Below are 288,358 nucleotides of genomic sequence, written 5' to 3' on the forward strand. Positions count from 1 at the left end.
ACAGTCTCCCACCTCAGCTGTAGATCTCTGCAGTTCATCCAGAGTGATCATGGGCCTCTTGGCTGCATCTCTGATCAGTCTTTTCCTTGTATGAGCTGAAAGTTTAGAGGGACGGCCAGGTCTTGGTAGATTTGCAGTGGTCTGATACTCCTTCTATTTCAATATTATCGCTTGCACAGTGCTCCTTGGGATGTTTAAAGCTTGGGAAATCTTTTGTATCCAAATCCGGCTTTAAACTTCTTCACAACAGTATCTCGGACCTGCCTGGTGTGTTCCTTGTTCTTCATGATGCTCTCTGCGCTTTTAACGGACCTCTGAGACTATCACAGTGCAGGTGCATTTATACGGAGACTTGATTACACACAGGTGGATTGTATTTATCATCATTAGTCATTTAGGTCAAAATGAATGTATCATTCAGAGATCCTCACTGAACTTCTGGAGAGAGTTTGCTGCACTGAAAGTAAAGGGGCTGAATAATTTTGCACACCCAATTTTTCAGTTTTTGATTTGTTAAAAAAGTTTGAAATATCCAATAAATGTCGTTCCACTTCATGATTGTGTCCCACTTGTTGTTGATTCTTCACAAAAAAATACAGTTTTATATCTTTATGTTTGAAGCCTGAAATGTGGAAAAAAGTTGCAAAGTTCAAGGGGGCCGAATACTTTCGCAAGGCACTGTATCTGGGAGATCTACAGACATATGCCTCATCACCATTATATCTGGGAGATCTACAGACATATGCCTCATCACAATTATATCTGGGAGATATACAGACAGTTACTTGGACTTCATGGTATAGTTTCTGCTCTGACATGCACTGTCAACTGTGGGACCTTGTATAGACCAATATTTATTTCTAAATCATGTCCAAACATTTGAATTGGCCACAGGATGACTCAAATCAAGTTGTTGTGACATTGCAAGAAAATTGGATGCACCTGAGCTCAATTTGGAATGTCATTGCAAAGGTGTGTGAACCTTTGCAAGCCATTTCTGTATTGCATTTTCAATAAATTTGCAACAATGTCTAAAAACATGTTTTCACTTTGTCATTATGGGGTATTGTGTGTAGAAAAAAAATCTATTTAATCTATTTTGTATTCTGGCTGTAACACAATAAAATGTGGAATACGTCAAGGGGTATGAATACATTCTAAAGGCACTACATCAGAAGTCTCATGGCAAAATTATCACTGTTTGGTTTTATACATAATGATGATTTTCTCTGAATAAAAATATATAAAATCATGAAATGAAATGTGTTTCTAGTCTTCTCTTTCTGTCAAATGTTAGTTTTTGTCGTGAGCTTGTGATATCATGTTAATGAAATAAACCAATACAAATATTACATTTCAAAGGTAACTAACCTACAGTAGCAAGGACTTTGGTGTAGTACAAATGTCCAATACACATTTTGATTTGACTGTTTTCTGTGCTATATGACACTTAGCAGAAGTATTTATCCAAAATGACTTACAGTACAGTATACCCATGGTATACAGAATGTAGTGAGGATTTCAAGAAGATGACTGTAGAATTAATAAATACTGAATATGAGAGGTAGTGGAAATGTGGTCATAATGTGTGCTCAAGGGTACTCCTACAGATTCCCATCTTTCAATGAGAAGTTCATTTGAATTAGATCAGTAAGGGGTCTTGTAACTGTTGCCAAATAATGACATGAACATATACAGTATTTCTAAGAATGTGAGAGTAGTGTGACTCTCCCACCTGGTCTCGAACCCAGGTCACCAGCACCAATGATGAACACCCTAATCATTGTCCCAATAAGGGATATCCTTAGGACATGTGCTTATTGGGCCAGTATAGTTACTCCCGGTCCAGAAGCAAACCTTAAGGGACAGATCACAATTTACTGGGGGGAATGGTGGTCCAAAATAGGGGAGGGGTTTCAAACTTTTTGCTTACTTTTGTGAGGGTTGATAGATTTTTTTTATTGGGCACAGTGGAGATTCGTGAATTTTTTTTCCCCCTGGTTTATTATGTCATTTCTTCCATCCTAGCATGCGCCTGACCTACTGTATATTGAAGGTGTTTTGGTACTTCTCTGTGTGCTAATATTTACTTTTGTCATCTTCATTGGCTAAATTTAAATCTGATCTGTCTTTTTAATTGGGGGCTCCATATTTAGTTTAAGGTCTTTTGTCAAATATATAACATTAAAACCTATACAACCTACTGTAATGTGTTGGGTATGGTAGGCATATGGTATTACCCTAATAACGTTTAGAAACGTTTGTGAAGGTTTGATATGGCTATTATTAAACTCTAGCTACTGAAAGCGTATGATATGAAGGTAGTGTGCACCGGTGCACCAACTGACTCAGACAGTTGAACTTGAGGTGAGGAAGAATTTCAGGCCGACCAGAGTTACTCCTATAATGTAACAATATAAATCTGCATCAAAATCCAACCCTGATGAGCCATACATTAGAAACGTTTTATGAGCCCAGAAAGACCAAACGATTACGTCGTTATCCAATATGCCTATGATATAGGCTACCGCACCTTACGCACAACAGAAAAATAATTTAAAAACTCAGATGTAGCCATGTTAAATAAGGTGACCCCCGAAAGCCAGACAGATGTGTAAATTAGCTATGCATTCAGTCCTTATACTGTAGTAAGTGCCACAATGGAAATAAGTCTGTAAGCCCAGTCACTTTTTCAAATGACAAATAAAAATGAATCCAAACAGTGCAGAGGCAATTTGATGAATGGAGAGAGACGTTACACAACATTAAAAAGTTCAATAGCATTGAGATTGTCAGGGTAAGCCTACAAGGTATGGCGATGTGTTTTATTTAGTCAAGATTGACAGTTATTGTGTTGAAAACACAAACCGTGATGGTATGTTTTGTTTATTGGTTGTGGGGTTCATTGGCACAGACACCCTCAACCTTCTGGTCCGTAGCCCTGCGTGGCATCAACTGTCCCAAAAAGGCAAAAGGTCACTACAGTTATGTGGTCAAACCTTATTGAGTTAATTCTATGAGGGAGGAAGGTGTTCAATTTATTTTACAGTACAAGAGGGTCATGTGAAAATATGTTTTATGTTGGGGACCAGAGTATTGACACCATGAGTTGGAACAGGTGTGATAACCATTGAAAATTAATATCTTATATTCTGAGAACATAGCAACCATGTTCTTGTTACGCTCGCCTCTAGGAAGAGGGAAAGCAACACCATGCAACAACTCAACGTAGTGTGAAAGAGGTATGGGACTCTAGGTGCGAGTAAGGATGACAAAAGGCAGAGAATTTACCATTTACTAGGAATTTATTTCTTCACACGGCAATATGGGGACAAGGGGCTGGACGGAACCAAAGCAAAGAAAGAAAATGTCAAAGCCCACTCTCCCATCTTACCTGCCTACCCACTACTAATCTAACTTAGCACCACCTGGTGCGCTAACCAAAATACAGGGGGTGGTCCACCAGGTCTTACCTAGTGTGCCTAGACAGTGAATACTACGGGTTATGTGTGCCCGCAGGCCTCTTGCCTAAACACTCCCTAGGTGCCTTCCCTCCCAACCTGCGAACAAATTAAACAACATTTTATAAACAATTTCACAAACAAACTGAGAAACATAGGACAGCAAATAAGCTCTATCTGACTGAGCAACAACTCACACAGACCATACCAAAGCTGCTCCTAGCAACAACTGCCTGTCTCACTCTCAGCAACAACCAAACTATGATATAGCCATCAGCCTCCTCCCTCAGCAATCATCTCCCTTCTGAGCAACAGAACACTGGTTTATATACAGCTGTAAAAGGTGTTGGTAATTGACAACAGCTGCATTCTCTGACGAGAGGGCGGGGTCAGCTCTCCAATCATCAATGGGGATGACCAATCAGCTGCTTGGGGAGAATTTCAGGAAGCCATTTCCTGAACTACACACATGCAAATGCCCAAACCACAACACAGAAACTGGGGAACGTAACAGTTCTTTATATGTTAGGAGAGACGTTGGATGAATAATGTCCTAACCCTCAGAAAACTGGATACAGGAATGTTCTTGCGTTCCAATGAAATATTTTATATTCTGAGAAAGATGGCAACCACATTCTGGGTAAGTTGTGTTTGACATTAGGGAATGTTCTCCTAAATTTAACACCAAAACATGCTAAAACAGTTCTCAGGAGGTTTTTGCAAACATACACAGAATGTTTCCCTAACTAATGGAAAACTGGACAGTCAAAAAACTAGGGAATATTACAGGTAACATTACAAAAACGTTGTCGCTCTCCATAATTGTTAGTTGGGTTGAGTTGTCAACTAATGTGAATTAAATGTGAAATCAACTAAATATTTAACCATGTCATTTTGATTAAGGTTACAAACAATCCCCAAATTCCTTTACATTAATTCTTTTTTGTAAATGCAATCCCTTTTCCACGTTGATTCATCATCACATTGAATGTTTTGTTTTTTAAAGGACATGGAAACAACCTTGATTCAACCAGTTTGTGCCCAGTGGAAGGTGATCCCGTAGGTAATTGAACCCATAACATTGGCGTTGCCAGCATCATGCTCTCAACAACTGACCCACAGAGGACTGATCCAATATATCTTGCTTGTTTGAAAATGAACACAATTTTCTGCATTAAAGCTACAATTCTCGATTCTTAATTTTTTTTTGCCGAACGGCAACCCCGCCACTTGACTTTTGTCTGTCTGCCTTATTAGTGTTACCAAAATATGTCATGTTTTATCATCTCACGCCACTCCATTGTCAGTGCTCAGTGAGGAGGGCATCCATAGAATATTGCACTGTAAATAGCCAAATGGAGAGATGATCCAAATGGGAAAAAGACTGATGCGAGATATGAGATTTTCCATTTCTGTTTTTTTGTCTTTCTCCCATTGCCTTGAGGCGTGTCAGAAGATGAATTGCCACTAAGTACCATCTCAAACATATTAGAGTCCATAGATTATAGCCATTATAGGTAAAGCTCCTGGCTAAAAGATTAGTCGTCTAATTATAACTTTGCTCATCTTTGGTTGTACATTATTTGTGATGCATTGCCTCTTTGATGCTTGAGTAGCAAGCGGAATGCCACTTTAATAGTGTTTTCCATCTCCCAATCTGTTTACTCTCATTGCCATAATGGTTGCTGAAATGCTTAAATGGCTCTTGCCACACGTTATGAATGATGTCCTCCTGCTAAATATTTGTTTTGCACCCAAATGAGAATGGTATAGGCGACGGAACATTGAAGAAAGAAGTCAAGCTCACATGCTGACATTGACACCCTCAACTTTGAGGACATCTTCCATCACTCACTTCGAGTTTTTCCCCCCAAAGATTGATTCCATGCTTCCCATCTCTCACTGCTAAAATAAGCCTAGACGGATGCATGACAAATGTTTCGATATATATCGGAGGCCCATTACCTAGCCTTGTTTTTTGTCTGTGAATCCGCTGCCGATCCATCAGCGCGTTTAATCCCAACTGTCCCCACTGTCTGCTAAATGTCACATAAGTTTCCAGACAGCCTGGCTGTCACAGTGGAGTGTGTGTGTGAGTGTGCATGTGTGTTTGTGTCTGTGTGTCAGAGTAAGGAGGGAGCCTTATCCAGAGCAGGGTAAATCCAATCGGTTAACTGGCGAGGCTCAGAGCAGCTCGATCGATGACATTTTCCGTTGTTGCTGATGAACTTCCCTCTCTGAAAAGGTGTATCAATCAGACCTGTCGTCAACCAGGACTCTGTCTTGCATTTAAAATACATATCCAGCATATGGGACCAGACAGTGTCTTTTCCAATCCTGGTCCTATGGAGTAGGGACGTACAGAATGTTCAGGGTTTTGTTCCAGCCTAGTACCAACACATGACAGCTCACTTAATGTACATAATCAAGTGCTTGATGATTAGTTGACGTGCGTCAGTACTGGACTGGAACAAAATATGGTACATCCACAGGGTTGAAGAACACTACACTCTTAGAAAAAAAGGTGCTCTCTAGAACTGAAAAAGGGTTCATCAGCTGTCCCCATAGGATAGCCCTTTGAAGCACACTTTTGGTTCCAGGTAGAACTATTTTGGGTTCTACCTGGAACCACAAAGGGTTCTCCTATAGACGGTTTGGTTGTTTAGCAACAAAACCAACGTGTGCGTAACTATGGGGCAAAACAGACTGGGTTGGCTTAGATCAGGGTTTCCCAAACTCGGTCCCGGGGCCCCCCGGGTGCACATTTTGGTTTTTGCCCTAGCACTACACAGCTGATTCAAATAATCAAAGCTTGATGATGAGTTGGTTACTTGAATCAGCTGTGTAGTGCTAGGGCAAAAACCAAAACGTGCACACAGGGGGGCCCCAGGACCGAGTTTGGGAAACCCTGGCTTAGATTGTTGACAACATGTAAACTATATTTCGTCTCCAAATGTTTATTGAAAACATAACTACATTTGCACAATGACCACTTGTCTCTCATACATCGTTACAGTTGTTGGTTAGCTAGCAAGCCATTTTTTTTGCCATGGTAGCATAGACACGACATGAGTCAAATCACCTCGAAACATGACATGGTATCAATAAAAAGATACAACAAGCTGACGAGCCACATACAATGAGCCACCTACGAATCCCCACATGGCAGCTTCTTGTCATTGTTGCTAGCCAGTGTTGGGGAGTAGTGAACTACATGTACCGTAAAACTTAACTGGGCAAGGGCACACATTTCAGCAAATAAATGCCTGATTCAAATAAACGGTGTGTCTAAATTAATTGTTTATGAGGTTACCATGATTTACAATGAATTGTTTGAGGTTTAATGTTTGATTTGTTACATTAAATAATTTGGGTTATGAATCAAAAAAATGATGGCAATCATCCGTTTTTATTGGCAGTAAGAAACTGCTAGCTATTGACTGCTAACAGCGGAGAGCTGCTAGCTAACTGACATGCACAAAAATGGTCAACAACATTGGGAGTACAGACTAAAGGTCTTCACGGATCCACCTGTACCTGAATACCCGAGACCCGATCTGGGATCCGAGCGTGTCTGGATCCAGAATTCTAAATTATGTCATGGGTCTAGGTCGGATCTGATAAGATTGTCACAGGTTTCGGGTATGTGTAATTTTAACTGACTTGTCCATAAGGGCCTGTAGAGATCTGTATGTGATTGCTGCTCTTGCTTTTCACGAGAGTAGAGAGTGTAGCTTGTTGTTGTTGGCCAATCAGAAGTCAAAGTGGCAATAGGCTACAGTCAGAGACTGTTTGTGGCAAAAGTTAGAAGCTATGTAATCAATGGAAGATGGAATTAACATGTCAGAATTCAAAGTTAAAGGAGAAGGACTGGCTACAACGATGAAGAGCCACCAGGTAGGCTGCTACATAATATTCTGAATGGAGTTGCTGTTATTTTTTTAACTGTAGGATAAGACGCCTACACACTCCAAAAAGCAAGGTCTGCAGCCTCTAGTTTTGTCTAATCTTGATTATTGTCCAGTCGTGTGCTCCAGTGCTGCAAGGAATGACCAAGTTAAGCTGCAGCTGGCCCAGAACAGAGCGGCACATTTTGCTCTTAATTGCAATCAGAGGGCTGATATAAATACTATGAATGCCAGTCTCTCTTGGCTAAGAGCTGAGGAGAGACTGACTACATCACTTCTTCTTTTTATAAGAAAAAATTATGTGTTGAAAATCCCAAATTGTTTGCATAGTCAACTTACACACAGCTGACACACACACACATATCCACCAGACATGCCACCAGGGGTCTTTTTACAGTCTCCAAATCCAGAACAAATTCAAGAAAGCTTACAGTATTATATAGATACCTTATTGCATGGAACTTCATTCCATCTCGTATTGCTCAAATAAACAGCAAACCTGGTTTCAAAAAACAGATAAAACAACACCTTACGGCACAATGCCTCTCCCCTATTTGACTTAGATAGTTTGTGTATGCATTGATATGTAGGCTACGTGTGCCTTTTTAAAAATGTTTGTAGTTCTTTCTTGAGCTGTTCTTGTCTATGGATGTTCTGTATTATGTTTCATGTTTTGTGTGGACCACAGGAAGAGTAGCTGCTCCTTTTGCAGCATTTAATGGGGATCCTAATAAAATACCACTGCAGCCTCAATTAGCCTAGCTAGCTAACGTTAGCTAGCTTAACTAGTTTCTCCCAGTTTGATGCAGTCAAGGCAGGTACTACGTAATCATATTTGATTTTATATATCTAGGTACGACAGCTAATAGTCCCTTCACAGAACAGCACAAACTCGCTCTAACCAGAATAGAAAGAGGAGTGGGAGGCCCCGGTGCACAACTGAGCAAGAGGACAAGTACATTAGTGTCTAGTTTGAGAAACAGACACCTCACAAGTCCTCAACTGGCAGCTTCATTAAATAGTACCCATAAACCATCAGTACCAACGTCAACAGTGAAGAGGCGACTCCGGGATGCTGGCCTTCTAGGCAGAGTTGCAAAGAAAGACATCTCAGACTGGCCAATAAAAAGAAAAGATTAAGATGGGCAAAAGAACACAGACATTGGACAGAGGAACTCTGCCTAGAAGGCCAGCATCCCGGAGTCACCTCTTCACTGTTGACGTTGCGATCCACTCCTCTTTCTATTCTGGTTAGAGCCAGTTTGCGCTGTTCTGCGAAGGGAGTAGTACATAGCATTGTATGAGATCTTCAGTTTCTTGGCAATTTCTCGCATGGAATAGCCTTAATTTCTCAGAACAAGAATAGACTGACGAGTTTCAGAAGAAAAATGTATTTATGTATATCTGGCCCGGGTGTGAAAGCCCCAGGTCAATTTCAGAACAGGTCCAACTTTTTGGACCCGTGAATACGTCTAGTACAGACTCCCAGAAATTGGCCGATCACCCTCTAGTGGCGAATGTAAGAATAGTCAAAGAGGAGAATAATTATTCTGTCAAGGAAGTGTTTTTCCCCCCAAAATAGACATACTAAGACAAAAGAAGCATGACACGGTGTGTAAAGGATAACACATTCGAGCAGGAAATTAATAAATGTATTTATATGCTGTAAATGAAGGCTGGAATTAAACAATTAACTATGCAAATGAGTGTGCATGAAGGAAATAGACACATGGCTCAAATAGAAACCTGTTTCTAATAAGCATCTCTTGTGTTCAGTGAATTCAGCAAATAAATGCCAAGGCTATTAATTGAAGTTTTACAGTAGTTCAACTACTAATTAATCTAAATTCAGTGTTTTCAGTAGTTAATTACTTTGTTTGCCATGTAGTGGTGTAGCTAACAACGAATTACACAACTCTTTTCTTCTTTTATTTTTTAATTTAAAAAAATGGGTGAGGTAGGCAATAATTTTCTTTCTTTTTCGGCATAGTTCTCACTTGAAACATTGTTTTTGTGTTTAATAGGCTAAATTACACATTCTATTAACGTGTATGATGCCAAAGTGATCCATTTTTTCAATTTGTTGTCTATGGCATTTCAGAGGATAATTTTTCACTAAGTAGTTTGGGTGAAGTATTTTTTTCAAAGTAACTTTAGTTCAGTAAACTATACTTTTCTTAAGGGTGGCCTTACTGTAGCTGAACTTCTTTCAGTGTGAAGTAATTGGTAGCTTGGTAACCTCGTAGATTCCCTAACACTGTTGCTTGCTGGCTAGCTGACCGTTCAGAATCATAACACCACATTGTCTTCTGACTAATCCATGATTGCACATAATTTTCATGACGTTGTCAGCCAATCAGTCTATGGGGACAGCTAAAGGACCCTTTAGGAACACTTTATTTTAGAGTGTAGGTGGAGAGGTTTTTGATGATGTCTGTAAGTTGGTGATGCCACATGCACATATTGTCCTCGTAATACCCTAAAGCAAGCACCGGTAACAAATGTGTTGCCATTATTCTTTTGCATAGAACAAAAGTGAGGGAAGAAGGGTCATTGAAGCTTGATGATTTTCAGTGTAGCGGACACACTGCAACATGTTCACGTTATTTCTCATAAACAGATTACTCATTGACTTTGTACAATCAGTTAATGCATGTATTAATCACAATAACTTGTTAGAGCAGCAAATGTATGTGCTGGTCAAAACATGTTAGCTGCCATTTCAACTCAAAGAGAGATTGGAAGATAGAAGGATAGGATCGGATGGAGAGTCAGCCTGTGTGAAGGAAGAGATCAGGCGTCAGAGCAGTTATGATATGGGTGTCTGATGCCTTTTCAGACGTGCTGTTTTGGCCGCTGCACCAGTCAATCACAATTACAATAGCGATGGGAGTCGAGAGCAGCGACGCAGAAGGAGCAGGAGCGATAATTACAATGCAAGGGACAAGATAATGGGAACGCGTCTTGCTCTCCCAACCATTTCCTGTATTAACTGCTGACTGACATCCGACAACCGGCAATCACAGGTAATATTTGTGAAGACCAAAATGAATGAATATGACAGTGGTGTGTGTGTGTGTGAGATAGAGAGAGGGTGTTTGTTCATTTATGTGTGTGTTTGCGTGTATCGGCACACGTGTGATTGTGAGTGCATGTGTGAGAACATGTGTCCACACAAGCTTATGTGTATTATGTACAGAAAGTATTCAGACCCCTTGACTTTTTTCACATTTTGTTATGTTACATTCTTATTCTAAAATTGGTTAAATAAAACATTTTCCTAAACAAGCGACACAATACCCCATCATAACAAAGCAAAAACAAGTTTTTAGAAATGGTTGTAAATGTCAAAAAAATACATTCAAAACGTATTTACATAAGTATTCAGAGCCTTTTGATATGAGACTCGAAATTGAGCTCAGGCACATCGTGTTTCCATTGATCATCCTTCAGATGTTTCTACAACTTGATTATAGTCCACCTGTGGTAAATTCAATATATTGGACCTGATTTAGAAAGGTGTCTAGAAAGGTGTCTATATAAAGTCCCACAGTTGACAGTGCATGTTAGAGAAAAAAACTTAGCCATGAGGTTGAAGGAGTTGTCCGTAGAGCTCTGAGACAGGATTGTGTCGAGGCACAGATCTGGGGAAGGGTACCAAAAAAAAAAAATGTGCAGCATTGAAGGTCCTTAAGAACACAGTGGCCTCCATCATTCTAAAGTGGAATAAGTTTGAACCACATCTTCCTAGAGCTCGTCACCCGGCAAAATGGAGGGAGAAAGGGAGAAGGGCCTTGGTCAGGGAGGTGACCAAGAACCCGATGGTCACTCTGACAGAACTCCAGCATTTCTCTATGGTGATGGGAGAACCTTTCAGAAGGACAACCATCTCTGCAGCACTCCACCAATCAGGCCTTTATGGTAGAGTGGCCAGAGAGAAGCGACTCCTCAGTTAAAGGTCCGACAGCCCTCTTGGAGTTTGCCAAAGGGAACATTAAGAACTCTCAGATTATGAGAAACAAGATTCTCTGGTCTGATGAAAACAAGATTGTACTCTATGATCTGAATGCCAAGCGTCACATCTAGAGGAAACCTGGCACCATCCCTATGGTGAAGCATAGTGGTGGAAGCATCATGCTGTGGGGATGTTTGTCAGGGACAGGGACTGGGAGACTAGTCCGGATTGAGGGAAAGACGAACGGAGCAAAGTACAAAGATATCCTTGATGAAAACCTGCTCCAGAGCGCTCTGGACCTCAAACTGGGGTGAATGTTCACCTTCCAACAGGACAACGACACTAAGCACTTAGCCAAGACAACACAGGAGTGGCTTCAGGACATTACATTATCTGGCAGCAGCTCTGGTGGACATTCCTGCAGTCAGCAGGCCTATTGCACGCTCCCTCAAAACTTCTGTGGCATTGTGTTGTGTGACAAAATGGCACATTTTCGAGTGGCCTTTTATTGTCCCCAGCACAAGGTGCACCTGTGTAATGATCATGCTGTTTAATCAGCTTCTTGATATGCCACTTCTGTCAGGTGGATGGATTATTTTAGCAAAGGAGAAATGCTCATGAACAGGTACGTAAACAAATTTGTGCACAACATTTGAGAAAAATAAGCTTTTTGTGCGTATTGAACATTTCTGGGATCTTTTATTTCAGCTCATGAAACATGGGACCAACACTTTACATGTTGTGTTTATATTTTTGTTCAGTATAGTAGACATTAAACATCTATAACCAAACTGGCTAATACTCTGTTGTTGACCGATGGTAGCTATAGCATGCCAGATCTGAGTGCTACTACTAGCAGCAGTAAATCCAAACAATGGCTAACACAAACATTGGCCACCATGATTACCACCACCACCAAGCCGTTCCTCTCTTGGCGTCAATGCTGCAATGTATTGTTGGTATAGGAGTTTTTGATGAATGTAATTCCAATTGCGAAAGTACAAGTGTATATTTGTTTGTTTACACTTTTGCATACAGACTGTTTAGATGGAATATCAGCAATCTACGTTGTTAGAGTTGTGGAAATATAAAGTGCAACCTGTCCTTTTTAATAATAAGAAAAAACATTATCCCCAGCATCCCTCTCAAGTGTAGTAAGCTGTGGGCATTTATCTGTGTAGTCTAATGAAAATGTGTCGTTATTGGGCTTAATGAAAATTAAGTTGTTTATGAAGTGCTTGATTACGAGGGTTTCATGTTTAATGTACATACTTGAGATGAGCAATGGGGTACACACATAATCGTACACACCGCAGATGCCCAAACAGCACTCAAGCAATATTATGCATATTGATTTTGATCAGGATGAAACATATTCCCTGATGATAAATAGATACAGTATATACACTACCGTTCAAAAGATTGGGGTCACTTAGAAATGTCCTTTTTGTCCATTAAAATAACATCAAATTGATCAGAAATAGTGTAGACATTGTTCATGCTGTAAATGACTATTGTAGCTGGAAACTGGAATATCTACATAGGTGTGCAGAAGCCCAATATCAGCAACTATCACTCCTGTGTTCCAATGGCACGTTGTGTTAGCTAATCCAAGTTTATCATTTTAAAAGGCTAATTGATCATTAGAAAACCCTTTTGCAATTATGTTAGCACGGCTAAAAACTGTTGTCCTGATTAAATAAGTAATAAAACTGGCCTTCTTTAGACTAGTTGAGTATCTGGAGCATCAGCATTTGTGGGTTTGATTACAGACTCAAAATGGCCAGAAACAAAAAACTTTCTTCTGAATCTCGTCAGTCTATTCTTATTCTGAGAAATGAAGGCTATTCCATGCGAGAAATTGCCAAGAAACTGAAGATCTTATAGAACACTGTGTACTACTCCCTTCACAGAGCAGTGCAAACTGGCTCAAACCAGAAAAGAAAGAGGAGTGGGTGGCACCGGTGCAAGACTGACACTGGACAGAGGAACTCTGCCTAGAAGGCCAGCATCCCAGAGTCGCCTCTTCACTAAAGACATTGAGACTGGTGGTTTGCAGGTACTATTTAATGAAGCTGCCAGTTGAAGACTTGTGAGGCGTTTGTTTCTCAAACTGGACACTCTAATGTACTTGTCCTCAGTTGTGCACCGGGGCCTCCCACTCCTCTTTCTATTCTGGTTAGAGACAATTTGTGCTGTTCTGTGAAGGGAGACTCTTCTATGCTGTAATGTTAAGATTTCACTTCACTGGAACTAAGGAGCCCGGACCATGAAAAACAGCCCCAGTCCATTATTCCTCCTCCACCAAACTTTACAGTTGGCACAGTCCAATGGCGGCGAGCTTTACACCACTCCAGCCGACGCTTTGCATTGCGCATGGTGATCTTTGGCATGTGTGCAGCTGCTTGGCCATGGAAACCCATTTCACACTAACCAAGTTTGCCAGCTCATTGAGCGTGGTTTTAGTGCCCGCATCGGTCTGTGGTGGTATGTTGACAGCTACAAAAAATACAGATAAACTCTCTAGGTAGATAGTGTGGTCTACAGCTTATCATGAGATACTCTACCTCAGGCGAGCAAAACCTTGAGACTTCCTTAGATATTGTGCATCAGCTGTTGTTCACATACATGCATAGGCCCCCGCCCCATGTCTTACCAGAGCCTGCTGTTCTGTCTTGCCGATGGAGTGTATATCCCGCCAGCTGTATGTTCTTAATGTTGTTGTTCAGCAACGACTCGGTGAAACATAAGATATTGTTTTTATATATTGCTTTTAATGTCCCATTGGTAGGATATATGTGCTTCCAGCTAGTCCCATTTATTTTCCAGAGATTGAACATTAGCTAGCAGGACGGAAAGCAAGGTCAGATTAGCCACTCGTCACCTGATCCTCGCAAAAATCCTCGCAGTTCTAGCTGGGCAGAAATTTGTTGGAAAGGTGTCATTGTCACGGTTGTTGAAAAGGTCGGCCCAAGGCTTTTATTTAAGTGAAACTTTCAAACAAAAACAATAAACAAGCAACAAACCGTGACTTACATGGTACAAACAATATCCCACAACCCAGGTGGGAACAATGAAGAACTTAAGTATGATCCCCAATTAGAGACAACAATAATCAGCTGCCTCTAATTGAGAACCATACCAAGTACACCAACATAGAAATATGAAAACTAGAACACCCCCCCTAGTCACGCCCTGACCTACAACACCATAGAGAGCCCTTGGTTCTCTATGGTCAGGGCGTGGCAGTACCCAATCCCACTGTGATTGTCTCCACCCCCCTCCAGGTGTCTCCTGTTTTCTCCATTAGTCTCTGGTGTATTTATCCCTGTGTTTCCTGTCTCTCTGTGCCAGTTCATCTTGTTTTGCCAAGTCAACTAGCATTTCACCTTGCTCCTATTTTTCCCAGTTTCTGTTTTTTTTCCTAGCCCTCCTGGTTTTGACCCTTGCCTATCCTGACGCCGAATCCGCCTGCCTGACCACTCTGTCTGGTCTGACCTCGAGCCTGCCTATCCCCTTGTACTGTTTGGAGTCGGACCTGTTTCTCGCGTGGAATAGCCTTAATTTCTCAGAACAAGAATAGACTGACAAGTTTCAGAAGAAAGGTCTTTGTGTATGGCCATTTTGAGCCTGTAATCGAACCCACAAATGCTGATGCTCCAGATACACAACTAGTCTAAAGAAGGCCAGTTTAATCAGAACAAAGGTTTTCAGCTGTGCTAACATTTTTGCAAAAGGGTTTTCTAATGATTAATTCGCCTTTTAAAATGATAAACTTGGATTAGCGAAAACAACGGAACACAGGAGTGATAGTTGCTGATAATGAGCCTCTGCACGCCTATGTAGACATTCCATTAGAAATCAGCCGTTTCCAGCTACAATAGTCATTTACAACAATGTCTACACTGTATATCTGATCAACTTGATGTTATTTTAATGGACACAAATGTGACCCCAAACTTTTGAACGGTAGTGTAAGGTCCCTCAGTCAAGTATTGAATTTCAAGCACAGATTTAACTACAAAGACCAAGGAGCTTTTCGAAAGGCTCATAAAGGAGGGCAGTGATTGGTTGATGGGTAACAATAACAAATCAGACATTGAATATCTCTTTAAGCATGGTCAAGTTAATAATGATGCTGTGGAGTAAATATAAAACCACTCAGACACATCAAAGATTCAGCCGTCCTTCTGAACCATTGGGGATTTTAAAACAGCTAACAGTTCAATGTCTGTGATGGTCGAAATTTTAGGATGAATCAACAACATTGTAGTTACTCCACAATAATGACTTAAATGACAGAGTGAAAAGAAGAATACAAACTAAAAGAACTTGCATCTTGGATGCAACAAGGCACTAAAGTAGTACTGCAAACAAAACACAGTAAAGGAATATACTTTTTGGCCTAAATGCAAAGCCTTGTGTTTGGGGCAAACACGTCACTGCCTCTCACTGAGTGACTCTCTTTATTTTCAAGCATGATGGTGGCTGCATCATGGTATGGGTATGCTTGACATTGGCAAATTATGTGGTTTTCAGGATGAAAAGAAACGGGATGGAGCTAAGCACAGTCAAAATCCTAGAGGAGAACCTGCATTAGTGTGCTTTACACCAGGGACTGTAAGAGGAATTCACCTTTCAGCAGGACAATAACCTACAATAGAAGGCCAAATCTACGCTGGAGTTGCTTACCAAGAAGACAGTGAATGTTCCTGAGTGGCCAAGTTAGTTGTGACTTAAATTAGCTTGAAAATCTATGGCAAGAGCTTGAAGAATTCTGAAAAGATAAATGGGCAAATATTGCACAATCTAGGTGTGGAAAACTCTTACAGACATACCCAAGAAGACGCACAGCAGTAATCGATGCCAAAGGTGTTTCTAACATGTATTGACTCGGGAGCTGAATATACTTATATTTTAGTTATTCAATTTCTATTAATAAAAAAATTTAAAAAGAATGTTTTGCATATTGTTCACAAAAAAAATCACAATTAAATCAATTTTAATCCCACTTTGTGGCTAGTATATTAGACATTTTTTAAAGACTATCACAATGTCTGAAAGACACTGTTTGGAAAGATTAGTGTGATGTAAGCCTGATCAATTGACTAAGAAACAAGTCATGGCTACTCGTAATCAAATGTAAAATACTCACAAAAGTTATTCATTCTTGTTGTTACCATTCCAGAGGAGAATACAATAACCTACATTTTGGAGGGAAACAGTAGAATACTCACAACAATCCCGTTAAGAAGCCTCCTTGCCTCTCTACTGCTCACAACACATCACTCAACAATCATCTAGCGAAGAAATGGAGGAAGCTGCTAAAAGCTGTTTACACGCATGCAGGCAGTGTGTGGGGGGGATTACGCCAGCCCCTAACATACAAGCTCACTGCCATGGTATTTTTATACAAGTGTCAAAGATAAGGTTACATTCTTTGCATGCGTATCAAATGTCACCGCTGGAAAAAGTTGAGCCCACTCGAGGATGATTGAAGGGTAGATTATTAGAGTGATGATTGTGCATGTTCCAGAATATAATCTCCTTTTGTTGTGGTGCTGCTGCAAATTATGCAAATTAATGTTGAATGAAGGAGGACACAGAAGGAGAGCTGTGTGTCATTGCGCTTTTCCCTCATAGTCACTTGCTCATGCTTAAAACAAACACACACAAACACACTCACAGACCACACACAAAGCAAAGTTACTTGAGGGGGAAGACTGGAAATGTTCACCCCTGGTTACTAAGTCTTTAAAGCTTGCAGCCTTCAGAGCCATTTGCAAAAACTCATTCTTTATTTTTTCTCTATATGTTACTTTTCACTCATGTACTCCTGTGTTTCACCTACAACCGTGACAGAGTGGCTGCAAGTGGCAGCAGCTGGGGAATGGTTTCCTAGGAGATGGTGAAAGCAGCACTTGTGGATGTACTAGTGGTTCAATGAGTTATGCCCCATTTCTACACCGAAGTGTCAGCCACCGACTTCTCAGCTCGGCTCTATGTCGACTGCATGATGGCAGTGTAACACACTGTAATGATTTAAATGGCATTCTAGCATGGTAATGTAAAGAGTTTGATGTACAATGTAGACTTGTGCATTGAAAGGTTTTACCAAACTGGACCTGCGGAGTGCGTACAGTCTCATCCGGGAGGGGGATGAGTGGAATACAGCATTTAGCACTATGTCTAGTCACTACGAGTACTTGGTGATGCCAAGTAATGGGGCGGCAGGTAGCCTTGTGTTTAGAGCGTTGGGCCAGTAACCGAAAGGTTGCTAGATCGAACCCCCGAGCTGACAAGGTAAAAATCTGCCGTTCTGCCCCTGAACAAGGCAGTTAACCCTAGGCCGTCATTGTAAATAAGAATTTGTTATTAAATGACTTGCCTAGTTAAATACATAAAAATTGCCATTTGGCTTAGCCAATGCTCCGTCAGTGTTCCAGGCGTTCAGGGAGGTGTTCAGGGACATACTCGGATGCCAGGTGGTCGTGTATGTTGATGACATCCTAATCTACTCAGCTACCCTGGAGGATCACATCACTCACGTTCGTGCAGTCCTGGAATGCCTCCTGACTAACCACCTGTTTGTCAAAGCTGAGAAGTGCCAATTTCACCAGAGGGCTGTTAGCTTAGGTTACCAAATCTGCCCTCAGGGTGTGAGGATGGATGATTATGGATGATTAAAAGGTAAAAGGTAGATGCAGTCAGGTCATGGCCAGTCCCAACCACCATAAAGGGGTTAAAACGGTTTTTGGGGTTTGCCAAATTCTACCTCCACTTCATCAGGAACTTCAGCTCTGTCTCCGCTCCTCTCACCTCTCTCCTCAAGGGTGGGCCCCGTAGGTTGGTATGGAGCCCAAAAGCCGATGAGGCCTTCTATCTCCTTAATGCAACCGCTGTGTCAGATTTCAAAAAACCTTTACTGAAAAAGCACACCATGCAATAATCTGAGTACAGCGCTCAGACAACAAAACAAGCCATACAGATACCCGCCATGTTGTGGAGTCAACAGAAGTCAGAAATAGCATTATAAATATTCAGTTACTTTTGATCTTCATCGAAATGCACTCCCAGGAATCCCAGTTCCACAATAAATGTTTGATTTTATGTCCAAATACCTCCTTTTGTTAGCGTGTTTGGTAAACAAATCCAAACTCACGAAGCGCGGGCAGGTCCAGGCGAAAGTTCAGATGAAAAGTCATATTACAGCTCGTAGGAAATCTCAAACGAAGTATAGAATCAATCTTTAGGATGTTTTTACATAAATCTTCAATAATGTTTCAACCGGAGAATTCCTTTGTCTGTAGAAATGCGATGGAACGCAGGTTGCTCTCACATGAGCGTGCGTGATCAGCTCATCCCCCTCTGGCAGACCTCTGACTCATTCAGCTCCCATTCCCCCCTCCTTCACAGTAGAAGCATCAAACAAGTTTCTAAAGACTGTTGACATCTAGTGGAAGCCTTAGGAAGTGCAATATGACCACATAGACACTGTATATTCGATAGGCAATGACTTCAAAAACTACAAACCTCAGATTTCCCACTTCCTGGTTGGATTTTTTTCTCAGGTTTTTGCCTGCCATATGTTATACTGACAGACATGCAAACAGTTTTAGAAACTTCAGAGTGTTTTCTATCCAAATCTACTAATTATATGCATATTCTAGCTTTTAGAAGCAGGGACGTTTCACCTCCGCCCCATCGCTCAAACATCCAGATCCCACAACATACTTTGTGGTGGAGGTGGACGCTTCAGAGGTAGGCGTGGGGGCAGTTTGGCTCAATGACAGGGTAATCCGCAGAAATTGTACCCCTGTGCTTTTACTCTAAAACTTCAGAGAGGAAATATGACGTCGGGGATCGTAAGCTCCTGGCGGTGAAGCTGGCATTAGAGCAGCGGAGACACTGGCTGGAGGGCGCCAAGGAGCCATTCATCATTCTCACCGACCATCGGAACCTGGAGTACATACGGACAGCGAGGAGGCTAAATCCGCACCAAGCGAGGTGGTCCCTTTTCTTCACAAGGTTTGACTTCACACTGCCCTATCGCCCAGGTTCAAAGAACACCAAGGCCAATGTCCCGTCTCTAAGATTCGGGAGAAGGTCCTGTCCAGAATGCGCCTATAATCCCATCCTGCTGAGCTGTAGCTGCTGTGGTCAGGAACGTAGATGCGGACATCTGCCAGGCTCTAGAGAGGGAGCCAGCACCCACTGTCCTCCCAAGCCCATTTACGTTCCCACAGGGATAAGGGACCAGCTGCTGACCTTGTTGCACTGGTCGTCGCTGAACATCCAGGTATTTCTCGCACTACCCAATCCATCTCTGGGAAATACTGGTGGCCTACCTTAGCGCAGGATGTCACTCGCTATGTCAACTCCTGTTTTGTATATGCCCAAACTAAATCCCCAGAATGCTCCAGCATTCTGTGGTGGTCAGCTCCAGTACCTGGTGGACTGGGAGGGGTATGGCAGTGTTGGGTTCCGGTGGAGGACATTCTGGATCCCAACATCATCTGTGATTTCCACCTTTGAGGACCGGCCCGCTCCTCGTCCTTGGGGTTGTCCCTTTCGTTGGTGTCATCATGCGGCGGGAGCCGCACGTCCGATGGGGGTTACCTTCAAGTGTAGTCCCCTCCGGTGTTCGATGTTGCCAGTACACTAACCACCTGTCCTGGGACTCATCATTACGCACACCTGCAGGGTCATTAGGATACTCACCTGTACTCCATTACCATCCTGATTACCTCCCCTTTACCTGTCACTCCCTTCGGTACCTTCCTCAGTTGGTATTGTCCATGCCTTATTGCCACCGTTATACTGTCTCGTTTCAGGTTTGTTGTTTTATGAAATGTTTCACCTGCACCTGCTTCTCTTTTACAGTCAGATAAACGAGGAAGCAAGTAAATAGAAATTCAACTCTTGACTACAAGGACAGGGTAGATGGTAAGCACAATTAAAGCTGAAGCCACACCAAATTCGATAGAACCTTGGAATAGCACAACACAGAATGTACTTTAAGGACAACCTGTGGTACAGTGGCAGGAATATAATCCGTGCAATATCCAGCGAATCTGACACTTTGCATCTAGAAATATATTTTAAATATGTTCCTCTCTTTCTTTTTTAGATGACTGGTGGATACGGGTGGGGCAGTCAATGTCCCTTCCATTGGGACTCAAAGATACAGAGCTATGTAGGTTAAAGCGAGAATGTGCTGGGCTGAGCAATGTCAACAGAGCTCAGTCGTGAACATTTTTGCAAGTGGTTTGTCAAAAGACTGTCTACCAGGGTCAAAGTGCTAATACGCAAACACTGTCTGACCTCTTTGAGAGAAAAGGGGGGGAAATGATTAACGGTCGAGAGAGAATCAAACATTGCTTCACCAGTCCCAGAGAGAAAAATTTAAAGGAAAGATTCACCCATTTTGAGTGTTATATTGTTGTTTTTTTGTGTCTCTGAGCGATGTTCTATCGATTCCTGGGTTTAATGTTGTCTATCTGAGCCATTGTTGTCAAGCAGGCAGAAATTCATAGAATTTAGAAGTTAATAGGAATACAACGTTTTGCACGCAAAAATGTCTATCATACATGTCAGATTTGAATACTGTCCGATATCATAAAGTCAGAGGTTGCCTTCTCTCGAATGAACTATGGATCCTATTTTTGCAATATTTCTACCTCAAGAAATGTGTAATTTAACAGAGGGTCCAACAAATTTCTCCTATTTGTCTGCCTCTTCAGTCCAGGGTGCATTGCTTGGCCGTTGCGCATGTCAGAGTCCACTCTGCGAGGCACATTGATCTGCAGGTTAAACATGCTGAGATTGAAGACCCCTAAATTTATAGTGTTTAGGCGATTTTTAAAGCTAAATAGGTACTTAACATGCTGATATTGAATTTGGTATTATGGTGTGTAGCTTTGTTTGCTTGCTAGCCAGCCAGCCCATAGAGGGAGCATTACATTGGGTTTTGTAGTCGATTTCTACTGCAACCGATTTCCACGACATTCATGTTGTTACCAACCGTACTATAAAGACAAAATGAAACATTGGTTCACAAAAAATAACAGTGTAAATTATAGGAATTTGTGGTTTTGGGTGGAATATTCCTTTAAAAGCAAGTTTTGCTTGTTTGGTCTTCTATCTTGCTTCCTTCCTTTCTCTCTCTAATCTGCTTATTTTCCTTAAAGGTCCGCTAGCGTCTGAGCTTTGAACTTCTTTTGCCCTGCAAAATGTCAATTAACCTGCCAATGGAAATCGGGGTGGCCTGACCGGAGGTTTGCCATCACCTTCAGGAAGCTTCACTGTAAGGCATTAGTGTTTTACTGCGACTAATCTGAAAGTGGACCTGGCAGCTTGGCTTTATGGGAAAAGCCAACATGTTGCCACCATGATTGTAATTTTCTTCTCTCTCCCTCGGAGACACTTTTACTTGCCAATGTGTCTGTGTCACATAGTCATTACATTGGTCTCGTTTCATGCAGCAAGTGGGAGAGGTACTAGTGTCTTCTCTGCCAGATAGCCTTAGGATAGAAGGGACATGTGAAATCTCACTGCCCCCTAGTGTTGAACTACAGCAAGGACTTTGTCTTGACATGCCCTAACATGTCCTAACATAACATTCCTCTTTATTATGAGACTTGAAAGTGATTTCCTAAGGTAAAATAAATACTGATCTTATTACATATCGTAATATGGCACGATATCAGCCAACTCAAATTTCAGAGGGCAAGTAACAAGATAAAGATCTGACTCAAGTCAGATATAAACAACAAATAAAACAAGCATGTATCAGAATCTACAGCATCTCATCATACAACCTGGGGAAGGTTGCTGGCGAGAGCTTCTTCAGTGTGGTATCATATATTTAGCCTCCAGTCTGCTCTCTCTTGGTACTTCATTAAGCCACCCTGTCAAATCTCAACATTTGGCAAATACCCAGAACGAACTACACCCATACCGTTTTACTTCTCCAGCCAGCTCATATTTAGGTTTCCACACAACTCTCAGGCTCCCAATTTTTTTAAATCTTCCAAAGCAATCAGATTTCACACTTTCTACTGACCCAAATTAGTGGCTTCTTCCTATAATGTACTAGCCCAAGTTAGAGACCTTTTCTTATAATCCGGTTCCTACAACTCGTCAGGATGAAGGTGAACAGAGGCCTGGGGCCTTGAGTGTGCATGTGTCTCCACACAAGTTCACATGGGGGAGGGTGGTCTAACCAGGGGAGAACGACTTCCCCCTCGCATTGAGGATTTCAAATTGAAAGCTGTCGACGCTACTGCAGATATTGTTTCCAGAAAACAGAATCCCCCATTATAGTGAATGGGGAAATGGCCATCTTCGTGTTCAATATTCTTGGATAACAAAAGCATTTCCCAACACAATCATGGTACCAGTAATTGCTTTTATTTCACCAGATGAATGTCATTGAACCGATACTTTAAAATCCCACACAGGCAAAGTTATCCCGATAATTTCGTTGCTAGTGGCAACTTGAGATACTCAATGAGAGTGGGCAGAACTCTGCTAGCCTGCAACTTCACTTCGTAGAATAGCTCAAACTGCGCATGCAATGTTTCCAAAAACTCCTACATGTAAAAAAAGATGGCAACACGCTGAAATGACACTTTCGGATCATCAAACGCACCACTGAGCATTCTCATAGGAAATAACGGGTTGACGTCGTCGACGACTTCGTCCATCTTTTTTTTTATACAGTCTATGGGTCTAACAGATTAAGAAAAAGACAAAAAAAATCTGAGAGAAATACAGAAAGGGAGGGAATGGAAAGGATATAGACAGAAACGGATATGGTTCAGAAAGAGAGTTCTGGAGGGGAAGAGAAATTGAGACACAGAAAGAGGAGGAATAACACCAGGAGAAACAACAAGGTTGGAAAGGAAAGGAAAAAAATAAATAAAGATGATCTAGAGGAGGAGGATGTGATGGGAGGGTGAGGACAGGAGGGAGTAGGGGGCAGAGTGAGGGAAGGGGTAAATTTAGCAAAGGGGAAAGAGATTGAGGGAGGTTGACAGAGTAAAAAATTACATGGAGATGGAGTGTAGCGAGAGAGAAGTGAGAGAGAGGGGGAAAGGAAAAAGCAGAAGCCTGCCTCTGACAGTGTTCTCAGCCTGGCTGATGGCTCCTAATGAAGTAAGTCAGCTGCAGAGGAGGAGCCGCCTGACAGGCAGCGAGTCAGAAGAGGAAACACACACATACACAACTCTCTGAGTCAGCCAAGACTCAAACACCCAAACTCTGTCTTTGACAGACAACCCATGCAATCAGGAGGAGACTTCTACCCAAATGGCAGGAAAGATAGAGATGGACACCTTACTTCCTTTTAGTTTTCTACGTTACGTCTCATCAATAGGGGTTTTGTGATCATCTAGGGGAGTTTACTCACCCTTGGAGTTAAAGAAAATAGTAACCCCCTCAATTAATCACAAGCCTGACACCTAATCAATGAATTGTGGCGTCTAGTACACTCGTCTACCTGGATTGCAACCATACCGTTGACAGACTTGATATAATTGATGACAACGAATCACTAGTCTCATAGGAACTTTACAAAGGCATCATCACATCTCTATCAGTCTTTCATTATTTCCTTCCCCTCTTCTCCTTCTCAAATAGTCAGCTGGCACGTCAGTTTGTTTTTAGTCAAAACACGGTCGACTGCCTCGCAACGCCAACCTGAAAATAGGAACTTAGATTGGAGAAGACGTGAGCCGTGCAATTTCCATTCAGCCTGGTTCTCTCCTAGACGCGAATGGAGACAGTCCTGAGATCAATACACTATTTGTGCATAGAAATTGTGCAGGGAGGGTAGGCCAATTAGCTATGATTAGCAAAATGGGCTGCGGTCGAGACATCGCAATTACTACAGCAAATAACAAACTATAAATACAATTCTAGGCTGATTGCACGCAGGGATTATTGAGATTAGGGGTCCTTATTTTGTAGATTAAATGTATTTTTGTGAGAAATATCTTTAACCTGCTTATTATGGATTCTGTTATAATTTCAGAGAGACAGGTGACTGCTTAAGAGATGTGGAAGGGCGTTAGTTTTCGTTGTCCTCTACTGCCCTCTAAGGGACGAGGAGGTGAATAAAGTAGTTTCTTCTAAATCAAATCAAATTTTATTTGTCACACACGTGTTTAGCAGATGTTATTGCGGGTGTAGCGAAATGCTTGTGTTTCTAGCTCCAACAGTGTGGTAATATCTAACAAGTAATATCTAAAAATACACACAATCTAAAGTAATGGAATGAAATTAAGAATTTAGAAATATTTGGATGAGCAATGTCAGAGCAGCATAGACTAAGATACAGTAGAATAGGATAGAATACAGTATATATGTACGAGATGAGAAATGCAAAATGTGTAAACATTATTAAAGTGACTAGTGTTCCATTATTAAAATGGCCAGTGATTTCAAGCCTATGCACACTACTGTTCAAACGTTTGGGGGCACTTAGAAATGTCCTGGTTTTTGAAAGAAAAGCAAAAAAAATTGTCCATTAAAATAACATAAAATTCATCGGAAATACAGTGTAGACATTGTTAATGTTGTAAATTACTATTGTCATATTGTAGATTGTTAATGGAATAGCTACATAGGCGTGCAGAGGCCCATTATCAGCAACCATCACTCCTGTATTCCAATGGCACATTGTGTTAGCTAATCCAACTTTATCATTTTAAAAGGTTAATACAATAGTCATTTAAAACATTAGCAATGTCTACACTGTATTTCTGATAAATTTGATGTTATTTTAATGGCCAAAAAATGAGCTTTTCTTTCAAAAACAAGGACATTTCTAAGTGACCCCAAACTTTTGAACTGTAGTGTACTGTATATAAGGCAGCAGCCTCTAATGTGCTAGTGATGGCTATTTAGCAGTCTGATGGCCTTGAGATTGAAGCTGTTTTTCAGTCTCTCTGTCCCAGCTTTGATGCACATGTACTGACCTCGCCTTCTGGATGATAGCGGGTTGAACAGGCAGTGGCTCGGGTGGTTGTTGTCCTTGATTATCTTCCCTGATGTAGGATGTAGAGATGGATGGAGGGATGGAAGATAGAAAGAAAGAAATACAAGAGTGAAGACAAAGCAAAGAATGCTAGATTGGCTTCGAGAAAGGATGTGATACATTTCGGCTGGAACAGTTCAAAAGCATGCTTGTGAAACACAATAACTACACCTCCCAATCTGATAACCCGGACAATATTTAATAATAAGCAGTACCCTTAAAGGAATAATTCACTCAAAAAACATATTTTGGTATTTTTTTCATTAGTCCACTGTTGATACAGTCCCAAAATGTTTTGTATGTCAGTAATCAAGTTTTCAAGATTTAGGACGTTGAAAAAACAAATTGTAACTTGCCCCATCATCACGATGATGCAAAATGCATCATATGTAACTAAATGTATCATCATGTGGCAAATTACAATTTGCCTTTTGAGAGTCTAAATCTTGAAAACATGATTGTTGACATGCAAAACATTTTGGGACTGTATCAACTGTGGACTAATGGAACAAAAATAAGAAAAGATAGTTTTTGAGTGGATTATTCCTTTAATCTGGATTTTGTTCCATGGTGCCAATAACATTACATATGGTCTTAAACTGCCCCAGAATCACATTAAGGCAATCGCGGCTTAGCATGGGTTTATCTAGCTTGGCTAGAAAGCAGTTCAAATGCTTTCACCATTCGTTTCCAGGTGTTCAATATTCCAGGGGCCTTTGAGGTGAAAAGGTGATGCTTATCTGTGACAGAGCGTCAAGAGCTGCGCAGTTCCTGTGACATCTCGGCCTCCGCTGCCTTTTAGTTAGTCAATAAGACAGACTGGGGATATGCCACACAGTGTTGGCTGTCTCTATGCAATGTTGTTGGTCAAAAAGGGTTTTATTTTTAAGGTTATGTGTTGGGAACCTAGGGCAGGATTCAATCCGTAATGCAGAAGTAGGGTGGAAGATCCGCGTTATAGCTCAATTGAAATTGAAAAGTAATGTTCCCATGTTCGCAGAGAATGCGTTCACTGTAAATGCTGCATGTCTGCTCAATCGGAAATTACATTTAAATTTGAACTCAAATCTTCGGCAATATGGTTTGAATCCAGCCCCTAGGCTATAGATAGACCACAATATACGCTGTACTGTGTGCATTTTTTTTATGTCAGAGCCCAAAAAATATGGGTATTTTTCATCAAGAAACTATAACACAATGGTATATAGCACAAGACATTGTGAAGTACAGTATCAGATAGTTTGTATCAGACATCTTGAATTAAAAGATTCATATTCACCAATTTGTGCCAATAATGTCAGTCTTGTCTGATTTTAATGCTATTGATGTCTGTAAGCAGGAAGTTGCCCTGGGAAACTTTGTGTACGATGATGTCATCTTGCTAGGTCTACCTTGATGATAATGATGTCATCTTACTGGGCCTACCTTTAAGCAGGAAACTTTAAAATATCTGAAGTGAGACACTATTCAGTCAACTCTCTTTGGGGATGCCAAACGTCAAGTTAGTGTAACCCCGCGGGTCGGGGGAGCTGTCATACCTGCTAAACGAGTGGTGGCCCTCTTGCTCTCCAGACCACGTTCCGTCTCGGTAGCGCACCGTCTGGGGACTCCATCTCTTCCCATAAATGAACAAAGCCTTGAGTGAGCTCTTCATCAGTGTGGACCTTCCTTTGTCAAGTGTTTAGTCAGTTAATTACCTGAGGGACCAGTCCATCTGGTGACCAATAAGCATATCATTTGCCTGCCTGTTTCCCTGCAGGGGTTTGGGGCCAACACAGTGACTTTTAGATAGGGTAATTGGTGAGCATGACACTAGCACCGGTGTTGGAACATGCAACATCTTCCAAGAGAATCATGAGTATTATGAAAAACCAACCTTTATGTAGGACTCTAGAAATATGGGTATTAATCAAATGTTATAGTTGCTTTGTAGTCAGCTGTCAAGGTCATGCTAAAAACCACAAAGCTGGTTGAATAGTGTATGCAATTGAGGTATAGACAAAAACAACCCTTAATTCCTTTACATGTTTGATGATCCCTCATCCATCTGAAAGAGTTGGATGGAATTAGTAATATGGTACAGGAGGTTACAATGTTACAGTAGGATCAGCCAAACAAAGAATCTCAGTACATGGATCTTTAATCCTGACACGATTCCTCCAAGTAGTGCGTAGTTGTGAGTCATGAACCTAATAACAGTGGCTTGATGGGCAGGTTTCATTGGAAAACGTGCAGCTGCAGTTAACAGTTTAGATAAATTCTGACTGCTGAACTCAGAAAACACTGTCAGCCCCAGTAAGACCACAAGATGGTGGAATGTCAGTAGAAGTCGAGAGTGCACACTGGCAACATTTGCTGTACTGTACATGTCACCACGACGGTCTAAACAAAGTTGTTGTGTGAATTAATCATTTTTCATCTCTCATGGGCCCTGTGATGTATAACACGTGCTAAAACAGTTTGTATCCACATAAATAATAGCACAAGTATGTAGAAGACACAGCTAAATGGTTGTGTTAACATTTGTGTGTGGACCAACTCTCCATTGTATCACAAAAATAGCAGTTGCATCACAACCCTTGAGTCAAATATGGAAGTCCAAACAGGACATACAGTTGAAGTCGGAAGTTTACATAAACTCGTTTTTCAACCACTCCACAAATTTCTTGTTAACTATAGTTTTGGCAAGTCGGTTAGAACATCTACTTTGTGCATGACACAAGTAATTTTTCCAGCAATTGTTTGCAAACAGATTATTTCACTTATAATTCACTGTATCACAATTCCAGTGGGTCAGAAGTTTACGTACACCAAGTTGACTGTGCCTTTAAACAGCTTGGAAAATTCCAGAAAATGATGTCATGGCTTTAGAAGCTTCTGATAGGATAGTTGACATAATTTGATCTCTGGATGTATTTCAAGGCCTACCTTCAAACTCAGTGCCTCTTTGTTTGACACCATGGAAGAATCAAAAGAAATCAGCCAAGATTCCAGAAAAAAACTTGTAGACCTCCACAACTCTGGCTCATCCTTGGGAGCAATTTCCAAATGGCTGAAGGTACCATGTTCATCTGTACAAACAATAGTACGCAAGTATAAACACCATGGGACCACGCAGCTGTCATACCGCTCAGGTAGGAGACGCGTTCTGTTTCCTAGAGGTGTACGTACTTTGGTGCAAAAAAAAAGTGCAAATCAATCCAAGAACAACAGCAAAGATGCTGGAGGAAACAGGTACAAACATATCTATATCCACAGTAAAATGAGTCCTATATCGACATAACCTGAAAGGCCGCTCAGCCAGGAAGAAGCCACTGCTCCAAAACTGTCATAAAAAACAGACTACGGTTTGCAACTGCACATGGGGACAAAGATCGTACTTTTTGGAGAAATGTCTTCTGGTCTGATGAAACAAAAATAGAACTGTTTGGCCATAATGACCATCATTATGTTTGTAGGAAACCATGAAGCAAGGGGTTTGCAGAATCATGTTGTAGGGGTGCTTTGCTGCAGGATAGACTGGTGCACTTCACAGAATAGATGGCATCATGAGGAGGTAAAATTATGTGGATATATTGAAGCAACATCTCAAGAGATCAGTCAGGAGGTTAAAGCTTGGTCGCAAATGGGTCTTCCAAATGGACATTGACAGCAAGCATACTTCCAAAGTTGTGGCAAAATGGCCTGAGGACCGCAAAGCTCTGACCTCAATCCTATAGAAAATTTGTGGGCATAACTGAAAAAGAGTGTGTGAGCAAGGAGGCCTACAAATCTGACTCAGTTACACCAGCTCTGTCAAGAGGAATGGGCCAAAATTCACCCAACTTATTTGGGAAGCTTGTGGAAGGCTACCCGAAACATTTGACCCAAGTTAAACAATTTAAAGGCAATGCTACCAAATACGAATTGAGTGTATGTCAACTTCTGACCCACTGGGAATGTGATGAAAGAAATAAAAGCTGAAATAAATCATTCTCTCTACTATTCTGACATTTCACATTCTTAAAATAAAGTGGTGATCCTAACTGACCTAAGACAGGGAATTTTTACTAGGATTAAATGTCCTTAAAGTTGATATGTATTTGGCTAAGGTGTATGTAAACTTCCGACTTCAACTGTATGAATAAAAAAAAATATTCTCATAATTTTGAGATCACAACTCATGTATCTCATGATCATTACATAACAAAAGTTGTTTCGTCGAGATCACAAGATAATAGTCTTGTGATCGCGACATAACAAAAGTTGTTTTGATGCAATGCACTTGTGGGGCATTTAATCCCTGAACGATGCCTGACTGGCAGTTCTGTCTCCCAGGCTGCCACAACCTGCAAGGAACGACGCAGCTAACTTGGTTAGTCTTGTGAGATAGCTAGCTATGCTGGTTGTTAGCTTGCATAACGGATGTGTATAATTATAGAGAACACTTCATGTTTTGTGGATATTTTAATTTGCAGTGGGTGAGGTCCATTCCTGACAGGCTGATCAGATTCAATTTTAGCCTCAGAGGTTGATAAGTCAAGATGCTGCCTTGTAGGCTGTTTCATGTGTACTGCTCCTTGCAGACAGCCTACAAGGCAGGATCCGGACTTATCAGCCTCTGAGGCTGCTACTGAATCTGATCAGCCTGTCAGGAATGGAGCTCATCCACTCTGTAAATGTAAAACATGAAGCATCCCTTACAATTATACACATTAGTTCTGCAAGCTAACAACCAGCATTGATAACAGAACTAATTAGCTAGATAGCTCGCTCACAAGACTAGCCTAGTTAGGGGTGTTGTTTCTTGCATGCCCTTGGCTGTGGTTTTGGGGGTGGAAGACAGCCTGGGAGACAGGGCTGCCTGTCAGACATCATTCAGGGCTTAAATGCCCCAGGAGGGCTTAGCTTCCCCCACAAGCTCTTAGCTCAAGGTTAGGGACATTTAGCTTGCTAAGATTCTAATATATAAACTGATAATGAGCTCCAAATACAAATGAAAGCATGATGTTAGCATATAATGTACCATCCTTTAGTGTAGCAATTAATCAATAAAGTACGCACTGATCCACAGTGGGCTCTCATGCCTCAGCCATACTATCAATACGTGCACTCTTATAGAGTTTATTTTGTGATCTTGACAAAACAATTTTTTTATATAGTGATCATGAAATAGTAAGTCGTGATCGACATAAGGAAATTATTTATTTTATTCATACAGTATTCAGATCCCTTCCCTTTTCTCACATTTTGTTACGTTAGACTTACTCTAAAATTAATTAAATTAAAACAAATCCTCATCAATCTACACACAATACCCCATAATGACGAAGCGCAAACAGGTTTTTCATGTTTTTTTTGCAAATGTATACAAATATAAAAAAACTTAAATATGTTATTTACATAAGTATTCAGACCGTTGCTATGATACTCGAAATTGAGCTCAGGTGCATCCTGTTTCCATTGATCATCTTTGAGATGTTTCTACAACTTGGAGTCCACCTGTGGTAAATTCAATTGATTGGACATGATTTGGAATAGCACACACCTGTCTATTTAAGGTCCCACAGTTGACAGTGCATGTCAGAGAAAAAAACAAGTCTTGAGGTCAAAGGAATTGTCTGTAGAGCTCCTAGACAGGATTGTGTCGAGGCACAGATCTGGGGAAGGGTACCAAACATTTCTGCAGCATTGAAAGTCCCCAAGAACACAGTGGCCTCCATCATTCTTAAATGGAAGAAGTTTAGAACCACCAAGACTCTTCCTAGAGCTGGCTGCCCGGACAAATTCCGCAATCGAGAGAGAAGGGCCTTGGTCAGGGAGGTGACCAAGAACCCGATGGTCACTCTGACAGAGCTCCAGAGTTCTGTTGAGATGGGAGAACCTTCCAGCAGGACAACCATCTCTGCAGCACCCCAACAATCAGGACTTTATGGTAGAGTGGCCAGACGGAAGCCACTCCTCAAGCCAGCTTGGAGTTTTCCAAAAGGCACCTAAAGACTCAAGACCATGAGAACCTAGATTCTCTGGTCTGATGAAACCAAGATTGAACTCTTTGGCCTGAATGCCTTCATGTCTGGAGGAAACATGGCACAATCCCTATGGTGAAGCATAGCATGGGGATGTTTTTCAGCAGCAGGGACTGGGAGAGTAGTCAGGATAGAGGGAAAGATATTCTGAGCAAAGTACAGAGAGCTCCTTGATGAAAACCTGCTCCAGAGACCTCAGACTGGGGGTGAAGGTTCACCTTCCAACAGGACAACAACCCTAAGCACACAGTCAAGACAACGCAGGAGTGGCTTCGGGACAAGTCTCAATGTCCTTGAGTTGCCCAGCCAGAACAAGGACTTGAACCCGATCGAACATCTCTGAAGAGACCTGAAAATAGCTGTGCAGTGACACACCCCACTCAAGCTGACAGAGCTTTAGAGGACCTGCAGAGAACGGGAGAATCTTCCCAAATACAGGTGGGCCAAGCTTGTAGCGTCATACCCAAGATTTGAGGCTGTAAATCGCTGCCTAAGGTGCTTCAACAATGTACTGAGGAAAGGGTCTGAATACTTATGTAAATGTAATATTTCAGTTTTGTTTTATATACATTTGCAAAAATGTATAAAAAAAATGTGTTCATTGAAGGGGATGGGGAACTATTTAATCAATTTTAGAACAAGGCTGTAACGTAACAAAATGTGGAAAAAGTCAAGGGGTCTGAATACTTTTCGAATGTACTATGTCCTCTCTGGACTGCCGTAGTAGCCTGCTGAATTTGGAAATGAACTTTTCTTTCATTTTCATTTCAACACAAATGAAAATGTGGCACTGACTTGCCCATTGATTGATGCTTCATCATCTCAATAAAGAGTTTGGCGTTCAACTAGCCACGTGCGACATGCATGCGCATTTACAAGCCTGCTGGAGTTAGTGGAAGGCAGACAAGCAATATCCACCATCGTAGTGGATGAAGCCTGAGCTGGAAGGGAAGCTAGCTGGCTAGCTTTAGAAAATCCTGAATAGATTAACTTCATATAGGGTGTTCAATTGCATTTACCCTACTCTCTCATGGACAGATGTATCTAAAAAATACAATAGTTTACGTAAGATTTTGTTTTTCAGAGATCACATTTACCCCAAGTAGGCTTTTTATTTACATTAATGATGTAATGAGAATAACTTAAAATAGTGGGAATTTCATGGTTTAAAATAAAACATGTAGACAATGCTATGGTTAAATAAAATGGTTTATTAAACTATTTTTAATCAAAAAATGAAATCAAATGTTATAAAAGCAGTTTTGTACAAATAATGGCTCCTATTTCAACTCTTCTCGACATAGAAAAATAGAAAAGGCACTGTGCAGTGAAGTCTGCCGAGCAATATATAAAACATATTTGACAACAGAAATAATCATAAACATAACTTTTTACAGCATCACTAGCTAATGTGATCATCTCTGGGGATCAAGCTAGAACAATACCTGTGGAAAAGCAGGCCTTTTCTACCTCATTAAGACACTCTTAAAATCCATTACTCAATCCATCCTTGAGGTTTAGGTTTAAGATTAGATAAACCAACAGACCTCGGTCAAATTCATATGTCAAATACTTACCAGTTTGAGGTGGGCTTGATTTAGCTTGGAGTTTGAACTTTTGGAACAAATTCTATTGGTTCAAATGTATGGGGAAAAAAAAACAAAAAAACACCTAAAGTATTTGACACATGTATTTGACCCAGGAGTAGAAGACAAATATATAGAAGCATGGTTTGACCTAACATACCTTTAACATACTACCCAGTATGGACAGGAGCAACATTAAAAAGAGCAGACAAAGAAGCTTATATCTAGAAAGGAGTGTGAGAGAGAATGTATTGCGATCCGAACTAGGGATAGAAAACGTATAAAAACATAGCAGCGAATGTTTATGAAAATTAGCGATTCTTATTGGACAAGTCTGGTTAGTCCCTCCCACTTCGGCAATTTGCTTCCTAGGGAATACACAGTTGAAAGGCAGATAACATACTGTGCCAATGCCAATGAATTGAGACGTTTCTCTCCTAACAATCACTAAACTCGCATTCAACCTCGGACTAGAACAGATTCTGTGGCCACATAAGGGGACCCTTGGGATCCATTTTAAAGTAGTGCTCCTACGAACCGTGACTATTGGACTTTATTGGGGTTAAAACATCTCCCCCTCCCCCCCAAAAAGTTAACATTTACACTAGCTCTAATGCAAGAGTAGCAATGTTTTTTGATGACATCATTAATGAATCAAACCGACCTGAGCCACGCATCAGACTGTCACGGAATAATGCGACCAACAACAACAGTTTAAACAATCTGTGGTAGCCTAACACCATCACTGTCAGCAATAGCCTAGCGATAAGTGACACATCAAACGGTGTCAGAAGCCCCCAATCATAACCATTAAATGTACAACTATTACTTCCTATTGCAAACATTTTATCACGTTAAGCACACAAAGTAACCAGTGATCTAATGTTTAAATGCATCAATGTTTCACACGCATATTTTCAAAGTGATAGCCAACAACACGCGTGCTGCAAAAACAGTGACACTCACCAAACTATGAAAATGTGAAACTTAACATCTTGTTAAAAAGTTCATATTGAAGGGTGATGTTAAAAAATTAGAAAAAACATCCTCCTCGATAACAGTTGTGGCTGCAGCCGCTGCACACGGCAACAAAAGCTAGCTAGACCGTGGGAGAACTAGGCTACTGCTCATACTATCAGGAGTGAAGTGTCTAGGCCTTTGAAAAAGCAGAAGTTTAAAACAATACTGTAAAAACGGTCCTACCCAGTCAAAATGTGATTAGTTGTCTTCCCTGTCACTGTTGAATGGCAGATGTCTAGTTTCTGAGGGCCTAACCATGGCTGGATTAGCTAGCAAAATATTTCTCCTCAGAGACCACCACAACAACAAAAATCCACATATAGCATTTTTTTCTCTTCATTGTTAAACGTTCCCTTTCAAACACAAACTGAAGAGATGAAATCAGAATATCATTTAAATTATAGAAAATATAATTTATAATCATTTTTAAAATACAAAATAATAAATCATTTGATAAATCTTCAGGAATCCTTAGGGCTTCTCGTCTTCCCCAACTGGCTCTTACGAAAACAATGGATGATTGTACACTAGGGCTGTGACGATCATGGAATTTTCGATGAATTGGCCAGCCAAATGACCGCAGTCTCTGTAATAACATTAGAACAGCAAAAAAATCATAATCCTATATTTTTTAGATGCACATTTTCTCCGCTCCTGACTGCATGTGCTGCCATATACATAGAATGCATAGAACAGGTGTCTCCATTCAAGTCAATTATCGCATAATGGGTGGACTGGAGGCGAGTGTACACATAGCAGAGAAGGAAGATGAAGTGAGAAATCCCACTTTCACATTTTTTGTTTTAAATGGAAGTCAATGAACTAAGTAGACCAGACCCAGATGCTATTGCATTGGTGTCTATGGGAGAGCCACCCCCTTAAGTAGACAGGAACTGAGAAAAAAAATCTATGGTAAATGGCCTGAGTGAACGATCTTCATTCATCCACAATCTTTGCGCAAAGTAGGAAGTAAAGATATGTATTATATATCATCTTCAACCTAGAGTACCCATCAATATGTGTTGTGATTTGTTGATTCAACTCACATTACAAAAAATACATTTCATTGCATGAGTCACATTTGAATGAACAATCTACATAACCATTGAAAATATTGCATCACAATACCAGGCAGCCATTGAGTTTACCAGTCAAATTGCCAGGATTAGAGGTTCCAAGCCTGGTCTATTCATTCCATTTCTATGTGTGCTGCTGCATTGTGGGGTGCGTTGCATAGGCACCACCTTGCTTGTTTCAGCAAGGAACAACCAAGTTTCATCACGTTGTTAAGAGTCCATATTACCACAGAAAGGGACTCAACTGCACGAATGCCCAGCCGTCCCATCTTCAGTCATCTGTTCGTTTGCAAATGTATATATTTTTTTTACAGTTATGACAGTTATTTTATTTTTCATGACAGTCTTAATCCATAATCGTTGGTCACATAGTTAAACGGTAATTGTGCCAGCCCTAGTGTCCACAAACTGAAAAAATCTTATTCCATGAATGAATGAATCCACACTGAAGACTAAAACTAAAAACCTGCTCAAGGCTTATCTACCTCACCCTGCATTGTCACATAGGCAGAAGTAGCACAGTAACCGTATAACACTGAAATTAGCATAATTCCAGAAAGAAATACAAGCATTCCATCAATTATCTGCGTAAATTGTAAATGGGTTAGAGATGGGTTATTGTCATTGTTAAGGGTATTTTATTTGATAATCTCTTAAGGGGAAAAAGTGGCTTCGTGGGAGACATTCTGTGATTCAACTCAGTGGATGACCTTGGAAGTAAGTTCGAGGAGGTCCCTGCGTTGACCAATAACCATCCCAGGTTTAGATCCTCTTTCGGTAGTTTTGGGGGCTTTCTACTGTGCAAATCCACAATTACTGCTGTTGCCATCTAGTGGCCACAATCACAATGGTACTAAGATTGTTCTGCAGAAAGACTGTTCTGCGGGGTGGCGCAAGACTCCTGTGACTACTGCTGAACTGAAAAGTACTCTTCAGACTAGTTGTTACTGCCTTTGGGAGTTACCAATCTCTTTGGCGTTCCAGATTCATGTTGGACTTCTGATATGAGATCTGTACAAATAAGCATCACCATAAGAAGGTTTCAAAACTTGTAGGAGATGATTGTTTTAACTGTGGCTTTCGTACCAGGCCCTTCAACAGGAGTTTCTATCATAGAAACCCATGTTCATCAAGTCCTTTGGTTGTTACAGGATTCCATTTTGCAGTATGTTTACTGGTGGAGTAACCTGCAAAAGACCAGAGACATAGATTAGAACACACAAAGAAAACAGTATCCACCACACAAATAGACTTTAATGAAAGTTCTGGTCCTTTTGGTAACATTTATTGATGACAAAACAAATCTATAGCAGGAACATGCTTTTACTTTGGACATAATAAACAAATGGTGAAGTGGATATGACCACAAACAATTAGGGCTCCAAGTGTTTTCCACGTCCTGTGGCAAATTATCTACAGACAATTCCATTTACCTGATTCAGGCCGGTTCTTGGGGAGCTCTGCAGGTTGGGCCTCAGGGATGGGGAGCCACCCATCTCCCAGGTCGCTCTCACCAGACGTCGCATGTTGTTCCCCACCTTTAGTGTCCGTGTATAGGGTGGACCTCTGGTGGTACTTGGCCCGGTATGTGTCCGTCATACAGTTGTCCACAGAGAAGTATGTGGTGGGGAGGACCATGGGGAGAACCATCCCCTGTGTGATCTGGGAGTCTAGGTCATCTATGTCATCCCCTGGCCTTGGGCTGGGAAACCTCTCCTCTCCACTCTCACTGGCCGACAGATCGTTCCGGTCCTGGTCCGACGAGCCTGACTTGGAGCTTGCATCAGACGAGAGCTTGTGCTCGGAGGGCGCCTCGATCCACCTGTGGAGGGTGGTGTGGGAGAGGGAAGGGATCGTACCATTTTTGCTCTCGTTCCGGGGGCTCGTCCGGGAGGGCTCTTGGAGCTGGTAAGAGCGGAAGCCTGACTGGTCTGTCGATCGGTGGGCATAAGTCTTTGGGGGGAGAGGCGGGGCTAGGTTTTGGTAATGGAGTTGGGGGGGGGGTTCTCTGGGGACCAGTGGCCTGGTCTCTTCCTGTTCGGAGAAGGGCCGGGTGAGGTTGTCGGAGCTGTTCCACTCTGAGCTGGTCTTGGCCAGGTATGGGGGAAAGGGGCTGACCAGGCTGGGGCTGCCATCGACATTATCCTCCTGCTCGTCATCCATAACGTCCCTCCTCTCCAGAATTCCAGGCGTATATCGGAAGGCTCGTCTTCTGTTGCAGGGAGAAGTCAAAAAAACATACATCAATGAAACAGTCTATCCAGAATAAGATTGCATACTTTGTCACTAGCATCAGTACCTGTACTTCAAAATGGGTGAATAGCAGAGACCAATCTTCGGAATCTTTACTCTATATCCAGTTTACAGATCAAATAATCAAAAGAAACAACCCTTTAACTCAACTGTAAGTAATACAATAACCATGCTTTACCTTTGTAATCTTGGACTCGATTTGAGGAGATGTGCATCTTGCAGGTCCGGAGACTTTGTTGGGTGTTCACCTGGAAGATAATAATAAGTTCATTTGATTTTGTAGATTGCTACAGCTACACAAACAAGACTGCCCTATTCCAAATCAAGTACTCAAAATGACTTTTCAAAATACATTTTTAACCCTTAACCTCACTGACACAACCCCAAACAAATTATGTGACTCTGCTCTGATCCCATGTTTGAACAGACTCACAGTATTTTCCTGCCTGTCTCTAGCACAGACATGTTATCTAACTTGGTTGTGGGCCTAGCCCGGTGCTGGGGGAGGACACATCAAAGTAGAGAGGCAGTCTGGTAGAGTGCCTTCGGGCCCCATGTACCACTGTCTGATCCGGCATGACCGAGGCCAAGGCCCCTCAGAGAAAGCTAAAGTCCAAAGCCCAGGCCAATCTGCTAGCCTTTAGGATAATGATGCTAATCCTTGCTAATGCAAAGTGAGGACTTCAACCCAGTGGGGAGAGGGGGACAGGGGGAAAGGGTCGTACCCTGAACCGAGGGGGGTGGGGGTGTGACAGGCAGAGGGTGTCCAGCATCTGGACTTTCTGCACCTTGCAGATTTAGGCCCCAGTGGCAGAGCCTGACCCAGTGAGCTATGTCAACAAAGCAAGTGACAAGCAGATTAAATAGGAAGCCATCAGTGGTAGTCAGACAGTTGCAGAGAAGGGCATGACCACGAATAAAATAAACTAGGGCAAGAAAGTCGGGACATGTCATTTTTACCTTTCATGTCAATGCAAAGAGACGTGCGTCAATATAACCCCTAAGGCCCTTGGACTCTCATAGGAAGTGTGGCTAAAAGTTTATGGTTGAAAAATGTGCATCATTTTATTTTTAGACTGTCTGTGATGTGTAAACATACTCGGCTTTCACCCTCTCAACTTTACCTTTATTTTGTGCTCTCCGCAGGAGCATTGCTGGCTAAAACCCTTCAGCTGGCATGCATTTATTACGCTGGGATCTGACCTTTTTTCTCTCCCTCTCAACACTGCGTGCTTTTATGTCGCCAAGTCCGTCATTTGAAATTTTGGCAAGCAACCATAACAATATCAATACGAAAACAAAGTGGGTTGCAGTTTACAGCCCTCCACTACATTGCTTCTTACTGTAGCAAATCCTCTCTTCTTTACAGTCGTGTCGGCTGTTGCAGAGAGAACCAGAGGGACTGGGGAGCATAGCTGTTGTGTAACAAAGAGCAAGGCAGCTGCGGCTCTCCGGTTAGAGAAATGCCTCTAACCAGATCCCAAAATGGTTCAGACACCGGCAATTCGATTACCATCAAATCAATGGTTGAATAATCTCTTAAGTGGTTAACGGCAGAGTTGGGGTCACTCTGATAGTTGTAAAACTATAAGCATTAGAGACCAACAACTTAGGTGATGCATACCTCCGTAATACGGTGCATTAATAAAGTAATGTGGTATTGTTCCATCTCTTCGCACTTACGGGCACAACAAGTTCAACAGTATAGTTCAGAAACGGTGTGGCTAACGCTGCCATAAGAAACAACATTTTACATTGGTTCAACACTGTAAAAATAAATGTGTTTTACTGGATGAATCCAAAAGAGCACCCACTTTGAAACCCAGTAATGCCAGGTGTACACTACTTTCAAAATCCTAACATCGCTGAGCCGCTCACATTTAACGACCGTCTTTCCTGTAGTTTTTTTTTGGTCTTGCCAACGCAGTGGTGCCCACACTAAACGATCTGGTACAAATGGGTGTCACACACTCCAAGATTCTTCACTTGGTCGTGAGGATTCTCCATACCATGCTCTCTTGCGAAAACAATGTGATGATGTCATTAGATTGTTAACGTAGCTAGAACGAGCTGTGGCCCTAGTGAACGATAACAAGAATAACATCTTCCTGAATCATTATAATTCATTTTTTCCCCAGAGTGAATACAATTGCACTAAAATGGTTTATTTTTTGTATTATTTTATTGATATTTTTTGTATGTTTGAGTATTTTCTTGTCAATACCTGTGATTTGTTTTGTTGGACATGTTTGATGTAGCAATGTAAGTTGATTTTTGTATTATGAATACTATATATTTTTTTAATTGTAATTATTATTATTTTTTATTAAAACAGGCTGTGGCTCAAAAGCAGCCTCAAATGTTTTCAGTCAGACATTCACGCTTGCCATACAGAGTTTAAATATCTAGCCAACATTTTGAACTGAATAACATTGCTTGTGAACGCATACTAGTAGTCGTCGTCGCTCTTGCTCGAGAGTAGGCAACGACATCGTCTCCGATCTCAAAAATCTGTTTGGGACAGCCAAATCAGGGCCAAAATCATGTAGTGTACACCCAGCTTTACTGTCTTTGATAGAATATGGCCTCTGGTGTTTGTGTACATAATATTTAGTGTTCCAGTGGTGATTTTTATACGAAGATACTGTTTCTGTGGACCAAAATCACTGATGCCACTGATCCCATTTCAGTGAATGGGACTATCCTGAGCAGTCGAAAGGACACCTGTGAATCAAATCAACATCTTACTAATCACATTGTTTCAGAACTCTATGATCATAGCTCAGCATCTATATAGGAGCTTCAGGTTACTTACCAAATATCTCACGTGGTGTCACAAACTCCAACCTCTCCCAGTTATGAAAAATGATGAAACCAGAATTTAAGAGCTTTTTGAACGTCTTAAATAGCTGTGTTGAAGCAACTAAATGAAACAACTTCAGATGTTTCAATTTCAAGATTGCCGAGTCAAGATTTGTAGAGCTCGGGGTTTTCTGCTGATCTGCAGTCCTTCAAATTCCTTGACATCAATCATACTTGCATTCACACTACCTATTCAGTTTTCGTGCAAATCAATTATGGGGAGGAGAAAAAGAGAACCATGGCAACAAAATGTAAAGCCTTTTGACAAGTTTAAACTCGATCTGATGGTACATCTGAGTAATCAAAGGACCCAAAAGCTGTCGAGAGTATTTATTGACACCTAAAGATAGTTCCTTTTCCAGCTTGAAACTAGATAAGACACTGATCAGAGGGATGTAACTCAAGCTGGTGTGGATGGCAAGGATCCAAAGATATCAGATCTCACAAGCGACTGACCTTTCACGTTGCTCAAATTCACACTTTTAAATTAATCGATCAGTCTGTACATTAATCGATCAGTTCTCTGGGGTGTCAACTCCACATTTACTTAGGCAGACATTTTTTTTAAATGCTGACAATTTAACCAATTATTCATTTCAAAGTCATTACGAATTTCATAAATACAATAGTTATTAACTCCAATGCCTGTTCATATTGTTGAATATTGAAAATATTGACACTTTTTAATAAATCGTCTCATCACTCAACATAATCCACCCACTCGGTATGGCTTATGGGAGTGCTGATAGGACCCCAGTCTGAGAACATCAAGCAGAAAGGTGCAATATAAATTTGGACTCTATCCCAGGGCATTAACACGAAGTTTAACACATCAGTCACAGGCTTGTTAAGTGGTGTCAATGGGCTTTCTAAGCCTGGGAGCATTACAACCCAGCTCCCAACTTGCTGAGTCATAGGTTTCGTCCCAAATGCCACCCTATTACCTAAATATTCCACTATATTTGAACGGGGCCCATAGAGCTCTGGTCAAAGGTAGTGCACAGTATAGGGAACAGGGTGTCATTTTGGATGCGCGATAGACCAAAGCACAGTAACACAACAAAGGACTGAGAAAGAAATCCTTCTTGGAAACTGCTTCATGTTAATAATTTCCATGAATTTAATATAGATTTATCTATTTACTATCTTCATTAAAATGTGAGTATTAAAAAAGAGCGAGATTTGGTAGCTTACATGACTGGATAATTGTTTGAAATTAATATGCAGAAGTCCTATTAAGTTTTTGTTGAACATGGAAATGCTTTGGTTGTGCTTGGTTACCCATTGGGAGCCAAAGGCACTCTTTTCATCTAAACAGGCTGAGGGAGCAGAGCCAAGGTGTGCTCTCAAAAGCAGTGGGCGCGCATACACAAAGGCATGCCTTAAGTCTTAGACACACTAATACACGCCACCACAAATGCCTGAACACAACGACGTTAACTTCACTCAGAGGGGTTGGGTTAAACACGGGAGACACATTTCAGCTGAAGGCATTCAGTTGTACAACTGACCAGGTATCCCCCTTTAATATTTTAAAATTGTTGTTTGCTCAAAACATTGTCTTTCACAGACAAATTAACACCTACATAGAAATAATTTCTCAGCCTTGCTAAATAGAGACAGTTTGTGTCTTGGTGACAGAGGTTGGTGCATGTAGGTGTTCAGTTGGGGTAGTTTGACACTGCACAATATGGCTTTCATTGTGAATGAAACAGGTCGATATTCTGAGGAAGGAGAAGGGGGGCCATATTCAGTAAGTGTTAGCGATGTTGTGCTAACACGATAGCAAAACAAGAAATGAGCACAACAGGGTGTGTGTCTATGCCTCCAGATGAGTGTCTGGGGAACCACAGGAGCCAATCGGAGTAAATCAAGCGAGGGTATGATTTACTGCTTGGATACAACCGTTTGAAGACGCTGGACTTTCCACCCATCTCCCAGCAGCCTTGACCTTTCGAAGCCCTCACACAGACAGAATGCCTTCTCTAAAGGCATTCTATCCATTTTAGCACCCTGTGGTTAGGCTGGCATCTCGGCAACAAAAACACAATGTAACGCTGTCATTTAGGTAGGCAAAGTCTGGACGGCTGTTCCAGAAGTGATCTAGACATAACATCCATATTCTCTACTTTTATGACTACTCTACTTTTGTAGACGTAACATAATATCCAGACAAAACAAAGGTTTGTTGTTTATAAAAATGGTGTTTACTATTTACGTCTGTACTGAATCCTGGCCAGCTTTGATCTTAAAAAGTATTTTAGCCTCTAATGGACCTCTGGAAACTGCAGCGCAGCCCGGGCTCACAGCTGAACTCCTGCCAAATTTAATTCAAAAACATTTGCTGGAGCTTGTCAATACAATTTGCAAATGGCGGGGAGTAGAGGCAACAGCCCTGGCTCAAGCAGGGTGACTCAAATATCGAACACTCAGGTTATCAACAAGTCAGCCTTCCTAAAATGTTGGCATATAAATAGTTGGAAAATTGGAAAGATCTGACATTTTGTTACAGATTATATATCACCAGAAGCCAAGAACACAGCAATCAAAGTGGTGCCCGAACAATGAAATAAATGGATTCTCTTGTAGGCCTACTGTGTGTGCAATAAGCTAATACAATTGTGAAGGCATTAAAATATGATTTAATTGATCCCCACTGTTTTAAATCAAACTGCTAAAAAATTACAGATCCAGAAGAAAAAAAGACCTAAGGGGGATCAGAAATCGCAGCGGTGATAAATACATCAAGGCTTCAAAAGTGTTTGTTTCCTTGCCAGGGAGTGTTTCCACATGGATTGCTCTGCTCTGCACACACAGACGCTCACAGGCCAGACATAAAACACAACCCTTTTCCGCTTCGATTAGTCAGCTCACCAGACTTACGTAAAACCAACCCACCATCCCGCTGTTCTAAACACTGATGTTTGAGACCTCGCATTCACCCCATTTGTTGTTATTGAGAAGAAAGGACAAAATAAAAGGAGGGGAGGGGGAAAAGTGTGGTGCCACAGAAAATTGCATTTTATTTATGTGTGTGTGAATGCCACCTTCTGACAGGCCGGGTCATGGCATTTTCTGCCTGGCTGGGCACAGCTGGGAGGCCCCCGTGAGCTCGCTCATCATTCCTGCTCTGTAAGGACAAACTCCACGGACAATTCTGAGAATTGGTGACGGGTGTTTAAAAGGGCTGCCGTAGATTGGAGCATTACAAAACAGTCTATTTCTCTCTTGGAATGGATGGTTCAGACAGTGGGAACGTGATGAAAAACAGATACAGTATGTGAGAGGTGGCCGAGCAGTGAGCCCCCCCTGCTGTTATTCATATCAACTAATCTCCCTCCATCTCTTCTGGTGGCTAAAATAGCTATTATAACTAGTCTAACCTGACTTGTATTTACTCGTTTTTTGTACTAAAAGCTTGTTGCCTTCAATCAGACACAGGAGTTATTGATTAGTTTGTAAGATTTGTTGCACTTATCTTTGAAACTGGGTGCCTAGGTGTTAAGTGTTAAAAATGACATTGCAAATGAAGGGTTAAGTGTTAAAATACCAGATACATTGATATTCACCCATCTCCTTACCACTTTTCAGGCTCATACATGCATTGTTCAGGGCAGAACACATCATATTACTCTCTGTGCACTGCAAAGCACACATGAACTTTGCTCTGGAAAAGGACCGGTCCAGCAAATGAGAAACCAATCCCATGTGTACTTGCATAAGAAATCGCCACCATTGGGCTCTAACCTTAGCACAACTGATGGGACTATAAATCAAGGAAATTACAGAGTGGTGTTTCTTAATATCTCTAGACTTTATACTGCACAATAAACATCTCGGGGGCAAAAAAATTTAACTTCTGAAGCAAGTAATGACAAAGATTATCATTCTCTGATAATGACCGCACCAGAGTCTATTTTACCTCTATATCAGACACATTGGGTTAAGCGACTGACAGAAAAGTAGATTTCCTACCATCGGAAAGTTTCAGCTGCTCATCCCCCCCCCCCCAATCGTCTACACAATAATACATTTAGTCTAGATGAGATCTCATCCAGGTAGCCAAAATATTGACTCAAAATTAGCACGGCTGCCTCATTTCATATTTTTTGAGTGTTTATGCTTTGGGCAAAGGACAATACGACAAGGTGGGGTGTAACATGAGGATTTTGCCAGATGCTTTGGCTTTTCTGAGAACTTACAAACAAGCAAAACAAATAAGGAGTGAGGGCCGAAAGGTAACTGGCACAAAACATCATGGGAGGCAGGACAACTAACAGCGAATTTCCACAAAGGATTAACCCCAATGTTTAACACAATTACCCTAGTATAACATCAGTGTGTATACACCAGTCTAACATCGGTGTTACTTACCACCATGGAGTGGGATGAAGTTGCCCCTAGATAATGATGTTGGGAGTGTGTTGCATTTGCTCCACTAATGGTTAAGGTTTGGATTGGGGGGAGGTGAAGCTGATCCTAGATCTGTACCTAGGGGAAACTTTACCCTGTAATACTTACCATAGGAGAAGGAGGAGTGCAAGATGTGGGCCTTGGAGTCGTCTCCTCTCCGGTGAGAGAAAGGGTCCCTGAAATACACAAATTGAGTAGGGTCAAACGCTGACGCCACATGACAAAGGCCTTTCTATGCATGTCCCTTTGTATGGTGTCTCTCCGCATGCAGGTTTTCCCCCCAACTGACCTTTTAAAGAGATTAAGTTGTATCTAAACTGCTAGCGTAAACACGGAAATCCACTTTACTCCACACTACTTTGTTCTGTATCTGATTTATTGTGGAGTAATACGATACTAATCCACAAAAACAGCTTTTTTCTTTTGGTAAATGTATGGCTCACATCCATTGCTCTTCTCGGCTGGTGCATTGATGAATTCGGGAGACTGAGAAAAGTCTATACTTATTGTGCCCCAACAGCAGTGGAGCACTGATTCGTAGGATGCCAATACAATAGCTACTGTGTTTAGATACCGTTTCACGATCGCCTCTGAGATGATCTATATTAAAGCCTTAGTGAGATTTCACTTACAGATTTGTACATGGATTTATATATAGTATTTACCAAATCAAAGTTTATTGCTGGTGTACACAGATTTGCATTTGTTATAGCAAGTGCAGGAAAATGCTTATGTTACTAGCTCCAAGAGTGCAATAGAATGTCTAATTTAATACTAGTCATTTCAAGACTCATATAGTCTTAACACTGACTCATCAAAAAACAGATTATTCACTCCAACATATTGAGCAATATATTTATATTGTATACTAATGTTTGTTATATACATCGGGATGAATTAACATATTTAACTATGTTGTTATAATGGAAACACCACTGTGGGATCATCGCCAAACAAGACACCCTGCCGAGACAAATGACGACCCTAGTACAATAACGTTGGTAGATTCTGCTCCATGTGCACTTACGTAAAAAATGTATTACTCTATTTTTAGAATGAGTTGTTTTTACCATTTAATTATTCAGAAATGGCAGCGATTTTGACTCTCATTCGAATCATAACACGAGTGACAAAGAGATTATAGCTGGAGGAAGGCAGCAACAGCGTTTGACTTGGAACTGTTTGAGTGAGTGAATACAAGGTGTGTCTATCAACAAACTAGTACTGAATGAAGTTGGATATATGATCTTAGAGAAACAACAACATGAGGCAAAAAAATAACACTCCTGTTTACCTTGTCAGGTGAACCTCAGGTATGGGCCTCAGCTCTTTGGACATAAAGTTCTCCACCACGGGTGAGTCCAGGTTGGCCGAGCCGTTGCTAAGCCGGTCGCTGCTCTCGTATCCTGACTCTGTGAGCTGGATCCTCCAGTCGCTGCGCACCTTTAGTGTGTTCGCCATCACAGTGGTGCCCTTTGACCTGTCCTTTCCCTCCGACTCCACCGAACTGCGGCTGCCGCCCGTTTCAGGACGCTGCTCATCCTCATAGATGGTCATCAGGCTCTTGGGCTTGTGCTCTTCACACCCACCCCATGTGAAGTCCCTGTCCATGTCTTTTTTGTTGGGGGGTGGCGTCCTCTCCTGGCTGGAAGGTCTCCGGTGGGGGCTGTGCTGCCGGTGCTCGTGACCCCCTCCACCACCACTACCACCGCTAATCACACTATCCACATTTAGCACCTCACGCATGGGCTTCCATGGCCGACTGGGCCTGCTGCTACTACTGCTGCTGCTGGAGCTGGAGTTGTCATTACGGCTGCCCTCCCGGCTGCTGTCTGTGTCATAGCCATTGGAGAGCTGCTCCAGTCTCCGGCTGTAATGGCCGCCACCGAAGCCCCTACTGCTGGGAGGGGCTGGATGTACATGGACCCTGGAGTGGGAGCGAGGAGGCCCCTCGTGTGAGGAGGACCTGCCACCAAAGTGGGGGGTCCTCTCTGTCTTGGTGGGCCCTTTGCCCTGGCTGGCGTACAGGTGCGTATCCAGGTACTGCTTGCAGCCATTCTCCGGTGGGGAGGTGGAGCGTGAGTACCTCTCTGGGATTGGATCTGAATGAAAGGATTTTATGTTCAAGTGGTTTATGAGGATAGGTGCAGTGTGTGGGTACATGTTTTGTAAGGACATTGTCCTAGAGGTGTGTCTGCTACTTAAAAGGATGTGGAAAATATTTTTCTACAGGTTTTGCTGTACATGAAGGAATAAATATGAAGGAAAAAACGATCAAGATAAAAAAATAAACATGTTTGGCGACATTACGCCAAGGCTTGACTGAAAAGATGCAAACAAAACCCCATCAATTAATCTGAGGCCAAAGTAGGGTGGTAGGAGAGAAGTGGGTGGTTTAATGGTCCAAGGTTGCTAGGAAAAAGTCACTTTTTTAGCAGGGCTAATTCTGATTCCAACATTGCAGTCGAGCTGGCATAGTATCCAAACTGCCGCCTGTAATGCCAAATGCCAGTAGATTGTGACACGTTGCCAAGTGCAGCAACTGACTTTCAATGCCATTCCAACCCAAGACACAGGGTTTGCCAAGGAAGACAGCAGGGGCGTAGTGTGGGATGTGAACAATGGGGTCGTGGTGAAGTTTACTGTAGGGACATAGAGTACCAGTCAAAAGTTTGGACACACTTACTCATTCAATGGGTTTTCTTTATTTGTACTATTTTCTACATTGTAGAATAGTGAACACATCAAAAAAGAAAAAAATGTTTTTTTAAAAGTGTTAAACAAATCCAAATCTATTTTATATTTGAGATTCTTCAAAGTAGCCACCCTTTGCCATGATGATAGCTTTGCACACTCTTGGCATTCTCTCAAACAGCTTCATGAGGTAGTCACCTGGAATGAATTTCAATTAACAGGAGTACGTTGTAAAAAAAAATAAAAAATGAGCCAATCAGTTGTGTTGTGACATGGTAGGGGTAGAATACAGCCCTATTTGGTAAAAGGCCAAGTCCATATTTTGGCAATAACAGCTCAAACAAGTAAAGAGAAATGACAGTCCATTATTACTTTGAGACATGAAAGTCAGTCAATGTGAAAATGTCAAGAACTATAAAAAAGTTTCTTCAAGTGCAGTCGCAAAAACCATCAAGCGCTTTGATGAAACTGGCTCTAATTAGGACCGCATCAGGAAAGGAAGACCCTGAGTTACCTCTGCTGCAGAGGACAAGTTCATTAGAGTTGCCAGCCTCAGATTGCAGCCCAAGTAAATGCTTCACAGTTCAAGTAACAGACACAACATCAACTGTTCAGAGGAGACTGCGTGAATCAGGCCTTCATGATGGAATTGCTGAAAAGAAACCACTAAGAACACCAACAAGAAGAAGAGACTAGCTTGGGCCAAAAAACATGAGCAATGGACATTAGAACGCTAGCAATCTGTCCTTTGGTCTGATGAGTCCAAATTTGAGATTTTTGGTTTCAACCGCCGTGACTTTGTGAGACGTAGAGTAGATGAACAGATGATCTCCGAGAGGGCACGACAGGCACGACAACACCTTTTCCCCCCCAGGAGACAGAAAAGATTTTGCATGGTTCCCCAGATCCTCAACACATTATACAGCTACACCATCGAGAGCATCCTGATCGGTTGCATCACTGCCTGGTATGGCAAGTGCTCGGAGTGAAGGAAAAGCAGCCGACAAGTCCTCAACATATTTGGAAACTCGGTCAAGACTGTTGGAAAACCATTCCAGGTGAAGCTGGTTGAGAGAATGCCAAGAGTGTGCAAAGCTGTCATCAAGGCAAAGGATGGCTACTTTGAAGAATCTCAAATATAAAATAGATTTAGATTTGTTTAAAACTTTTTGGGTTAATACATGATTCCATGTTTTATTTTATAGTTTTGATGTCTTTACTATTATTCTACAATGTAGAAAATATTAAAAATAAAGAAAAACCCTTGAATGAGTAGGTGTGTCCAAACTTTTGACTGGTACTGTACATCTGTAGACAAGAGGAAGGTGTAAATAATGGACGCCGGGAGGCCGTATGTGTCTCTGTGGTGTAGCAGTAGGGGAAGTGACCTGACGTTGTGACGTCTGTGAAGATATTATTGATGAATGGTGCGTGTGTGTGTGTATTCCCTGCTGGCTGTCCATGACTCCTTGAACTGATGAGTCTGTGGCCTGGAGATGTGCATGATTGAGAGGACAAAGTGTTTGTATGCGTGTGTGGTTGTCTTTCAAGGACACCGAGTCATGCCCGCCACTTTCAAAAGATATGACCAGGGGGCACACGCACACACAAGCTCGATATTTCTATACTGGATGACACTTGTACCCTCGCTGTACCCACCACTAGCAGAGCATGAAGCTACTATACATACAGTACTACCTCTATCAAATGTTCTTTCGCTTAGGAATATAAAAATAAAATCTAAATAGAAACAATTGACTAGCACATTTAATGGAAGAGGATGAAACATTTTTAAGCCCTAAAACCATTACAGGGGACAAAAAGTGTTTGTACCACAAAACAAGGTGTGCAGTATGCAATAGCCCGTGGTATAATTGGTGTAATCGTGGACCAGCTGGGTCCATGTAACACATTGTGGGCCACATATGTCAAATGAGAAAAAGAGACACTGTTAAAGCTTTACTTGTCAAAAATATGCTCTTCTAATTACCGTCCAACTCTATTAACTGATGGAGCGCTTGAACAAGGAGTAGCAGGAGATGCACTAAGGGACCAGTATTTAACATTTGGGTGATTTTGACTAACAACTGGCCTTCTCATGATTCCAATGGCTCTGTTGGATGGAGCATTGTTCTTTCAAAATCAGGATTGTGGGTTTGATACCCACCCCCCCCCCCCCATACACACACACACGCGCGCACGTCTGGGTGTATGTTTTTTAACTGGAAATCCCTTTGGGTAAAAGTGTCTCCTAACTCATCATATTAATATTCATTAATAACATGACAGGGTGTGTGATCTAGGATTCAGGCCTGCACTGAGTCTCAGGTGTACAGAGAAAGTTATGAGAGGTTATATTCCACAGCGCTTTAGATGTAACCTCTCCTGAGAGATAGAGTCGCTACAGAGGGATTCTGCTGAAGGGGCGTGCGAGAGTTAAATCACCTCGAACATAACTGTTCACATGGCGTGTGTGTGAGACTTGTGTGTGTGTGTGCGCCTGTTAGTGGATCTGTGTAAGAGTTTCTGTTAGCTGTGTGTGTGTCTGTGTGTGTCGACAGATGGTTTAACTATGGCTGTGATGAAAACACAGCACATTTGTCTTTTAGGGTTGGAAGCTAAAAATCAACACAGTTACACTATGCTAGAGGAAAACTGGGTAATGTGTTCTGGTAACACTAACTCCTATATTTCCTACATAGTGCACTACATTTGACCAAAAACCTGTGTTCATAAATATTGCACTATATCGAGAACAGGGTGCCCTTTATGATGAAGCCAATGTCTCCCATTGACATCAACACTTCCTATCTGACCCGAATGCTAACTTTCTGATGCTTCTCTTTTTCCAAGTATGTCCAGTAGCTTTGAGGTCAACTTTTTAGTGGAGTGCTAGCCTGTTCACGAGCAGCACTAGAGATGGATTTATTTCACTTACATCAACTATAGTGTCACTTCCAGTCTCGCCATTCATCACGGGCATGACGCTAGCGTCTGTTAGCTTGGTGCATTCAATCACAAAGGGACGTGAGCCTGGTGCTAACAGGGACACTTGTGGTTGCATGGTGGATTTGGGGGCTAGTTCATTTTCAGTTCCTAGCACCTTGCCCCTAGTTTCTACCCCTTTGGTGTTCAGAGAAATTAAATGACAGGATAGGTGAGAGAAATATGACAGAGGGTTAGAGATTAAATTTTTTTTTGGGGGGGTGAGGAGGGCAGGCTTGAACAGATGTCAGAATTCTAATCCTTATCCTGACACAATGCTCCCAAACCACCCTGTCTGGTTGATTATGTAAGGGCCAGTACAGTGAAATGCTAGTCGTTGGTGTTGGTCAGGTGATTTGATGTTATGTATGTTGATAATGGTGGGTTGCGTGTGCATTGTGTACACCGTTGTGTCAAGGGTTATCATATCTTAATTTTATTTATCTCTTTATGTGTGTGTGCATGTAAATCTGTGTGTGTGTATATGTGTGTGAGAGAGTGTGCCTGTGTGTAGTTCAACACCTCTGTAGTGGGCATCCTGTCTCCTCCTCTCCATCTTGTCCTGGTCTCTCCTGGAGGGGTGCATCCCCCGGACTTCCACTGCCTTCTGGGCCACTTCTCTGGATATGTCCTTCAGACGGCTCTTAGGATCACTGGTGCCCAGTGTCACTGCAAGACGGGGAGAAAGAAACATTATGTAACACATTCCATTTCAGTAATTTTGAGAAACTGATACAGAGTGACTTAAATTCCAATAGACAATACAAGGGGCAGAAACACAGCAAAAAGAATGTGTAGCAAGTCAAAAACGCAAGTGGGAACTTTCTCCTTCTAAAGCCAAATACAAGAAGAGAGACAAAACTACAGTAACTTAGGCCACCCCAACTCCCTCTCCATCGTCCACACCCTCAATCCCTCCTCTTCCCCACTCCCCTCTATACCGACTAGACCCCTGGACGCATTGAACAGTGCGGAGTGTGTAAAGGAGGGAGAGTGGGGGGAACTTTAGGGCCGACCAATGTGCTAATGTATACGGCGGGCTTGTCTGCTGGGTGAGGGGAAATGCACCGAGGTGGAACCCGTGGAGCTGCAGAAACCATTTCCTTATCCTTCCGAGTGTTATCTCTCGCCATGTAGGAGAAAGTCAGAGACGACGGAGAGAACTAGAACTATGCACTGCGGTCATTTCAGACCCACCCTCTGTAGCACAAAGAATGTGCTAGAACAGGTTCTCCGTGAATATGATCACTCCCAGCTCTCCAAGATATAGGCCTCCAATTGAATTCATGATAAGAGAATTTGGTCTTACCAAATTCTCTTATCATGAATTCAATTGCACATTGCAGTCACTCCATTGCCTGAATTAAGTGTTGTGAGGACAATTCATCGCTTTTCCCACAAGGTACTTGACTGCTATTGTTGTCAGTCATTCAGAGTGGATTTGCTGTTCTCAAAAGCCCTGAGCTACTGGTAACATTTTCCATTGCTGGGGGATAGAAAACAGTCAAAACACATTGTACAGTTGAGCTGCTGGCTTTAAGCAGGGAGTAACAACAAAGGGGGACCAAAACAAGGGCAGACATAACGCCATGCTCCACAATAACAAAGGAATGTGCAATAATAACTAAGGCTGAATCGCAAATGGCACCCTATTTCCTATATTGTGCGCTACTTTCGACCAGAGCCTGTATGTAAAAATACCTCTCTCTCTCCCACCCCCCAACCGTCGTACCTGGTCCTCGGCCCCCGCTAGTCTGGCCGCTGCCCCTGGTAAAGGTGGAACTATGGATAGAGGGGTTCTGGCTCTTCTGTTTCAAGCCGCCAAGGCCCAGCAGGGCATTCAGGTTCTCCCTGGTCAGGTCCAGCTTCTTGGGGCCTGGAACTGTAGACTCAGGCGCTGGGTGGTCGGAAAGGAGAAGAGGATGAGAAAAATCAGGGTTGGGATCAATTTTATCAATCCCAAAAAGCAATTCTTAGGTATTTTGTAATGCAATGCCATTAGCTTTTCAGTAAATTCCCGAAAATATCCCCAAAAATGTAAAATAAATACAAAAAAGTGGAGCGCTACCCAGTTAACAAAATGTGTGATAACATTTAAATGGTCGCTCTTTCTTCTTAAGCTCGTCTGTTGCCTCTGAAGGCAACATGGCAACGTGACGACCTGAGGCGAGGCCAGCTCAGCGAGTTAGAGGGAGGATCATTAAGGGGGATAAATCCCACCCCACCCCAAACATATCCAAATGTTTTTAATCCCCACAAAGAAATGTTCAGCTTTTGTCATCAACAACTTCCTGCCATTGCCAACAGCAATGAGTATTATGGTTGAGGTTGACGTCAGAAATAAATAAATCATACGAAAAAAGAAGTGGGCACCCGAGTGGCGCAGCGATCTAAGGCACTGCATCTCAGTGCTAGAGGCGTCACTACAGACACCCTGGTTCGAATCCAGGCTGTAACACAACCGGCCGTGATTGGGAGTCCCATAGGGCGGCGCACAATTGGCCCGGGTTTTGCGGATGTAGGCCGTCATTGTAAATAAGAATTTGTTCTTAACTGACTTGCCTAGTTAAATAAAAAAGCCTAGTGGTTAGAGCGTTGGACTAGTAACCAGAAGGTTGCAATACACTTAAACATCCAACTAGAATTGCTCAATTCCGACAGCTATCCCAAGATTCACAGCTTTTCCAGAAATCCCAGTGGAATATTCCTGTAATCAGGAGGCAATTAAGCAGGACATTTTGGAAGTGATGACACACAAACTTGTTTTAAAGTGCAGCACGTATTTGTAGAGTTATAGTCACTTTGGTTAATAGGGGCGGCAGTGTAGCCTAGTGGTTAGAGCGTTGGACTAGTAACCGGAAGGTTGCAAGTTCAAACCCCCGCGCTGACAAGGTACAAAAAACTGTTCCTAGGCTGTCATTGAAAATAAGAATTTGTTCTTAACTGACTTGCCTAGTTAAATAAAATAAATAGCACGTCTTTTCTGGTTATCCACAGTCTAGACACTTGACATGAATGTCTTCAAAAGACACCAAAATTCCATCCCAAACAGACCCAATTGACCCCATCACTTTTATGTACACACTGCAACGTGTACTGTACAACGTATTTTTTTTTACGATTCTCACTCAGACTGAATGTGGTGGGGCTGACACTTAATAAAAAGCTATTCATGGTCATCTGGCAGGGGGCTCACAGTTTGACCAAAATATTTCAAGGATGTTCTGGTCAAAACTTTTAAGAACCACTGCTCTGTGGCAGTGGCAATCATTTGGTTAAGTGTGCATTTCAACACACGCCATCCAAAAAAAAAAAGTTAACCACAGTCACACCATTGGCAACACTTGCTGACATTACTTCCAAATGGCTGGTGCTGCAGAACTCTACTCTTAGAAGAACGTATTGGCTGAGAATTTACTGCATGACTTAAATATAGCACCCCCTTGTTAAGCATGAATTAAAAGAAACTATGTTTTATAAACGTGGTATGTGGTTCCTTGGAATTGGTACAGATGAAGCTGAGGAACGGTGGTTTAACCAATTTGGAAAGGGGGACCGTTTTAATCTGGTCTCCAAAAGACCTAGACCAAGAACAAATTTTGGTCTCAAGTTGTCTCAAGTCAAAGATCATTAGATAGACTGCATCTGCATCGCAAAAGCACATCTTGGTTTTGACTTGGCATTCTGAAAAAAAACATTTTCTGCATGATTTTGAATTGTAAATTGAAAGCAGTTATTCCCCTCAATGTGCTGGAACGTTCCCATGACTCTAGGGTTAGTTGTGTAGTTCTTCCCATAAAAGGAACGAAAAGAGAATGTTCCTTTGTCCGATGTCTTGTATACCTTGGACGTCTCCGTTGACGGGGGTCTTGTAGCGGGAATGATCGCAGTTCTGGCGCGAGGCGTCATCTACGGAGATGGCGCTGCCGTCTGGTTTGGAGTAGAATAGGAGGAGGGGCTGGAAGTGGCCTTTGATGCATTTGGTGGCAACGTCTTTCCACCGGGTCCCAATCTAGTTTAGAGGAGATGAGATATAGAGGTCAATATTGTGTGTGTGTGTGTGTGCGCGCACACACACACACGTCTGGAAGGCTGTTTGTCTGTGTACCACACACACACACACACACACACAAACTGGCATTTTCCCAATGTGACAAGAAGTCACCTTTGTCTTACTGGCAGCAACCAGTTTCCTCATCTCATTACCCTGAGAGGTCTTTTCAGAAGATGTGTTCTTTAGTGACAATATACATTACTACTTTTGAAGCTCCTGTATTTGAGCACCAGTTGAGCACCAGTTGCCAAAATCTACATTTAAAGAAGGTCCCCAAACCCTAGCTCTGTTCTGTGTACACCTTTCAGAAAACACTGATTCGTTCAAAATGGTTGACACAATACTCCGCTGCAAGTAATGTCGAATGCATTGTTAAAAATGAGACGCATGGATAGTGCACAAACAAAAACCTTGGAGGGATGATTTTGACACAATGCTTTCTGTGACGTTCTTTGTACCGCTACCCCAAAACATGCGCTGACCATAAACCAGAAGAAGCGCAATTGGATCCAAGCTTATTGCAAACTGTTCAGAGATTAATTTTACTTTTCTAATTCCACACAAAACTCTGATTGGCCAAGGAGGCATTGTTGTACACTGCATTTTCCCTTTGTCCTGGATCTTAAGTGAAAAATATGCACTGAAGCGGAGTCTCACAATCACATTAGCTGAGCTGGGCTAGGTGTGTGCCTCGCTAGAAAATGCCACAGAGGCAGACTGGAGGCTAACAGATGCTAGTGTGCTCCCTAATTAACCAAATGAACGAAGGGGGAGAGAGAAGCAGAAGGTAATACACAGTGAAAGAGGAAGAGAGAGAACAAAGAGTGAAGAGAAAGAACAAGAAAGGAAAGCAAAATGAGGGAAAAGAAAAAAGGATGGAGAAACAAAAGCTGGAAGAGGTTGCTTTGAGTTGGCATTTTGATGGTGAACACTTTTCTTTGCCCGGGACAAAACACAAAAAAGATATATATAGGAGAAACACTGAACCACTACTGCAACAATACAGCAAAAAAAATAATGAATGACAAGAATGATAGTCAACAAAACACAACCTGTAAAATATAAATATAGTGGAAGTTTTAAAAGCTATCCATAAACTGTAGGGCATGTCTGCTCGTTACTTGGTGTGAGGCAGTGAGAGAATGAGGAGCAATACAGCAGGTATATGGAGTGTTATTTAGCTGGCTAAGAGTGCTGTACTGTAGCCGTCCGTCCCAGTAGGGCCGAAGTGCACACACTGCATAAGCTGCTGATGGATTGACTAGGAGCCAGCCAGCCCCTGCACCGCAGTCCAGTCAAATGCACTGGACACACACACACCGTGCCGTTTATTAGCACACTCACTTATGCATGCGCACACACACAGTCATGCGCACGTAAAAGTCCAATTTCAACCACGAGTCATTTCAATATATTCAAAAAGTCCACTAAACAGTATATCTCAACTGTGGATGACTGATGACGCAATTAACTGCTTTAATAGTTTCCATTGGGAAACCCTAGTACACTACTACTGTACAGGTGCTGCTGCTGTGTGTGTGCGTACACTTTTGTGTGTGTACTTGTGAAAGCGTGTGTGTACGTCTCTCCCCCACACAAAAATAGTTATTAAAAGTAACACCCTTGCCTTTCTTGAACTAACACTTTTCCTTTCTTACTAGCTCTGACTGTGTTCATAGCTACTTTGAGGAAAAATGTACTAACTACGACTGTGATGCATGGTTGTCTCACCTAGCGATCTTAAGATGAATGCACTATTTGTAAGTCACTCTGGACAAGTGTCTGCTAAATGACTAAAATGGGGAAAAAAGGTGTCCCACTGGGCACAGACGTCAGTTCAATGTCTAGTTTTGATTTACACTGAACAAAAACAAACACAAAAATATAAATGTATGTAAAGTGTTGGTCCCATGTTTCATGAACTGAAATAAAAAGAACCCAGAAATGGTCCATATGCACAAAAATATTATTTTTCTAAAATTTTGTGCACAAATTTGTTTACATCCCTGATGGTGAGCATTTCTCCTTTGCCAAGATAATCCATCCACCTGACAGGTGTGGCATATCAAGAAGCTGATTAAACAGCATGATCATTACACAGGTGCATCTTGTGCTGTGGACAATTAAAGGCCACTACTTTTGTGACACAACACAATGCAGATAATTTAATGTTAATTTCTCTACCATAAGCCGCTTCCAACGTCGTCTTTGAGAATTTGGCAGTACGTCCAACCGGCCTCACAACCGCAGACAACATGTATGGCGTTGTGTGGGCAAGCGGTTTGCTGAAATCAACGTTGTGAACAGAGTGCCCCATGGTGGTGATGGGGTTATGGTATGGGCAGGCATAAGCTACGGACAACGAACAATTGATGGCAATTTGAATGCACAAAAATACCGTAATGAGATCCTAAGGCCCATTGTGAGGCCCATTTTTTTTAAGGTATCTGTGACCAACAGATGTATATTGGCGTCGGCTAATGGGATACTAATAAATACAAAAATCTGTATTCCCAGTCATGTGAAATCCATAGATTAGGGCCTAATCAATTTATTTCAATTGACTGATTTCCTCATACTGTAAACAGTAAAATCAATGAAATTGTGCATGTTGGGTTAATATTTTTGTTCAGTATACATTTGGTTGAGTTTGATGAAAGCAAAGAAGAAATACCCTTACGTTGATTACTTTTTCCAACACCAATTAGTTTTCCATGTTGATTCAACGTTATCGCCTTGATTTTTGGGGGGTTGATTCAACCAGATTTTGCCCAGTGGGTGTGTGTGTGAGCGAGCCTCCTTGTGTACGTGTCTGTGTGGGTGGTAGTGATTATAGCAGACTTTTCAACCCCGGGGGTGGTGAAGGGCGGTCGATGGGGCTCTTAGACGATAAAGACGGTGGTGATGGAGATAAGAGGTGGAGCGGGGCGCTCCTTGCTCTCTCTTAAAACTGCCTGCTTTTATCGGTTCAGACAAGTACATTTATGCACTGCGCTTTGAGTTGCTGCCTGGGGACAGTTTAGCTCCCTGTAGACTGCAGGTAGCCTATTGTATCTAAATCAGTTCATGGAAACCGTTCCATTGATATCAGATTGTGTTTCTATATTATTTAAATCGTCAAAGAACTATTCAAGCCAGTTACCAACGTAACATTACTTTAGTTAGTCTTGTTATAAAATGTATGTGCACGCTAGTGCATGTGTGTGTGTGGTCCGAGCTTCATATTGCACCACAGCAAAAGACTCAGGGGCTATGAGGGCATTGGGTGAGGTATGTGTGTGTGTTTGCTTACTTGCTTGGTGAGTGTGTATTTTGGTGTTCAAGACGCATCAGCGAGCTCTCACCTCTTTGACGGTGGCGTCGTCGAAGAAGACCCATTTGGCGGATTTGGTGTGGAAGGCAAAGGCACAGTAGTGGCGGCTGGAGTAACAAATCATCCCCACCAAGAGCAACTCTCCCTTTTTGGCGTGCTCGTCTGTCACCCGGTAGAAGAGCTGCGGACACATACACACGTTTCAATTACTTTATTTGGATCAAATGAGATAGAAATGACCAAAATACACAAAAACAATCCCATGCTGCCCACGAGTAACCTTGCCTGATGACTTACGTTAGCTGCCCGAACTAATGCCTAGGTTTTAGTTCAATGGACCAACACAGTCTTGCATTATGCAGCAGACCCGGGTTCGAACATTCTTAGTCACATATACAGCCCTTTGGCCAAAACTATCATGCTAGCATTTGGACAGCATAATTGCCCTTCAACTTGGACTGTTGGACTCGTTTGCATTGTACATTTCCACAAATCGAGCAGTTTCCATCAAGCTAATTCAGGCAATTATCAGTGTAACCAAAGCCTCCCACCAGTTTGAAAAGACCACTGGATGAAGAGTTTGTGAAATAACCTGTTTTTCCCAACCCGTATTTCCTGAATGGCCAGTTCTCTTTGGCTATGGGAGACAATGGATTCCTAGGAAAGGGGAGGTTTTCTCCAACACCCAGCACAGTCACATGAACAGTACAAGTATGAATCAAGACCTTTGTGGTACTTGGTGGGGCTTCTGCTAGACTAATCCAGTTCTGGAATGCACTCAAAACAAGGAGAGGGGCAAAGAAGAATCTGTGCCTGTAGTCTAAGGGGGCTGTTGTGTAATACGTTGGGCCTGTTCTGTGAGAGTTTGGCCTAGGTTTGACACAGGTCTCACAGAAGCTCATTCTGTGCCTGTAGTCTTCAAGAGGTAGAATTGCGCAATATGTTGGACCTGGCCTACAAGAGTTTGTTCTAAATTTGTAGTAGGTTTAACCGAAGCTCATTCCGTTTCTGAAAAAACAAACATCTTGAAGGAACAGGAAGTGTCAGCCAGAGTAGAGTGTTACAAATTAAACCTACTGCATGCCCACGCCAAGGACACTCTGTACTCAAACACAGTCCCAAACTCACACATGTACAGAAAACACACACCACATCTTCCACACACGCTATGTTCTCTTACACATACCACACACACAACCTTTCTCTGACTCGCTCTCTCACACACAAACACTGTGCCGTTCCATCGTGGCACGAAGGAAGCATTGACACGAGCTGGCCTGTGCAGCAGAGGCTTTTTGATCTGCGACATGGGCCAACTGGGCATCACACCGCATGCTGCTTACGCAACTCTCCGACTTACAGAGGGATAAAGACCCACTTTATTTCTCACATATGCTCCACGGCACCAAAATAAACAGACCCCAACAAAATCAGGGCAAAGAATGGCAGCTGTGGAGGCTCCAAAAAACAAACATACACACAAAAACACAAGACAGAAAAACAAATTGAGTAAAACCAGAATGAAGTGATTCCATTCATATTCCAAAACAAATTCACAACAGTGTATTGTTTTTGTTGTTTTTCCCTATTCACGTAATTTTGGAGTGGAGGCAGACATTTTGTTTTGATGCAATCAGTGCCTTGGCCAATTTAATCAGACTACTTGACTAATCTGTTTTAGTACGGGCTGACAGTCGAAGATTATTGTGATTCTTGGAATAAGACGTTTTTAAATCTCATGTGAAGGTTTTTGGCCATCTCAAACTTTCTTCACAGGTATTTGGCTTGTCCTCCATCAGAGATCCAACTTTGGATCTCCATCTTTTTGTGAGAAATTGCACTGGTCACTCGAAACATTAAAAAAAGTATTTATAAAGTATAAATCGCCCACACTTTAGATGAGGCCATATAAAAAGACGTAACTAATGACTATATTTATATTTACACTAGAACAACCAACGCATAATTTCAAAAACTTAATTTCAATAAAAACCTTGAACCAACCTGTCCCTGACTTTTCCTAAATGTGTGCTTTACACTCTAGCAGTACTTTCAGAAAGATATCATAGAAGGTCAAAATGAGCATATGCATATTTAACAGTACAATAGCCGGACCTCGAGGAGTACCAATAGCCACCAGTCTAATAAATCACTCAGTCTATGAAGAAAATATGTGAAAATATCAGTAGCCTAAACATCGGTATAAGCGCCAAGCGTGGTTGTGAATAGAGAAAATCTGCACAAAAAATGGAATTATAATGAATATACAGTTGAAGTCGGAAGATGACATTCACATAGGTCGGAGTCATTAAAACTTGTTTTTCAACCACTTCATACATTTCTTGTTAACAAACTATAGTTTTGGCAATTTGGTTGAGACATCTACTTTGTGCAATTTTTCCAACAATTGTTTACAGACAGTTTATTTCACTAATCACAATTCCAGTGGGTCAGAAGTTTACATACACTAAGTTGACTGTGCCTTTAAACAGCTTGGAAAATACCAGAAAATTATGTCATGGCTTTAGAAGCTTCTTCATTTGAGTCAATTGGAGGGGTACATGTGGATGTATTTCAAGGCCTACCTTCAAAATCTGTGCCTCTTTGCTTGACATCATGGGAAAATCAAAAGAAATCAACCAAGACCCCAGAAAAAAAACCTCCACAAGTCTGGTTCATCCTTGGGAGCAATTTCCAAACGCCTGAAGGTACCACGTTCATCTGTACAAACAATAGTACGCAAGTATAAACACCATGGGACCACACAGCCATCATACCGCTCAAGAAGGAGACGCGTTCTGTCTCCTAGAGATGGACGTACTTTGGTGCGAAAAGTGCAAATCAATCCCAGAACAACAGCAAAGGACCTTGTGAAGATGCTGGAGGAAACAAGTACAAAAGTATCTATATGCACAGTAAAATTATTCCTATATCGACATAACCTGAAAGGCCGCTCAGCAAGGAAGAAGCCACTGCTCCAAAACCGCCATTAAAAACAGCATATGGGGACAAAGATCATACTTTTTGGAGAAATGTCCTCTGGTCTGATGAAACATAAATAAAACTGTTTGGCCATAATGACCATCGTTATGTTTGGAGGAAAAAGGGGAACGCTTGCAAGCCGAAGAACACCATCCCAACCATGAAGCACGGAGGTGGCAGCATCATGTTGTGGGGGTGCTTTGCTGCAGGAGGGACTGGTGCACTTCACAAAATAGATGGCATCATGAGGCAGGAAAATTATGTGGATATATTGAAGCAACATCTCAAGACATCAGTTAAAGCTTGGTCACAAATGGGTCTTCCAAATGGACAATGACCCCAAGCATACTTCCAAAGGTGTGGCAAAATGGCTTAAGGAAAACTAAATAAAAGGTATTGGAGTGGCCATCATAAAGCCCTGACCTCAATCCTATAGAACATTTGTTGGCAGAACTGAAAAAGCGTGTGCGAGCAAGGAGACCTACAAACCTGACTCAGTTACACCAGCTCTGTCAGGAGGAATGGGCCAAACTTCACCCAACTTATTGTGGGAAGCTTGTGGAAGGCTACCCGAAAGATTTGACCCAAGTTAAACAATGTGAAGGCAATACTACCAAATGCTAATTGAGTGCATGTAACCTTCTGACCCACTGGGAAGAAATAAAAGCTGAAATAAATTATTCTCTCTCCTATTATTCTGACATTTCACATTCATAAAATTAATTGGTGATCCTAACTGACCTAAGACAGGGAATTTCTACTAGGATTAAATGTCAGGAATTGTGAAAAACTGAGTTTAAATGTATTTGGCTAAGGTGTATGTAAACTTCAACTGTAAGTGTTGATATGACAGGGGTCAAAAATAGTCTATTGTCAGTTATTGGGACAAATTATTTGTGGCCACGCTCGTGCTTACAGTATGGTCTTCATGCAACCATTGGATCTCATTTAGCTGTTATCCCTTGTCCTACAGTGCCTTGCAAAAGTATTCATCCCCCTTAACGTGTTTCCTATTTTGTTGCATTACAACCTGTAATTTAAATAGATTTTTATTTGGATTTCATGTAATGGACATACACAAAATAGTCCAAATTGGTGAAGTGAAATCAAAAAAAGAAATTGTTTCAAAAATTTCTAAAAAATAAAGTGTAAAAGTTGCGCTTTTATATTCACGCCCTTTGCTATGAAGTCCCTAAATAAGATCTGGTGCAAACATTTACCTTCAGAAGTCACATAATTAGTTAAATAAAGTCCACCTGTGTGCAATCTAAGTGTCACATGATCTCAGTATATATATACATACATATATACACACTCACACACACACACACACACACTGCGCAAAAAAATAAAGGGAACACTAAAACAACACAATGTAACTCCAAGTCAATCACACTTCTGTGAAATCAAACTGTCCACTTAGGAAGCAACACTGATTGACAATAATTTTCACATGCTGTTGTGCAAATGGAATAGACAACAGGTGAAAATTATAGGCAATTAGCAAGACACCCCCAATAAAGGAGTGGTTCTGCAGGTGGTGACCACAGACCACTTCTCAGTTCCTATGCTTCCTAGCTGATGTTTTGGTCACTTTTGAATGCTGGCGGTGCTTTCACTCTAGTGGTAGCATGAGACGGAGTCTACAACCCACACAAGTGGCTCAGGTAGTGCAGCTCATCCAGGATGGCACATCAATGCGAGCTGTGGCAAGAAGGTTTGCTGTGTCAGTCAGTGTAGTGTCCAGAGCATGGAGGCGCTACCAGGAGACAGGCCAGTACATCAGGAGACGTGGAGGAGACTAACAACTCAGCAGCAGGACCGCTACCTCCGCCTTTGTGCAAGGAGGAACAGGAGGAGCACTGCCAGAGCCCTGCAAAATGACCTCCAGCAGGCCACAAATGTGCATGTGTTTACTCAAACGGTCAGAAATACCACCCTCATGGAGTCTGAGGGCCCGACGTCCACAGGTGGGGGTTGTGCTTACAGCCCAACACTGTGCAGGACGTTTGGCATTTGCCAGAGAACACCAAGATTGGCAAATTCGCCACTGGCGCCCTGTGCTCTTCACAGATGAAAGCAGGTTCACACTGAGCACATGTGACAGACGTGACAGAGTCTGGAGACGCCGTGGAGAACGTTCTGCTGCCTGCAACATCCTCCAGCATGACCGGTTTGGCGGTGGGTCAGTCATGGTGTGGGGTGGCATTTCTTTGGGGTGCCGCACAGCCCTCCATGTGCCCGCCAGAGGTAGCCTGACTGCCATTAGGTACCGAGATGAGATCCTCAGACCCCTTGTGAGACCTGCTGGTGCGGTTGGCCCTGGGTTCCTCCTAATGCAAGACAATGCTAGACCTCATGTGGCTGGAGTGTTTCAGCAGTTCCTGCAAGAGGAAGGCATTGATGCTATGGACTGGCCCGCCCATTCCCCAGACCTGAATCCAATTGAGCACATCTGGGACATCATGTCTTGCTCCATCCACCAACGCCACGTTGCACCACAGACTGTCCAGGAGTTGGCGGCTGCTTTAGTCCAGGTCTGGGAGGAGATCCCTCAGGAGACCATCTGCCCCCTCATCAGGAGCATGCCCAGGCGTTGTAGGGAGGTCATACAGGCACGTGGAGGCCACACACACTACTGAGCCTCATTTGGACTTGTTTTAAGGACATTACATCAAAGTTAGATCCGCCTGTAGTGTGGTTTTCCACTTTCATTTTGAGTGTGACTCCAAATCCATACCTCCATGGGTTGCTAAATTTGATTTCCATTGATAATTTTTGTGTGATTTTGTTGTCAGCACATTCAACTATGTAAAGAAAAAAGTATTTAATAAGAATATTTAATTCATTCAGATCTAGGATGTGTTATTTTAGTGTTCCCACACACACACACCTGTTCTGAAATGCCAGAGTCTGCAACACCACTAAGCAAGGGGCACCACCAAGCAAGCAGCACCATGAAGACCAAGGAGCTCTCCAAACAGGCCAAGGACAATGTTGTTGAGAAGTACAGTTCAGGGTTGGGCCATAAAAAAAAATCAGAATCTTTGAACATCCCACGATGTACCATTAAAACCATTAAAAGATTGAAAGAATATGGCACCACAACAAACCTGCCAACAGAGGGCCGCCCACCAAAACTAACAGACCAGGCAAGGAGGGTATTAATCAGAGGCAACAAAGAGGCCAAAGATAACCCTGAAGGAGCTGCAAAGCTCCACAGCGGAGATTGGAGTATCTGTTCATGGGACCACTTTAAGCCGTACACTCCACAGAGCTGGGCTTTACGGAAGAGTGGTACATGGGTCAGATGAGACTAAAATTGGGCTTTTTGGCCATCAAGGGAAATGCTAATTCTGCCACAAACCCAACACCTCTCATCACCCCAAGAACACTATCCACACAGTAAAGCATGGTGGTGGCAGCATCATGCTGTGGGGATGTTTTTCCCAACGGCAGGGACTGAGAAACTGATCAGAATTGAAGGAATGATGGATGGCACTAAATACAGGGAAATTCTTAAGGGAAACCGGTTTCAGCCTTCCAGAGATTTGAGACTGGGACGGAGGTTCACCTTCCAGCAGGACAATGACACCAATCATACTACTAAAGCAACACCGAGTGGTTTAAGGGGAAATATTTAAATGTCTTCTAATGGCCTTGTCAAAGCCCAGACCTCAATCCAATTGAGAATCTGTGGTACGACTTAAAGATTGGAGTTGGAACCCATCCAACTTGAAGGAGCTGGAGCAGATTTGCCTTGAAGAATCCCAGTGGCTAGACATGCCAAGTTTATAAAGAGACTTCCAGCTGTAATTGCTGCAAAAGGTGTCTCTACAAAGTATTGACTTTGGGTGGGTGAATAGTTATGCACGCTCATGTTCTGTTTTTTTGTCTGATTTCTTGTTTGTTTCATAATAAAAAATATTTTACATCTTCAAAGTGGTAGGCATGTTGTGCAAATCAAAATGATACAACACCCCCCCCAAATATCCATTTGCCAACAAATACTTTCACAAGCCATTGTAACAGTCAGCGCAAATCTTCCTCACTTTCACTTGATTGCAACACTTCCCACAAATAAGTTGCTTGCAGGAGCTGCAGTTGAAACAGGTGTTGTGGGTTCTGTTCCGAGTGCATCTGCCCACCATGCAATTTCTCCTCCCCGGGAGCTGTGCGCAATTTGGCTCGGGCAATGGCTCCCGTTGAATCTTTGCTGCTAACTTGGCCCGAAATGTCGCTCACGTAGCACGTGTGCCAGACTGCTGATGAAGTCTTTCCTGCTCATGGTGTTCATGCACAGCTTGAGCAACACGTGTGATGATAACAGCTAAGTCAAGCATGTTGTAGAACACCGCAACAGGCCAGCGGCGAGTTCCTCCTTTCACCTAGCACAGCTGTGCAATCTAACCCGAAACATTATCCGGAACTCACTCACCTGCTGCCCGATATGGATCCTTTCTCAGATATGGAAATCTATTCAGCATGAATCAAAATAATAATCATCAGAATGTCATCACTGCCATCAGTCGTTTTCATTCAGATCTTGTAGCAACACTAACGCAGCATGTGCCTCCATTCATCTTGGTCTTACTATTGTAATTGAGGCACACTCTCACTGTGTAGCCTACTCCAAGTAGGAGTAGAGTAAATTGATAAAACCACTTGAATGCCAGTGGATTGATATAGGGTACACCGTTTTCAGATTATAATTACAATACATCAATACAATAGGATGGCCCGCCTCATTCTTCATTCACAATTGGTGATTAGGCCTACACAATTATGCATAGTTGTTTCTCCTCGCTCATCAACTCACCCATTTTTCCCAATCATACTATACTTCATTTATTTAATCTGCTGTTATGTGTGTGAAACTAGTTTCGGTAAAGGCTAGGTTCAGTTGAGGCAATTATCGGGATTATTATTAACTGAGCACGGCACATCAGCAATCAGAGAAGGAGCAGGAACCGGCTGATGGAAAACCAATCCAAAAATTACATTCCTTCCTAAAAACAGGTTATAACTACACCTTATGGAATAACAGGGACTGTGAAGACACACACACAGGCACGCATACACACAATAACATACGCACTATACACACATGGACTGTGTTGTAGATATGTGGTATTAGAGTAGTGGCCTAAGGGCACACACTTAATGTGTTGTGAAATCTGTTATGAAATGTAATGTAAATGTTTTTAATTGTATATAACTGCTTTAATTTTGCTGGACCAATGCTGCATTTTTTAATAGGGATCAATAATAAATACAAATACAGTGTGTTATATAGACTTATTTAGGAAAAGACAAGGACGAGGGGGACATGACTTTAAAAATGGCAGAGTATATAAACATTTACATTTATTTTGAGTCATTCTGATGCTCTCTGCCTTGCTAGTTTTCAATGTACACTGAGAATATCAAACATTAGGAACACCTTCCTAATATTGAGTTGCACCGTCCCCTTTTCCCTCAGAACAGCCTCAATTCGTCGGGGCATGGACAAGGTGTCATAAGCGTTCCACAGGAATGCTGGCCCATGTTGACGCCAATGCTTTCCACAGTTGTGTCAAGTTGGCTGGATGTCCTTTGGGTGGTGGACCATTCTTGATACTGTTGAGCGTGAAAAAGCCAGCAGCGTTGCAGTTCTTGACACAAACCTGGCACCTACTACCATGCCCTGTTCAAAGGTACTTTCACCATTGGAATGGCACACATCCACAATCCATGTCTCAACTGTCTCAAGGCTTAAAAATCCATCTTTAACCTGCCTCCTCCCCTTCATCTACCCTGATTGAAGTGGATTTAACAAGTGACATCAATAAGGGATCATAGCTTTCACCTGGATTCATCTGGTCAGTCTGTCATGGAAAGAGCTGGTGTTGTTAATGTTTTCTATACTCAGTGTACATAATCACAAAGAAATCCATTCATATTCCACTTAGGAAGGTCATGAAAAATATGACACAAAGCAATTTATAATTTAAAATAACAGAATAGCATGCTTTGAGTTTTATTATCCGTGCTTAGAAGCCAAGGCTATGGCTGTGCCATGCCAATCTATGGCTGTGCCATGCCAATCTATGGCTGTGCCATGCCAATGAAATCAACTTGTTCATTTAGCAGACCTGCCCTACCATAGTCAACAAACATTTTACAGTAAAAATATGGAATATATATATAATAATGGAATATAACAGAAGAAAATAAAGGATTGTTTTCCAAATGGCTATTGCTGATTGTCACCAGTAACCTACTCACATGAGGAATGCACGGCACCACGGTTATTCTTGGGAAAAGTTATATTTTGAAACGGAGACCATCCGCGGAATTTGTAGAGTTGTTTGGCATGAAGAGGTTCATTAGAAACCTTGGAATCTGCTCTTTCTGTTAGGGTATAGCAATCATAATGTCTGGCCTGCATGGACTCTATAGGATGATATGGAAGAAGTGCTATTTGGTACTCTCAAGTGCAGGTCATCAGTCCCTTCATTCTCGATTTGACAATTGATAATATTGTCACCCATCAGACTATTGTCAATTTAATCTTGTCTTTAGGCAAAAATGTATTATTTTGAATGCTAAATTATTTGAAATGTAGTTAGATGTAGAGTGGAAGGGCCAGCTTGGTAGGCAAGACTATCGCTTCTGGATCAATCAATACATTTGACTGATTATATTTGAACACAATGCATTCATTTGTCAAATTATTATGGATTATTTATACAATTGAAATATCATCGTCAGAAAGGCCATCAGGGCCATTCTAGTAGTTATGGAATTCCAGTGCTCTGAGTGTTAAATGGAGCAATGAATGGAGTAATGAATAATACATGAATAAACTATTTACTAATCCATTATAAATGCTTGGTTACATGGTGTTATTATAAAGCGCTACCCAACTTTACATACACTGAGAGTCCAAAACATTAAGGACACCTGCTCTTTCCATGACCTAGACTGACAAGGTGAATCCAGGTGAAAGCTATGATCATTTTTTGATGCCACCTGTTAAATCCACTTCAATCAGCGTAGATGAAGGGGAGGAGATAGGTTAAAGAAGGATATTTAAGCCTTGAGACAATTGAAGAGCCTTTGAATGGGGTATGGTAGTAGGTGTACTTTCATTGAACGAAACAAGAGTAGACCGACTGACATAGCGCTATCCTAATGAACTGAGCTTCGTAGTAATGTGCTTTTTGTCCCTGCTGGCTTGCTGTCCTTACCCCAGAAAGGTTGAGGTGTGGCCCCAGCGAGCGAATGACGTCCTCTGTGAGGTCTGACTGGTCCGAGTCCCACACGAAACCGATGGTGACGATCTCTGGAGAGTTCATTAGGACGCGGCGGATCTTGATCCTCTGGCCACAATTACTCTGATGACAGAGAGAGGGAAGAGACTTAACTAGGGGAGCAGAGCTAACTAACCAGCTTAACAAACTAAACTAAGCAACGTAACTAGCCAACTAAGTAACAAGAACCATAAATACAATTTCACAGTTGATCTTCTGTTGTCTTGCTAGTGATTTTCCGAATTTCCCCTTCTTAGTAGTTGTTTAGTGTGATGGAGATGAAGGTGCATCCTGACATGAATTTTCCATTGACATGCATGACTTTCTTAATGCTTGATGGGGCAGCCACTTACCGGACAGTTACGGGAATCCCCGATGGTACTGGCCGCTTGCAGCAGCTCTCCAAATGACTCCTCCCGCCTCTGATACACCTGTTGACTGAGAATGAAAGAGAGTGTGAGACAAGGAAATAAAGGTAGAGAGAGACAAAGCTAGAAAGCACAAAAGTCACTCAGTAACCCTACGAGGAACATAGAGAAATGTGTTCTGTGTGACGTCAGTTTCAAAACAATAAGCATGGCTTACCAGAGTGCAGTGGTGGAGACATAATGCACTAGCTCAGTGAAGGGCAGGGGGTCAGAGGATGCCCCACAGCTACGGCAGACAGACTTCAGAGGAGAGGGGAACAGGAACATAATACAGACACATGGCCGTTAGCTAGGCGCCGCTTAGCCACTGCCAAGCACTAATTATCAAGTCAGCGTGTCATTTCGCGAGGGGTAGTAGTTTGGGGATGGTTATGGGGAAATTACTACTGTGGGCTGTTTGTGAAAACTGTGATGGGAGAGAATGGAGTGTTTGTCAGAGTTGAGAGGAAAAGTGGCGGGTGTGTTGTGGTTTGTGTCCGGTCTTCAGACTTAATCTACTGCCCCCTTAACTTCGGGCCTTGAAGTCCAAAGCATTGCTGGTTTTCAGCTTCGGGGAGAAGTTTCCACTAGTTACAAATCAATTAATAAACTACCAAGAAGAAAACAAAACCTGCAGTACATGTGACCTCAAGGGTCAGATATGAGTTCCTCTGATCTATCATGTATTGCAGACCATGTTGTTTTTTACCCATCAAAGCAACCTTCCAGCTAGAGACCTGCCAAATGTGGTTTTCTCTAACCTGTTCATAGAGTGTCATGGCAAACTTCTGGTGTGTGATGCAGGACTTGGAGGTGCAGGCATCTGTCTCCTCAGGCACAATATTCAGGTGGATCCTCTCCAGAATGTTCTCCTGTGGGAATATAGTATGCCGATAAGAAATGAGAATACACACACTGAGTATACCAAACATTAGGAACACCTACCTTGTATTGAGTTGCACCCCCTCCCCTCAGAACAGCCTCAATTAGTCGGGGCATGGATTCATGAAGTCAAAAGCGTTCAACCGGGATGCTCGTCCAAGTTGACTTCAATGCTTCCCACAGTTGTGTTAAGTTGGCTGGATGTCCTTTTGGTGGTGGACCATCGTTGATACACACAGGAAATTGTTGAGTACGAAAAACCCAGCAGCATTGTAGTTCTTGAAACAAACCGGTACGCCTGGTATGTAGAACCATACCTTGTTCAAAGGCACTTAAATCATTTATCTTGCTTAATCATCCTCTGAATGGCACACATACACAATCCATGTCTCAATTGTCTCAAGGATTAAACATCCTTCTTAACCTGTCTCCTGCCCTTCATCTACACTAACAAGTGACATTAATAAGGGATCATAGCTTCAACCTGGTCAGTCTATGTTCTTAATGTTTTGTATACTCCGTGTATAGGGAATAGTAATCTCGGTTAACCCAGAACTAAAATATTGCATAATTGGATCAGATGCTTGATTAGGTTATGGGTTAACCCTAACCCCCATAACCTAATCAAGCATATGACCAAATTACGCAATATTTTAGTTCTGGGTTAACCGAGATTACTATTCCCTATACACGGAGTATACAAAACATTAAGCATGTTAGAAATTAAGATTTCTGGTTTGCAAAGTCCCCCACCCTCGCAAAAGGAAAATCTTAGCTGAAGCCACCCCTTACGATAATTTCACTTGTGTTCATCATTCGTGTGGGCACACCAGTTTTAGCACCGCCCTCGCCCAATCCTTATACATCTAAATAAAAACCCAAGATCCGGAACTAATGCTGCTTGTTATCTTACGTATCCCATAGGACAGTGGTCCTCAATTCTGGCCCAGTGGGCCCAAGTGGGTGCTAATTTTGTTTTTTTGCCTGAGCACTACACACCTGATTCAAATAATCAAAGCTTGATGATGAGTTGATCATTTGAATCAGCTGTGTAGTGCTAAGGCAAAAACGAAAATGGCAGAACCACTGCCATAGGATGGTGACAGTACCAGTTAGGTTTACGTAGGTCTTTCCATGAGAGATTGAGACAATAGTGGTCAACAAATCACAATATATTCCATTAGCAAAGTTTGCTCGATCTTATCCATGGGAACATTCTAATTTCCAAATTGAAACTAGTAATCATCCCCCTCGATTACAATATTACGAATCACCAGCTTATTCTTTATCCCCAGCATGTATTACCCTCAACTTACCCTCAGCTATCAGCTTCTCTCCCCAATGTACCAGTATAGAGAATAAATACTTTCCCCCCCTGATACATCGGTATGAGCCTGTATTGTTTTGTGACATTTAACAGCTAGGGAGTTATGCTGTGCCTCACTACTGTAGTTAAGGAACCAGTCCGTGTGCAAGCACTTGAAACTCGCTCCTGTTGCTATGGAATCCCCCTAGGTTTATGAAACATTCAGGCTGCTTTTAGACCTCCATAACCACACAGCCCATTTGTTCTGACACTGGCTAATTCTGCTCATAAATAAATCCAGGTCGTACTGCTAAAGCATTTCATTACAGAGCGTCGGTCTTTACTTTACGCATGTAAACCCAAGATTCCCATGGGAAAATCTAGATGAAGAGAAAGTCGCTGTATAACCTTGCCAAATCCTAACATACACACAGCAGAAGGTTCATGCAACTTCACGCCCGCGGAGAAATAAACACAGAATGAAGTCAGTTGTTACAATGTTAGAATGGTTAAGGTGACATGCCTGACAAAGGACTATCTGATCAAACTGCACATAAGAATAAAGGGGAGAGGGGGAAAAAAGTTGTACACAGTATGCAGAAGCTCCTTTAACCATTCTACCTGATATCACGTCACCTCAGGTGTTCGAACATTTTTATTCTAGCTATGTAACTGAAACAGCATTGTTGCCACTCTGAAAAAGGGGCATTGTTTACAGAACAAGAATTCAAACAGCAAGTTTTTTGTTTTCTTTGGCACCTGACCTTTCAACCACCACTTTGGATTTCATTGGATTGTGGTTCTTTGAAAATCATTGCTTATTCATAACAGACTTGGGTAGGGAATCTGAGGTAAATTTGACGTAAACGGCTCGTGTGACTGGTTCCCTGTGTTGCCGGAAAGCTCGTAGAGTGGGCATATTGGTTTATCGGTTTGGCTGACCGCTCATTTTCTCATCACCTCCTGTTCTTGAGAGAAAGAGACTTCATTTTCTCTGCTGTTTATCCTCCACTGTATAATGAGCTCTCCTGAGTGAATGTCCTCCCCACTCAAGACCTGCTGCGCTAAACAGGAAATGATTATATGTCTGTGCTGACTCGGTTTAGAGCAATTACGCTACAGTGACAAACCTGATGCAGGCAGACAGAGAACATAATATACTGTGGTGTAGCCTCACCTAAGCCCTATAGCTAAAGGGCTAAAGATGAACTAATTCATTAGCCAAGATGAAGTCTAAAACTAGACGTAATGTACAGTAAAATTCCTAAAATCCTGGATGTTTCTTAGTTGGTGTTGAAGCGTCTGAACATCGTGCTCTCAGATGGTAATGACCTTTTCTCTGTTGGGTCTAGAATAAGTGTTAGAAAGAACAGGGTAACAAAGCATTACTATTACATAGTGGTGTAAAGTAAGTTAAAATACTTTAAAGTACTACTTAAGTCATTTTTTGGGTATCTGTACTATTTATAATTTTTGACAACTTTTACTTCACTACAATCCTGAAGAAAATTATGTACTTTTTACTCCATACATTTTCCCTGACACCCAAAAGTACTTGTTCCATTTTGAATGCTTAGCAGGACAGGAAAATGGTCCAATTCACACACTTATCTAGAGAACATCCCTGGTCCTCCCTACTGCCTCTGATCTGCCAGACTCACTAAACACACGGGCTTCGTTTGTAAATGAGGTCTGAGTTTTGTTGTATGCCCCGGTTATCCTAAAAAATATATATATAAAAAAAATAATAATGGTGCTGTCTGATTTGCTTAATATATAAAGGAATTTGAAAAGATTTATACTTTTGATATTTAAGTATATTTTAACAATTACATTTACTTTTGATACTTAAGTATATTTAAAACCAAATACTTTTATACTTTTACTCAAGTAGTATTTTACTGGGTGACTTTTACATTTACTTGAGTCATTTTCTATTAAGGTATCTTTACTTTTACTCAAGTATGACAATTGGGTACTTTGTCCACCACTGTTATTATAGTAGGATAAATGTTTGGAAGTTAGCAAACTAAACACAAGTGTACTGAATAGCTATGCTCAAAGACCACTTTAAACCACTCAGTGGTGTTGCATAATACAGTGAGGAAACAGTGAAGGCCCAAAGATTGTGTTTTGTCTTACATAACCCACCACCATGATATATTAGAGGCTGTGTCGAGGGGATTGATGGGAGAAGGGACATACCTCTTTCAGACGATGACCTCGCTTAAATGTTTGTTACAGCCCCCCCCCCCCCAAAAAAAAAAACTCACACAAACAAACATACACACATTCCACTCTATTCGCCTCTGCTCAAAGGCCCCCTGCCACCTGCCAGAAAGTCTGGTCAGTCACCAAAGGAACTTACGAAGCACTCGGCAGCATCGTCCATGAAGCCCAGCTGAAAGCGGTGCTCATCCTTAAAAGTCTCGGCCAGGGCGTGACGCAGGTTGTCTGAGGGCAGGGCGCGCTCCCGACTGTGCTGGAACTGGGAGAAGATGCCCTGCAGAACAGGAAAGGGGGATACCTAGTCAGTTGTACAACTGAATGCCTTCAACTGAAATGTGTCTTCCGCATTTAACCCAACCCCGCTGAATCAGAGGTGCGGGGGGCTGCCTTAATCGAAAGAAGTTCATTCATTAAATTCTGCAAATGAAAACATTTACAAATAATTATTTATAGCAGTTCAAGGGACAACTAACTACTCCCTCAAAGCTCAATATCCCCTGTCTGAATGTGTTTTATCAACAAAATGTCAAATCAAATTATTGGTAATGCTATCAAAGCACCGATAAAGCCCTACAAATGTCATTTTTTTTACATTTGGGATTACTTGCAACAACAAAGACTTGTTGAAGGGCGCATACCTTCAACGCACAGAAGATACATGAGTCTCCGAGACAGCAGTGTCCAGGAAGCTGCCTCAGACTGCGTCTGAAGATGTCCAGATGCCACAGTACCTGAACAGGGGATTGAAGAAAACATATTATTGTGAAAGTATTGTCATGAGGACAACATGGCCTGGGGCGGCAGGTAGCCTAGTGGTTAGAGCGTTGGACTAGTAGGTTTCAAGATCGAATCCCCGAGCTGACAAGGTAAAAATATTTTGTTCTGCCCCTGAACAAGGCAGTTAACCCACTGTTCCTAGGACGTCATTGAAAATAATAATTTGTTCTTAACTGACTTGCCTAGTTAAATTAAAGGGGGGAAAAAAATAAAAAGAGGAGAGAGGGAGAGGAAAGAAAGAGGGGTGGGGGGTTCTGTTCCTTGGAAACAAAGCCCTGGGTGGCGGACGTCTTCATCCAGCTCAGCCATGTCTCGCCCTCTGAGTCACGGCCTGGAAGAGTCCGCCAAATGCCTTCCCACGAGGCAAAAACAACCTTCCAGTAACTTGCCGGGAAGTACTGAAGCATTTAGAGAGTGACTAAGCTATTGGCTTTGAGGTTATAAAGTAATGTTGGTGGTGGTAAATATTTTTTTGTCTAGAGGGAGATGCTGTCTAGTCCTTTAATAAGCCTCCTGGAAGCCTCCTGGAAATGAGATCATGTTTTGTATTGGTTTACCAGGTATTTCAAATCAAGGGATTGGGCATTGTTACAATTTGCATTAATGCACATGTCCCTTATCAGATATTAACAGTGTCTCTACTTCCATCCTATTGTTCTGGATATATAGTCATTGAAAAACAAAGCATTTATTGCAATTATCTGAAAGCATGCAGTAATCATTTACTATTCATTGTTTAGATATGACTCACCTGCACCGCACTGTTGAGAAAGCAGCTGTTCTGCCCCGGCTCGTTCAGCAGGCCTTTGGTGGGGGCTAGAGACAGCATGCTCCCCGGCTGGTAGGACTTGGCGAGATTGCCCCCCGGCTTCCTGAAGAACTTGACCCATGCCATTGGATAGAGGGTCTGCCTTTTGACGTGAGTGGAGTCACTCGGTGAGGCAGACTGAGGCTTGGTGGTAGCGGTGGGATCCCTCGTCCCGTCGAGAGGAACCCCAGACAGTCTGAGGCTACGTTATTCCGCTAGCAGCAGTTACTGTCCTGCTACACATGGGCGACTACTCCCACCTCTCCGCAGCTTGAGAGAAAGGTGATTTTACCTTGTCCACAACTTGGAAAGGTCTTAAATGTCACAGAAACCGGGAGAAATGTTTCAGAAAGTCCCTAGCTAGGAAGTCTGGAATCCAGACAAAATTATTTGGTCACCGATCGCTAGTCCGATTGTTCTTATGCGTAGCTGTTTAACTCCTGAAGTAGCGGTGTTAGACATTCTCCAGCCTGGATCATTCTGCACTGGGGATTCAGTGCCTCTGGGGGCTCTCCACATTGCCAGGATGTTATAGGGCAGTCAAATGAAATTGATCGGCCTTTCCAAGCTTCATCCATAGCGAAGATCTATCCAGCCAGCGCTTGCCATTGTATGTCAATGGGGTCTGATCTGCAAAAGAAAGAGTGAAAAAGACTTGACACCATAAAATAATAAATTTCACTGAAAACAAATGAACAGTCTGGACAAGGATTGATTCTTGGATCTTCCCACTTAGTAAATTATTTTTTCGGGCAATAGTAAACAGCAGGCTTCACCTATTTCAAAGTCAGTAGTTGACCCCACCCTCTTTACAATATATATATATATCAACAAAGTATATCCATTAACTTTTATGACTGTCCTCTGTACCCAATGCTTCTAAATAAAACATTTGAAAGATTATATACATTTAATCTATCCCCTCTTTCTAAACACATTTAATGGAGAATGGGAAACAAAGTAATTATTGATAATTTACAGATTGCCAAATATCACATTGTTTAGGTCTTGGAAAAATCAGGTCACAAATTCAAAAGTCCACCAAACTAAGACATTACAGTCGACTGTGCATATTACGTGATTTAAAGTCTAAGCCGTTCGTCATCGTGTCACTTATAATAGTCGTGCCCCAGCTACCGAGTTGAAGGCTAAACAAGAAAGGGAGCTATGCCAAGTTACACAGTAATATCATCAGCCCAGTGAACAATGTACTGCAAATTATCTACTTGCAGCACGCCTTCCTTCAGGTCCAACGGCTTGCCAAAGGCCAGTCTTTCAGTCATGTAGTAGTTCTCATAGCCTTTCAACTTATGAGTGTTAGCCTGGAGCGGACTTAGCATTAGGCTAACATGGCAGGCAATGCATGACACGGCCTGGCCTGACCTGCTGCTTGCAATAGCCTTTCGAAAACATAACCAGGACACCTGTGTGTTGTTAAACATGTGAGATTCCTGGAACCAGTGCAGCCCTAATGCTCCAGGTCATACCGACACACTGAACTTCAAATGCAACAAATCGATCCACGACAGAGAGAAGAGATTTTTCCCAGAATGCTGCCAGTGCTGTCTGCAATGTGTCATCTGTTCCCTTGGACATGCTGGTGTAGAGTTGTTTTAGTAAATTGAATGTGCATACTGATGGTAAAGAGTTATGAGCTTCATAAACCAAGTGTTTCTTTGCTGTTCATGTCGGTCTGTTTGTATCTTCTAAAAATGTTGGCTGAGGAACAAAGGACTGATATACCTTGTCTTTTGCACATAAAATGGCGGAACCCCTCTGTATTACTATTAGTGCTACCATATTGCAAAGAATGTGGTTAAGGGAAGTTATCAGATCATTTCCTGTGAGCATCCCACTTATCTAGAAGCTATACATGTTAGAATGAGACACTGAGCAGCAGTTTCCACTGTCAGCTCACATCCAATTCAGACTTCTGCTTTAAGTTAGGCACCACCGAGTACATGATGACGCAAATATTTTATTCCATAGCTCAAAAGCTCCCATTTAGAACATTGAAGTGCAACCCATAACTTGACAAATCAACAAATAGATCCACTCCATGTACTGTGCCTGGTTGACGTAGCAAATCATGCAGTCAGATACTGACTGGCTACAGGGCAGTTCTGGCAAATACCAGATGGGCTGGTCCATTTTTTGCCCGGTGGGCCTATCTAAATTGTATATATTTTTTGCAAGAATTGTAATTATTTGTCCAATACTGAGGACCTTAAAGAAAAAAAAGTTTGGGCTAGAGTTGGTGCCTTGAGGGGGGGGGGGGGGGGGGGGGGGGGGAATTGGGGGAGAAGACGGGTTACAGAAGGATTTTTAAGCCTTGAGAAAAGTGAGACATGGATTGTGTATGTGTGCCATTCCAAGGGTGAATGGGCAAGACAAAATATTGAAGTGCTGGGTTTTTCAAGCTGTTCATGTTTTGTACACAGTGTCTATTTACTATCAATAATCAATAGAGTGGAAGGTACACTGTGACTTGGTTCCCTCTGGTGGTGAACCTTTCCACATACAGTATGATGAATGGGCATCTGCTCCAATAGCATTAGCTATAATAAAGGGGTAAAGTTGTAAGACTGGAGACCTCTCTATACCTCTCTATAAGGGGTGGCAGGGTAGCCTAGTGGTTAGAGCATTGGACTAGTAACCAAAAGGTTGCAAGTTCATATCCCCGAGCTGACATCTGTCGTTCTGCCCCTGAACAGCCAGTTAACCCACTTAACCCACAGTTCCTAGGCAGTCATTGAAAATAAGAATTTGTTCTTAACTGACTTGCCTAGTTAAATAAAAGGTTAAAAAATAAATAAATGAGAAGATGGTATGCAGAACTGAAATTGTTATAGCTAGGAAGTTGGGAACCACACTGTTTTCTTGACTAGGCGATAGCGAAGGTTTATAGATTCTGTTTTTCAAAATATTATCTCCTTCAGTTTATAATTTGGTTGTTTTCACAGCTTTTTCAGCTGGAGCTTAAACTCTTGAGAATATAGCAGAGCAGACTGTGGGAGGGCACAAAGTGTCAGCCAAAACCAGTCGAGCAATATTTCTTCTCTGGTATTCAAACTATTTAACATGTCCTGAAATGTGACCACACAGCTACAGTAGAGTATGTTTATGCTGGAACCAGAATTTGACCATTCATTCACAATAGTTTCTGATTGACTAAATTCTTTAAAAAAGTTTATCTACAGAAAACAACAGGCTCAGGCCCTGTGGCTCTCATTTGCAACTACCCTCCATAGCAACAGCATTCCAAAGGAATCACTTAAGCCTGGCGTTGCTAAAGAGCTCGTGTCTTTGTGATTAGATGCAACGCTGTAGGGGCAAGTGGAAAGCTGTACTCTACTTAACCTTCTAGAGTGACTCCATTCAACCATGCATGTTTGTCATGTCTGTCTATACCGGGACAAAAGCTTCCTGCAGACACCAATATATCACATCATCCATCCATTTAGAGCCTATTTTCTCAATGCACATTTGACCAAATGTGCCCATCCATTTAAGAAAGTGAGTTGCAAAAACTAAATTATTACTCACCATGTCCAATACGCCCGGCGAATGATTGAGAACGATTGATCAAGTCAGCTGTAAGGGGCCACGATTAATTTCCTTAATTTTTAATACCGCCTTCTCACAAACATTACCCTGATGTATCCATCCCTGCAGGTCAAATCAAGGAGGCTGGCATCACAATTCAATCACACATTTGGCCCTGAAACGATACTCAAGACCAAGATAAATCCTTGATTTCCACCATTAGAGAAAGTGATTCCCTGGAATCTTACATATACAGTGCCTTGCGAAAGTATTCGGCCCCCTTGAATTTTGCGACCTTTTGCCACATTTCAGGCTTCAAACATAAAGATATAAAACTGTATTTTTTTGTGAAGAATCAACAACAAGTGGGACACAATCATGAAGTGGAACGACATTTATTGGATATTTCAAACTTTTTTAACAAATCAAAAACTGAAAAATTGGGCGTGCAAAATTATTCAGCCCCTTTACTTTCAGTGCAGCAAACTCTCTCCAGAAGTTCAGTGAGGATCTCTGAATGATCCAATGTTGACCTAAATGACTAATGATGATAAATACAATCCACCTGTGTGTAATCAAGTCTCCGTATAAATGCACCTGCACTGTGATAGTCTCAGAGGTCCGTTAAAAGCGCAGAGAGCATCATGAAGAACAAGGAACACACCAGGCAGGTCCGAGATACTGTTGTGAAGAAGTTTAAAGTCGGATTTGGATACAAAAAGATTTCCCAAGCTTTAAACATCCCAAGGAGCACTGTGCAAGCGATAATATTGAAATGGAAGGAGTATCAGACCACTGCAAATCTACCAAGACCTGGCCGTCCCTCTAAACCTTCAGCTCATACAAGGAGAAGACTGATCAGAGATGCAGCCAAGAGGCCCATGATCACTCTGGATGACCTGCAGCGATCTACAGCTGAGGTGGGAGACTCTGTCCATAGGACAATAATCAGTCGTATATTGCACAAATCTGGCCTTTATGGAAGAGTGGCAAGAAGAAAGCCATTTCTTAAAGATATCCATAAAAAGTGTCGTTTAAAGTTTGCCACAAGCCACCTGGGAGACACACCAAACATGTGGAAGAAGGTGCTCTGGTCAGATGAAACCAAAATTGAACTTTTTGGCAACAATGCAAACCGTTATGTTTGGCGTAAAAGCAACACAGCTGAACACACCATCCCCACTGTCAAACATGGTGGTGGCAGCATCAGGGTTTGGGCCTGCTTTTCTTCAGCAGGGACAAGGAAGATGGTTAAAATTGATGGGAAGATGGATGGAGCCAAATTCAGGACCATTCTGGAAGAAAACCTGGAGTCTGCAAAAGACCTGAGACTGGGATGGAGATTTGTCTTCCAACAAGACAATGATCCAAAACATAAAGCAAAATCTACAATGGAATGGTTCAAAAATAAACATATCCAGGTGTTAGAATGGCCAAGTCAAAGTCCAGACCTGAATCCAATCGAGAATCTGTGGAAAGAACTGAAAACTGCTGTTCACAAATGCTCTCCATCCAACCTCACTGAGCTCGAGCTGTTTTGCAAGGAGGAATGGGAAAAATGTTCAGTCTCTCGATGTGCAAAACTGATAGAGACATACCCCAAGCGACTTACAGCTGTAATCGCAGCAAAAGGTGGCGCTACAATGTATTAACTTAAGGGGGCTGAATAATTTTGCACGCCCAATTTTTCAGTTTTTGATTTGTTAAAAAAGTTTTAAATATCCAATAAATGTCGTTCCACTTCATGATTGTGTCCCACTTGTTGTTGATTCTTCACAAAAAAATACAGTTTTATATCTTTATGTTTGAAGCCTGAAATGTGGCAAAAGGTCGCAAAGTTCAAGGGGGCCGAATACTTTCGCAAGGCACTGTAGCATAAACCTCAACATAAATTAACTGAATCTCTTCCATATTGTTGGCCCTTCAAGCCCAGCCAGTATGCATCCATAGATGACCATGAACAAAATAATCCCTATGAATAAAATGGCCCACAGTCAAGTGCTTGTAAAATAAGTCCATGTCATCATGACTACATATTTAGAGGTCAACTACCAACTCTGACAAAAAATAAAATAATAATTAAGGTTTCAGTTCAGTGCATAAGACATACTCCCCTTCCATAAGAAGTACATCCACAGCAACAACAGTAAAGATGACTAATGTATGCTTACCTTATCACAGCACAGATAATACATTACTGTACTCAATCTGCCAACCTCGCTTATCTTCTAGTATCTCAAAGTCTGAGGTAAATTGGCACTGGTGTGACAGTCTGCAACTGGAGCACAATATAGAACCTATGTACGTGTGTCTCAACAACCTTATAGAATGACAAAGGTCTCTCTCTATGCTACCCTTGTTCAACATTGAAGACAATCCTGTGCTCAGCGGTGCCTTCAAACAATGCTATCACGTGTAGCCATCTCTGGTTTCTAAAACCAAACTGCTGATTTATTACCATTAACAATCATCACGTTATTACCAGTGTCATCTAATTTTCTTAGTCATTACAGTCTGGCAGTCACTACATTCTCACTGGTTTCGAAAAGAAACCAATTAACATTTCTGTGTGACCTACGGTCAATGTGCTTACTATATGGCACATGTGATCAGGGCAGGTGACAGCATTCCATAAGGACATGACAATGCAACAAGTGAGTGACAGACATTGTTGTGACCTGGATTGGCTGAATACTATCACACCAGGGAGACAGGCATGGTCTTTCATTCCATACCTAACCTGCTAGGTGAGAACTGGGACAGAGATGCAAGGGTGGAATAATACAGAGTGACTGTGCAGGGTCAGGGTTACAGGTAGCTAAGGTAAAACCGCAGAACATGTCAATAGCCACTGTGCTTTTAAGGTCAAATATTATATTAATCAGACAAATGGATGTTGGTGCTTTAAATACCCTGTGATTTGAGTGTGAGTAGAGTGCAGTTGTGTTGAAATATCTCGGCTTCCTACTTTCAGTCCTGTCTGGAGAAAGCCTGCTCTCCAATTTGCCACTCTTCTGCAACCGAGCCGAGTGATGTCATGGGTCCTTGCGTAACCCGAGACACACCCTTCCTTTAGAGTTCTGAGGCATGGGTGACATTTCCTCATGCTGTGTTTATTATGAAATCTGATCGGTTTAGACTAGAGGATGGAATTCCATGTCGCAAAGTCACAGGCTTGCACAGACAAACAGAAATTAGCTAATTTAAAAGAGACTCGTTATGGTCAAGTGTTAATGATGGTGTTAATGATTGTTTGTGAAGCCCATGTCCTTGTGTCTAACAGAAAGTGTATCAATATACAGATGTGAAATCCACCAACTTATCACAAACATGGGCATCACCTGATCTCACTTCAAAAGCACATTCACCTGAGTGGGCAGGCCTTTCAAGGGGCCTATGAATCACTTTTCATGTCTATTTATTGAGTTCCTTTTCCATATCTTTGTTCAACAACGTCTCAGTCATTTGTATCCCAGACACTCAACAAAAATAGGCCTTTCTGAAAACGTGGCCATGCCCTCAACACTTATTACCGTATGGAATTATTAATGAGAAAAACAAAACAAAAATGACAAGCCACCCTTTCCAGGTGTGTTTGTAAATCTGGTAAGGATAAACTACACTATTGAGGAGTAGCCAAGCAAAGGCATTTCACTGGTCTGGATTTTGAGAATAGACCAAAGCACAGGAAGGAGTTATGAGACTCTCTTTGTAAAGAGAGAGGCTTGCTTAGACGGTGTCTTGCAAATTCCAAGCACAAACTCATGTTTTCTTGACAGCGAAAATGCTAAGGCTAGCACCTTTGAGTAATCAGCTAGAGTGTCTGTTGTAAATCAGCATCTTTGACAGGACAAGGCTGTCCGTTAGACTTGAACACAGCAAAACGTGACCTGGGATACAGTGTGGGATAGAAGTAATGGATGGCCTCATTAAGAGGAGTTTAACTTTTATATGGTAATGGCAAGATCCTTCGAATAAATTAAATACAATTTTATTTCACACATACACATGGTTAGCAGATGTTAATGCGAGTGTAGCGAAATGCTTGTGCTTCTAGTTCCGACAATGCAGTAATAACCAAACGAGTAATCTAACCTAACAATTCCACAACTACTACCTTATACACACACAAGTGTAAAGGGATAAAGAATATGTACATAAAGATATATGAATGAGTGATGGTACAGAACGGCATAGGCAAGATGCAGTAGATGGTATCGAGTACAGTATAAACATATGAGATGAGTAATGTAAGGTATGTAAACATAAACGTGGCATAGTTTAAAGTGGCTAGTGATACATGTATTACATAAAGATGGCAGGATGCAGTAGATGATAGAGTACAGTATATACATATATGATGAGTAATGTAGAGTATGTAAACATTATATTAAGTGGCATTGTTTAAAGTGGCTAGTGATATATTTTTTACATCAATTTCCATTATTAAAGTGAGCTGGAGTTAAGTCAGTATTTTGGCAGCAGCCACTCAATGTTAGTGTCGGCTGTTTAACAGTTTGATGGCATTGAGACAGAAGCTGTTTTTCAGTCTCGGTCCCTGCTTTGATGCACCTGTACTGACATTGCCTTCTGGATGATAGCGGGGTGAACAGGCAGTGGCTCGGGTGGTTGTTGTCCTTGATGGTCTTTATGGCCTTCCTGTGACACCGGGAGGTGTAGGTGTCCTGAGGGCAGGTAGTTTGCCCCCGGCAACCCGCCAACTCTGACTCAACCTTGATGGATGACTTTCCCAAAAGGAGACAACATTCAGTGTGGAATAAGGCTGGGAATTGCCAGGGACCTTGGTGTCGACACGATATGTCTTGCGATTCGATACTGTGATTTTATTGGTTGTCCTTAGCTTATGCCTGCCCATACCATAATCCCACCATGGGGCACAATGTTGACATCAGCAAACTGCTCTCCCAGTATGGTCGAAACCACATTTCATTCTCGAAAAGCATACTTCTCCAGGGTGCCAGCACTTCACCAGCGTGCCAGTGGCCATCGAAAATGAGCAATTGGCCACTGAAGTCAGTTACGACGCTGAACCACAGTCAGGTTTGGAGATGGTTTCTGACAGTTTGTGCAGAAATTATTTGGTTGTGCAAACCCTCAGTTTCATCAGCTGTCCGGTCTCATATGATCCCGCAGGTGAAGAAGCTAGATGTGGAGGTCCTGGGCTGGCGTGGTTATACATGATTTTTGAATGACAACCTCATCTCTGTACCCCACACATACAGATAATTGTAATGTCCCTCAGTCGAGCATTGAATTTCGAACGCAGATTCAACCACAAAGACCGGGGAGGTGTTCCAATGCCTCGCAAAGGGCACCTATTGGTAAAATAACAGACATTGAACATACCTTTGAGCATGGATAAGTTATTCATTACATTTTGAATGGTGTATCAATACACCCAGTCACTACAATGATACAGGCGTCCTTCCTAACTCAGTTGCCAGAGAGGAAGAAAACCGCTCAGGGATTTCTCCATGAGGCCAATGGCGACTTTAAAAAAGTTTAAGTTTAACAGCTGTGATAGGAGAAAACTGAGGATGTATCAACAACATTGTAGTTACTCCACAATACTAACCAAAATGAAAAGGAAGCCTGTACAGAATTTGTTTAAATCACAAACATGCAATAAGGCACTAAAATAATACTTTTTAAAAAGTGTAAAAGAAATTAAACTAAAAGTAATTTTACTTAACATATGAGTAAGCTACACCACAACATTCATATATACGTTATATATACTTTATTGCTGCAATGAATGGTTTAACTTTTGATCACATTTGTTTGTAGTTTGTAAAAGTACATTAGCTTCAGTATTACAGCTGTCAGACCACCTTGGATTACTGTAGGTAGCTAAGTGAGTACGACTCCTACACTTGTTTGCCATTTGTTAAATTACACACCTGAAATTCATTGTGGCTAAACAATTATGTATGATGTTATGTATGTATGTATGTATGTATGTATGTATGTATGTATGATTTAAAATCAAAACGGTTTTAAAAAGAGTCTTTAGTTTAGTTGTCATATCACAGATAAGCTTTAGCTTTAGCTTTTTTTTTTTTGCTATAGTTTGCAATTATGAAATCCTGTGAAACTCATTCAATGGTTGTAGAAACATAACTATTGGTCTATCCTGTTTAATCATACACAAATATTCCATTTAGAAAAGATGACTGCTTGTAAGAGAGACAATTGAATTACGCTTAAAAGTATGAATACAATTCAGATTACAAAAAACATTATCACCTGGTCATGTTTATGACATCAATAAAGTTGTTGCATTGTCTCTGTTATGAAAATCTATAAAATCATATTAACAGTGCCAGCATTAATTTAGTATTTTAGTGATATTAAATTAGTAGTTTTTTTGCAGAATGTATGGGCAGCTACTGCTAAAGCTCCCACTTCAAACTGTAATCCATACAAATTTTTATGGGTGAGTAACATGGATCTGAATTTGGTAAAAGCCATCTCGTCTTTGGCAATTCAGTAAGCTGTGTTAAATTTCATCTTTAGCACTGCCTGTTGACCAGCTTGGGCTGCCACCTGTTGCCTGTCAAATACAATCGTCACCAGTGACCACAGCCACAAAGTCATAAAACCTGCCTATTTCTTCTATTTCTCTTCTTAAAAAATGTGATTTTAAACCTAAAAATGTAACCACACTGCTAACCTTATATCTAACCCAAACCTTAAAATTAAGATCAAAAGGCACATTTTGGTCTTCATGCATTTTTACGATATAGCCACGGCTATGGTTACTAGTGGAAACCGTCAATTACGGCTGGTAGCTAGTAGACGTAGTGATGTTGCTTCCACACCTGCCCCGATGCACTTTTTGATTAATTTGTGTGTTAGAAAAGACTAGTGCTTTAAGTTGCTCGACCCAGGTGCAAAATAAGTCCTTCCCTACTGCTATTACTCCAGACATTCAACAGTAACGTTACTCACAGAATATTGTGCTGATAGTTTTGTCCCTACTTAGCCACCTGAATTCACAAAGCCACCCCTTTTTGTCTGATGTTCGGTAGCAGCATCATCATCATCATCTTCTGGTTGATCATTTTCATCATTTGTTTTTTTTGTCAAAGAATGCGTAAATTCCACCGCATTTCATTGTTTTTGTTCTTGCTAGTTAGCTTGCTAGCTAATGACATTACTTAGCTGACAGTTCTGAGGGAAATTTTTTTGCAAAAAGGGGTTAGTTGTGTGCATGGCGTGTGTTATATAAATATTCATACACATAGCTCATATAAACAAAGACATTCCGTAGTAAGAACACATACACCCAGCCATAAGACTGACCCCCTCTTCCTTATATAAACACACATCTCATCTCCCTCTAACTGGCCTGTCCCAAGAGCAAAGAACTTTTGCTGTGCACCAATGGGGCCCGCTCTGGCTAGAGCAAGGCCCGCCTCCAACCCTCCGACCAGTCAAGAAGACCGAAACGACAAGACTCCACCTACTTTATTCTATGTATAAAAATGTATGTAACCATTGTATAGGCCTCTTTTTCACCTGGCTCCTTGCCGAGTTATGTGAACTAGGTCCGTGCACGTAAAACTGCGGGACAAGATATCTCTGACTCATTAAAACTGTCTTTTGTTACAACTGAAATCCACTCTGTCCAGCGTCAGTGATTTGGTCTCAACTCTCCAGTATTTGAACACTAACAGAATTGGTAGCAGAGTTTGGTTGTTCTTGAATTCGATCTATTATAAGTTAGTGTGAGAGGACGAGACTGATCACGGCTAAAAAATCAGACGGAAGAGTGACTTCCCCAGCCATTCATCTTGCCTCAGGAAATCTGATCGGAGCGCTCTATATAAAGGTGAGCAGAGCCCGTTATATCGAAATCTGCATATTGTATTATAGCCTAAACCAAATTTTGATCAGAAAGTACTGGGCGTGAGTATGAATCGGTGCCCAAATTTTTACATAAGAACCTAAGACATTGATCGGGGAGATCTTGTTTTGCTCGTTTTTATTTTTTATTTGTATTTTTATTTTTTATCAATTGGCCTATTATTAGAAGTGTAGTATGCATGTAAAAGTTCCTATTAAATAAGTGCTTACTGTTTAATTGGTTGTGGCTTAGAAGTGTAGTATGCACGTAAAAGTTCCTATTGAATAAGTTCTAAACTGTTTAATTGGTTGTGTTTAGAGATTTAGTTAATTAATAGATCGACTGAATCTGCATGTAAAAGATCCTATTGAATAAGTTGTAAACTGTTTAATTGGTTATGTTAGAGGTGTAGTCGAATAGATATAGGATATGTAAGTTTGGCCTTCCACAAGACAGAGATCGGGAATGATGTGGCTATTGCACATCAAACAATAAACATAATATGAACCAGAGTTGACATTCCATGATTTGGAGATGGGGGAAATTAAATTGAAAGAAACGTTTGTCGCGGAGTAGGTTGGGATACGTAACTGGGCTATTATGCACACGTGCTGGTAGACAAAGCCACCTTAGTATCGAATGGAATACTGATTTTTGTTTTTTTCATTCCTGTTGATATTGCCTAAAGTTTAAAATTATTCTGACAATTGCTATAGAATCGCTGGAATTTACTGATATAAGTTCATAAAGGAACTTACTGAATTGTTTCTAGAAAGTATTTAAATAAGCCGCCGAGCTTAGTACAGACTGTTTGACAGACGCTAAAAGCTACACACTGATTTTTGGGTTTTTCTATTCTATCCATATTTCCTAAAGAGCTAGAATTACTCTGAAAATTGTTATAGAGCCGCATATATTCACTGATATATTGTTCCAAAAGGAAATCGCAGAATCATTTATAGAAAATACCTAAACGAATCGCTGAACAAATTCAAATAAAATACCGGTGAAATACACACGTGGCGGGCGTCACATACTGATAACCCCCTTTGTATGCGAGGGTGGGGGTAGAAGAGATAAGCCATTGCCAGTACAGCAGTATATCTAAGCATACAACGATAGAAATAAACACCACATAGTAAGGATTGAATATACCTAAATAACGCATTATACACATTATCAGACGACTTAGATAAAATGTCTGCAGCCATCACGCCCAAACAAATGATTGCAGTAGAAACTCAAGACCAAGGGGAGCAGCCAGATAACACTCAAATAGTGGCCCAGACTATCTCCCAGATGATTCAACAGCAGGCCGGTCCTCAACCAGCCAACCCGGGGCCTTGGTATCCCCCGCAACCACAATTTGCATACCAGCCGCAATGGATACCAGGCCATCCAAAAAGAGGGGTTTGTTTCAACTGTAGAACTCCAGGGCACTACTCACCATACCCACTCACACCACAACAACGCCAGTGGAACTCTACGAGAGGTCCATATGGGAAGGAAAGGGGTGGAAATAGACCTCAACAGTACGAACATCAGCAACCAGGACCCACACCCATGCATCAGCAACCCGCATACAACCAACCGCAGTTCCAGGGAATGACTGGGAGCACCATCCCCTGGTCATAAAAATGCCCACCACCCACGGCAGAAGATGGAAACAGCAACTCCCAGACGGTTCACATGTCACCCTTCAATCAGCCATCAACCCTCAACCAGCATCGGCCAAATTAGCTGAAATCATCGGATTGACGCAGGTCCTCATCAGAGGAAAAGGAAAGACTGAATATCTATACAGACTCAGCCCATGCCCATGAAGCAGGCCACACTGATGGACCCAGAACTTTTATGAGAAACACATGGCCCCACACACGAAGGCAAACTAAAGACCCTCCAAAAAGGCCTCGCACATCTGGTGGCACCCTCACATAAAAAATATGACTGACTTATTTTATGACGATGATTTATTTTGTGACGAATGCAATGGTTGTGACAGACACAACCCAAAGAAACCATATCAAACACCAATGGGCTCATACGTAATACCTAATGCATGGTTTCAGGATATTAGTATAGACTACACCGACATGGGCCCCGAAAATTTATCTAAAGGCAAACTCTATCTCCTAGTCATAGTAGATAGGTTCTCCAAATGGGTAGAGGCAATACTAACAAAAGGGGAGGATGCTAGGTCAGTCTTTAAGTGGCTACAAACCAAACTAATACCCAGGTATGGCATCCCAAGACAAATCAAATTTGACAAATGGCTTACATTTAACAAACACCTGAGACAGGTGGAAGAAAGATTTGGCATAACCCACAGATTTGGATCTGTGTACAGGCCCCAATCCCAAAATCTGGTGGAACGTCAAACCAAAAGCAAAAGCTAAGATAGCTAAAGTATGTGCCTCATGGGATAATGACTGGTAGAGTCATGCATGGTCCACCAAGGGAGGGAGGTCATATGCCCGCCCTTGATGTACAACAAATTGTAATGTCTAATTATGTGAAAAAACTGACGGTTCTCGCTGCAGCACTCTCTACCCAGGTTCACAAGGTCCAGGAGGGGGAGCTGCCGGGGGACACGCCACTACTGAAGGTAAAGGTTGGTGACGGGGTGAGGGTTACAGGCCACAAGAGAAAGTGGCTGGAACCCAGGTGGACTGGACCGTACGAAGTGAAGGAGGTTACTTCACACTCAGTCCAGGTCAAAGGTAAATCAGGCACACCTTGGCACCGCCTTACACATTGCACCCCAGCCCCAATTCCTTCTAGAACATTGACTGAAGTCAGAGCTGATTTGAGCGGCCTAAATTCGATTCCAAATGAAGACACTCCTTCCTCAGGTGATGCGGCATCAAACTCCGCCTCCCCTGAGAAGGGAACCTCGCCCAGTTAGAGGGAAATTTCTCCCTCTCTGGGTGAGGCTGGGGATATCTGGTCCCTTATTTGTGATATTCATACTGATATTTGGAGTAACCCTAGGACTTTCACATGGTTAATTGAACAACTACTTCACCCTGCCACATCACATACACCAACCCCTACACATGTCCCTAACTCCTTTCCTGATATCACTCCCTCCAATCACTCCCGTCCCAAACGTAGCACTACACCTACAGACCCACCATGCAAACCAGACAAGGTTAGGAGCACCACCTTATGTATACCCACGATTGCAACCGCCACCTTTCTGCTATAGTTTTCACGTCTAATAGACGTGAAGAGGGGGATTTGTTATATAAATATTCATACACATAGCTCATATAAACAAAGACATTCCGTAGTAAGAGCACATACACCCAGCCATAAGACTGACCCCCTCTTCCTTATATAAACACACATCTCATCTCCCTCTAACTGGCCTGTCCCAAGAGCAAAGAACTTTTGCTGTGCACCAATGGGGCCCGCTCTGGCTAGAGCAAGGCCCGCCTCCAACCCTCCGACCAGTCAAGAAGACCGAAACGACAAGACTCCACCTACTTTATTCTATGTATAAAAATGTATGTAACCATTGTATAGGCCTCTTTTTCACCTGGCTCCTTGCCGAGTTATGTGAACTAGGTCCGTGCACGTAAAACTGCGGGACAAGATATCTCTGACTCATTAAAACTGTCTTTTGTTACAACTGAAATCCACTCTGTCCAGCGTCAGTGATTTGGTCTCAACTCTCCAGTATTTGAACACTAACACGTGTGACTGGTTTCATGGTGTGCTGTTTTCAAATCCCACTAATCCAAAAGCTTAGCAATGCTAACAAATACATGTAAAATCTCAGAGAATACTAACTAAATGTTATACAGTATGACCTAAACTATACAAGTAACAACAACAAAAAAAATTATACTTACAGTTTGCTGCACACGCAAAACAAATATTAAACAGCAAGGCTCTTGATCCAGGAGGGTATTCTCTGTTACCAAGCAAAGCTTGATTTTGGAAGAAGCTAACCACTTAGCGAACTAGCTACTAAATTAGAAAACCAAATGCACAACTGCAGAGCATTTAGCACATTTTAGACAGTTCTCTTAAATAGTTAAGAGATCTAGCTGGCAAACATTTAGTTGTGAATTCCATAGTGTATTCCATAGATCACCTGGCGCGTGTGCTGCACCATAGTGAGTGACTCACAAGGCTTCGGTCTCATCGTTGTGTGCATGTAAACAAACACCACGTGACTGGGAACTACTGGTAAGCTTCATAATGACAAATTATGTGTCAGGTGTACGGCAGAACGTAATCTTCTTTATCTCCTAAAGTATTGCACAAGTTGACTCCAGGTATTTACTTAAAAAGTAGCTACAGGGCTCCCGAGTGGCGCAGCAGTCTAAGGCACTTGTCGTGTTTGGAGGATAAAGAATGCTGAGTCTCATCCAAGGAACACCATACCTCCTGTGAAGCATGGGGGTGGAAACATCATGCTTTGGGGCTGTTTTTCTGCAAAGGGACAGGACGACTGAATGAATGAACGAACGAATGAATGGGGCCATGTATAGTGAGATTTTGAGTGAAAACCTCCTTCCATCAGCAAGGGCATTGAAGATGAAACATGGCTGGGTCTTTCAGCATGACAATGATCCCAAACACACCGCCCGGGCAACGAAGGAGTGGCTTCGTAAGAAGCATTTCAAGGTCCTGGAGTGGCCTAGCCAGTCTCCAGATCTCAACCCCATAGAAAATCTTTGGAGGGAGTTGAAAGTCTGTGTTGCCCAGCAACAGCCTCAAAACATCACTGCTCTAGAGGAGATCTGCATGGAGGAATGAGCCAAAATACCAGCAACAGTGTGTGAAAACCTTGTGAAGACTTACAGAAAACGTTTGACCTCTGTCATTGCCAACAAAGGGTATATAACAAAGTATTGAGATAAACTTTTGTTATTGACCAAATACTTATTTTCCACCAAAATTTGAAAAATACATTTGATTAAAACTCCTACAATGTGATTTCCTGGATTTTTTTCTCATTTTGTCTGTCACAGTTGAAGTGTACCTACGATGAAAATTACAGGCCTCTCATCTTTTTAAGTGGGAGAACTTGCACAATTGGTGGATGACTAAATACTTTTTTGCCTCACTGTATGTGCCTCGATCTAGGTTGGGCAAAACTAAACATGGTGGTGTTCGCCATTGCAATCTCACTGGAATAAAGACCTCCTCCATTCCTGTCATTATTGAAAGAGATTGTGATATCTCCCATCTCAAAATAGGGCTACTTAATGTTAGATCCCTCACTTCCAAGGCAGTTATAGTCAATTAACTAATCACTGATCACAATATTGATATGATTGACCGGACTGAAACATAGCTTAAGCCTGATGAATTTACTGTGTTAAATGAGGCCTCACCTGGTTACACTAGTGACCATATCCCCCACGCATCCCGCAAATGCGGAGGTGTTGCTAACATTTACGATAGCAAATTTCAATTTACATCTTTTGAGCTTCTAGTCATGAAATCTATGCAGCCTACTCAATCACTTTTTATAGCTACTGTTTACAGGCCTCCTGGGCCACATACAGCGTTCCTCACGGAGTTCCTTGAATTCTTATCGGATCTTGTAGTCATAGCAGATAATATTCTAATTTTTGGTGACTTTAATATTCACATGGAAAAGTCCACAGACCCACACCAAAAGGCTTTCGGAGCCATCATCGACTCAGTGGCTTTTGTCCAACATGTCTCCGGACCTACTCAATGCCACAGTCATACTCTGGACCTATTTTTGTCCGGTGGAGTAAATGTTGTGGATCTTAATGTTTTTCCTCATAATCCTGGACTTTCGGACCACCATTTTATTACGTTTGCAAACACAACAAATAATCTGCTCAGACCCCAACCAAGCTATAAATTCTCGGATAACCCAATGATTCCTATATGCCCTTACAGACTCCCTCCACCTACCCAACGACGTCAGAATACAATAATCAGTTAACCACCAAACTGGGGAACTCAATTTAACCTTGCGTAATACCCTAGATGCAGTTGCACCCCTAAAAACATTTGTCATAAGAAACTAGCTCCCTGGTATACAGAAAATACCTGAGCCCTGAAGCAAGCTTCCAGAAAATTGGAACGAAAATGGAGCTATACCAAACTGGAAGTCTTCTGACTAGCTTGGAAGGACAGTATCGTGCCATATCGAAGAGCCCTCACTGCTGCTCGATCATCCTACTTTTCCAACTTGAGGAAAATAAGAACAATCCTAAATGTATTTTTGATACTATGGCAAAGCTAACTAAAAAGCAGCATTCCCCAAGAGAGGATGGCTTTCACTTCAGCAATGATAAATTCATGAACTTCTTTGATGAAAAGATCATGATTAGAAAGCAAATTACAGACTCCTCTTTAAATCTGCGTATTCCTCCAAAGCTCAGTTGTCCTGAGTCTGCACAACACTGCCAGGACCTAGGATCAAGGGAGACAAGTTTTTGAATACTATATCTCTAGACACATTAATGAAAATAGTCATGGCCTCTAAACCTTCAAGCTGCATACGGGACCTAATTACAACTAAACTACTGAAAGAACTACTTCCTGTGCTTGGCCCTCCTATATTGAACATAATAAACATCTCCGCATCCACCAGATGTGTACGAAACTCACAAAATGGGCAGTAATAAAGCCTCTCTTGAAAAAGCTTAACCACCGTGCTTCTACACCTGCATTGCTTGCCGTTTGGGGTTTTAGGCTGGATTTCTGTACAGCACTTTGACATCAGCTGAAAATAATAAGGGCTTTATAAATAAATTTGATTGATTGATTGGTGTGGCTGGCTTCCGGATTAAGCAGACGGGTGTAAAGAAGAGCATTTTGACGGGTCATGTTTCGGAGGAAGCGTGACTCAACCGTCGCCTCCTGAGCCCGTTGGAGACTTGAAGCGATGAGACAAGATTGAAATTGGGGAGAAAATGGGAGTAAAATACAATCTTCAAATAAAATAGTTTTGACGGTATTGAAAAATACATCTTTGCGTGGTGTTCTCCAAATACCCCAGTATGCGGTAAGCCACCCAAGCCTACAGACAATAGCGTCGGTTTTTCTAAGGTTGACAAGAGAGATTTCTCCCACGTGTGGCTGACAGTTGCACATTGTCATCACGGTTTGTTTGTGTCGTCTTCATCAATGGAAAAATGGATTGATATTCCCAAATGGAGTGACATAGGTCTACGTTTAGCATGAAAGCACTTAGTAAGAGACTTGTCTCAGCAACTTGACACCGGTCAGTCAAGCTGACCTTCTCTGTGCTGACCATTTCCAACGTGCACTCAATACTTCACTAAATAATTCATTTAAAGCTGCCACAAGGCGTAACTGTGGTGCTAAAAAGCAGCGAGGTCAGAAAGTGAAGAGAAAACCAACATTTATTGACATTGTCCCTCACACTCAGTCAGCATCTGCCTCATTTTGCTTCATACACAAATGTTGGTTTCCATTGGTTTCAGTCGAAAACGCTTGTGTATCACAATCCCTAGATGTTGCTGATGAAACAAATAAAATCCTCAAACATTTTAGACCATGTAATAATGAAAGCTGACTACTAGGAAACCTTGCTCAGCTATGGGGAAATAAAACAATTTTCTGTTGAAAATCATGAAAAAACAGAACGAAACAAAAACAACAAAAAAAATCCCTGGGGACTGGAGACGGGGGAAACAATGCAAGCGGACGTTTCTCGAGTGGCCTTCCTGCCAAAAGCTTGCTGCATTCCAGCACACGGTCGCCACTTTGAACCCTGTGAAACTGAACAGGTCACCCTCACCTCGCTGAGTCACTCAATGAACGACCCCCTTCTGTCACAGCGACAATGGAAAAGGGAGAGAACAAAAGCACATGTTCCCAAAACCGGACCCTGCATTTTTTTTTAAGGCTCTGATTGAAATATAACATCCTCCCTTGGACTGTTCAGACTACTTCCTAAATGTCTCACTGCTTCCCATGACTTGCCAATAAATGTCAGCGCGACAGCGCTGGCCAAAAACTTTCTTTCCCTTTTTAAAACAGATGAATGAGTTTATTCTGTTCCAGCAGCTAAATGAAATGCTGCATGCGGAGGTCAGGTGGTTTAAGTGCACTCTGGCACAGCCCTTGTTTAATGCCACAGTCTAAGATTTCAGTCATTTATAAGCAAAATATGTATAGCTTCAAAACATGTTTTAAAAAGTAATGTTGCTCTCATGGAATGGCATTTTTTAGCACTACAGTGAAAAAGTGAATGGATTTTCAGTTTAGTTGGTGGTCCTACATCCTACAGAGTGAGGCCTTAATGAATGGATGATGCAGCTGCTGACATAGGCCAACAAATGGGACACAAGTTCATCCATGCCAGGTACCCTTCAATCAAACCTCCAATAGCGCTGATTATCTATGGGAACTCGCTAGTGAACTGCACTCCATTGAGAGTTAGCACTTTCTCTCGTCCGATTGGTACTCGATTTGACTATCCCAGTGATAGTACGTAAATAAATATCACACCAGCAAACTTCCATAGACAACAACAGTGAACTGACATAGTCCTCTGAAACAACTCTGGGAAATGAATTATGTAACATGGGCCATGCTGCTACAAACATTAGCTGTTTTTTCAGCATGCCATTATCTTCTAATCTACTGGTTCCAATGAAAATATCCCACAGTAAAGTTTGGTATGATGAAAATACATTGTGGGCTAAAAACAGCACAGCATTATCTAGCGGTATACAATACAGGTAATTATGTCACAGCAGGATAATATAAAATGTTGATGTGTTATCTTGAGGAGTGTGTGTATATGTGATGTAAAATAGAGAATGAGTAATCCATCACTTCTGAATGAAGTCTTCTTTCCAATATATTCATTGTGATGGAAAGACATTTGCTACCTTGTCCTGAAACAAAGTATCTTTCCTATCAATTAAACTGAAATTGGAGCATCGTAAAATGTGAAAATCCAACCCTGCCACCCTCTAGGCTTATTTTTGTCCCACAATAGATAAGTAGGCTAATCGTAACACCTTCCAATTGAGTTTATTCTTAACGTGAACACCACCCTTTCTCACGTCTAAATCATTCAAACAATCAGACAAACCCACAATGTATATTAAGTACAATTTAATATACTCAATTCTAAACCATTAGTTTCTGATAAGATGATTTTCATTCGGTTTGTAATACCTTACACACAACTCAAGGTTTGAATGAGCTTAATGCCTGTGAGGAATATAACAAAGACAGCTATCTAATAATGGCAAAAATCACACAATCAAGGGAATATTATAGAGGTGTCTGATGTTTGATGACAGGATGAGGTGTTCATTTGCTAGCAAGGCTTCCGGGGGAAAAGAAGGTGTCGTAGAACAATGCATATCACTGAAACTCACTGGGGACTCGGGAGTTGAGTACAAATTGTACTCACTGGTCATACAAAAGATACAGTATTTCAAAAGCAAGGCGCTATGTGGTAAAATGACTAATTGACTGTCTGCTTATCACTCAGATGTTTGCTGAATGTTCTGTAAAAGTGAATCATGCTATAATCATGTTAAAACAACTTTGTTATTGGCAGTGTTGAGAAACTAGTGCTGGTCCACATGACAAATATAAAAAGGTATGCTAAAGTAACTGTCTTGTGTTTCCAGATTTCTACATGACCTATAATTCATTAATTATATGAGTGAAATTGTTATCCTTCCAAAAAAAATGGTCATTAAGAAGGCCTGTGTTGTTTCTGGGTTGGAATAGTGTGAGCGTTTACCCAACCACAGAATGGTATGGGAGTATACCGGTCATTAAAAATATGAATGTAAGTAGACCGCTGCTTGGGCCGCTTATCCTTCTCAGGAGTATGACATCATACTCTATGAGGAAATAGCAACCATTTTTGAAAGTCTGTTTGAGATGAGTGTTTTTTTCTCCAATTTATGCTTTGGCCACATACGAGTATAGGACGAGTCGACAACATTTTTAGGTATGAGTTATCATAATATGAACTTTAAAGAGTGAGATTTTCACTGGACAGTTACTTTAATTGAGTACAGTCAAATCAGTTTGGAAGTAGGAAATTCTTCTTCAATTCATTCCGGATTATTACAAGCACATTTCTCTATCAGATAATGGCACAAATCTATAATTAAATGGTTGATACCTAACAGTGTTTCGCAAATCCAGTCCTTGAGTGCCCCCAACATATGCAATAGTTTCAACAAAATTAAACTATTGGATTTGACAGGTTACTTAGTCAATGTTGCTGGATCCTGCATTAAAATAATCATGCAGATCTACGCTCAAGCATTTCCATTCATTTGCACAGGCTGCATCAGGCTATGTCAATTCAAGTAGGCTTGCAGTGTTAACCCAAATCCAGTCCTCGAGTACCCATCACTAGCACACCTGATTCAACTTGTCAACTAATTATCAAGCCCTCAGTTGAATCAGGTGAGTTTATCTAGGCTACAACAAAACATGTGTGCTGTTGGTGGGTACTCGGACTGGAGTTGGGAAACACTGCGGGCCTACTTGAACTGACAGTCTGATGCAACCTGTGCAAATTAATGGAAATGCTTGAGCGTAGATCTGCATGATTATTTTTAATAACCTGTCACATGTATTAGTTTAAATTACAACAGTATTTTGGCCTACTTGTAGCGGATTTTAAAACTTTACACGATTGACTAGGCTCACAAAATATCGCATAGCCTGAGGGACTTAAGTTTGTAACTTTGCGGAATTGTTGTCAGTGTAAACCGGTAAGGGACAAGCTAGACTAGTCTTTGTTCATATGTTATGTTGCTACAAAGTCCCAAGCGCAATAATGAAATATTGTTGCCAAGCCGGGCACTTTCACAATATTTAGGATAGGTTCTTATAGAAATAAGATGTAGGCTTTTATTTAACGCAGTTATAGAAGCACTACTGATACCGCACTAATCCAGATTGTTGACGTTTTTGTTTTGAATAACGTCGGAAGTTAATCGGCGATATCATACGTTTCAGATGAGTGTACCTGTAATTCAGGTACATTTCCGCCTCATGCGCGTTGTGCCACAGTCAAAACAACTAGGAACTCGGAGATCCGACCTCAAGACCATTGACGTCATTATTTGACATCGTTTTTTCCGGGTTCCCAGTTGTTTTGAAAACACAATTGATACAGAAAAATGACCAGGGAAAAGTTTGAAGAACAACCCAACCTAAACCAAAAGAACACTAACACTCACCTTTTTAAAGAATGACCAATATCTCCAGCAGTAGGTAAATCCAAGGTAGGAAATCGGCAGGATCTTCCAAATGTATTTTTTGTTAGTTCTTGAACTGGGAACGGCTGGAGTTTCAGTGAAACCAGAGTGGAAATTGACGTAGCCTAGTGTCCCAATTCCAGCAGTCGTTGCGCGTGGTTAAAATTATTAGATGTCGCGTTATAAATTAAACCAAATAACTAAGAGAATAGCACGTGTAACAATTTAGCTGTAATCGTCTTTACGGTTACGGACTCTTTCTTCAATCAGAATTCCAGTTTTTGTCACAAGCCCTCCCATTCACTTGCAGTATACCGGTTTTAAGAGTCGTGTGTGTTTCTGTTGCAGTTTGAGCAATGGTCGGCTTCCGCACCTGAAATATTGGATTAGTGATGTTTTCAGAGCTGCGAGGTCAAACCCCGCCTCTGGAGCACTGTATTTACTGCAACCGTCTGTACTGTGCTGTACTCTACTGAGACACGTTTACATAGGAAGCAATCCCAACTGCCTGCGAGCGAAGGGAGGAGTTTCACGGTAGTTTTCACCGTCAATCAAGCAGGTAATACCCAGTAGGCAACACTGGTTCAGAATATGTTAGTTTAACGTGTTTTTAATAGGTCTTGTTCTGGTCGCAAACTGGTTGAAAATAAATACAAAATGTAATGTGACTTTTTTTCTGACCAACATATGACCTACTGGTCATAATTTTTACCACTATATTATGTGCTATATTATTCACTGGTCATAGTTAAGACCTCATCATGACCTGGTAACAGTTTATTACGTACTGTAAAAAGTATTGCAGAGGACAAAGTTTGATATTGAAAACATTGATAATTACATTTCTATTTGTTATCATAGGCATCAATTCAAGTTTAAATCTGCAACATATTCTTACATTTAGATATAGATAAAGCAATGGCAAAAACAAATCTACATCCCCATTCTGCATGCAGTAATTGTTTCATAATTCACCCAAAGACATTACATGCCTAGAGAGACTGGGACAGAATATATATCATCAAATAAAATCGAAATGTTTCTGTCACATGCGCTGAATACAACATGTGTAGACCTTACTGTGAAATGCTTACTTACTTACAAGCCCTTAACCAACAATGCAGTTTTAAGAAAATATTTACTAAATACAGTCAAGTAATATCACAATAAAATAACAATAACGAGACTATATAAAGCCAATTGTTTTGTTGTATTAATTCGAATGGTGTGATTGAGTAGATCCTCATCCTGGACCTCAGAGCACAGAAGGCGATCTGGAGCATAGTGGACGTCTTGAAGAGTGGTGTGATGGGTCAGATCTGCAGTGAAGCGAATCAGCGCATTACAACTTCATCAATTTGAGATTGTAAAATAACTAGAAAATGACATTCCTGACAACTTTGGACTTAGCTGGCTAAAAGTATTTCCATGGTACTAGTTAAAGAAGTTTGTGGCAGTTATAGCTTAGAGATGTCTTCAAAAAAGAGCAACTTGATCATATACATACTTTGTATTCTCCTCCACCAACAAATCAACCAATCAATGACACTTACAGTAAGCAATACGTAAACAACTGGCATAATGTGGGCATGCAGGACATGACAGAACAGTAACGCACAATCAAATATTTGTAACAGATTCTACTAAAAATGTCTCACTGTTCATGTCAATGGTCGCAACCCCACATTAACTTACCAACTTCAATGGAATGGAGGAATGGTAGGTAGCAACGGCATGTTTTGTCCTCTGTGCCTTTATATTGAAGTGGGACATTAATTAATTTATCATCAATCTGAAACAAGAAAGAGGATATCAAAATTAGCCTAGTTGGATAATGATCATTTTTATGTTTAAAATAAAATATAGATACCATAAAATATTATATTTTTCACAAGTTGTCTTTCATATCATTGCGCCAACAAACATTGTTAGAAAGGGGTGTAATTGTCAAATCTCTTTCTGTTCTCTGTAACTGTGCATGTGTGTGTGTGAGTTTTAGTGAGCGACAGGGAGAATGAATAAGAGAGAAATGGGAGAAAATGTACATGACCCACCAGGGGAGGTGTCTGTTGAATCAGGACAGAAGAAAAAAAAATGTTTCCCTTTACAAACGTATATTAGAATAGGAATAGAATAGGTCACTAATAACTGAGAGGGTGTCCAAGAACTGCTGTAGAGGCCATGCATCAGGTCATTGACATGTTTTAGGAACTGTAAAGATGGAGATGGATCATGATTAGCCATTACCTAAAGTTTTCACGTAGTCTAGCAAGTACATTGACTATGTTGCCCCTCAGCAATCTGGCAGACAGACAGAGACAGGCAGACAGATAGAAAGAGAGCCTATGTTTTGCTGTCTATTTACATTACTTTGTCAGCAGGTTGAACAACTTCTGTACTTCTTCCCTTTGTTTCATCCTTCCATCCACGATAGAAGATTCCTGCAACAAAAGAGAATCATGAATGAAAAAAGGCAGTTGAGAGGTGTGAAGTTAGAATGAGTGTTGAGGGGGAGCAGGCATAGTATCTGAAAATGTATCGTATTGTCAAATACAAAATACACAAAAATACAAGAGACCCTGATGAATCAAGAAAATCTTCACATCCAAATTGGGGTACACACACACACACACACACACAAAAAATCAAAAACCATCCCTCTCTCTCACACACACACAATGTTGACATAACAATGTTTTCTAAAGTTATTGTGATCATCTCTCTTTCTTCCTACCTCTCCCACACACACACACACACACACACACACACACACACACACACACACACACAGATAGAATACACACATTTACGGTCATTAACTAAACCTATAGGTTAGTTAGGATCACTACTTTATTTAAAAAATTTGAAATGTCAGAATAATAGGAGAGAGAATGATTTATTTCAGCTTTTATTTCTTTCATCACATTCCCAGTGGGTCAGAAGTTTACATACACTCAATTAGTATTTGTTAGCATTGCCTTTACATTGTTTAACTTGGTTCAAACGTTTCGGGTAGCCTTCCACAAGCTTCCCACAATAAGTTGGGTGAATTTTGGCCCATTCCTCCTGACAGAGCTGATATAACTGAGTCAGGTTTGTAAGCCTCCTTGCTCGCACACGCTTTTTCAGTTCTGCCAACAAATGTTCTATATGATTGAGGTCAGGGCTTTGTGATGGCCACTCCAATACATTGACTTTGTTGTCCTTAAGTCACTTTGCCACAACTTTGGAAGTATGCTTGGGGTCATTTGCGACCAAGCTTTAACTTTCTGACTGATGTCTTGAGATGTTGCTTCAATATATCCACATAATTTTACTTCCTCATGATGCCATCTATTCTGTGAAGTGCACTAGTCCCTCCTGCAGCAAAGCACCCCCACAACATGATGCTGCTCTTTGGTGTTCTTTGGCTTGCTAGCCTGACCCTTTCCCTCCAAACATAACGATGGTCATTATGGCCAAACAGTTCTATTTTTGTTTCATCAGACCAGAGGACATTTCTCCAACAAGTACGATCTTTGTCCCCATGTGCAGTTGCAAACTGTAGTCTGGCTTTTTTATGGCGGTTTTGGAGCAGTGGCTTCTTCCTTTCTGAGCAGCCTTTCAGGTTATGTCGATATATAGGACTCGTTTTACTGTGGATATAGATACTTTTGTACCTGTTTCCTCCAGCTTCTTCACAAGGTCCTTTTCTGGTATTGCACCAAAGTACGTTCATCTCTAGGAGACAGAACGTGTCTCCTTCCTGAGCGGTATGACGGCTGTGTGGTCCCATGGTGTTTATACTTGCGTACTATTGTTTGTACAGATGAATGTGGTACCTTCAGGTGTTTGGAAATTGCTCCCATAGATGAACCAGGATTGTGGGGGTCTAAAACCTTTTTTTCTGAGGTCGAGTTTTAATGACTCCAACCTAAGTGTATGTAAACTTCTGATTTCAACTGTATATATATGTTTTTCCTTTCGTGAATTAACTCACACTTTTCCCCCCTTACTAGCCCTGACTTTGTTGATAGCTACTTTATTGAGGAAAAATGTGACTGTGATATGGTGTTGTCCCACCTAGCTATCGTAAGATGAATGGATAAGAGTGTCTGCTAAATGACTCAAATGTAGTGCCGAGTCTCAAACGGAATAGGCCTGAGCACACCGTGTTCATTGGGTACCATATGCCTTGAGACCCTTACCCACTTTGGTGCACTCTGCCAGCTGTTGTTTGCCAACTGTGCTAAACTGAGTCATGCAAACCCTGCTGAAAAAAAACACTCACATTTTAATCATTATAATGGTTCTAGTGTCTTACATCCACTGGGTGCATGGCCCACAAACACTATGCACATGTTTTATGTAGGCTGGTGTCTATTAATTGGTGTCATGAAAAATATGTCTTAATCTGGTTGTGATCTGGTTATAAGGCGTCTCGACCAAATTCTAACCAGAAAAATATGTCTTCATTACATTGTATGCCCACTGGGATATGCCTTTACTAATGTGGTTTCAAATCGGTTACCATACTGGTTTCAGGTGTGGAAAATAGTCATATGCATTTTTATATTATTTATACAGGCTGATAGCCTACTGCGTATAAGTTACTCACAGCCTACGGACGCCAGCAATGTGGCAACTATTAGGCCTACAACACTGCTTGATGATTATGAAGAACTGAAATCAGTTCAACAATGTGATATAGGACTCCTGTTACCCAAACACCATCTGCCCAATCCTGTTATATAAAGGAAGCAATGGAATACAATTAAAGCATTTTTTTTGAGTGCAAGTATTGTGCATTCTATTATTGTATTATATTATTTTGTATAGGTTACTTTGCCACACTTCTGTATTTTACTAGTAGCCTTTAACAGTGCTTGTTCACACTATGCAGATGTGTCTGTGTCACGTCCTGACCTTAGTTCCTTTTTTATGTCTCTATTTTAGTTTGGTCAGGGTGTGAGTTGGGGTGGGCATTCTACGTTTTTGTTCTATGTGTTATAGTTCTATGTTTGGCCGGCCTGGTATGGTTCCCAATCAGATGCTGCTGTCAATCGTTGTCTCTGATTGAGAACCATACTTAGGCAGCTTGTTTTCCCACTATGGTTTGTGGGTAGTTGTTTTCTGTGTCTGTGTTTTCACCATACAGAACTGTTTCCATTTTCATTGTTTCACTTTGGTTATTTTGTATTCAGTGTTCAGTTATATTTCATTAAAATGGACACTTACCACGCTGCATTTTGGCCCGATCTTTCATACTCCTCATCAGATGAAGAAGATCGTTACAGTCTGTCTGTGTGTCTCTATTTTGTGTGTGAGAGGGCATGTGTGCACGTCTGTTAGAAGTTCCTCTGTGTTGATGCCATTCTCATTTCCTTCATGGAAATAGAAAATGTAACTCCTTAACCCATAGCGCTTGGAGAAAGAGAGGTTAAACAAGGTCACATCCATCCCAGAGACAAACCGTGAGGTCATTTAAAGCTCTCGTAATTAAAATCAAATACAACTTTTACGCTTCATTCTTTGAATTGTTGACCAAACACGAGTACTACATGATTGTCACTCAGAAACACAATTTGGCTGTGGCTTTATTATGTCATGACACAGGAAAAATACATTTAGGCACTCTTTTTATAAATGGCCACAGACTTACAAAGTTAATCTAACCACAGCTTCCCACCATCTGTTTCTTCTTAATTCCCAGATTCGGAAGCTCTTTGAATGGCTTCCATATACTGCTTAACAGTTTGTTTTAGGGTGCAATTAATTTTTGTTGATAGAAGTGAACAAGAAGTGTTATGAGTGTTATCAGCTACCTGAATTTGGGACAGTTTAAAGAGATGCAATGTCATTTTTGCTGCTTTGGGCTCCGGTTCTATTAATCCACTTTAATGCAGTGAAGATCCCACTCTAGATACAATTGGTTGTACAATCCAATATGGGCTAATTATTTTCAGATGGGCCAAAGGTCTCACAAGCTCGTGCTTGATAGACATTGTCTTTCAAACAAAGCTGTCCAATGGCAAAGAGTGGTCAAGGAAATCGGACGTGGCGATCAATTGATTTGTTTTGGCTGTGCGATTAAAGGGGGCCACAGTGTATCTGAGTGGCCCAGGCTTTCCCCAGGAAATACTTGTGAGCCATAGATGAGATATCTTGTCCCTCAGCCAACATTTCCCTGGGGGACACATAGTGCTTCCTCTCAGACCAGGGAACAAGTTTAGCAGTGTGTTAATCGTTTTAAGCGATGTGAGCTAAGAGCCCACGCCACTGAGCCCTTATCTACAATCACCAATTCAAAACCATGCAAAGGACACTGGCCTTTTACATCGTGGGAGTGGACGTTACTCCCTCACTGGGTGGGAGGAATTCTTCAAAGGGATGATCACTATCAATGCTTTCATTTGATACAATACACCTGAAGAAGTCCATAGGAAAACAGAGTTAGAAATACAGTTGGTGCATTTCAACAACAAACACGGAAGTGCATTCACACTAGAAACATGTTTGATTTGACAATAACTTGATACCAGTCACTCAATAGGCTAGGAATGTTTCTGTGCTTACAGGAAAAGATGAACAAAAAAGTGTTTTTGGTATCAGTGGGGTGCATTGCATACATACTGAGCCTATTTTCTTTTTGACGCTCTCTTCCCAACGTTGGACATTCTCACCTTGGGCGTAAGCTAGTCCTTGATTTGAAGCGATGCTACTGAATATCTATACATAAAGATGGCTCAACTTCTTTCAAAGTTTAGAAGCAACTTCCAAAAGTAGTTTTTTGACCTTGTGGACAGCTTGCATATCAGCAGTTGAATCTACAGATTTGGGACGCATCAGCATCGCTCTGTAACACTGAGTCTGCCTGAATATTACTGTATAGTTGCAGCGTGCATTGATGGGTCATTGTCCGATTTATACCTAACGTAAATGACTCCCGGGAATCAACGGCCTCTCATTTCCAGCTCTGGGTCATTGGCATTGCAGACAGTCAGGCATGTGCACATATAGAGGCCTACCTGTGCAGAGCACCTTTGCTCCATTGCACTCCCATTAACAGCACCGTTACTCTTATCCAGGTGGGATAGGGCAGTGTGCAGAGCCATGGCGATTGTGTCGTCTGTTGGGGCAGTATGCAAATTGTAGTGGGTCTAGGGTGTCAGGTAAGGTCGAGGTGATATGATCCTTAACTAGCTTCTAACAGACTGGGATAGGGAGAGATTGAATATGTCAGTAAACCAGCTGGTCTGCACATGCTCTGAGGATGTGACTTGGAATGCCGTCTGGTCCGGGCAGGCTTGCGAGGGTTAACATACTTGAATGTTTTACTCACGTGGGCCACAGAGATCGGGTCGTCATGAGCGGCTGGGCTCCACGTGTTGTTTTTCTTGAAGGAGAACAAGTGTTTTAGCTTGTCCGGGAGCGAGGCATCAGTGTTCGCGACATGGCTGGCTTTCCCTTTACAATCCATGATTATGTGGAGTCCCTGCCACATGCGTCTCGTGTCTGAGCCATTGAATTGCGACTCCACTTTGTCCCTGTACTGATGTTTTGCCTCTTTGATTGCCTTATGGAGGTCATAGCTGGTCTGTTTGTACATGTCCATATTCCCAGTCACCTTGCTGTGGTTAAATTCAGTTTTTGCGCAAATGCTGCCATCTATCCACAGTTTTTGGTTTGCATAAGTTCTAATCGTCACGGGAGGAACAACATCTTCTATGCACTTCCTGATAAACCCAGTCACCGAGTATGTGTATACATTGATACTATTCTCAGAGGTGACCCGGGAACATTTCCCAGTCCACGTGATCAAAACAGTCTTGAAGCATAGATTCCTATTGGTCAGACCAACATTGAACAGTCCTTACCACGGTTGCTTCATGCATAAGTATCTGCCTATAGGCGGGGAGGAGCAGATGGAGGTGTGGCCTGATTTGCTGAAGTGAGGGCCTTATAGCCATCCCGGAAGGGAGAGTAACAATGCGTGGTCTCTATGTGTAGCACAGTAGATGTGTTGATAGAATTTCAGGAGCCTTTTCATTAGATCTATGCCATATTTCATAACAATGAGGATAGGCATTAAACTGCCTTGAAAGCAGCCAATTTTATTTGCATTTACATACTTTTCAAGTTTGTTAAGCTCCAAATGAGTGAGTTTTTCTACCCACACACACAACCCACCCATGCAAAGTATAGCTTTCCGAATTAGAGACCAAACAGTTATTGACTGCAAATTCAACAGCAAACCAAGCCACTGATAGTCAACACTACCCTGTTTTGGCTGGGTTGTGAATAGCATTTTAATAGAAAATAAATTACTTAGACTTTGCCAGCTCTGCAAGGAGACACTGACTGTACAGTACATAGTAAATGGCCCGCTGAGAATTTCTGCCTCTGCTAGCCCTGACTTCTCACCTTGAGAAAATCCCCCAGTCAACAGCTAGTGATTTGCTGAACACAGTGCCTTGCCCAGAGGCTCAAATGACAAACCCATCTCCTCTGGCACCCACCAACCCAAGCCATTTTCCCACAATTCCCAACACTGTAGATAAAAGCAATAAGCTGTATTCAATCATTTGGAGTTATTAGGAAAATGACATCTGACACCTCTCAGATCCAAATGCTATGTTTTCATTCACTTAGTTTGAACTGTTGATGTTTCTCTCACAGCTAGCCATTTAGGTTAGCATGACCCAATGTGCCTAACAAACATATTGACCAATCCCCTTGGTGGAGAGAAATCAGCTCATGTTTATTTTTGGATTAGTTGGGCTGGTCACCATGTGGCTAAATGCTGTTTCACCCCAAATACAGCCATTTGATGGACAGCTGGGATATTTTCAGCATCACTGTCTGGCTTTTCAATCCCATACTTGTTTCTATTATTGGTAATGGGTAGACTTTGTTTGGAAAAGGGGACAACCGCTAGCGTTAAAAAACAGGGCCACGTTATTGGGCTTGCTCTTTTCAGAACTGTTAAAACGTACATGAAAAGACGTAAAACAGGCTGTTGATGCTGTGGCATATAAACCAGATGTTGTGGCCTACTAAACCTATTGACTGGAGAATGCATTTTGCTTTTCAAATGATATTACTTGACTCTCCTATCTACTGTACATGTGATTATAGGTACAAAGTATAACAGCTACAATAAAATATACATCTCCATAAGTTACTGTCAGGTTTTAGGAAAATAGCCATCACATTAAGGTGCACTCCTTCTCCAACCTCTGCCTAGTTAGCAAACACAGAAGTGCCCCTTTGTGGGATTGCCGGTACTCACAGAAAATGCAGATGCTGCAAATGAGACATGTACTGTACTAATGTGTGTACAGTACATCTGTGTGTGAGGGTGTGTCTGTATCAACCCGGTTAACCAGCTCTGCCCATTCACCAAGGAACCATCCAGAGACCATTGGCTGTTTGTAATCATGATTGACATAGACCAAACTAATTCATGACAGGACTCCGAACGTATTCTCCAAAACGCCCTTCTTATTCACAATGTACCCACCAATGTCAAAACCAAAGCATCAGAACATGTTATTTCCTCTAAAACACTATGGGTAGTGCCATTATTGAATTACCACTAACTAGCAGCTACATGCAATGTGAATACCCCTAGTTACATAAGAGAGAGATTAGAGATGGTTCATTACCACAATCGAGGCCATGGGAGGTAATGCGGCTATTGACTGGGAAACTGCTAGGCCTATATTTATAGAGGAATTATAATCTGGTAATGATGATGGTTTTGAAACAAAACCACGTGTCAGCTTTCTCATAGAAAATAATAATAGATACATTTTTTTGGGGGGGGCGGGGAATTGTGCGTTCTATTCACTGGTTTTGTCCCTGGAACACATTGATACATCAACTAACATAATTTGGATGTATGAATTAGAGGTCGACCGATTAATCGGAATGGCCGATTTTATTAGGGCCGATTTCAAGTTTTCATAACATTCGGTAATCGGCATTTTTGGACACCGATCATGGCCGATTACATTGCATTCCACGAGGAGACTAGCATTAAACGTATCTTATGAAAACAATCAATCTTAACATTTCCTTCTCAGGAGAGGGATCTTTCGGTCCCTTCTGTCCAGGCCCACATTCGTCGTTGCCACCGGACCTGGCATCGGGCCAGGAAGGTCCTCCTTAGAGTTTCTGACCGGTATCAGATCCAGGCGAATCGTCGCCGTATTCCTGCTCCCGCTTATACCATCGGAGATAAGGTGTGGTTGGCTACACGGGATCTTCCTCTACGGACTGAGTCGAGGAAACTGTCACCAAAGTTCATTGGTCCGTTCGTGGTGGAGAGAATCATTAACCCTGTTGTGGTCCGACTCAAATTGCCGGCAACGCTTCGAGTACACCCCACCTTTCATGTCTCCTGCCTCAAGCCGGTTCACCTCAGTCCTCTGTTACCCCCTCCTCCTCGTCCTCCTCCTCCTCGGCTGATCGGAGGTGGTACTGTCTACACGGTGCGCCGCATCATGGACTCCAGACGGCGGGGTCGAGGGTTCCAGTATTTAGTGGATTGACGATGACCTGCTTCGTGACTTTTACCGCCTCCACGCTGGCGTTCCGGGTAGTCCGCCCGGTGGCGTTCGTCGGAGGGGGGGGTACTGTCACGAATCCCGTTTCCTGAGTCTGTTTTTTGCCTATGTTCTGTCCTGGAGTGTTTTTTCCGGCGTCCTGGAACGCACCCTGTCTGGTTGCCGGGCAATGTAGCCAGTTGGGGTTTCTGATTACCCGCACCTGTATCCCATCAGCTATCTGCACACCTGGTCCTGATCATCATCTCTCCTCTTCATAAGCCCGGACCTGACATCCATTCCCTGCCGGATCGTTAGCCATGAACATTACTCACCCGGATCATTTACCCCATTCCCGCCTGGTCGTCGGAGGATTCCGCTTCCCCATTGGATCCACCTATTTACTCCCATCAACTCACCACCGCTGCCCGCTACGCCACCTGGATATATCTACCCATTCACTTGTAAATAAATACTCACCTTCTTCCTACTCTCCTTGTCCTGGTCTGCTTCTGGGTTCGATTTTGAAGAAACGTGACATGTCCTGCGTTTGAGTATAATCAATGCGGGGGCTTGTTAATTTATCATTGAATCAATCGTTGCACGAATGTACCTAACCATAAACATCAATGCCTTTCTTAAAATCAATACACAGAAGTAAATATTTGTTAAACCTGCATATTTCATTGAAAGAAATCCAGGTTAGCAGGCAATATTAAACTAGGGAAATTGTGTCACTTCTTTTGCGTTCATTACACGCAGATTCAGGGTATATGCAACAGTTTGGGCCGCCTGGCTCGTTGCGAACTAATTTGCCAGAATTTTACGTAATTATGACATAACATTGAAGGTTGTGCAATGTAACAGGAATATTTAGACTTAAGGATGCCACCCGTTAGATAAAATACGGAACGGTTCCGTATTTCACTGAAAGAATAAACGTTTTGTTTTCAAACTTATAGTTTCTGGATACCATATTAATGACCTAAGGCTCATATTTCTTAATTATGTTATAATTAAGTCTATGATTTGATATTTGATAGAGCAGTCTGACTGAGCGGTGGTAGGCAGCAGCAGGCTCATAAGCATTCATTCAAATTGCACTTTCGTGCATTTGCCAGCAGCTCTTCGCTGTGCTTCAAGCATTGCGCTGTTTATGACTTCAAGCCTATCAACTCCCAGATTAGGCTGGTTTAACCTATGTGAAATGGCTAGCTAGTTAGCTGGGCGTGCGCTAATAGCATTTCAATCGGTGACGTCACTCACTCTTAGACCTTGAAGTATAGCTTCCGTCCCTCTCCTCGCCCCAGGAACACATAGACAACAGTCACCCTCGGCCCTTGAGGGCCGCGGCTTTTGTGGAGCGATGGGTAACGATGCTTCAAATGTGACTGTTGTCGATGTGTTCCTGGGGCGAGGAGAGGGACGGAAACTATTCTTTCAAACTGCACTTTCGTGCGTTTTGCCAGCAGCTCTTCGCAAGCACAGCGCTGTTTATGACTTCAAGCCTATCAGCCTAATGGCTGGTGTAACCGATGTGAAATGGCTAGCTAGTTAGCGGGGTGCACGCTAATAGCGTTTCAAACGTCACTCGCTCTGAGACTTGGAGTAGTTATTCCCCTTGCCCTGCAAGGGCCGCGGCTTTTGTGGAGCGATGGGTAACGCTGCTTCGAGGGTGGCTGTTGTCGATGTGTCCCTGGTTCGAGCCCAGGTAGGGGCGAGGAGAGGGACGGAAGCTATACTGTTACACCGGCAATAGTATAGTGCCTATAAGAACATCCAATAGTCAAAGGTATATGAAATACAAATGGTATAGAGATAAATAGTCTATAACCTAAACTACAACCTAAAACTTCCTACCAGGGAATATTGAAGACTTATGTTAAAAGAAAGCACCAGCTTTCATATATTCTCATGTTCTGAGCAAGGAACTTAAACGTTAGCTTTTTTACATGGCACATATTGCACTTTTAGTTTCTTCTCCAGCACTTTGTTTTTGCATTATTTAAACCAAACTGAACCTGTTTCATTATTTATTTGAGGCTAAATTGATTTTATTGATTTATTATATTAAGTTAAAATAAAAGTGTTCATTCAGTCTTGTTGTAATTGTCATTATTACAAATAAATACATTTAAAAAATCGGCCGATTAATCAGTATCAGCTTTTTTTGGTCCTCCAATAATCTGTATCGGCGTTGAAAAATCATAATCGGTCGACCTCTAGTATGAATGTATCATATCATGCACAGGACAAGTAGTCCAAGTGTGTTGAGGATCTTGAAGAGGCACTCAAACTTTTGTCTAATTTGAGCCAGTAGTTTTGAAAGGGCGGGCTCATGAGCCGAAACGAGTCCTGTTGTTTGTGTACTATGTTATCCAATTGTGTACCATGTCATCCATTTCATGTGATATACGAATTAGTTGTGCTTAAGATCCCGTAGTGTATCTTTAATAAGCAAGAACAAGGTAGGCATAGATATTACTTAACATAGTGGAATGTATATCAGTTCAACATGCATCACCATGAATTTGCATGTAGCATGACAGCAGTATGAAATCAAAGAAATGAGTACAAAGAAACTGCTGGTGCAGGTGAAGTATCTTGATAACAAGTGTTAGGTCATCAGGGACAACTGCGAACAGTGTAGACATACAGTAGCTATATGCATTTACTTGAATCATTCATCTCCAACATCTTTATCTGCCTTTTTAGAAAAAGCACAGGTTCACATTATTCGCCTACTCTCTCACCGTTGAGTCGACTTGCACCGCTGCCGTTAGCTGTTAACTGCTGCAGGGAGGGGAGTAAAGGGGATGACGTGAGCAATAAAAATGGGCAATTGACCATGTTAACTTTGGCTCGCAGCCAAGGGGTGACTGTGATATATTTTGCTGCTGTGTTTGCTGTATCCGTGGCAGCCCGGGCTCCGGCACTAGTCGTGGAAGTGATGCCGTCTCCTCAGTACTGTCTGAAACGAATGGCCTCCGCCATCATGGATAAGAGACATTTATTATTCTTTCCACTGAGACGTCTTCAGAAATCGGGGGGCGGTTTCTCATTCCCATTCATGTTGCTTTGTATGGACAAAAGCTCCTGGAATTCCACAGGATTTGTTTAATCCTCAGATTTCTGCTCTTGAACCAGGAAAGGGTGTTCGATTGTCCAAGGGAAAAGCTGTTGTCTTAATTCCAAGCCATACGTTTGTTTACCTAGAAATCATGTCGGTCGCTAGTAAGTCCATCACTATTTGCAGGCCATTAACCAATGAGAAATTAATATACAGTGGGGTCTGAAATTATTGACACCCTTGATAAAAATGAGCAAAAATGACTGTATAAAATAAATAATTCAAACATTGAGCTATAATGTATGATCAAAAAAAATGTGTATGTTATATTATGTTATACTAATACAATTGCTCAGAGAAAGAGATTTTGTTAACAAGTAATAAAAACAAATCTCAGCCTTTTTCAAAACTATTTGGAGAACACATTGGGAGGGATCTTAGACCATTTCTCCGTACAGAAACCTTCCAGATCCTTGATTTCCTTCGTCTGTGCTTATGGACTGCCCTCTTCAATTCAAACCACACATTTTCAATGGAGACTAAGATTTTTTGGGTCAATTTTGATGTGTGCTTGGGGCTAAGGTCTTGCCAAAGCCATTTTTTTTTCATCCATATGTTTTGTTTTTCCTTACCGACTAAGCTTCCTCTTCTTCCTACTTCCGCTCCTACCAGTTTTGGATTTGTTTTCTCTTTTATTCCCCCTCCCTCCCTCATCTATCTTTGTGTTTATTTTGTTTGTAGTAAGCTAATCATTAATGATGGGGGACTGAAGCTTTGATACGTGTCATCCTGTCGATCACTGTTTGACCCCATGACATCTCTCCCAAAAAAAACGACTACTATGATTGGTCAAAAACGTATTGACAGTCAAATATAGGTCTGCCTTTTATGACATTTTGAGTTATACCACCCGTGAAGCCTATTCCCTCTCACCCTTTCACCCCACCTCATTAGTAACCCTATACCAACCCATTGACCTCGGGATATTTTCTTCACTTGTATTTTTGAGCGTCACGTTGGGCTTAGCACCCGCTACGAGATAGACCACCCGCTGTGTCAATTTACAAGCACCGGGCCGAAGTCTATAGTACAGTAAATTTACAGTACACTATATTATCTACATATCGGCAGTATTGTTAATAAGAATAATAATAACAATAATAATGTAGACTATATACTGAAGAAAGGACCTGTTTCCCAGGCAGATTAGGCCTGCTCCTGTACCAAAAATCTCTCAATGGAGATTCTCTTTTTGTTAAAGTACAACTTATGCTTTCTCTGGGCCAGGGAACCCAACCCATAGAGTATGAAAACACATGGTCACCACACAATCCCAATGGTTGGATATCAATTATTTAAGAACATGTGTGGAGGTCAAATATCACTGACTATTTATCCCAAATCCAACGTTATATGTTCGAGATCATTGTCTGTATAGTTAGGAAAAGGGTATAAAATATTCCCAGTCAAACCCAAATATGTCCCTTGGTCGTCTGATGAAACAAATTCTCAGACAGAAACAGGTGCCTATGAGAGCAAATGTAAAGCGTTCGCTTTCAAAACACCTCCCTCTAGCTGTGCTTGTGATACCTTGCAGTTTAGCCTATACAATATCCTACCAGTAGCCTGGAATCCACACTGATATTGCTGTGTTTCAGGCTAGCTCTTTCCATGAGACATTGAAATGCTAGAGGAAACCATTTTGGAGATAAGTCTCACCCTTTTTGAGCCTGTCTGTGTGTCCGACTCTGCCTCAAACATTGGCTTTTGTTGCTGTGTGTGCAGAAGGATTCTCTGGGGACTGAGGCACTTTTCCATGACACAAACCGTCTAGCTGCAGTAGCAACAGCACCAAATGTCAGTAGCTTCGCAAGACATTTACAGTGCTATATACATTCAAATGGCAGGGTAACATGATATGAAACACATTTGAAGTACAGCAACACCAAGAAAAACACCTTTGTCATGTTTATGTAGTAGTTATGAAGTTACAAAAACCAACAAGAATTATGATTGTTGTGTATGCTTGTCCTGCATTCTACAATCACAGGCAATCACATGATTGAAAGGCAAAAGTGCTCTCGTCTTATCTGCAATGCCCCAGAGAACATGTGTAATAGTCCCTAGATGTCTATCGGTCGGGTGTTTGTTAGATTTTACAGTACACCCAGAAACGTGGCGGTTTTGACAATGAAATAGTTATTTTTGAACTTCCCTTGCCTTGCCAAGAGTTGCTGAATATCTTCTCAGCTACAGTACTCCTAGAGCACAGTGTGTACAGTGATTGGGAAGGGCTCGTCTAGGACCTGCTCGTGCAGCAGACCAATACGTTCCTTGGACGTCTTGGTCTACCAACCAAAGCCCCTCGATTTACTCAGCCCACCTCCCACTGTGCCATCCCGCGCCAAATAATACACTCCTGGGGGAAACTGGTGGAGATTAAAGACTGAATGACCCCCCCCCCCCCCAACCCCACCACCAGCCAATAATATTTCCTTTCCGAGTTTTGATACTGTGCACAATCAAAGTTCAAAGAGAGTCCAGGCCGTTCTTGATAAACAGGCTGGATATAGCGTAACGGTCTTGGCAATGCTGACGTGCTGGGATGCTGGGTGTACACCGAGCGCGAAGGAGACTGATGGAGAGAAAATCAATAAGACAGCTAAAGGCGGGGTTCATGTGTTCCAGTGCATTCCGAAGAGTGCAAAACAGAGGAATGCATGCAGCCACTGGGCCCAAATCGTTATGGAGCAATAGGGAGTGGGTTTGCAGCGTCTGTCTAGTATTCAAATTCATAAAGCTTTATTGTCCATCCGATTTACATGATGGACCTTTTGTCTTTGGCATGTGGCTCATAAAACACAACACATTCCAAAGTTCTCTCTTTGTGGTAGCTGATGTGCATTGTTCCTTTCATCTTAAGAAATGAAGTACGGCTGAAATAATTCATCTGTTATTCATCCAGGTGTTCATCCAGTATTTATGTTCTGACTATATTCTCAGCTGTTCAGTAGATTTTATAGCCAAATGTAAGGAGAGAACAAGGACCAAAAACAGTCTCCGAAAGCTGGCGCTTGCTGAGGCCCCATTTTTCATATCCACCAGTGACAAGACAGTAAATTTACACCACATGGTCTCTGACCTACCACACACTGTTCTTGTGATGATGGGCAGCTAAAGCAAAAGCTGTCTTTTACATATGGGGTGTTCTTTTTTTCCAGTACATCGCCATATCATGTGTGCTATACTTTCCTTGCTTTCATGGAGTGCTTGATAGGCAATGGAGAAAAAAAGTAAAAAAAATAATGACTCCACATGGTAATTATTATTCATGAAACTGAAAGAATCTCACTTTGAATTTGATTGAAGTTGTTTGTGAAATTTTGTAGATAAGAAGGATTTTTTTTAAGTACCTGGAAAAATATGTCACAGTGAATGTGTAATTTTTATCACTGAGTTTGAATCGGTGTTGGTATACATCCAGTGATAGCTATATGTACTAGAAACAACTTAAGCGAAAAAATGCAACTATGTAATATTTTGTATTTATGTAGTATACTTTCCAAAGTGCTCAACACGCTTTCCAACATAAAAGTGGCGGGAAGACTCACCACACTTCTAAGTCACTTCCAGTGTTGGGGAAAGTTACTTTTTAAAGTAACTCGTTGCAACGTTACTTCCATTGAATGTTAGTTGTTACTGTGGAAAGTAACTTGTTACATTACTTTTGCATTACCAAAAACAGAAATCCCTCTGAAGATGCCTTGTGCGTGTTGCTCATTCTTATGCCCGATAGAGGGTGCACATTATCCTTTGAATGGCTCGCATAGCCTAATCTATAACTCAAGTGATATTAACTCAAGTAATGACAGATGCAATAGCTTGGATTTTTACTTTACCTTCTATAACTGTGTTTTAATGTTTGATTTGTTTCATTAAATCATTCAGTAAGGACTTTAAATTATGGCAATCATCTGTTTTTATCACCAGTATAAACTGCTAACAGCTGGGAACTGCTAGATAACTTGTAAGCACGTCAGCAACTTGGGGAGTATAGACCCCCAAGAAATCAACTACCCTAGTGGCGAAAGTAAGAACTGCAGTTGAAGCTTAGTATGCACAGTTAGTTTTTTACAATCGCTTACAAACTAAAAGTTGTACTTCAAATCAAATGTTATTAGTCACATGCGCCGAATACAGCAGGTGTAAACGTAACAGTGACATGCTTACTTATGAGCCCCTATCCAAAAAATATGGATTAGAATAAGAAATAAAAGCAACAAGTAATTAAAGAGCAGCAGTAAATTTACAATAGTGAAACTATATACAGGGGGGTACCGATACAGAGTCAATGTGTGGGGGCACCGGTTAGTTGAAGTAATATCTATATGTAGGTAGAGTTATTAAAGTGACTATGTATAGATGATAACAACAGAGATTAGCAGCGGCGTAAAAGGGGGAGGGCAATGCAAATAGTCTGGGTAGATATTTGATTAGGTGTTCAGGAGTCTTATGGCTTGGGGTTAGAAGCTGTTTAGAAGCCTCTTGGACCTAGACTTGGCACCCTGTTACCGCTTGCCGTGCGGTAGCAGAAAGAATAGTCTATGACTAGGGTGGCTGGAGTCTTTGACACTTTTTAGGGCCTTCCTCTGACCAGGTACAGAGGTCCTGGATGGCAGGAAGCTTGGCCCCAGTGATGTACTGGGTCGTTCGCACTACCCTCTGTAGTGCCTTGCGGTAGAAGGCCGAGTAGTTGCCAAACCAAGCAGTTATGCAACCAGTCAGGATTTTAAAAATAATTTTTACATTTTATTTGACCTTTTATTTAACTAGTCAAGTCAGTTAAGAACAAATTCTTATTTTAAATGACAGCCTAGGAACAGTGGGTTAACTGCCTCGATGGTGCAGCTGTAGAACCTTTTGAGGATCTGGGGACCCATGCTAAATCTTTTCAGTCTCCTGAGGGGGAATAGGTTTTGTCGTACCCTCTTCCCGACAGTCTTGGTGTGCTTGGACCATGTTAGTTTGTTGGTGATGTGGACACCAAGGAACTTGAAGCTCTCAACCTGCTCCACTGCAGCCCCGTCGATGAGAATGGGGGCATGCTCGGTCCTCTTTTTCCTGTAGTCCACAATCATCTCCTTTGTCTTGATCACGTTGATGGAGAGGTTGTTGTCCTGGCACCACACGACTAGGTCTCTGACCTCCTCCCTATAGGATGTCTGTCATGTCGTTGTTAGTGATCAGGTCTACCACTGTTGTGTCATCGTCAAACTTAATGATGGTGTTGGAGTCGTGCCTGGCCATGCAGTCATGAGTGAACAAGGAGTACAGGAGGGGACTGCGCATGCACCCTTGAGGGGCCCCTGTGTTGAGGATCAGTGTGGCGGATGTGTTGTTACCTACCCTTACCACCTGGGGGTGGCCCCTCAGGAAGTCCAGGATCCAGTTGCAGAGGGAGGTGTTTAGTCCCAGGGTCCTTAGCTTATTGATGATCTTTGAGGGCACTATGGTGTTGAACGCTGAGCTGTAGTCAATGAATAGCATTCATTCATTTTCCAGGTGGGAAAGGGCAGTGTGGAGTGCAATAGAGATTGCATCATCTCTGGATCTGTTGGGGCGGTACGCAAATTGGAGTGGGTCTAGGGTTTCTGGGATAATGGTGCTGATGTGAGCCATGACCAGCCTTTCGAAGCACTTCATGGCTACAGACGTCAGTGCTACGGGTCGGTAGTCATTTAGGCAGGTTACCTTAGTGTTCTTGGACACAGGCACCATGGTGGTCTGCTTAAAAATGTTGATATTACAGTACTTGAGGCACACTCAGTGAAACCATAAACTCATGTGCCTAATCTTCAGACCAAGTCTGCAAAACTGCAAGCACATTATCTGCTTTACACTGAGTTTGCAATTTGCTAAACACAGTTCTCTACATTCAACACATCATTCAAAACTAACAGGTCTTGTGTTTCGTTTGGAAAACACTCCCATTCAAAATGCCACACTCCTTTACCGATTACCTACACCCAGTGCTCACGTGTGAAAACACTTATAGCTCATTTCTTCACTTAGTAATCAGAGCTTGAGCACTACAAATTGGCTTTCTTGGTTTGGACAACTATCCTGTCATTGGTACTGTATTCCAGTGTATTGTGCTACATGTTGACTGCTCTATGTCTATTCATACTGATATACAATAATGTTTTGTCTTGTCTGTTTCAGAGAGTTATGGAACTAGATGCTGCTGCACAGCATCATGATTTTCCCTATGTTGATGAGGTCAGCTTTAAACTAGCCAAAACAAATCGCAGGGGAAGAAACCTCATAGGACACCGCGCCATCGTCAATGTCCCTGGACAGTGTGGTGGCAACATATTTTTTTTTTATTTCACCTTTATTTAACCAAGTAGGCTAGTTGAGAACAAGTTCTCATTTACAACTGCGACCTGGCCAAGATAAAGCAAAGCAGTGCGACACAAACAACAACACAGAGTTACCCATAGAATAAACAAACACAGTCAATAACACAATATAAAAAGTCTATATACAGTGTTTGCAAATGAGGTAAGATAAAGGGAGGAAAGGCAATAAATAGGCCATTAGCGGCAAAATAATTACAATTTAGCAATTAAACACTGGAGTGATAGATGTGCAGAAGATGAATGTGCAAGTAGAGATACTGGGGTGCAAAGGAGCAAAAACAATAATTAAATAACAGTATGGGGATGAGGTAGTTGGATGGGCTATGTACAGGTGCAGTGATCTGTGAGCTGCTCTGATAGCTGGTGCTTAAAGTTAGTGACGGAGATATGAGTCTCCAGCTTCAATGATTTTTGCAATTTGTTCCAGTCATTGGCAGCAGTAAACTAGAAGAAAAGGCGGCCAAAGAAGGAATTGTCTTTGGGGCGTGACCAGTGAAATATACCTCCTGGAGCGCTTGCTATGGGTGGCTGCTGCCATGGTTACCAATGAGCTGAGATAAGACAGGGCTTTACCTAGCAATGACTTATAGATGTGCTGGAGACAGTGGGTTTGGCGACGAATATGAAGCGAGGGCCAGCCAACAAGAGTAAACAGGTCGCAGTGGTGGGTAGTATATGGGGCTTTGGTGACAAAACAGATGGCACTGTGATAGACTGCATCCAATTTGCTGAGTAGTGTTGGAGGCTATTTTGTAAATGACATCGCCGAAGTCAAGGATCGGCAGGATAGTCAGTTTTACGAGGTTTGTTTGGTAGCATGAGTGAAGGATGCTTTGTTGCGAAATAGGAAGCCTGATTCTAGATTTAATTTTGGATTGGAGATGCTTAATGTGAGTCTGGAAGGAGAGTTTACAGTCTAACCAGAGACCTAGGTATTTGTAGTTGTCCACATATTCTAAGTCAGAACCTTCCAGAGTAGTGATGCTGGACGGGCGGGAAGTTGTGGGCAGCGATCGGTTGAATAGCATGCATTTAGTTTTACCTGCATTTAAGAGCAGTTGAAGGCCACGGAAGGAGAGTTGTATGACATTGAAGCTCATCTGGAGGTTAGTTAACAGTGTCCAAAGGAGTGCCAGAAGTATACAGAATGGTGTCGTCTGCGTAGAGGTGGATCAGAGAATCACCAGCAGCAAGAGCGACATCATTGATGTATACAGAAAAAAGAGTCAGCCCAAGAATTGAACCCTGTTGCACCCCCATAGAGACTGCCAGAGGTCCGGACAACAGGCCCTCCGATTTGACACACTGAACTCTGTCTGAGAAGTAGTTGGTGAACCAGGCGAGGCAATCATTTGAGAAACCAAGGCTGTTGAGTCTGCCGATTAGAATGTGTTGATTGACAGAGTCAAAAGCCTTGGCCAGATTGATGAATACAGCTGCACAGTATTGTCTCTTATCGATGGCGGTTATGATATCATTTAGGTCCTTGAGCGTGGCTGAGGTGCACCCATGACCAGCTCGGAAACCAGATTGCATTGTGGAGAAGGTAGGGTGGTGTCATGACTGTCCTGATCGGGTCAGGTTACAGGAGACCACAACCCTACACATTATCTCCCAACCCGAACAGAGGAGGAGAGATCTAGGGGTCTGAAGATGTGGGGGTTTTATGACCCCTCACGCCCCTGGTAAATCTTAGGCCACACAACATTCCTGTATCCCCTCTATATGGAGAACCAGACTCAGAACATTAAACATGCAACAAAGGGACTTTGGAACAATGGTTTCCGTCAGCCACAATGGTGGTCATGACAATAGATGGAAAATGAAAATGTATGTCATTTTTGTTTTGTTATTAAAGGTTAATAGATGACGTTATTACGAAAACATTGTAACGTTAAGAGTTTTCCTAGTATATGTTTGATGTTTATACATTGTACGTTGTGTGGAAAATGTCCAAATGAAAGAGAATGTTTTGGTAAAGATGAAATGTGAAGTTGTCTAAAATTGGATTTGAGTAAAATCTAGACCTTGCCCTTAACTTGGTACGCCCAGAGAATTGCCCTAAAGGCAGTTACGCCCACTTCTGACCCTAGGGTATAAAACCTGTGAGTTAAAGAATTAACAGATCAGACTAAGTGACCCAAGCTGCAGCCGAGGTCTAATAAAGTCAACAAACCCAAAACGCAACACAAGTTTGAAGACAAATAAATATTTTTCTACTCAAGCTACGGATGAGTAGCTGTTTCTAAGCGGGTGAATTCAAGTCAAACCACCTAGCCTCCACTCCTCATCGAATCGTGGTATCTACACTGTTTCATTCCTACGCTCGCTGTGAGTTCTGAGCTACAGAGCTGTCTGTCCTCAGAATAGCCCTTCCAGAGCAAGGGCGAGGGAACAGACTCCTAAGCCAAAAGGACACTGACATCGTGAGGACAACCAGAGAGTTGCGCCGGAGAAATGCGTCATTGAGCAGCCTGAACGGTCTGAGCGGAGAATCCACAGAGACCTTCCCCACGTAATTACATCATTATATTCTGACCCATAAGAGCGGCAGTTTGGGGCAAGGCTAGGGTTAGAATAAGCATAGCTGCCAAATTCACCAAAATGTATATTTCTCTAGTGTACTTTCTCTTTTTCTCTCTCTTTTAAAGAGAAGCTAAAAATTTTGGAGCACAGACCTGGATAGTAAGACAGAACTCTGCAGTCTATCTCTGCAGTAGATTGCAACTCCGCCCGCTTTGGCAATTCTCTCTTGTCGGAAAATGTTTTAGTTAGGGATGGAAATTTCAGGGTTTTTGTTTGCCTTCCTAAGCCATGATTCAGACACTGTTAGGACATCCGGGTTGGTAGAGTGTGCTAAAGCAGTGAATAAAACAAACTTAGGAGGAGGAGGCTTCTAATGTTAACATGCATGAAACCAAGGCTTTTACGGTTACAGAAATCAATATACTAGGGTATGGTAGGATGCGAATACGGTGGAGGTAAACCTAGGCATTGAGTGACGATGAGAGAGTTATTGTCTCTAGAGACACCATTTAAACCAGGTGAAGTCACCGCATGTGTAAGAGGTGGAACAAAAGGGTTAGCTAAGGCATATTGAGCAGGGCTGGAGGCTCTACAGTGAAATATGACAATAATCACTAACCAAAACAGCAATGGACATTTCATATTGACATTAGGGAGAGGCATGCGTAGCCGAGTGATCATAGGGTCCAGTGAGTAGCTAGGCGGGCTGGAGACACGGCGGGCCGGGGCTAGCAGGCTAGCAGAAGGGCTTTAGAGGGACGTCGCGACGGAAGAAGTCTGTTGTAGCCCCATCGTGCGGCTACGTTGGCAGATCAGTCGTGACGGATCAGCAGGGCTCAGTGTAGTAAAAGGGTCCAGGCCAATTGACAAAATAGATATAGTACCCAAAGAAATTGGCTGATGGACCTCTTCAGCTAACAGTCCGATATGCTCTAGACAGCTAGCGGGCCACAGCTAGCAGAACGGCATTCAGGGCACATCGCGATGGAGGAGCCTGTTGATAAACCGCCTCGAGCAGATTACGTCGGTAGTCCAGTCGTAAAGTATCGGCGGGGCTCCATATCGGCAGTAAAAGGGGTCCAGGCCAATTTGCAAAATAGGTATTGTAGCCCAAGGAGTGGCTGATGGACCTCTTCAGCTAGCATAGGCTAGCTCCAGGCTAATTGGTGCTTGCTTCGAGACAGAGACGTTAGCCAGGAGTAGCCACTCAGATAGCAGCTAGCTACCTGCGATGATCCAGGTGAAAAGGTTTGCAGGAGTTATCCGGGCTAAAGGTTAGCTGATGACCGCTAGCAGTGGCTAGCTGACTACTAGCTCGTTAGCTGGCTAGCCTCTGTTGGGGGTTCCGGTTCTAAAGTAAAGAAAACAGTAGATCCATACCACATTGGGTGAAACAGGTTGCAGGAGAGTATGTTGAAGTTGAGGTTAAGAAAAAATATTTTTTAAATATATGCGAAGAAAAAATATATAAAAAGATATATACTCAGGACACGACAAGACGAAGACGAAGACAAAGTCGCCTTACTGCTAATCCATCTACGCCATCTTGGATTTATCACAATGTGTGCAGCCATTAGTCAGAACGGTGTCCTTCATCATGCCACTCTACGTCCTTACAATTCTGCCCACATTATCACCTTTCTTGACACCCTGCATAATATCCTCATTCCCAATGACCAGAGGAATGGGCCAGAGCAGTCCAAACGCAAGTTTTGATGCTCAACCTGACAACATATTCTCCATTTCTAAACCCAATAGAAGAGTTATTTTCGGCGTGCCGTTGGAAAGTACACGATCGCCAACCCCACCAACGCATACCCCTTCTCCAGGCGATGGAGGAGGCCTGTGTTGACATAGACGAGTGGGCATGCCAGGGCAGGATACGCCACTCCAGACTCCCCCCCCCCCCCCCTGTTTAGCCAAAGAGAACATCGCTTGTGATGTTGAGGAGACAGGATGCATGCACCCTAATTGTTTTTATCTTTACAGTAACAAGCTTATTTGTTTATTTTCCACTGTATTTGTCCTGTCTGTTACTGTTCATCCTGAAATCTGGATGAAAATACAATGTTTTGAGAAAGAAATACATTTTATTTTCACCCCCTTGCATTTCTGTTTATAGTGTAAATATATATTGAATATGCATACATACTGTATATATTTGTGCACACACATGTACGTGCGAGTGCTATGATAAACTGCCGTAGACTCCACTGCACACTGAACATGCAAAAGACACAAGATAGTAGTAGTCTTTTACATTTGTCACATCCGTGTGTAGTTGACGTGTATAAGAGCTAATCATGTGATGGTTTGTGTGTAGAGTTTTGATGCAAAAACACCATTTTGAAAAGAGTTAAAATAGTTTTGAATTAACTGTTTGGTTTTGCAAGCGATGTGTGACGTTTTGCATGTTGTGCGTGTATTTTGGGGTTTTGTGTGTAGAGTCTAGAGAAAAGGAGCCCTAGTTTCATAAATCATGTGTAAGCAATTGTCAAAAACTGTAAATAGAATAATACTTGTTCGTGCAGAAACAGGAAGAAACAGAAACTGCGGCGAACGTACAGTGAGGGACTTTTATTTTTTATTTGCGCCAACAAAAAAAAGAAATTAATTTTGTAAAAATAACGACTTGCTTATTTGAAAAAGTAATTAAGTAACTGATAACCTAAATTAAAAAACGTACCCGCTAAGTTTCTCGTTATCACAAAAAAAGTAATCTGAGTACTCCCAACAATGGTCACATCCTGTTCACGAATACCCTATATTATTTTGAGTGGGATAACTGAAAGACGCAGCGACAGAGAGGAGTGAGTAGGAGACTGGCTGATATGATGCGAGTGGCCGCATTGTCGCAAAAAGGTGAGGCGCGTCATCTCGCTCGCCTCGGGGAAGCAGATTTGATATGTCAGCTCGGGCAGTGTAACCTTGAGGTGTGTTATAGAACTGTAACTTAGACTGACATAGGATGTGAGTGGTGATGGAAGGCTACATAGAAGAGAACACAGGTGCAATGTCATGCGGCAATGGATCCTTCACTATAGATCAAGTGCAGACACTCACTGCTGAACAGTTATTGAAGCGTTTCTCTGTGAATATGTTAAAGCAATTTGTGTCACTCAATCACAAGGAAAGGGACTAATTCGGCAGGAAAATAAGCAATGCAAGCATAAAATCATTAAAGGAAAACTGAAATAACAGCATTATGCTTTACATCATTTTATTTACCTCAAAAAACAACTAATACCAATAATCAAATGTCATCAGGCAAATACAATTTCACTCATACATATCAATGTATGTACAGCTCTTATACTGTATTTAGTAACTCTGGCAAGTGTGGTTGACTTATTTTAAGTGCAGTTTGAAGATGGGCAGAATACCTTGGGCATGGGCCAACCAGTAAATCAGAGAAACGTGTGTTTTCGCCACAAAGACGTAGCTAACTTGCCCTAAGCGGAAAACCAAAAGACCTCCTTCCCTCACTCTGACCCAATTCTGACCCTAACCCACCAAAAAGGACTTGTGGGTAGCAAACCAGGAAACGTCTTGGGAGACACAGCAGCAGCCAGAGTTTCAAAGGTCATCGGACTCTGGGATAAGCATGGGAACCAGCGGCACTGTGGGAAGGATGAGTGGGGCGCTGTTCCCCGCCCAGCCACAGGCCACCCTGTTGAATGTGGGCCTCTGCACTGCCGGCTCCGCCTGGAGCTCGGGGTACAGCTCCGGCATGGGGTTGTGTTCCACCTCGGGGGCCTTGGACATTGGGGCCGGTCTGGTGGACTTGCCTCCGAAGCCTCTGAACGGAGTAGCCACCCTGGAGATAGATAGAGGATTGACAATGTTAATGTTAACCTTGCACCACTAACAATGCAGAGGGAAGTGACAGATTGGCTCATCCCATCAAAGGTATGAGCCACTGTCTGGAGGACATGTTCTGTTGAAATGATAATGCATGGTGTGTCTGTTGACTATGTTGTGACCCAGATAAAGGAAAGCATGTCAGTGGATTCCCTTCATCTACTACAAATGGTAAAATCAAGTTGACATTTTAGTACACTTCAACATAGAGTATGTTATGCTCATTACAAAATCACATGTTGACATATGTTTTCCGAAGTCAGGGGTGTTACACGATGCGCAAGTACTATTTCAACCAAGGTGTGGTCCGGGTCCATCATCGGCTATACCTGTTGAAGCTCTTGTACCCTGGTCCTTCTGGCTTGGCCTCGGGCTCTTGCAGGCAGGTGACGAGGCTATCGGCCAGGGAGGGGTCGTGGTGGTAGATGGCCTGGTCCCAGGGGGAGTGGTAGGACTTCGGGAGGCATGTTCTGTTGAACTTCTCTGGTTCCATTTCTTTCAGAGGGCCACCATAACCTGGGCGAAAGAGGGGTTAGAGAGAATTTGGTGAAAGGGCCCTGGGATTCCACATAACCTTTCTTTGGTACAGCTTGTGGTTCAAGAAGTAGAGTGAGTGAAAAAGAGGGGTTGAGGGAGAGAATGACGGAGAGAGAGAATTAGTGAGAAACTGCTTAACAGCAAAATAATGTAATAGACTATTAGAAATGATTCACAATGACCTTTGAGGCATCCATCAGGCCAGATATATTATACTACCAACCTGATTTTTCCTAACACAAAGCTCAATATAAACCCCATGAAGCACTGCATGGGTCCTCCCTGTGTTGCATCCAGAGAAAAATATGGTCAAGTTCCACAGTGAACCAACATGAAGGACTTCTTACTGTGTGGTGTAAGGGTGACAGGGAAGGCCTATCCAAAGAACTATCCTTCAAAACGGGTGTTCTTCGCCAGGGGCAGCTTGCAAGCAGGTGTTACATAACGTGGGGTGTTGCGCTGTCATGTCCAACCCTCTTACAACAAACAATCCCTCTTCCTGAAATGATGGTTGCTCGAGAAGGAAATGGGAAAGACCAAACATTGGCCCCTCTGGGGAGTTCTGCTGTTTTTCACAAAACGCACACCACAAGAGATTTACACCGGCCACATACAGTGCTCACGTGCATGGTTGCTCATTTAGTTGCTCCAATGTGTTGTGGGAAATGTACTGTGACTGCTGCACTTCAGGAAACACTGGGGGTTGGGGGAGATAAGAGGAGGATTTGTGTATAAGTGACATGGTTGCCCCAAAGCTTGGTTAGTAACAGAATTACGCTTTGACTCAGGTAAAACAACAAAAAAAATTACATTAAAATATATGCCAAACAGAAACCATTGATTTAAAAGTTTAACAAACCATACAACTCCATGCACAAGGACTACTTTTAAAAATGTCCACTGAAAAATGTACAAAAACGAATGTAGTGGAAGAACTGTACAGATGCAAACCAAAAAAAAACTCTTAAATATCTGCTCCGAATGAATATATAAAAAATATCTACAAAAAGAATGGGGTGTCTGTTATGACATGGCACCTTGACTTTGAACTACATTTTTTTTATTGAACTACAGTTAAGTTGATTTACACCCAGTAACGGAATTACATCATGGGTCCCTGATCTGTACTACACAGAAATGCATAATTATGGATATGAATATCATTCTCTCATGTTTCACAATTTTTAACATCACAGCGCAACACAGCAAAACACAGTGAAGTACTGTGTAGTACAATACAGCAGAGCATAGTAGAGTTCAGTACTGTATTGAGCTCCATTCACTGTACTGTGCTATCCAAACTCTATGATAGGTTCAAATTTGACTGTTATGATTTTTTACATTATTGGTCAATTGCACACAAGGTCCAACCAAAATGTTCCATGCTGTATCCACTGACTTTTCCTCCGACTCCCTATCAAGGTGGTAGCGTAGTCGTTCCCGAAATAGCAACACGTACTGTCTCCATGTGCTCATCGGCTAAACTGGTGCCCATATTATGTTGACGGTGCTGGATCGGGAGTGCGAGCAATATCTGAGAGCCTGTCTCTCCCTGATGGTATCAGGGGACAGCGAGCAGTGGACACAGGAAATACTCTATACATTTCCTGTGGGGAATCTGGACTGTTATCAAACTATGCCCATGGTCGCCAGTAAAAAGAGAGGGGGGGAAAGAGAGAGGGAGAATGAGGGATAGATACAGAAAGTTAGGGGGGATCCATTGAAAGAGAATAAGAGGGAGAGGGAGAAGAAGAAAGATGGCTCATGCCCTTGAGCCAGAAGATTCCATACAAGGATAAAATGCTTTCCCCTATGAAGCCTTAGCAAAGCATTAATTTTTTGTTATATCCAGCTGGACCATACATATACAGCACCATGTGTGAAGAATGGAGAAAGCGCTCCTAGTAAACAAAGTCCTACCTAGCCTATCAGAGGGCAAGGTTGAGCTATGACTATATAACTTAATACAAGTAAAATCCTGTCTAGGCAGTAAGGGGCTAGGGTTAGTTTCTTGACTGGATATAAGTCTCAGTCTAAATTAGGCTTGCTATCAGGCCAGGCCAGGCTGCACTACTTTTAATTTGGACCAAGGCTTTTTATTCTGTGCACGATTCAGGTGATACAACACACATTTTCAACTGATCAAGGCTGACTCCAATGTCACTGGCACAACCGGAGATAGCCCAGGCTTATATATCATGCTAATGACTCCACTGACCTCCAGGCTACTGAGTCATAAGGGTCATGGGGTCATGAGTTTAGAGCAGAGGTTATTTCACAGTTGCAGCACCCACCTGGTGCGATGTTGTCTGGGTTAGGGACTGTGCTCAGGTCAGGCATGTTCTGGGGCGTTTTAGACAACTGCTCCACTCTTAAGCTGTTTTCTTTGGTTTCTTGACTCTCCGTTTGAAGAGTTACACCATTCTAAGGGGAGAGGGAGGGAAGAAGATGGAGAAATACAGTTTAGAGCAGGGGTCAAAGAGATGGAGAGAAAGAGTGAGGGAGAGCGAGAGGGACAGAAAGAGGAGAGGGGGTGGGGGCGGAATTGAAAGGTCAGTGAGTGTCTTATGCAGAGCCAGTAATATAAAGAGCATTGTTTTCTCATGCTTGAATATCCTGTGCTGTGGTCCACAGTGTGTAACTTTCATCATCCCAATGATATTTGGAATGATTTACGCCAGGACTTCCTCAGGGAATGTCGACACTTGAAATAGCAGTTCCCCTTTGCCCCCAAAGGTAAACAAACTGGGGGGAGATATATTTTTTTTAAAGAATTTCATCATATTCAAATATATTGTAAATATATTCCAAACAACCTGTCAAACTATGACGCCCTCTGGTGGCATTTTCTAAGCTTCATTAGATACATTTAAAAACGATTTAAAAAATCTAAATGTCCTACGAACACATGCTTAGTACTGATAGAAACGTAATAACCGTGGCATTCTATTACAGGTGTACAGCAACAATGTGACTATTACAGAGCCAGAGAAACAGCAGGCAAAGAAAAGCTAAACAAAATAAATATTTTTGGCGGGGGGGGTTTTGGTTCCAAATTGTCCCCATGTTGGGGAATAAGAGAATTTAAAGTCTAGATTTTAAGTAAAATATGTCACCAATTACCGTTCAGAAAAACATTGTCATATCTTTTACCTGATGGTGGCACTCTACACATTTGCAAATTCCCATAGGAACACAGCCATTTTTTTTTTAAAACAGTTGAAACCAGATGCATCTCGTTTGATCTGGTTTGGGTAATACCTCAAGCCTGACATCGGGTGATCGGGACTTTTGAGTTATTATTTTTTGTTGTTGTAAATAACAGACAGACAGGCCCTCAAACCTATTTTCCCAGTCATTTTTGTCATAGGAAACGATGGATCAACGGATGCATTTGAGGTAACGTCATATTAAATGTGGATCAAAAAAGAAATGCATTGCATTACGATGACAACCAGGGTGTACCCTTTCCACACATACAACATTTTTGCAGTTTTGGTGACTTGACCTAAATTGCATACTCTATGAATATGACCATAGCTCATGGGGGGGCATTCTCATGACATCACCAGCAGTAAGATTTGAGCTCAATTTTCAAAAAGACAAGTGCTTTAGCTTTCAAATGATATGTCACTTTCTTAAGCTCCGGAGGCCCGGTACCGGGCCCAAAACAACACTCAAAGTTTAACAGGTATGACTGTGTGTGTACATTCCAAAGGCTCAAGCAACTACCAGAGGAAGCGTACTGCATAACATTACTGTTGTGTATGGTACGTCGTACTGTACGTTATGGTTTACAACAGTGTGCTGCTTTACATATGAATGGGTTGTCAGAATGAGTGGCACATGTTATAAAACATCATTGTGATGTACAATGTGAAACCGTGCAGATGTGCGTTCTTCTCCAGCTAAGCTAGATACAACAATTACTAAATGCAAAGTAACAGATTATTAGACCCTTGGCATTTGGACTTTCTGTTTTAAAAGCTATATGGGAAATGTGCCTATGTGGCCTAAGTAGTCTAGTAGCTTACTAGGGCCTGTGTAGCCTATATTGCTGCGAAGACGATGACTTCGTACACTGCCCATCCAAACACAAAGCATGTAAACAGGACTTTGACGTATGCCCGTTGGAAGAATATCATACCTATTATGCAAGTCCAGGGCCTTGTCCAGAAACAACCCCTATGTCCTGCCCCCTATCCTCTATGACCTCATTATAAATCTTCATGTAGCAATATACGATAGCAAATCCGCCTAGACTATCAAAGGGCAGAGCTACTATAGATCTACTGTACTCTCTACAGATACCTCCTAGGCACTTGTATAGAGTACAGTAGATCTATAGGGGTTGTTTCTGGAACGGGTTCAAGTCTTGAGCAGCAGTAGGGCTGCAGTCTGCAATGCATTTCAAGTGCCTATGCATTTTATTAGGAAATTAGGTATTGTGTTCCTCAATTTCTTTTCTTTAGGACCATAGGCTGTAATAAATCACTAGATGTACTAGCCGTGCAGAACAGTCTCCTACAGTTCAACAGCTGATAAGTTACTGATAATGTAGAAAATGCTTATTTAATGGAAACTCTGATGAGCCTTATTTGCGTCTCTCATCACAATCACATAAAGTACCAAAACAAATGGTAACGGTAATGGTAACTGTCATCACCCTCATCGCTCAGTTTCCCTTAAATGTTCTTGTTGAAACAGCAACTTTGTTCCAGTGTTTTGATTGTCCTTGTAGTACACTATAGTAGTTAGTGTTCACATTCAAGGGTGCACATACAAGTGGTTTGTGTTGCTTACATTGATCTGTGTGTTGGTTACATTCTGGATGTTCTCGAAGGTGTATTTCTCGGAGCGCCTCTTGCGCTTTTCGAAGAGGAGGGAGCCCCTGTTGGAGGCCAGAGACAGCTCCTCCAGCATCACATCCTTAGGGACACTCATCTTCTTCCCCAGGTCCATCTCTGCATCTGGAAGAGACACAACAGCTCTGAGAAAGTGTGTGTGTGTATGTGTGTGGGGGGGGGTTCTGGTGTGTGTGTGTATTGTGTCATACTGTACCTCCACCTGTATATGCCCATATTATGTGTAGTTGTCGGTTTATCTGCGTTTGGCTGAGCTAGTGTCCCATACTCCCTTACTTTTAAATGACCCTATTATGCATATTCTGTCAAAGCAGTTTCTCATTATACTGACAATATGCACATTTTGCTAATTCCATTCTACTGATTACCTTTCAATGTAAAACACATTTTACACATTCCCAATACCCACCTCACTGACTTAGTATACACTGAGTATACAAAACATTACATTGAGCAAGCTATGATCCCTTATTGATGACCCTTGTTAAATCCACTTCTAACAGTGTAGATGAAGGGGAGGAGACAGGTTAAAGAAGGATGTTTAAGTATTGAGACAATTGAGACATGGACTGTGTATGTGTGCCATTCAGAGGGTGAATGGGCAAGACCAAAGATTGAAGTGCTTTTGAACGGGTTATGGTAGTACAGTAGGTACCAGGCGCACCGGTTTGTGTCAAGAACTGCAAAGCTGCTGGGTTTTTCACACTCAACAGTGTCCTGTGTGTATCAACTATGGTCCACCACCCAAAAGACATCCAGCCAACTTGACACAACTGTGGGAAGTATTGGAGTCAACATGGGCCAGCATCCCAGTGGAAGACTTTCGAACACCTTATAGTGTCTATAACCCGACAAATTGAGGTGTTCCTAATGTTTGATATACTTTGATATAGTGTATACTGTCAATATGAGTAATGATGAATCATTTTCTCGTGTCAGCCAGCCTCTCATGTTGGCCCCCTTGTTTGCGATTAATACCTAAAGCATGCTGATCATGGAGGTGTCATAGGCCTATCAAATCAGCCAAAAGCAATCTAGCCTGCCAGAATATGCTTCAGCTGTCAGTGACCCTCAGGCCCCCCCCATCCCTCCCTCCCTACCGCGACAAGCCATGCAGTTGTCCACGCCCAGAAATAGCTTGTTCAAAGGACAACGACAAAGAGATTAGTTACTTTGAGCAAATAAAATTCTTATTTATATACAGGGCCTTAGATGGTGGCGAACTAGATGATACACCGCTACAAAGTGAGAGTGTTAAGTGTGTGTGTCAGAGGAGGCTGGTGGTGGGAGCTCTGGAGTTAATGTAATAGCATATGTGGTTTCCATATGTTTGATACCGTTCTATTCATTGTATTCCAGCCATTACAATGAGCCTGTCCTCCTATAGCGCCTCCCAGCAGCCTCCTTTGGTGTGTGTGTGTGTACATACGCGTTTGTGTTTGTTTACAGGCACTCACGTGAGTGTATTTATGTCTGTGCAGTATGTACACTATGACTGCAGTTACATTTATTCAGAGAGTGAGAGGGGTACCTTCAGGACCCTGTATCTCCCTACAGATGGCTGCTGCTTGTAGCTTCCTCTCATTGGTTGTCATGGTAGAGAACTGTGACATTGCTGCCGCTGGGGAAACACAATATCACAAGGGACAGCATGTTACGGCACACCTTGTTCAATGACAGCTAGCTTAACATCACCTCAAAGGAGGCAACACTGTGCAGCATGCTATTGATCGCTAACACTCCCTGTTAAGAACTCTTTTTATTTATTTTTTTATTTTTTTATATATATTGACTTTCAATGTTTGACTCCCACTGCCACGCACAAACACGCGCCGGGGCCGGTTGCATTTATTGGAGGCGCTAAAAGGGCAAAGTTAGCACATCCCTTTAAATAACCTTGGCATCACTTTAAATAACCTTGGCATCCCTTTAAATAACCTTGGGCCGTTAAAAGCTGAGCACATCAGACATGGCAGGAGCGAACCACGGTAGAACAAGAATCGATATGCTTGGAATTACCCATGTTGGTCGAAAATGGACAGGGGTACAGGACAGGACACAACAAACAGATGTGACAGTTGAGAAGATGGGGCGAGCAACAGTCCACAGCAAAATACACATTTTGCCCAAGTCAAGCTATAGCCTACTGCAATTTCCCAATTCTGGTCCTCGAGTACCCCAAACAGTACATATTTTTTGTTGTGGCCCCAGACAAGCAAACCTGATTCTACTTGTCAGCTAATCAGTCATTTTATGTCCGGGGCTACAACAGAAATGTGTGCTGTTGGGGGTACTCGATGACCAGAGTTGGGAAACACTGTATGCACCATCTTGTTTTTATTCAAATCTGAATGAATATATATACTTGCATGTCCAGTATTTTATGAATAGGTACTCATAAGTAAAGTAAAAACTCAAACTCAACTCAAAACTGATCTTGTCCACTAATTTGGCCTTAGAGCCATTCATAGCTATCTGACCAGCTGATTAAAGCATGCTCACATGTTCATTCATAGCTTTAGTGTCAGCTCCAAGAAGTAAATCCACTTCCAAAGAATTCTCAATGTTCGTTCATACTCTGTTGTAAATGTAAAAATGTTAAGGGAATAGCACCAACAAAAGATGTATGGAGAACTAAGAAATCATGTGAAATTGCTGCACATTGTCATACATAATTAAATTAATCAACATAGAGTAAGTCATTCCAGCCTGGTCTCATAGACTCAATGTCTAGCAACCCAAAGGTTGAGTGTTCGAATCTCATCACGGACAAATTTTATTAGCAACTTTACAACTACTTACTACTTTTTAGCTACTTTGCAACTACAGTACTTAGCAGGTTAGCTAACCCTAACCCTTTAACCTAACCGTAACCCTATGTTAGCCACCTAGCTAATGTTAGCCACCTAGCTAATGTTAGAGTTGACCACCTAACTAATGTTAGCCACAACTAATTCGAAACATAGCATACGCATTGCAAGTTAGCAACATATTGTACAAATTGCAATTGGGGAACATATCACACGAATTGTAATTCGTAACATATCGATATCATATGAAATAGATGATGGCCATCCACAAATGAATACATATGTAACATATACTAAATGGTGGGAGACAGAGTTACATTTACTATGTTACGTCTACCCCTGAGTCCAGGTTGGTCATTGACATAATGCCAGGCTCTATTAAATCTTAGGGGGATCAGATGGACCTTACATATTAGCAAGACATTGGGATGCAAAGAACTTGTTAAATTGACAATAGTGCGGAGGGCAGCTCTGTCGCAATGGTCTATTGAGTGTCCCCAACAAGCTTGACTTGAAACATCAATGTCACCCTGTACAATCACACAGCAAAACATATAGGCACAACACCTAAGAAGTGGCCCTATGGTTATGACACCTTACCTGTGTGTAGGTCCCTTTAGGGGGATCTCAAGATATGTCTATATCCTTACGGAAGCTAGGAAGGCGTGGGGCGAGGAGGTCAGACTGGGTAGTGCGGCCTAGACGGGTCCTTGCGCTCCCCAGCTCTGAAGATGTTGCGGGTGTGGGTGGGAAAGAGGGGGAGGGGGTGGGGATCGGTGGCTGGCTGAGATGGGTGAGTGACTGGGTGGGTGTCAGTGTCTGTTGTCATTGGTATGTGGTTTGGCCAGCGTGGGAGGTGGCTAAATATAGCAGGCCTTGGCTACCACTTCACTTCCCGCTCTCTCGTGGACCGGTGTCTGTACAGTAGCTTAGATGGAGGTCACTACCAGACTAGCTCAGTCTTAGCCACTACTTCCCCCTACCCCTTTTTGATTCCATACCATCTCCCCCCTCCCCGTTTGACAAGCAAGGACCTGTGGGAATGTTGTAAATCTCCCTCCCCCCAGCTGAACCAAGTTTCCAAACCCTTATATTACTGATCCTTCTCATATGTATTTATAGTGTAGATCTCAATGGTCTGCCCAGGGAGCTGAAACGATTGGATATGTATGAACTCTACCTAAGCCGCTGATTGGAGCTGTTTTGGTATTGGGCCCTAGGTGGCAGGAGAGGTCATTGAGAGGAGTTTTATATTTCCGGTGCACCAAATGCATCAATGACTATGGGACTACCAGTACGCTATGAAAATGTTAAAAATATGCCATATGAGCTTAGAACCAAAAATATAAGCTTGTTTTACTCTGTTTGTAGACATTTTAAATGTAACCAAATACTGTTTAGCCTCATAACATGCTTAAAAATATTATTTAAATATATTCTGTCTGTCTGTCAAATCAAATCAAATTTATTTATATAGCCCTTCCTACATCAGCTGATATCTCAAAGTGCTGTACAGAAACCCAGCCTAAAACCCCAAACAGCAAGCAATGCAGGTGTAGAAGCACGGTGGCTAGGAAAAACTCCCTAGAAAGGCCAAAACCTAGGAAGAAACCTAGAGAGGAACCAGGCTATGTGGGGTGGCCAGTCTTCTTCTGGCTGTGCCGGTTGGAGATTATAACAGAACATGGCCAAGATGTTCAAATGTTCATAAATGACCAGCATGGTCCAATAATAATAAGGCAGAACAGTTGAAACTGGAGCAGCAGCACGGCCAGGTGGACTGGGGACAGCAAGGAGTCATCATGTCAGGTAGTCCTGAGGCATGGTCCTAGGGCTCAGGTCCTATGAGAGAGAGAAAGAAAGAGAGAAAGAGAGAATTAGAGAGAGCACACTTAAATCCACACAGGACACCGAATAGGTGTCCATGACACAAGGAATTTTTCCCACAATTGTTTACAGACAGATTATTTCACTTATAATTCACTGTATCACAATTCCAGTGGGTCAGAAGTTTACATACACTAAGTTGACTGTGCCTTTAAACAGCTTGGAAAATACCAGAAAATGATGTCATTGCTTTAGAAGCTTCTGATAGGCTAATTGACATCATTTGAGTCAATTGGAGGTGTACCTGTGGATGTATTTCAAGGCCTACCTTCAAACTCAGTGCCTCTTTGCTTGACATCATGGGAAAACCAAAAGAAATCAGCCAAAACCAAATTGTAGACCTCCACAAGTTCATCCTTTGGAGCAATTTCCAAACACATGAAGGTACCACGTTCATCTGTACAAACAATAGTACGCAAGTATAAACAACATGGGACCTCGCAGCTCTCATAGCGCTCAGGAAGGAGACACGTTCTGTCTCCTAGAGATGGATGTACTTTGGTGCGAAAAGTGCGAATCAATCCCAGAACAGCAAAGGATGGAGGAAACCGGTAAAAAACGATCTACTGTATATCCACAGTAAAAGAGTCCTATATCGACATAACCTGAAAGGCCGCACAGCAAGGAAGAAGCCACTGCTCCAAAACTGTCATAAAAAAAGCCAAACTATGGTTTTTAACTCCACATGGGGACAAAGATCGTACATTTAGGAGAATTGTTCTCTGGTCTGATGAAACAAAAATAGAACTCTTTGGCCATAATGACCATTGTTATATTTGGAGGAGAAAGGCAGATGCTTGCAAGCCGAAGAACACCATCTCAACCGTGAAGCACGGGGGTGGCAGCATCATGTTGTGGGGGTGCTTTGCTGCAGGAGGGACTGGTGCACTTCACAAAATAGATGGCATCATGAGGGAGGAAAATCATGTGGATATCTTGAAGCAACATCTCAAGACATCATTCAGGAAGTTAAAGCTTGGTTGCAAATGGGTCTTCCAAATGGACAATGACCCCAAGCATACTTCCAAAGTTGTGGCAAAATGGCTTAAGGACAACAAAATAAAGGTATTGGAGTGGCCATCACAAAGCCCTGACCTCAATCCTATAGAACATTTGTGTGCAGAACTGAAAAAGTGTGTGCGAGAAAGGAGGCCTACAAACCTGATTCAGTTACACCAGCTCTGCCAGGAGAAATGTGCCAAAATTCACCCAACTTATTGTGGGAAGCTTGTGGAAGGCTATCTGAAACGTTTGACCCAAGTTAAGCAATTTAAATGCAATGCTACCAAATTCGAATTGAGTGTATGTAAACTTCTGACCCACTGGGAATGTGATGAAAGAAATAAAAACTGAAATAAATAATTCTCTCTCCTATTATTCTGACATTTCACATCCTTAAAATAAAGTGGTGATCCTAACTGACCTAAGACTGGGAATTTGTACTCTGATTAAATGTCAGGAATTGTGAAAAACTGAGAAAATGTATTTGGCTAAGGTGTATGTAAATTTCCGACTTCAACTGTACTTCACTTGCTTTGGCTATGTTCACGTGTTTCCCATGCCAAGAAAGCCCTTATTGAAATGGTTCCAATTTTTACACCATCATTTTTTTCCATACATGACTTTAGAAACACTTCAAATAAGGGCTGTGTTTCATGTAGGCTTACCGTAACATTTTGATTAAAAGATGCCGAAAAAATGAAATGTTAATTAGCTGCTAATTTGGCCATCATACAGAACTAGAAATGTCTGTCTCAAACTTCACGTCACTCACCAAGGCCATGATTATCTGGACCTGACTACCGAATCGAGGCAATTAAAAATCTCTCGATTAACTATCTAATGGTAGCTACATTTAGTAAATAATAAATTGGCTAAATGTGTTTAAATGGACAATTATGTGAACTGTCTTGGGAAAGTTTAACATTTACATAATACCTGTTATCTAGCTAGCTAGCTCATGATTAGCTATCTAGTTAGCAACATTAGCCTGGCTAGATGGCTACATGAGCTGTGTATTTGTCTATCCATTTAAATGCATGACAAATTCATAAAAACGAGTTTCTTTCTTTGTCTTTTCTAAACCAACTATCTAGCTTGCTAGTTAACTAGCTAGCTGACTTAGATGGTGAAGCTAGGCATTCTTGATGTTTGTTTGTGTCTGTGGCTGAGGGGTGGGTAGCCTACTTCAATTAGACTCCTCCGGTACTTGACATGAAACTAACCTAGCTAACTGCATTATTTTGGTCTGGCTTTTTGAGAGGTTTCAGAAATGGCCTGATTTAGTATCTCTTCAGTCAACAGTGTACTTACTTTACTGCAGGAAGACATTGATCTGCTTGCTGTTAGCCTCTGGACAGCAAATCATTAGTATAGCCACTAAGCAAGGTTATGTAACTGTATTTATTCCTACTTGCTATGGTGGGTTTTTAATTGAATTGGTATTCACACATTTGTTTTTCCAGGTCGAATTACTGTCATGTTATTGATGCCAAATTGCAAACCTTATTTCTACCTTATCTACTCCAGAAGCAATGGGTGTGCCTGAGTCTTATCACCTCTCAACTAGGTATGCTGTTTCAACCTTCAACAATACTCCTGCTTTGGTCTGTTTCAGTCATTGCAGGAAGTCCTGAAGAGCAGGAGTGTGTGAAGGGCTCAGCCCAGCTCTAACATCCAACTTAAATAATCAACATAACGAATCACGGCGATAGGCTATGATTTGTAATCAGGTAGGAGCTGGGCTGGAATAAAAGCTTATACACACTCCTGCCATTCAGATCTGTAGATGTCCACCATTGTAACTCATTATTCTGTACTATGGGTATAATTGCTGAGGGGGGGGGGGGGGGGGGGTTCAATTATATGGTATTGATATAATGCATGCTTCACTCTTTAGTTGAAGTTTAATTTGTTGACTGATGCCAAGGCAGCGGCTGCTTAGAAGGGGGCAGCTGCAGACCAGAAGACTGCAGCCAAGGCAGCCGCGGTCCACACCTGCCCTGTCTGTCGGGTGAGTAGTGTTGGTTGGTAATGAATTTGTAGGATATTGTACTGGCCTGTGTGATAGTCTTCCATATGTGTAGTAGGTTGTTGCATCGTATTGCTTAGCTTATCATTTGCGTCAACTTTGAATTCAATATATGCCACAGATGAACTTCCTCCATTTTGTAATTGATCTTTACAGACGCAAACCCAAAAACATTCAAGCAGCATTTTGAAAGCAAGCATCCCAAGTCTCCAATGGTCCCAGTACTGGTTGATGTGCAGGCCTAAGTGACCAAACAAACTCAAATGGACCTACAGCTGGGGTAAGACTATTCCATCATTCACACACAGTGTGAACCACCATGTTGTCAACAAAATACTGTTGTCATTGCTTAAATTCTAAAGTGTATGACTCAATTTATGGAAATGCTGTGATCACTTTTTGTCTTTAAAGTTGTGATTCACAGACACACGATGACCACGATTTTAATGCTGCAACTGATAGGGAAAGAATGCAGGAACACACGCTGAGACCCCGAGTATGACTGGACATGGAATTGATATTTGAGACAATAACCTAAAAGGGGTGCAGAAGTACACCAGCACACCATTTTATGTTTAATCCATGGCCAACCATCCCTCTAGCTACTACTTATTCCACACTATATTTTATGCCCCATGGTCCCTCAACTTTGGACATTTTGGAACCTACACTTATTTTCCCTATGCTGCTTCCTTCACTTGTTCTTCTCCTGATTTGATCACTTCTAGACAGAGTAAAACATTTCAAAGTATTGTGGTCTACTGTTTTTGCCACCTTTTTATCACCTGTGTAATGATGTCCTCCTGCTGCATATTCTGGGGGTTCAGTTCAGACTGAATGCAGTGTTAAATGTGCTGCTCACAATTGACAGCAGCAACATGGGATATTTGAATTGACAAGAAGGATGTTGATATACAGTGCCTTGAGAAAGTAATTACACCCCTTGACCTTTTCCATATGTTGTGTTACAGCCTGAATTAAAATGGATTTAATTTAGATTTTGTTTTGGTCACTGGCCTACACACAATACCCCATAACATCAAAGTGGAATTATGTTTATCAAAATTGTATTAATAAAAAATAAAAAGCTGAAATGTCTTGAGTCAATAAGTATTCAACCCCTTTGTTAAGGCAAGCCTAAATCGGTTCAGTTATAGAAATTTGCTTAAGTCACATAAGAAGTTGAATGACTATCTCATCTACAGTGGGGCAAAAAAGTATTTAGTCAGCCACCAATTGTGCAAGTTCTCCCACTTAAAAAGAACAGAGTGTGAAAACCTTGTGAATACTTACAGAAAACGTTTGACCTCTGTCATTGCCAATAAAGGGTATATAACAAAGTACTGAGATAAACTTTTGTTATTGACCAAATACTTATTTTCCATCATCATTTCCAAATAAATTCATAAAAAATCCTACAATGTGATTTTCTGGATTTTTTTTCTCATTTTGTCTGTCATAGTTGAAGTGTACCTATGATGACAATTACAGGCCTCTCTCATCTTTTTAAGTGGGAGAACTTGCACAATTGGTGGCTGACCATATACTTTTTTGCCCCACTGTAAGTACCCCACACATACAATTAATTATCTGTAATGTCCCTCAGTTGAGCTTTGAATTTCAACCACAGATTCAACCACAAAGACCAGGGAGGTTTTCTATCCCTTTGAGTATGGTGAAGTTATTAGTTACACTTTGAATGGTGAATCAATACACCCAGTCACTATAAAGATACGAGCGTCCTTCCTAACTCAGTTGCCGGAGTTTAGTTTAGTTTATTAGGATCCCCATTAGGTACTTCACATGCAGCAACTACTCTTCCTGGGGTCCACATAAAGAGTACAAATACATGGCAAAGTACCCAACATCAATAGAAAATTGATGTTGGCCGCCAAACTATATATGCATGCTATGATTTTCTCACATCTGAGGTACAACACAACAATACAAATACTTAGTCAGTAGGCCAATGCTTTTTTATTTTCCAAAATGCCTCATACAGCTCAGAATAGTAGCCTACTGAAATCCAATGAAGAAATCAAAATCAACGAAAAGAACACTTTGAACTTCGGAATTATACAGTTCAAACAAACATTAGCTAATTGTTTGGACAGAAAGTGTTTGTGTAAAATAAACAAAAAAGAAAAACCATGAATACATCACTATCACTCAAACATATCATTGCTGATGCCACAAATACAGTGGGCATCTAAAATCACATGATAGAGAGATATTAGTGTTCACTCTGTGAGACAAGAATTTCAAATCTTGCAATAATAAGAGATGATACATGAACATTCAGAATTTGATCCATCGCATTCACACATACAGTTGGTAGGCCTGCTATGAAAAGGGATGAAAGAAATAAGTAACACAGACAAACGCATGTGATGTATCTCACAATTTCAACTTCATACACATCCATGACCAAATAATTAACATACAATCATTCATTTTCTACTTTATTATCTATTTGCTCGAAGCCTATTTCTCACCAGCCACGGACAACAGCAAATATCAAAGTCCAAGAACATAATTTCCATCCCTCACTCTATTCTCTCTAATGTGCCTGGTGTTAACACTGTTACATACCTGGAGATGATTTTTTCCAGGTGCCCACAGTGTAATCACTTGGATAAATATCTTGCAGGAGAAAGAATGTCATGTTAGATAAATTAGAGAGCATGATGCTCTCCCCTTCATTTCCTATATAGTTCACTACTTTTAACCAGAGCCCCCGATCTACCCTGGTCAAATGTAGTGCACTATATAGGGAATATGGTGCCATTTGGGACACAACCCTTGTTCTCTGCCACATGTTCATGTAGTACATAAAAGGCAGCCAGAGAAAATAATGAATTGATCTCTCTAAGTGGAGAGCTTACTTAATAACCTGTCTTCCCAACTTGCTGAGTTATAGATTTATCAATTTCCCAAGTTTTAAGCCTGGTTTAGACCCATAATGCATCAGCAGTATTTCTTCTCACTATGCAGTAAGTGTTGAAATCTTGGCCTTGATATATTTATGTAAAGTCTTCTAAAGGACTTACCTAAATATTTATGATTTATGCGGATGTTTGAGATGTGATTTATATCCCAGATCAGTATTCAGCCCTGTGTCCATAGCTCCTTGCTCTGGATGTAAAATGGTTTTCTTGGCTTTAATTGACTCCCTAAGCATTTCCCAGCATCATATTGACACATTTCGTTTGACAAGACATGCGAGTACACAAACACCACAAAAATCAGGATGCATTGTAAATACATCCACAGTTGAAGTTCAACATCATAAAACCATCAAACCTGACCCTTTTGTGTCTAACGCCACCAACCACTATCGTAGCACCTGTGTTTTGCTGTGTGTTTCTCACAGCTTTAGTGTCCTATCAACTAACGCTATCGTACTAGGTTTTAGCTTGTCGACGCACATTATTGTACTGCACCGCAATTTCACACTTGCCTTGTGTTGTGTTCATTGGTGAGAGTTGGTGATCTGTATGATGCACAGCAAACATAGCAGGTATACTTCCCACAGCATTCAAGGTCTTTGACACAAATATATACTTTTCAAAAATACAAACGCAACATGCAACAATTTCAAAGATTTTTTTATATTTTTTAAATAAATTCATTAGGCCCTAATCTATTGATTTCACATGACTGGGAATACAAATATTCATATTTTGGCCACTGACACAGTACCTTAAAAAAAGGTAGGGGCGTGGATCAGAAAACCAGTCACTATCTGGCGTGACCACCATTTGCCTTATGCAGTGCGACACATCTCCTTCGCATCAAGTTGATCAGGCTGTTGATTGTGGCCTGTGGAATATTGTACCACTCCACTTCAATGGCTGTGCTAAATTGTTGGATATCGGCAGGAACTGGAACACATCGATCCAGAGCATCCCAAACATGCTCAATGGGTGACATGTCTGGTGAGTATGCAGGCCATGGAAGAACTCAAATTTTCAGCTTCCAGGAATCATGTACCAATCCTTGTGACAAGAGGCCATGCATTATCATGCTGAAACTTAAGGTGATGGCGGCGGATGAATGGCACAGCAATGAGCCTCAGAATCTCGTCACGGTATCTCTGCATTTACATTGCCATCGATAAAATGCAATTGTGTTCGTTGTCTGCCCATGCCTGTCCATAACATAACCCCACCTCCACCATACGCCACTCTGTTCACAACGTTGACATCGGCAAACCACTCGCCTCCACAACGCCATACACGTAGTCTGCGGTTGTGAAGCCGGTTGGAAGTACTGACAAACTCTCTAAAATAATCTTGGAGGTGGCTTATGGTAGAGAGATTAACATCATATTATCTGGCAAAAACTCAGCATGCCAATTGCATGCTACATCAAACCTTGAGCCATCTGTGGCATTGTGTTGTGTGACAAAACTGCACATTTTCGAGTGGCCTTTTATTGTCCCCAGCACAAGATGCACCTGTGTAATAATCATGCTGTTTAATCAGCTTCTTGATATGCCACACCTGTCAGGTGGATGGATTATCTTGGCAAAGGAGAAATGCTCACTAAAATTTGAGATAAATAATATTTTTGTGCATATGAAACATTTCTGGGTTATTTTATTTCAGCTCATTAAACATGGAACCAACACTTCACATGTTGCGTTTATATTTTGTTCAGTGTACCTGTCCATTCATTACTCCTATCCTTTCATTTTTATACATGCCAATTACACATTCTGCCTTACAACATACTTTATGCCCATTACGTCCTCTTAAGAAATACTATTGGTTTCACTTACTTTGAATGCCACTATCGCCTCACAGTGTTGGACGAAATGAAAGCCTCTGAAGCAAAAAGAAGGGTGGAATTGCACCGTCAATCACTCATTGATTTTTGTCCAATGAAAACTTGATAAAGTTAAACTCAATAGTGGCCCATTTGCTAAAATAGAACCATCATTGACAGTGTCCCCAATACCAAAACATTTACTGGCTTAATCTGTCTGGCATTTATGCGTACTTGAATGCAATGCAACAGTCTGTCTCTCTCAACTAAATTCTGGTGCGGGAATGTCATCATCTGTATACTCCTAGCAGCATTCTCAGTGAAACCGAATAAGCAGATCTAAAACAGACCTCCCTCTTAAACTCTCTCCTATACACATCACAAACATAATAGCTAGCCCCTCACTCTCCTCAATCAATGTGTTATCCCATTGTCCCAAGTTTTATTTAATGGTGATATATATGGCCACAATTACCAGCTTCATCTGAATATCCTGGAGTTACTTTTTGGTCTTGTTATGAAGTAACCATCATGTTTGTCTGCCTCTAGCGTCTCCAGCTCCAGTTAGTGTGGTACACAGATCTGTAGCTCGGCTGCTGCTGGTCCCCGAGGGGCCTTCCGTACCCATGAATAGCCCCAGAGGGCCCGATGTTGGTCTCGGTCAGGGACCTCTGTGGCTGCCACTGTCTGGGCAGGGACCTGTAGCCAGTCGGACCAGCGGGGGCTGAGGCTATGCTCTTGGTCGGGGACAGGAACGGAGGCATAACTCTGCTGTAACCCCGACTCTGATCCTGGTTCTGACCCTGGCTCTGACCCTGGCTCTGACCCCAGCTCTGTCTCTTGTTCCATCTTTGGTTCGGGTTCCATACCTCAGTCTTCCTGGGAGGGTCGCCAGACACCCTAGCCTTCCACTCGGCAGGGGGCTCAGGGAGGAGCTTGCGCTGTGCAGCCGAGCGAACGTTGAAGGCGATGGCCTGCTGGAGGTTCTGAAAGGCGAAGGCCTCGTCAACCAGGCCCATGGGGTGGTGAGCTGCGGCCTCCCAGGGGGAAGGAGGCTTGTGACTCCTGTCCAGCCATGACGTCTGCCTCCCCGGGGGGGCCTGAGCAAACGAGGCCTGTACCAGGGGTTTGTATGAGGGAAAGGGGGATCCAGACGATGACCGGAGGCCCAGCGATGGTGCTTTGGCGGCGGGTGGGGACAGATTGTAGCTCCGGCCAAACTCCTGGAAAAGGGACATTCAGACATGTTTACTTCAGACAGAGGCAGATTTTGATATTCTTGTCTGTCTACTAGCAAATAGCAGAGTTTAACTTTGAAAATGTCTTCGACAAATTTTGAGAGCTTCCTTTGAGCATTTAAAATCCACATATAATCTCCAGTATGCTCTTCAATCTCATGCAGCACAATAACGTGTAACTATAAAACTTATGTTAGGTCATCTTTCAAGTAATATTTTTGATGTGGTATATTATTATTATTAAATCGAGAACCTAACTAAAGCAATTAGATGTTTAGAACCCCCATTAGTTATGTTAGAAATCATTTGTTTGTGTTCTCTTGAGTAAATGGAAATAACACAGCATTAGTCTTACATCATATGAGGAGTATTTTGGTAACCAGAATCTTTTAGGAGTTAAGATTCATGCTGCAATGTTCTAAAAGAAGAAAGAGGACGACTACTCAAGGAGGCTACTTCACCATTTTCTATTGTCTCAATTCCAACACCTAGACGGTCTTTGGATTTCTCAGAACAATTGGCTTATGAGTATGTGTTTCCATTGAAAGTCACATTTAGCTTATTTAAATTGGATCTGACTGGCTTTGTGGATTACATGCTTCACTTTTAAGGTATCTCAATGAGTCAGCAAATCTCCCCAATGGCTGTTATCTTGTGCCTCTCGTTGTATCAAAGACCAGGGTCCTTTTAAGTCCCTATTAGAATGCCTGCACAGGCGGAGGAAATGTGTCGAGTGGGCAATGCTGGCAGCGTCTCTTGTATGATCCAAACAGTCTTCCTGTAATTTAAACCGCTCAGATGGGAGTGTGCTGCCATCTGGTGAATATGTGTAAAAACAGCCAATAAGATCAGCTCCTATAGAAACTTGTGAATAATGTGAATAATTTTAGGGCGAAATTCAAGAATAACTTGTTTAGTCAAGATATCCTGTAAGCTGTAAGAGGAATCCAAGATCCAGCTGTCTTTGTGATCCAGCTGTCATTATTTGGACTGGGACACAAATGAATGGGCTTAACTAGATTAGTAGACAATGTAAGCTCATATTTAATTCTAAGAATGATGTTAAAGAGGATTTGTACGGCCTCCCGAGTGGCGCAGCGGTCTAAGGCATTGCAGTGCTTGGGGTGTCACTCCAGAACCGGGTTCAATCCCAGGCTGTGTCACAGCCGGCTGTGACCGGGAGATCCATAAGGTAGTGCACAATTGGCCCAGTGTCGTCTGGGTTCGGGAGGGTTTGGCCAGACGGAATTTCCTTGTCCCATCGCACTCCTTGTGGAGGACCAGGCGCCAGCAAGCTGACTTCGGTTGCCAGCTGGACGGTGTTTCCTCCGACACATTGGTGTGGCTGGCTTTTGTAATTTTGTAATGATTTTTACCACTGTTCAGAGAAATTAGTAATTGAAGTTGTTGGGTTTATGACTCATACTGATATTACCAGGTACTGACCACTAGATTGTGTTGATCCTGAAATTAGGTGACTATTTTTTATAGTTCACCCAAATTACATATTAGTTTTCTTGTAAGCAGTCAATGAACCAGGTATGACAGCAACCCATGCTTTGGTTTTGTTTACATGGCCACTGTTTCAAATGCTAACTTTTTAGCATTTGTGTCACAAATCCAATGCAACTCAATTGTACCTATATTTTCACACTTCCTGTATCAACAAATGTATTGTGTAACTCAATGATGTTACTTATAGATGATTTGAAAATGAAGTGTGAAAGGGCTAATATAGGTACTATTGACTTGAGTTGGATTTGTGCCACAAATGCTGAAAAGTTAGCTTTTTAAACAGTGGCCAAGTAAACAAAACCAAAGCATGGGTTGCTGTCATACTTTTTCCATCGACTGGTTAACGGGTAACCAATATGTGTTTTGTGATTTGAGTGAACTAACCCTTTAACAATAGGGGGAGGGGGGCTTCTTTAAAAATCACCTAATAGCAGGAACAGCACCATCTAGTGGTCAGAACCTGGCAATATCAGGATATCAGGATATAGGATATATATCAGGATATAGGGTAGGACATAAACCCTAATTTCATAAACCCTAATTTCTCTGAACAGGTAAAAAAAAACTCACCAAATTTACTGACAATATATTGCTCAGAAGGAAGGAAGGCCCCAAAAATTGTCAAAGACTCCAGTCACCCAAGTCATAGACAGTTCTCTCTGCTACCGCACGGCAAGTGGTACTGTAGCACCAAGTCTAGGTCCAAAAGGTTCCTTAACAGCTTCTACCCCCAAGCCATAAGACTGCTGAACAATTAATCAAATGGCCACCTGGACTATTTACATAGTTTATTTAGCTAATATTGTCTTAACTCTATTTCTTGAACTGCATTGTTGGTTAAGGGCTTGTAAGTAAGCTTTTCACGGTCTTTATTTATTCATTTTATTTAACCTTTATTTTACTAGGCAAGTCAGTTAAGAACAAATTCTTATTCACAATGACGGCCTGCCAAAAGGCAAAAGGCCTCCTGTGGGGACGAGGGCCTGGGATTAAAATAAACGAATAAAAACAATATAAATATAGGACAAAACACACATCACAGCAGGAGAGGCAAAACAACACTACATAAAGAGAGACCTAAGACAACAACAAAGCAAGGCAGCAACACATGACAACACAGCATGGTAGCAACACAACATAACAACAACATGGTACGAACACAACACGGTAGCAGCACAAAACATGGTGCAAACATTATTGGGCACAGTCAACAGCACAAAGGTCAAGAAGGTAGAGACAACAATACATCACACAAAGCATACACAACTGTCAGTAAGAGTGTCCGTGATTAAGAATGAATGAAGATGATTGAGATAAAACTGTCCAGTTTGAGTGTTTGTTGCAGCTCGTTCCAGTTGCTAGCTGCAGCGAACTGAAAAGAGGAGCGACCCAGGGATGTGTGTGCTTTGGTGACCTTTAACAGAATGTGACTCGCAGAACGGGTGTTGAATGTGGAGGATGAGGGCTGCAGTAGATATCTCAGATAGGGGGGAGTGAGGCCTAAGAGGGTTTTAAAAATAAGCAAAAACCAGTGGGTATACAGAAGATGACCAGTTTACAGAGGAGTATAGAGTGCAGTGATGTGTCCATACCCGAGAGAATACTATAGACATCAAGAAAGCCAGTCAGTTGATTATTGACAAGTTTTCCCAACACATTTGAAAAACAGGGCAAAATAGAAATAGGTCTAATACAGTTAGGATCAGCTTGATCTCCCCTTTTAAATAAAGGACGAACTGTGGCTGCCTTCCAAGCAATGGAACCTCCCCAGAGAGGAGAGACAGGTAATAAAGGTCAGAGATAGGCTTGGCAATTAAAGGGGCAGCAACCTTAAATAAGAAAGGATCTAAACCATCTGATCCAGATGTTTTTTTGGGGTCAAGTTTAAGGAGCTCCTTTAGCACCCCGGACTCAGTGACTGCCTGCAGGTAGAAACTTTGTAGCGAGACAGGGGAAAAACAGGGAGAAGCATCGGGGATGGTCGGATTAGAAGGGGTGGGAGAGAGGAAATGGTGGACGGGAAAGGAGGCATGGCTGAGTCAAATAGGAATCCTGACTTAATAAAGTGGTGATTAAAGAGCTCAGCCATGTACTTCTTGTCAGTAACAACCACATCATCATCATCATTAAGGGACATGGGCAGTTGTGAGGAGGAAGGTTTATTCTCCAGGTTTTTAACTGTTTTCCAGAATTTCTTGAAGTTAGTCCCATAGAGAGAGAACTGCTCCTTAAAGTAACTAACTTTGTCCTTCCGGATAGCATGAGTGCACTTATTTCTAATTTGCCTGAACGATAGCCAGTCAGCTTGAGTAGGCTTGTGCCAAGCCTTTCGCCAAATGCAACTCTTGTGGTGTAGTAACTCTGCAAGATTACGGTAAGGTCTACCTACACCTGTTGTATTCGGCACATGTGACAAATAGAATTTGATTTGATTTGATAGAAACAATACTCCAAGCTGCAGCTCCATACTACCTTTCAAACATAGAGAATCGATACTATATACTCGTTGTTTGGGTTGGATTGGTGTGGGGATCCGTGTATGGCTTTTGCCCACTTATTTGGATTCCTCATGTCTTACTCAATAGCTAGGTTTCCATCCAATTGGCAACAGATTTTTATGTGAATTTTCTAAAATCCGCATAAAGCAAATATGAGCATTTTCCCACCAGTGGTGTTTCCACCAAACGGACTTGTTGTGGATAAAAAATCAGTGCCTGATGACATAGTGCACACAATGTAATTTTTTGCTTAAGTTTTCATGTACTGAAAAAAAATAAAAAATTCAGTGTGTTTCCAAAGCATTTTCAACTCCCCCGATAGTTTTTCCAGAAAAACTGTTGCATTAAATAGCAAATGTGCCTACTCTGGTCTTGGCACATGAGCTCTAACCAACAATTCGCAGATACAATGTGGGTAGGCTAGTCTACAGGATGAGATTATTATGGATTCTTATTTGTCAAACTGCAGTCAATCATCGATCATCGTGTCACCAGAATCTTACTCTCTATATTTATTGGAAAGGAGCATCAAGATCACCGTGCACTTCACCACCCTGTGAAGTTCATCATAAGTTATTTCATCTGTAGCCTAGTAAAGTGCATGGTTTCCTGAGTGGTAGTGGGAGGACCACACACCATTTCATCACGACTCCAAGTTAACTTTGATATGATGGTTATTATACTGAACAAAAATGGCCCTCAGAATCTCGTCACAGTGTTTTTGTTCAATCAAATTGCCATCGATAAAATGCAATTGTGTTCATTGTCCGTAGCTTATTCCTGCCCATACTGCCAAATTCTCTAAAATGACATTGGAGGCGAATAAATGGTAAAGAAATAAACATTTAATTCTCTGGCAACAGCTCAGCATGCCAATTGCACACTCCCCCAAAGCTTGATACATCTGTGGCATTGTGTTGTGTGACAAAACTGCACATTAGGGGCAGCAGGTAGCCTAGTGGTTAGAGCATTGGGCCAGTAACCGAAACATTACTAGATCGAATCCCCGAGCTGACAAGGTAAAGTAGCACGCTGAGAGTCAGGAAGCAAGTTCAGGGAGGGAGTGTTTTAATAAACACAACACAAAATAAGAAACACGAACAACACACAGACATAACACAGGAACAGAAACAATAACATCTGGGGAAGGAACCTGTGTAATGAGTGACAAATATAGGGAATGGAAGCAGGGAGGTGATGGAATCCAGGTGAGTTGGATGAGGCGCGTAACGATGGTGACAGGTGTGCGCCATAACTAGCAGCCTGGTGACCTAGAGGCCAGAGAGGGAGCACATGTGACAACAAGGCAGTTAACCCACTGTTCCCCAGTAGGCCGTCATTGTAAATACGAATTTGTTCTTAACTGACTTGCCTAGTTAAATAAACATTTAAAAAAATTAAAGAGTGGCCCTTTATTGTCACAGAAAAAGGTGCACCTGTGTAATGATTATGCTGTTTAATCAGCTTCTTGATATGCCACACCTGTCAGGTAGATGGATTATCTTGGCAAATGAGAAATGCTCACGAACAGGGATGTAAACAAATTTGATCAATACATTTTTTGTGCATATAGAACATTTCTGGGATTTTTTACAATACAAATTTGATCAATTCATTTTTTGTGCATATAGAACATTTCTGGGATTTTTTATTTCAGCTCATGAAACATGGGACCAACACTTTACATGTTGCGTTTATATTTTGGTTCAGTGTATGTCAATATTTGCACATAAAGGCATTTCCACTGCCATTTCTCGCATAATTAATTATAACGACACAAAAAGATCCCACCATGTCGAATTAACAAATGATCTCCATCACAGCTGTTGATTTTTTTTATACGGTATGACTTTACTCGCATAAAAACAGTGGATAGAAATGTGGTTATTGTTAGAATTTTTGTTGGGTCCAAATTGGATGTTAGGTACTATAGTTATTGAATATTACATGAGTCCTATAAATTGAAATTGCCAATTTGGGTGCAATCAGTTAGCTTAATGTCTCAGAGATCAATTATATTTCAACAAAATATGGTTTCCGGAATGCCTATCTTATCTGTTCCTAACTACAGAAACGATTTCAGAACAACCCGAGATGGTGGGTGTCATGGCTTGCTGAAATGACATGGAATGACCCAGTAGGAGATTGAGAGATTTTGAAAATGATTGGAAAAATGGAAAAAGAAATATCCCACTGTTGTGGCGTGTTCTATTTAACTTTTCTATCTGTTTTCCATTGCTAACCCATAGCTTAAATTTACTTATTCATAATGTATCAAAACTGTATATGAACAGAATGACGGTTGTTAAATGTAGGTAGGATATGAATAAATCAAATCAAATTGTATTTGTCACATTTGCCGAATGTGTGTGTGTGGGGGGGGGGGCATGAACTAATCACTGATTCCCAGCCACAGCCAGGGGCGCTTGGGTGTCTGCCTTGGGTTGGAGGGGGTGACGGTAGGGGATGGAAGGTCAAACTTAGATGGGCACCATTGAGTCTGGCTCTACCACACCATTGGGGAGTCCAGTTAGCATTGCGTGTCACCGTTAGGAATTTGATGATGTCATGGCAACTGGGGCCATTGGAGAAAGAGTTTCCTGGTCTGTCGTGATAGTGCTACAAATGGATTTGATATTTTCTATGTTTTCCACTTGGCTCCTACGTCACTGGTTTATAAGCAAGCGCTGTCTGTTACTACCTGTTGACTACCTCAGATGAAAAATACTGAGATGAGGGCATTTGTTGGCAAAGACAATGTGTGAACAACACATTTTGGGGTCTTGTCTCATTTAATCTACCAGGAAACACGTTGTGCATCAACAAATGCATTTCTGTTCATTCTAGAACTCTCCCATTCCCTAGCTATAAGCCAGCCAGTTTTAGTCTTGATTGTGACTTTCCCGTAACTCATACAGAGGTCTATACAATCATTAAAATGGACAAGCAAGTAGAACACATTTTACATTTCAAGTCTAGTCATCTAGCAGACCGTCTTATCCAGAGCGATTTACAGAAGCAATTGTGGTTAAGTGCCTTGCTCAAGGGCACAACGACAGATTGTTCACCTAGTCGTCACTGGGATTCGAACCAGCAACTTTTCAACCAACACTCTTAAGTGTTAGACTAGCTGCCATCCATCTAAATAAGTATTCCTTAGCATGCATAAAATACATAAATCTACATGAGATTAAGAAGCAGGTGTAGCCAACAGGCCAGGACAGGACTCTTCTAGTCAGGTCATTCAAGTAGGGATCAAATTTCCACCCGATATAGCCTGTTGCTGCAGCCTGCTCTGGGCACCGATTGATATTAAGACTCCCTCTAAACAGATGACATCCCCTTGACAACCCCTCTAACATGGATCCCAAAACGACGTGATGATGCAAGACTGACGGGTAAACACTTAGGTCACAGCTTGCTCATCCTCCAATCTTATCCAAAGAGGTCACTCCAAGCTCCAATTCGATGAGGTCGTCAAAGATCAAAATACCCTTGATGCAGAATCAGTGACCATGCGTTCAGGGATGGGAATGTGCCTTTTGAGCACTTTCCTAGCATTCTAGATAACTCTGGAGTTTGGGTGAGGAACATATCCGATTTCTAAGCAGGGTCAGCTGGCTGGTTACAAGGCTTTTATAGAAGGCGAGCTATTATTGGAAAGTGGTTGGCTATCCATTGAATTTACAATAATAAAACCCAGTGGTAACAGTGGTAGCTATATCCACTCTGACAAAATCATGTTGGCTATGCCAATAAACATGTCAGTTGTTTAGAAGGTGACATGGATTACCTGCACAAGTTTCTTCTCCTCTGTTCTAGTTGTCTCTATGTTCTCAAAGTCCCTTCGGCTGTGATTATTGAAAGTATGATTTGTATTTTGCTATGACTGAAAATAGTCCAAGATGTGTTGCAGTTTTGTAAATCTAAACCTACAATCCATTCGTTGTCACATTTGAGTAAAGAAGTAACAAAACAATGAATACATATTTTAATTGTGTGGGTGTGGTCATTTGTTTTGTACAGAAAATAGGGTGAAGTGGTGACAAGGTGGGGACAATGTTGTGCCAAGCATAAGGAAGTTATAGAGGAAAAGTAAAGAGTAACAAACAGAACGGGATATAAACAATGCATGCAGAACAGACCAACCAAGGAAACGCAAACAGAAGGATGAAATACATTTTAATTGCACCGATGTGAATCTTACAGAAAGTGCACTATGGAGAAGAAACACACAAAAGAAAATGAAAAAGAAACAACTTGAAGAACGAAAGGAAGCAGTCCTATACGAAATTATACCTTTAACATTTCAGGGCGGTTTCATCCTAGCTCACCTATTTTCTGTAATTGTGCTTATTTAAATATCCCTTTAATGATGTTTGTTTTTGGCATTATGTAAAATCAAAGAGCAGGTGGACAGAAACATAGAAAAAGGATGCAAAGCTGAAATCAGAAAAGTGAGAAAAGACAATCATTTGTAGGCCAAAGCTAGAGAGGTAGTGCGTGACTGCCATTCGTGTAGGTGAAATACAAGCCGACTAACCCTCCCAAACCAACAGCTCTCACTACACACAAACATATAATCTGTGACATTGGGACAGTTTAAATGTAGGAACCTAACATGACGCAACAGCTGGTAAAAAGTTTAAAATAAAACCAAACCATTCAAGTAGGGTCTTTGGAAGACGCTGAAGGAAATTGTACACGATCTACATCCTACATTCGTCCAAGTACATTCCACCTCTCAGAGATGGGGGCCAGACACACACACACACACACACACACCCTTTAAACCCCCCATGCTCCTTTCAGACCCCTCTTTCAAAGTCACTAAGATCTCTTCTAGCCATGGTAGCCAAAATAATGGGCAACTGGGCATTTTTATACATGACCTTATGCATGATGAGATGAACATTTCTTAATGAACTTAGGAACGACACCTGTGTGGAAGCACATGCTTTCAATATACTTTCTATCTCTAGTTTACTCGTGTTTCCTTTATTTTGGCAGTTACCTATACACTTCCATAAAATACAATACATTAACTTTTTGCAATGTAATTTATGAATATTTTCCTGTGAACATTATTTCGGCAGGTTTCCTATTCATTATAGCATATGAGCATTATATATCCACCAAATCGAAATAATTTCACTATACATACAAAACATACATATCCTCCTAAGATCCAGGAATTAATTTTCGTCCTCTCTAATGGACATTCGTTTTTGGTCCGTATCTCTTAGGCCATACATGCCACTGTGGTAGATCCTGTTGTACCTTTGAGAGGACATTCTGGGCTTTCCAATGATAACATGTGTGGGGGTGTCACCTTGATCATTTTTTTCTTTATGGTTCTCCAAAATGCCTACCATCACAATTAGCACATTTCATAGTAAGTGTCTGCAATTGTATAATTATCATTTTTGTGAGTTTGATATTCAAATGGTTTCTAATAGGTAAATATCTCAGGAATAGTTTGGTGAGTTTTAGAGCAATGTAATCATATGTGCCATTAAATAAGAGCTAAACAATGTTCTTTACCTACTACCCCCACTTACTGTAACTGTTCATATGTTTTCATATTTACTATCAACCCAGTCCTAATGGCCACTACAGTGAACATCCTTTGACATGTTTTTTTTCTTCACCCCAAAAACTTAATAAACTTAATAAAAAATGTATAAATGATCTAAATCTGGGTCTCAGGAGAATATGTCAAATAAAGTCAGACAGTTCTCAAACTTGTCTCTAAATATATTTCAACTGACCAGTCCTGGTCTCCCTTACCATGTTTTAAACCTCTTTAGTCACTACTAATCATTTAGTCTTCTCTTTGTCATCAAGCTCAATTTTGACAAACCATTATTGCACATCTTAACAGCTAACAAATACACTGTTGATATTGCAGAAGAGATTCTCAAAATTAGCACTCGCTCAGGCACCTCCTTAGTACTCATCACCAACATTTTCTTAAATCACCTTTCAATCTACTCTCATTTCCATTTTTTTCCTCAGCAATAAACACTCACCTGTTCACATTCTGTCAATGCCTGCTCACAGACTCCGATGAATCAACACTGATTCACATCATAAGTCCATTGAATGCATTTCATGGCTTTCCTGAAAATCTACATTTTATCATTTTTGTTGGCTCGGGTAAATAATAAGCTATACCAATATCATATACTTCATGTTCAATGTGTTTTGCATTGCATTAATGCTAAGAAACAAACTTTGAAAAGCTTTGCTTAGCTGGTGGAAAACTACATCTGAACTTTATGATATTTGACATTCTAAAATGTGTCATATTGTGACATCATTTAAAAAAATATGTTGGCTGTAAAATATTTAGAAAAGCCATCTTAAAAGCCTTCTATGAATATATTGCATTTGTATGAATGTCTATTTTAACTAGATCTTATGTTGTTTCAAGCAAATATCACTTAGTCATCCTATCAAATTCACTCTTTCTCCACAGGTGCTGGCTTCCATACCTGGGCTGAACTCTTTTTGGCCATGAACCTGGGCTTTGGAGCGTTGCTGCCCCCAGAGATGGACTCAGGCTTTGCCGCTATTGGAAAGCTGGGGACCACATAGGTACTGGGGGGTAGTGGCTGGTAGGGGGCTTGGGGTGCTGCTTGGTAAGGGGGGCTATGGGCTGGCTGATATGGACCTTGGGGGGTCGGTTGGTAGGAAGAGTTTGGAGCTTGGGGCTGGGGATGGTGCTGGGGTAGATAAGGGGCTGGAGGGGCTTGTTGGTAAAGGGGATTATATGGTTGTTGGTAAGGGCCAGCAGGAGCTTGCTGGTAGGGGTTATTAGGTGGCTGGTAAGCATTAAGTGGGACTTGGTGGTAGGGACTATCGTGCATGTGTGGTTGAGGGGGCATCCCATAGGGCTGCTGGGACTGCTGTGGATAGGCAGAATTCATTGGTCCAGCCGGCTGGACAGGGGAAAGTTGCTCATAACTGATTGGTTGGTTTTGGTTTTGGTTTGGAGGGACTGGGGCAGGGGCTGGGGCAGGCTTTGGTGCAGCGGCCTTGGCAGCCTCGGCAGCCTCCACTGCTGGGCCATATGTAAAAAGGGAGGCATTGAGCTGATACGGCTGATGTTTCATGACATCTATAACAGCAAGGGGTTTGCAGGCAGGTTTGCCTTTCCCTGTCTTGGCTTTGGCCGCAGGGCTAGATGGAGGGGGTTGCTTAATCGCCCCTGGTGGGTAGGACGGGGACTGTATGGGGTTGTAATTTGATGTAGGGGGAGCTCTGCAATTGGGTGAATATTTCCACGAATGAGGTACGGAGGGAGAGGGCGATGTGGACCTTGCCTTGTTTTCCTGCGCAGTGGCGGCCTGGGCTTGCTGGGCTGCCTGTGCAGTGGCTGCCAGCACAGTGTCCGAATCCACTACATACTTCTCCATACGAGACTGCCTCTTGGCGAACAAATCAGCTCCTTTCCCTGTAACAGCCGGCATCGACAAAGCTGAGCCCATGCCTCGCACTGGTACCAACACGCTGGCCATTGGATTGATGAGGGGTGACGATGACCTTTCTCCAAGCGTGTAAGAATTCATTCGCTGTGGGCGAGGTGGAGGAATAGAACGGGGAGCATTTTGTGGCGCATTCCCAGGTTTCGGAGAAGGTTGAGCCACTCTGTCCATCGGGGTCTGGGTATTTACTGGGGCTTGCTGTGGTTGTGGGGCCCAGGTACTTGTGTGTGTCTGAGGCTGTACCTGAGCCGGGGCCCATGCATTCATAGGTGGCTGTGGGGGTGTCTGCTGTGGAGGTGGCTGTTGCCAGCATTGCTGGGATGGGGATTGGGTTGGAGTTTTTTGGGCCCAATGTGAATGTGGCTGGACCTGATTCTGATCTGGAGTCCAGGCATTAATGGGTAGCTGTGCTTGAGCCTGAGCCTGAGCAGGTGCTTGAGCCTGAGCAGGTGCTTGGGACCATGTATTCATATGGGGTTGGGGCTGAGCTGTAGGTTGGGGTTGGGCTGATTGGGCCCAAGGTGGCAGTGGTGGCTGGGCCTGGCTCTGTGGTGGTGTCCATGCATTCATTGGAGGCTGAGGTGATGACACCCAAGGTGGCTGAGGCTGGGCCTGGGCCTGGGCCTGGGGCCAAGCCTGTTGTGGAGTCTGAGGTTGTTGACTCCATGGTGGCTGGGGCTGTTGCTGTACATGTTCTTGAGGCTGAACCCAAGGTGGCTGGGGCTGTTGCTGAACTTGTTCTTGAGGCTGAGCCCATGGTGGCTGGGGCTGTTGCTGAACTTGTTCTTGAGGCTGAACCCATGGTGGCTGGGCCTGTGCTTGTTCTTGAGGCTGAGTCCATGGTGGCTGGGGCTGTTGCTGAACTTGTTCTTGAGGCTGAGCCCAAGGTGGCTGGGGCTGTTGCTGTACTTGTTCTTGAGGCTGAACCCATGGTGGCTGGGCCTGTGCTTGTTCTTGAGGCTGAGTCCATGGTGGCTGGGGCTGTTGCTGAACTTGTTCTTGAGGCTGAGCCCAAGGTGACTGGGGCTGTTGCTGTACTTGTTCTTGAGGCTGAACCCATGGTGGTTGGACCTGTGCTTGCTCTTGAGGTTGAGCCCATTGGGGCTGGGCAGCCCAATAATTAATTGGTGGCTGAGGCTGAGCTTGAGGCTGAGGAGGAGGAGGTTGGGGAGTCACCCAAGGGAGCTGTGGTGGGGACTGACTTGGAGCTGGAGCTTGGGGCTTCATTTCAGCAGGTGTCCAAGTACTCACGGGTGGCTGCAGTTGTGGCTGCTGTTGTGCCTGTGTTTGTGGTGGAGCCTTAGAACTCACTTGAGGCTCGGGTTGTGAATGAGGCTGAGGTGGAGAAGGTCCATTTCTTCCCCAGGCTGGCGCTTGCTGGGGCTGCTGCTCTGCCTGGGACCCTGGGGGACTCCATGTGTGTTTTTCTGGAGAGGGGGTGTTGGCAGGAACTTCCTGGGGTGCAAGAGGGGGGGAGGGTTCTGGGGCCGGTACAGGGGTTGGATCCAGTTCTGGAGCAGGGGCAGACTCCGGCTCAGAGGCTGTAGCAGGTGCGGGGACACTATTTTCAGCATGCAGTGGCAACTCCTGGTTGGCCAGCTCAGGCTGAGGGGACCAAGGTGGAGAGTTGGGATTAATGATGGGCTTGGGAGCGACTGGTGGAGGCGTCTTATGTTTGACCCTTGGTGACTGGAGAAAGTTGCAAGCCTCAGCCCCCAAGCTAAGGTAGTCCTCTTCCGTAGCTGACTCGAAATCCAACTTCTTGTCACTCCTGTTGAGGAGATTCATAAGCTCCGGGTTGGGTGGAACTTTGGGAGCCTGTTTGAAATTGAACATTGGCTTGCCCTTGAATCTGTTTCTTGTGTCCTGCAAGATCCCAGACTTAATAGCCGGCGTTGAAATGCGCTCGTCGCGCGAGGCAATCTGCTCCCCCTGACTCATCGCTTCTTGGTTGTTCCCACTCATTGGGGTAAGAAATGGGACGGGCACCTGGTTTTGTACCGAGAAGGGTTGGGGGGTTCGATTGCTCATGGAACTCTGCATTTCATTGCTTTGGTGGTTGGCGACGCCATTCATGTTAGATGAGTACTGTTGAATTTGCTGCTGCTGGTGGTACTGCTGCTGCTCGTACTGTTGTTGCTGCTGGTATTGCTTCTGCTGGTTGTATTGCTGCTGCTCGTACTGTTGTTGCTGCTGGTATTGCTGCTGCTGCTGGTATTGCTGCTGCTGCTGGTGCTGTTGCTGCTCGTAATACTGCTGTTCTTGGAACTGCTGATACTGTTGCTGCTGCTTCTGGTGCACGTTCACGTCCATGTAGGCCTGGCTCTCTGTGGTGGCCTGCATGTACGAGCGCTCCTCCATCTGCTGGTAGGCTGCATGCTTCTCCACCTCTTGCACTCCCTCCACAGGAATCCCCTGGCGCCTCATCTCCTCATGTTCGGCAGCGATCTCGTCCATGCGCTGGCGGCGCTGGGAAAACATCGTGGCCCCCTTGCCCGTGGTGTTGGGCAGTTGCTCCATCTCCTCTCCGGAATTGAGCTTGCGCTCGATATTGAGTAGTCCCGTGTCCCAGTCGCAGGTTATCACTCTGCCTCCACCATGGGCATTAGTAATGAAGTCGTCGTCAAGCTCTGAATCGCTGGTGGTGGCTAAGAGGGTAAATTTGATCGCTCGGGGGTCTTTTTCCTCGTAGTCTTCCTCGCTGTCGTCTTCCTCGTACTCTGGTTCGCTCTCACCAGTGCCGTAGCTGACGAGTGTGTACTTCTTGGCCCTCTGTCGATGCCTCTTGAACATCAACACCCCCTTGTTGTTGGGGTTGGGAGCGTCAGCGTTCAGAAGAATAGCAATGCGCTTACATTTAGACTTGGCCTCCTTCACCTGCTTGTCTGACAGGCTCTCACTGCGCCTGAGCCCTGAAAAATAGAGAGAGGGAGAGAGATAGCGAGGGAGGGAGGAAGAGAGAGGGTAGAGGGAGAGACGAGGGATATTTCAAATGGTTGCTTCTTGTGGCCTATTTAATTGAACTGCATATAATGGTTATTAATAGCTTGGGTCTAATTGAGACGACCACAAATCATTCCATTTGGATGAACATCCATCGGAAAATGTTTTCCACACCAAGTTACACTGTTTTCAGATACCAGCAGGCCTGCAATGCAGCCACATTTTCAAAAGTCTTATGATAATCTTGAATACACCTTAACACTGCATGTCCACCCTAATGACATTGTGAAAACATATCTTAATACATTAAAGCAACCACTCACTAATTACTTCCACTGATATTTCACTCATATAAACAATCACTGTTTAAATGGCAGACACGAAAAATAGCAGAAATTCTGACAAACTGCAAATTTAAATCACACCATGCTATTAGATAGTACATTAAAAGCAGTGTTAAATATTATAGCAGACAATTGTATTCACCCCATTATATTGAAAACAGGAATCTTTTTTTCAAGCAAAACACATTTGTGGAAATCCCTCAAATGACATAAATGCAAACAATAACCTACACATTTCCATAAACATACATAATAGCTAAATCTAATCCATTCATTCACTCATTCATTCAATATTTTCCTGGTCCTGATCTTATACTTGGATATCTATAGCCCAACAAAAAGTCCTTTAAAGCCCTTTACCTCAGTGCCGATACTTATCACAGATTTGATCATTCAATCTCCAAAATCTCTATTAAATCAACACAAAAAGCAATTACCTAATTCTCTGACCAACTGTCTAATATCCTCCTAGTTTGTTCCCCGATAATACACGATATTAACAAAGCTGTGAAAGCCTATTCAAATGGGTGGTCCCCATAGTTTGAGCCAATGGCAGAGCATAGAAGAGATGAAATGAATTAAAAATAGTCTGTGGGACGGGAGTGCATTCACCAGCACCCAAGCACCTTTCCCACTCCTTATCTGTAAGTCCACTCTCGGATCTGTCACCTAAACCTGAGGCGACGACAGTCATGTCCACACACTCTTTCACAGCACCAACCCTGCACACACATACACAAACATAAAAAGCTGTGATTTAAAAAAAGTACCCATCCTTACATTTTTATTTCTCTCAGTACGACTAACCTCAAGGTGGAGGAAGACTGGGAGTAGTGAGCGAAGCTCGCTTTACGGCTCGGGCTAAGACATACGGTTTTAAAGGATCGGGTAACGGGCTAGTGCAGCACATGCTGGTGTCAGTCAAAGAGCACTTCTGCAGGCATCATCAATGCGCTGGCATTCAATTAAATGTCATACTTATCGCCCTGAAAGAGACATCCTCATCAAGCCACTATTCTAAGCTAGAGGAAAACATTTATATATTTTTTAAAAACATGATCATTCTCTATCTCTACCCATTATATTGCCACAATCCTGCCCTCAGTGATCTTGGATACTACAAACTGGATACTATTCAGGCTTGAACTGGACCTCTCTGCTTCAGTCCAAACAAAACCCCTCCCAAGTAAGAAAGAGCATCTACTATTTTGGGGCCACATTTTTGTGTGCAACAGGGCACCGGGCTAAGGAATGCACACATGCCTCCCAGAGTTGAGTTGACAAATGCAGTTCACAGCAGTGCTACAGTATGTCAGTCTGCTATTAGTCTGTGCACCCTATAAGACAACAGTAATTTGACCCTCATAAATACACACACAAAGCAGGACTAATAGCAGGGAAACAGGCATAGAGTACTCACTGGCGTGCCTGGCCCGGTGCTTGTTGGGTTTCCCAAGGTCCTTCTCCGAATCCGAGTCTGGCTCCTCTGCCGGCTCGGCACCCTCTTTGGGAATTCCGAAGGAGACAGTGAAGGAGGCAGGAGCTCCCTGGCTTTGCCCTGCTCCTTCCTCCCTGGGGGCTCCACCAACATTTCCACTGGCCCCACAGGCACCCTCCCCCTCTACCAGACATGGAGAACCCCTTCCGGCTGCGGGATGCTGCAGGGTGATCTCCACAACTCCATGCTGACTTAGGGGCTCCCTAGCTGGGCCACAGACGTAGAGCGAGTGGGTGGTGGTATGGAGGAGGGCCTTGTTCTGGAGGGCCTCTCTTGCCTGGATCTCCCCCTCTATTCCAAGAGCACTCCCCAGGGAGGTGCAGACAGGATCCTCCAGGGTGTGTTCAGAGAGGGACAACTGGAGCTCCACCATTGCCCCTGGGGAGAAACCCCCTCCCTGGGGTCCTACTCGACCTCCGTACCCTCCCCCTCCGAGTAACTGGGACTCTGGGCCGCAGAGCTGGGTACGGACCAGATGGGTCCCTCTGGCGGCCTCCGTGTCACTCTCCGTCTCCCCATAGTAGGTCTCATCCTGGGACTCAGCGATGTAGAGCTCTCTGGGTGGTTGGGGCCTGCAAAGGGACAGGATGCGGAGGTTGGTGCTTTCCAAAGCCTCACCAGAGGACTCCCTTGTGCCAAAGTAGGTCTCCTCTGAATTAAATGCCTCGGGGGTTAGTGCACAGCATCTGTATGAGCAGGGGGGGTGGAGAGTTAGGAGCATAACACATCATACAATAGTTCAATGAAAATCACTTTGAATTTACAAGTGTTTAGACTGTGCATAATAAGAGTATGGTCATTTGGTTTGAAATGGGATAGATAGATAGATAATATGTCTCAGTTTCCTTTTCCCTTGAAGACACAGGCAAAAGGTTATCTGGGGACTGGCATAAAACATCTAATTTAAAAAAAAAAACATGTTTTTTGATCTCATGGTTTGATTACCTGGATTTTCAATATGTAATATTGTTGAATATTGTACTGCGCACCAGAGCACTTGACGTTTGTGTTAACTAAAGCCATCTCACCACTGGCCCCTCAAGTGGTCACCATAATCACGCAAACTCAATCTCTGTCCCTCATGTTAAATGACTGGAGTGAAGCACTGAAGTGGAAGGTAATCACATTTCAATTGGGCCCCACTTCATTTCCCCTTTCAGCGTCATAGAGAAATGCAGTATGTCGTTGTGTCACTACAATTATTGCATTGGAGTCAATTAGAACCTAGCAACCAAAAGGGAAGGGGGTGAGAGGTGTGACCAAGCATATTTAATTAAGTGATAATGCCCTCGAAGCCGGTGTTTGGAGGATATATTGGCACGTACTAATGCCAAAATAATACACAAAACAGGCTCTGCCCCACCTGCCCTGAATTTTATTTTATTTATTTTTATTTCACCATTATTTAACCAGGTAGGCTCGTTGAGAACAAGTTCTCATTTACAACCGAGACCTGGCCAAGATAAAGCAAAGCAGTGCGACACAAACAACAACACAGAGTTACACATGGAATAAACAAACATACAGTCAATAATACAATAGAAAGAGTCTATATACAGTGTGTGCAAATGAGGAAGGATAAGGGAGGTAAGGCAATAAATAGGCCATAGCGGCAAAATAATGACAATTTAGCAATTAAACACTGGAGTGATAGATGTGCAGAAGATGAGTGTGCAAGTAGAGATACTGGGGTGCAAAGGAGGAAAATAAATAAAATAAATAACAGTATGGGGATGAGGTAGTTGGATGGGCTATTTACGGATGGGCTATTTACAGATGGGCTATGTACAAGTGCAGTGATCTGTGAGCTGCTCTGACAGCCGGTGCTTAAAATTAGAGAGGGAGATATGAGTCTCCAGCGTCAGTGATTTTTGCAGTTCGTTCCAGTCATTGGCAGCAGAGAACTAGAAACAAAGGTGCCAAAGAAGGAATTGGCTTTGGGGGTGACCAGTGAAATATACCTGCTGGAGCACGTGCTACGGGTGGGTGCTGCTATGGTGACCAGTGAGCTGAGATAACACTCTACTCAAAGCATCCAACACTCTACTCAGCAAATTGGATACAGTCTATCACAGTGCCATCCGTTTTGTCACCAAAGCCCCATATACTACCCACCACTGTGACCTGTACGCTCTTGTTGGCTGGCCCTCGCTTCATATTCGTCGCCAAACCCACTGGCACCAGGTCATCTATAAGTCTTTGCTAGGAGGCTATTCTGTAAATGACATCGCCGAAGTCAAGGATCGGTAGGATAGTCAGTGTTACGAGGGTATGTTTGGCAGCATGAGTGAAGGATGCTTTGTTGCGAAATAGGAAGCCGATTCTAGATTTAATTTTGGATTGGAGATGCTTAATGTGAGTCTGGAAGGAGAGTTTACAGTCTAACCAGACACCTAGGTATTTGTAGTTGTCCACATATTCTAAGTCAGAAATGTCCAGAGTAGTGAAGGTGTGAGCAGCGATCGGTTGAATAGCATGCATTTAGTTTTACTTGCATTTAAGAGCAGTTGGAGGCCAAGAAAGGAGAGTTGTATGGCATTGAAGCTCGTCTGAAGCTCGTCTGAAGCTCGTCTGGAGGTTAGTTAACACAGTGTCCAAAGAAAGGCCAGATGTAACGGCTCTCCTCTTCGTCTGATGATGAGGAATAGGAATCATCGGACCAACACGCAGCATGGTAAGTGTTCATAGTAAATTTAATGAAATAAACTGAACACTGAATGACAAAAAACAACAAAGAGAGTGAATGACATGAAACAGTCCTGTAAGGTGAAAAACCACAAAACAGGAAACAACTACCCACAAAACCCACGTGGGCAAGAGTTACCTAAGTATGGTTCTCAATCAGAGACAACGATACACAGCTATCCCTGGTTGAGAAACATACCCGGCCAAAAACAAAGAAATACAAAATCATAGAAAAAGGTGCAAAAGGTGCAAAACCTGACTCTAAAGGGGAGGGTCCGGGTGGGCCTTCCTTACGGCGGCGGCTCTGGTGCGGGACGTGGACCCCGCTCCACCTCAGTCTTGGCCCACTTAGGTGGCGCCCCTGGCGTGGGGACCCTTGCAGCGGGTCCCGGACTGAAGACCCTCGTAGAGGGCGCCACTGGACTGAGGGGCGCGTCTGGACTGAGGGGCGCGTCTGGACTGAGGGGCGCCTCTGGACTGAGGGGCGCCTCTGGACTGAGGGGCTGCGAGTCTGGCGGCTCCGGAGTGAAGGGCGACTCTGTCAGCTCCGGAGTGAAGGGCGACTCTGGCGGCTCCGGAGTGAAGGGCGGCTCTGGCGGCCCCGGAGTGAAGGGCGGCTATGGCGGCTCCGGAGTGAAAGGCGGCTCTGGTGGCTCTGGTGCCTCCGGACTGACGGGCGGCTCTGTCAGCTCCGGACAGACGGGCGGCTCTGGCAGCTCCGGACAGACGGGCGGCTCTGGCAGCTCAGTTCTGGCTGGATGCCAGCTTCCACCCGGCAAATGCGGAACGCTGACACCGAGCACACCGGCCTGTGAATACTCGGCTGAGACACAGTGCGCATCACCCCATAGCATGGGGCCTGATCAGTCACATGCTCGACCCGGTAAGGGGTGGGCTCAGGTCTCCAACCTGACTCTGCCACACTCCCCGTGTGTCACCCCCAAAAAATGTATTGGGGCTGCCTCTCGGGCTTCCTCGCCAGCCGTGTTCCCTCGTAAACGCTGGTTCCCTTCTCCTGCTGCCTCCGCTCTCCTGGCTGCCTCCACCTGTTCCCATGGGATGCGATCCCTTCCAGCCAGGATCTCCTCCCATGTGTAGGATCCCTTCCCGTCCAGAATGTCCTCCCATGTCCATTCCTCCTTTTCTCCACGCTGCTTGGTTCGTTTGTGGTGTGTAGTTCTGTAACGCCTCTCATCTTCGTCTGATGATGAGGAATAGGAATCATCGGACCAACACGCAGCATGGTAAGTGTTCATAGTAAATTTAGTGAAATAAAATGAATGACAAAAAACAACAAAGAGAGTGAACGACACAAAACAACTACCCACAAAACCCATGTGGGCATAGAGCTACCTAAGTATGGTCCTCAATCAGAGACAACGATAGACAGCTGTCCCTGATTGAGAACCATACCCGGCCAAAACAAAGAAATACAAAAATCATAGATAACAAAACATAGAATGCCCACCCCAAATCACACCCTGACCAAACCAAATACAGACATAAAAAGGCTCTCTAGGGTCAGGACATGACAATACCCCCCCCCCCCCCCCACAAAGGTGCAGACGCTGGCCGCAAAGCCTGAACCTATAGGGGAGGGTCTGGGTGGGCATCTATCTGTGGTGGTGGCTCAGGTGCGGGACACAGACGCCGGTGTGGAGAACCTCGCCGCCGCCCCCGGACTGGGCACCCTCGTTGCTGCGGGTCCCGGACTGGGCACCCTCGTTGCTGCGGGTCCCGGACTGGGCACCCTCGTTGTTGCGGGCCCCGGACTGGGCAAACTCGTTGCTGCGGGCCCCGGACTGGGCACCCTCGTTGCTGCGGGCCCCGGACTGGGCACCCTCGTTGCTGCGGCCCCCGGACTGGAGACCGTCTCTGGAGGCTCCGAACTGGAGTCCGTCTCTGGAGGCTCCGGACTGGAGGCCGTCTCTGGAGGCTCCGGACTGGAGGCCGTCGCTTGAGGCTCCGGACTGGAGACCGTCTCTGGAGGCTCCGGACTGGAGACCGTCTCTGGAGGCTCCGGACTGGAGGCCGTCGCTGGAGGCTCCGGACTGGAGGCCGTCGCTGGAGGCTCCGGACTGGAGGCCGTCTCTGGAGGCTCCGGACTGGAGGCCGTCTCTGGAGGCTCCGGACTGGAGGCCGTCGCTGGAGGCTCCGGACTGGCGGCCGTCGCTGGAGGCTCCGGACTGGCGGCCGTCGCTGGAGGCTCCGGACTGACGGCCGTCGCTGGAGGCTCCGGACTGACGGCCGTCGCTGGAGGCTCCGGACTGGAGGGCGTCGCTGGAGGCTCCGGACTGGAGGGCGTCGCTGGAGGCTCCGGACTGGAGGCCCTTGTTGGAGGCTTCGTGCCATGTCTCACCACTAGAGGCTTCCTGCCATGACTACTCACTGGAGGCTTCTTGCCATGGATCATCACTGGAGGCTTCGTGCCATGGATCATCACTGGAGGTCTCGAGCTAAGAGCCTACACAACCCGTCCTGGCTGAATGGTGACTTTGGCCCGGCACGTGCGGGGCGCAGGCACAGGACGCACTGGGCTGTGCAGACGCACTGGAGACACAGTGCGCAGAGCCGCCGCAGGATATCCTGGGCCGTAGAGACGTACTGGAGGTCTGGAGAGCAGGACTGGCACAATCCTTTCTGGCTGGATGCTCACCCTAGCCCGGCAGATGCGGGGAGCTGGGATGTAGCGCACCGGGCTAAGAATGCGTACTGGAGACACCGTTCTGCCAACAAATTTTCTATAGGATTTAGGTCAGGGTTTTGTGATGGCCACTCCAATACCTTAACTTTGTTGTCCTTAAGCCATTTTGCCACAACTTTGAAAGTATGCTTGGGGTCAATGTCCATTTGGAAGACCCATTTGCAACCAAGCTTTAACTTCCTGACTAATGTCTTGAGATGTTGCTTCAATACATCCACATAATTTCCCCTCCTCGTCACGCCATCTATTTTGTGAAGTGCACCAGTCCTTCCTGCAGCAAAGCACCCTCACACCATGATTCTGTCACACCCGAGTAGTGGATTTAAAAAAGGATTCTAGCTTTCACTTGGATTCACCTGGTCCGTCTATTTCATGGTAAGAGCAGGTGTTCATATTGTTTTGGACACTTGTGAAAGTGAATATGTCCCCATACTTTTGGCCCCCTAAAGTGAAGGGACTATGTACAAAAAGTGCTGTCATTTCTAAACAATTCACCTGATATGAAAATAACCTCAAATGAAAGCTGACAGTTTGCACTTTGTCTGCATTGTATCATTTCAAATCCAAAGTGCTGGATGTGTCACTGTCCCAATACTTTTGGAGCTCACTGTATGTGTTCCCTTAAATATGGGCATCGGCACAAATATCCGATGGCACACCAGACACGCATGGTGTGTGAGGCCCACTGAGTAACTGTTTAAAAGCTGCTTGTTGAGTGTGCACACAAATCTGCAACAGCTGGTTCGTCAGCAGCCAAGACACTCAAAGGTCAACGCACTTACCAATGAACCACTATCTGTCCGTCCGGCCACCATGTTCCAGGCCACTCAACCGTGTACATGCAATTTTACAATGGTTGGGTCTAATCCTGAATGCTGATTGGTTAAAACCGCATTCCAGCCGGTGTCTATTCCACAAGTGGTCGTTAAAATGCAATCCACTGTCTCATCATCCCAGCCAGGCAACTTGATCTCCACTATAAAAAGCATCTAGACATTAACTCACATTTATTTTAGACTAACATCTACTTTTCAAGAGCGGAGATTTGTATAAACCTTACTGTCTGTCTGACTTTTGCAGCATTGTTTCAATATTCAAATTCGTTCTCCTGCTGTCCTATAGTAATGAATGTGTCGGGACGAGAGACAGGCAGGCAACGTTTCTCAGCCAGTTAAAATCATGAATCAGGTGGCATCATTTTTATGGATATATACAAAAAATAATAATAATTCAAAAGGTCAAATGAAATGCAGCTAATTTGCAGTCTTTCCAGATTCAGTTTGGAGTGATTGTGTTACTGTAGCTGCGTTGTTGGCTAGCTCCTCTGAACAACAGTGTCCTGACGAGTGAGCACATTTTCCATGCCAGGCGAAATCATTGGCTCATTGTTATGGATGTATCCAAATAAATGTCACTAGAAAACAGCTTAAACAAATGCAAATGCAGCTACTTTGCTGTTATTCTGGCTGCACGTTTTGGCGTGACTCTAAATTAGCCGTAGTTCTCTAGCTAGCAAGCAAGGTATAAGAATCTTGCCAGGCAATATGGAAATGGAACATTTAGAACGATTGACTGGATGCAGAACTAGCAACCCTAGATTTGTGTCGGGACTATATCTTGTAGAAGGATGAAATAGTATACATTAATTAATCAGAATAAAGTCTTTAATGAAAATATGTCAATTGTTATTTTAATATGTTGGTAACCCATTATATAAAAGTGATAATACTCTTGAAGCCGGTGTTTGGAGGATATATTGGCATGGTTTGCCGGCCCTCAACTTACTGTAGCCTCGGGCCGAACAACACCCGTGCCAATATATCCTCCAAACACTGGCTTCTCTGCCATTATCACTTAAATAATACACTAGTGCTTGCTGTGTTGTGTTGAACCATGCCCTGTAGTATATGACCCAGTTTATCACACCAATGCAACATTAAGTTATGAGAGCATTGACATAAGCCTGGATAAACCTGTAGCACCCCATGGTTGTGGTGTTAACTTGGCAGTCATTGTTTCCAAAAAAGAAAACGAATCAAAAGGCTAAGTATATTTTGGGGTATATAATTCTGGATATTATGTGCAGACCCTGGTTTGAGAAACCATGGTGTAGTTAATGGTGTAGTTAAAATGGTGTAGTTAATGGTGTAGTTAAAAATCCAGCCTTTGGGGTTACCTTTTGACCAGTAATTGCAGGCAGTTGACGCAGGCGTCAATGAGAGCAATAGCTTCTGGGAGGGAAAGGTCACCGCAGGGTTCTCCATTCAGCGACACCACCTCATCCCCCTCACAAACTCCAGCCAGGGTCGCACGACCCCCCTCTTCCACCTACGGAATGACAAGCAGTGGTGAGTCCCCAGGACATGCCTCACAATAACTATTCACCTACACCTATTATTAAGGTTAGTGTATTTACTTTATGTAACTGAGGTAGTTTTGGCCAACCACAGTTGTTTGATGAGTAACATTGCCTGAGATCTGAAGGCTTGTGTTAGCTCACCGAGTTATTGCCTAGGACTTTATTGAAGCAGGCTAACACAGCCGTTTGCCACAAAAGATACCCAGGTTCAAACTCCACATGACTGTAGGTAACATTTTCAATAGGACATTTACGTGGATAAAAGACAGAAAACTGGACTATGAGGACAGTCAGTCAAACAGTTTTAGTATGTTTAACCAACTGGATATCGGGTCATTGGCAAGACTTGCGATGATGTTAGTGATGCATTAAGCCAACTATTTTGTGTCACTGGTCTACACACTACCCCATAATGTCAAATAGGAATTATGGTTTTGGAAATGTTTACAAATTAATTTAAAATGAAATGCTTAAATGTCTTAAGTCAATAAGTATTCAACCCCTTTGTTATTAAGGCAAGCCTAAATAAGTTCAGGAGTTTTTGAACGACTGCCTCATCTCTGTACCACACACATACAATTATCTTTAAGGTCCGACAGTTGAGCAGTGCATTTTAATCACAGATTCAACCACAAACAAGGGCACATTTTTTGTTGTTGTTGAAAAAGCAGAAATGTACCATCTCTTTGAGTAGTGAATTACTAATTACACTTTGGATGGTGTATCAATGCAACCAGTCACTACAAAGATACAAGCGTCCTTCCTAACTCAGTTGCCGGAAAGGAAGGCAACCGCTCAGGGATTTCACCATGAGGCCAATGGTGACTTTAAAACAGTTACCAAGTTTAATGGCTGTGATAGGAAAAAACTGAGGGCAGATCAATAACATTGTAGGTACTCCACAATACTAACCTAATTGACAGAGTCAAAAGAAGGAAGCCTGTACATAACATGCATCCTGGTTGCAACAAGGCACTAAAGTAAAACTGCAAAGAATGTGGCAATGCAATTAACTTTTTGTCCTGACTATAAAGTGTTATGTTTTGGGCAAATCCAATACAACACATTACTGAGTACAACTCTCCATATTTTCAAGCATAGTGGTGGCTGCATCATGTCATGGGTATGCTTGTAATATTAAGGACTGGTTCAGTCGGCTTTCCACCAGACGCTGGGAGATGAATTCACCTTTCAGCAGGACAACATAAAACACAAAGCCAAATCTACACTGGAGTTGCTTACCAAGAAGACAGTGAATGTTCCTGAGTTGCCGAGTTAGGGTTTTGACTTAAATCTGCTTGAAAATCTATGGCAAGACTTGAAAATGGTTGCTAAGCAATGATCAACAACCAATTTCAGAGAGCTTGAATCATTTTTAAAAGAATAATGGGCAAATGTTGCACAATCCAGGTGTGGAAAGCTCTTAGAGACTTGCTGTTTTATGCAGCCCTCCTGAGAGGACATGTCTATCCCCTCTCCTATGCGAAGACTGAGGCCATGGAGATCTACATACTGGAGAGCCTCCAGCAGGGTTTTATCTGCCCCTCTACATCACCAGCCTCCTCAATCTTATTTTGTGTTAAAAAGAAAGATGGGGGACTGCGCCCCTACACTGAACAAAGCAACCATTAAGTTCAGCTATCCTTTCCTCCTCATCTCAACCATCATCGAGCAAATGCATGGTGCGCAGTACTTCACCAAACTGGACTTGAGGAGCACTTACAATCTAGTATCTCATAATGCCCTTTGGCCTGTCTAATGCTCCTTCAGTCTTCCAGAACTTTATTAACAAACTGTTTCGGGACATGCTGGGATGGGGCGTAGTTGTTTATATAGATTACATTTTGGTCTATTCTCCTGACCGCGCCCAACATGTCTCGTTAGTCAGGTCTGTGCTGGGAAGACTGTTGGAGCATGATCTATATGTTATACAAGAGCAATATTTATTTTTCCACCGGTCCTTGTCCTTTTTGGGCTACCTCACATCCACGGAGTGGATATGGAGAAGCAACGCGTCAGCGCAGTCAGGTCATGGTCCATCCATAACTCTGTGAAAGCAGTCCAACGATTCCTGGGGGTTGCCACCTATTTCCGAAGTTTCTTCCGGGGCTTCAGCACGGTGGTCGCGCCTCTTACCTCCCTGCTGAGAGGAGGTCCCCAGCGGCTTCGTTGGTCGGAGGCGGAGAGGGCATTTGAGACACTGAAGGCATGCTTCACCACTGCTCCCGTACTGGCACATCCCGAGCACTCAATTCCCTTCATCGTCGAGGTGGATGCCGTCGAAGTAGGAGTCGGGGCAGCGCATAGAAAACCCCTCCCAAGCTGTGGCCCTGAGACTTCTACTCCAAGCAGCTGAGCCCCGCCCAGAGGAACTACAACTTAGGGGACCTGGGAACTCTTGGTGGTCAAGAAGGCTCTGAAGGCAAGGAGGCACTGGTTGGAGAGGTCCAAACATCCTTTCCTGGTGTGGATGGACCACCGCAACCTGGAGTACATCAGGGCAACCAAGAGGCTAAACCCGAGACAGGCCAGGTGGGCTCTATTCTTCGCCAGGTTCCAATTCACGCTTTCTTATAGGCCAGGCTCGAAGAACGTGAAGGTGGACACCCTGTCTCAGACCGAGGCCCCTGTGGTGGACGAGTGGTTTCGGCGCACTGAGGAGACCTGGAACGCTGCACACACTCGTCTCCAGCGGGCCATGTGTCAGAACAAGGAACATACCGACCACCACCACAGTGAGGCACCTGTCCTTCTCTCCAGGCGACCAGGTCTGGCTCTCCACCCAGAACCTGCCCCTCCGCCTGCCCTGCCGGAAGCTGAGCCTGCGGTTTGTGGGGGTTATTGAGGGTTATTGAGGTAACGTACCGTTTGCAACTCCCTGTTGATTATCGCATTAACAGGACTTTTCATGTGTCTCTCCTCAGGCCAGTGGTGCCTGGTCTCCTCGCTGAGGCTGGACCCAGTGATGCCCCGGCTCTTCCTCTGGACATCAAGGCAGGTCCGGCGTACTCGGTCCGTGAAGTCCTGGATTTGAGGCATCGGGCGGGGCGTCACCAGTACCTCATCGACTGGGAGGGGTACGGCACAGGGGAGCGGTGCTGGGTTCGTGTGGTGGACATCCTGGACGCTTCGCTGACCAGGAATTTTCACAGTCGGCGCCTGACCGACCCGCACCGTGTCCCTGTGGTCATCCCCGAGGCCGGTGTCATCCCGCTGCTAGTGCAGCATGTCAGGGGGGGTACTGTCATGGATCCCCCCGGTACTGCTGCTCATTCCGTTCACCAGCTCCAGAGGTCAACGTCACCGGCCTTCTATGCGTCACTGAACTGGATTCATTACCACCAACCCCGGACTGTCTTGTCTCATTATGTACGCCTGGTTCCCATTCACCCTGATTAGTATGTGTATATAGGTGCCCTCTGTTCCCCATTGTCCTTGTCAAATCAAACTTTATTTGTCACATGCGCCGAATACAACAAGTGTAGACCTTACCGTGAAATGCTTACTTCCGAGCCCTTAACCAACAGTACAGTTCAAGAAGAGTTAAGAAAACATTTACCAAATAAACTATTATAAAAAGAACACAATAACATAACAATAACGAGGCTATATACAGGAGGTACCGGTACCGAGTCAGTTTGTGGGGGTACAGATTAGAGTTAATTTGTACATGTAGGTAGGGGTGAAGTGACTATGCAGAGATAATAAACAGTTTTTACAAACATCCTCAAAGATTGAGGATCTGGGGAACCATGCAAAATCTTTTCAGTCTACTGAGGGGGAAAAAGTTTTGTCGTGTCCTCTTCACGACTGTCTTGGTGTGTTTGGACCATGATAGATTGTTGGTGATGTGGACACCAAGGAACTTGAAACTCTTGACCCACTCCACTACAGCCCTGTTGATGAGAATGGTGGCCTGTTCGCCTTGCCTTTTCCTGTAGTTCACAATCAGCTCCTTTGTCTTGCTCACATTGAGGGAGAGGTTGTTATCCTGGCACCACACTGCCAGTTCTCTGACCTCCTCCCTATAGGCTGTCTCATCGTTGTTGGTGATCAGGCCTACCACTGTTTTGTCATCAGCAAACGTAATGATTTTGTTGGAATCATGTTTCTCCACACAGTCATGGGTGAACAGGAAGTACAGGAGGGGACTAAGTACACACCCCTGAGGGGCCCCAGTATTGAGGATCAGCGTGGCAGATGTGCAGTTGCCTACCCTTACCACCTGGGGGCGGCCCGTTAGCAAGTCCAGGATCAAGTTGCAGAGGGAGGTGTTTAGTCCCAGGGTCCTTAGCTTAGTTATGAGCTTTGTGGGCACTATGGTGTTGAACAGTGAGCTGTAGTCAATGAACAGCATTCTCACATAGGTGTTCCTATTGTCCAGGTGGGAAAGGGCAGTGTGGAGTGCGATTGAGATTGCGTCATTTTGGATCCGTTGGGGCGGTATGCGAATTGGAGTGGGTCTAGGGTATCCGGGAGGATGCTGTTGATGTGAGCCATGACCAGCCTTTCAAAGCACTTCACGGCTACCGGCGGTAATCATTTAGGCAGGTTACCTTCGCTTCCTTGGGCACAGGGACTATGGTGGTCTGCTTGAAACATGTAGGTATTGCAGACTTAGTCAGGGAGAGGTTGAAAATGTCAGTGAAGACACCAGTTGGTCCACGCATGCTTTGAGTACAAGTCCTAGTAATCCATCTGGCCCCGCGGCTTTGTGAAATGTTAACCTATTTAAAAGTCTTGCTCACATCGGCTACCAAGAGAGTTATCACACAGTCATCCAGAACAGCTGGTGCTCTCGTGCATGCATCAGTGTTGTTTGCCTCAAAGCGAGCATAAAAAGCATTTAGCTTGCCTGGTAGGCTCACGTCACTGGGCAGTTCGCGTCTGCTTTTCCCTTTGTAGTTCGTAATAGTTTTCAAACCCTGCCACATCCGATGAGCATCAGAGCCAGTGTAGTAGGATTCAATCTTAATCCTGTATTGATGCTTTGCTTGTTTGATTGTTCGTCTGAGGGCATAGCGAGATTTCTTATAGGCGTCCAGATTAGTGTGCCGCTCCTTGAAAGCGGCAGCTCCAGCCTTTCGCTTGATGCAGATGTTGCTTGTAATCCATGGCTTCTGGTTGGGATATGTACGTACGGTCACTGTGGGGACTTCGTCGTTGATGCATTTATTGCACTTATTGATGAAGCCGATGATTGAGGTTGTATACACCTCAATGCCATTGGATGAATCCAGGAACATATTCCAGTCTGTGCTATCAAAACTGTAGTCCTGTAGAGTAGAGTAGCATCCCGTCATCTGACCACTTCCGTATTGAGCGATTCACTGCTACTTACTACTTTAATTTATGCTTGTAAGCAGAAATCTGGAGGATATAATTATGGTCAGATTTGCCAAATGGAGGGCAAGGGAGAGTTTGTATGCATCTCTGTGTGTGGAGTAAAGGTGGCCTCTGGTTGCACATGTGACATGCTAGTAAAAATGTGGTAAAACTGATTTAAGTTTGCCTGCATTAAAGTCCCCGGCCACTAGGAGCACCACTTCTGGTGAGCATTTTCTTGTTTGCTTATGGCATTATAGAGTTGGTTGAGTGCGGTCTTAGTGCCAGCATCCGCCTGTGGTGGTAAATAGACTGCTACAAATAATATAGATTGCTACAAATAATATAGATGAGAACTCTCTTGGTAGATAGAGTACCTTATGATAAGCTGTAGACCACACTACCTCCGGCAAAAAATACCTTGAGACTTCTTTAATATTAGACATAACTCACCAGCTGTTATTGACAAAAAGACACACACCCCCACCCTTCGTCTTACCAGACGTAGCTTCTCTCTTCTGCCGGTGCATTGAAAATCCCTCCAGCTCTATATTATCAGTGTCGTCGTTCAGCCACGACTCGGTGAAACAGAAGATATTACAGTTTTTAATGTCCCGTTGGTAGGATAATCATAAATCATCCATTTTATATTCCAATGATTGCATGTTAGCAAGTAGAATTGATGGCAGTGGGAGTTTACTCGCTCGCTTACGGATTCTCTTTTCTTCATGCAAATGTCGGGGATCAGGGCCTGTTCCTGGGAGAGCAGTATATCTTTCTCATCGGACTCGTTAAAGGAAAGCTTCTTCAAGTTGCGGTGAGTAATCCCAGTTCTGATGTCCAAAAGTTATTCTTTGTCATAAGAGAAGATAGCAGGAACATTATGTACAAAATCAGTAAAGAAATAAGTAACAAACAACGCAAAAAACAAACAGAATAGAACAATTGGTTATGAGCATGTAAAATGTCATCCATCCTCTTCGACGCCATCTTGTTCCATTTACACCTCGCTCTTTTGTTTGGGTGGAGAAATGAAAAACCCTATTACGTATTCCTGCACTTGTCTCCTATCATTATACAGTGTGACACTTACCCAGAAAGACTCACAGTTGTATTTGCTGCCAAGGGTGTTTCTACAAAGTTTTGACTCGGGGGAGTGAATACTTAAGCAAATTATATATTTCTGTATTTCATTTTGATTACATTTGCAGAAAAATATGTCATTATAGGTTATTGTGTGTAGATAGGTGAGAAAAAAATATATCATAAAGAATAAAGATAAAGAATCACCGACAAGGACATGAGGGGGAAGAGAGGGTTAAATAAACAACATGTAATTGATGGGATTGGAACCAGGTGTGATGGAAGACAAAACCAAAGGAAAATGAAAACAGGATCGATGATTGAAAAGGTCGGAAAATAAAAAGGTCGGTGACTTCGACCGGCCGAACGCTGCCCAAACAAGGAGAGGGACCAACTTCGGCAGAAGTCGTGACAGTGTGAATATTTTATGAAGGCACTTTTTTGTTATATATGTTTGTCATGTTTCTTCTGTTGGGAAGAGAATATGATGTTATGCAGAAAAATATGTTGGTAGGACAAGGCTATGTATGTTTGAGCACATGGAAGTCAGTCATTTATGTTTACTATAGGTTAATGAGGTTTTACGAATGTGATGTGACTAAAATGAAAGGCCATTTAGTTGACTAAAATGGCCCACTGTTTTCGTCATTAACTACACTAAATCATTATTCAACTGACAAAAATGTGACCAAGACTAAATTATATTTTAGTCAAACTGACTAAGACTATACTAAACCTAAAAAAAGAGTGCCAAAATGAACACTGGCCTTAAGTCAAATGTCTTTATTGATATGAGTCCAACTGGAACCTCGATTAAGAATATCATTGACTTAGATGACAGCACAACAATACATGACAATACTACTCCACACCATACATCTTCGGTGTAACTGCTGACAGAAAAGTTGGGATAAGAAATCACCACTGTATTCACATGTTAACCCAGTGCATATCCCAATGCTAGTGTGACCGGCCAGTGTACAGTCGTGGCCAAAAGTTTTGAGAATTACACAAATATTAATTTCATCAGAGAACCCCTTTCCGATTGTTTGGGGCATCCGGAAAAAAGCTTGTCTGGAGAAGACAAGGTGAGCGCTACCATCAGTCCTGTGTCATGCCAACGGTAAAGCATCCTGAGACCATTCATGTGTGGGGTTGCCTCTCAGCCAAGGGAGTGGGCTCACTCACAATTTTGCCTAAGAACACAGCCATGAATAAAGAATGGTACCAACACATCCTCTGAGAGGAACTTCTCCCAACCATCCAGGAACAGTTCTCCCAACCACCCCAGTCCTCAGCCGTCCAATCCCTGTACCTTTTGCAGAATAACAGTCTGTCCCTGATGTTTTTCCTGGAGAGAAGTGGCTTCTTTGCTGCCCTTCTTGACACCAGGCCATCCTCCAAAAGTCTTCGCCTCACTGTGAGTGTAGATGTACTCACACCTGCCTGCTGCCATTCCTGAGCAAGCTCTGTACTGGTGGTGCCCTGATCGCACAGTTGAATCAACTTTAGGAGACGGTCCTGGCGCTTGCTGGACTTTCTTGGGCGCCCTGAAGCCTTCTCACAACAATTGAACCGCTCTCCTTGAAGTTCTTGATGATCCGATAAATGGTTGATTTAGGTGCAATCTTACTGGCAGCAATATCCTTGCCTGTGAAGACCTTTTTGTGCAAAGCAATGATGATGGCACGTGTTTCCTTGCAGATAACCAAGGTTGACAGAGGAAGAACAATGATTCTAAGCACCACCCTCCTTTTGAAGCTTCCAGTCTGTTATTCAAACTCAATCAGCATGACAGAGTGATCTCCAGCCTTCTCATCGTCAACACTCACACCTGTGTTAACGAGAGAATCACTGTCATGATGTCAGCTGGTCCTTTTGTGGCAGGGCTGAAATGCAGTGGAAATGTTTTTTTTGCAATTCAGTTCATTTGCATGGCAAAGAGGGACTTTGCAATTAATTGCAATTCATCCGATCACGCTTCATAACATTCTGGAGTATATGCAAATTGCCATTATACAAACTGAGGCAACAGACTTTGTGAAAATGTATATTTGTGTCATTCTCAAAACTTTTGGCCAAGACTGTAGACAAACCCCGACAGGTCATTTCTCCACTGTCAGAGTTCTGTGACATCAGAGTGTACAGTGTCCACCAGTAAACATACCACAACAGGTGCTCGTCGTGTGACACAACAATGCAAATTGCTGCTTCGTCCAGACCCGTAACCCAGGCATTATGAATAGCCAAGGAGCTGGAGGGTGTTCAGGTGCAGGAGTTGCCACTGACCTTCTCTGGCACTTTAGATATGGCAGTGATACTATATCTACAGCAAGAACACAAGTCAGCTCCGTAATGCTGTCAGCTCCAAACCATGTCAACTCCATAACTCAAGCATCAGGTGAGGTATAATATTAGATGCATGGACATACCTAAAGTAATAGGGACGACATAAGGTCTCAGCTGACACTGATACTTATTTTATTCAATATAACTGTGTCACTTGTGTATTGTTGGCACAGCAATATTAGGTTACTGTACTAATTGAAACTACATTCAACTCTAAAAATATTTGAGAAATACAATGTGGTGGGTACAATTACATCATGTACTGTAGATTAATATAACATACTACTGCAATAACGCTTCACATTATAAAGCTGTAGTAAACCAACTATAAATAGACTGCAGCTAGTTATGGAGTGATACAATTACCACTGTGCTGTGATAAAACAATATAGGGTAAAAGACACACAAACATGTGGTTATTAGTGGAATTAGTAGGATTTGGAAAAAGTTATTCGTTAAAAGGCGAAATCTGTGATTGCTAAATCATTTTTTTTACTTTTCAATTAATGATATACGTGTATCCATGAATTCTTGAAGAATATACCTTATAAATGCATCATGAGCTCAGTTCAACTTGTAGCGGTATTTATTACAAACTGTCGTACCCCATTAGAACCCAAAGTACAAGACTGTTTTACTCCATTGTTTGTAAAGAATGTAATTATAAACAAACACTGTAAATATTTAAAACATGGATAATTTGGCATACATAGCTGTGTCTATGAGAGTGGTTACATTTCTCCAGGCTAATTCCTCAGCAGTTTATCGAAAGAGTAGCGGCTTTGTTATTGTTTGAACTGCAGATTGCCCTTTTAAACAATATCCAGCACTGGCAGTCAATTGCTTATGGTCCGCGTAGCACCTACTGAAATGGCCAGTGTTGTTTAAATGGAGGTTCTCAAGGGGAGTGGAGGCCAAAAGGTGTGCATAGTTATTCATACAAACCATTTATATGCCAGCAAATCATGCAAACGCAACCATCACTTTTCATGGTAGTGAATCTGCTTTGTTCTTTATTAAACTCTCCATTAAATTGTATATTGCACAAATGACCAAAAAAGTGTTTTGAAGCAAAATGGTTTAAAGATATTTTATAATATATCAATTCAAATTAATGATAAGGATCTGTAGTCAACTTTCAACAAAAGAGTAATTGAAACATTGCTTATCATTAAAGCAAATAACAACCATTTCATGGCATCTGTATCCAGCTAATTAAACAACTAAAGCCTCGATTGAAAGCATTCCCCTGGTCACACTTTGTTTGGATATTCCAGCTGTAGATGCTCTACAGATGGTCATACTATCAACAAACTATCTGTTGATAAGCAACTGCTTGCTAAGGTTACGGTTAGGGTAAGGTTTAGAATACGGGTTAAGGTTAGGGTAAAGGCTAAGTTTATGCTTAGGATAAGGGCTAAGGTTAGGGTTAGTAGATAGTCTGTAGAGCATCTACTGTACAGATGCACTATCCAAATAAAGTGTTACCATGTGTGTGGCTACATACGCCGGTGCTCCATTTGAACAAATGTAAAGGGAACCCCTACAGAAAAACTAACTGGTTGAGGTTCCTAGACCCCATAAAATGGTTCATTAATATGAGGGATGTAATAAGCAGAAGTGTGTCATAAATTGTTCACAAAAGGCCATTTATACAGGAATAATTCTATATGTTTCAATGGGGCAGAGAGACGAAACTGGAAAAATGACTCAGTACAGATAATGGCATACATTGGTGTGAAAATGAAATGAACAGATTTGTACTTTGTTATTTTTCAAATATCCCGGTAAATGATACATAAGCATATAAGCATTTACTGCAAATTAACTCTAAAGTGGTAAACCGCATTCTAAACAAAGAAGGCATTCCAAACAGAACATGCCCAACAAATAACGTGTAGGTCTTATATAACATTTACTAATGACATTATTCCCAATTTCATAAACAAATTATACTGAACAAAAATATAAACACAACAAAGTTTTTCTTAAATAGATGAGTATTTATTTCATTTAACTAGGCAAGTCAGTTAAGAGAGAATTCTTATTTACAATGAATGCCTAGGAACAATTGGTTAACTGCCTTGGTCAGGGGCAGAACGACAGATTTTTACCTTGTCAGCTCGGGGATTCAATCTAGCAACCTTTCGGTTACTGGCCCAACGCTCTAACCACTAGGCTACCTGCCGCCCCAGTTACAGTTCATATGAGGAAATCAGTCAATTTAAATAAATAAATTAGGCCCTACTCTATGGATTTTACATGACTAGGATACAGATCTGTTGGTCACAGATACCTTAAAATAAATGGGCCTTACAATGGGCCTCAGGATCTCGTCATGGTATTTTTGTGCATTAAAATTGCCATCAATAAAATGCAATTGGGCTCGTTGTCCGTAGGCTATGCCTGCCCATGGCCAGAAAAAAAAGCCATTGCTTAAAGAAAAAAATAAGCAAACACTTTTGGTGTTTGCCAAAAAGCATGTGGGAGACTCCCCAATCATATGGAAGAAGGTACTCTGGTCAGATGAGACTAAAAGTGAGCTTCTTGGCCATCAAGGAAAACGCTATATCTGCACAAACCCAACACCTCTCATCACCCCGGGAACACCATTGTGAAGCATGGTGGTGGCAGCATCATGCTGTGGAGATGTTGGGAAACTGGTCAGAATTGAAGGAATGATGGATGGTGCTCAATAGGGTTGAGATCCGGTGACTGTGCCCGCCACTCCATTATAGACAGAATAACAACTGAATGCTTCTTCTCTATAGTTCTTGCATATTTTGGAGCTGTGCTTTGGGTCATTGTCCTGTTGTAGGAGGAAATTGGCTCCAATTAAGAGTCATCCACAGGGTATGGCATGGCGTTGCAAAATGGTATGATAGCCTTCCTTCTTCAAGATCCCTTTTACCCTGTACAAATCTCCCACTTTACCACCACCAAAGCACCCCCAGACCCCCACATTGCCCCCACCATGCTTGACAGAAGGCGTCAAGCACTCCTCCAGCATCTTTTCATTTTTTCTGCGTCTCACAAATGTTCTTCTTTGTGATCCGAACACCTCAGACTTCGACTGTCCATAACACTTTTTTCCAATCTGCCTCTGTCCAGTGTCTGTTATTTTGCCCATCTTAATCTTTTATTTTTATTGGCCAGTCTGAGATATGGCTTTTTCTTTGCAACTCTGCCTAGAAAGCCAGTATTCCGGAGTCGCCTCTTCACTGTTGATGTTGAGACAGGTGTTATGCGGGTACTATTTAATGAAGCTGCCAGTTGAGGACTTGTGAGGTGTCTGTTTCTCAAACTAGACATTCTAATGTACTTGTCCTCTTGCTCAGTTGTGCACCGGGGTCCTCCCTTTCCTCTTTCTATTCTGGTTAGTGCCAGTTTGCGCTGTTCTGTGAAGGGAGTAGAACACAGCATTGTACGAGATCTTCAGTTTCTTGGCAATTTCTCACATGGAATAGCCTTCATTTCTCAGAACAAGAATAGACTGACGAGTTTCAGTAGAAAGATATTTGTTTCTGGCCATTTTGAGCCTATAATCGAACCCACAAATGCGATTGCTCCAGATACTAAACTAGTTTAAAGAAGGCCAGTTTTATTGCTTCTTTAATCAGGACGACAGTTTTCAGCTATGCTAACATAATTGCAAAGGGGTTTTCTAATGATCAATTAGACTTTTAAAATTATAAACTTGGATTAGCTAACACAACGTGCCATTGGAACACAGGAGTAATGATTGCTGATAATGGGCCTCTGTACACCTATGTAGATATTCCATAAAAGAAAACTTGCCTATCTACAAGGACATTTCTAAGTGACTAGAAACTTTTGAATGGTAGTGTAGGTGTGCCAAGCTTTTAGCGTCATACCCAAGAAGAGTCGATGGTGTAGTCACTGCCAAAGGTGCTTCAACAAAGGACTGAGTAAAGGGTCTGAATTCTTATGTAAATGTGATATTTCCATTATTTATTTATTTTATTTTCAAACATTTCTAAAAACCTGTTTTTGCTTTGTCATTATCGGGTGTTGTGTATAGTAGATTGATGAGAAAAAATAACAGTTTAATCAAGTTTAGAATAAGGCTGTAACGTAACAAAATGTGGAAAAAGTCAAAGGGTCTGAAAACTTTCAGAAGGCACTTTATGGCATCACTGACAGTTGTCTTGTGAACATCTCTGTGTTCTGACAGTTCTCAGTTCTCTCTGACTACCATAGGTCATATATTTAATGCCCCCTAGCTGCCATGATAGTAATCCATTCTGAGAGGTCCATTTGTAACCTAACACCATTTTCCAAAATAAGCTCTTCCATTTGCTATATTTATAGCCTCGTTACCCAGAGTGACCTCTGGCGACTGCTTTCCACAAAAATCATGTTCAGCTCTCCTTCCAAGCATAACATTTAGGCATTTATATACAGGCAATTACCAGGGACGATCCCCAAGGACTCTCTGACTATTTAAACAACACAGCTGTTTGAGGCTAACTGTAAATAACACTTTCCCATGCCTCGTAGGATTCTCAAAACAGTCAGTCCAATGAATAATGAAAGGAGAAATTAAAGTGTGACATTGGATTCATTGAATTGAGTGTGAAGTTAAATGCTTACGGGACAAAACTGCTAAATGTTCAACCTTTAACCAACTGCTAAAGGTTCAACCTCAATTTTGCTTTGTTGCTCTGTCCCCAACTGCCCGAAAACAACACTCTCTTCACTGGTTATTGCTCTCAGATCACATGTTTTCCTGTGTACAATCATTGTGTAAATATTGTTTAAGGACACACAGCATTATTATTACTATATTGTTACTTGTTATTTGCCATGGGATGTTAGCCACTGACTGATCTCTCGTGGACAGCTTTGCAAGAGTTTTACTTCTGGGTAACCAAGATTAACCACTGACAACAAACACACCAGTCAATCCTGTTTTAGATAATTGTTCACTTTTGGGTGGGTCACAACATCTCATCATTTACTAAGAGGTGAATAACAAAGTTGATGACAGTGGAATAAAAAATTAAAAAGTTATTTCAAGGGACACTAATTTGGACAAAAACATGTATTTCCCATATAGGAGTACTGCACATAGCCTTGTCTAGTCAGTCATAACCTCTTCCCCAGGCTATTGCACATTTGGGCGGAAAGTGTCTGGGAATGAGATTAAGTCACCCACAACACTGATGTTTGTTCCTCTACTCTGGCACTAGAGGGCAGTGTACAGCCAATGTAGGGGAGCACAGGTCATAAACTGCATGAATATAGATTTTTCTCCCAACAGGGAATAAAGCTGGGATAAATAAAGTTGTCTCTACTCCCTTTATAAAAAATAAATAATTGGCTATTGATTAAAGGTAAAGGTCCAAGCTGTTAAGGTGCAGCTGTTTATATTTCAATATCAAATCATTTATGGGTAACAATTCAGTACCTTACTGTTGTTTAATTAAAATGCAATAAATTGTTTAGAAAAAAAAGCTTCTTAGAAAATAGCTATTTCCCAAGCAAGAATTTTCCTCAGACTGTCTAGGAGTGGTCTGAGTGGGGAGGGGGAATCTATCTTTTATTGGCAGAGAGGTTTGGAACTGTCTTGTTCGTCTATTAACTAATTTGCTACCTGGTGAGGCAGGCCAAAACTCCATCCCACCAAAATAGAATGAAATTGCAGGGTGTCTTTTCAAACGGCTTTTCCACTAAAAGGGCATTATCATCATTTTCATAATTTCACAGAATTATTCCAATCTAATAGTGTGGCAATATATATATATATATATATATATATATATATATATATATATATATATATATATATATATTTGTATAACGTTTTGGACTGCACTGGGCCTTTAAACGCCCACACAAGTAGGAATCCACTTTTTGGATGGTCAGAGTTTACCCATGATGTTGCACAACCATGTAATTCAATAAATCAAGTTTTAGTCGAAGTATGATATATTTTTGGCTTGAAGTGACAAATCCGAATGTGTGACTTTGGATGTTTCTGTGAGTCTTGTGTGTCTTTTCCTATGATATGACATGCAAGTTCTTTTCAGCCTACGTTTCGTTTCAGGGCTGGGTTTTATTTAAATGTTACCACCCACCAGCATGGCAATGTTTATTAATCATAAACACCTACAGCAAAGTTCTTCCTATTCGTGAGTCAGAGAGCCCAACAGCTCCAACAGCTTTTCTCTTTAGCCTACAGTTGGGTTTCCACTAGATAAAAAAGCCTACAAGTCCAAATGTGCTATATCATACAAATGAATTAAAACAAAAATTAGCTTTTTTTGTCTTAATTTAAGGTTGGCAGTGTGGTAAGGGTTAAGGTGGGTGTTAGGTTTAAAATCTGATTTTAAGAAGAACACAATTTTAGAAATAGTCGGGGTACATGACGTTTCGTCTGTCTTAAATAGTGACGACCCTACCCTTCCATGCCTTACCATGGAGCAAATTCAAATAGTGGATGCAAACTAATGTTTTTGCACCTCCCCTTTTTACCAGCTAAAAAGTTTCACTTTTTTTAGCTAGTTTGCATTAAAAAAATATGACCATAAAGCTCCTCCCGTCGCCACAAGATGAATGATTTTGACCACTAACGTTTTAGGCAAATTCGTTTAGCATGGCCTGGCGCCCCAGGTGTGCATGTTTTGCTAATTTTCGAAAATTCCATTGATCCTAAGAAAAATCTCCATCCACCCGGGGCACCGGTCTATACAAACTGAACTCGCTCATTGATTTCATACAGGTTCCAAACCGTTCATTAGTTAGGCTATCCATGTTACCGGAGTTATCGTGGATTTGCGGCCGCAATTTATACTGAACAAAAATATAAACGCAACATGTAACAATTTCAACGAGTTTACTGAGTTACAGTTCATATCAGTCAATTGAAATAAATTCATTAGTCCCGAATATGGATTTCGCATGACTGGGCAGGGGCGCAGCTGTGGGTGGGCCTGGGAGGGCATAGGCCCACCCACTTGGGAGCCAGGCCCAGCCAATCAGAATAAGTTTTTCCCAAAAAATGGCTTTATTGCAGACAGAAATACTCCTCAGTTTCATCAGCTGTCTTGGTGGCTGGTCTCAAATTATCCCGCAGGTGAAGAAGCCGGATGTGGTGGTCTTGGGTTGGAGAGGTTTACACGTGGTCTGCGGTTGTGAGGCCGGATGTGAGGCCAAATTCTCTAAAACGACGTTGGGGGCAGCTTATGTTAGAGAAATTAACAAAAAATGATCTGGCAACAGCTCTGGTGGACATTCCTGTAGTCAGTACACCAATTGCACGCTCCCTCCCTGAAAACTTGACTTAACAGTCCTGTCTTGCTGTGAGATGCTACCCCGCTCTTCGCTGGCCATGGCAGAACACTGACATTCCTGTCTTGCAGGAAATCAAGCACAGCACGAGCAGTATTGTCATTGTCATGCTGGACGGTCATGTCAGGATGAGCCTGCAGGAAGGGTATCACATGCGGGAGGAGGATGTCTTCCCTGTAATGCACAGCGCCCCAGACCATGACGGACCCGCTCAAGAGTACAGGCCTCGGTGTAATACTCATTCCTTCAACAATAAATGTGAATCCGACAATCACTCCTGGTGAGACAAAACCATGACTCGTCAGTGAAGAGCACTTTTTTCCAGTCCTGTTTGGTAAGAGACGGTGGGTTTGTGCCCATAAGCGAGGTTGTTGCCGGTGATGTCTGGTGAGGACCTGCCTTACAACAGGCCTACAAGCCCTCAGTCCAACCTCTCTCAGCCTATTGCGGACAGTCTGAGCACTGATGGAGGGAATGTGCATTCTTGGTGTAACTCGGGCAGTTGTTGTTGCCATCCTGTACCTGTCCCGCAGGTGTGATGTTCGGATGTACCAATCCTGTGCAGGTGTTGTCACACGTGGTCTGCCACTGCGAGGACGATCAGCTGTCCATCCTGTCTCCCAGTAGCGCTATCTTAGATGTCTCACAGTACAGACATTGCAATTTATTGCCTTGGCCACATCTGCAGTCCTCATGCCTCCTTGCAGCATGCCTAAGGCACGTTCACGCAGATGAGCAGGGACTCTGGGAATCTTTCTTTTGGTGTTTTTCAGAGTCAGTAGAAAGGCCTCTTTAGCGTCCTAAGTTTTCATAACTGTGACCTTAATTGCCTACCGTCTGTAAGCTGTTAGTGTCTTAACAACTGTTCCACAGGTGAATGTTCATTAATTATTTACGGTTCATTGAACAAGCATGGGAAGCAGTGTTTAAACCCTTTACAGTGAAGATCTGTGAAGTTATTGGATTTTTAAGAATTATCTTTGAAAGACAGGGTTCTGAAAAAGGGAAGTTACTTTTTTGCTGATTTTAGTTACATTTAATTTACATTTTGGTAATTTTGGGACGTTCTCTTACTGGTTTGACATTGGGAATGTTCTCAAATAGTTCAAAGAATGTTAAGAAACAATGTTCTTCTGTAGGAATTTCACTACATCAGGATAACATTTCCAACAAGTTTCCTCAAATCAAATCAAATGTTATTCGTCACATGCGCCGAATACAACAGGTATTGTTGTGAAATGAAATGCTTACTTACGAGCCCTTAACCAACAATGCAGTTTGAAAAAATATGGCTAAGAAATAAAAGTAACAAGTAATTAAAGAGCAGCAATAAAATAACAATAGCGAGACTATATACATGTATCATGGTTCTATTTAAAGTAATGTTCTTAAATTGTTCCAAGAACGTCAAGAAACAATGTTCTTCTGTGGGAATTTCAGTACTTCAGCATTACATTTCCTATGGTTTCCTCGTGATTTTATTTAAAGGCATGTTCTTAAATTGTTCCAAGAACATTAAGAAACAATGTTCTTTTGTAGGAATTTCAGTACTTCAGCATATTGTTTCCTACAGGTTTCCAAGTGGTTCTATTTAAAGTCATGTTCTCAAATTGTTCAGGGAATGTTAAGAAAACTTTCCATAACAAAACATAAGAAACTTTTGTTACGTTCAGAGAATATACAAAAATATACATTCCATTCTCAGCATCAACAAAACTCTCTCTATCCTCTATCTTGTTAAGTGTGTTCAGGTGTGTTTGCCGTGCCCACTAATTGGCCACATCTGATCTTAATGAGTGCTTGTTTCTTTTAAACTGAGGTCTGTTGGAATAGAATAAAACGAACAGCTTTTTATCTGTAAAAAACATGGCATGCCATCCTGGTGACGGAGGCAGGTGGCTAGTGCACTAATTCCGCGGATAGAGAACAGAAGATTACAGGTTTTAATTTCACTGATGCCGTGTCACAATAAAAAAACAAATGTGTTTGCATGATTAATGCTTAAGGAAATACATTTCCATGTGTCTTATCTGTGCTTTGAGTTCAAAAAGGTTAACCCAAAATATGCTAGCTGTGTTATTAAGGCTTATTGAAACATTTAGTGAATGTTTTAAGGAAGTTATTCAAAAACCTCAAAATAACCTAGAATTTCTGTTCTCAGAGAGTTAATAAAACCTCTCAGGTAAACTTCAAAAGAACCAGAGTAAAACATTCTCAGAACCTCCCTGCAACCTAAAAATAAATGTTCCCAGAATAGGCTAAATGTTCACTTCTGTTCTCAGAATGTTTAAAAAAAACATCAGGAAACGTATGGTTTTGTTCCCACAACCAATGTGAAACCAAAAACATACATTCCCACAACTTCCAAGGAACCAAATTTGCCAGCTAGGCTGTTTCTCCTAGCTGTCACTCATTCTGCTTACAACTGTAGCCCAAAATGTATTGTGCTGCCTTGCCTACATTATGTTGATCTCAATCCTAGCCACCTGCCTCTGTCAGAGTCAAACCAGAGTTCCCAGTCTGTCCAAAATAGTATCAACATGACACACATATACCGTACCATAATAGTAATATACTTCTACTCCTACAAAAGTACAATTTACAGTACATCACATTATCAAACATTTCAGAGCATAAAGCCAAAAGGTGAAAAGGCCACTACGAACAGGCCACTACCTGACAATCTGTGATAAAAACAAGACCTTGCTATATATATACAGATATGTTTTATGGGTTTCTTTTATGAGCTGGTAACCATCTGATAAAACAGTGTGACTCCAGCCTGGGTTTTAGGAGCAGTCTGTGTGCAAACAGGGCCCTATATGGAGGCCTCCTGTGAGCCTGTGTTTGGACTCTCTGTGGGAGGAAAGTCTGTCTGGACCACCACAGCACCATTCCTCCCTCCCTCCTCCAAAAAAGGAGGGGAAACCTTTCATTTCTTTTCCCTCCTAAGCCATAGTGATAGACACAGATGTCAAACAATGTTCTGGACAGGACTGCTTTGCCACTGTTAAATATCAGCCATAGATTGCTTATAAAATGTTCCTCAGGGTACGCTATATGTTCAGCTTCAATTGTTATTTCTTTTTTGCTCTTGGTATAGAAAGATAAGCATAGGAAACACTCGCTTATTAGTGTTCATAAGAGTGTTCATATTCGTATTAGGTGAACAATAGGTAAGTAAAGAAATAAGACAACAGTAAAAAGACAGTGAGAAACAGTAGCGAGGCTATATACAGTAGTGAGGCTATATACAGTAGCGAGGCTACATACAGTAGCGAGGCTACATACAGTAGCGAGGCTACATACAGTAGCGAGGCTATATACAGTAGCGAGGCTACATACAGACACCGGTTAGTCAGGCTGATTGAGGTAGTATGTACATGTAGATATCGTTAAAGTGACTATGCATATATGATGAACAGAGAGTAGCAGCCAAGAGGGGTTGGCGGGTGGTGGGTGGCGTGACACAATGCAGATAGCCCGGGTTAGCCAATGTGCGGGAGCGCTTGTTGGTCAGGCCAATTGAGGCAGTATGTACATATGTACATGAATGTATAGTTAAAGTGACTATGCATGTATGATAAACAGAGAGTAGCAGCAGCATAAAAGAGGGCAGTGTTCAACACAATCTTGTGTAGTTACAATGTTGCATTTACCATTCATAAAGATTTTAACAGTAACACATTTTATATTGCCAGCTGTAGGGCTAAAATGAGACGATCTATGCGCACGGCCTGCTTGACTGCTCCTCTCCCAATTTTCCAACATCATTTTTAGTGTCTTAAACACAACACAAAACCACAGGAAATACATTGTGCATTGAAGACATAGCTTCAGGCAGTTCCTACTCCATGCAGCTTTAAGTAATGATGTTTTTAAATCTCAGGCAAACACATTCCATCTGTCTTACAGGTAACTATGGAAGTGGGTTTTGCTGTATAGATTCATTTAATCAATAAGGCAATGAGTACAGTATAGAAAAACTCAACTTTGATATCAAACACTGATTGACCACCACAGTGAACTCCCGCAGTCACCACAAATGAATGGACCGAGCCATTTGTCTCTCTCTGTAACAACTCTGCGACTGCAGGGAATGCTTGAGAAAAGCGTATTTGATAGTACAGCGTCTTTATCAAGCTCATGTGGTCTACCATTAGGACTAATGCACAAGTAACAAAAGGCCTCTATACTCTCAGGGCAGGTTTCCTGGACACAGATTAGGACAAGTCCCGGACTAATAGGATGTTTCAAAGAGATTCTCTACTGATCATGCTTTTTAGTCTAGAAAACCGTTCAAAAGAAGGGGAAAACGGCTCTGATCCAGGGGCGATATTCCACAAAATATGGGGAATGACTTTACTGCCCTCTTCTGAAATGACTTCCGTGCGCCTCAAATTCAAAGACAGAGCTATGGATGCCAGGATTGGCCATCCATGATATCCAAAATATACACTGCTCAAAACAATAAAGGGAACACTAAAATAACACATCCTAGATCTGAATGAATGAAATATTCTTATTAAATACTTTTTTCTTTACATAGTTGAATGTGCTGACAACAAAATCACACACAAATTATCAATGGAAATCAAATTTAGCAACCCATGGAGGTATGGCTTTGGAGTCAAACTCAAAATGAAAGTGGAAAACCACACTACAGGCTGATCTAACTTTGATGTAATGTCCTTAAAACAAGCCAAAATTAGGCTCAGTAGTGTGTGTGGCCTCCACGTGCCTGTATGACCTCCCTACAACGCCTGGGCATGCTCCTGATGAGGTGGCGGATGGTCTCCTGAGGGACCTCCTCCCAGACCTGAACTAAAGCATCTGCCAACTCCTGGACAGTCTGTGGTACAACGTGGCGTTGGTGGATGGAGCGAGACATGATGTCCCAGATGTGCTCAATTGGATTCAGGTCTGGGGAAGGGGCGGATCAGTCCATAGCGTCAATGCCTTCCTCTTGCAGGAACTGCTGACACACTCCAGCCACATGAGGCCTAGCATTGTCTTGCATTAGGAGGAACCCAGGGCCAACCGCACCAGCATATGGTCTCACAAGGTGTCTGAGGATCTCATCTCGGTACCTAATGGCAGTTAGGCTACCTCTGGCGTGCACATGGAGGGCTGTGCTGCCCCCCCAAATAAATGCCACCCCACACCATGACTGACCCACCGCCAAACCGGTCATGCTGGAGGATGTTGCAGGCAACAGAACGTTCTCCACAGCGTCTCCAGACTCTGTCACGTCTGTCACGTGCTCAGTGTGAACCTGCTTTCATCTGTGAAGAGCACAGGACGCTAGTGGCGAATTTGCCAATCTTGGTGTTCTCTGACAAATGCCAAACGTCCTGCACGGTGTTGGGCTGTAAGCACAAACCCCACCTGTGGACATCGGGCCCTCGTACCACCCTCATGGAGTCTATTTCTGACCGTTTGAGCAGACACGTGCACATTTGTGGCCTGCTGGAGGTCATTTTGCAGGGCTCTGGCAGTGCTCCTCCTTGGACAAAGGCGGAGGTAGCGGTCCTGCTGCTGAGTTGTTGCCCTCCTACGGCCTCCTCCACGTCTCCTGATGTACTGGCCTGTCTCCTGGTAGCGCCTCCATGCTCTGGACACTACGCTGACAGACGCAGCAAACCTTCTTGCCACAGCTCGCATTGATGTGCCATCCTGGATGAGCTGCACTACCTGAGCCACTTGTGTGGGTTGTAGACTCCGTCTCATGCTACCACTAGAGTGAAAGCACCGCCAGCATTCAAAAGTGACCAAAACATCAGCCAGGAAGCATAGGAACTGAGAAGTGGTCTGTGGTCTCCACCTGCAGAACCACTCCTTTATTAGGGGTGTCTTGCTAATTGCCTATAATTTCCACCTGTTGTCTATTCCATTTGCACAACAGCATGTGACATTTATTGTCAATCAGTGTTGCTTCCTAAGTGGACAATTGTATTTCACAGAAGTGTGATTGACTTGGAGTTATATTGTGTTGTTTAAGTGTTCCCTTTATTTTTTTGAGCAGTGTAGTTTTAACAATGTTTTTAGGCTGTACAGTGTTAGTTTACGTTTACTTTGTTTACAAACATGGAGTAAAACAATTGTATATTTTCAGTTCTGATGGGGTACGACAGTTGAACTAAGCTCACATACAAGTTATATTCTTCAAGAATCAATGAGTACATAGCATTAATTTATACATCCAAATATGGATGTAGAAACTGCAGATTGCCCCTTTAACATTGACATTTACATAAAGGGAGTCAGAAGGTCTTTATATTAAGAAAACATTTACTCTGGTCTTTGGACGACGGGATTGACTTGATACGCAGTGACATACTGTATCTCGGTAATTGGACGGCCCAAATAACCCTATTCATTCACTTACTGCCATCTGTGTAGACTACGTAGGATGGTAACTTGAGGGTAACTGTCAGGATTTCTGGATTCAGTATGGACACAGAATCAGGTTAACTTACAGTTCTTATCTCATAGGATTTAATCATGTTGGAATAGCATCACTAGTGCTTTCAAAAGAGCTGTATTTGAATCCCAACTATATTATTTATATTGTCATAGCAATCCATACTAGCCAAGGCCAGAAAGTAGCCTTCATGGATGAATTCCCAGGGAGTTCTTCATCTCATGTATTTTCCCATGTCTGTCTGTCTGTCTGGAAACTGATACCATTTCAAGGGGCTGTAGAAATCAAAGGACTCCGTTTGTCACAACCCCCTGCACTGTGGCAGGAAATGCCACCTGACAGTAATTGATTAATCAACCATGTGTTTCAAGCACAGTGAATGTTACTCTTTAGGACTATGACCATGAGAGATAGGGAAAGGGAAATCGCAACATCCATGTGGACTGAAAGTGAGTTTGGTGTGGTGCAAGTGTTGTAATGTTTCATTGTATGATTAATTCAGTAGCCAGACTGAACCTGAAAGTACTAGTTTGGTCTCTTTATGCTTTTATCAGAGGTAGGCCTTTCCTTTGGAGTTACAGTCCCCTCCATATGTATTTGGACGGTAAAGCAAAGTGTTACATTTATCTCTATACTCCAGCATTTTGGATTTGATATCAAATGTTTCATATGACAAGACAGAATGTCACCTTTCATTTGAGGGTATTTTCATGCATAGCTCCAGTGATGAACAAAAACTGTGATAGCCACGCACAGACCTCTGCGTTTTAAGTCAGTAGCCCTAATAGATATTATTTTTCTGTAGGTGTTTTTGTCTATTTTTCTCCAACGGCATAAGGACGAACACAGTGGTCAAATGGTAGAGTAAGTTCAAATAACATTTATTCAACATGCTGACTTGTAAAGGGACTGTTCTGTCTTCATGAATCCATATGTTAGCAACGAGGGGACAACTCCACACTAGGAAGCCTAGAGGCCAGCATCGACTTAACATGTTTCACAAATTCGGTGTGGCAGGATGTGGAGACACCGATGTGTTCGAGTGTAATACAATTTCCAGATGCAAAATACTTCTAAATTCAAAGTAATTAATGTAGGATTGTCTTTACAGTGAATCAGTTAAGGAAATTAAATGAAAATAGACCATGAATAAAACCAACAAAGAAATATCCCTTACTTATTGAAATGAGGCTGCATTTCAGTCAGGCCAAAGAGTTTCTGCACTTTTAAAAAATGAAGTGGGTTGTGACTTCACCAAGTTTGTTCTCCCAAAAACTCAGATTAAAAAACATCTTCCCATATATGGATAAGAGCTTCTTGAGTGTTACGAGACCCCCTCGCACTGTGGGCCTACTGCATGTCAGTACGTTCAACAGTCACTTTCTCTTCAGAAAGGGAGCCCTGCTCACACAATCCAACAGAAGCTTTGAATAACTCCAATTTATCAGATATGAAAGTGCCCTAACTCTGCTAGTGGAGTATTTCTCACAATCTTGGTATGTTAGCTTTTAAAACTTTTACTGACAGCTCTTCTCCCCACTCTCTGCTCCAACCCTCCTCAAAAAGACTCAAGACAAGCTTAAAGTTATGTCTTCCAGATGACTCGCTGTTACCACGAGGTCACTCTTCAGATATCCTCGACTGAGGCATAGACTCGCAAGAGATGTCATCTATTGCCATTTCACAACGGTACAGGCAAATATTTGACAGTTAAGCCAAAGAAGACATTAACACAGGGCTTATATAACAATGTGCTCAAACTTTGGAAAGACCCTCTTTTGGAACTTAGCACCCTTGACCCTAAAATACTGCAGTTTAATCAAACTTAATTTGTTTGACAAATCCAAAAACGAGTTCAATGAGGATGTCATGTGCAAAACCCTTTTCTTGAGGAGTGGTGCGTGTTTTCATTCCACTTCCCTACAAATTTAATTCAACTTTAATTCAATTTGCCCCTATTCCTTATGCTACATTAGAAAGGTCTCATTCACAGCTGCCTTGCCTAAAAAGGCCTATTGTTGCTGTCTGATGTGAATTAAGCCAAATTTCTCTACATCAGTCTTTTTTGGAATGTCAACACACTCCCCAATTCTGAAAAGAACAAGGTTTAAAACGAGACTATTTGTCTAAAAATGGAAATCCAGTCGTTTGACTTGTTTATAGATGAACATTACTGGAGTGGCTGTGGCCGAGTGAGGCTTATCGTGGATGATATGATACAGCAGCATTGTAATACTGTCAATCAAAAGCTATATAACTTGCTCTGCCCTAAATAAATTAACTAAATCAATTGAATGTCAACATCAAGTAATAGAATCAAGGATGACATTAGTTGAAATTGAATTACACAAAAAGCTAACGTTCTCTAAATAGCCACATGTCAGTGCAACGTTGCATGTCCAGAAATCTGTGTATGTACTGTATTTATGTTCCGTTAACATTTCAAATAGAACAGGACCAAACTACAAAAACTCACTCTGAAACACATATACCCAGAGGCTAGCATAGGTTTATTAAAGCAATGAAGTTACGGTAGCATAGTAACTGAGTGTTTGTCCAGAAAAACAAAGATATTCCCTTTGATCATGCTCCATGACACTGAACAAGTGCCAGGCACTTAAAGCTCGGTGATAGGTGATTCCTCCCACTCGCTTTGAATACCAACCTGACTTCTATCAGATTCTTCTGACCTTTGTGTTACACTGCAATGCTGTTTTGTTGAAAGGCCACTGAGCATATGGGTAAATCAATAATTTAATAGTTTAGGATTGACCTCAATTAGTAGAACACATTCAGACAAAGTCAAAAGGCTGAATTAAACTATTATAATATATTTTATATAGAGGTAACTGCCAAAATAAAGGAAACACTTGAGTAAATGAGGGTTCTGGTGCCTCTTATGGTGTGGGGTGCATTTTACTGAGGGGGTATCGTACAAAGCAGGTTTGAGGAGTTAGAGGTAACTTTGGTGGCTCACCTTCTAGCCAGCTAAATTTCTATGGCAACAAATCCTTCAGAACTAAGCTGCTCCAGGCCAGGCTAACTCCACTCACCCAGAATGAAATGACTGAGGACCAATGAAATCCGATTCCCTCCCTCTTGAAAAGATTGCGTCATCCACAGGTGGCTGGTGTCATCATAATTGGGGAGGACGGGCTCATAGTAATGGTTGGAACTGAAAAATTGGAATGGTATCCAACACAAACACATGGTTTCCATTAGCTCCATTCCAGCCATTATTAACTAGCGTCCTACCCTCAGCAGCCTCCTGTGGCATCATCATCACCTTCATTTGTTGAAGACTACTGATTACATGTTTTATTAATCAAACTGTTTTTAAAAAAAAAAATAACACAAATGTAACACTTGTATCAGGAGTGTTTAAATGTGCTTGTGCATTGATAAGCACACCAAAGACAGCATTAAAGATAAATAATAAAATAAAGATGGCACTTTTAAGCCTATTTAACACCATAGCCTGATGAATTTGCAAAATAACATTTCATTTTCATTTCAGCACAAATTAAAATGTGGCACTGACTCGCCCATGGATTCATGTTTCAGCATTGTCTCAATGAAGAGTCTAGCGTTCGACTAGTATCGTGCAATATGCACAAGCAGTTATAAGTGTCACGATTGTAGTAAGGCTTGGACTAAGGTGCAGCATGGTACGCGTACATTTTCTTTTATTTAAATGAACACTGAACAAAAACAACAAAATACTGACCGAAACGTGCCGCTACTGGTGTGCACACAGGCAACTAATTGTAGACAAGATCCCACAAACACAAATGAGGACATGGCTACCTCCATATGATCCCCAATCAGAGACAACGATAAACAGCTGTCTCTGATTGGAAACCATATCAGGCCAACATAGACATACAAAAAACCTAGAGGACCCACCCTAGTCACTATCACACCCCAACCAACATAGAGAATAAACAGCTTACTATGGTCAGGGCGTGACAATAAGCCTGCAAGAGTTAGCGGCAGGAGGACAAGCAAAATCCATACTCGTAGTATGAATGAAGCCTGAGTTAGGAAAGTGAAGCTAACTGAAGCTGGTTAGCTTTAGAAAACCCTGAGTAGATCTAGGTTGCTTTGTAGGATACCCCTGTGGTATGGTTTAGGTCCACTCAAGGTAAACACATACATACACAGCCATTCTGAGTGAATCATTTCTATCCTGATAGGAAAATGCCCCCATCCACAGGGCTCGCGGTGGCCCAACACTTTAAGACACTTTGTTGGTGTTTCCTTTATTTTGGCAGTTACATGTATATTATATGTTATAAAATATGTCAGAGTTCATAAAATAATTGATTTTCATTTATTGGGGGGATTTTTTGGCACACGTTTTTGATGTCACAGGAATGTATTTACGCTCTCTCTATGGTTGACAAGTTGATGACAGATTTCCATAAACAAGACCTGGGGAGTGTAACATTCCAACACCTGGAGGAGAAAATTTGAATTATTATATGAGCATTCTAGCTTCAAAGTCTAACAAAGTAATGGCAGTAGCCTTGTGGTTAGAGAGGCAGGTCAGTTCCCGCCCACTGGGCACAGATGTCAATTCAACACCTATTCCATGTTGGTTCAACGTAATTTAATTGAAATTACGTGAAAAAAACATTGATACAAACATTGTGTGCACAGTGATCGGAGGGTTTTCAGTTCACAAGTGAAGCAGTTTTGGCTATTTCGGTCAGGCTTGATGTAAATGCTTTTCACATGGTATCATATGATTTACAAACAGTCTTTGTAAAAAAAATGTTTTGATAAGTAAATTAATAAATGTTTCACTTGAGGTTAAATAAATCATATTGCTGCTCAAAGGGAGCATTATATATCTATGAAGTGGACAGCTCTTTTAAAATGTATTTACAACATTCTATTTAAGGAATTATGCCATCTATGAAATGCTGTACAGTGTACGTTTCTGTAGATAAATGGAGGGGCTTCAGTAAACTATACTCTCATGATGAGTACATTTGCCTGAGACCTGAACACTTGTGTTAGCTCCCTGAATAGTTCAGTGGGCTAACAGTCTTGTGGCACACTTTGGGCTGATTTCCAGGACACAGACTAAGCCTAGTCCTTGAATAAAAAGTAAGATTCTCCATTGAGCATGCTTTTTAGTCCAGGACTAGGTGAAATATGTGACTGGGAAACCACCCCTTAGTGCTTAGTACTTGGTGACATCATCAATCCTGTCAAAAAAGGACCTTTCAAATAGTTGAATTCTTCAAAAATGTAGTCCATATGTTTGGTCCATATGTTACCAATGTCATTCCCTGGAGTTCCACAAAGCAAAACCAGGCTCTCCCTAAAACAAAGGATGTAATGACTAAGAGTCCCATAACCCAGTAAATGGCTACAAGTGAGATTTGGGTCAGTGATGTGGGTCCACTTAAAATTTCAATTAGGAGAGAGTACCCCCACAAAGCTTAGGAACCCTAAGTTATTTGGCCATTTGAGAGTTAGTATTTCATGATGAGATAATAAAATATTTATTGGTTCAGCCTTTTTTATTGGGCTGCCTATTAGAACTTTTAGTGCAGGGGAAAGCATTGCTTGCAAGTTGTCCTCCTGGCCAGAACAAATCAATGCCGCAGAGTCCTAGACCCCCTCTAAGCTACACCTTGACCCCTTGCTGGGGGGCTGGATGTGGTTGATGGGGTACCAATCTATACCATCATTCACAAGCATAATCATTTTCACTTCCTTTACAATGCACTTGCCATAGCCTAGTCATTCTGATCCATCAACTGTCTTTGGATGGCATTCCTACATAAAGCATCCCTGTGCTTTAAGGGTCTGTTTATCCTTACGTGATGCTTCTTAGGTAGCTCCATGTGTGGCCAATGAAGGAGCGGATTGCCTTTTGGTAAGTATCTCTGTCAAAATGGGCTTACTGTTCATTCTCTAAGACAGTAGTGTACATAGTAATGTGTAGCCAAGTGGCCACTGTTCCTAAACATGAGGAGGATAGAACGTGTTGGCCACAAATGTGACCAAGAAAGTTATGCCATTGGGAAAGGCACCATTATTCCAGCTGGATACAATTACTAACATGTAGAAAGTAATAGGCTACAAATTAGACCAGCTACTGTATGAATCAACATGTGGTTAGCTGCACAATTTGGCCTATAGGCTTAAATTAAACTAGATTTAACACATCTACCATTTTCGATTGAGACTTATCTAAATAAAAGTTCCCATCCAACAGCTTTCCATCTTTTCCGTTTTGTTTAGGTTTTTATCACTCCGTGACCCCTGAAGGCACGGTCTCCACAGCTCGAGGATGTTTAGGTTCCTAATTAAATTTTCACTTGTGATAACTGATAGATCGCGCTGCACGCCACAGTCCTCGAGCCCTGACCATATAAGGGTCCCCAGGAATCATACCATAAAAAAACCCATCTCCGACACACCAGAAAAAAAGGGGAAATCTGCCCGTCTCAAACACACGTTCTCTAAACTCAAAACATTTGCCCAAATAAAGAATTTTCAAAACAATTAATTCACCATATGAAATGTAGGCCACAATATCAACCCTAAAGATCAAAATCATTAGGATACCTGTCTCAACTTCGCATCAAATAACCTACATGTCCAGCGTAGCTAATGGATTCATTTCCAAGTCGCCACTGTTCCTGAACATGAGGAGAAAAAAAACTTGTTGGACTAAAGCCGCATTGTATGACATGTAAATGCACGTTTTACATGGTTCAATAAAAACATTCCACAAATAAACGCGAGACAAAACAAACTTGCAATGCCACAAATCCGTTGACCTATGTTATACACTGCAACGCCAAAAGCATAAACAATTAACAAAAAAATACTTCAAACTAATTATGTTTCTACCTGATAAACCTGCAAAGGTCGGTAGGCATCCCCCTCTCCTTGGCAGAGACTGAAGCCCCAGGGCGCGCCTCCGCGCAATGTTACACAGATATAATCCCCAGTGCCCATGCCACACGCAACAGGCTCCCACCAAAACCGCTATCATCAAATTGTCCGGAGTTGGACCAACAGGGCTCTAGGAAACCAAGAGCAGTACAGTGCAGTATAATTCCCATCATCTGCAAATTATCCCGATTCCAGCCTTCTCGTCCAGCCCGCTCTGAAACGTCATTGCACATTGCCCCGCCTGCTCATCTAGTTGTGCGCTCTTGGGAATGTATTGTAGCTGCATTTGTATGGGGCCACCGTCGGGGTTGAACTTCTCATACAGTGTAGCTACAATAAGCTTTGATATCTCAATTTAGTTTGTGTCGATTATGCTGGCTGTTTTCTAGTCAAATGTATGTGTTGGCCTATAGCCCATTGGTTGAAAGGGATTTAGCCTAATTTTTTATTGTGTATCCCTATAAATCAGTTGATTACTTGCATTGTAAATATAAAAATAATATCTGATGACTAGACAAATAATGGACTATTGGAACCTAACTTTGCTTCTTGTAGTCCAAGGACCTTACATGCTCTTTTAATCGGTGTGAAATGGCTAGCTAGTTAGCGGGGTGCGCGCTAATAGCGTTTCATTCGGTGACGTCACTCGCTATGAGACCTTGACGTAGTTGTTTCCCTTGCTCTGCAAGAGCTGGGGTTTTGTGGAGCGATGGGCAAGGATGCTTCGTGGGAGGCAGTTGTCGATGTGTGCAGAGGCTCCCTGGTTCGATGCGAGAGGAGGGACATAAACATGACTCTTTTCAGAGGCGAATTGGCTCTGGCAGCCAAAACAGCCAAATACTCCATCCACACACAGGTGTTTGGAGACGCAGATATAGCTAATTAGCACAGATGCCACCTCTGTTTTCCATAACATGGAAATGCTCTGTAACATGGAAATGTGGCTTAATATGTGTAGTAATTTAACCTTCTGTTTTTTGAAAATTATTTATCGCTGAGCGTTGGGGCTCTTAACAAAACTCCCCCAGGCAGAAGATGGGCCCATTGTCAATAGGCGCTAAAGGTTGTTAACGTCTATGAATGGGTTGTCAGTAAGTGGTGGCCCCTGGAACATTCTCGAGTATGTGCATGTGAGGTACCCAGGATATTGAGTGTACGGTTTGGCAATAGGCCTACCTATACAATATAATAAAATACAATATAATAGCCTATAATAGAGAGACTAACTCTTGGCAATAGAACATAGTAGAGACATTGCATTGATAGGGAACTTGTCTTGTGAATATGCAGGCCTACAAAACACAAGCAAGTGAATAAACACAATGCAGTCACATGTAGTCTACAAATATGCAGAGATGCAAACCATTGAATTCAAGTGCTGATTGTATATTGATACGCTTTATGTTTACACATCAAATACAATCTGCACCTAACCTGGAGTTGGTAGGACTACCCTGTTGGGACTGTTATGATCCAATTGGCCTGGTCTCAATTACATAGACATTGTTGATAAGCCGTTTTAGATCACCTGATAGTGGATCTATTCCAATTGCTACTGCCTATTGAATGGAGAACGAAATCAAGTTTAGATAGGCCTACTGCCTAGTTTCATGCTGCCTAGTTTACATTATGAGCAGTTGATTGCCTGCTTGACAGATCAGAAATGCACACATTTCTAGAGTTTTATGCTACGCAATCGGCGCAATAATATTTGTCTACGCTGACGTGTTGGGTTTCCCACAGGTTGGTGCATGCGCATTTACCACTGGGAATTACAGCGAGTTACGTACGGACCGGTGCTGTGTTGGAGTTTGACGTGGCACTCTACTTTGACTATCAGGAATTCGTAGAGAAGAGGACTCGGCAGGTACTCCCCAGAATACAGGTAAATAATTAAATTAGTCAGAGAAGCCGAATGCGTTTTATAAGAGGGTATTTCACTGTCTGTTGTAGGCATATTAAAATACATTTTATACCAGAATGCTTTCATAGCTAGCTAACGCGTTAGCAATTTCCGTGTATGAACGACACATTTTGTTTATTTGTAACGTTAAATACACCGCGCACACACTAATCACAATGGTGCTGGATAGATGGATATGGTTTCGGGTGGTGTTAACAACCGATATATTTTCATGCAGTTGATAAATAATGATGTATGTCTGGTTGTAACTGAATGGTAGCTAGGCTACCTAGCCTAGGTCCTGGGTTGGTGAAGCTCAGCTTTAAACCATCATAACGGTCTTTGACGTGGCAATTCTGGGTTGTGGCTGAGCCACTCGTCGTACATTAGCCTACGTTTTTAGCCATGACTGTTTCTTTTGATATTTCTGTCTTCATTTATGGATCCCCCCCTTTTATTTTAAGTACTTTGCATTTGATATGAGTCGCAATGCCAGACAGCTGTTTGTGGCCTTAATATAGCAATATTTGACAGCTGTTGTATAGGCTTGTGGAAGTCCATCAGGTCAAGCTCAGGTTGTTCTAAAACTGGAAAAAAAATGCAGCCTTACCGAGAGATTTAAGGACAAAGAATAGTTTACAAGGGAGACCAATAATTCGTTTAATCCATTATTATGAATTGCCTATTTGGAGAAGGTGACTAAATTATTTAGGCCTACTGTATGTATTTATTTATAACCATTGGACTTACTGAGAGGCCTATTGCTCAATAATGATTTCACCAACACTGCACATGAGCTTGTGAAGCTAGGCCTGAATCAGTCATTTAATAATTTGAACCCCAATTAAGAGAGACTGTATCTACCTACAATTTCTGCTCCAATATGTCATTAAGCAACCATTACACCGGCTTTCATCAACCAACAGTTGTAAGAAATAATATATATATATATATAATAGTGTAATTACATTGTGTTATCGCATATATTCATCTTGAGAATATTATTATTATTTTAGGACCATTGTTGCAGGAAACTGACTGACAACAACAGTATAAATCAGTCACTTGTAGATTAGTCTATGTTATCAAAGATGGAACTCTCTTATCTCCTAATAGTCCAATGTTCTTGGGTCTTGTTACACGTGAGCGTTGACGTTGTTTTGAGGTCAAATATTGCTTGTTGGCTTTGCCTGGTGGAGAATACCACTTATTTACTTTGTACTGGAGGAAAGTACTGATGTTCGGTATGAGGAAAATAGTGAAGACAACAAGGGATATTAAGTGTGCAGTCTATGAAAAATCTTCCCATGGGCAAGGTGACAGTTGTAGGTTGGTTTGTGAAATTCTGTGAATTAGAGCTTTTGTAATCTCATTATTAAACTCAAACTACTGCTTTGGCCCTTCAAGTCAAGACTACGAGAATGCTAGACCAATAGACACTTTGTTAAATTATCTGCCTCGTCAGGTAGCAAAGTTCCTTACTCTGTGCTTTCATCTTTGCAGATCGTTGGATCTCTGCCATTTTGTAATGAGAAGACCTTAACAGCACAGGATGAGTCAGCAGGGTTATGTTGCCACACCTCCCTATTCCCAGGCCCAGCCTGGGATGGGGGGATACCCAGCCGGGTTTGGGAGCGCGCCTGCCCAGCCCCTCTATAGACACTATGGGGGACCACCTCAATCATTCCCCGCCCCACCAACAGGTAAAAACACGTGCCTTTGGTCTCCCATTCCTCCTGTGAAGTCTTCTGTTTAGCTTTTCATTTAACAGGTCTGATCTTGTCAGTTGGAAAGTGTCCCGTAGCAGTCATTCATGAACAAGTCAAGCGATGCAGCTTCAATTAAAATGACAACATTTAAGACTACGGATATGTTATTTTCTGCATGGCCATGCTATTTCCTAATACATTTTTTTTTTGCTCATGTGTGTATTGTACTCTGTATGTAATGTGTGACCGTAATGTGTGATGCTTTGTGTATAGCCATGCTATTGCCATAGCATTTTGATTAGATGTTTTGCTCAGGTGCATGATTTGTATATAATGTGTTACCATAAGAGAATGCTTTACCTTCCAGGTATGATGAAGCCTGTGTCGTCCCCTTCCGGCATGCCTCCACCACAGGTCCCCAGCCATTACGGCTCAAACGGCCAGCAGAACGGAGCTCACCCTCAAAGGTAACAGAGCTTCCTCCACCGAGCAGAGTCCATTTACTACAATAACATTGTTATGGCCAATTCTACCCTTCTCCCTAAAGTATGTACTTGATCTGTCCACTCTCATGGAATTTGATTTCATTTAAAATGAATGGACTGGTGCAATACATATGCTAGAAACGCCCTCTAGCCAATGTTAACACCAAATTCATTGCTTTCAAACCCATGAGTGGGAGGGAGATAATGCACACTTCAGGTAAAGAATTGGAAGGCAACCATCTGCATTCCAATACTCCTAGTACATTCCTTCTTCCATTTTCTTCATGACAAATAGGTGAGTTGGTTTTCCTCTGTACTTTCAAATCAGTAATGAAGGAAAATAAACAAGGAAGCTAATTGATACTATTGGAACAGACTAAATATTTAGCTCTTTGTTTACTTTCCTCCAGCTACCCTGCCCCTCCGTATGGACAGCCACTTCAGTCCCCCTATCACAGCATGGCCCACCAGGGCCCGCCCCCAGCACAGCAGCTCACCAATCAGATGGGTGCCATGAACCTCGGATATGGTAATTAACCACTGTAGAACTCAAGACTGATGTTTTAAGGATGGTTAGGGCATCCACTTTAGCTGGTTAACAAGATGCAAACCAACTCTCAAACAAGTTAAAAAGTAAACTGCCTTGTTGCCCAAATAGTAAAATGGAAGCCTTTAGGTAGATCTACTATTCTTTCTAGTGTTAGTCTATATATATTCAACAGAGGCACCACAACTTAGGTACACTAGCATGCAGTATGTTATTGTTAAGGCTTCATTCATGCAGTGTGTTGAAAGTGGATCACCCTCCCCTTGCTTTTCCTGCAGGTCCAGGGCCCGTGCAGAGCCCTCAAGCACCTCCCACCTCTCACCTAACCCAGCAGCAATTCCAGACTGCCCCTCCCACAGCCATGGGACATCCACCCATGGGCCCCCACTCGTCTCAGATGGCTCACCCACAATCACCCCTAGCTGGTCCAACTATGGCAGGGCCCCAATCTATGGGTGGCCCCCCACCCATGGGAGGCATGGGTAGGCCCTTCCCTGGCCCACCCCCTCCAGGTGCTGGGGGCTTCCAGCAGCCTGGGCCTGGAGCTGCTGGACCACCAGGACATCCTCAGCAACTACAAGGTACAGATAGCACAGTAACCTGGAGCTCAACAGTGGCCATTTCAAAGCTCACTGTGGAACTCAAGCTTATTGTATTGAATGCGGCGAGGAGTGTGCACAAATCGCTTTTGGAGGACTGTACCGCTAAGTGTGTTCTTGCCAATAGGATTGCACCAGGTACAGGTCACCAGAGCCTTACACTGTGGAATTGTTTGTGTGTCAAAGGTCAATTTGGGGGGCAGATGGCGGGACCCGGGATGGCGGGACCCGGGATGGCGGGACCCGGGATGGCGGGACCCGGGATGGCGGGACCCTTCCAAGGTGGGGCAGCCCAAATGGCCGGCCCACCTCAGAAAAAGCTGGATCCTGACTCCATCCCTAGCACAGTGAGTCCATATTTAATTCTCCCGTGACTTCATGTCTTTGCATACCAGAATGCCATTTCACATGTTTCTGAGCTACCTCCAGGCCAGTATTTCCTTTAAAGGCATTATAGCGTGGACCCACACTATACTCTTTAGAAGATTTGGCTACTTAACATACAGTATGGGCCCAGGATAGACATGTTAGCCTATCCCCCCCAATTACCCTGTTGATCATGTTTTTTTTTGTCTTATTTGGGGGAAATATATGACTTACAAATAATGACGTCAACCCTGTGTCCCGTAGTTAAAAACAACATTTTTGACTGATTGTGGTTGGGTTGTTGTCAGGCAAACGGCAACAAAGCAACAGCAGCATGTGAATTTGTACAATACCAATCTGTGTCCTATACCACTCGCAGCCAGCAAAAACAGAGTGGAACTGATTGAAATCATTCACCCAGCCTGACTGTTTGTCAAGGAAATGGCTCACCACAGTAGAAGCTCTTTTACCAACAATGCAACCTCTTTTGGTTCAGACACAAGTCATCGAGGACGACCAAGCCAAACGAGGGGGACAGGTGTACACTACGAACCTCAGGGGCCAGGTGCCCCCGCTGGTCACCACTGACTATACAGTACAGGACCAAGGTAAGGCACAGGAATACCAGCGTACAGTACTACAAACCTGTCGGTGTCATTAAACAGAACTAAAGGACACAGCTTTACTTCAACACACTTCTGAAATCCGTTATTGCTTTATTTCCAGTCCATCACTAGCACACCTGACTCAACTAATCAAGGGCTTTGTGATTACTTGACTAGTTGAATCTGGTTTGTTTGTGCTGGGATGGAACAATGTGGTGTTCCCCAAGGAATGAATAAGTAAAACGTGACCGATGGCTTTGGACAACACCGTAATAGCCTTAGTTCAATTATACACTTTTTAAAGATTTTTTTAATGGCAACATGGGGAACATGATATGGGTGTATTCATTAGTGCACATCGTAGCAAACTAGCAAAACGTTTTCGCAACGAAAATTAGTTTCTTATTGGACAAGTTCAGGTAGGTTCCTCCCCGTTTCGGACTGTTTGCTTCCGTTTAGGTCGAAGTGAATACACCCCTGCTCTTCATCAAACAAATAACTCAGGAAGCTATTACTATTAACAGCTCTACTTCAGACACAAACAGTTATTTACAACCTGATGAATCTTTAAAGTTATGAGGGAAGAACTGAATGATATTGTGAAAATGCAAACCTGTTTTTAAATTGTATTTATATTTTTTCTTGAAACAAACCAATATTATTACATTCTTTACCAACTTAATTAAAATATATTTTTTATTTTTTAAACGGGATCTGTTTCCATTTCTTCTTCCCCTTTAGGAAACGCCAGCCCAAGGTTCATGCGTTGCACCACCTACTCTTTCCCCTGCACGGCTGACCTGGCTAAGCAGTGCCAAGTTCCCCTGGCCACCATCATCAAACCCTTCGCCACAGTGCCAAAGAATGAGGTAGGCACTAGCCTGTATGTATGTTTGCAGAGATTATCCACATTGTTTTATGAAGTCGGACAACTAAGCCGCTTATGAATTCTGAAACCAATATGTTTAAACCCAAACACTACATAGACCTCAGGTACATAATTGTAGAAATGTTTAGGGAGGGAGACACTAGCACTTTTTTTTGTTTTCCTCAGAAGCTCAATGACTCAACATTTTTCATTCCTTATAAAATTATACTTTGTCCAAGTGCTGTAAAAGTTTGTGTCCCAAGGACAACCTCGATGTAATCCTGTGTGGTCCCAGGAAACCTGCCTTAGATATTCTTCCCCTCGCCTTGTCATCGGCGCCAAATGCCCTTTTTAGGCGATGTTAATGTAGCTTTTTTCTGTCTCATAGAGAGTGCTAATCAGCTAATGTCAAGATCTGCAGGGACCACAGAAGATGAAAGCGGTTTAACAAAGCGCTCATGTCAAGCGCACTGCCATCTCAGGTTATCGCTCAGTGTCCAGACAGTGCTAGCACGATTCCCATAGTAGGAAGTTAACGTATGCTAAAGCCCTGCATGGATTCCAAATCAAACGGACTAGCATTTTATCAGCATGTAGCATTATTGTTTGGAATTAATGACTTCACTGCACAAGCACTCGAGTGTTAACATTAAAATCTTGTATCGTACATGTACTTATTATAAACAAATGTATAATAACTTCATGTCCTCTTTGGATGAACTCTTCTAATAATATAACTACTTGGCTGCATTGATGTCTGTCTGCAGTTTTATGGCCTTGGAGCCCATGTGAAACACATACTGTTGTTTTGTAAAAGCCTCCCTTCAAGAAAGAGGAGAAACCAAGGTTTTTGGTTCTGTTCCCTGAACCGGTTTCTTCCTCTGGTTAAAAGTCTAATTGGAGTTTCTCAGGATAGATTTGGATTACATTTACGCCTAGTAGTGACCATCTTTTAGACAATGTTTTGGTTGTTAGGCTACAATGTTTTGGATAGTATATCACCTTCTGTGGTGCTAATAAATTGTCTGAACTCATTTGAATGAGGCTTGGCTCTAAGATTTTATGCCCTCAAATAAATCTTCTAACTAAGGCTATATTTGAACTTTGTGTGTAATGTGCACAAAGTTGTTTGTTTTCGTTAGTAAATGTTTGTGAGTCTACAGACTGTGCATTTTTAGAGGCAATTTGTACCATATGTTCCCATGGGTTTGTTTGTGTGTGTTAGTGCTGAGCGATTAGTGCTTTTTGAGGTCGGTTTTCGATTATTGAAAAATAATCAGATTTAGATTGTTTTTAGACATTAAATGCATCATACATTACGTGGGTTGAATGCCGTAACACAGAATAGAACAATTAATAAACATCCCATGATGGTAGTGACTACCCATTACTGCTTATCACTTATTAACCCTAATTTATTCACATTACTTTAATAAATGATTTCAGTTTTAAATTACATTTGTTTAATTAGATGATTTTATTATTTATTTCCAATTTATCTCTATAGAGCTGCTGCCTATGCTGTCAGAATACATATATTTTTTTCTTGTAGTTTTTCAAAGTAAATAAGACATACTTTTATGACTGCTGAATACCAACTATCTATAACTTAGTTCATGTATTTTCAGGTAGAGATACCTCGCGAAGAAACTGCTCTCCATCCCTCCCGATTGTGTATTGTTCTCTCTTCTCTGTCTGCTCCTACCGTAGCAGGTGTAAAAGAATCACACAGACTGGACAAGTAGGCGCGCAATGGACTATCGTCATTGTAGTTAATTACCACATTTTCTGCGCTAAACTATGTTGAATATTGGCCTGTTGGAAACTATAACTGCCTACTACATCGCACAGTTCGGGCTTGATCTGATTTATCTCCAGAGAAACTGCGCATTAAACTCACAGAAAAAAAACCCAGAACAAAATGGAATTCAAATAATTGATTCAAATAACATTGTTGGTCAATTAGTTGTTTAAAACCCAAAAAATAACCAACGTTTCAGTTAATCGCTCAGCACTACTGTGTGTGGGCTGGATAAGCTATAGGAGCACCTTTACCATCTTTATTCCTACACATCCCCACCTGGCAGGAGACATATTTCATCTTTACATTAAACAAAGCCTTATCTGGCAAGAAACATTCTGCAATAGACACATGTAATGAGTTCAGTAGATGTACCATGCAGGTATTTACATGGCCCATGAGATTGAGACGTTTTCAAGGAGAGAATCTGCTTTTTGTAGCATGTCGGCATGTGTTGAGTTGCATGAGAATAACTGTTTTTGAAGGTATAGATGAGATCACCGACAATTTTAAGATGAAATGCTTTATGATCTTGATAGAACTCACACTTGTTTAACAGGGAAACAACTTCACACTTGTAGACTGTTGCACTGTGTTAGGTTTTGTTTTTTTCCCCCCACAAAGGCTATTTGTTTTTTTAAAAGGTTTGAATGCAAAATTGAACAGGTAGAATGATTATCTAGTGTTGCTGAACCTAGGGATGAGGCATGAACTGAGGCTTGGGAAATTGGTCTGAGTACTAAAATGAGAATAAAGTTGACATTTCAACTTTCAAATGTTACCACAGAGATGGTTGGAGGTCCACACATCAGAGAATGTTGACTTGAATGGGAATGTTTTTAACATTCTACTATCAATCATCCAAAGAAACCTATTGAAAACATAGAAATATAGAAAATAAATGACAATTTTAAGTTGACATTTGATGGTGGGTGGACCTGCGGTCATCTTTGTGATAGTAATTAGAAGTGAACATTTTACATTTCGATGGTGTACCAGCTAAATTGCAGTGGTCTGAATGGATAGGTCCATTCTATTAATTATATTTCTATGATTGAAATGACTTTAAGAGCATGTTGTGTCTCAACCGATGGCGGGCAAAACACATTTTTATTTTCAGATAACGTGAAATTTAGTCTAAGCTACAACGTGAAGGAAAAAAAAATAAGAGTTAACACATTTTTATATAATTTACATTAAAGGTTATAAAAATGACAATTTGTATTAAAGAAGTTTGACAACACTGTTTTGTAAGCTTTTAAATGCTATCAAACTCAACCGTTTATCTTTTCCAGTGATGAAGACATGGATGTCTAATGAAATGGTGGGGTATGCAAAATGGGTAAACTTTTATCTCTTGAATGTTTTGGCATTCAGGTCCAAAAAGTTACTTTCTGAGCACTTCTACAATGGGCAAATATTTTTGGAAGGTTTCATTCAAAACAAAAGGGGTGCTGTCAAAGTGATTGAATTCAAATGGATTTATCCAGATAGCACATGGGCACAGTGTTATAAATCACTCTGTTTGACAAGGGTTAAGGGTTTGATAAAAGTTCTATTTTTGACTGTAACCTTGCATCCTGGTCCTGTTTACTGATATATATTCATTTGGATGCTTCTGTTGGTGTATAGCCAGCTGGTGCTGTTCTATAAACTGGTTAAGATGAGGCCAATGAAATGCATTGTAATCATCATGGTTAACCTGAAGCCTGTCTATTTCACACAAACTACCAAATAAGGAATCATCTATCTGTACAGTTGACTATAGCCTACAGTTGACTCTAAAACAAGCATGTGTGCGACTGCTGTCGTGTGTGTGTGACCACTGTCTTATGAGACTGCCTATCTCCTCTGTCGTCTGGCCCAGACTCCTATGTACGTCGTGAACCATGGTGAGACTGGCCCAATCCGCTGTAACCGCTGCAAGGCCTACATGTGTCCCTACATGCAGTTCACGGACGGTGGCCGCCGCTACCAGTGTGGCTTCTGCAACTGCGTCAACGAAGGTACGTCCACCCGTAACAAGGATGCCATGCAGGGCCTTACTGAGTCTTAATGGTCTGTGGATAAAAATAAGTTAAGGATCTGACCAACCTTCTTTTTTTCTTTTAAGCTCAAAGCTAGAACAGGTTTCTTTAATTTGGGTAACCAATATCTGAATGATTGTTTTTTTTGGGGGGGGTTATTCTTAATATTTCAGATATAAGTTCCAACCAGTGCTGTGCTTTCGGTTAATTTTGAACCCTCTTTTCCATAGAAACAAGTGCACTCTGTTAGGGAACACTGCCTGAGAAAGACAGTAAAGGGGGGTGATTGCTAAGCGGAGGCAATATTATGTTTGGGTTTGTTTTTGTCGCCTCTGCTAAAACACATTATTTTGTTCTTTCATAGTGCCAGCCTTTTATTTCCAACACCTGGACCACATGGGCAAAAGGGTGGACTTCTACGAGAGGCCAGAGCTGTCGCTGGGGTCCTACGAGTTCGCCGCCACCCTGGATTATTGCAAGGTACGCGATGCCCTACTATTGCGGTTTTTCTGCCTTTATAGTGAACCGTATGTATAATATTGCTTTGTTTCATTTCATACAAATCGATAGGAATTGGTGGAATATCTAGTTTGAATGACATTTATATGGATGAAAAGTAAATTAAGTAGTGGTATACGTCACCAATAGACCTAATAGCCTACAATGTGAATTGACATGGGGGAAAGCTGTGACGATGCACGGAGAAAACGTTCAATGCTTGGCAAGAGTCTATCTCCTAAAAACTTATATAGACAGAAAGTGAAAGTTATTAGGGTCTCCATTCCCAGTGGTCTTTCTGAGGGGGGGGGTCTATAAAGTGTTTGTGTGTGTATAGGGAGGAGGTGCTCACCTCTTGGCAGACACTGCATTCATTCTTCATTCAGGACCAAATGATTAGAAGGAAGCACAGGCAAAAGCATGTTCTGTTACATTGAGACCACTGCATTAAAGCCAAATGAGATCTATATGTTCTCGATTTTGTTGCGCTCTGCGGGGTTTTCTTATCTTGTACATTATGGGTAGAGGTAGGTGGGGGATAACAACTTCACGTTTCGCTACTTAAGCCAACGTGTTACTTCAATCTGTTTATTAATATTTAGAAATGTAGTCCTAGACAGCTTTTATCAAAAGCCTCGAAGGTAAGCTATGTCATAGACTGTTACCACGGAAACAAAACAATGGCGTGCTCATCCACATTCCTAACATGGAGGGCAGTTGGATGTTACATAGTCTTTCCTAACGGCTCCAAGATCCAAGCAAGCTGTAAGTTTAAACACAAAGAAAGTATTGAGTGTGGTGGAGGTATACACCGGGCAAAACATGAGCAGAAGAGGGAGTATTTGGCAAAAATTAGAGTCCATTGACCAATGTAGTTTTGATAAGAGTAGCCTACAATTTCAAAGGTTAGGGGATAAGTGGCTTCAGTGTAAACACTTCTTATGGGAGAGGGAGACGGGGAAAAAACATGAACGGAAAAGGAAAGGGTTTGACCTAAAATTGGGGTACATTAATGAATGGAGTATGATTTCAAAGGCTAGTGGGAAAGTGACCTCTGATTCAACGTCTCTGGTGTGTTCATTGTTATGTGTTTGACATTTACATTTTATGTTTAAGCAATAAGGCCCAAGGGGGTCTGGTATATGGCCAATATACCACAGTTCTTATGTGCACCACGGAGTGCCTAGATGCAGCCCTTAGCGGTGGTTTATTCTCAATATACCACAAACCCCTGAGGTGCCTTATTGCTATTATAAACTGGTTACCAACATAATTAGAGCAGTAAATATTTTGTCATACCCGTAGTATACGCTCTCATATACGCTCCAACCACCCGATTTTATAATAATATTTTTGTCATTAAGCGACGCTCTTATCCAGAGCCACTTACAGTTAGTGCATTCATCTTAAGATGGCTAGATGAGACAACACATCACAATCGTATCAAGTACATTTTCACTCAAAGTATGCATCAGTCAATGCTAGTGGAAAAATAAGTGATATTTTGGGGGGGGGGTGTCGGGCACCATGACTCATTTAAGATACTCTTCAAAGCGGTAGGGTTTCAGACGTTTTCAAAAGATCCGCAGGGACTCCGCTGTCCTGACTTTAGGGGGTGCCGGGACAGAGAATAGATTTGACTGGGCCCGTAGGGGTGGGAGGGCCAAGAGACCAAAGGTGGCAGAATGGCGTGCTCGGGTTGGGGTGTAGCATAGCCTGTAAGGAGGGACAGTTCCCCTTGCTGCTCTGTTGGGAAGTACCAGGATCTTGAAGATGATGCATGTTTCGACTGGAAGCCAGTAGAGTGTGCGGGTGACATGGGAGAACTTAAGAAGGTTAAACACTAGGTGGGCTGTGTCATTCTGGATAAGAGCCCAGGCAACAGAGAGTTGTAGACTAGACGGGAACTGACAAGTGCCTGGATTAGGACCTGCGCCACTTCCTGTGTGTGGAAAGGTCATACTCTACAAATGTTGTAGAACATGAACCTGCAGGAGCGAGTCCCTGCTTTGACATTTGCAGAGAATGACAGGGTGTTGTCCAGGGTCATGTTAAAGTTCTTTGCACTCTGGGAGGGGACAACGTGGAGTTGTCAACCGTGATGGAGAGGTCTTGGAGCGGGCAGGCCTTCCCCAGGAGGAAGAGCTGACATCCGAGCTCTGATGTCTGCCAGGCACCTTTGGCCAAGGTCAATTGTGTTGATTTTATGGTATAATTGAACAATAGTTGTGTTTGTGTTACAGGGTTTTAAAACTGTATTTAGACAGTCAAATACATTTGACATTTTAAATATCTGCAAAATATGAGCAAATAAAATAAACAAGGTGAAGTAACACTAGTTGAATTGAAGTTGTAAATCAAAATGTCCTCGCTCTTTCTCTATCAGAACAACAAGCCAGCCAGTCCTCCAGCGTACATCTTCATGATTGACGTGTCCTATGCCAACATCAAGAGCGGACTGGTCAGACTGGTGTGTGATGAGCTGAAGACCCTGCTAGACAACCTGCCCAGGTGCACACACACACGCACGCACACACACTATCAAACACTGACCTCTCATAGTCAAGGAATGGAACCTTGAACGGCCTGCATTTAAGCACTTTATAGAAACTGTCCCAGCATCTCTCTGCCTACAGCCTAGCTCCAAGGTCTTTTACATAAGATCTGCCAAATTGGAGTGATAGAGGTCTTTGAGACCCACTACATAGCCTTGGAGGTCACAGTAGGATTACCTAAGTGGTGGCCAAAATCAGAGTCCTTCATACAATGCTGTGCCCTCCAAGGTAATTGGATACCATGCTAACTGGTGTCTCGAGGCAGAGAGAAATTACATTAGATTTATGGAAGTGTTGGTTTTCCATACCCCCATCACCCATAATGTGTAGCTGGGTGGTTTGTTATTTGGGTGGTGGGCTGTGATACACTGCCAAATAAGGAGGTCCCACAAGTCCAAGGCAAAGAAAAAAGCATTAAGCCAAGTATTCAAGTATCTCATCGGTTGAAAATTGTTGCCTGAAGGTTGCTGGGTCTGGGTTGGTGGGAGGGGGGAGATGCTAGGGGAAGGGAAAGGAGGAGGGCGGGCTAAAATGGAAAATGTTACTGTGCAGATTCCAACCTTGAACCCCGTCCAAAACACAAGAAGTCAGCTGCACAGATGGGTCTGATTTTGGCTGTTTTATGTGGGTTGCCGGCGAGGAATAAAGGTTTTGATTTACCACTGAGAAACAATGATATACTTCACCTGGACTTTCCTAAAATAACTTATTTGGAAACTCTCTCTCGTCCCTAGCCTGCAGGACATATTGGTACAGAACCCTTACATCACCCCTGAAACCGTTAGGTAGTGCTCTCTAAATAAGCCCTCTGTTTTTAAATCAGACTTTTCTTCCCTGTTCTCTGTTTTGAAGCTTTTCTCTCTGCTACATTTAAACTGATGGAAAACATGTTGGACACCCAACACTTATACGGATCAGCGATGCTGCCGAAATAGCCACATTTTTGCCTTTAAAATAGCCACATTTTTGCCTCTCGCTTGCTAGTGCGGAAACGGGGCTCGGAGAAAGCAAAAACAGGTGTAGACTAAATCCTGTGGCATTTCTCTGTCATCTAAATATTTCATCACTGATACTCGGAATGAAAAGAAGCAATAACAAGCCTGCATTGCCGGACTACTTCTCCTATCAGTTCTTATGAATGATGTAGATAGAAGTCCGCTCTATGGGACTTTACATTGAGTTGAGGTACATGTTCTGTATTGCTCTTGCAGTGCTCAGAAATAAAGGGAGACAAACCCCAGTTTCCCCTTGTCAGACGGGAATGATTTTAGATACAGGCCACAGTTCAACAGACCTACTAGTCCCACAGGCCAATTCCAAGTGCTCTGGTCTATGTCACACTTGGTCAGGTTCTCTTTCTGTGCTATTGCAGCTACTTTCCCTCTAGCCTCGTCAAAACAGAGGTCTATAAAGTAGATGTATTTATTTTTTCATCTCGACTGCATTGAATTCTCCAGTCCATGAAAATTAAAGCGAGATCTGTAAAGGGAGGAGAACAGTCATATATTTCCTTGACAGTTTCTTATTAATGTAATTGAACTTCTGTTGAGGTGTGTGTGTGTGTGTGTGTGTGTGAGAAAGAAGGAAATTGTTGGTGTAGTTTAATGTGCGAAAAAGTGTGTGCTTAATTTAAAGCATACGAGGCCCCTTGTTTCCTTCACCAATCAGTACTTTGCCCTGAAGAAAAACATCCCTACGCCTCTCTCTCCTTAGCCCCTCCAGCCTCTCTAAGCCTCAATACCCCACTACCCCTCCTAGAGAAAAAGCATAGTCAGGACCTTCTGAAGTGTAACTCTCCAACACACTTGTTCTCTTCTTCCCACTCTCCTCTGCTAATAAACAATCCCATATTCTGTTATTCCACTTTTTTTCCGTGGATGTTTGTGTAAGTTTGTTTGGCGTGCCTGGGTAATGGCCCTTTTAATTTGCTTGAGTGGTGGCTGCTGCAAGAGGTGCCCATACCCGGGAATAAGACATTTTTTGTTTTGTTTTTGCAATTCTGCCCCCAGGAATGTTTTTAGCGCATCAGTTGCCTACCCTAAAAATTCACTGTAATTTATAGGGCGGGAAATTATTTGTGATCCGTTCATATCAGGAACACTGTATTTTGAAAAATCATGTTTAGAGTAACACTTCAGAATAGCGGACATATTTGCTGCTTATTTGCCATTATGTCTAGGTGGATAAACGACTACAACAACTAAGTTGTTCATATATGCTGTAACATAGTGCCCTCTAAGGACCAGAATGTTTAGTAAAAAAAAAAATCCCTATTCTGACATACTCTCTCCTCGTCACCTGGTCCCAAATCTGTCTTTTAGACAAATATGATCAATGACATGACTATAATTCATGACTCACGTCAGGCTACTCTCTCTTTCTTTCCATCTCTCTCTCTCTCTCTCTCCATTGACACACACACACATCCCCTACTTTTCCTCTCTTCCTCCCCCACAGAGAGGATGGTGCTGAGAGCTCGATGGTGAAGGTGGGCTTCGTCACCTACAACAAGATCCTACATTTCTACAACGTGAAGAGTGCCCTGGCCCAGCCCCAGATGATGGTAGTATCCGACACGGCAGAGATGTTCGTCCCGCTGCTCGACGGCTTCCTTGTCAACTTCCAGGAGTCGCGGGCAGTCATCAACAAGTAAGAGAAAGAGCACATACTTACATGACAGTTGATTTGAGTATTGATCCTTTGATGGCATATCTTCTAATATTTAGATATGTTAGTTAGTGTGTATGAATGGCCATAGGTAATGTGAGGAAGCTGAACCTCTTGGAGAAGGCATTGCCACTCTTTAGCTTATGTAGCCCAATGGAAGCTCATCGTTAAAAAAACAAACAAGATCTCTGCACACTGCAATCTATGCTCCAAAGTCAGACAGACAACCTGATGAACACCAAAGGGTGAAAATCTTGTCTGGATGAATCTCACTTTGGAGTGCAGTGTGTTAGTAGTGGTCGTTTTCTTTTTCCTAAGCGTATACTTTGTCTTTATCTCCAGCTCCTTCTCAAAGCCCATGGATGTGCATCTGCAGTTGAAGTTGGAAGTTTACATACACTTAGGTTGGAGTCATTAAAACTCGTTTTTCAACCACTCCACAAATTTCTTGTTAACAAACTATAGTTTTGGCAAGTCGGTTAGGACATCTACTTTGCGCATGACACAAGCAATTTTTCCAGCAATTGTTTACAGACAGATTATTTCACATAATTCATTGTATCACAATTCCAGTGGGTCAGAAGTTTACATCCACTAAGTTGACTGTGCCTTTAAACAGCTTGGGAAATTCCAGAAAATTATGTCATGACTTCTGATAGGCTAATTGACATAATTTGAGTCAATTGAAGGTGTATCTGTGGATGTATTTCAAGGCCAACCTTCAAACTCAGTGCCTCTTTGCTTGACATCATGGGAAAGTCAAAAGAAATCAGCCAAGACCCCAGAAGTCTGGTTCATCATTGGGAGCAATTTCAAAATGCCTGAAGGTACCACATTCATCTGTACAAACAATAGTACGCAAGTACACTGCTCAAAAAAATAAAGGGAACACTAAAATAACACATCCTAGATCTGAATGAATGAAATATTCGTATTAAATACTTTTTTCTTTACATCGTTGAATGTGCTGACAACAAAATCACACAAAAATTATCAATGGAAATCAAATTTATCAACCCATGGAGGTCTGGATTTATAGTCACACTCAAAATTAAAGTGGAAAACCACACTACAGGCTGATCCAACTTTGATGTAATGTCCTTAATTACGGATGCAGGAACCAAATCAGCGGAAATTTCAGAGCGCCACCTATAGTACTCGATAAAACTCAAACTTTCATTAAAACACACATGCAAGGTACTCAATTAAAGCTACACTCGTTGTGAATCTAGCCAACATGTCAGATTTGTAAAATGCTTTTCGGCGAAAGCATGAGAAGCTATTATCTGATAGCATGCACCCCCCGAAATACCTGAACGAGACCTAAACAAAAGATTTAGCGGTAGCCGGCGCTACACAAAACGCAGAAATAAAATATAAAACATTCATTACCTTTGACGAGCTTCTTTGTTGGCACTCCTATATGTCCCATAAACATCACAATTGGGTCTTTTTCCCGATTTAAATCCGTCAAAGTATGCCCAAAATGTCAATTTATGAAGGCCGTCTGATCCAAGGAAAATTCACCTTTACAAGACGCAACGTCACTTTTTAAAATTAAAAAAGTTGCCTATAAACTTTTACAAATCACTTCAAACTACTTTTGTAAACCAACTTTAGGTATTAATAAACGTTAATAATCGATCAAATTGATCACGGGGCGATCTGTATTCGATAGCAGCAAGTCTTGAAATCATCGTCCATTTTTTTCACTTTCATAATTTCCTGGGTGCACCCCAAGACAGGAAGTGCCTATACGTCATCCCACCAAGGATAAACTTGCAATGAAATGCCAGTACTGGCGACATCGTGTGGAAGCTGTAGGCGTTGTAAACGGAATCTCATCTATTTTCTATCGCCTTAGACAATTCAAAGACTGGCGAATGAATATTTTTTGTGTGTTTTTGGTGAACAGTTTTCCCTGGGATTTTTACTCCTGAACACGTTCTGTTATAGCCACAGACATGATTTAACCAGTTTTAGAAACTTCAGAGTGTTTTCTATACACACATACTTATCATATGCATATACTATATTCCTGGCATGAGTAGCAGGACGTTGAAATGTTGCGCGATTTTTAACAAAAAGTTGCGAAAAGCTGCGAGAATTCGCATAATCCGTAACAGGTTTTAAAACAAGTCCAAATGAGGCTCAGTAGTGTGTGTGTGGCCTCCACGTGCCTGTATGACCTCCCTACAACGCCTGGGCATGCTCCTGATGAGGTGGCGGATGGTCTCCTGAGGGATCTCCTCCCAGACCTGGACTAAAGCATCCGCCAACTCCTGCACAGTCTGTGGTGCAACGTGGCGTTGGTGGATGGAGCGAGACTTGATGTCCCAGATGTGCTCAATTGGATTCAGGTCTGGGGAACGGGCGGGCCAGTCCATAGCATCAATGCTTTCCTCTTGCAGGAACTGCTGACACACTCCAGCCACATGAGGTCTAGCATTGTCTTGCATTAGGAGGAACCCAGGGCCAACCGTACCAGCATATGGTCTCACAAGGGGTCTGAGGATCTCATCTCGGTACCTAATGGCAGTCAGGCTACCTCTGGCGAGCACTATGAGGGCTGTGCGGCCCCCCCAAAGAAATGCCACCCCACACCATGACTGACCCACCGCCAAACCTATCATGCTGGAGGATGTTGCAGGCAGCAGAACGTTCTCCACGGCGTCTCCAGACTCTGTCATGTCTGTCACGTGCTCAGTGTGAACCTGCTTTCATCTGTGAAGAGCACAGGGCGCCAGTGGCGAATTTGCCAATCTTGGTATTCTCTGGCAAATGCCAAACGTCCTGCACGGTGTTGGGCTGTAAGCACAACCCCCACCTGTGGACATCGGGCCCTCATACCACACTCATGGAGTCTGTTTCTGACCGTTTGAGCAGACACATGCACATTTGTGGCCTGCTGGAGGTCATTTTGAAGGGCTCTGGCAGTGCTCTTCCTGCTCCTCCTTGCACAAAGGCGGAGGTAGCGGTCCTGCTGCTGGGTTGTTGCCCTCCTACGGCCTCCTCCACGTCTCGTGATGTACTGGCCTGTCTCCTGGTAGCGCCTCCATGCTCTGGACACTACGCTGACAGACACAACAAACCTTCTTGCCACAGCTCGCATTGATGTTCCATCCTGGATGAGCTGCACTACCTGAGCCATTTGTGTGGGTTGTAGACTCCGTCTCATGCTACCACTAGAGTGAAAGCACCGCCAGCATTCAAAAGTGACCAAAACATCAGCTAGGAAGCATAGGAACTGAGAAGTGGTCTGTGGTCACCACCTGCAGAACCACTCCTTTATTGGGGGTTTCTTGCTAACTGCCTATAATTTCCACCTGTTGTCTATTTCATTTGCACAACAGCATGTGAAGTTTATTGTCAATCAGTGTTGCTTACTAAGTGGATAGTTTGATTTCACAGAAGTGTGATTGACTTGGAGTTACATTGTGTTGTTTAAGTGTTCCCTTTTATTTTTTTGAGCAGTGTATAAACACCATTTGACCACGCAGCCATTGTACCGCTCAGGAAGGAGACGTGTTCTGTTTCCTAGAGATGAACGTACTTTGGTGCGAAAAGTGCAAATCAATCACAGAACAACAGCAAAGGACCTTGTGAAGATGCTGGAGGATACGGGTACAAAAGTATCTATATCCCCAGTAAAACGAGTCCTCTATCGACATAACCTGAATGGCTGCTCAACAAGGAAGAAGCCACTGCTCCAAAACCGCCATAAAAAAAGCCCGACTACGGTTTGCAACAGCACATGGGGACAAAGAGAGAATTGTCCTCTGGTCTGATGAAACAAAAATAGAACTGTTTGGCCATAATGACCATCGTTATGTTTGGAGGAAAAGGGGGATGCTTGCAAGCTGAAGAACACCATCCCAACCGTGAAGCACGGGGGTGGCAACATCATGTTTGTGGGGGTGCTTTGCTGCAGGAGGGACTGGTGCAATTCACAAAGTAGATGGCATCATGAGAAGTTAAATTATGTGGATATATTGAAGCCACATCTCAAGACATCAGTCAGGAAGTTAAAGCTTGGTCGCAAATGGTTCTTCCAAATGGACAATGATGCCAAGCATATTTCCAAAGTTGTGACAAATTGTCTTAAGGACAACAAAGTCAAGGTATTGGAGTGGCCATCACAAAGCCCTGACCTCAATCCTACTGAAAAAGCATGTGCGAGCAAGGAGGCCTAAAAACCTGACTCAGTTACACCAGTTCTGCCAGGAGGAATGGGCCAAAATTCACCTACCTTATTGTGGGAAGCTACCCAAAATGTTTGACCCAAGTTAACCAATTTAAAGTCAATCCTACCAAATACTAATTGAGTGTATGTAAACTTCTGAACCACTGGGAATGTGATGAAAAAAATAAAAGCTGAAAGAAATCATTCTCTCCTATTATTCTGACATTTCACATTCTTAAAATAAGGTGGTGATCCTAACTAACCTAAGACAGGAAATTTGTACTCGGATTAAATGTCAGGAATTGTGAAAAACTGAGTTGAAATGTATTTGGCTAAGGTGTATGTGAACTTCCGACTTCAACTGTATTTCTGTCGAGGCTGATTTCTGAGCTACATGTTTCATGTGGTGAAAAAAAATGTTGAATGACAACATTTGATTATCTTGCCCATCAGAAGGTTTCCAATGCCTAATTTTCTCTGCATCTCTAGTTTCAAATCAAATACATTTTTATTTGTCACATGCGCCGAATACAACAGGTTCACCTTACAGTGAAATGCTTACAAGACCTTAACCAACAATGCAGTTTTAAGAAAAACAATTGTTAAGTAAAAAATTGATAACCAAAACATTTTATTTAATTTTTTACAACTTTTCATCATAAATGCCAAGATGGAGATAAAAAAAAACGTTATGTCCAGATAATTCATAGGAGGTTAAGTGGTCCCTGGAAGGATTTTATATTAAAAAGGCCCATGTGGATTTATATGGAAAAATAGTCTTATCTTTGCATGGCACAGCATCAAAATGATTTATTACCACTTGATATTTTGATATGTCTATGCAGGCGTACATGGCGGTAGTCCATCTCAAACAGAGACTTTTGGCAAAATCTCTTACTCCCGATATAATTAAACAAATGTGAGTTGAGGCCTTGGTTTAGATCCAAATATGACTTTGGAAGAATTGAGTAGCTGCCTTGCAGGGTTTTTGTCTACTGTATGACCTGTGAAATGGACTCTTCTGAACTGTACTTGTGCATCATAGTCCCTCAATGATCTGTGGAATTGTAAGGACATTGCCTTTGGAGCCAACCACTGGCTGTCCCAGTAATCTCTAAAATGACTTCCTTTCCTTATCCCTTGGAAACCACAGACTTGTGAAAGTACTACGGTCAATGTCCATCCAGTTAACTATCTGTTCAGATTAGCTGTCATAAATGAGGCAATGAAACAAAGCTGTTTAACATGATTATCTACCAAGTGTTGAAAACATTATACCAGAGGTGAATGATTGTGACACTATCCTTTTCTCCTAACCCCTGTCCAGTCTCCTGGACCAGATCCCTGACATGTTTGCCGACACCAATGAGAGCGAGACGGTCTTTGCCCCCGTCATCCAGGCTGGGGTAGAGGCACTGAAGGTGAGAGGCTGGATGTCAACTCCCACTCACACACGAGGGAAGGGGAGATGGCAAGTCAACTGTTACTTTGTCCAGGCGGTGATGGACTCTAAAGGCTGATTTCATTTGAATTGTTTATATACATTAGGACAGATACAAAAACACTGGCACATTGAAATGAAAAGTCAGCAGATTAAAAAACAGAAGCACATAATAAGTTGATACAGTGCATTGTGTAATCCTACTAGATGCTTATCAACCAAGCTTAAAACTAAAGGAAACAGAATAGTCCAAACAAATCACAGCTGTAGAGGTCCCAGCCTCCTTACCGCCAACTCCTGCGCTCTTGCGCTTCCGCAATTGGCATTGTGCAGTAAAGTTTCTCCAACCCAATGACTCTGCAACTTTCCTTTTTCGCTTCCTAATAGAACTGCTTATTTAATCGGCTCCAACTGAATATTTCCCAACGACTTGCCTTCAGTTTGATTGAATGTGTGGTAGAGGTCAAATAGATTTTACATGGGACCAGACAGACTTGCAGAAAATGCTAGTACTTGAGCATAATGGTGAGTCAGCAACTAATTTGGTTCGGAAATACCGTTGACTATATTGCCTTAGCAAAATGTTGACCTAAACTCCAGCCATAGAATCCCCTTACTGAAATGAACACAGAGACCTGTCCAGGTCAAATCAAGGTTGTCTCCATTGAAAAAGTCCCACAATGAAATTCATACATGTGCACACCTTATATTAGCACACTTTTGTTATCTCTCTCGTCTCTGTCTCTAGTGTGATATTTATTTTTGTCCTCTCCAGGCAGCAGAATGCAGCGGCAAGCTGTTCATCTTCCACTCCTCCATCCCCACCGCCGAGGCCCCTGGGAAACTGAAGAACAGGGACGACAAGAAGTTGATAAACACAGAGAAGGAAAAGGTGAAGCAAAATTGGCAGTATTTTAAAATTTGTATTGAAAACGCAGACTAAGTGCACCATATCATCGGCTATCACATTTCTTTTGAGTGTTTGAGATATCCATAGCCTGCTTTCTAACGTGTGTGTCTTGTTTGGGTCCCCTGCGGTGTCCTAGACTCTGTTCCAGCCCCAGAAGGCTGTCTATGAGCAGCTGTCCAAGGACTGTGTGTCTCAGGGCTGCAGCGTGGACCTCTTCCTCTTCCCCAGCCAGTACGTGGACATCGCCACCATGGGAGACGTTGCCACACACACAGGAGGCTCCGTCTTCAAGTACAGCAACTTCCAGGTACGTACACATTACACACGCAGCCGAGGACAGACGCCACAACAAAACATATAAATATTTTGTAACTGGGTGTACATTGGCAGCTAAGAGCTGAGTTGCAGTGCACAGTCCATAAAGTAAAATAAACCAATAATGTGATAATGTGGAGGGAGGGAGGGAGGAACTTAGTCATAGCCTCTGGAGCCTAGGTGTGAGTCAGGCACCACCACCAAACATGGCATGGTAAAACGGGATAGTTTCCCCAGAGTGCTCCTAGTATGCCACAGAAAATTGGATTTTGTCCAAACTGCCATTTGAGTCCATCAGTTCTGTTATTGAACACACGTGATTTATCAAATGACCTTAAATGCATTAGAGCCAGAATCGCATTGATCTTGGCCCTGGTACAATAGTCTATGGAGGGTAAATTGGGGAAACTCTGACACCTTGTGGTTGACTGTAGCACTACCTGTGTATTTCAGGTGGAGAGGGATGGACAGCATTTCCTGAGTGACCTGAGGAAGGATGTGGAGAAGGCCATCGGGTTTGATGCCATCATGAGAGTCCGCACCAGCACAGGTAATTCAGCCATCTAATCTATTAAGTGTATGAGCTCATTTCATTGCCCTTGTATGTACTCAGGAACCCCAAAATATGTAGTCTCGATTGTAGGATTTTTTGTTGTTTACAACTCCGCCAGATAATAAATTATTAATTGATTCAAATTTGAGGTAAAATTGGTTTTAATACTGCTGGACTGTAGTGGCGTGCCAAGATACTTACTAATATGTTTCCCTTGTCTCTCCTTCCAGGCTTCAGGGCTACAGACTTCTTTGGTGCCATCCACATGAACAACACCACAGACGTGGAGATGGCTGCCGTGGACTGTGACAAGGCTGTGACGGTGGAGTTCAAACATGATGACACACTTAGCGAGGAGACGGGCGCTCTCATGCAGGTCTGTGTCTCGCACACCACTCAAAAAAAATCTAAATAAACACTGAATCTGATTTTAGAGGGGTTACCACTAATAGATATTTAGGCTCACTGCAAAGTAGGTATTTGACTCCAACCAAAATAAAAAAATATGCATCCCATTTAATAACCAGTGGTGTAAAGTCATTGAAGTACCACTTAAGTAGTTTTTGAGGGTATCTGTACGTTACTATTTAATTTGACAACTTTAACTCCACTACATTCTAAAAGAAAATATGTACTTTTTTACTCCCATACATTTTCCTACACCACAAAGTATGTTACATTTCAAATGCTCAGGCAGGACAGCAATATGGTCCAATTCAGGCACCTATCAATATATCTGGCGGACTCACTAAACACATACTGCACACATCCCTGGCTATCCGTAAATACAATTAATAATAATTAGGCTGTCTGGTTTGCTTAGTAAAAGGAATTTGATGTATAACTTTTACTTTTACTCAAGTATGATAATTGGGTACAGTGGTGGAAAAAGTACTCAAGGACATTTAAAACGAAATACTTTTAGACACATTAAGTATTTTACTGGGTGACTTTTACTTGTCATTTTATATTAAGGCATCTTAACTTTTACACATGTATGTGTACTTGTACAAGAGTACTTTTTCCAACACTGCCAATATATCCCTTTCACAATGTGTGTTTTCTGGCAAGGGTTCCACAAAGCCTTAAACATCCCACTCTGTTATGTTAGATTAAAACCCTGACAGTCTTTAGACCCACTAATGGCTTCTCTGTGTGTTCTGTTTCCCAGTGTGCATTGCTGTACACGACCATCAGCGGCCAGCGGCGTCTGCGGATCCACAACCTCAGTCTGAACTGCAGCGCCCAGCTCTCTGAGCTCTACAAGAGCTGTGAGACGGACGCCCTTGTCAACTTCTTCGCCAAGTCAGGTGACTACAGCAGAGTTTTACTGTCTTTAGGCCTGTGTCAGTATGGTCCAAATGAGGGAAATATCCTGTGTATCACAAGACATTATAAATCCACTTTAAAAGCATTATGTATGTTTGCCTCATAGAAGTTACCAAAAGGTTTGATTGCAGAAGAGATGCCTCCTGGGCTTGTCCACTTGGAATGTTCATTTATGTTTCCTGTTTGAATATATTTGCTCCCTCCCATCTAGGCATATTGAATGAGATTCAGGTACAAATAATATCAGTTAAATACCACTTAGTAGTAGAACATAGCTGGCTGATGTGTAATTCTGCATTATATACAGCATACTCATACCCTATATGTACAGTGAGCTTTTTTATTTTGACAGTGCCAATTTTCATTGTAGTTTTGTCTCTGTACTCCAGCACTTTGGATTTGAAATTACAGCACTTTTTGTACATGTCACTTATGTGTATTAAAGTAGCCAAAAGAGTATTTGGTCCAATATTCCTAGTATGCAATGATGACATCAAGCGTGTGACTGCAAATGCATCCAACTAGTTTGTAGATTGTTTCGGATGATTTAGTGCCCAATAGAAATGAATAGTAAATGTATTGTCATTTTATTTTAAACAATAATAGAATATGATTCTAAACACTTCTACATTAATCATGGTAGCATTCACATTATAGATAAACATTAATATCATACCCCCCCCAAAAAATACTAACCTCTCCTATTATTGGTCATGGTGAGAGGTTAGCATGTCTTGTGTGAATGATCTTTGTGCATAACTTTTCACTCATCATTATTCATGATTATCTGTAATTTTCAAAACTTCATGCTTCACTTTAGCTACCTTGTATATGTAAATCACCTTAAGAAAACTAAGAGGTGAGGTAACCCATATACCTCCCATAATGTATTAGTGACAAGCAAACCCCTTGTATGAGAGCACTTCAGACAGCTTTGGTGTGGGAACACAGTTACTGACCTTCAAATGCCCTCTTCCTCTCCCTCCCAGCATACCGTGCCATGCTGAACCAGCCCCTGAAGACGGTGAAGGAGATCCTGGTCAACCAGGCGGCCCACATGCTGGCCTGCTACAGGAAAAACTGTGCCAGTCCCTCCGCTGCCAGCCAGGTCAGTGGCATACAACAACACAGTTAACTTTATTCTCAATTTGTGACAAATTGTCTTTGTGTATGTAGGGTAATATGTGAAAGATTTCTACTAATCCAGCACTGTGAGTAAGATTGTGGTGTGATTCACTCATAGGTCAGTGTGTGAATGCTAGAAACTGGACATGGAGCAGCATGGTCTCTAGGGACATCTCAAGGATCTAGTTTCAAAGAAGTGTACATCTAGAAATGTACAGGTGCAGAGTATAAAAGTAAACTGATAAGACAGATTCCGGCACAATTGATTCCAATTGCAGTTATGCTTGCTTTCGTCTTTTCAAGAATTGCAAACAAACAATATTACTGTGGCGTCAGGGAGTCCTGTGTATTAGGGGTGTTCTCACTAGCTCGTCTCTCCTTGTGTAGCTGATCCTGCCTGATGCCATGAAGGTGTTCCCAGTCTACTTAAACAGCCTGTTGAAGACTGGTCCCCTGGTGGGCAGCGCTGAGCTCTCTACAGATGACAGGGCTCACCAGAGACTCAGCACCACAGCCATGGGGGTGGAGGATACCCAGCTGCTGCTCTATCCACGCCTTATCCCACTGGTGAGACAACACACTAGGCACTCTCTCCTGCCTTATCCCACTCATGAAAGTGTGCGCTCACACACACACACTCTCTCGTCCTTTTTACCAACTTTTAAAAAAAATGGTTTCCTTTCTCATTGAGGCTAATGGACCTCTTAGTAGTTTTATATCACTCTTTTCCAATCCCACTTCATGTACTCATATCAGTGCTGAGTTCTGACTACAAGTGATACAATAACGAAACAAAGATATTCTGTGTGGATCCCAGGTTAGCTGAAGGATTCTGAGGTAAAGAACTGTTTTACAGATGACAAGCAGAGGGCAGCCTTTCACTGTGCGTCTCCTATAAGCAACTATAATTGAGTTGATGCGTTTACTAATTATTTGGTATTGGCATCCCTTAGGTGTGTCATCCTCTTATTTGATAAATATGATGGCAGTGTATGAGGCTGTGTTATTGCATGCCAGCACACAAACAATTACCCAGCACTTTATCAAAACCTGCCATTTTGTGGTAAGAAAAGCTCAGTAAATGGTGTCCATGAAAGACTTCTGAGAAGTGTGTTTGAGGTTAAATATATAAGTTGCCCTCAGAATAATGACATGCTTTGTAATTGTGACCAAATGTCTCAGACAATGACAGTTATCCTTCACTTCAATTGCAGTGTTTGCTGGGAAGTGCCCAGGCACTTGTGATTCATTTTGTGTGTCAATGTCACGCAACACTGTAATATTGCATAATTAGGGGTGGAATGGTCCTCCTAATAATATGCTGCAAACTCTGGATTACCGCTTACTCTGACCTAAATGAAAGATGGATTTAACTTGTCAGGCTCATTTCTCCAGCCTCCGCATTCCTTCGTCGATTCCTTTTCTTCCAGCACAACATGGACGTTGCCAGTGACGTGGTGCCAACTCCGGTGCGCTGCTCTGAAGAGCGCCTGACAGATGCCGGCATGTTCCTGCTGGAGAATGGGTGCTCCCTCTTCCTGTGGCTGGGCCAGGCCTGCCCCCCAGAGATGATCCAGAGCATCTTCAATGTGCCCTCCCTCGCCCATGTGCCCGTTGACCTGGTGAGGACAGTAACTTCCTTAACCCCAAGCTCTACAGAAGATGGTGTTTGGAAACACCAAAGTTATTTAGATACCATTAGTTCAGATGGTTGAAAAGTTAATTCTAGACTGTGTAGAAAGCACAGCATATCACTAATATTCATGTGTGTGCTTTCCAGAGGTCCCTACCAGAGCTGGATAACCCCCAGTCTCAGAAGCTGCGCTCCATCATTGACTCCTTGCTTGACCAGAGGCCCAGCTCCATGAAGGTACACTATTCAATGTTGGTTACTGTTACAATGCATACTTTCCTCTGGATGTCTAAACTACTTTGATATAATGAAATAATGATATTTACATTTATTTAACTAGGCAAGTCGGTTAAGAACAAATTCTTATTTACAATGACGGCCTACCAAAAGGCAAAAGACCTGCTGGGATTAGAAATATAAATAAAGGACAAAACACATCACAACAACACAAAGAGAGACTTAAGACGACAAATGGCAGCACAAAACAGGGTACAAACATTGGCAAAGGGCAAGAAGGTAGAGACAACAATACATCACTCAAAGCAGCCACAACTGTCAGCAAGAGTGTCCATGATTTAAGAATGAATGAAGATGATTGAGATAAAACTGTCCCGTTTGAGTGTTTGTTGCAGCTCGTTCCAGTTGCTAGCTGCAGCGAACTGAAAAGATGAGCGACCTAGGGATGTGTGCGCTTTGGGGACCTTTAATAGAATGTGACTGGCAGAACAGGTGTTGTATGTGGAGGATGAGGGCTGCAGTAGATATCTCAGATGGGGGGGGGGGGGGGGGGGGGGGGAGTGAGACCTAAGAGGGTTTTTATAAATAAGCAAAAACCAGTGGGGCTTGTGACGGGTATACAGAGATGACCATTTTACAGAATATCTGTTTGTTGAATTGGGAAACAAACATGTAACCAAATTGACCACAACTGTCTTAAGCCCTGGACACAATAACAGATCAAATTCAACAGGCTGCTCAAGCTTACCTGGTTTTTGCCTGTAAGCAATTGTCAACAAATGTAAGGAGTAGTGACATATTTTTGCTGTCTATTCTCACTATTTATTAATTAAGTGCCAGGGAGAAACAAGCAGCAGGACTGTATTACTCCAGTGCACAGTTTTGTCCCTCAAGGTTGAGTGAAAAGTCATAAGCTGACTATGTCCCCATTTTTATCCCCCCCATAGCTCATGATTGTGAAGCAGAAGGACCGGTCTGAGATTATGTTCCGCCAGCACCTGGTAGAGGACAAGGGGCTCCACGGTGGAGCCTCCTACATGGACTTCCTGTGCTATGTCCACCGCGAGATCAGACAAGTCCTCACTTAACACCACCCACAGTGGATATCACCTAGCTGGGCTGGGCTAGGACCAAAACAACCAGAGGACGACTCCAGAGCTGCCTTTCCAACACCCCTTTATTCCACACAAACCTATGGGGCTACCGCTCGCTCTTTGTCAGTATACCAGGATCTGTGCTCCAGTCTGCATTGTACATTTTCGTGTACTTGTACGTGTCAGTCTGACTGCTTTGTCTGTATGTACATTAACAATTTAACTGATTTCTATGTAAATGGGCCAATGATGGTAAAATTAATTTTGTGGGGTTCAGAACATCAGGACCACAGGGTTGGCTACATTTTGAAATGGACCATGTTTCACTATTGACCAAACCAAATTTAAATTATTTTGTGTTTTTCTGGTGCGATTTAAATTGCCAACATCTGTTTTAAGCACATGCATTCTTTCCAAAATTGTAGGTTTGTCACAATTTCTCATTATTAAGGAATAGTTTTGACAATGTCACAGCACCAAATGGTAATTTAGCTACATGGACTGGAATAAACATCTGGTTGTAATGACTGAACACTGGTGCCGTGGCTATTAAATTAATGATTCACTCCACCATTTGTGATTGGATCCATTATTTTTGCCATTCCCCTCAGGAATGGAGAGGATGTGCTAGCAAGATAATTCATACAAGGCTGATTCCAGTGACAACTCACTGCTGTAAAAAAAGGGAGAAATAACCAAAATCAATTTATCCGTAAAGATGCAATTAAACATTCCACACTTAATTCATTCCAGTTATAGAACTATATGCCGTTTTGTTTTTATCAAGTTATTGCCGTTATTCATTTTAATATTATGTCAAGAATTGTGCTCTGCAAACCAATGGTTGTGTTAGTATGCGACGTGGAGGTTTTGGGGGAACTGTTCCTTTGCCAGTTAACCGTCTGCCTTAATTAAATTGTTTTTATGGTAGTAAATACTAGAGGCCATTATTCTATTCCAGTGTGATATAGATTGCATACAAACCAAATAGATTGAAAACATCTCAGGTAATTTGTGTACCTAACAATTGTGGTGGAGCGCTGGAAAACAGGGGCGTTACTGTTTTAACTGGAAAGACGGAAGTGTGGCTAGAATGGATGTGTTCGAGGGATGTGCCATGTACATTTTGATCTAAAAAATCTCTTGTTTTTGATTAAATTCCTGACTATATCAAGATTGAGAGGTTGTGTTTTTTAAACTTAATTCCACTGATTCTCACTAACAATTGAGTTGGTTTAGTCTGGTGTAGAAGTTTAGTAACAACAATGTAATTCAACAGTAAGTAGTATGGTATAGAATACTTCAAACTGTTGTCATTTCGTCACAACATAACTACACACACACACTTAATATCAGAACACAGGGGCCCGTGAACATTCGGAGCCTTTAATTGAATCGCTGTGTAATTAGGTGAGCGCATTAAATGTCCAGTGAGCTCACTACTTGAAGTCCTTAATATCTCACTGCTAGGCCCCTACACAAATTAAACATACACTATCGATGGTAGCAGTTTCCAAGATGTAGCAAATGGCAGATTGTTGGGGTGTGAGAGGAACATAAATATTTCTCTCTATATATATATACACACACACAGTACCAGTCAAAAGTTGACACCTACTCATTCAAGGGTTTTTCTTTATTTTTACTATTTTCTATGTTGTAGAATAATAGTGAAGACCTCTAAACTATGAAATAACACAGAATCATGTAACCAAAAAAGTGTTAAACTGATTGGGGATGCCAATCTGTTGCAGGAATCCATCACTCTTAGTCAAATAGCTTCAATGCCATACAACACTCCTTCCGTGGCCTCAAACTGCTTTTCAACTGTTCGCTGCCTGCCACCGCACGCCCGACTAGCATCACCACCCTGGATGGTTCCGACCTAGAATATGTGGACATCTATAAGTGCCTAAGTGTCTGGCTAGACTGTAAACTCTCCTTCCAGACTCATATCAAACATCTCCAATCCAAAATCAAATCTAGAATCAGCTTTCTATTTCGCAACAAAGCCTCTTTCACTCACGCCGCCAAACTTACCCTAGTAAAACTGACTATCCTGCGTATCCTCGACTTCGGCGATGTCATCTACAAAATGGCTTCCAATACTCTACTCAGCAAACTGGATGCAGTTCATCACAGTGCCATCTGCTTTGTTACTAAATCACCTTATACCACCCACTACTGCGACCTGTATGCTCTAGTCGGCTGGCCCTCGCTACATATTCGTCGCCAGACCCACTGGCTCCAGGTGATCTACAAGTCCATGCTAGGTAAAGCTCCACCTTATCTCAGTTCACTGGTCACGATGGCAACACCCACCCGTAGCATGCGCTCCAGCAGGTGTATCTCACCGATCATCCCTAAAGCCAACACCTCTTGGCCGCCTTTCCTTCCAGTTCTCTGCTGCCTGTGACTGGAACGAATTGCAAAAATCGTTGAAGTTGGAGACTTATCTCCCTCACCAACTTTAAACATCTGCTATCTGAGCAGCTAACCGATCGCTGCAGCTGTACATAGTCCATTGGTAAATAGCCCACCCAATTTACCTACCTCATCCCCATACTGTTTTTATTTATTTACTTTTCTGCTCTTTTACACACCAGTATCTCTACCTGCACATGACCATCTGATCATTTATCACTCCAGTTTTAATCTGCTAAATTATAATTCATTATTCGCCTACCTCCTCATGCCTTTTGCACACAATGTATATAGACTTTTTTTTTATAAAAAAAATTCTAATTCTGTTATTGACTTGTTTATTGTGTAACTCTGTGTTGCTGTCTGTTCACACTGCTATGCTTTATCTTGGCCAGGTCGCAGTTGTAAATTATAACTTGTTCTCAACTAGCCTACCTGGTTAAATAAAGGTGAAATAATTTTAAATTTTTTTTAAAATAGCCCTTACACAGCCTGGAGGTGTGTTTTGGGTCATTGTCCTGCTGAAAAACAAATTATAGTCCTATCCTAAGCGCAAACCAGATGGGATGGCGTATCGTTGCAGAATATTGTGGTAGCCATGATGGTTAAGTGTGCCTTGAATTCTAAATAAATCAGTGTCACCAGCAAACCTCCATGCATCACGGTGGGAATCACACCGTGTATCTGTTCACGTACTCTGGAACCAAAAATCTATAATTTGGACAAATCAGACCAAAGGACACATTTCCACCGATCTAATGTCCATCGCTTGTGTGTCTTCGCACAAACAAGTCTCTTCTCATTGGTGTCCTTTTAATAGTGGTTTCTTTGCAGCAATTTGACCATGAAGGCCTGATTCACACAGTCTCCTCTTAATAGTTGTTGAGCTGTGTGTTACTTGAACTCTTATTTGGGCTGCAATCTGAGGTGGTTAACTCTAATGAACTTATCCTCTGCAGCCGTCTTCCTTTCCTGTGGCGGTCCTCATGAAACATTTTCATCATAGCGCTTGATGGTTTTTGCGACTGCACTTGAAGAAACTTTCAAAGTTCTTGACATTTTCCAGATTGACTGACCATGTCTTAAAGTAATGATGGACTGTCGTTTCTTTTTGCTTATTTGAGCTGTTCTCGCCATAATATGGACTTGGTATTTTACCAAATAGGGCTATCTTCTGTATACCACCCCTACCTTGTCACAACACACAACTGATTGGCTCAAAGAAATTACACCTGTTAATTAAAATGCATTCCAGGTGACTACCTCATGAATCTGGTTGAGAGTGTGCAAATCTGTCATCAAGGCAAAGGGTGGCTACGTTGAAGAATCTCAAATATAAAATGTATTTTGATTTGTTTATATGAATAGTGGTAGGCTCAGAGTACCAGAAGGTGGCAGCATTATATTATTTTTTCACCACAGGCTACTCAAATAAGAGAGTGAATGTATTATTTTTTTGGTTATTTATAATAAGGGTTACATGGAGAAAATCTGGACTCAAATGAAAGTGATGGCCTTCCCTTCACCAAATTATATTTGAGCTAAATCCTCCCTTGAAAAAAGTGACCTTCCCCTATACCCCAAATAATAATTAAAACAAAGTGGGTAAAGAACATCTCTACCGTTTACCCTCACTTTTTGGACAGACCAGAGGTTTAGATATGCAGTTTTAGAAATTGTTCTTCATCCTGTAAGCGTTACATGGCAATGCAGGAATTTTGATAGCACATAGGACCGCGGCCAGGTTGTGGGTTCGCAGACCACCGTCGACAAGAGTAGGGGTTGAAAGATCTCCATTGTAAAAGCATTGCCGGAATCGATCATTGTACTTGCAGGTCCAAGAAAATTGGTCTTTTATACACATTATGCAATTCTGCATCATTTTACATATTAACAGAATATTTGAATACCACACAAATTACAGGCTAAGAATGGACAGAGATAGGCCTGTGTTCATCTTATCCTATTTCTCCAATACCAAATCAGTGTGCCTTGTTTGCAAATAATTATATTTGAGACGTCATTATGAATCTGAGCATGGTACTTTCAAAAGTTAGGCCTACCGTTCCACCCCAGAGTAGACCTATGGGGAAAATGGAAGCTTTAACTGCTGGCTACTTTTCTTCTGTGGCTTAACCCAAAAATAGAAGATCACAAGTGTTTCCCAAAAAACTGTCTAGGTTTAAACATCTATTGTACAGAAAGTGAATAGCTTAATCAATTGATAGTGACAGAATTCGATTGCTTCCCAAGCAAAGGACATTTTTTGTCTCCTTGGCTATAGACGGTTGTAACTCAGCCTCGGAATGTCATAGAAACTAAACAATGATATCCCCATATGCATCGCTGTCATGTCTTTCCCAGGTATTTTACAGCTTGTTTCGAGCATAAAGCATTGCGGACCAAAGCTCTGTTAAAAACTGAACAAAAACATAAAACGCAACATGCAACAATTTCAACGATTTTACTGAGTTATAGTTCATATAAAGAAATCAGTCAATTTAAATGAATTCATGAGGTGCTAATCGAGGAATCTCATATGACTGGGCAGGGGCGCAGCCATAGGCCCACCCACTTGGCAGCCAGGCCCAGCCAATCAGAATTACTTTTTTCTCTGCGGTTTTAAGGCCGGTTGGACGTACTGCAAATTCCCTAAACGACATTGAAGGCAGCTTATGGTGGATAAATTAACATAACATTCTCTAGCAACAGCTCTGGTGGACATTCCTGCAGTCAGCTTGCCAATTGCATGCTCCCTCAAAACTTGAGAAATCTGTGGCATTGTGTGACAAAACAGCACATTTTAGAGCCTTTTATTGTCCCCGGCACAAGGTGAACCTGTGTAATGAACAAGCTGTTTATTCAGCTTCGCATCCTTTTTATTGTCATCAAAATCTAAAGCCAAGGGGTCTGTGCTTTTTACCATTTTATTTAATAAAAAGGTAGGCCTATGGTATACCCTCTAATACCCCCTCAATTCAAGTCTTGGTTTTAAGTCAACAGCCCTTCACTGACACTGAGGTTGGCCAAAGAGAACATGGTGGGTAGAGGAATTGACTGAAACATCTTTGGATATAGCAGCCTATAGCCTATTTTCGCCTGTCAAACAGGTAGACCTACCTCTTTTCTTGAATAGGAAAATAAGAAGACAGTATGTAAACTTCTCTACTATTATTCTGACATTTCACATTCTTAAAATAAACTGGTGATCCTAACTGACCTAAAACAGGGGATTTTAACTAGGATTAAATGTCAGGAATTGTGAAAAACTGAGTTTAAATATACTTGGCTAAAGTGTATGTAGACTTCAACTGTTCCTAAAATCTGTCTTATTCTGACGTCAATAAGTCTGATAAATACATCATGGGCAAGAAACATTGATTTTAATCAAATCTACTATAGTAGTAGCAAGTTGCACTATGTAAAGTATGTAAACCTAAAATTTCACATTTATATAGTGGCAAGAAAAAGTATGTGAACCCTTTGAATTACCTGGATTTCTGCATAAATTGGTTATAAAATTTGATCTGATCTTCATCGGTCACAACAATAGTCACAACTAGAGGTCGACCGATTAATCGGTATGGCCCATTAATTAGGGCCGACTTCAAGTTCACATTTTTTACACATTTATTTAACTAGGCAAGTCAGGTAAGAACACATTCTAATTTTCAATGACGGCCTAGGAACGGTGGGTGAAACTGCCTCGTTCAGGGGCAGAAAGACAGATTTTCACCTTGTCAACTCGGGGGATCCAATCTTGCAACCTTACAGTTAACTAGTCCAACGCAATAACGACCTGCCTCTCTCTCGTTGCACTCCACAAGGAGACTGACTGCCTGTTACGCAAATGCAGTAAGCCAAGGTAAGTTGCTAGCTAGCATTAAACTTATCTTATAAAAAACAATCAATCATAATCACTAGTTAACTACACATGATTGATGATATTACTAGATATTATCTAGCGTGTCCTGTGTTGCATTTAATCTGACTGAGCATACAAGCATACAAGTATCTAAGTATCTGACTGAGCGGTGGTAGGCAGAAGCAGGCGCTAAACATTAATTCAAACAGCACTTTCGTGCATTTTGCCAGCAGCTCTTCATTGTGCGTCAAGCATTGCGCTGTTTATGACTTCAAACCTATCAACTCCCGAGATGAGACTGGTGTGACCGAAGTGAAATGGCTGGCTAGTTAGCGTGTGCTAATAGTGTTTCAAACTTCACTCACTCTGAGCCTTGGGGTGGTTGTTTCCCTTGCGCTGCATGGGTAACGCTTCGATGTGGTGGCTGTTGTCATTGTGTTGCTGGTTCGAGCCCAGGGAGGAGCGAGGAGAGGGACGGAAGCTATACTGTTACACTGGCAATACTAAAGTGCCTATAAGAACATTCAATAGTCAAAGGTTAATGAAATACAAATGGTATAGAGGGAAATAGTCCTATAATAACTACAACCTAAAACGTCTTACCAGGGAATATTGAAGACTCATGTTAAAAGGAACCACCAGCTGTCATATGTTCTCATGTTCTGAGCAAGGAACTGAAACGTTAGCTTTCTTACATAGCACATATTGCACTTTTACGTTCTTCTCCAACACTTTGTTTTTGCATTATTTAAACCAAATTGAACATGTTTCATTATCTACTTGAGGCAAAATTTTATTGATGTATTATATTAAGTTAAAATAAGTGTTCATTCAGTATTGTTGTAATTGTCATTATTACAAATACATGTTTCTATTTTATAAAATCGGCCGATTAATCGGTATCTGCTTTTTTGGTCCTCCAATAAATCAGTATCGGCGGTGTTGAAAAATCATAATCGGTCGACCTCTAGTCACAACATGACAAACACAGTCTGCTTCAACTAATAACACACTGTAAACATTCACAGTGCAGGGTGGGAAAAGTATGTGAAGCCTTGGATTTAATAACTGGTTGACCCACCTTTGGCAGCAATAACCTCAACCAAACATTTTCTGTAGTTGCGGTTCAGACCTGGACAACGGTCAGGAGGAATTTTGGACCATTCTTTTTTACAAAACTGTTTCAGTTCAGCAATATTCTTGGGATGTCTGGTGTGAACCGCTCGAGGTCAGGCCACAGCATCTCAATCGGGTTGAGGTCAGAACGAAGCCGTTCTGTTTATATACTTCTGTGTTTTGGGTTGTTGTCCTGTTGCATCATCCAACTTCTGTTGAGCTTCAATTGGCAGATAGCCTTACACTCTCCTGCAAAAGGTCTTGATTCACTTGGGAAATAATTTTTCTGTCAATGATAGCAAGCTGTCCAAACCATGATGCTCCCTCCACCATACAGTTGGGTTGAGGTTTTGATGTTGGTGTGCTGTGCCTTTTTTTCTCCTCACAGTGTTGTGTGTTCCTTCTAAACAACTCAACTTCAGTTTAATCTGTCCACAGAATATTTTGCCAGTAGTGCCGTGGAACATCCTGGTGCACTTTTGCGAACTTCAGATGTGCAGCAATGTTTTTTTTGTACGGGAGTGGCTTCTTCCGTGGTGTCCTCCCATGAACACCATTCTTGTGTAGTGTTTTACGCATTGTAGACTCAACAGAGATGTTAGCATGTTCCAGAGATTTCTGTAAGTCTTTAGCTGACACTCTAGGATTCTTCTTAACCTCATTGAGCACTCTGCACTGTGCTCTTGCAGTCATCTTTGCAGGACGGCAACAGTGCTGAACTTTCTCCATTTATAGATCATTTGTCTTACCGTGGACTGATAAACGTCAAGGCTTTTAAAGATACCTTTGAAACCCTTTCCAGCTTTATGCAAGACAACAATTCTGAATTAGGTCCAGGTTCAATTAGGTCTTCTGAGATATTTTTTGTTCAAGGCATGGTTCACTCAGGCAATGCTTCTTGTGAATAGCGTTTTTAATAGGGCAGGGCAGGTCTAACCAACATCTCCATTCTCGTCTCATTGATTGGACTCCAGGTTAGCTGAGTCCTGACTTCATTAGCCTAGGGGTTCACATACTTTTCCCAACCCACACTGTGAATGTTTAAATTATGTATTCAACATAGACAAGAAAAATACTATAATGTGTGTTATTAGTTTAAGCACAATGTTTTGTCTGCTGTTGTGACGTAAACAAAGATCAGACACAATTGTATGTCCAACTTATACAGAAATCCAGATAATTCCAAAGGGTTCGCATACTTTTTCTTGCCACTAAGTATTATGACCCTTAACTCAGTACTTTGTTGAAGCACCTTTGGCAGCAATTACAGCCTCAAGTTATATTGGGTATGACACTACATGCTTGGCACAACTGTATTTGGGCAGTTACCCCCATTCTTCTGTGCAGATCCTCTCAAGCTCTGTCAGTTTGGATAGGGAGCATCGCTACACAGCTATTTCCACTGATGTTCGATCGGGTTAAAGTCCAGGCTCTGGCTGGACCAATCAAGGACATTCAGAGACTTGTCCCGAAGCCACTCCTGCATTGTCTCAACTGTGTGCTTAGGGTTGTTGTCCTGTTGGAAGGTGAACATTCATCCTAGTCAGAGGTCCTGAGTGCTCTAGAGCAGGTTTTCATCAAGGATCGTTCTGTACTTTGCGCTGTTCATCTTTCCCTCGTCTCGCAGTCCCTGCCGCTGAAAAACATCCCCACAGCGTGACGCTTGGCATTCAGGCTAAAGAGTTCAATCTTGGTTTCATCAGACCAGAGAATCTTGTTTCTCATGGCCAGAGTTCTTTAGGTGCCTGTTGGCAAACTCCAAGCGGGCTGTCATATGCCTTTTACTGAGGAGTGTCTTCCATCTGGCCACTCTACCATAAAGGCTTAATTGGTGGAGTGCTGCAGAGATGGTTGTCCTTCTGGAACTCTAGAGCTCTGTCAGAGTGACCATCGGATTCTTGGTCACCTCCCTGACCAAGGCCCTTCTCCCCCGATTGCTCAATTTGACTGGGCGGCCAACTCTAGGAAGAGTCTTGGTGGTTCCAAACTTCTTCCATTTAAGAATGATGGAAGCGTCTGTTGTTGGGGACCTTCAATGCTGCAGAAATGTTTTGGTACCCTTCCCAGATCTGTGCCTCGACACAATCCTGCCTCGGAGCTCTATGGACAAATCATTCGACCTCATGGCTTGGTTTTTGCTCTGACATGCACTGTCAACTGTGGAACCTTATATAGACAGGTGTGTGCCTTTCCAAATCATGTCCAAATCAATAACATTTTCCACAGGTGGACTCCAATTTGTAGAAACATCTCAAAGATGATCAATGGAAACGAGATGCACCGGAACTCAATTTCAAGTCTCATAGCAAAGGGTCTGAATACTTACGTAAATAAGGTATGTTTTTTTTATTTTAAAATACACTGCTCAAAAAAATAAAGGGAACACTTAATGTAACTCCAAGTCAATCACACTTCTGTGAAATCAAACTGTCCACTTATGAAGCAACACTGATTGACAATAAATTTCACATGCTGTTGTGCAAATGGAATAGACAACAGGTGGAAATTATAGGCAATTAGCAAGACACCCCTAATAAAGGAGTGGTTCTGCAGGTGATAACCACAGACCACTTCTCAGTTCCTATGCTTCCTGGCTGATGTTTTGGTCACTTTTGAATGCTGGCGGGGCTTTCACTCTAGTGGTAGCATGAGACTGAGTCTACAACCCACACAAGTCGCTCAGGTAGTGCAGCTCATCCAGGATGGCACATCAATGCGAGCTGTGGCCAGAAGGTTTGCTGTGTCTGTCAGCGTAGTGTCCAGAGCATGGAGGCGCTACCAGGAGACAGGCCAGTACATCAGGAGATGTGGAGGAGGCCGCAGGAGGGCAACAACCCAGCAGCAGGACCGCTACCTTTGTGCAAGGAGGGCCCTGCAAAACGACCTCCAGCAGGCCACAAATGTGCATGTGTCTGCTCAAATGGTCAGAAACAGACTCCATGAGGGTGGTATGAGGGCCCGACATCCACAGGTGGGGGTTGTGCTTACAGCCCAACACCGTGCAGGACGTTTGGCATTTGCCAGAGAACACCAAGATTGGCAAATTCGCCACTGGCGCCCTATGCTCTTCACACTGAGCACGTGACAGACGTGACAGCCTGGAGACGCCGTGGAGAACGTTCTGCTGCCTGCAACATCCTCCAGCATGACCGGTTTGGCGGTGGGTCAGTCATGGTGTGGGGTGGCATTTCTTTGGGGGGCCGCACAGCCCTCCATGTGCTCACCAGAGGTAGCCTGACTGCCATTAGGTACCGAGATGATATCCTCAGACCCCTTGTGAGACCATATGCTGGTGCGGTTGGCCCTGGGTTCCTCCTAATGCAAGACAATGCTAGACCTCATGTGGCTGGAGTGTGTCAGCAGTTCCTACAAGAGGAAGGCATTGATGCTATGGACTGATCCCTCAGGAAACCATCCGCCACATCATCAGGAGCATGCCCAGGCGTTGTAGGGAGGCCACACAGGCACGTGGAGGCTACACACACTACTGAGCCTCATTTTGACTTGTTTTAAGGACATTACATCAAAGTTGGACCAGCCTATAGTGTGGTTTTCCACTTTAAATTTGAGTGTGACTCCAAATCCAGACCTCCATGGGTTGATAAATTTGATTTCCATTGATAATTTGTGTGTGATTTTGTTGTCAGCACATTCAACTATGTAAAGAAAAAAGTATTTAATAAGAATATTTCATTAATTCAGATCTAGGATGTGTCATTTTAGTGTTCCCTGTTGTTATTTTTTTGAGCAGTGTACATTTGCAAGAATTTCTAAAAACCTGTTTTCGCTTTATTATGGGGTATTGTGTGTATTTTGATGAGAAAAATAATTGAATCCATTTTAGAATAAGGCTGTAACATAACAAAATGTGGAAAAAGTCAAGGGATCTGAATATTTTCCGAAGGCACTGTATACAGTATACAGCAACTGGTTAAGCAGCACACAAACGTTTTTTGATCAGCAAGATCAGAGCAGGCCTGGGCCATTGTTGGAATATCCATTACAGTGTGTAATGCAGCCTAGTATTATTTACACCATCCCAGCAGCTATCTTTGAAATATAACTTTGTTCTGTGCTTCTCCGAGCATGCACTTCATAGACAATAGGCTATGGATCATTGGATTGAGACCACACTAAATAGCCTATAGGCACACTTGATATTGCGCGCCCAACGGAGAATCAGAGGTGAGGGGCTGCAACCGGCACACATCGATATATAGCCTAATTAGCAACTCATTCTAAAATACTGAGAAATATAGAGACATTTCATCAATTAGAAATTACATGACCCACCCCTGGACTAAATAAAATATACTAAACCCTCCCCTTGATTGAAATTGAAAAAACATGACCCTCCCCCCTTTTTCCTCCAGATACCCATTCTGTACATTTCTATCCATCCCCAAGTGTCTGTCACAGTGCTAAAGTTGAAGGTATCATTTGGTAGGCACAAGCAAATGAACATTCAGTACAGAAGTGAGTACAGAAAAAAACATGAGAAATTATGGTTGATTCATTTTAACAGGCTTTTTTCTGATGCATTCAAATTCTCCAAGATCAGAGTTTGAGTGCATAAAATCAGAAATCATAGAACCCAATTACTACCCTCATGCTATAATGATCGATTTAAATACATTAGGATGTAAGGTTGAATAACAGAATGACATAAGTCACTTTATCATTAGGGAACTTGTTTTCCCAGAGACATATTCACTAAGGAGAAAATGTTTTGAGATGAAACAGGTAGTACCTGAACTTGCCTAAATATCAGACTTATCATGGTTACGCCATGGATAATCAGTCTGAAAAAAAGTCGCTGTTAAAAATATGCAGTAGTCTCTACAAACTAGGTTACTTTATCGGTTGTCCGTGCTGTTGGTCCTTTCGCTGGAAGGTAGTGGCGATCAAATGTCCATAGGAAAGTATTGTTTACCTGACTTTTTGCTGCACCGGTAGGTTCGGTCGCTTGTATTTTCCACCTCCTGACGCATTTCACGTGATGCGCAATATATGAACAATAGCCAAATGTAACCGAATGTAGTCGACTAAAGCCTGTTCCCTGCAATCAGCTGGAAGTGCTTGTGAAATTAGTTTGGGACAACATTTAGTCTGTACTTCGGTTAAGCTCGGCCATTGTTGACATATTGTGCAAGTTGCATGCAAATTGCGTCAACATTGAAAATACATACCGATATAGACCAGCGTACTGAAAGTCGGGTTAATAATGCTACTCGGTGGATATTTTGTCTCAGATGACTTCCTACATAAAGGACAAAAATCAGCGGACAACAGGTAAAGTACGTTCAAATGAACTTTATTCAACATTCCGACTTGTGATGGGACTGTTCACAAAAAGTGAGCCTTCATGTTAGAGACGAGAGAGAGGAGTCTTCCACTCTTGGATTTGTAGAAGCTATACCTGAACTTGTCCAAATAGAACTTGTTTTTCATTGCAGGCTTTTCTGTGCCCTACTTAACTTGACCCATATGTTTAGGAGATAAGCCAGCTGAACAAAATCATTGGTCAAATAAGATCAAGTTAGGTACACAAGTTATTGTCCTAGACTTTGCTTAATCATATGGACATCAGAACATATTCCAATGGATACATAAGGAATTGCCAATTAAGGCAAGAAAAATGAATTGTGCAGATACTACCTTGCTCATACCAACCTTTTAGATAGATGAGGACTAAATAGTAGGGTTTTTGGAACCACCTGTGAGTGAGATTGGGGAGGGTGAGGCCCCATCTGCTGCCCAGCATGCTCTGTGCCTGCCCACATTTGGGGCCTATCAGGGCTCTAATCAGAGACAGCCACGGCCAATCAGTCTTCATTATGCAAAGAACCTGGACACATGCCCCAAACAAGAGGAAAGAAAACACAGACCTCATCCAGAAGCAACCTCTATCCAGCAACAAAATCTAGACCCTTAATACACTTGTAGGTGGTTTGATTCCTGGCCATTCTAATTGGGTTGAACGGTCAAATATGATTTCCCTCGTGTGGTTTTTAGACTTAGTTGGCATATATTGTTGCTTGCTAGCTTGTTGCCAGTTTGACAAGAACATGTAGTAGGTAACTAGTTTGTTTAAACACATTAGTGAAAGCTAAACAGCTACCACTTGTTTTGAAAGTTGGATAATCTTATCCTTAAAAGTGTTTGAACAAAGCAACTGGGAAACTTCCATGGCAGACATTGTTGTCCCCTTAATTGCCACATAATTTCTGAGAAGCATGAGCCCCACCACCAATCAGCCTACACCACTGTGCACACACCCGTCATTACTATGACAACCAGCAAATGACTGCTGTCGGAACACACAAATCCGATTGTCACTTGTAACCTACTGTTTAGACAGTCAATGTTCCAAAATGGATTTTAAAAACAAAACTGATTTGAGCAGTGTGAACAAGGCTTGAAAGGTATGGATAGATACAAAGTGAAGTAGGTTATGGCTCCACCTTGCCTTCTGACAGGCCGAGTGGAATTATCGCCATATTGATTACACCTGTCCAATCTTCCCATATCTCTGCAATCGCCTAGAAAGTTGGGGCTAGGGGTTGTTTCTGGACAGGGATATATATTTACAAAACTAAAGGTGACAGAGATCAGATTAGCTTGTATAATTTCATCCCAGTGATCCTCTTTATAAGACAGTGATCAATATACATTACATACCCAAGAAGACTGTAAATTCACCCCAAGAGTTAGCTTCTGCTTAATACTGAACATCTGACTATCCCTTTGTACACTGACTACCATATTATATAAATAAAATCAAACATACCACAAAATAGTGATTCGAAACATGAATGGAAACATGTCGACAGGAAACATCTCAAAACAGGGAAATACACACATGTAGGGTCACAAAATACATTTAGAAGCAGCATAATCTTGTGACAAGATGGTCATTTCTCCTATGCGTAGACTCAAGGTAAGTAACACCAACCTGTGTGCTTCTAAGGATACTGTCCAGACTCATCAAATGCAATGTGGAGTGCATCGTCTCATTCTAGTTGGCAAGTAAACATGAACAAAGTTGAACAGTTCTCAGATAGTATATACATATTTTTTGAAATGGTACAATGTTAAGTCTATATTTTATCTGGGTCCTGGGAGAGCAAAGGATGGACCATGGTGGGTGAAAAACCGCTCACCTTTCAAACTCGTTGTTGTCCATCTGTTCAAAGGCAGTGGCAAAATCTAACACAGCTGGGTTTCCTGTACTGCAGATAAATACTGACTGCGGCACAGCTGTTACGATCGAGGCATCTTTGTACACAGGTTTGAAGAGTTCAATTTACTCAATCAAACCACAAAACTCAAATTGAAAAGGTAGGATTGGAAAACATCAATGCTTTTTTTTGCAGTTATTCCAGAATGTTTCATACCGTTACATCTATACTGTATTTGCTGTGTGACAATACTTCCTTATGTTTGTCTGAACAGCGTACAGTTGATAGAATGGCGTCTGTCGATAGTCCGGTCCAGAGCTCTCCACGTCAGCCACAAGTTAAATGACGTTATCAAAGAGCTGCATCGATCTCATGATGTTCTCATCCTGGTGGACAAACATACATTTTAGAGATATGTCCCTACTTCACTTATGTGAATACCAGAGGTACTAAATACTGCATTGTGCAAAACATATGATGCGATTGCAGAAAAGAAGGCAGAAATAACTCACATTTTGGCAGCAGTCAATAAACTCATCTATGGTTACAACTCCATCCTTGTTTTTATCCATCTTCTGTTGGTCAGGAAGGGCAGAGATGTTGAGAATGCAACGCAATATGATGTAACAGTATAGACAGAAATAAACTGAAAAGATGGTCAACTGTTAATTTCATTCCACGCAACAAATGTCACTGTACTTTGGGGTTATTTGTATCTAAATATGACAAGCATTGGACTATGGGCCCATACAATAAATGCTGCTAATGGTGAATATAATATGCACATTTTGGCAACAATGTACGGAACTTAAAAATAAAAAAACATACCTGAAAAAATATCTCCACGTGTTGCCGAGGCGTATCGTCTTTGAGTAGGGGATATGTGCATTTCCCCATCATGTCATAGATGGCCTTCATGATGTCGAGCATTTCCTTTAAAACGGAGAGTTAATAAGATAACGGAAATGTTGACAAGTACATTATGCAATACCCGGCTTTCAGGGTATCATACTATGAAACATTGACAAAGTAGGCGATCGTTCTTTACATATCATTAGACTGGTTGTCCAGTATTCAACAGACGGCATGCTTTATATCTACATACAGTAGGTCATCTCTCATACAACACGTTACAATTATTAGAGCAGTATGGTTATCCCCTTTATTCGTATTTAAAGAAATCAATATATGATTCACTCTGTTCAATCATCTAACCGTATCAACATCATCGTTAACAGCAAGTTGCGACATTAATGGTAAGTACCTCCTTAGTAATATAGCCATCCTTATTAATATCATACAGATTAAAGGCCCAGTTGAGCTTCTCCTGGACTGAGCCTCGGAGCAGGATAGAGAGGCCCATTACAAAGTCCTGCAGTAGAAACACAACCCATTAGACCTTTGCACTTATACAAACACAATACAATTGTACCAAGAATATCTCAAACATCAGCTAAACCTGAATGGATTGATATGATACTGGTACATCCAACATACGCAAAAGTATATTCATGTAGAAAGAATGAACTTGAATTGAACTTAGTTTGATTACCATATCTAGTCTAAAAAGACATAATTCATTCATTGGTATCATTCTTCCCAACAATATTCTTCCCAAAAAGCAACAATTGAACAAAGAGAACATTATATCCTTGAAGTGCTGAAACTTAAATATATAAGAATGCATATGATTTGTAGAGGTTTTTTTTTAGGATCCCAATGAAATAGGCTTGAGGGTTATCCAGTACTATGGGACAGAAGGTACCAGTGTTTATTAACACCAGATAACTAGGGTGTAGAGCAATGACAACATGTCTGTTGTAATACGTAAGCCTATACTCTTCCTTAATGTTAATTATATGTATGCTGAGGGAGATTACCATATATATATATATATATATATATATATATATATATATATATATATATATATATATATATATATATATATATATATATATATATATATATATATATATATATATATATATATACATACAGTTGAAGTCAGAAGTTTACATACACCTTAGCCAAATACATTTAAACTCAAGTTTTTCACAATTCCTGACATTTAATCCTAGTAAAAATTCCCTGTCTTAGGTCAGTTAGGATCACCACTGATGCTGCCACCCCCATGCTTCACAGTTGGGATGGTGTTCTTCGGCTTGCAAGCCTCCCCCTTTTCCTCCAAACATAACGATGGTCATTATGGCCAAACAGTTCTATTTTTGTTTCATCAGACCAGAGTGCATTTCTTCAAAAAGTACGATCTTTGTCTCCATGTGCAGTTGCAAACCGTAGTCTGCCTTTTTAATGGTGGTTTTGGAGCAGTGGCTTGTTCCTTGTTGAGCGGCCTTTCAGGTTATGTCGATATAGGACTCGTTTTACTGTGTATATAGATACTTTTGTACCTGTTTCTTCCATCAACGTTTGTTCTGGGATTGATTTGCACTTTTCGCACCAAAGTATGTTCATCTCTAAGAGACAGAACACGTCTCCTTCCTGAGTGGTATGATGGCTGCGTGGTCCCATGGTGTTTATACTTGCATACTATTGTGTGTACAGATGAACATGGTACCTTCCGGCGTTTGGAAATTGCTCCCAAGGAGGAACCAGACTTGTGGAGGTCTACATTTTTTTTTTCTGAGGTCTTTTTCTGAGGCCTTGAAATACATCCACAGGTACACCCCCAATTGACTCAAATTATGTAAATGATCCTATCAGAAGCTTCTAAAGCCATTACATAATTTTCTGGAATTTTCCAAGCTGTTTAAAGGCACTCTCAACTTAGTGTATGTAAACTTCTGACCCACTGGAATTGTGATACAGTGAATTATAATTGGAATAATCTGTCTGTAAACCATTGTTGAGGACTGAGAAGACCAACTTGAGTATCTCATCAGAGACTGATATACTGTATATAAGGAATCTCCACAACTGTATATTCTATATTAAAACCTGTAATGTTAAAAAAATGGAGATATATAAATGGAACATTCCTGGTTAAATATAAACAAAAAAAAGGTATGGACTAGTGTCTGTCAATCCTTTTCCTGGAGACCTGCAGGCTTTTGTTCTTCCCCAGCATTAACACACATGCATCAACTTTGACACTATAGAACCAAATCTCTAATGTAAAATGTATCAACGCCATTATACTTTAGAGAGTGACGTCAGTCAGTGATGAATTGTCAAGGACACACTAGCTTACCTCAAAACTCACAGATCCATCTTTATCCGTGTCAAACGCGTTGAACAGAAAATGTGCATATGTTGAAGCGTCTGAAACGAGAGACACAGTCTCGGTCAAACATTGTAATGACAAGTCACAACCTTAATTGACATGGACAATACATGCTGACAGCGGTTCCAACTAGACATTTTCAACTGTGGTGTTTTTTCTCCTTTGGTCAACATAAAAGCCATCATAAGTTTTTTTTCCCAAAGCAGAGTAAGAATAAGAGATTTTAGAGTTGTTTTAATTTGATAGTTTTCCCAGTAGCAGGCCTTTAAGCAAGATGTGTTATCGCTCCCTTTCAAAGTTGCATCTTCACATGTTTTAGTTGCAACTCTCTGGCAATCCTAAAATATTTTCAAGCAGCATAACAGAACTAAGTGTCTGTGTGTGTGCCTGCGTGAGCTCTCAAACCTTGGCCTGTTTGCGACTGACTGACAGCGTGTGTGTTTGCTGTAAAGATGAGAGATAAAAATAAAAATGTGCTGAGTTTCTTTTGTTGAGCTGTATGGGCTAATGCAGATGACATTCCATCAAACACAAGGAACCCAGGGGGACTAGCAGGAAAGACTGCCCCAGTCAGTGTAACAAATAAACGGAGCACAAAAGAACAAGCGATATAACGACATTACAATGTAACATTGCTTCTTAAAAGGAAATCCATCATTGTACAGTGGACAATAAGACACATACTGCAGATCTATTACCTACAGTATGAAGACAATATTGCTTCATGTACTGGTTCAGGAGAACGTATCTGTGTGACTTTGGCTGCAATCCAGCACTGTCATATACAAACAGTTGATATAGAAAAGTTATATATTTTTTTATAGGTTTTTAACGTACTATAGGCACCTGTACTTTATCATTGGGAAAGAAATGAAGATGTGTGTTTTGCAGAGGTAGACAAGTCTTCCCATATCCCTGGCGTTTGTCTCTCTTGCTGTAATGCTAGAGACCTCCAGAGCCATATATTTTGAGCTATATTTAGCCACGGACACATCATATACAAGTGATTTGGGGGACACATCCTCCAGTGTCTTTCGATAAACATGTTTTATTTATATTTGGGTGAGATATAATGCCTTAAAAAAAACAATGTGTGAATTAAAAAATGGGAGAACTTCGAAGTAGAAGAACATGACTTTACCTTTGGGCTTTGTGAGCTGAATTAACTAAATATCAATGTGCCAAAGAAGGTTCAGGTGCTCAGGTGCTTATTTCCAAGAACCCAAACCCCTGTCTTTCCAGTCATACCAATTCCAATGACCCAATTCCACCGGATAATCAAAAGAAAGAGCACACCTTTGGCCGAACACATTTTGTCCATCCAAATGAACAATTCTCACCAGATGTGTCAACATACCTCCCTGTGGAAAGAACTGGGAGTAGATGTCTTTGAAGGTGTCTTCGTTGACCACACCACTAGGGCACTCCTGCAAGGAAAAGAGAATATCATTCCATTTGATTCAGACGCACAAGGCATTCTTAATTTGCCTCGGACATGGCCAACCCCATGCTGCAAGACATGAAAAAAGCAATATTTTATACTGCTTAAAAAAAGACCGCCGTAGCCTTTCAAGTTTTAACGTTTATTTGTTACGTGTAAAACAGTACAGTGAAATTCTTACATTGCAGTGATAAAATAGAATAAAACATTTAAGACTAAAAAAACTGCAAAAAGTATATACAGATCAGTGCCAGTGCCATTCAATGTGCAGCGGTACTGGAGTGGTTGAGTTGGGTTAATACATAAAAAGTGACTGGTAGTAGGATATATATGTAAACAGCAGCATACCACCCTGCATCCCACTGTTGGCTTGCTTCTGAAGCGAAGCAGGGTTGGTCACTGGATGGGAGACCAGATGCTGCAGGAAGTGGTGTTCGAGGGCCAGTAGGAGGCACCATTTCCCAAATCACCAGGGCAGTGATTGGGGACATTGCCCTGTGTAGGGTGCCGTCTTTTGAGTGGAACATTAAACGGCTGTCCTGACTCTCTGTGGTCACTAAAAATTCCATGGCACTTAATGTAAGAGTACGGGGTGTTAACCCCGGTGTCCTGGCTAAATTCTCAATCTGGCCCTAACACTGTCACCTAATCATCCCCAGCTTACAATTGGCTCATTCATCCCTGTAACTATTCCCCAGGTCGTTGATGTAAATGAGAATGTGTTCCAGTCAATTCACCTGGTAAAAAAAGGGGCTGAAAGGTGACTGGAAGTAGGATTATATACATACTAATGGTAATATATACACATGTGAACAAGAGTAAGTGTGACCAGTACCATGATAAATGTTAATAGAAATCAATGGACAGTGGTGTAATAAATCTAATCAATGATAATTTTAGTAGGAGGGTGGCGTTCAATCCCTGGGTTAATACAGGGCTTGTAGGGTGACAATGTCGGCAATGCATTTCCTGATGAAGCCCAAGACGGAGGTGGTTAGCTAGTCGATGGAGTCCCGAATCATATTCCAGTCAGCGCTAGCAAAGCAGTCCTGCAACATAGCCTCTGACTCGGAAGGACGATTTCTCTACAGAGCAAGTCGCGGGTACTTCCTGGAAACAGGAGCATAGACACATGATCTAATTTGCCAAAGGGGGGGCCTTGAATGTTTAGTTGTGGGTTGAGTAACAGTGGTCTTTATCCTAGTGTCGAAGGAGACGTGTTGATAAAAGTTGGGCTTCACGTGTCTTACTGACGCAGAAATAACTCAGTAAAATTTTGGAAATTGTTGCGCGTTGTTTATATTTTTGTTTAGTATACTTGTAGTGTGGTTTTCTTGATTTACTGATAATAGGACTCAGTGCTAGAGGCGTCACTACAGACCCTGGTTCGATTCCAGGCTGTATTACAACTGGCCGTGATTGGGAGTCCCATGGGGCGGCGCACAATTGGCAAGTCAAAACAGTGAGATGGGTACAATTAATCCATAAAACAGTAAGAGGAGTTCATGAGTGGAACCCATTAGGAAATGTGTTTCAGGCAAATACACTGGCATTCAGTGGGGAGCGGTCTTCACCTAACAGCACAGAACTACAGTATATCAGATGCATTAGGCTGGCCATTATCAACCAAAAGAGTGTTGAGAAAAGTGTGTACAGTTCACAATCACCAAAAGGAAATAGGGATATGAAAGGGTTTGTGGTGAATGGTGATGTCCTTTTTGAGAAGAAAATAGGGTTTGTAGGGCCTCTTATCAAATGTGCAGAGGGCGTCTTCCTCAAGTCCAGAGCTATACATGTGCCCTTGTCAGCGCAATGGAAATCTGTACAATTATATTATCATAAAGGCCTAACCTCTGGAGCTATTGTCAATGCAATCTAGCTTTTATTTCTTACAAGCTAGAAAAACCGTGCTCAATTTCTGTTTAGATATCCACCAAGGACACCTTTTAAAAAGAGATCAATGCTTGACATGAATAACTGTTTCCTTTCATTCTCGTCTGTAAACAATGAGCAGCAGCATACAATTCAACTTTTATCTCGTCTCTGTACAACAAGACAGAACTAGAATATCAATATTTTATTTACACATACAAAATATCATTCTGATAATGTAAATAATATTGCTTGTGTCTCATTTCGTAATCTAAAGGACATGAATGGATTCCCAGCTCAAGATGCCATACGCCTTTAACCCCTAGAGTTGACGTCGGCACCCCCGCAGAAATCACATAAAAAAAGCGCCCGAACGATGATGAATACGATGGTGTTCTACGATCCCCACAAGCGTTACGGGACTCGTCTGAAGTTGGTCCCGCCAATCTGCCAACTTTTGAATGTAGCATCCGAACAGATCGGGCTACACACTAATGACGCCTCGAACACGTAGAGTTGAAGTCGGAAGTTTACATACACCTTAGCCAAATACATTTAAACTAATTTAAAGTAGATGGCCAAACCGACTTGCCAAAACTATAGTTTGTTAACAAGAAATGTGTGGAGTTGTTGAAAATTGAGTTTTAATGACTCCAACCTAAGTGTATGTAAATGTCTGACTTCAACTGTACATGTTGATTGTTTTACAAGACTAGTCCGAAGGTAGCCCGGTACCAGTTAAACAAGTGAATGGAGGTAAATATGGAAGTAGTTTATAGTTTAGTTTAATGTGTAGTTTAGTTTAATGTGTCCCTGAACAAAAGAGGGGGGGGGGGGGGGGGTCAACATCAAAAGTAACAGTCAGTATCTGGTGTGGCCAGCAACTACATTAAGTACTGCAATGCATCTTCTCCTCATGGACTGAACCAGATTTGCCAATTCCTGCTGTGAGATGTTACCCCACTCTTAAACAAAGGCACCTGCAAGTTCCCGGACATTTCTGGGGGGAATGGCCCTAGCCCTCACCCTCCGATCCAACAGGTCCTAGACATGCTCAATGGGATTGAGATCCGGGCTCTTCGCTGGCAGAACACTGACATTCCTTGCAGGAAAGCACGCACAGAACGAGTAGTATGGCTGGTGGCATTGCCATGCTGGAGGGTCATGTCAGGGTGAGCCGATCATGCTGTGACACACTGTCCCAGACCATGACAGACCCTCCACCTCCAAATCGATCCCGCTCCAGAGTACAGGCCACTGTGTAACGCAAATCCGACCATCACCCCTGGTGAGACAAAACCGCGACTCGTCAGTTAAGAGCACGTTTTGCCAGTCCTGTCTGGTCCAGCGACGGTGGGTTTGTGCCCATAGGCAACATTGTTGCCGATGATGTCTGGTGAGGACCTGCCTTACAACAGGCCTACAACCCTCAGTCCAGCCTCTCTCAGCCTATTGTGGAATGTCTGAGCACTGATGGAAGGATTGTGCGTTCCTGGTGTAACTCCTGTACCTGTCCAGCAGGTGTGATGTAGCGATCCTGTGCAGGTGTTGTTACAAATCAAATCAAATGTATTTGTCACATACACATGGTTAGCAGATGTTAATGCGAGTGTAGCGAAATGCTTGTGCTTCTAGTTCCGACAATGCAGTAATAACCAACGAGTAATCTAACCTAACAATTCCAAAACTACTACCTTATATACACAAGTGTAAAGGGATAAATAATATGTACATAAAGATATATGAATGAGTGATGGTACAGAACGGCATAGGCAAGATGCAGTAGATGGTTTCGAGTACAGTATATACATATGAGATGAGTAATGTAGGGTATGTAAACAAGTGGCATTGTTTAAAGTGGCTAGTGATACATGTATTACATAAAGATGCAGTAGATGATATAGAGTACAGTGTATACATATACATATGAGATGAGTAATGTAGGGTATGTAAACATTATATTAAGTAGCATTAGCGTTTAAAGTGTTTAAAGTGGCTAGTGATATATTTTACATCAATTTCCATCAATTCCCATTATTAAAGTGGCTGGAGTTGAGTCAGTGTCTCGGCAGCAGCCACTCAATGTTAGTGGTGGCTGTTTAACAGTCTGATGGCCTTGAGATAGAAGCTGTTTTTCAGTCTCTCGGTCCCTGCTTTGATGCACCTGTACTGACCTCACCTTCTGGATGATAGCGGGGTGAACAGGCAGTGGCTCGGGTGGTTGTTGTCCTTGATGATCTTTATGGCCTTCCTGTGACATCGGGTGGTGTAGGTGTTCTGGAGGGCAGGTAGTTTGACTCCGGTGATGCGTTGTGCAGACCTCACTACCCTCTGGAAAGCCTTACGACTGTGGGCGGAGCAGTTGCCGTACCAGGCGGTGATACAGCCCGACAGGATGCTCTCGATTGTGCATCTGTAGAAGTTTGTGAGGGCTTTTGGTGACAAGCCGAATTTCTTCAGCCTGCTGAGGTTGAAGAGGCGCTGCTGCGCCTTCTTCACGACGCTGTCTGTGTGGGTGGACCAATTCAGTTTGTCCGTGATGTGTACGCCGAGGAACTTAAAACTTACTACCCTCTCCACTACTGTCCCATCAATGTGGATAGGGGGGTGCTCCCTCTGCTGTTTCCTGAAGTCCACAATCATCTCCTTTGTTTTGTTGACATTGAGTGTGAGGTTATTTTCCTGACACCACACTCCGAGGTCCCTCACCTCCTCCCTGTAGGCCGTCTCGTCGTTGTTTGTAATCAAGCCTACCACTGTAGGCCACAAACTTGATGATTGAGTTGGAGGTGTGCATGACCACGCTGTGGTGGGTGAACAGGGAGTACAGGAGAGGGCTCAGAACGCACCCTTGTGGGGCCCCAGTGTTGAGGCTCAGCGGGGTGGAGATGTTGTTACCTACCCTCTGCCACTGCGAGGACGATCAGCTGTCCATCCTGTCTCCCTGTAGCACTGTCTTGGGCCTCTCACAGTACAGACATGGCAATTTATTGCCCTGGCCACATCTGCATTCCTCATGCCTCCTTGCAGCATGCCTAAGGCACGTTCACGCAGATGAGCAGGGACCCTGGGCATCTTTCTTTTGGTGTTTTTCAGAGTCAGTACAAAGGCCTCTTTAGTGTCCTAAGTTTTCATAACTGTGACCTTAATTGCCTACCGTCTGTAAGCTGTTAGTGTCTTAACGACCGTTCCACAGGTGCATGTTCATGAGTTGTTTATGGTTCATTGAACAAGCATGGGAAACCTTGTTTAAACCCTTTACAATGAAGATCTGTGAGGTTATTTGGATTTTTACAAATTATCTTTGAAAGACAGGGTTCTGAAAAAGGGACGTTTCTTTTTTTGCTGAGTTTATTAATTTCAGATATAGGATAGACTAGGCTTTGGCGGTATACCGTATATACCCTAGGTATTTGGAAAAAGCCACAGGAAGGTTTTTCAATACTGTCAAAACCGTTAACTTGAAAATGTGAATATTTGTAGCTACTTTTTATGTAAATACCTGCAGTCAACTTGTGCCATACGTAAGAAGCTAAAGAACATTGCATTCCTCATTTCACCAGTCACATTATTATGTAGTTTACGGTAGTCCAGTCACGTGATGTTTGTTTACAAGCACACAGCGTCATGCAGCATACTCCAGGTGATCTAATTACACTATGGAATTCACAACTAAATGTTTGCCAGCTAAATATCTTAGAACTATTAAGTGAAGTGTCTAAAATGTGCTAAATACTTAGCTAACTAGCTACTAAATTAGCTATCTAGTTAAGTGGTGGGCTTCTTCCAAAATCAAGCATTTGCTTAGTAACAGCATAGCATCCCCTCCTGGATCAAGACCCTTGCAGGCTAATATTTGTTTTGTGCATGAAAGAAACTGTGTCGCGTTTTTAAGTTACTTCATTGATTAGGTCAGAAACTGTACAAATTGTTCTCAATGTGCTCATTAGCATTGAGTTAGCATTCTCTATGACGATTTCTAAGTACTTGTTAGCATTTTGTTAGCATTCTGGTAAGTGATGTTTTTTCAGCTTTGAATATTAGTACTTGACTGCAGGTATTTATTTAAACTTGTGCACTAGGTAATATATAAAATTAGATCGCGTTCATCATTTCTCCCGTTAGATTTTTCATTCTGAAACTTTTTCAATATGAAGCTTACTCGCCACCTCTCATTTCCCAAAACAGCGGTTTAAGCTAGTCGGGTGTGTTTGTTTACAAAGAAGCACAACAAGCAAAATGGGAGCTTCATAAGATGAGTCACTCCTGCAGCGCAACTTAAGTGAGGTGATCAAGTTACACTTTTCAATTCATTTCTAATTATTAAGTTAACTATCTAAGATGTGCCAAGCTGAGTTGCTAATGTTATCTAAACTCGCAAGATCAAGCTTCTTAGTAATAGCTACAGAGACAATCCCCTCCTGAATTAAGACACATATTCTTATTTTACAAAATGTTATGTTGTTTTCAAATGAAACACAATAACTTGCTCGTTAAAGCTCTTAGAATTGATTTGTTTGGAAATCCACAGCGTTATTTCATCGTTATGAATACTGAGGTAGCACCGGTCATTGCTACGGTGGCAATGTGGTGCAATACCCCCAAAACAATAAGAAATTGGATAGAAATAAAATGAACTTGACAAACTAAATGAACGTGTCATAAACTGAATGAACTTGACGCGAACACAACTAAGTTGGCACAAACAAAATATAAATGGGCCGCAACCGGTCACTTACAACATTTATAGAACTCACCCAAGCATGCAAAACTGTATCAAATCTGAGGGAGACAGCGAAGGTTGGTAATTGTGTGGGCCACAGCTGCTGTATCGATGTTTGTGGGTGAGGGCCAACTACATAAACAAGGCTGGTAGGAGGCACCCTCAGACTTTAAGGGCTGCCTCGACTTGTCGAGTGGCAAATCACATCAACACCAGCAGGCATTCGATCAGCTGTGTGGCACATGAGTTTGTGTTTAGATCGTTGATTATAGCTCCCATGTATTATGGCACTCTTAATGGTCCACGGGATACTCAAAAAAAGGTGTGATAGAAACAAATATGTTTCTATCAAATGCAAAACCAAACCTTCCCACATATTAGATAAATTTGTTACCACACACAGATGTACAAGAGAGAGTACTAGAGAGCTGTGTACCTAAACAAAAAGGTTTCTGCTCTACAGACAAAGTTTGACGTAGACAATATTTATTTGAGCCTTTGTTGTTCTGCAAAGCTACAGTACTGCTAATTAAAATGATGTTTTGTGTTCTTGTCAACCCCCCCACCTCTTGTTCACGCTGCATGAGGCCATATCGAGTAATTACACTCAGAAGGGTTACAGTATGTTGAGACATTAAAACACTTCCCTTAGCTCACCTCTATTGTCTGTTAGTCAAAATAGAGTGGAAATACAGTTTGTTCACACTATCCTCAAAAACCCAGGGACTGTTGGGACATTAGATGTCAAAACTAATTGGACTTAGTGACTAAATGTGAAAGTAATGAAGAATTTGTTCCAAACCAAAAAAATGTCCTACCTCTGCCCTTTATACAGTGCAGTAACTCGCCCGAGCACATTTGAGGAGACCATATAGGTGAAAGCATATATGCGATTCAATAACATTGCTTAATGTATCCAGTCAATCCAACGTGATGACGGCAAGTCAACAAGGGCAGGGAGAATGTAGGAAGTGTTCGGTTTGGAATCCAGCCAATTGACCCAAATTTAAGCACCTGAACAATAACATCTTTACTTCAGATCACACAACATGCCACACTTTGCTGCATGTGTTGCTTTTCATGGCGAACATACATCTAAAATTGGTAAGAGATACATTTAGAGGAGAGGGTTTGGATAAAGGCAGCGAAGACAGGTCAAGTGGGCAAGCCTGCTGAAAGAGACAACTCAAATATTTTCTATGGATTCCATCAAAAAGCTAGGCTCAAGAACTGCCAACTTCACTTTTGTCTCTTCGTCCATCTTTAAGTTTTTATTTAAAATCTATAAAGATCAACGTTTTGAAACGGAGTAGGACATTACCCTGTGCACTTCCCTATTATATTTCAGGGGGACATATCCACTGGGGAAATCTCATGGGGACACTTGTATTTCAGACTTTGATTCTCAGAGGTGTGCTACACTGTGTCCCTTGTTGCTTCTTATTTGTTGTTTAATAAACCCATTTTAATATCCTGTCAGGAGTAGCTTAGGTCAAGAAGTCCCTGAACTGAAAAGCAGGCAAAGAAACAAAGTTTGAACGAAGTAGGTCACAGGTTTTTATTTTGGCTGTTTCGTGACATGATTCAGTGAAAAGTGAAGTGTAAGGGAGCTGTAAAGGGTGTTGTGGGGTTAATCTCTGTCCTCTCTGTGGATTGTCTTACTTGTGATAGAGAGTACTAGGTAAACACTGATTCTACTGTCTACGTAAGCATGATCTATTCCTGGCTTTGAAAGTACTGTGGTGGGAAATTCCTGGTCACACTTTCAGGCTGTCACTGTAATAAATACAGCATATTTTACAGTAATTCTAATGTACCTCAGATATTTGGTCACTTGAAAATGCCATTCAATGAAAGAGCAATTTCAATGAGGGTTTTGCATAGTCATGATACTGTACCACAGGTCATGTACCACAGGTCATCTGAGGCTATGGTCATTATTGTGGACACAGCACAGTGATTACAAACATGTTTCTATCAAATGCAAAACCAAACCTTCCCTCACATTATATCATTTGGTTACCACACATTTCGAGAGATGTACAACGGAGAGAGTACTAGAGAGCTGAATCAACTTCAAACCTATTCCTTTTATACCTAAACAAATCAAGGTTTCTGCTGTACAGACACAAAGTTCGACATAGACCATTATTCTTTAAAGCCTTTGTTGTTCTGCAAAGCTACTGCTAATTAAAACTTTTGTGTTCTTGTCAACCCCCCCACTTTTTGTTCACGCTGCATGAGGCTATAGAGGAGTTACACTGAGAATGGTTACAGCACGTCTAGCACGGATATTTCACCTCTTGTCTGCTAGTCAAAATACTGTATGTTTGTGAGTCTTGCAGAGTGGAAATGCAGTGTGTTCACGCCATCCTTGAAACCCCAGGGACTGTTGGGAGATTAGAGATGTCAACGCTAATAGTACATAGCGACTAAATGTGAAAGTAATGAAGAATGGCTGGGCTCCAAACCAAATAAGGTCCTCCTCCTTTCTATCATACAATGCAAAAATCCCCAGTTGCCCATTATTTTGGATACCACGGCTAGAAGAGATCTGGCTGACCTTGAAAGAGGGGCCTCAAAGGAGCATAGTGAGTTTAAAGAGTGTGTGTCCCAGTCACCAGATCTCAACCCAATTGAACTATCAACACACACCTCGCCATAATAAAAACTGAAAGCACGAACCACCGCATTTAACCATGGAAAGGTGACTGGGAATATGGCCGAATACAAAAACAGTGTAGTTATTCTCTCCGCAAGGCAATCAAACAAGTGAAATGTCAGTATAGAGAAAAAGTGTAGTCGCAATTCAACGGCTCAGACACGAGGCGTATGTAGGCGTACACATCACGGACAAACTGAAATGGTCCACCCACACAGACTGTGTGGTGAAGAAGGTGCAACACTGCATTTCCACTCTGCAAGACTTCATACAATGCATTCGGAAAGTATTCAGACCCCTAGACTTTTTCCACATTTTGTTACGATAGCCTTATTCTTAAATGGATGAAATAAAATATCCTCAACCTACAAACAATACCCCACAATAACAAGTTTTTAGAAATGTTTGTGCACTTGTTAAAAATAAAACATAGATACCTTATTTACATAAGTATTCAGACCATTTGCTATGAGACTCGAAATTGAGCTCAGGTGCATTCTGTCTCCAGGATGCACACCTCAGGAGTTTGAAGAAATTTGGCTCGTCCCCTAAAACCCTCACAAACCTTTACAGATGCACAATTGAGAGCATCCTGTCGGGCTGTATCACCGCCTGGTACGGCAACTGCACCGCTCACAACCGCAAGGCTCTCCAGAGGGTGGGGCGGTCTGCATAGCTCATCACCGGGGCAAACTACCTGCCTTCCAGGACACCTACAGCACCCAATGTCACAGGAAGGCCAAAAAGATCATCAAGGACAACAACCATCCGAGCCACTGCCTGTTCACTCCGCTACCATCCAGAAGGTGAGGTCAGTACAGGTGCATCAGAGCTGGGACCTAGATAATAATGTTTACATATCTTGCATTACTCATCTCATATGTATATGCTGTATTTTATACCATCTATTTAATTTTGCCAATGTCATTGCTCATCCATATATTTATATGTATATATTCTTATTCCATTCCTTTACTTAGATGTGTGTGTATTAGGTAGTTGTTGTGTTAGATTACATGTTACATATTTCAGCACTGTTGGAACTAGAAGCACAAGCATTTTGCTACACTTGCAAACTTCTGCTAACCACGTGTATGTGACCAATAAAATGTTATTTGAGTAGGGAGAATCTTGAGCTGCGCCGAAACAACGTTTTCAACCACCATCAACAAAACATGGAATTTCTTGTGGAAGAATGGTGTCACATCTAGAGTTTCAGACACTTGTAGAAGCTATGCCAAGGCGCGTTCTGGCAGCTCATGGTGACCCAACGCCCTATTTAGACACTTTATGCTGGTGTTTTCTTTATTTTGGCAGTTACCAGTACATAGTCAGCAGCATTCACATTCACAACTTGAACGGGCCCGTGGTGACTCAATGTATCTGTATTCATTTGATAAGCTTGTGAGATGAACTCATCCATGACAACAAAATCATAACTGTAATTTGTGGAATGCAAAAACCAGCCGCATGTGAAATTCGTTTCAATGACTCATCCCGGCAAGATTGGGAAGAAAATGTATGGGGAAAATAAGGTTATTGACAGAGGTTTGAACAGTGGCATCTCCACTGATGGAATTGAATGTGTCACAATCTGAGATGGCAATCTTCTGCCCCATGCCGATGCCCTGGCTCTGAATTCCTGAGTAGCACCGAAGAGTTTGTCAGACGTGATGACATCTAGGTTGCAATTACCAGGAGTCTGGCATTCAAAAAGACGATATTCTACCACCCGTGGACGCTCACCCTGGAGCAGTTTGATTCGCACCCAAGTCTGATACGTCAAAGACACAGAGCCAAATTGCTTGTAATGGAGACTGTGCCAGACTACATTTGTCTGGCTAGTTTTAAATATTGCCTTTATTCTGCCCTTGTCACTGGGTTAGTGTGAACCATAGATCAGGTATTTGACTAGCACAAAGGCCGGCTGATGGCGATATTGAGTCGTTTCATCTTATCCTCCAAAGGGAATATATACATATGGCTAAACACTCGTATCTCCCGTGGGCCTATTCGTACATAAAACATTCTCCATTCAGACTGCAAAGGCGTCGATTTCCTCAACTATATTTAATGCAGCTAAGAAGTGATGGGTCTAGCTTCTGCTGAGAGAGGCCACTATTATTGAACATGCAAGACCAAAAGCCACCGTAAAAGGTACTCAGCAAAACGACGTTGCCATGAGCAGCACCGCAGATATTGAAATGAGCGAGATTCAATACATTCTCTCACAGTCACACACAGTATCTGCGCATGTGCACGGGTTCCCTTCAGGCCGTTACATAGTGGTAGTCACGGCACCAAACCACCGGAGAAGTTGATCCTCGTGCTTCAACAGCCTTAGTTGTTGCAGAAATGTACCCACTATACCGCTAACTTTCTGCATCTACGTCATATCGCTGAGCCTACCTTTAAAACCCTGGTCTTGGTTGAAGAGGAGAAAAAACAAAAAGCTCTAGGGGTAGGAAAGCGGAAGGGGTCTAACAAATCTTTTGATGGGAGATCTCATTGGGGAAAGGAGTCGGGGAGATTACAGGGTGCCAATTAACAGCCGCCTCACTCATTAGACCACTTATCAACCCCTATTTCCAGTCTCCTGTGGTGAAGGGCTAATGGGTAGAGTTGACCTCCGTCCTCCCAGGGTCTCGGGTTAGGGTCCATGGGGGCCAGGGCCATTCAGGATGCAGGTATCATAGACCGTGGCTCCCTTCTTCCATTTGTCACCAGACAATTTGGGTCAAATTCATCTCATTACGGTTCACAACAGAGGTGACGATTTCAATTGTATACATATCTCTCTAAGGATCTTTGTGTGATCTGATTGTACGTTAGTCATAAACTAGAATGGAATATATTCTAGGTATGACCTAATTGTTCCTTGAGTACTCTAGAATATTCTCGAGTGAGACATCTTCCAACTGTGATTACACTTGTGCCATTTGACAGAAGATCACACATAACATTTTTTGGTCCATTAAACCTATTGAATACTTTCAATGCCCCCCCTACAATTCCATAGACAGAGTTGAAATGCCATGAACCCAAGGTCAGGGGATAAGTTTTAAAAAAGTTTCCCCCTGCACCAATAAGAGCTCAATAAGGCAGACGAAATGAAGTTCAATAGGTCAGATCATCTTTAGAAAGGAAAAACAAGTGTAGCACACCTGGCCATAGTAGGAAAAAAATAAATAAATAGCTATCTAAGAATGGAGACACGAATTCGACTGGATGGAGGAGGACCTTAGCGGTGAGACAAAAAACACAATGCACGTTATTTCAATGGCTTTGGATGCGTGGTGAAACTGGGCCACTTACGTTCTTGAAGCCTCGGTAGAGGATCTGCAGCTCCTTGCGGTTGAATCGGGTCAAAGCCTCCAGTTGCTCCAGACCCTCGGGGCGATGGCGGACGGCGGACAGCTCCAACTCATCTTCCACGCTGTCTGGAGAGGAGGAAGAAGGAATCTGACTCATTCAGAACAATTCAACACAATTGGCTGCATTTCACCCATAAAAGCAAAGTGTGTCCTGTCCTACTTCAGTAAGTTTTGCAGTGCCACACGGCGTTCTGGAGCCCACAGAGGTCTCACAGCACTGACTCGCCCTCTAAGAACAGAGATTAGCAGTGTAGTTTACACTCGCCACGTTAACCAAAGGATTTATACGAAACAATAATGCTCTACCGTATGCTAGTTTGTGTTAAAGCAGCAAGGTTAAGGGCGTTAATGATATGAATGTCAAACACATTCTAAACATGCTAATTCTGGATCCTTAAGTAAGCACAGCACTGCAGCTATTGTGAAACCAGTTACTTCACAGGCTATTGTTATAAAATTGTAGGGATAGCATACCATTACCATAGCAGCACCATAGTTAGCCAAAGGAGTCTATAGCCACTTTGAAATGTTTGATTATTATGGGAGGAGCAAATGAGGATACGAAAAAGTATTGGAACCACCACCTGTCGAGGTTATCTGATATGATCATTTTTATCACCCATGTTGCTAATGTAATCACATGGAAATGCCATTCACGCAAAGGCCACTGTAATGTCTGAAAGGCCTACAGCCAGGTGAATCTCAGCCACAGTCTCAGGAAGGGTAGAATATAGGCTAGTAGTATACGTTCATTGTAAGTTTAGCCATACCCACTTGATGATCCCTACAATTTGATGTTATTTGATATTAGGCTTAAGGTTAGGCTTCAAGCACACTTCAAAGCCAACCAATCGAGGAAGATCTTTTCACATCCTTGCTTGGTCCCTCCACTACAAAACCAGGCAAAACCCCCAAGCACTTGGCGGTGTCCCGATCTCTCCTCATGAAATATCACAGCAGAGGTAATTAGCGTTATCGAAACCCAGGAACAAGGGCCCTCTGGCAGGGAGCCTCCTCGAGATGGGGGCCGTTGAACTCGGAGAGGCGCTTTAATGGGCCTGTAATGATGGCAGCCGCCGTCTCGGGCCTGTCAATGCCAGCGGTTGTCCTCAGAGCCGAGCACTTGAAAAGTCTCTCTTGCACACACTCACCTGAGGTATGCCAGCGTCTCACCACCTCTCATTAGCCCTGAGAGGAGTCTTGTGGACGGTGGCCAAAATGCTACGTCTCTTCTCAGTATTGGATTAACCTGCCGAAGAGCTGGTGTGTATGTGTGTCTACAAGCATCAATAGGATAGGGAAGACACTCTCATAGCTCATATGCTGCCAATTTCAGAGTTTCCCTTTGATGTTGGTGAAAACCCTATGCTCCCACTCCAAAAGAATACAGTATCTTGTGATCTGGTTTATTATGCTAATGACAAGGTGCTCGTCGTCCTCAGATCGCTATAATCAAATCCTGCCATCCCTCACACTTTCAAGTCAATTAATCACACACAAAGGCCATGGTGAGTCTGTCCAGCCCACTGAGCGTGTTGGCACCACACGGTGAGGTAAGAAACTGTGTGACGGTGATTCTTCAATAGCGCTATGGAGTCTGACTCTACAGTGAGCTGGTTGGATGATGAATGGGACACACACAGGAACACACAGAAAACCCAGATTAACGATTCACCCGTTTCTACTGACTCAGTTATGATATAGTCATAGGGTTTCAATTCATGTGTGTGTTATTTAATAGACGAAGTACAATAAACAGGTGGGTTGTATCAGACTTAGCTTAACACTTCGCCTTCAGTGTCTAACCCAGTTCATTGACATCTTCCATATTGGCACTTGCATGTCTTTTCCCATGCATCTTATTTCTCATGACATTAAGGAGCTCACTCAGTGAAGTTTGAAATTGATTTGAAAAGGGGGGGGGGATTAGACTTTGGTATTAGGCCCCACATTTTGTGTAGAATCTAAAGTAAGGATCAGGTCTCTAAAAATGTTGCCTTGGTGGTGCCTCTGGCCAGTTGCCAGCCACATAAGGACACCAGAGAACAGACTGGAGAAGTAGTGACTGCTGGCCTGAGGTTCCTTTCAAAAACCTAACTGACTGTACAACAACACCACAGAGTAAAGGGTGGGAGGTAGGATAATATTTAGGAGGAAAGAGAGGTAAAGGGGGGAAAGAAAGAAAAAGAGTGAGAGAGAAAGATGTTCTGGGAGAGAGAAAGATGTTCTGGGAGAGAGAAAGATGTTCTGAGAGAGAGAAAGTCACTTGCTTTGGCTACTGGCAGATGACTTTTTGACGGCGGAGCACGGTAAGAGCTTCATTAGTCGAGCTTTGACGCCGTGCCTGTCACCGTTCTGAGGGTAGACATAACCTAGGACAAACAGCATGGTGAGTGTAACAGTTACCCTGACAACCGACGGCTGCTGTGCATGCTGGGAGACTGAAACGGAATGGAGAGTGCAAGCTGTGGAGATGAGTGACTGTCACCAATGGCTCTCAAGACAACACTGGACGTGTGTGCATTTACGTGCCATGTGTAAACATTTAGAGTCAGCACATATATTCCTCAAAGGAAAATTAAGCATCTCAAATCTGGGCACAAATGATCAAAGAGCATGCATCTCATGACAATTTATTAGTGTGCAGATGCAGCCTATTAGACCTTGTAAAAGCAGCTTGGGCTCACGATAATTCAGTCAAGTATTGAAAAATACTGCAATGCAGCAACTTTGCTATTACAACACTGGTACATCAAAGAATCTATCCACTTCAGTATGGTACTACTGTATATTTTTTCATTTTTAACTGTATTTATTTAACTAGGTCTTTCCTCACTGTAAATCAGCTTCAGAGTTGAATGTTTACTGTATTTATATTATATCATCTGTGTATTGACTCCTGTCTGTATCCTGTTTGCACATTGTCAATTGCTGGCAATTGATTCAACTCTTATCAGTCATTTTAATCTCCTATTGCAACGTTTGCTCCATGGAAACCAGTCAGTATGTTACATGACTTATTCATATACTGTAGTATTGTGGCACTAAGTCATCACTGTAAGCGTGGCTTTGAATACAATCTGTAGCACATGACCTCAGGTTGGACTTCAAATCTCTAAACTTTTCACACACACAGTCAAGCGTATCGCTTCACAAAACACACAGGGGTCCATATTGAACTTGCCACTGTAAGCAATATTATACATGACTGACAAATGGATAATGTTCCACGTAATCCACTCTCACAACAGCATCGTGTGTCAACACAATTTCTACCCACTCAAGGGGATCCAAATGCTCAATCTTTATGATCGCTATAGCGTGTAACAAAAAACGCTAGGAACATTATCTACTTAGTGTTCTAATGGTGCCCCGCACTCAACATGAAAGTCTTTAAATAACACGTTTAAGAGTCCTCTCTTACAAGCACTAAAGTTGTTTCTACCCTCTTGCCAGAGGCAGTGCTGAAACATGTAGTTCAAGGCTTTAAGGTAAGCATAGGCATGAGACAAGCTCTCAAATGATGTCGTTCACCACTCACTTCCAACACGTGTAATTCCAAGACAGCTTTGATGTTAGATATAAAGAATAACAGCGGTGTTGCGTGTTTGTGAGGAACACACAGTGAGGACTCCGACACACTGACAGTCTGTAGATGGGAAATCTACAGAAATTCTAGAGGCGTCCCTTTATTTGGGACTTGTTCAGTAAGGGGCTACATTTAGCAGGTTGAAGTACACTATGTAAAGCTTACAATGATCTGACACGGCAGTGTGTGTGACAATGGTCAAATACAGCAGTATGTGTGAATTATGACATACAATGTATAGTTAGATTCTAGAATATACAGTGCATTCTGGAAAGTATTCAGACCCCTTTCCTTTTTCCACATTTTGTTACATTACAGCGTTATTCTAAAATGAATGCAAAAAAAAAAAATCTCAATCTATACACAATACCCCATAACGAGGCGAAAACAGGTTTTTGGAAATTCTTGCAAATGTATTTAAAAAAAATAAAAAAAAACAGGAATACCATATTTACATATGTATTCAGGCCCTTTGCTATGAGACTCGAAATTTAGCTCAGGTGCATCCTGTTTCCATTGATCATCCTTATGTTTCAAATATTTTTTATTAAACACACACAAGAATGGTGTATAAGGTATACAAGACAGGTATACAATTCTTATCTAAAGATACAAGAGCATAAAGGAACAACAAGACCCATAAACCTGGGTGCAGAACAAATCATACACAACACGACATACAAAACAAGGACAAGTAGAAAGAAAGAGGGAAGATGTCCCCCCTATCCCCCCCCCCCTTATTCCCCCAAACCCCCCCCCCCCCCCCCCAAACTGCTCGGGTGGCAGGGCCAGCACACGCTGCCCAAAGGTAGATTAAAATATTACAATTGAGAGTGCGTTAATAAGTACAAATTCACAGCGCCGACTCGTCCAAGTAGGAGAGGAAAGGCTGCCAGATTTGATCAAATGTTGATAATCTATTGTTCAGAATATATCTAATTCTTTCTAAGTGTACAGTATTTGCCAATTCACTGAGCCATAATTTGGTAGAGGGCGCTTCCCTCCTCTTCCAAAACAACAAGATTAGTTTTTTTGCCGAGATGAGACCGTACGAGATGAGTTGTTTTTGGGGGTTGGTTAATCCGTTTAGGGACTCAGATACTCCCAGGATTATCAGAAGCGGGTCTGGATCTATTGAAGTCTCCAAAACTTCAGAGAGGATCCCAAAAATTCCACTCCAATAATCATGCAAGCTAGAGCATAGGGCAAAGCAGTGGAGTAGTGTACCCTGCGTAGCCTGACATTTATCACATGTAGGGGATGTCTCAGGAAATATCCTATGCAGTTTAGTTTTGGAATAGTGTAATCTGTGTAATACCTTGAACCATTGATCATCCTTGAGATGTTTATACAACTTTATGGGAGTCCACCTGTGGTAAATTCAATTGATTGGACATGATTTGAAAAGGCACACACCTGTCTATATAAGGTCCCACATTTGACAGTGCTCTAGAGTTCCTTTGAGGAGATGGGAGAACCTTCCAGAGGCACAACCATCTCCGCAGCACTCCAACAATCAGGCCTTTATGGTAGAGTGGCGAGATGGAAGCCACTCCTCAGTAAAAGGCACGACAGCCCGCTTGGATTTTGAAAAAAGGCACCTAAAGAACTCTCAGACCATGAGAAACAAGATTATCTGGTCTGATGAAACCAAGATTGAACTCTTTGGACTGAATGCCAAGCTTCATGTCTGGAGGAAACCTGGCACCATCGCTACGATGAAGCATGGTGGTGGCAGCATCATGCTGTGGAGATGTTTTTCTGCGCAGGGACTGGGAGACGAGGGAGAGATGACCGGACCAAAGTACAGAGAGATCCTTGATTAAAACTTGCTTCTTCAAAGTAGCCACCTATTGCCTTGATGACAGCCTTGGACATTCTTGGAATTATCTCATCCAGCTTCACCTGGAATGCTTTTCCAACAGTCTTGAAGGCACCCATAACCAGCATGGCTACCACAGCATTCTGCAGCTATACACCATCCCATCTGGTTTGGGCTTAGTGGAACTATCATTTGTTTTTCAACAGGACAATGACCCAACACAACTCCAGGCGGTGTAAGGGCTATTTTACCAAGGAGAGTGATGGAGTGCTGCATTAGATGACCTGGCCTCCACAATCTCCCGACCTCAACTGAGATGGTTTGAGATGAGTCAGACCGCAGAGTGAAGGAAAAGCAGCCAACAAGTGTTCAGCATATGTGGGAACTCCTTCAAGACTGTTGGAAACACATTCCAGGTGAAGCTGGTTGAGAGAATGCCAAGAGTGTGCAAAGCTGTCATCAAGGCAAAGGGCGGCTAATTGAAGAATCTCAAACATAAAATATATTTTGATTTGTTTAAACACTTTTTTTGATTGCTACATGATTCCATATGTGTTATTTCATAGTTTTGATGTCTTCACTATTATTCTACCATGTAGAAAATAGTAAAAATAAAGAAAAACCTTGGAATGAGTAGGTGTGTCCAAACTTTTGACTGGTACTGTATTTTTTATATTTAACAAATGTGCAAAAATGTTTATTTTTCATTATAGGGTATTTTGTGTAGAAAAACAAATTGTATCAATTCTAGAATAAGGCTGTAACGTAGCAAAATGTGGAAAAAGTCCAGGGGTCTGAATAGTTTCTGAATGCACTGTAAATATAGAAGCTGATTAATGACATTAATCTGGTTCGTTCTTCGAGACAATATCCATCCAGGCCAATAACCTGTATGAGCTATGTCACAGACAATCTCGCAGACACAATCGCCTCCTCCTCTAGCATGATGTCAGACAATTTTATTGACAATACGGTCAGATGTCTTGCGTTTGTCATCCATTCTTGTTACCACACTGACACACACCCTTCTGCTGACTGGCAAGGAGAAGTCTGTGCGTCCTCGCTAAAGACAAAGCGTGTTGGCAGTTCTTTGGAGAGCAGACATTTATGTGGAATGATTAAGGTAGTGCAGTGACAAGCCTTTAGTACCTCAGTGTTTCAACTAGAAATGTTTTAAGCAGTGGTGGCAAGGGTATCGCATTGCTACTAGCGTTAGCACAATGACATGCTAGCTGTTCTCATAGACTTCCAGTCATTGAGCCAACAACTATCCATTTTAAAGTGCGTCTAGGCAGAAATATATATATATACTGCATATACAACGTTTTTGCAGCTGCTAAATGAATCTAGGGGAAACACTGAGTAGCTCCACTAAGAGCTAAAGGGAATAAGCAAAGGAAGTAATGTGACTACTGTGGCCAGTATTGACGACATTCAACAATAAGGTTTGTCTGAAGTGAATGCGCTTATACAAACATATAATTGCATGTTTTGTTATTTTCTGGAGCTGTGCACTAAGGGAATAAGTGTCTGACTTGAGAAATGGCAGACAACAGTGGAATTAATGTAGGGTCTGAGTGACGCGGCCCTTAATCAAAGAGGAAAAGAGCATGCAGCCAGTGTGTCTGGAGGAATACATGCCCTTTGTTCCTTTATTGACTAAATGGATGTGATATGTAATATGTAGGGGACAGCTTTGACTAGGAGTTGGCAGGGGTCACAGGGACTGCTTCTTTACCACTGCTCCAGTGAATTGTCGTGCCAAGTTCATAGTGTGACATACAGTATTAATGATACGCAAAGGTTGGGCGTTGTTGTCCGAACCAAGACACTGTTGTAATACGGACAAACTGGGGACCCAGCATTTTTAAATCATAACGCAGCATAAAAACACAACATGCACACTGCTGTCATTTCATACTTTTGGCTTCTGTAAAAAAGTGAACAAAACCTAGAACAGTTAGTTAACAAATAGATTGATACAGTGTTACAGGAATGGTAGGTTGTTAAGTGCAAAGCTCATCAAAATGTTGGGAGCATTTTACTTTGATCCAGCCTCATCAATAAAGTGGTTGCCTTAAATATTTTGCCCTCGAGGCAAAATGAGGAATGAGTTCCGATCCCGGCAATGGTTTAAGAAAGGCAATAAATGCCCCAGCAAAACAATTACCAGGGGATGCTATTGCTTTGCGGCCAGACAAACACAAAGTATACAGTTATGCTAAAAGACAAAAAGGATGCCAGAATAGCGCTATTCCCTACAGACTGACTTCGGACACATCAAATCCCAACTGCTCAATTTCATAAAAGTATGACATTCACAAGTCATTTTTCCTACAGTAGAGCTAACGGTTACAATTACACTCACTGCCATTAATATGATATATGGCCTGAAAAACATGGTTTAATTATTTGATAGATTAATAGTATGTATAAACTCAATTGCCTTTGTTTGAGTAGACAAATAGTTAGACATAGTTGTGAATACTTATAATCAATTCATAGTTAAATAGCATTTTTCTGCTGAAACAAACAATTTCATGATTTCTGCTGCTGTGCTTGTGTAGGTCCTATTGTTTTGTTAAAAGGTGAAAGGTAGGGTTACCATAGTTCTGAGGGGCCACGTGCTGACGTTATTCAGTACACATACAATCCATTGTTTTGCTGACTGAAAGTTCCCTCACATACAGTAGCGTATCTTATAAAGTATCAGCAGTTCATTTTTGCAGTTCATTGCTTACATTTAAGCAGACCATATATTTTTCCACAGATGACTTACAAGCTGAGATGCAGTATACCAAAGGCATGACAAAGTCCAGATCAGGGAATCGTCCTGAACCTTTCCACGATGAAGAGTATTCTGGGTGAATGTCCTATTATCAGAACAGACCATGTATCATGAAGAGGAAACATAATTCCCTTCCAACTTTTCAATCTTAACATCCCTCATGTAAAGCTCTGACCTTCTCATGACTTGCATCAAACCTCATAGGTTACCCTCCCCTAACATCCCTTACAAATATCCCCCAATAGTCCAATATTACTGGATCATCAAACAGAGATAAACTTCAGTTAGGACTTACAGTGCTCTGTTCAGAAAGCCTTTGTTTCTCATGCCTGTCAAGGTCTTACCCTGGCATGAGTTAGCGTCAGATCCCAGACATTATGTTCGCTCTGTGGCGTCAGGAAGCCGGGATAAAAAAAACAGGCCACCACTCAGAGGACCTACAACTTATCATCCGGCGACACACCTGCTAGTGTTACAGGCAATCACACTCGTATGTCATAAGATCCTTTTCGTAGGTCTGTGGATCTCTTAACCGTGCCTGGAATGTCGTTTCATTACTGTAGATGACAGGTTCACCGTAATTATCGTAACCCGTGTTGACCTGAGGATATCCAGGCCTTGTTTGGTGATAATGCGGTCCGGTCGTTAACCAGAGGAAAGGAAACTGCTCTTGGGTGACGAGAAACCCAGTTGAATAATTGAGTAGAGTCATTAACAGGTGACCATACTATACCATATAGTGTCCACTACAAACACAGAGGTTACATTAGCTAGCTGCTGGGAGGATGTCATGTAATTTTTTTTACCCCATATCGTTTTTCGTTGGCTACAGCTAGAGATGCGGGTGCTATTTGGTTAGCTAGCAAGAAATGTCAATAACTTTGCTAGGTAGCTATGCTGAACTTGAACAACTTATCCACAGTTAGCATATATCTTAGTTGTCAAACAAATTCATTTGGCATTGATAAAATGGACGGGCAGGCAGGCAAGTACCCACTCAGTTGACAAAATGTGTGTTGGGACAAGCATGCTTTGGCAGGCAAGCTGCAGAAGGGCGAGCAGGCTACTATTCCCCATTGTATATCAGTGCAATTTTGAAAAAGTTTGAGGGTTTATCTACTGTTCCCTCGTTAGACTTTAGCTCATCTCACTCTGGCTAACATTAGTTGTTGATTTTGTTGTTGTTGATGTGCATAGGCAACTGGGGGAGAGAGCCTACCTCCATGGTTCTTTGATCAATAGGATTGTAAAGTTCCCCAAAGGTAAGAGGACCCATGGTATTTACATATTTACAGAAATCCATTCAGGTGCATTTTGTGGCTTTTGCCGAATGCTTTCTAATGATCTAAAGTCGTGCTGTTGCTACTGCCTATAAACACACAGTCCAGTTCAAAGTGAATGATGGCAGGCCCATGTGGCAAATGGTTTATTTGCATATAGGCCGACTGTAGCTCAGATTGGCTATGGCGCACCGGTCTGTGTAAAGTACAGTCCTATGCAAGACAGGTGTTTTTATTAGTATTTATTTACTGCAGTGTCTATTAATTGTCCAAACACACGGCCGCTTTCCCACTCTATATTGCTATAAGATTTTCACAAATGCCTTACTCCACGTCAGGGGTTCCCAAACATTCTTTCACTCAGGCCCATCTACCAGCATTGGGAAACATCCTGGGGCACCATGTCTATTTCTATGGACACTGTTCATGATTCAAACTGTTCACACACTTGTTGGTTTCGATTTAGAGAATATTTTGTCATGAGCTGCAGATACATTTTTGCAAGTTTAAAGCTCATTAGCTTGCAACTCTATACATTTTGTCATGTCTAATGTGTATTAATGTGATATGAGTGACTAGCATTACAACAACAAAAACATCGATAGGCTAACAAAACGTAGCTCAAGAAAAGTTTGCTGACATGGGCTGGTTGATCTGGACATTTCTGACAAGTTATAAATAGCTCTCTAAGGTTTGCAATGACTGACATGACAAGAGGAAAACTGATGATGTACTGGCCAATTTTGAAATTGCACCTTGTGCATTATACTATTACAACGTTCAAGTCCTTGCCGATGACAAGCATTCCCATAACATGATTTAGCCACCACCATGCTTGAAAATATGAAGAGTGGTACTCAGTGATGTGTTAGCCCCAAACATAAATCTTTGTATTCAGGACATACATTTCTTTTCATTGCCAAATTGTTTACAGTTTTATTTTAGTGACTTATGCCTTCCTTTTTTTTCACCCTGTCATTTAGTATTGTGGAGTAACTAAAATGTTGTTGATACATCCTCAGTTTTCTCCAATCACAGCCATTAAACTCCGAATTTTTTTTAAAGTCACCATTGGCCTCATGGTGAAATCCCTGACCGGTTTCCTTCCTATACGGCAACTGAGTTAGGAAGGACACCTGTATTTTCGTATTGAATGGGTGCATTGATACACCATCCTAAGTGTCATTAATAACTGCACCATGCACAAAGGGATATTCATTGTCTGCTTTTTTAGGTGCCCTTCTTTGCAAGGCATTAGAAAACGTCCCTCGTCTTTGTGGTCCTTTTGTTAAATGAAAAAGTCATGTTAAACACTATTAATGCACACAGAGTGAGTCCATGCAACTTATCTTTTGACTTAGGCACATTTTTACGACTGAACTTATTTAAACTTGCCATAACAAAGTGGTTGAATTACTTAACTTAAGACATTTCAGCATTTCATTATTAATTCATTTGTAAAAAATTCTAAAAACAAAATTCTACTTTGACATTATGGGGTATTGTGTGTAGACCAGTAACAACATCTAAATTGTATGTATTTTAAATTCAGGCTGTAACAACAAAATGTGGAAAAAGTCAAGAGGTGTGAACACTTTCGGAAGCCACTGTACATGAAGAGAACAAACGGGCATAGGGCAGGTCAGTATCAATTATTTCTCCTTCCTGGTTGCTTGTTGCACTAAGAGTGAAAAGGAAGCCTGGTCGGTACAAACCATGTGTTGTGATCTCTCGACATACGACACACCACAGCACACTATAGTTGACACACTGAACCCTGAGCCAAACTCTAAACTGATCTTATCTCCACCTCAACCATCTCCTTATTTAGTCTCCATTGGGACCTGGCAAGACAACAGAAGACCGAAGCAAGAGTCTCGTATTCATAGTAGGCAAAGCAACATTCTGCCATTGTTCACTTCTAAAGAAATGTATAAAAGTTTATTGAAAAGTCACTCCACCTGTCAGTGGTGCGATATGTGACAAATGTCAATGAGTGTGAAAGTGTTCTACGGGCATTGAACATGTCAGGATGGCCAACATCACAACAGTCTGGGGAAGGTTATTGCAAGAGAGTGTTATTGGACCGGCAGTCGCAAGGTATTGATGTACAGTACCAGTAAAGAATTTGGACACACCTACTCATTCAAGGATTTTTCTTTATTTTTACTATTTTTCTAAATTATAGAATAATAATAATTTTTAAAAAACTATTAAATAACACATATGGAATCATGTAGTAAACAAAAAACTTTTAAACAAATCAAAAAATGATTTATATTTGAGATTCTTCAAAGTAGCCACCCTTTGCCTTGATGACAGCTTTGCACTCTCTTGGCATTCTCTCAATCAGCTTCATGAGGTAGTCACCTGGAATGCATATGTATTAACAGGTGTGCCTTGTTAAATGTTAGTTTGTGGAATTTCCTTCTTAATGCGTTTGAGCCAATCAGTTGTGTTATGACAAGGTAGGGGTGGTATACAGAAGATATTCCTATTTGGTAAAAGACCAAGTCCATATTATGGCAAGAACATCTCAAATAAGCAAAAAGAAGCGACAGTCCATCATTACTTTAAGACATGGAGGTCAGTCAATGCTGAAAATGTCAAGAACTTTGAAAGTTTCTTCAAGTGCAATCGCAAAAACCATCAAGCACTAGGATGAAACTGGCCACCACAGGAAAGGAAGACCCAAAGTTACCTCTGCTGCAGAGGATAAGTTCGTTACCAGCCTCAGAAAATGCAGCCCAAATAAATGCTTCACAGAGTTCAAGTAACAGACACATCTCAACATCAACTGTTCAGAAGAGATTGCGTGAAATCGGGCCTTCAGGGTGAAATTGCTGCAAAGAAACCACTACTAAAAAACACCAATAATAAGAAGAGACTTGCTTGGGCCAAGAAACACGAGCAATGTACATTAGACCAGTGGAAATATATCCTTTTGTCTGATGAGTCCAAATGGCTATTTTTGGTTCCAACCGCAGTGTCTTTGTAAGGTGCAGAGTAGGTGAGTGGATGATCTCGGCATGTGTGGTTCCCACAGTGAAGCATGTAGAAAGAGGTGTGATGGTGCTCTGCTGGTGACATTGTCTGATTTATTTATTTAGAAGTCAAGGCACACTTAACCAGCATGGCTACCACAGCATTTTGCAGTGATACGCAAAGCCATCTGGTTCGCGCTCAGCGGGGCTATCATTTGTTTTTCAACAGGACAATGACCCAACACACCCCCAGGCTATGTAAGGGTTATTTGACCAAGAAGGAGAGTGATGAGTGCTGCAACAGATGACCTGGCCTCCACAATCATCCGCAGAGTGAAGGAAAAGCAGCCAACAAGTGCTCAGTATATGTGGGAACTCCTTCAAGACTATTGGAAAGGCATTCCAGGTGAAGCTGGTTGAGAGACTTCCAAGAGTGTGCAAAGCTGTCATCAAGCCAAAGGGTGGCTACTTCAAAGAATCTCACATTTAAAATATATTTTGATTTGTTTAACACCCTGCAATGAGTAGGTGTGTCCAAACTTTTGACTGGTACTATATATGCATATATACAGTGCCTTGCGAAAGTATTCGGCCCCCTTGAACTTTGCGACCTTTTGCCACATTTCAGGCTTCAAACATAAAGATATAAAACTGTATTTTTTTGTGAAGAATCAACAACAAGTGGGACACAATCATGAAGTGGAACGACATTTATTGGATATTTCAAACTTTTTTAACAAATCAAAAACTGAAAAATTGGGCGTGCAAAATTATTCAGCCCCTTTACTTTCAGTGCAGCAAACTCTCTCCAGAAGTTCAGTGAGGATCTCTGAATGACCCAATGTTGACCTAAATGACTAATGATGATAAATACAATCCACCTGTGTGTAATCAAGTATCCGTATAAATGCACCTGCACTGTGATAGTCTCAGAGGTCCGTTAAAAGCGCAGAGAGCATCATGAAGAACAAGGAACACACCAGGCAGGTCCGAGATACTGTTGTGAAGAAGTTTAAAGCCGGATTTGGATACAAAAAGATTTCCCAAGCTTTAAACATCCCAAGGAGCACTGTGCAAACGATAATATTGAAATGGAAGGAGTATCAGACCACTGCAAATCTACCAAGACCTGGCCGTCCCTCTAAACTTTCAGCTCATACAAGGAGAAGACTGATCAGAGATGCAGCCAAGAGGCCCATGATCACTCTGGATGAACTGCAGAGATCTACAGCTGAGGTGGGAGACTCTGTCCATAGGACAACAATCAGTCGTATATTGCACAAATCTGGCCTTTAAGGAAGAGTGGCAAATAGAAAGCCATTTCTTAAAGATATCCATAAAAAGTGTCGTTTAAAGTTTGCCACAAGCCACCTGGGAGACACACCAAACATGTGGAAGAAGGTGCTCAGATGAAACCAAAATTGAAACCAAAATTGAACTTTTTGGCAACAATGCAAAACGTTATGTTTGGCGTAAAAGCAACACAGCTCATCACACTGAACACACAATCCCCACTGTCAAACATGGTGGTGGCAGCATCATGGTTTGGGCCTGCTTTTCTTCAGCAGGGACAGGGAAGATGGTTAAAATTGATGGGAAGATGGATGGAGCCAAATACAGGACCATTCTGGAAGAATCTGCAAAAGACCTGAGACTGGGACGGAGATTTTTCTTCCAACAAGACAATGATCCAAAACATAAAGCAAAATCTACAATGGAATGGTTCAAAAATAAACATATCCAGGTGTTAGAATGGCCAAGTCAAAGTCCAGACCTGAATCCAATCGAGAATCTGTGGAAAGAACTGAAAACTGCTGTTCACAAATGCTCTCCATCCAACCTCACTGAGCTCGAGCTGTTTTGCAAGGAGGAATGTCTCAGTCTCTCGATGTGCAAAACTGATAGAGACATACCCCAAGCGACTTACAGCTGTAATCGCAGCAAAAGGTGGCGCTACAAAGTATTAACTTAAGGGGGCTGAATAATTTTGCACGCCCAATTTCTCAGTTTTTGATTTGTTAAAAAAGTTTGAAATATCCAATAAATGTCGTTCCACTTCATGATTGTGTCCCACTTGTTGTTGATTCTTCACAAAAAATTACAGTTTTATATCTTTATGTTTGAAGCCTGAAATGTGGCAAAAGGTCGCAAAGTTCAAGGGGGCCGAATACTTTCGCAAGGCACTGTATGTGTGTGACAGGGAGAACAATGTAACCCAAGTGAGAATGCAGGATGTACTATGGATTTCAAAATTGCAACCCAAGTTCCAATATTGGCGGGAGCATATTTTCTTCAATTCTGCTTTCCGGGAGGCAGTCAGTAGGTGTCTGCTATAACACCAATCAATCCACATGTTCTTTCAGAGTTGAAATGAGGATGAACAGACTATTCCTTAGCAGATGGTAATGAACTGAAATTACACAGCGAGAGACAGAGTGTGACTGCAAACGGGTGAGTCCTGCTGTCTGGGCAATGGTAGATTTAATAGGTTTAGGTTCAGTCCTGTGGAAGAGGTTGACCAGCATGAGATCAGTTTGACCTGCTCTCCCGCCATTTTACCGACATCACCTGCTTTTCCCAGCACATTCCTGAGATTTTGGAAAGCCGGATCTGATCGCCCCCAGATTGACAGTTAGTACAGCAGTTCTGGCGGCTTCATAATTAGCCACTCAGAAGCACATCTGCTCATGTTTGGGGATGAGCCTCACTAACTTTCCACTTTTTTTCCCTCCAGAATTTGAAAAGAGGCAAAATCATGTCAGGTAAGGCTTAGTAAATAATATCAAAATGATGGTGATTAGGCGCGAAGCCAAATCTGGTGGAGAGGCTTGAAATGATTTGAACCCACATAGGCGCCGAGAGAAGTGGTGTTCAACTGTTGCACCCATAAATATTTCAAGCACCTGCTTCTCAGTCAGATGGAGAAATGGTGCTGGTGAGCCCCAAGGGGATGGAGATCTGTCTTTCAGACTGACAGACAACTGTAGCTTTGGTTGGTGAGGTTTCACGTTTGAAATTTGATACAATCCTCTGGCACCAGAATAACATTTCTGTTCATCTCCATCCGCCAAACTTCAACAAATGCCTCATCATTACAATCCAGGACGCGAAAGTGGACACACCTTCACTTATAACCTGGCCCAAGCGCATTTTAGAGTCAAGACTATGAAGCTCGTTTCCAAATGTGATTATGAAGCAGCAACATCCAGGTACGGTCAGAGACAGAAATGTGTACACCCACCACAGGCAACACGTGCCATCATTTCAGTCAGGGAATATCAGAGCGCTGCGGTCAACGGTGCTGCTCAATGAAGCAGGTGAGCGCAAACATAAACACGGACCTTGTGCCTTCAAGACCCCAAGCTGTTTTATCTGATGAGGCAAGAGGCATTAGTCTCTTTGCAGGGTAGCAGACAGCAACAATTCACACACGTATACAATGAGACCCCTTTCCTTATTGAATGTTAGAGCAGCACATACTGTATAAGGCCATAGACAGCTTAGTTGAGGCATGCCAAACTGACGACTCAAAAGGAGGCATTTTCTTTTACAGGCAGTGGAAAGGAGGACATCAATTTGCCATTGTCTCCTCTATCAATCTGAATATTGACCTTTTTAAAGTATCGTTTTTTTGGAGACGGCATGAAAATGCTCAGTGCCAGAAAAAAGCCACCTCCACTGACAACCACTGGATCTTGTGTACAAGATAGCTGTGTGTGTGTTTGCAATGTTGGCATTCCAAGGTCTAGTTTGTAGGAAGGGGCTGCGACCAAGTCGCACCTGTGGTGCCCTAGGGCCGTATTCCGATATTCGGCCTGAGTTTCCTGAGGAGTAATAGATTCCCCTTGGCCCTCTCACAGCCACAAATATTTTAAAATGATCCAACACAAATGCTAGACCAGAGCCTGACTCCAGAATACAATACAACCACTGCCAAACAATGGACATCCGTCAAATTACTTCTCTGCATCGGTGTTGTGTCTGATGTACAAAGTCGATTGAAGATGGTACTTTCGACCACACTCTTGACTACCTAATGGGGAAGGCTCATTATCTCCCACATAGCCATGGAAAATATGGGGGACGGTAGATACAAATACATGCAGCCATTCTTTCCCATTTGCTACATCTCAAACACAAACTTGCCTTAAGATTGCAGTCTGGGAAAACAATGTACATTGCTGTTATCTAATAAATCAGTAGCATCTATAATGAACAAAAATATAAAACGCAACACACAACAATTTCAAAGATTTTACTGAGTTGCAGTTCATATAAGGGAATCAGTCAATTGAAATAAATTCATGAGGCCCAAATATATGGATTTCACATGACTCGGCAGGGGCGCAGCCATGGGTGGGCCTGGGAGTGCATAGGCCTACCCACTTGCAACCCAGGGCCCACCCACTTGGGATCCAGGCCCAGCCAATCAGAAGGTGTTTTCCCCCCCACAGAAGGGCTTTATTACAGACGGAAATACTCAACACCCCCACTCTCCCACAGGTGAAGAAGCCGGGTGTGGAGGTCCTGGGCTGGCGTGGTTACACATGGTCTGCGGTTGTGAGGCCGGTTGGACGTACTGTCAAATTCTCTAAAACAACGTTGGATGTGGCTTATGATAAAGAAATTAAATTCTCTGGCAACAGCTCTGGCGGGCATTCCTGCAGTCAGCATGCCAGTTGCACGCTGCCTCAAAAAAAACTTCACATTTTAGAGTGGCCTTTTGTCCCCAGTACAAGGTGCACCTGCTTAATGACCATGCTGTTTAAGCAGCTTCTTTATGTGCCACACCTGTCAGGTGGATGGATTATCTTGGCAAATGAGAAATGTTTTTTTAACAGGGATATAACCAAATTTGTGCACGAAATTTGACAGAAGTTTTTTGTGCATATGGACATTTCTGGGATCTTTTATTTCAGCTCATGACTTTACATGTTGCGTTCCTATTTTTGTTCAGTGCAGTTCCATGTTGCTGGCTCTGAGGACTGCAGTGGAATGGCTTTGGATAAGAAGGCTGGTCATTGTTTCTGCAAACCCCAGCCACATTGGCAACTCATTTTCACTAACACCAATAGAGCCAACTGTTCGTGCAATGGCATTGGTTATTAAAGCAATTCTGGATTTTTTTACATTTCCTATCAGAACTGTCAGTCCATTTGTGCTGTATGCAAATCTTTGCCACTGTTTAAATGCAATGATTTATGCTGTCAGCACAAGGTCCACTCCAGGTGAAGTAGCCTAAACTGTGGTGGCAGAGAGAGTAGACAGGGAGAGTTCGGCGAACAGTCAAAAACCATGTTTCAACTATGGGCCATCTTGCCAGGTAAGATATCTCAATTACAGTGTTGGTCAGCACACACTAATAAAGCACAGGTGGTGAATCAGAGCTAAATCTGGCTTAATAATCAGCATTCACTGGCATCAAATAGGGGACCGTTATGTACTAAAAGGCATAATTGGGCAACAAAATGCTGTGATCATCTCGATCTTAGATGTTCAAGTGTATGAATTTGGTTTAGTTCATTATAAATTGTTTCCATCCACAGTTTTAATGAGAGTAAAGTAAAAAATGACAGAAACATGTTTCAGTACAATTTTATAAACGTTGTTCGACATGGTGGGATCTTTGTGTGTCGATACAATTCATTATGAGATAAATGGCGGAGGGAATGCCTTTAGGTGCAAATATTGATACAATAACCATCATATTGAAGCAAAGAGAGTCACCCGGTGATATGGTTTGGTCCTCCCACTACGACTCTGGAAACTATGCAGTTCATTAGGCTACAGACAAATCCAATAAATATTCTGGTGACCTGATGATCGATGCCTGACAAATAAATATTCTTGCTCTTATCCATAATAATTTCCTCATGTAGACTAGCCTACCCGCACTATCGGCGAGCTGTTGGCTAGAGCGTACGCGCCATGACCAAAGTAGACACATTTGCTATTGAACGCAACAGTTTTTTTTTGGTGACTAAACTATCGGTAGATCTTAAAATGCGATGGAAACATATTGAACTTTAGATTTTTATTCAGTACATGAAACGTAAGAGAAAAAGTAAATTGTGTGCACTACGTCGTCACACACTGTTGTTTAAAAAATAATCTGCAACAAGTCTGTTCGGTAGAAACACCACTGGTTTTCTTTATGCAGATTTGTAAAATATTGACATGATAAAACTGTCACCAATTGGATGGATACCTAGCTACTTACTGTAAGCAATGTTTTTTGTGCATTAAAGTTCAAATGTGCAGCTTTTCCAAAATATCATAGTTTTTTAGATGTACCAGAACATCAATCATTTACTTTGGTTAGAACTCTTGAAAAAGTCAAGTCGTCCCTAAGCTGTTTTTTCCCCCGTTTTTAAACTGATACGGACATCACAAAGTGTTGTCCTTTGCTATTATGGACAGTGAGTGACTGCATTTTGGGGCGAGGGATTTGGTGACAACATGCTTTAGGAAGGGGCATTTTCAGAGTTGAGGTGTTTTTTTTTTGCTGTTGAAAAGTGCAGTAATTTAGAAGGTTAATTAATAATTGCAGTAATCTGACAGTGGAAGTGTTTCCATCATACATTAGTCTGCCTGGAGAAAAGTCAGACATGGTAGAAAACACCCCTTTCCCCAGTGGCAAAAAGTAAAAATCCTTTAAAGTACTACTTAAGTCGTTTTTTGGGTATTCATACTTTCCTATTCATACTTTTACTTTACTACAATCCTAAATAAAATAATGTACTTTTTACTCCATACATTTTCCCTGGCACCCAAAAGTAATCGTTACATTTTGAATGCTTAGTAGGACTGTAAAAGAGTCCAATTCACACACATCAAGAGAACATCCCTGGTCATCCCTACTGCCTCTTATCAGGCAGACTCACTAAACACCAATGCTTCTTTTGTAAATGATGTCTGAGTGTTGGAATGTGACCCTGACTATCTGTAAATTAAAACAACAAGATAATGGTGCTGTCTGGTTTGCTCAATATAAGGCATTTGAAACGATTTCTACTTTTACTTTTGATACTTAAGTATATTTGAGCAATTACATTTACTTTTGATACTTACTCAAGTAGTATTTTATTGGGTGACTTTACTTTAGTCATTTTCTATGAAGGCATCTGTACTTTTACTCAAGTAAAAGCTGCTCCACCAATTCACAGATATACAAAAATAAAGTTAATGAGAGGTGAGAGAAATTTCAGGATCCTGTGCAATTAAATCTCAACTTTTATTTCATGAAATGAAGAAGCTCTTGAGTTTCAAAATCAACTTGCTAAGTTTTCTTTCATTGAGTGTGCATATGAACCAAATATTGGTTGGAGAAGTGACAAACACATTTTCACATTCATGTTGCGATAACACATACATAATTAGATAACATAAGCTTTAAATGTTTAAAGAAATGACATGCATTATTAAAGAATTTGGGGGGGGATTATTCAGACCCCTTCCCTATTTTCCACATTTTGTAACGTTACAGCCTCGTTTGAAAAGTGATTGAATTCAAAAATGTCCTCATCAATACCCCATAATGACAAAGCGAAAACAGGTTTTCCATTGATCATCCTTGAGATGGTTATACAACTTAGAGTCCACCTGTGGTAAATTCAATTGATTGGACATGATTTGGAAAGGCACACACCTGTCTATATAGGGTCCCACAGTTGACAGTGCATCTCAGAGCAAAAACCAAGCCATGAGGTCAATGGAATTGTCCGTAGAGCTCCAAGACCGGATTGTGTCGAGGCACAGATCTGAGGAAAGGTACCAAAAAATGTCTGCAGCATTGATGGTCCCCAAGAACACAGTGGCCTACATCATTCTTAAATGGAAGATGCTTGAAACCAGTAAGACTCTTCCTAGAGTTGGATGCTTGACCAAGCTGAGCAATCAGGGCAGAAGGGCCTTGGTCAGGGAGGTGACCAAGAACCCGATGGTCACTCTGACAGAGCTCTACGGTTCCTCTTTGGAGATGGGAGAACCTTCCAGAAGGACAACCATCTCTGCAGCACTCCACCAATTAGGCCTTTATGGTAGAGTGGCCAGACTGAAGACACTCCTGACTAAAAGAAACATGACAACCCGCTAGGAGTTTGCCAGCAGACACCTAAAGGACTCTCAGACCATGAGAAACAAGATTATCTGGTATGATTGCACTCAAGATGGCCTGAGTGCAAAGCGTTACATCTGGAGGAAACCAGGCACCGCTCATCACCTGGCCAATACCATCCCTACGGTGAAGCATCATGCTGTGGGGATGTTTTTCAGTAGCAGGGACTGGGAGACTAGTCAAGATCGAGGGAAAGATGAACGGAGAAAAGTACAGAGAGATCCTTGATGAAAACCTGCTCCAGAGCCCTCAGGACCTCAGACTGGGGCGAAGGTTCACCTTCCAACAGGACAACGACCCTAAGCACACAGCCAAGACAATGCAGGAGTGGCTTTGGGACAAGTCTCTGAATGTCCTTGAGTGGGCCAGCCAGAGCCCAGATTTGAAACCAATCAAACTCTCGATCTCTGGAGAGACCTGAAAATAGCTGTGTAGCGATGCTTCCCATCCTACCTGACAGAGCTTGAGAGTATCTACAGAGAAGAATGGGAGAAACTCCACAAATACAGGTGTGCCAAACTTGTAGCATCATACCCAAGAAGACTTGAGGCTGTAATCGCTGCCAAAGGTGCTTCAACAAAGTACTGAGTAAAGGGTCTATATACGTATGTAAATGTGATATTTCAGTTTTTCGTTTTTAATACATTTGCAAAGATTTCTAGAAACCTGTGTTTTATTTGTCATTATGGGGTAGTGTGTGTAGATTGATTGCATTTTAGAAAAAGGCAGTATTGTAACAAAATGTGGAAAAAGTCAAGGGGTCTGAATACTTTCCGAATGCACTGTATATCAGCCCTAAAATCTCAACTGCCATGTGTTCAATGTTTGGAAACTGATGCAGAGTTGGGGTTCATTGAGTCTCACAACTTAAACTCAAGGATCCTGTCCATTACAATCAACAGCACTGAGTTACAATTGGTTTTGTGACGGATTACAGCGAGTGAAAGCACAGCAGAGGCTTTCACTTGCAATTCACATGAAAGGGTTCACCCCGTCCATGCCTTCGCCAGTGGTTGTGTGACAACATTATTTATATCCTGCAAACTTCAAAGCCACTGCAGAATTCTATGAAAAGGTGGTTGTGTGTGGCTCAGTTGGTAGAGCATGGGGCTTGTAACACCAGGGTGTCTGCTAAATAACTCAATTGTAAAGAGATATCTCTAATTGGGAGCATTCCCATTTGCTGATACCGCAAAGCTCCCTGGTATTGTTGTAGCCTAACTTCCAATGATGTATCCAATCCAATAAAACTGCAGAGTCCTTTGTTACGGATGGTCCCTTTAATCAGTCTTATGGCAAATTACAAACCTGTCTGTGTGGCTGATAGTTTTCACTGTTTCATACATCAAGCAATGGCAGTGGTGCCCTGAGGCGGGGGCATCCCCTTTAATGAAGCGACTTTAGACCAGTCAGCACTTTCACAACTCAAACTAAAATGGCATGAACTCACTCACAACATTATGTGCAGACTTTAAAACGTATAGGGTTAAAGATTTTCAATGCCAGACAAAACACTCCGACATTCAGGGATATCCGTCTGGGAAAAAACCCCATAAATATCGGATCAACATTTGCATAATGCATGAGAACACCTACCTCCTCTGCATAATTACAGAAAACATATATATCTTTTTTTACTTAGCTCGATAATTCACGTTATCAAAGTGCTGATTGACAGTATTCCCTGTATTGTCTTGATTGAATAATAAATAATGGATGCGTTACTTAAGACCTCAGGCAGTCAGCTTCAAAGCTCCTCAAACAAAATGGAAAAGTTTCAAGAGAAAACAAAAATAAGATAATACTTCATGCATTTTTCATGACAACCATAGTTGTTAATTTACAGTCTGTGATATGGGCCACAAAAGCATAACAACTGCAGAGGTTTTGAATTCATTAATGCGTGGCAACACTGCGAAGCCCTTACGGTCTTGAATAAATGAGTCAATCTAACAGTCCAACACCTCAAACATTGTGAGACTTACATGGTCACACTGAATTCAAACGGCATTATGGAGATACATGACTGTTTTCCCCATTGCTCTGAAACCGAGGTCATTTAACCACCTGCAACTTGAAAATCTGTCTGTAGCCCAATCTGTCATTAGCCTTAAGCATCACAATCATCCAAAACTAATTCACCTCATCACTGTCAATCTCCCGTCAGAATTGATTCACTGGGATACTTTCATCAGTATTGATCAGCAGGGTGCTACTTTTTTTTTTTTTGTCTCTACCACTGTAATCCTAATTGACGGGGACGGTCCAGATCCGTTTCAATAAGTTTCCCTCCCCCTGATGAGCGCTACAGACAACTGAGGGGACCATGGGCCAGGACACCGTGGGAAAGGTCATGTCAATCACTCCAGCGCTGTCTTTAGGCATCTCTTTATTATCATCATCATCATCATCTTGCATGTAACAGATGAGGTTTCCCCTTACAGACAAGTAGAGACTTTATGGCAGTAGAAAATAACGACATTGCTGTTTTATTAAGGAAGGTGTCCAGACATGACAGAGTACGCCAGACGAGCCCGGTTGTAAATTGAGACTTTAATGGACATTTGCAAAAGACGTAAATACACTTTAAGTGACTTGGTTGAGAGAGGGAGAGGATTTGCTGAGGTTTTTCTCTTACAGTCCAATACTTTCAGTCAGAGGAGGCAACATACTGAAACTATGTGGTGTCATTTGAAAGGGACACTACTTAAGGCAACAAAATGATACAAAGCTCACATGGTCACTTAACTTTGATAAACGTGTCAATCAACACGAAACTGCATGCCACGTAAAAATCGATTGCTGGTTGAGTTACACACACACACACACACACACACACACACACACACACACACCTATCCATACCGACTACACAGTAATCATTGCATTAAATTCAACCAAGAATACCCCTTGAATTCTCATAAAGATATTGTGTCATATGTACCACAACAGCAAACAAGTACAGGGAGTACAAGGAGCTCTAATTGCAAGTGTAAAAAGGTTACAGTGAAAACAAAAGGTTGACCAAACCAGGGCATTGGCACCACTAGCAAGTTCTGCTGAAAGCCCAAGGGCAAAGCACCATCTCTGCCACAGACCCCTTTCAAAACCCAGCCTCCCAAAACAAACCGCAGAGAGAACATTAACGTTATGTAAGACACCAAAGGACAAGGTTAGCAAAGAAATGAAAATGTCTGGAAGCCATGTTTCTTTTTTACTGGACCTTTGGTCATTTTACAATTGGCTCATTCATCCCCCTCCTCTCCCCTGTAACTATTCCCCAGTTCGTTGCTGCAAATGAGAACGTGTTCTCAGTCAACTTACCTGGAAAAATAACGGATAAATAAAAATAAATAAAATACAATTTTTGGCTGTAATGCTGAGTGACAATGACATGAATAAGACTGTAATTTAGTCTGCTGACTAAACGTCCCTGTGTGTAATGGAATGAACGGTGATTCTTACATAAACAAGGTGTATCCACTATTCACACTGCAGTAATTGGATGTTGGGAAATTCTGCCCAACTACATACAGATAGGCCTTGATGTGTATTTGTTTATTAAAATAAATACAAATGTATCCTGGCATAGTAAGTCAATTGAGAACCAATCTGCATGTGTTGCTGTGTGTATATACTATTATTATAATAAACTGGGTGGTTCGAGCACTGAATGCTGATTGTCTAAAAGCCACGATATATCAGACTGTATACCACATGTATGTCAAAACATTCTAATTGCATTTGTAACCAGTTTATAATAGCAATAGGGCACCTCAGGGGTTTGGGGTATATGGCCAATATACCACGGCTAAGGGCTGTATCCAGACACCCCATGTTGTGCGAAAGAACAGCGCTTAGCCGTGGTATATTGGCCATATACCACACCCCCTCGTGCCTTATTGCTTAATTATATTACTGTACATCTATAGTCCTTGACAGCAACATTTTCAATTGAGTTAAAGGTGCTACACATAATTGTTTTACATTTTTGCTTTGTAATTTCAGAAAAGATCCATAATACAGAATGTCTGCGGTAATAGTGGATTGATAGTGTTTCACTGTATTACTTAACTGCCAGGGTTGTGATTGGCTGTGATATTCACATACAGATTTTTCCACCGGAGCGGCATCTGCTGTGAAATAGTGAAAGCTGTTCTAACTTTGTAGCTGTGTTATCTAGTGGAAATCACTTACTGGTTGCTAAAATTCTACACTGTTCGCTCTGTGTAGAATGACTTCTGAAAGTAACTTTCGGTTTTGGTCCACCAGCTTCAAACAGCTGTAAAAACAGTATTTTTTGTTATTTAAAATATACTGAAAAATATAAAATGCAACATGCAAAAATGTCATAGATTTGACTGAGAAACAGTTTATATAAGGAAATTAGTCAAATTAAATATATTCATTAGGCCTTAATCTATGGATTTCACATGATTGGGCAGACCCACCCACTTGGGAGCCAGGCCCAGCCAATCAGAATGAGTTTTTCCCCCACAAAAGGGCTTCATTACAGACAGAAATACACCTCAGCACCCCCTCAATCAATCCCACAGGTGAAGAAGCCTGATGTGGAGGTCCTGGGCTGGCGTGGTTACACGTTATCTGCGGTTGTGAGGCCAGTTGGACGTACTGCCAAATTCTCTAAAAGAACTTTGGAGGTGGCTTATGGTATAGAAACAAGCATTCAATTCTCTGGTGGACATTCCTGCAGTCAGCATTCCAATTACACGCTCCCTCAAAACTTGGAGACATTGGTGGTATTGTGTTGGGAGACAAAAATACACATTTTAGAGTGGCCTTTCATTATCCCCAGCACAAGGTGCTGTGTAATTATCAGGGGTGCAACTATCACATTCTGAAATTGCATTTTTGTCCCCCCTCCAATTTTATCATTGGAATGTGATTTAAAATGAGTTACATGTGCTTTAGGATTATGCGTATGCCTCTGAGCAGTCGGGTAGGCTGTTTGGAGTGTTTATCCGACTGGATAACAAAAATAACATATACAGTACCTGTCAAAAGTTTGGACACACCTACTCATTCAAGGGGTTTTCTTTATTTTTTACTACATTGTAGAATAATTGTGCCGGTATGAAATAACACATATGGAATCATGCAGTAACCAAAAAAATGTTAAACAAATATTTTCTATTAGAGATTCTTCAAAGTAGCCACCCGTTGCCTTGATGACAGCTTTGCACACTCTTGGCATTCTCTCAACCAGCTTCACCTGGAATTATTTTTCATCAGTCTTGAATGAGTTCCCACACATGCTGACCACTTGTTGGCTGCTTTTCCTTCACGCTGCAGTCCATCTCATCCCATCTCAATTGGGTGGAGGTCAGGTGATTGTGGAGGCCAGGTCATCTGACGCAGCACTCATCACACTCCTTCTTGATCAAATAGCCCTTACACAGCCTGGAGTTGTGTTGGGTCATTGTCCTGTTGAAAAACAAATTATAGTGGGACTAAGCATGAACCAGATGGGATGGCGTATCGCTGCAGAATGCTGTGGTAGCCATGCGGTTAAGTGTGCCTCGAATTCTAAATAAATAAGTCACTGTGTCACCAGCAAACCACCCCCACACCATCACACCTTATCTATGGTTCACTGTGGGAACCACACATGCGGAGATCATCCGTTCAGCTACTCTGCGTCTCACAAAGACACAGCGGTTGGAACCAAAAATTTCACATTTGGACTAATCAGAGCAAAAGGACAGATTTCCACCGGTCTAATGTCCATTGCTTGTGTTTCTTGGCCCAAGAAAGTCTCTTCTTATTGGTGTCATTTAGTAGAGGTTTCTTTGCAGCAATATGACCCTGAAGGCCTGATTCACACAGTCTCCTCTGAACAGTTGATGTTGACATGTGTCTGTTAGCCTCGGTTTTTCGGATGACTGCCTTGCCTGGTTCACCAATTACTTTGCAGACAGAGTTCAGTGTGTCAAATCGGAGGGCATGCTGTCCGGTCCTCTGGCAGTCTCTATGGGGGTGCCACAGGGTTCAATTCTCGGGGCGACTCTTTTCTCTGTATACATCAATGATGTTGCTCTTGCTGCGGGCGATTCCCTGATCCACCTCTACGCAGACGACACCATTCTATATACTTTCGGCCCGTCATTGGACACTGTGCTATCTAACCTCCAAACAAGCTTCAATGCCATACAACACTCCTTCCGTGGCCTCCGACTGCTCTTAAACGCTAGTAAAACCAAATGCATGCTTTTCAACCGATCGCTGCCTGCACCCGCATCCCCGCCTAGCATCACCACCCTGGATGGTTCCGACCTAGAATATGTGGACATCTATAAGTACCTAGGTGTCTGGCTAGACTGCAAACTCTCCTTCCAGACTCATATCAAACATCTCCAATCGAAAATCAAATCAAGAGTCGGCTTTCTATTCCGCAACAAAGCCTCCTTCACTCACGCCGCCAAGCTTACCCTAGTAAAACTGACTATCCTACCGATCCTCGACTTCGGCGATGTCATCTACAAAATGGCTTCCAACACTCTACTCAGCAAACTGGATGCAGTCTATCACAGTGCCATCCATTTTGTCACTAAAGCACCTTATACCACCCACCACTGCGACTTGTATGCTCTAGTCGGCTGGCCCTCGCTACATATTCGTCGCCAGACCCACTGGCTCCAGGTCATCTACAAGTCCATGCTAGGTAAAGCTCCGCCTTATCTCAGCTCACTGGTCACGATGGCAACACCCATCCGTAGCACGCGCTCCAGCAGGTGTATCTCACTGATCATCCCTAAAGCCAACACCTCATTTGGCCGCCTTTCGTTCCAGTACTCTGCTGCCTGTGACTGGAACGAATTGCAAAAATCGCTGAAGTTGGAGACTTTTATCTCCCTCACCAACTTCAAACATCAGCTATCTGAGCAGCTAACCGATCGCTGCAGCTGTACATAGTCTATTGGTAAATAGCCCACCCATTTTCACCTACCTCATCCCCATACTGTTTTTATTTATTTATTTTTCTGCTCTTTTGCACACCAATATCTCTACCTGTACATGACCATCTGATCATTTATCACTCCAGTGTTAATCTGCAAAATTGTAATTATTCGCCTACCTCATGCCTTTTGCACACATTGTATATAGACTCCCCCCTTTGTTTTTCTACTGTGTTATTGACTTGTTAATTGTTTACTCCATGTGTAACTCTGTGTTGTCTGCTCATACTGCTATGCTTTATCTTGGCCAGGTCGCAGTTGCAAATGAGAACTTGTTCTCAACTAGCCTACCTGGTTAAATAAAGGTGAAATAAAAAAATAAAATAAAAAAACTTGAACTCAGAAATTGCAACCCAAATAAATGCTTCAGAGGGTGGTAACTCTAATGAACTTTTCCTCTGCAGTAGAGGTAACTCTGGGTCTTCCTTTACTGTGGCAGTCCTCGAGAGCCAGTTTCATTATAGTGCTTGATGGTTTTTGTGACTTTACTTGAAGAAACTTTCGAAGTACTTGAAAGTTTAGCCAACCACAAATTAGAATTATAACTAGAAGTATAAAGTAACCACAGTGTTGGGTCCAGTGGGGCAGCCAGTGCCTGATGTAATGTTCAAGTTAATGTTTCCAGAACATGGAAGTGCAATAGGAGAAATTGTGTGTTTTGCAGACGGCACTCAGCCTGGTGTTGCTCAGAAGTGATCCGAGCATGCTAATAGAAACTCCCTGGGTCATACTGTACACGATCACTTGCTGGGCAGGAAGGGACATTTCCAGCTCCAATATAGTCATGAATGGGAATTCATGAATGGGAATATAGACTCACATAGGCCACTTTATTATGTACACACCTCTAGTACCGGGTTGAACTACCCTTTGCCTCCATAACAGCCTGAATTCTTTGGGGCATTCCACAAGGTGTCGGAAACGTTCCACAGGGGTTTTGGTCCATGGTGACATCACGCAGTTACTGCAGATTGGAAGGCGGTACATTCATGCTGCGAACAGCCCGTTCCATCTCATCCCAAAGATACTCTATTGGGTTGAGCTCTGGGGACTGCGCAGGCCACTCAAGTAAATTGAACTCACTGTCGTGTTCCAGGCAATGTTTTTCCACTCCTCAATTGTCCACAATTCTCCTCAATTCGTGCCCACTGGAGCCGCCCTTCCTGTTTTTAGCTGATAGCAGTGGAACTTGGTGTGGTTGTCTGCTGCAATAGCACATTCGTGACAAGGACCAATGAATTGTGTTTTCCGAGATGTCGTTCTGCACACCCCTGTTGTACTGTGCAGTTATTTTTCTGTTCGTGAATCGCCTGTTAGCTTGCACAATTCTTGCCATTCTCCTTCGACTTTTCTCATCAATGAGCTGTTTTCCCCCACAGGACTGCCGCTGACTAGATGGTTTCTGTTGTTTGGGTCGCACCATTCTCGGAAAACCCTAGACACTGTCATTTGTGGAAAAATTTGTGCCGTTTCTGAGATACTGGATCCGGCGCGCCTGGCACAGACGATCATACCACGCTCAAAGTTGCTTAGGTCACTCGTTTTGCCCATTCTAACGTTCAGTCGAACAAAAACTGAATGCCTTGATGCCTGTCCGCCTGCTTTATAGCCACGGCGACATGACTCACTGTCAGTAGGAGTGATACATTTACATGAACGGGGTGGTGGACCTAATAAACTGGGCAGTGAGTGTATGCTAGGTCATCTGTGGATGACAGATATAGTTCTACAGTATTATTACTGGAATGTGGCATAACTGATGTTCCTATGGGGCAGTGTAATGGACAACAATGAGAACTTCAGAGCACACTCCCAGTATGATTCCAATGAGAATCAAGTGCATGTTCAGTTTGTTTAATCAATTTCAGGTTACGGTTGAGCCTGCGAGGCAAAGGAGATGGGACAAGCATGTATCTTTCACCAAGGAGAGAAAGACAGTGTTCTTTGTACAACTGAACAAGAATTCTAAAATGAACAAAAAGATCAGGTGAATTTCTAAACTATAAGTCCATCACTTCTACCCCCCAAATACCAGACATCGGCAAGACTGCCTAAACACCAATCCATTCTAAAACATGACTGGATCGGAGATGCAACACGTCAATGTAGTTATTGACCAACTGTCAGGCGGTCTAAAAGCTTTGCCACCAGACATCCTGTCAAGGTGATTATGCCGGGGTGAACTGATTCATGAGATAGTGACCACATCATCTGCTTTTCGCAGGTTCATACCACACACTGTGAAGGTTGATACAGTTCCTTTATCCAACCACCACAGCAACAGATCGATACAATGACCACTGCTGAAAAGTAGGACAATTGTCTTTCAAAGAAAGACTAAAGATTTACCTCCAGTATATCAACCTAATTTAGTGTCACTTGTGATGTATAAAAAAAATATATATACAGTGGGGCAAAAAAGTATTTCGTCAGCCACCAATTGTGCAAGTTCTCCCACAAAGTATTGGCAATGACAGAGTCATATATAACAAAGTATTGAGATAAACTTTTGTTATTGACCAAATACTTATTTTCCACCATAATTTGCAAATAAATTCATAAAAAATCATACAATGTGATTTTCTGGATTTTTTTTCTCATTTTGTCTGTCATAGTTGAAGTGTACCTATGATGACAATTACAGGCCTCTCTCATCTTTTTAAGTGGGAGAACTTGCACAATTGGTGGCTGACTAAATACTGTAAATTATTAGACATGCTTGAATCTGCTTGTAGAACTTCTTAGGAACAATAAAAGAGAGTAACTGAAAGCATGTTTGTATATCACCACAATTGATATTGATTAAGCAACAGCAACTGAGTCTCTCTCTCAAAACAGTGAAAACAGCCTTTAAGCTGTTAATGCACATATCCCTATTTCCTATGTACATGTGAATGAGAATAGGAGGACCCACCAACGTTTGATTCATAGTCTTAACAACGGTTTAAAGTGTGTTTACCACTTGTGTGTTTACCGCCTGACAGATGGTCTTTAACTAAACTAAAAGTGCTTACTAAACATTTCTACTAGACAACTGTTCTGCCAAATTAAACAGTTTATTTAGTCATGCCACGTTCTGTGCTCAGTTCAACAGTCTGCCCTTACTTAGTAACATCTGAGTGGCAATGATGTCCCTTGTGTACACCAAATGAGATGTGTACAGAGCATATAATAGTAATTCACGCCTCCAATGATTAGCCAGCACACTACAGCACAGAGGAGAAGGGCGCTTTCTTGCGTATGTAAGCACAAAGCGTAATACAGCGATGATTACACAAGCGCATTGACAGTACACACACACCAAGAAAAATAATCCCTCCCACTAACTTTTTCCTTGAAAACATCAAAATATTTTTACGAGCCTAAAACGCAGAACGACTTAAATTCAGGAGGCACTCGTGACCTGTAGGCCAATATAAACCACAACTGGAGATGCATTACAGTATGTCTGAGTTGACTAAGCCTCCAGCACCCGTATCTTCCTCAGCTAATTCAGTATCTCTTA

At 42.1% G+C, this 288,358-nt stretch overlaps 6 protein-coding genes across 16 annotated transcripts in view; 1 reads left to right on the forward strand and 5 right to left on the reverse strand.

The window, feature by feature from the left end:
- Nucleotides 1-32,564: 32,564 nt before the first annotated feature.
- Nucleotides 32,565-97,463, reverse strand: LOC110531744 (ubiquitin carboxyl-terminal hydrolase 53). The gene is made up of 17 exons (XM_036987590.2): nt 96,930-97,463; nt 74,259-74,945; nt 73,369-73,461; nt 72,870-73,004; nt 69,075-69,185; nt 68,492-68,574; nt 68,260-68,344; nt 67,844-67,990; nt 57,661-57,810; nt 54,106-54,274; nt 51,995-52,159; nt 50,785-50,931; nt 45,878-46,685; nt 44,692-44,759; nt 37,487-37,556; nt 36,489-37,267; nt 32,565-36,242 (listed from the first exon to the last, which is right to left on the reverse strand). The coding sequence occupies exons 2-17, from the start codon at nt 74,400-74,402 to the stop codon at nt 36,166-36,168; spliced, it is 3,231 nt and encodes a 1,076-aa protein (XP_036843485.1). The 5' UTR covers nt 74,403-74,945; nt 96,930-97,463; the 3' UTR covers nt 32,565-36,165.
- A 246-nt stretch (nt 97,464-97,709) lies between these two features.
- Nucleotides 97,710-104,758, reverse strand: LOC149980861 (uncharacterized). The gene is made up of 4 exons (XM_090183829.1): nt 104,269-104,758; nt 99,318-99,388; nt 98,643-98,739; nt 97,710-98,266 (listed from the first exon to the last, which is right to left on the reverse strand). The coding sequence occupies exons 1-3, from the start codon at nt 104,539-104,541 to the stop codon at nt 98,724-98,726; spliced, it is 360 nt and encodes a 119-aa protein (XP_090039955.1). The 5' UTR covers nt 104,542-104,758; the 3' UTR covers nt 97,710-98,266; nt 98,643-98,723.
- A 17,939-nt stretch (nt 104,759-122,697) lies between these two features.
- On the reverse strand, nt 122,698-133,409 carry LOC110531745 (myozenin-2). Its single transcript, XM_021615137.3, has 6 exons — nt 132,168-133,409; nt 130,289-130,378; nt 128,696-128,862; nt 126,187-126,316; nt 123,685-123,871; nt 122,698-123,311 (listed from the first exon to the last, which is right to left on the reverse strand). Exons 2-6 carry the CDS (start codon nt 130,368-130,370, stop codon nt 123,071-123,073), a joined length of 807 nt encoding a protein of 268 aa, XP_021470812.2. The 5' UTR covers nt 130,371-130,378; nt 132,168-133,409; the 3' UTR covers nt 122,698-123,070.
- A 5,030-nt stretch (nt 133,410-138,439) lies between these two features.
- On the reverse strand, nt 138,440-196,196 carry LOC110531746 (synaptopodin 2a). Of its 7 annotated transcripts, none has more exons than XM_090183831.1 (5): nt 195,901-196,196; nt 166,347-166,498; nt 158,704-159,467; nt 153,835-156,908; nt 138,440-142,478 (listed from the first exon to the last, which is right to left on the reverse strand). In XM_090183831.1, exons 1-5 carry the CDS (start codon nt 196,006-196,008, stop codon nt 141,801-141,803), a joined length of 4,776 nt encoding a protein of 1,591 aa, XP_090039957.1. In that variant the 5' UTR covers nt 196,009-196,196; the 3' UTR covers nt 138,440-141,800. The 7 variants fall into 7 exon arrangements, with proteins under 7 accessions (XP_090039957.1, XP_090039962.1, XP_021470813.2 ...); XM_090183836.1 differs by having other exon boundaries at nt 138,446-142,478; nt 153,004-156,908; nt 195,901-196,123; XM_021615138.3 differs by lacking the exon at nt 138,440-142,478 and having other exon boundaries at nt 150,672-156,908; nt 195,901-196,123.
- On the forward strand, nt 196,181-226,569 carry sec24d (SEC24 homolog D, COPII coat complex component). The gene is made up of 23 exons (XM_021615139.3): nt 196,181-197,830; nt 199,352-199,551; nt 199,925-200,024; nt 200,453-200,571; nt 200,868-201,170; nt 201,375-201,535; nt 202,051-202,162; nt 202,901-203,028; nt 206,696-206,834; nt 207,220-207,335; nt 209,740-209,864; nt 212,366-212,557; nt 218,086-218,179; nt 218,975-219,091; nt 219,246-219,416; nt 219,878-219,974; nt 220,208-220,353; nt 221,149-221,287; nt 222,296-222,414; nt 222,819-222,998; nt 223,862-224,053; nt 224,212-224,301; nt 225,249-226,569. Exons 2-23 carry the CDS (start codon nt 199,401-199,403, stop codon nt 225,387-225,389), a joined length of 3,132 nt encoding a protein of 1,043 aa, XP_021470814.2. The 5' UTR covers nt 196,181-197,830; nt 199,352-199,400; the 3' UTR covers nt 225,390-226,569.
- An 11,529-nt stretch (nt 226,570-238,098) lies between these two features.
- The window catches only part of kcnip4a (potassium voltage-gated channel interacting protein 4a), a 278,940-nt gene continuing 228,680 nt past the window's right edge, over nt 238,099-288,358 (reverse strand). For 4 of the 5 annotated variants that reach the window (XM_036987594.2, XM_021615143.3, XM_036987595.2 and 1 more), the window contains exons 2-8: nt 257,239-257,363; nt 244,583-244,652; nt 243,193-243,263; nt 241,246-241,353; nt 240,810-240,914; nt 240,494-240,556; nt 238,099-240,367 (exon numbers count right to left, since the gene is read on the reverse strand). In XM_036987594.2, the coding sequence (XP_036843489.2) occupies nt 240,320-240,367; nt 240,494-240,556; nt 240,810-240,914; nt 241,246-241,353; nt 243,193-243,263; nt 244,583-244,652; nt 257,239-257,363 (590 nt within the window). In that variant the 3' untranslated portion in view covers nt 238,099-240,319. Of the gene's footprint in view, nt 240,368-240,493; nt 240,557-240,809; nt 240,915-241,245; nt 241,354-243,192; nt 243,264-244,582; nt 244,653-257,238; nt 257,364-259,563; nt 259,755-288,358 lie in introns of those variants that run through there. The other variant, XM_090183838.1, reaches the window with a different exon arrangement.

This window comes from Oncorhynchus mykiss, chromosome 9 (assembly GCF_057628025.1).
Source record: "Oncorhynchus mykiss isolate SJ-2025 chromosome 9, ASM5762802v1, whole genome shotgun sequence".
In the NCBI taxonomy this organism is placed as follows: domain Eukaryota; kingdom Metazoa; phylum Chordata; class Actinopteri; order Salmoniformes; family Salmonidae; genus Oncorhynchus; species Oncorhynchus mykiss.

What these genes read in the sequence shown, in the direction of transcription:
- LOC110531745 (XM_021615137.3), bottom strand. Translation starts at nt 130,370, where the DNA reads ATGTCACAGTTCTCTACCATGACAACCAATGAGAGGAAGCTACAAGCA. An exon ending in TAACCAACACACAGATCAAT is followed by an intron (nt 126,317 to 128,695) that starts GTAAGCAACACA and finishes CTCTCCCCTTAG; the next exon opens with AATGGTGTAACTCTTCAAAC. An exon ending in GGGTACAAGAGCTTCAACAG is followed by an intron (nt 123,312 to 123,684) that starts GTATAGCCGATG and finishes ATCTATCTCCAG; the next exon opens with GGTGGCTACTCCGTTCAGAG.
- LOC110531744 (XM_036987590.2), bottom strand. Translation starts at nt 74,402, where the DNA reads ATGGCATGGGTCAAGTTCTTCAGGAAGCCGGGGGGCAATCTCGCCAAG. An exon ending in GTATCTTCTGTGCGTTGAAG is followed by an intron (nt 73,005 to 73,368) that starts GTATGCGCCCTT and finishes CCTGTTCTGCAG; the next exon opens with GGCATCTTCTCCCAGTTCCA. An exon ending in CGTCAACGGAGACGTCCAAG is followed by an intron (nt 52,160 to 54,105) that starts GTATACAAGACA and finishes CCGACCACCCAG; the next exon opens with CGCCTGAGTCTACAGTTCCA.
- sec24d (XM_021615139.3), top strand. Translation starts at nt 199,401, where the DNA reads ATGAGTCAGCAGGGTTATGTTGCCACACCTCCCTATTCCCAGGCCCAG. An exon ending in CTGACTCCATCCCTAGCACA is followed by an intron (nt 201,536 to 202,050) that starts GTGAGTCCATAT and finishes CTTTTGGTTCAG; the next exon opens with ACACAAGTCATCGAGGACGA. An exon ending in TAAACACAGAGAAGGAAAAG is followed by an intron (nt 219,092 to 219,245) that starts GTGAAGCAAAAT and finishes GCGGTGTCCTAG; the next exon opens with ACTCTGTTCCAGCCCCAGAA.
- LOC110531746 (XM_090183836.1), bottom strand. Translation starts at nt 196,008, where the DNA reads ATGGGCACTGGGGATTATATCTGTGTAACATTGCGCGGAGGCGCGCCC. An exon ending in CTGCAATTACTGGTCAAAAG is followed by an intron (nt 159,468 to 166,346) that starts GTAACCCCAAAG and finishes CTGCTCATACAG; the next exon opens with ATGCTGTGCACTAACCCCCG. An exon ending in CCAAAAAGAGTTCAGCCCAG is followed by an intron (nt 142,479 to 153,003) that starts GTATGGAAGCCA and finishes TCCCTTTTCCAG; the next exon opens with GAGTTTGGCCGGAGCTACAA.
- LOC149980861 (XM_090183829.1), bottom strand. Translation starts at nt 104,541, where the DNA reads ATGGACATGTACAAACAGACCAGCTATGACCTCCATAAGGCAATCAAA. An exon ending in ACCCGATCTCTGTGGCCCAC is followed by an intron (nt 99,389 to 104,268) that starts GTGAGTAAAACA and finishes CTTTTGTTGCAG; the next exon opens with GAATCTTCTATCGTGGATGG.